Source organism: Miniopterus schreibersii, assembly GCF_964146895.1.
Source record: "Miniopterus schreibersii genome assembly, chromosome: 10".
Taxonomy (NCBI): Eukaryota; Metazoa; Chordata; class Mammalia; order Chiroptera; family Miniopteridae; genus Miniopterus; species Miniopterus schreibersii.
This window is the reverse complement of record NC_138110.1, coordinates 8,195,552-8,483,909: the sequence shown is the minus strand read 5'-3', so window position 1 is coordinate 8,483,909 and position 288,358 is coordinate 8,195,552. Positions and strand designations below refer to the sequence as shown.

Genomic DNA, 288,358 nt, shown 5'->3' with positions numbered 1-288,358 from the left:
AGCAGTTTCCCACCCCAGGACCTTTGCACTTCTCTTTCTTCAGCCCGGGATGCTCTGCCCCACCCCTTCACACGCCTGCATCTTATTTACTCTTCAGCTTAAATGTCACTTCTCGGGAAGACCTCTCAACCTCTCCTTCAAAATACCCTGCCCTCCAGTTTATTTCTTTTTGCATCTAGACTTTATTTATTTGCTTCATAGAAGTTGCTACATTTTTAACTGATCTTGCTGATTTGTTTGTCACCTGACCGCCCACTGGAATGTCAGCTCTGCAGGGTGGGAGCTCTTCGCTTTCGTGGCTGCCTCGATCTCCCCAGTGCCGAGCGAGGGCAGGGCGGGAGCCGCGTGGGGCTCCTTCGGGGTTGTTGAGTTAGTGGGTGACCTTTCCCCTGCCTGTCACCGCCCTTCCCTGCAATCTGTCCTTGTCCATGTGGTTTGCTGCTGGTGCCCTGGTGTCCAGCACATGAGGTCGCAAAATAGAGAATTCTTAAAGACCGGTTGAGTTTAACCCCGCAGCTGTCCCCCTTCACCCAGGAATTCAGCCCTGACCACCTATGTGTTGCTTATTTCCCTCTCACATTCATCCCCGAGTGTGGCTCCTTCCTACTGTTTGTTATCTTGAGATGCTTCCCAAGAGCTCCACTCAGCACGGTCACATACGCTCCCAGGCGTCTGCGAGGGAGGCAGGCCCAGCTCTGCTTTATCGGCGACGATGAGAGCAGGGGAGCCTGCAAGTTGCTCCCAGCCCCATAGCTGCTAAATGACGGGGCGAGTTAATTGATGGAGCCGCCAGGGGCTCGGTGGGCCGTGACAGTGCTCTCATTTATCTGAGCGTTGTGTGGGCCATGTTTTTAACTGTCAGGTTCAGTGTGCTCTTTTTCCTGTTGTTAATACTCACCCGAGGATATTTTTTCTAGTTTTTAGAGAGAGTGGAAAGGAAGGAGGGAGAGAGAGAGAAACATCGACTGGTTGCCTCCCACATGCACCCCAACCGGGGACTGAATCCGCAACCCTGGTACTTGCACTTGATCGGGATTCGAACCTGTGACCCTTCGGTTTAAGGGCCAATGATCTAACCACTGAGCCACAGCCAAGGCAATGTGCTCTTTTGATAACTATTTTGTAACACCCCCCTTGCCATCCAACACTAATATTCATAGATAATATAACTTACATACACACATTAAAAAAACATAACACCATAACGTAAAAGACATAAATGAAAGGCAAGTAATTTACATAATATTATGTATTTAAGTGAACGCTCTGATATGATTAGCTTTCACATAGTACGTGAAACAACATTCCACTGAACCTCTTTGGCACTTTTTTTTTATTTTTTAGAGAAATAGGGCTACACAACTACGTGATGTGACAGTCACACCGCAGACCAGGCCATGTGTGTTGTGCTGTGGCTCAAACACCACAAGTGGTGCTGCATGTGGGACATGGGCAGTTCTTTCTCCTGGGCATAGAAGGGCAGCGAGTGTCCCTGGCCCTCACCCTCTCAATGCCAATCGTGCTCCCAAAATGCCCCTGTGAAATTCCAAAATGCCCTCATGGGGGCAGTTCCCTCTCTATTGAGACCCACAGGTGTGGGGAGGGGCTAGGCTTAGCTCGAACCCTACACAGGGGGAAGGGTGCCATTTGGAGTCTCTGATTGAGTCGCTAGCCTCTTGAGCCTCTTTTTTTCTAAAATGGGGAATCATAAATCTTCCCTCTGAAGAAATATTTGGGGGTGAAATGATCTGATGTGTGTGCTGCCCCTGCTGCAGTGATCTGACACCAAGCGGACCTTCAACACCTGCCGATGCTTATCTCTGCACCTGGGCAAACTTATTTTCCAAAGGGCCAGATAATAAATATTGTAGGTTTTGTGGGCCATCTGCTTCCTGCTGCAACTACTCAACTCTGTGGTTGTAGCAGGAAAACAACCACCCATGATTTAGAAACAAATGGTCATGGCCACGTTCCAATAAAACTTTATTAACAAAATCAAGTGGTGGGCCGGATTTGGGATGGGGTCTGCATAGTTCGCCCGTCCCTGCTCTATACCCATAAAATGTTGTTCACTTTATCTGTTCACTTTATCTGTCTTCTCAAACTGGATTAAAATCTCCCTAGAGTCCATGTTTCTAAATTTTATCAGTTAGTAGGAAAGAGAGTTATCAGACGTGACTGCAGCAAGCAGGCCCCATGGCAGTTGCCAGAGATAGTGAGGTATCTACAAAGCCGAACACCTCTCATCTCCAGCCAGCTGCCTTCAGGGGCCCATGTGGGGAGAGAGAAGCAAGGTTGCTAATGACCAAGTTCGGGGAAGAGGGAACCACAGGGTGAGAGAGCGGGGGTGAGGCAGGCTGAGATCCCCGCGCAGGGGCAGAGCCGAGCCTTAGATCTATCAGGTAGCATGTTTCTGAGGGAAATCCCAATTTGTCCCTTGCATTTCTATTCTGAAAGTTTCTTATCCATCCACTAAAAGAGACAAAATAAAGTTTAAAAGGGCCAGAGATCATCCAGCAAGCCGATCAGAACCCTGCAGTTGTTAATCTCAAAGAAAGTGTTATCTGCCTTTAGCTTCCTGGCGGCACGTCATCAGATTCCCACTTTAAATTTTGGTGCCAGTCTGGGGAGAAGAAATGAGAGGGGCCATAAGGTAGTTCAGAGGCTGCAAACTGGCAGCCTACAGGACAGCCTCTGCCCGAGGACACATTTGTTTCAATACTCACAGAAAGGGTCTGCTTGTCTAAAAGAAAATTAGCTTCTCACATAAAAATCAGAAGCCCCAGGGGCTCTGGGACTGTCTTCCACCAGCACCAATGGATGGGTGGGTGGGGGCCGAGGGGGGATGCTGCCTGTAGTGGGGGGCAGGCTCCCACATCCTGCCTGCATTCTCTCCTGGGGCCTCTGTAGGCATTTGCATTTGAGATGTCTGTGTCCCTAAGAAATGGTACACAAGGTGTTTCAGGAGCCACACACTGCATGGAAGACGAGGGGTGGCCTGGTGGGGACACTTGGCCCCTGAAGTGGCCTCCTTGCTCCTAATCTTGGCCCCTAGAGTTGATTCTCCACGGAGGAGCTAGAAGATTGAGTAAAAATGCCCAGCTAGTCTGCCACTCCTGGGCCCAGTCCCCTCGCTGGTTCCCATTGCCATTTGGACAAAGACCCCCACCCTTAACATGGCCTGCAGGGCCTGGGGTGGTCTTGTCTCTGCCCACCTCCCAGCTGCCTTTCTCCCCCTATGTTCCCCACTTGCCCATTCAAATGCCATATTCCAGACACATTGAGCTTTTTATTTTTTAAAAATGTTCTTTTTGATTTTAGACAGAGGAAGGGAGAGGGAGAGAAACATCCATGTGTGAAGAAACATTGATCAGTTGCCTCCTGTACAGGGATCGAACCCACAACCTGGGCATGTGCCCTAACCAGGAACCGAACTGGCAACCTTTGGGTTCTCGACCTTGCAGTGCATGGAAGATGCTCCACCACACCGGCCAGGGCTGAGCTTCTTTCATTTCCATAAACAGCTTGTTGAACCCCTTCATGCTTTTAGGAACCCAGATTTTCCATATACAACTTTGCTGAGACAGGCTCATTTCAGTTAAGATTGCATTTGATTGAACTTGACAGAAGTTCAAAGTAAGTAAAAGGAAAGCTTATTTTCCTCATGTACTGATCCGAGTGTAGGCACCTAGGGCTGGGAGGCATGACAGCTGCTGGTGTCTGGTGATGTAGACGCCTCCTCTCTTGTCACTCTGCTGTATGTGATCCAGTATAGTGGCATCCCAATTCCAGGCCACAGGGTAGAGAGGAAGGAAGCAGGGAGCCAGGGGGCCTGCACACCATCTCTTGAGTGGGGTTCCTGGAAGAGCATTCATAGATCTGTACTTCTCACTACGTTGTGGTTATGGGATGACACAAGGTCACCTGAGCTGCAAGGAAACTGGGATATGTGGTCTCTATCCCAGAAAGCCATGTGCCCCCAGAAGGTGTAACTACTGCACACCTGCATGGTCCTCCACTAGTCTCCGGTAGTCCCTGTCTTCTTTGCCACCAGCATTGTAAGTAGGATTTGGATTCAGAACCATCTGCCCCCAAAGCTGTGCTCTTAACTATTTTGCTACACTGCTTCCTGACACGCAGTGCACACAGTAGGCATTTAATGCCGTCTCTTAGAGCAATGGGATGTAGAATGGGCATGGGTGCTCTTGGGAAGTGTTGATCTGCAGCCTGCTTCATGAATTTTCTTAGAGAAGGCTAGGAAAGTCTTAGGATTTATAGTCTTAGACCTGCCGAGAATGGCTCTTTTTTTAAAATTGATTGACTTACGTATGTACCAGAAAAAGCACCCATTTTAAGTATACAGTTTGATGAGTTTTGACAAATGTAAACACTCTTAAAACCATCATCTTAATCAAGAGATCAAACATTTCCATTGTTAGATGGGCCAGGTACAGACACTCGGGTACAAAAATTCAGCAGGGCAGGAAGCCCCGGATGCGTAGCAAGGGGAGAAACTGGGAAAACAAGAACTTTGTTCCGAGGGTAATCTACCTTCCCCTAGTCATGAGTGTTTCCGCCCTAAAGATAACAGCTGGGCCTTAGTTGTATTTCAGCTCCAGGCCCAGATGAGCAGCGAAACCAAATGAGCGGCCCCCAGTGGCTGCCTCAGGACCCGCTACGGTGACTAATGACCCCCTGCCCTGGCACTGACCAATTAGTGGAGACCAGGACACTGAAAGAGCACCTCTGGAAAGCTGATGAATACTCTATTGAGACACTCCCCTGAGACCTCCCCTAAGATTCTGGCCTGCAAGGAAGAGAGAAATACCATCAGGACAGAGGACTCAGGGCACTCTCCCCCACAGGGGACCACACCAGAGCCATCTCCATCCCTTGGATGGACCACAGGAGACTTGCAAACAGGGGAGCAATGGGCAGTGGCAGCTTGTCCTGGGCTTACCCCCTGAACCTGTCTCCAAGGTCCCTTTCTTCCAGCTTGTGGCTTGCCTTTTTATTTTCTAAATGGGGTCTTTTGATGAGTAGAAAGTCCTAATTTTGATTCATTTGTCCAGCTCATCCAGTTTTTCTTTTACGGTTGATGCCTTTGTGTCGTGATTTTAAAACATGCTATGCCCCTGCTGTGTAGATCATCAGCAACTATTTGCTGAAATGGTTGGACCCCTTCAGAGCAGGAGTAGCTTCCAACTCTATAAAGAGCGACTTCCCTGGGCTCGCTCGGGTTCTGGGGGTCCGTGTTGGAGGCTGCTCCCCACTCTGGCCCTCTAACACCCTAGGAGTCAGGTTGATGAAGGGCGCACGTGGACCCCCCCACCCAGCAAGCCACTCTCTTCGCTGGGTGAGGTTTCTCCAGGTGCCTTCTTGGCCTGAGAGTCCCGGGAAATGTTGCTTCATAAATACTGAATCGAGTAGTTACCCTCGGCGCATGCCGCCGGCAGGCTGCTTCCTAGGAACGAATCTGGAGTCGCGTGGTAATTACCCCTGGAAGTGTTCATTCAAGTCAGAGCAGATTAAATAATGAATAGGAATGTCATTTATTCGTCCTAATTTAGAACCCTTGTCTCATTTTCTTCCTGGTGAAACTGAACGTCAAGAGGAGGGGGAAACTCGAAGCAAGGGGGCCTGGGGGTGGAGCAGCAGGGTGGGCTGACTCATGACCCTGGAGAAGGGGTTCTGGGGGGGGAGGGGACCCTCTGTCCCGGCAAGGCCTGAGCGGAGCAGCAGGGCTGTGGGAGCCACGAGGATCAGGGAGGCAGAAGGAGGGCCGTGCCCACAGGCTGCTTCCCTCGCTCCCTGGCCATCACCATGTCTCACCTTCTGACGTTTCTCTCTGAGGGAGAACTGTAAAGTGCAGAACAACATTAAAGGGGAAACAATTTCATCCATTGTCCTGCCACCCGGAGGCAACCGCTATTAGCATTTGCAAGCTTTTCTTTTGCCAGTCTTTTTTCTCTGCGGAGTTTTTTTTCTTATAAACATAACTGGAGACCATTCTATAAGTACAGTTGTATCTCCTGCGGTGTGTTGGTTCGCCCTCAGGATGAACGCGTTGCTGAGGATTGCGCGCACTTTATGGGCAGCAGGCACCGTGGCTCTGGGGCCCGAGTCTCGTCCATCGCTGCGTTGCCAGCACCCCGCATGGTGCCTAGCACAGCAGGCACTCGGTTAGCGTGTTGGAAGGACGGGTCACTTTTAGTGTCTGCGTATTGCTCCTTAATAACAGCAGCTAACATGATAGGGTGCTTGTGCTGTGCCAGACACGTGCTAAGAGCTTTATATTGTCTACCACGTTGGTTTCTGCATATCACTCTTGTCAGGGACTATTCTTTTCATGGCTGAGAGCAGAGACCTTGGAGCAAGTGTTGTAGTTTACTGTCATGCTTGGGAACTCATGAGCTGGACTATCTCTCTGGGTTTGTAGCCCAGATTTATTGCTTTTTAGCTGTGTGACCTAAGGTAAGTCACTTAACTTCTCTGTGTCTCCATTTCTTCAGGGATAAAGAGACTCTAATAATAATATCTACATTGTAGAACTGTCAAAAGGATTCAGCGAAATAACTGATCAGGCCTGGCAAAGAGAATGCGGTTTGGACTGTTAGCTATAATATGACTATTATTCATGATCTGGGTGACCTTGAGCCTGTCATTGTACCTCTGAGACTGAGTTCCCTCCCCTGTTAGATGGAGAGTGGTCGTGATCATTGAAATAAGACATGTAAAGAGCCTGACTCATAGTAGGGGCTCAACAAAGAATAATTATTAATATGTACTAAATAAGCAGGATCTTTCAAGCTCCTGCTGCTCCGTCTCGATGTCTCTTCTTCCCCCCCCCCCCATGTCTCCTCCCCTTTCCTCCAGTGCTCTGTGCTGTCCCCTATCACAGCCCCTCCACGCGGCCCTGTAATCCGTTTGAACTTGCCAGGGCCCCACCGGCGCCCACACTCTGAAGGCAGGGACCACCCTTTACGCCTCTCTGTGGGCCCAGACTCCAGCGCCCGGCGCGCAGGGGCGCCCCGCACAGCATCTGTGGAGCGCAGCCGCGACCGGGGCCTTCAGGCGCCCGTGGGGGCGGCCAGGTCCCGGCGACAGCTTCTGCTGAGTCACCTCGGAGGAGGGTTGTCAGCAGAGGCTCCTGGAAAAACCCGCTGCTCGTCATAAATTCCAACTCTGTTTGGTAATGTTTGGCCAATCTGTCTTATCCTGACTTAATTCAAAATTGGATGGGAGGGAAGGAAATTTGTCTGAGTGACTCAAGTTAACAAGCTGTAATGATGCGCTGGGAACCGGGAAGCCGGAGCCATCAGTGCCAGGGAGAGGCGGGCAGCTTTGGGAAAGGAACGGCCGCCCGTGGGGCGGCTTGTCAAGGGGCGGAGGCCAGAGGACTCTGGCTTTTGTCAGAATCCCCAAGTTCTGAATATCCTCTATTACTTGTCTTTAAAACAGACTTCATTGAGGTGTAATTTATATGCAATACAACGCACCCATTTTATCCGTACGGTTTGGGTTTTAACAAATGCACGCACACGTCTGTAACCACCCCCTCGGGATGGAGATACAGAACTTTCTAGCACTCCAGGGGGGTCCTCATGCCTTTTTGTGGTCAGTCCCCTCAGCTCCTGCCCTAGGCAACGACGGATCCTCCTTCTGTCGCTGTAAGTGGGTTTGCCTGTTGTAGAATTTCATATAAATGGAATCATACAGAATAGACTCTTTTGTATCTGGTTTCCTTCATTCAGAAATTGCTTTTGAGAATCGTATTGTGTTTTAAGGGAACATTTAATCCTGCTTCATCATTGCGCCAATCCTTTCCCATCACCCAGTGCAGCAGGTGTGGCAGTTGTGGGGCGAGTTCTTACGCAGATTCTCTAACGCGCGGCTTAAATACCCTCTGCTCCGAGATCCTTCCCTGTCACCCCCCAGCAGTGCTGGCCAGGCTGGTGATGCTGCTGATTGTAACTGCCATCTGATAAGTCTTTACCTTGTTAATAAGTGTTTGCTTTACAGAGATTATTCTACTATCACAACCCTCATCTGAATTAGACATTAGTGTCCCCATTGCAAAGAACCCCCCTGCCCAAACAGCTAAGTCCCAGAGAGGCTGAGCGACTGAGCCGACATCACACAGAGGAATAGCAGCAGAGCCAGAGTTTGATCCAGGACTGTGACCCCAGGAACTGTGCCTCGTAGTGCCTCATAGGTGGACTGTTATCTTCACCTATATCCTCATGGCCCCTTCTTACAGCTCCTGTGGCAGTTATATAGTTAGTTGTTTTACTGTCTGAATTCTTACCAGTCTGAATTCTTAGCTGCAAATGACAGAATCTATTCCAGCCATTTAAATAGAAAGAAAATGTATTAAAGGAAATTAGGTAGTCCACAGAATCTCCAGGAGGGTCCGAGTCAGCTTGGAGGCTATGCAGCCAGGAATAAAGCTAAAATTTGGCCGAATCCCACAGTCCCAGCTGCCCCTGAAGGCCAGACGCCTGCCCCGGAACTGGATTCTTCGGGCGCCTGTGTCTTCAGCTGCTCACTTCTCATGCAAGTATCACAGGGTACTCTCTGGTGGGTGGAGCCTGTCACACGACTGTGCCCTGGGTGGAAGGGACGCTGGGAGAACGAGTCTCTAGCTTCTGCCTTGGAAAGGCGGAAATTCCCCCCAACGTGGGAAGGAGATTTAAAAGGAACTGGACAGCCAGGGACTGTGCCAAGTGTTCATTACAGTTCTTCCTAGACCACACCTTCCTCCGAGGCAGGGAAGGTGTCCGATTTGTTTCTGTACCCCCAGCACCTAGACCATGGCAGGCGGAGAGTCATTTCCAAGGAAGTATGTATTTAGTGAGTGAATGAACACGGAGGTGGGTGAATGAGTATGGATTTGACATACTAGCCCTCAAGACATCCTAGAGGAGGGGGCTTTGAGTCATTTTGAGAGATGGTTTCTTGGCTTCATCCTTCAAGGGTTGAGGGTGGCTCAAGCCTGGGGGCATTTTGGGGTCCTCAGACCGAGGACCTCGAGGTTCCTCCTCTGAATGAGGCAGCTCCATGGACTCATCTAGGCCTGAGTGGAGGAAGCCCTTTACTGTTTATCCAAACAGGGAGTCAAGGCTCTCTGGAAGCAGTGTGTCGGCTACCAGCAGAGGGACAGCCTGCTGTGTGCCTACCCCAGTCACAGGCATTAGGAATGAGGAGCGGTGGGACTAACGCTTATTGAACACCGACGATGCTCCAGGCGCCTTGTATTCTCTTATTCCAGTCTTGCATCAAGCCTTTGAGGTAAGAACTAATATTCCCATTTTATAGATGAGGAAACTGAGTCTCAGAGAGACTGAGTAATTTACCCGAGACGGCCTGGCTGCTATGGTTTAGAATTCTGTCTCTGTCACTAGACTCTTTGATCAAAATCTGGCTCTAACACATACTATCATTGTGCCTTCAGGCAAGTTGCTTAGCCTCAGTGTGTATATGTGAGCACTGGAAGTAGAATAATTCTGACTTCACAGTGTATTATACAGATAAAATATGCCCATGCATGGGAAAAAAGTCAACATGGTGTTTGACACGTAGCAAGTACTCAACATGGGTGTCCAATTGTTCCAGCACAATTTGTTAAAAATATTGTTTCTCCGTTGAATTGCCTTTGCAACTTTGTCAAAAATCAGTTGACTATATCTGTGTGGGTCAATTTCTCACCTCTCTGTTCCGTCCCATTGATCTACGTATCTATCCTTTCACCAATAATAGCATCGTAATTACTGTGGCTTTAAGTAGGCCTCGCAACCAAGCGGTGCGATTCCTCCACCGTCTTTCCTCCTTCTCAGAATTGTTTGCCACATATATTTCGATGGTCCGTTGTTGGGTACACACACACTTAGAACTGTTCTGTTTTCTTGGAGGACGGGACCTTTATCATGATGCAGTAACTCTCTTGATCCCTGAAATAGCCTTTGTTCTAGAGTCAGCTTTGTCTGAAATGAACGTAGCTGCTCCGGCTTTCTTTGGGGAGGTGTTTGAGTTTCTGGTACTCCTCACGTGAAGCGGGGGAAGAATCTCTTCTTCCAAACATTCAGCAGTTGACGTGTTTGCACCGAGCAAGATGGGAATCTCGAATGGGAGCCCCAGTGAGTCCCAGCTCTGTTGAGATCCGTGGCCCCTGAAGCCATGTCTGTGGCCAGGCTTCTCGGGGAGAGACCGGCATGGGGAGACTTCCATGTTTTCAGAGGCTCCTCGGACTTGTGAGTTTCATCATCCGGTATTTCCAACATCCCTTCACCTTCCTCATCACTTGACACCCAGGAACTCACCTTCTAAATTGACACTTGGGGTGTGCACTGGAGGAAAGGCAGAGGGATTAGCTGCAGATGTAATTTTTATAAAAAAGAGGCTCTTTCACAAACCCCACTGCTGTGCAATTGCAAAGTGGGCTGTGAAAGGAAGGAGAAGCGCTCCAAGGTTCAGTAGGAAACATGTGATGGACAATAGGGACCAAGGTCATGCCTGGAAGCGTGGAGGTGAATTCAGCACCTTGCTCTCTGGCCAACTCCTAATTATCAGTATTCTCTGGGAGCTTTAATTTCAACCAGGGCGGAGAGGGTAGGGAGGGGAGGGGATGTCACTACGGTCCCCATCTGTATTCAGCACCAAGAATAGCCTTCCGATTGTAATCAAATATAACTGGAGACAGAGTCAGGCTGGCTGGCTGGAAGCTAGCAGATTATCTACCTTCATAGCCCGGGGGTGGGTGTGGGGAGGGCGGCAGGGTGGAGAAAAATGGCCCTGTCTGCTCCGCTCTAACTGTATTGGCAGCAACGACTAGGGTCAGGCAGGCCCAAGTTCAAATTTCACTTGCCTGCTTAGCAACTTAGCTCTTTTTTGCCTCGGTTTCCCTATTTGTAAAATGAGGATAATATCTATTTAGAGCATGGTTGTGAGGGTAAAGTGAGATAATCCATGTAAGTTATTTCTCTTATGTCCTTGCTTCTCAATGTGGTTCACAGACCAGCAGCAGTGACTTCCCCTGGGAGCTTGTAGGAGATGCAAACTCTCAGGCCCCTCCCAGCATCTGCATTAATTTTAACAGGTCCCCGTTGATTCCAGTGCACGCTGAAGTTTGGACCTCACTGCCTTTAATACCATCTCCCTCCTTCCACATTGAGCCCAGCACACGTTGAGGGCACTGGGTTTTCTGCGGTCTCTGCCGTCCCTTCTCTAAGAGTGTTCTTCCCAGCCACACTGAACAGTACTGGAGCACAGAGTATTTGGAAATGGTAATTTCCTGTGGCTCTGGGGAGACCACCTCTGTCTTGAGCATTAAGGCTGAATTCCTTTCTTGCATTCACTTCCCCCAGACTGCCCATAGGCCAATAAACCACCATCAATCACTTTGTGCATCTATTAACATTTGTAAATACATAGCCTTTTGGCAACTTAGATCCCATTTTTAAAATGTACCTAGGGGAGCCCTCCGTTCAAAGAAACCCCATGGAGAACCCTTCTGCAAAGCAAATAATTGCCAACTAATTCATCCACTTTACAAAGCTTGATTTTTGCATATTATGATTTCAGAACAAAGCAAGTCAAGCTGTTGGAAGCTTTAGTTATTAGCAATATTCAGATTAAAAAATGTTGGTGTGGTGAAATAGGCTTCTTTTCCCAGTCTCAGGAGGGCATCAAAATCACCTGTGGAGCTTTATATTTATATATTTTTTAAGTACATAAATCTTAAGTGCATGGCTTGCTGAAATTTACATATGTATACACCTTTGCAGTTAAGGTACGGAATGTTTTAGCAGCCCCGAAAGCTCCTTGGGGTCCCTCGCTAGTCAGTAATACTTCCCTAGAGGGTTACCTTTCTCTGATTTCTATTGCATGGATTAATTTTCCCTGGTTTTGAATTTCACATAATGGAATTATACAGTAAGTATTTTTTCATCTCACGCCAGACTCTTGGCTTGAATCAAGAAAAAAGAGAAAGTTAAACAAAGCCTACATTTCCCTTCCACAGTGGTTCTCAAACTTTGGTCCCTGTTACAACACAGGGATTATTAAGACACAGCTTGCTGGCCCCCAGGGTTTCTGATTCTGAGGTCTGGGGTGGAGCCTGGGAATTGGCATTTCTAACAAGTCCCAGGTGCTGCAGGTGCTGCTCATGCAAGTTACATACTTTGAAAACCACTGCCGCAGAGCAGTAGCTGACCCTGGACAGATTTTTCCTGGTTTGATTTTTTGAGAGTATACAGTGATCTGTTCAACTTAGATCTAAGTTGTCAATAATTTTTTTTCTGTTGATGTAAGAAATCCACAAACCTGCAGACAATTTTTTTAAAATGTATCTTTATTGATTTCAGAAAGAGGAAGGAAGAGGGAGAGAGAGAGAAACATCAGTGATGAGAGTCATTGATTGGCTGCCTCCTGCACGCCCCAGGCTGGGATCGAGCCCGAAACCGGGGCATGTGCCCTGACCGGGAAGCGAACCCCGATCTCCTGGATCCTAGGTCCATGCTCAACCGCTGAGCCACGCCTGGCGGGGCTGCAGAAAATTTTTATGAGTTTATCTGAGCCAAACTGATGACAGTCTCGGGGAAGCAAAATCTCAACGGATTGAGAAAATGCTCTGGAAAATGGCTATTTTACCACTTATTTTATACATCAGAATCAAAGGAGGAGATGTAAGGAGTTGCATGAAATCCACTGGTGATCGATTAGGGAGGCGGGAGAAAGCAAAGTGGGGAAATCTGAGATTGGATAAAAAGTAAAACAGACATACTTTTACATTGGTAGGTAGGGGATAGTTACCAATATTGACAGCACATAGAGCTGGAAGTGGGAGAACAGATAACAATGAGGGTTCTGTGTTCTCCTCTTCTGGTGGGGAGAGTGTGCCCTGAGGGGTCTGGAAAAAGGGGATTACTCGGAAATTCCAAAGGTATGTTATCGAAGATGCAACAGACAGGCTCAGTTAAGGTAAAGACTGACCTTTGTCAAGGAAGCTACAGGCCTAGGACATGACTACCCGCCATGACAAACTTTTAGTTAAGAAATTTTAAGTTCAGACCATCCTATGTGGTTACTTTAGGTCTCTGAGTTCGTAAGGCCCACCATGTAGGCCTCCCTGAGCTTGTCAGGTTACGTGGCCCCTTTTCCGTCCACATTTCTGTCTCCCTCCCCCTAAGCTGCAGTCGCTGGTCACTGTTCTGTTTGGGGGATGATGGGAGCCACGGGTACCAGCCTTTCTCAGCAGTTTTGTGCCCTGATTTCTTCTATGGTCTTGGATAAGGGGGTGATTAATGGAGACATATCTGTTTTCAGTATTTATTTTAAAAAAATATATCTTTATTGATTTCAGAGAGAGGAAGGGAGAGAGAGAGAAACATCAATGATGAGAGAGTCATTGATCGGCTGCCTCCTGCGCGCCCCCCACTGGGGACTGAGCCAGCAACCCGGGCATGTGCCCTGACCGGGAATCGAACCCCGATCTCCTGGATCCTAGGTCGACGCTCAACCGCTGAGCCACTCCTGGTGGGGCTTAGTATTTTTAATGAAACAAACCAGCATGTTTCTACAGATAGCAGTTCTGAAGCAAAAGAAACAGAAGAAAAGGGAACATTTTTAAGCCTCTGAACAGGCTTCTCTGTAAACGGCCTCCCGGAGCCATAGGCTCCCAGCACATCCAGACCCCATCAAGGCCATCTCCAGGCTTCTCCTGACTCACTGATGAAATATAAAGAAATAGGTTTGCTCCATTGTCGCCTCTTCCCAGCCCCGAGAGAAGGGGGCAGGGTGGAAACCCCAGGGGACCTGGAGGCTGTGCCTCAGGGGCCCTGAAACCCAGAGACCGGGGGTGTTAACTCTCCTTTGAAGATAAAGATGGAAAACCAAGTCTGCTGACTTTGAAGGAAGTTTTTTTCTTTCTAATTTTTTGAACAAAAATCATTTCAACATCTAAAACAATTTTAAGGCTTTTCCCATTTCTTTTTTTTAAAAATGCCTTCCAGCTGCCAACTACCTGTTAATTCCCCACAGTGGGCATTTCTCCTCTTGATGCGGCAGCCCACCTTCCCGCAGAGGTATTTTCTCTAAATGAATGGTTTCCTATCCCAGCAGACGCATGGCTTCCCTTTATAGCACGTTCCGTAATGCCTCTTTTACCATCAGGAAATAAAATTAAGAGGCAGCACAGCCTATCTATACACACAACTTCAGATACGTGTGTGTTGCCCTAAGTGTAATGTATAGGAGAAACAAAATACAAATAATTCCTAGTAAAATATTCTCTATTCAATAAACAAATGCTCCTGTTTAACTGCTAGGAGATAGAAAGAAGTACTCACAGGTACTCACCTGTACACAGTGCTGGAAACAGAAGGCAAGAGTCGCAAATGCAGAGTGACCCAGGTGCATTGCCTCGGCCACTCGAGCACTACTGGCCTTCTGTAGGTGATGTGATTTTCAAAAGTGGCAACTAGCTCTTCTCAAAACATTAAAACAAAGAGAGACAGTCTTCTCTTGATTTATGTTCACCTGATAGTTACATTCCTGAAAAATCCAGGATTTGTCAAAGTCTTGCAAAAATTTCTTAATTAATTAATTTATTTTTATTTTTTAAAATACGTTTTTATTAATTTCAGAGAGAGGAAGGGAGAAGGAGAGAGAGAGATAGAAACACCAATGATGAGAGAGAAGCATCAGTCGGTTACCTCCTGCAAGCCCCCTGCTGGGGATCAAGACCAAAATCTGGGCATGTGCCTTGACTGGAAATCGAACCATGATTTCCTGGTTCATGGGTGGATGCTCAACCACTGAGCCATGGTGGCCAGGCAAGAAATTCCTTTTTTTAATATATAAATGGAGGTTAAGTTCTAGGAGTTAATTTTTTAAAAGTTTTTCTCCTTTGTGAATGTCAGGTGGGACATTCTAAATTGTGTGGGATTTGGGACAGGTCTTTTGCAGGTTGTGTAGCATCCCTGCGCATACCCCGCCCCTCACCAGCTGCCAATGGGGTTCCCCATCATTGTGTTAACCCATACCTTCCCAGATGGCCAGGGCGCTCGTTCAGGCTCTGGGTGGTGGAGAAATAGAAGTGAGGAGACTGTTGAGATGGCTGTTGCAGTCATCAAGGTGAGATGTCATGGTGGCCCGATCCAGGACGGTGACCACGAGACTGGGAGATAAGTGGGTGGATTCTGGAAGTAGCATCCAGAGGGCTGGGATCAGACATAGGGTACGTAGGTGCAGGAAAGGGAGAGGCCAAGGAGACTTGCAGGTTTCTGCCTGGAGCAACTGGGCGGTCCCACTGACTGCTATGGAGAAGACTGGAGGAAACCGGGAATGGGCAGAAAGGTCAACACAGCCACCTTGGACGTAGTGAGTTTGAGGTGCCGGTGAGAAAGCAGAGTGGATGTGTCCAATATGCACCTGGTTTGTGAGTCTAGGTTTAGAAACTAGACAGAGGCCTAGAGATCTAATTTGAAGCCTTGGGGGTAGATGAGATCTGGAAAGAGGTGCAGAGGGCCAGGAGAAGAAGGGCTCCGATGAACCCTGACATCTAGAGGCTGGGCAGGGGAAGAAAGCCCTGAGGTTTTCCCTCTGTCATTTGTGTAAGTCAAATCTCCCCAACTCAGTGCTAAAGTCCTTGATGCGGGTCTATAATGAACACATCACTGTGCCCTGTCAAGGCCCCAGCACCTTCTCGCTGAAGATGACATGGGCCCCACGTGCATTGGTTGTTGGCTGGCTGTGGAGAGGTGCATACTGATCACATTTGTATTTTCAGTCTGTATTTGAAAGCAAGGCAAAGCCAATCTGGGAATGCCATTTGTTTCTTCTACTCTGATGACATTTAGAAACTCTGAGTCAGCTGATTGGCTGGGACTAATTTGGTGGCATTCCAAGCTGAGATGCTGGAGGGAACAGCAGCCGGGGCATGACTGGCATGAAAGGCCCACAGTTAACCTGTTTCAATTCATACCTCATGGAGAGGACATGCTGTTCGTTTTAATTTAATGAGCCTGTACCACTGTGAAGTCTCAAAAAGGAAGAGAAATCTCTGAGGATCCTGAAGGTCCAGGCCACCAATCGCATGGGGTATTATGAGATTCAGTGGTAGCAAATGTATCAGCCAGCTAATGCCACAACACTGCTACCTAACAAACCACCCCCAAATCATGTGGCTTATGAGAACAATCATGTCTTCTAGCTCATATGTCTGTGGGTTGCCTGACCGAGGCTGGGCACTTTGGGCTTAGATCCAAGCCACTTTCTTCTTGGGTCAGCAGCCCATGGCAAAAGGTCAGGGGCATAAGCATATCTGCATTGGCCTACGCTTGTACCACATCTGCCCAAGTCCCGTTAACCAAACAAGTCATATGGCTGAGCCCAAGGTCAAAGAGTAAGGAAGTGCACTCTGCCTCTACTGGGGGGAACAGCAAAGGTGCATGGGCAGGAGGAGTGGTACGAACTGGGGACCATAATGTAACCTACAGGAGAGGGAATTACAAACTCCCATGCCCACCAGGACCAGGCATGGCACCATAAGCAACAAAGATGCTGTTAGTATTGACGCAGGGATATTTTGTGTCAATACAGATATAGGCATGTTCATCACATCCACGAGCTGATATGATTGACCCCAAATTTTCTGAAACAATTTGGTTCTCAATCTTATATTTCCCCACTTCTGATAGAGACGTGGGTACAAATAATGGCTTTTCTATCTGAAGAATACAGAGCATTGAAAGTGGGCAGTGTTAGGGAGGCAATAAGGAAGAGTAGGGACTGCGGCAAAGTGGAGAGCATGTGCCCTGTCTATAGGGTGCAGCTGTCACTTAATTTGAGTCCATTGTTGTCGGGTGGGAATGCAGGCTCCGCATTGCTTGGTCTCTGAGATGCCAAGAGAAGCTGAAAATCCATATTTTTATGTGAAATTTCCAAACTTGTCGAACAAACAAAATCCCTTGAAAGGCAGAAAATGGACTAAAGGCCACCACCTTGTAACTCCTGTGGATTCATAAGGCTGGTGAGAGCCAGGGCAGGACTTTCTCTTGTTATTTTCTGGCTTCCTGAGAAGCCACCAAGGGGAGTGGTTTCTGGACACATCTCTGAGGTCCTAACAGCCAGTTTTCTACTAGGAGCGAGGTCAGTGAATTCAAAGATGTTAGAACTCTTTCCTCCTAATCTTCCTGTTCCCATAAAATTTCAATTCTATTTAAACCGCAGGCATAGTGAGTCTTAATTACTGTATTTCTAAAAATTATACACAGAGTGGGTTTTCAGGAACCAGGCCAGTTCGCCCCCAGCATGTACATTGAAAAGCACATTTTAAAAGGACAAAAGATACTTTGGGGCAGTGCTGTAATGTGACACCCCCCACGGTTATTTTGGTCATTGGCTTTTATGGCAGAATATAGGTTCTTCCTGGGCTCTTGGCTCTAGCTTGGACCCACATCAGCCCAAGAACAGCAGAATTTCTTGGAGACTGTATGTAGAGTGGTTGTATTTCCCAGACCAACAACCAGGGCACCTGGTTAGTTGAGGGTTTCATGCACTTGACACATCAGAAAGGAAATGAGAGGGACACAGAAGTGCTCCTTGGTGGTGGGAAGGCCAGTTAACTTGAGTCCGGGATCCCCTCCAGGTATGTGACTTTGCCCTGCTGGTGGAGGAGCCAGGCCCAGAGGAGACCCAAGGGGCTGCCTTTCCTCAAACCCACATCTCAAGGCCCACAGAACTTTCACCCAGGCCAGAGGAGCTAGAGCCAGGAAGAACATGCCCCCAAAGCTGAGCTTCAAAGGAGGCCCCGCCCGCATCCAGCGTGCGTCTCACCTCTGCCCTGGCCCTGGCAATCAGCACCCGGCCGGTAGACTTGCTGTTCCCTGCACATGCTGTGGCCTCTCGCCTTCCTCTCATCTTTCTGTGTGGTTCGTGTTCTCTGCTGGGCATGGCATCACTTCCTTTGGCCTTTTGTCAAGACCCAGTCATCATGGCCTTATCAGGGCGCTCTCCCTGGTGCCCACCCCATGCAGAATGCAGCACCCTCGCCTCTGAGCTTCTTCTCACCGGATGCTGCAATTGCTTGTCTGCTGTTCAGAGGCCACAGTAGCAGTGGCTTCGGCTCCGTGTGTTCATTTTCTCCTCTCGACCTTACAATATTGCAGGTGTCAGTTGTTCAGGACGGGTAAGCTCTGCTTGGTGAAGGGAGCCAGGCACCTGCTTATCCCAATTGCTCCGCCATTCCTAGGGGTGCCTTCACCTGTATGGACCCAGAGACTCACCATTACCAGGTCAGGTCTCCAGCCAGGGAAAACGGAGTAGGGGGTGGAGAGGGCATGCCTCTTTCTCTTTAGGAAGCTGCGCTCATTCATTGACCCATTTAACATATATTTATTGAATATTTTTCACATGCTCAACACTGTTTTAGATACTGGAGATTCAGCCGTGAATGATACTAAAAAAAAAAAATCTGCCAGTCTGGAGTGTATATCCATCCAATTGGGGGGAGAGAGAAGCTAACACAATCAGATATAACGTATATGCTGGATAACAAGAAAACGACCAGGAAAGAGGAAATTTGCTCTTAGGGAGCTTTCAGTGCAAGGGGGGCACTTGGGCTGCAGAGGGAGGCCTTTGCGTTTGGTAACAGGCTGGCGGCTGGTTCATTGGCGGTTACCCCAGGGCGAGTGATAACCCAGCAGTGTGGCGCTCCGTCCTGCAGGTGGTGCCCCAGAGCTTGGGCACCCCAACCTATTACCACGAAGGTGAAGATGCGGCCGCAGGGAGGGGCCTGCCTGGGCTCTGAAAGCCCACTTCTGGTCTCCCCTTGGAGTCCTTCTAGCAGCCGGGCCGCCTCTCATGCCTCACCCAGAGCCTGTATCATTCTTGGAGATGGATCATTTTATCTTCAACAATGGAAGATCTATTTTCCCCAAAGTCTCATTTCATTCATTTTTCAGGAGCAGAAGCTCATTTCTCCTGGCTTGAATTTAAGCCAGTCTTGTCACTTCTTTTTTATTCCCTCATTTGAAATAGCAGGTGGTTCCAACTTTTCATTTTTCTTTTTGTTCCCAGGTTTGACAGAGAGCTATCCGGCTGCATTACAAAGCTCTTCTAGTTTCTCTTTCCTGCCCACCCCCACCCCCACCAGCCCGCTGTGCCACCTCCTGGGCTAAAAAATGATGCCTCCCTCGTGACAGTTAAATGACATGAAGTGTATAAGTAAGGTTGCCAGATTCAGCAATAAAAATGTAGGATGCCTGTGTCCAATGTGTTAGATAAATAATTTTTTCAAGTGGAAGTATATTCCAAATATTGCTTGGGACATAGTTAATCTAACATATATATATAATATTTTCATATGAAACTCCAGTTTGTCTGAGTACCCTGTATTTAATCTGGAAATTCTAATATAAGAAGCTTAACAGAGGATTTGACAGGCAGTCAGGGTGAGTGGTAAGACACCAATGAGGGTGATGATGACTCTCATGTGTTCTGACAGGTGCCTACCCCAGGTTGGAGGTGGAGCTGGGTATAAGGAAGGTTTCCTAGCACAATTGAGGCTTAGACTGAGTCTTGAAGAATGAACTTCTTTTATTTATTCATCAAACAAATTATTGAGCATTTATTACCTGCCAGGCTTTGTTCTAGGTGCTAGGGAGATGGCAGGGAACAAAATAGATAAAAATGACTTGAAGTATTAGTGGGGGAGAGAGTCAATAAAGAAGATAAAATATATAGCATGTTGGGTCAATGCTAAGGAGAAAATATAAGGCAAAATAGGGGGCTATGAAGTGCTGGCATGAGTTGAAGCTTTGGAATGGTGGAAAGGGAGATCTTATTGAGAAGTCGACTTAAGTAAAGATGTGAAGGAAGTGAGGCACTGAGCCTTGCAGGTATTTAGGGGAGGATCATTCCAGAAAAGAGAAACAGCAAGTGCAAAGGCCCTGAGGTGCGAGTGTGCCTGATATGCCCCAGGAACAGCAAGGAGGCCAGTGTGGCATGAGCAGAGGCAGGGGGCAGAGACGTAATATGGGGCTGAATTGTACAGGATCTTGAGGGACACTTGGCTTTTACTCTGAGTGAGATGGAGCCACCACAGGGCTTTGAATGACATAATGTAACATACATTCAGTTTCCCCCTTGGCTGCTTGTGGAGGAAACACTGGGGCAGAAACAGGCAACTGCAATAGTCCAGGTGAGAGAGCTCGGTGGTCTGGCCCAGGCTGGAAGCGTGTGAATACATTTTGAAGGGAACACTGATAGGATTGTCTGATGGTTCCAATTTGGGGAGGGGGCAGGAAGGAGAGGGGGATGGGAGAGAAGGAATATAAGTCTGACTCGAAAGAGTTGGAAAGGTGGGGAAAGAGGAAAGATGCCAGGGCAGAGGGGACCTTTATCCAGCGAGCTGCAGGGCTTGTCAGCAGAGCCAGGAACCGGGAAATGACGTGAAGCAAGGGTGTGACTTCAGTGTGCACACGGGGCAACCAGTTTCTCCACCCTCCTACCCACCTCGGTGGAACAGTGGTGCCGTGGAGACGTCTGTTGAGCGTCTCGCACCCCGACCTCTGTGCAGCTGGGGCAGGTTCCCCTGCGGGAGCATGTGCTTTGGCCTTTGGCTCTGGCCCTTGGCGGCAGGCAGGCTGTGTGGAGAGAGGTGCTGCTGGCAGTGGGCTGTCACCTTGCCCGGGAAAGAGAGGTCACCTCCCCAACAGGAGGTAGGGAAGATTTCTGGGCTGGCTGGATCTAGCTGCTCCAGTTGTCTTTTTTTCACTAACAAACCCCCAAACCCAGTGGCTTAAACAGTAACAGTCATTTACTTGGCTCACCAGTTAGCCATTTGGGCAAAGTTTGCCGAGAAGGCTCATCTGTTCCACGGGCATCAGCCAGGGTGACTCTTCTGGGGACCGGAGGACCTTCTGCTAAACGTCAGCTGCCAGGCTGGCCATTGCTGGGGACTCAGGAGGGTCACAGCTTAGGGTCCTCTCCACATGGGTCTCTCCATGCGGCCTGGGCTTCCTCACAGCATGGTGCCTGGGATCCAAAAGTGTGTCCTAGGCAGAAGCCATGTTGCTTGTTGTGACCTTGCCTTAGAAGTCGCGTATTGTCACTGCAGTTGTCACAAAGCTTCACCCAGTTTCAGGGGAGGGGGGCATAGACTCCACATTGTCATGGGATGGAAGAGCACAGGGGAAGGAAAGACTGTTTGTGGGAAATATAATCTGCCATAGCCACCAACTTGGCAACTCTTCGGGAGCCAAGACTCTGCCTGAATCCTAGACTAAGGCCCTGGCTCAGAAGAGACGGCACAGGCCCCTCCCCGAGGGAGTTCCCAGCCCGAATAAGGGACCCTCCACTCAGGAGAGCTGAGGGAAGGGCTCAGCAGATGGCACTGGAGCAACACAGAAGGGCTTCCAGAAGGAAAGCAGTTTGCGTGGGGATTTAAATTTAATACGTCATCATATTCATCATTGTAGCAACGTGCCAGGCTCTTTGGAAAGCACGTTGCAAGAATTAATTCTTAAAATCTGCTTTTGAGGTAAGGACTGCTGTCATATCCCCATTGTTCAGACAAGGAAACTGAGGCACAGAGAGGTTAAATCACTTGCTCCAGAGGTTACACAGCCGACAGTGGAACTGGGATATGAACCCAGCTTGGGCAATTAACCATTGCGCTCTACTCTCTCTAACACTGTGTGTGTGTGTGTTTAGAGAGAAATGTTGCATCAGATAAGGTTAGATTCCTTCGACCCCCATCCCCACTCCTGGTCCTCTCCTTGAAGGCAACTGTTGTTACTAGTCTGAAGTGTATCTGTACCGTCCTCACCTACCTGACTCCCCGTAACTGTTGCCCTGTTCGCCCCGTAAACCACACTCGTCTCGCTGCGCCCTGAACGCTGCCGCCAATGGGCCCCGCCAACGGGCTCGTGCCTCTCCCGCCAGCAGAATCATTTGTGCACCAAGGGTCAGCCAGGGTTAGTCCCAAACCTGTTTCTGCCAGTTGTGCTTATTGTTTCCGACACAAACTTCAGTCACACACGTAGACTAGTGAAACGTGAGTGTGAAAGACTTGTTGCTCCCGTTAATACCAAAGTGACGGCTCGAGAAAATTCAATGAAGTTGAATTCCTAAGTGGGTTGCTGTTGAATTATGTGAAAACGAAACAACTGTAGAAGATTGGAGGGGAAAGAATAAAACTCTAGGAGGGTTCTGCCCTTGGATTTCTAAATTACTGTATTTAAGTTTTCATTCCTCCTGAAACTGTCATTGGAAATCATAGACCTGTCTTAATGAATTAATTTATGCAAGAAGGATGACATGGCCCCCCCATTGGCTGACACAAATGTTAAGAAAAGGCCTTGGCCCTACAGAGAACGGCTTTAAATGATGCAAAATTAATACATTGTAAATAAGATGTGGAAAGTAGGGTTATATCATTAAACAATTTCCCCCTGCTCTAAGTTTTTGGCTTTCAATCTTACTGGATAAGAAGACTTCTATATGCATTTGTAGAAAAGATACGTTTTTGTAGGGTTTCATTTTACATAAACGTTATCGCGTTATGCTATGACCTTGCCAAAATCACGGGTGTCTCCAGTGGCTTAATTTTGTTTGGTTTTGTCTTTTTAAATACGTTTTTACTGTTTTCAGAGAGAGGAAGGGAGAGGGAGAGAGAGAGAAACATCTGTTTCTTCCACCCAGACCAATATCAGCCATCATCCAGAAATGACCCACATGGACTTCAGCCTCTGCGGGTGAGGTTTTGGCTCTCTTCTCAACTGTCTGATGGTTTCTGAACACCCATCTCCCCTTCCCCGCTCAACCAGATGCCCCAGCCAGGCTTCAGGCGGGGAGGCATCCTCTCCTTTATATTAGCTTCCCTGGGTGGGCCTGGTGGCTGCCCTGACAGGCCACCACTAAGTCAGGGACCAAGTTAAGGCAGATTCCATGGACAGCACTCTCTGTCTCTCTTAATAGTGACATTGAACAGCTGCCACAATCTCCGGGGAAAGAGAGAGACTCCTCAGGGGAACTTGGCAAGCATTTTACGTTCCATGCGTGACAATGTATGTAAATGCCTTTTGGAAAATATTAAGTGATCAAATGTTATTTCAGGATAATCCTCAGTGTGAGCTAATCTCATTTGTTTCCCATCTGATAAGAAAAATCATTCATTGCTACATGCAAATCAGTAGACTTCAACTCCAGATGGGGAAATTGCCTGAGGGTGTCCCCCAAAGATCTTCCCTAACACTGTGTATTGGAGAACTTTCCATACGAGTTTGTGGAGAACCACTTCGTGTTTTTTGATAATCCTCATTCGAGGATATTTTTCCATTGATTTTTAGAGAGAGAGGAAGGAAGCAGGGTGTGGGGAGAGAGAAACATCGATGTGTGAGAGGCACATGGATTGGGGATCAAACCTGCAACCTGGGTACATGCCCTTGACCGGGAATCAAACCCAAACCCTTCGGTGGGTGGGCCGACACTCTAACCACTGAGCCACATCAGGTTTTTTGTTTTTAATATGTTTTTATTGATTTTTTTAGAGAGAGAGGAAGGGAGAGGGAGAGAGAGAAACGTCCATGAGAGAGAAACATCAGTCGGCTGCCTCCTGCATACCCCATATTAGGAGAACGAGCCCAAAACCTGGGCATGTGCCCTGACTGGGAATTGAACAGGTGACCTCTTGGTGCATAGGTCGGTGCTCAACCACCGAGCCACACTGGCTGGGCCACCTCGGATTTTTTAATGGCTGCATTGTATTCCACATTATGGCAAGAGCGTATTTTATCTAATTGGTACAATTAGCTTTGTAACAGAGAGGCAGTAAGGGCAGTCAACTGAGAGCCTTTGGTTTCAAGTCCAAGCTCCAGCATATACTTGCTGTGTGATCTTGGACAAGTCTCTCAGACTCTCTGTGCCTCTTTCTCTCATTTGAAAAGTGGGGATAGTCACCCCGTCTCTGTCATAGGGGTTAAAGGGGGAAATATGTGTTAAGAATGTAGAACAGACTCTGGGACATAGTTAGTGTTCAGTAAATATTAGCAATATTAGTATTGTGATTATTTTGCTGTAACTAGGAAAAATTTACAGTGCAGGATATAGCAACGTTTGCACACTTTCTGTCTTCATGTCTCCAGGAGTAGGGTTTGAAAGCAGGTCTTAAGAAACTTGCTGACTAGCAAAACTAATATCTGTTAATAATAGAAATTTTAGAAATAGAAAGAAGAAAATCGCCCAAGTAATTACCGTTACTATCTTTGGCCTATTTCCAGTGTAGTTGTCTGTTTTTGAGGGTACGTTTTGTCAGCTTTTATTTCTCTGCATATATAATGAGGATTATACCAAATTGAGTTCATATCCTGATTATTTTCTTCTAAGTGTTTTCGGCTTTCTCGGGGTCTGCCTGACAAATAATGATTGTGTCTGTTTAAGATGTACGGCGTGATGTGTACACGCCCATTGGGAAATGGCCACTGTGAGCTAATGAGGACACCGGTCGCCTTGCACAGTGTACCATCTGCGTGTACGCGTGTGCTGAGCACACTTAAGATTTGTGGTCGCAAATTTCAGGTATGCAGTGCGGTGCTGGTAACTACAGGCCTCTGCTGTACGGGAGGCTCGGATCCTGCTCATCCTATAACCGAAAGCTTGTCCCCTTTGGCCAGCGTCCCCTTTGTTTGGTTCCCCTCTACTCTTCTTTTTTTTTAAAGGAAACTGGAAGAGAACATTTTTAATTTTTTTAATTTATTTTAGATATATTTATTGATTTCAGAGAGAGGAAAGGAGAGGGAGAGAGAGATAGAAACACCAATGATGAGAGAGTCATTGGGGACTGAGCCCGCAACCCGGGCCTGTGCCCTGACCGGGAATCGAACCTCGATCTCCTGGATCCCAGGTCGATGCTCAACCGCTGAGCCACGCCCGGCCGGGGTCCCCTCTACTCTTGAGCTGGGTTCGGGGAATCACAAAAGAAGAGGGAGCGAGTGTGGGAGCCAACATGCCCGGCACAGGGGGGCAGGAATTTCACCCCCCGGGAAAGGGACAGCTTGTCCTAAGGTTTGGAGTCACCCCCGTCTGGCCCAGGCTGGAATGACCATAACTGGAGGGCCCCGCGCTGTGCAGGGCTGCGCATCCCAGCGGGAGCGGTGTGTGGCCCGCGGGGGAGTGTCGCGCCGGTGCATTTGACATTTCCAACATTCGCCACCAAGAGCTTTGTTGGGCAGGCGCCTTCCGAGAGCCAGGCCGGGAGAGTGGGCCAGAGGCAGGCTTTGATTGCTGAGAGCACATTAAAGAGCTGTGTTTGATAGAAGCGCGGCTCTCGGCTGCTGAATAGGAAGCAGGCCCCATCCATAATGCATGGCCTTGAGAAGAAAGAGCGAGAAGAAAGTCTAAATGTGGCAGGGGCTGGAAAAAGGTGACGAGTGATTGCGAAAACCGTTCAGAGCCGGCTGGGCCCTTAGCGAACTCAGCCCCCCTCTGGCTGGCAGGGGAAGGTCTTGAGTGGGGGCCCACGGGGTGGGGGTGTCAGTATCAGAGAGAGCTGCCAAGGAAACTCTTAGGTGGTAAGGAAGAGGTGACAGAAGACAGACAGAGACCACACTCTTATAGGGGATGTTTTCTAACTCAAAGATAGCTCGACTCAGAGACTCCAGATCCTTGTGCGGTTTTATTTTGGGATCCTCATTTTGGCTGTCGTGTTCATCCATGAAACACAACCACAGAAACATATGGGCTTGGGGGGCCTGCCTGAGTTCCATTCCCCCACGGCCTAAATATATCATCTGGACACAGGAAGGAGCCTGTTGAACATGCTGAGCAACGTTCCCAGGCCTGGAGCTGTCCATTCATTGTCCCGTGTTTGCATGATCACCGTGGCAGGGGGGGCACCTCAGGGCCTTTTGCTGCTAGAAAAGGTGAGTTTTGGAAACAATGTGGGAAGACGTTTGTAGTGGGTCCCAGAGTGTCTCCAAAGAGATACGTCCAAGTGCCTGTGATTGTAACTTCAATAGAAACAGGGTCTGGGAACCTGCCATTAAGTTTGGGCCTGGGGTGTCTTTCTGGACAATGTGTTTCTGGATTGGATGCTAAATCCAGTGACTGTGTCCTTAGAAGAAGAGAAGAGCACATGAGGGAAAATGGCCACGGGAAAACGGCGGCAGAGATTGGGGTGATGTGGCCACAAGCCAAGGAGCCCCTGGAGCCCCCAGAGAGCAGAAGAGGTGAGGAATGGATTCTCCTCTGGAGCCTTCGGAGGGAGCAGGCCCTGCTGACACCCTGATTTCAGACCTCTGGCCTCCGGAGCTGTGAGAGTGAACTTCTGTGGTTTTAAGCCTCCCAGGTTGTGGGGATATGTCAGAGCAGCAGGGGAATCTCACGCAGCGTTGGTCCAGGCCCAGTCCCTCCGACTCACCTGGCCCCACCTTCCCGCCACCTTCATGCTCCAGCCACTCCGCTTCCTCACCATCTCCAGTTCTTTCCCACTTTCTCCCCCAAGGGTGGCTTCGCTGTGCTGTGCCCCTGGCTGCTTGCTTCTCACACAGACACCACCACACCCCCTGCCTTCAGAATTAAGCTCATCACAAAAGCCTTTGCTGTACCACCCTCACCGCAGAGGATATTTCGTCTCCCCAAGCCCCCAGGTTGTACAGGGCACTTCCCAGCGCTGGGAATGACAACCTACTGTATGGCTGGCCTGCCTCTCCCACCTGGCCTTCCGGGCCATTCGCTACATCTGTTCACATGTCGCAGGCACTAGTCTAGGCATGGCACTAGAGAAGTAAGCCGCATATGAGATGTTTTCTTTTGGAAAAAAAATATATCGGTGTTCTAATACATATTAACAAGCCTATAACTGATACTGTGGCTTTAAGAATTAGCTGGGAAAATATGCAAAAAGCTCAGAACAGTGTCTGGTCCACAGGAAGAGCTCAATAGATTCTAGTTGTTATGGTTCCTGTTATTAAGAAGTTATTATTAGAAAAAACAGTGTGTAGCCCAAACAGAACACGAGACTGAGCCAAATTTTGCCCGTGGACGCGCTATTTTTTGTAAGCAAGAGAAAAAGGGAGAAAACTGTTGGCTGTGGGCGAAATGGACATACCTCTTAGTCACTGTCTGTATGTCAGTCATTCTGTCGTCCCCCCCCCCCCCACACACACACCCCTCCTCAGCCCTCTCTGCCACACTGCCCCAGGGAAAGTTCTGAGGCCACAGGGAAAGGTCTCAGAATTCAGTGCCTCCCAGGTCTGAGCAAACAGGAGCAGCAGGCAGGCCACCCACTGCTGCTGTGAAAAATCCACACAAGCTTTACGGCTTAAAACAACACAAATTCATGATCTTGGTCTGGAGGTCAGAAATGGATCATCAAGAGGTGTGCTCTTTCCAGGGAGAATCCATTTCCTGGCCTTTCCCAGCTTCTAGAAGCTGCCTGCGTTCCTTGGCTGGCCGCCCCCTTCCATCTTCCAAGCCAGCAGCGTTACATCCTCAAATCTGTCTCTCTGTCTGTTTTTCTCTCTGCCTGACCTCAGCTTCTGTCATCACATCTCATTCTCTGACTCTGACCATTCTGTCTCCCTCTTACGAGGACCTGCATTTCTTTTTTCAAAAATAAGCAAATACAAATAAAACCATAACAATAGTTATCTTTGGAGGAGGGAAGAAATTGTGACAGTTCTGTGATTTTAAAGGAGCATGGATTCATGCGGCAGCTCTGCGACTGTCCCTCAAGCAGGGAGCCAGGCCTCACTGGGGTCCAGGGTTTGCTGGCCCCACTGCTGTTCCTTGCCCCACCCTCACCCCGGGAAGTGTGGGGTGCTCCACAGACCCCTGGCAAAACCCACTCTGGCAGTCGTCACGGCTCAGATGAGCGCCATGCTTCCTGTGATGTTAAAAATACCTGTGAGTGTCCTCACTCACAGACCCCAGTTCCTGGAGGCCCTGGGGCCTTCTGCCAGGTGACTCACCTGCTGATCTTGGGAAACAGGATCATCTGGTTGCATTCAGCTTGCAGCAGGGTTGACAGATGCGAAGTGAAAGGTGCTCCATGTGGATTCCAGGATACAGACCTTCCGAAAGTCATCCTGGAGAGTGTTCCTAGATGAGGCCTAGGATTAAGTGATGTATGAAATAGTGTAATGGGGGGGGGAGGGTTGCTCTGCAAACATGCGGTGGTCTGACCCCGTCTACCCACACCACCTCCCACTCTACCTGTCCCCCCTCTGGCCTCTGCACTTCTTGTTTCCTGTCCCTAGAAGAATCTTCCCAGAGATCTCCATGAGATGGGTCATACATGCCATTCAACTCCGATGTCACCTCCTTGGGAAGGCCTTCCTAACTGTATTAGTGGGCTCGGGCTGCCACAGCAAAGGACCACAGTTGGGGTGGCTTGAACAACAGAATTTATTGTCTCACAGTTCTGGTGGCTGGAAGGCCGAGATCGGGATGTCTGCAGGGTTGGTTTCTCCTGAAGCCTCTCTCCTTGGTCTGAAATCTGGTGTGTATTGTACACTCAACAGCACATCTCAATTTGGCCAAGCTACATTTTAACTGCTCAAGGACCACATGTGACTCCATATTAGGCCACACGGCTTTAGAATATAAATTCCAGGAGAGCAGACCCTTACCTCTTTGGTTTGGCACTGATTCCCCCGTGCCCACAGTGAGTATTCAACATTTGCTGAATGACTGTGGATAGGTAATGTGTTATACATACCCAAAGCTGACTTTGTTTATTAGCCAGGGTGGCTTTTCCTGACAGTTGGGAGAAGATCCTGAAGTCTTGTTAGTCCCGAAAGATTGGGATTGTCATGCTAGCTGACCCTATTTGCCGTCACTGATCTACTCCATACCCGGGTTGCGTGCCCTTGTCTAATGCTAGTTTTTTATGGCTGTTTGATTTGCAGCTTGCCTGGGACATGTGCATTATCAGTGTGAAACTGAGACTCAGATCCTCATGTCCCAAGAAGCCCCTGGCCGGGAGGGGTGGCGAGGGCACTGTTTCGTTGGGCCCGTAGAAAGTTTGACTTTAGTGACTTTCTTGCTTCCTAAACTTCGATCCTTCTGGAGTGAGAAACAATTGCCAATGTGTGTATCTGTTTACCCTGAGAGCTCACCACACTGCACTTTGCTTGATTTCGTGGTCCTCCCCTTGTAGTGTCATTGAGCGCTGTGTTGTACTTGAATCAGGAGTCGGCTCTTAACCGTGCTTCTAAAATCCCATCCCCAGCCTAGTACAAGCAGCCCCAAACTGACACATAATTTATAAGTCTAATTTAGCTCATTGGTAGTGTGGCATTTCTGCTGGAGTCTGCAAGCCACAGGGGCTTTGATCTTGTTTGAAGTTCTTTGCATATAGAATTGTTCATGTGCTTGAGAGCCCGGAGAATGCCCGGAGCTTTAGCTGTTCCCACCCGTGCTGGTTTGAAGGACCCATCTCTCCTGGGCCATGGGGGCCTTGCAGGACCTGGCAAGGAGTTGGGTTTAATTCACATGTGCCGGGATGTCATTGGCATGCTCTGAGCAGAGGAGGAACATGACCTGACTCAGGTTCTACAGGGCCGCTCTGGCTGGGAGAAGATGGGGAGCAGGGGAACCGGGGGGAGGGGGAGGCCCCCACAGTGGTCCAGGCAGGAGACTGGGGCCTGGCCAGTCTGCAAGTCCAGGGGTTTCTCTCTCATCACCTTCCCGCCACCTCCCCCTGGAGGCAGGAGAAGGAACTGAGCACATCACTGCAATGTGGGGACCTTCCTGAGGAGTTTGGGGGGGACTCTTCAAGAAGATCCCAACCTGCAGAATAAGTGTTATTGTTCCTGGAACGTGCATAATAAGGATGAATGAAATGCCTCCTCGGAAGTTGGGAATGTCTTTTGGAAGAGGGTTCTTTTCTACTTTTCTGTAATTTGTGGAGTTTTAAATTATCTGAACCTTTTTAAAAAATGTCTAAGGATCGTGCCAATCCTCCAAAGAAGGATTGTGTGGTCAGTTAGTCTGGAGGAGTAGAGGAATGTTCCAGAACCCTTTACCATCCCAAGCCAGTGCACCTTTGCTGCCTGAGATGTCGCCATGAGACCCCCGGGGCCACGCACCACCCTCATCCTGCTCCTCCCCTCCCTCCCAGCCTACTCTGGTTTTTCGCCTCAGACACTGCTGGGTGTCTGATTGCATTTTCTCCTTTCTTCCAGCCCTGGAGATGGGAAAGCAGCAGGAAGGCAGAGTGGCTCAGAGGGTGGGCCCTGGAGCCAGGAGGCCTGTGTGTGAGGCCCAGCTCTGCCCCTTCCTTGGCCGTGTGACTTTGGGCAAGCTCTCAGACCTCCGAGGCTCCCTGCTGAGTGGTGATAAGATGCTTGTTAAGAAGATTAAATGAATTAATCCAAGAGGCTGAGCTCTCAGAGGTCTGGCAAATGGAACTTGAACAAGTTGTCCAAGGACACTTGGCCAGGAAGAGCAGGAATGAGCAAACTAACCCAGGACTCCTGCCCACGTGGTCTCCCCCTCTGGAAAATGGAGGGACACTGGGGTGAGAAAGGCGAAGGACTCTCCAGCTCTAAAAGGCTATTTAAGCCGTGGGATTCTGTAAAAAGGCGCTGTCTCCCAGAGCTAACATCTTTCAACCCCCCACCCTTATAAAGTTGTCATTTATAACAACTTCCTGGGAGAGCCAGTGAGGTAACAGAAAGCTGTCCCATGGCCACCAGGAGAACACTCTGCAGTGTTCTTGCAGGTCAGGAAGTGTGAGTGATTGTGTCCCACTTGTCTGGGCACAGAGCTGAGCCGGTGGCCTTTCAGTGTCAGGCCCGCAAATAGCCTTGTCACCTCTCCCCCATCCTCACCTACCTGACCCCAGCAAGAACTGTGGGAAAACGCCTGAGGCAGAGCTGCTCAACTCAGCCTTAAAAATGCAGTGGATGTTTGTTTTTTCTGTTTTGTTTTGTTTTTAAGTTTCTGCCTTTTTGGAAACTGTTTTTATCACTTCTTGGTCCCTTTTCAGAGCCCCTAGCAATGTTTGCTTCTTTTGGAGATGGTTTTCTCCTGGGGAGTTTGTTTTGCAACCTCTGTGCTGTGGGATCCTGGGTAATGAAAAGAACTCCTCACGTCAGGGAAGCGTTTTCCCACAGCTCCCTGTGCCCTTTCACGTGTATCACCCTGGGGAGGAGGCAGGGTGGGGGGTTTGGTTCTCCCATTTCATAGATGCTGAAGCTGAGGTTGGGAGAGGAGATGTTTGCAGACGAGGGCAGCCTGCTGAGTCATCTGTCCAGGGGTTATGTCCAGTGTTTAACAAGAGTCAGCTGTGGGGTTGGAGCAGGGCCCGGAGGTCCCAGCTGTGGCAGGCACTGGCTACTTGGCAACAGGATCACGGGAAGGTCCAGGGGGTACAAGACAGGAGGGCATTCATATCTCAGGGCAGGGGTTATTTACCAACTGGTGCAGGCTGTTTACAACTGGTGCCAGGCTGTAGCATTCAGGATTCCTGGGTTGCAAGCAACAGAAACTACCTCTGGCTAATTTAAGCAACAAGGGACTGTCTTCATCCAGGTTGCTATAACAAATAACAATAGAGTGTGTGGCAACCAACAAAAAACATTTATTTCTCACAGTTCTGGAAGCTGGAAGTCTGAGATCACAGTGCCATCGTGGTCAGGTTCTAGTGAGGACTCTCTTCCAGGTTGCAGATGGCTTCTCCTTGCATCCTCATATGGCAGAAAGAGAGAGCTCTAGGCCCTCTTCTTAAAAAGGCACTAATCCCAAGTCTGAGGGCTCCACCTTCATGATCTAATCACGCCCCAGAGGCCCTGCTTTCTAACACCCTCACACTGGGACCAGGGTTTCAACATAAGAATTAGAGAGGGACACAACCATTCAATTCATTGTAGGGACTTTACGGAAGGACATGGGGTGGCTCACAGAGTGGATGGGGAGGTTACTAGCCAGGCCCAGAGAAGGATGGGGGGCAGAGCTCCAGGAACCTCTGTGGCAGAAAGTTTTTGGCAATCTCTTTGGAGCCCTGTTCTAGAAATAGCCTAGACCTACAGCATTTTGGTCCTTGCATTATCCAGGAGAAAGTCTGGCTGGTCACATGTCCTCTTCTTGGAGGGAGGGTAGGGTGTCTTGATTGACAGCCCCATCAAGACCAAGTGCAGTGGGGGATGAGTGGTACTCCAAAGAAATATTGAGATGCTATGGCCAGAAACAGGGGCAATGGAAGCTGAGTAGATGAAAGCAACAGATGTCTGTTCCAAGTAGAGTGAGAGCAGGTCAGACAGTGTTCTTGCTCAGCAGGCCTATCGTTGAGCAAGTGGGAGTACATGGGACCAGAGAGGTTCAAAGACTAACCTGTGATCACACAGCAAGGTATTTATTATCACCAAAAATTACCTGGGACCCATCGGTGGGTGATCTTTTCTTCCCCAAACATTGATTTTCTAAGAAAACTTTGCTCCAATAAATAGGCTCAATAGATATTGACTAATCTTTTTGTTTTCAGTGTACACATACTGTGTGCCAATCCCTATGTTACTTGTATTGGTGACAAGGTCTCCCTCCCTGCCAACCGCAGCAGCTCATGAGCTCTGGGGACGAGGCCACATTTTCCCTTTCTTGGTGAGCTTCATATCCTTACACAGCCGTCAAAGCCAAATGTCAAAACTGTGATTTCAATGGTTTTCTGGCATTGTTTTCAAACTCTGTCATTCAAACAAGACTTGTCAATCAAACCGGACTCTGTTTTTCCTTCTACACTGTGGCTATATTTTTGCAACAAGGTAGGACTCCTTTTTTTATGACTATGTTGAACCCTTCTGCTGATCTGCATGTTCCTTAAATGCCAAGTCCATTGAAGGCAGACACTACATCCATTTTCAGCACTCGTTGCCACCACTGGGTTGTCACCACGATGTTCATCTCCGAAGTTTTATCTCTTTGGCGTCCTTTCACGCATATTATCTCATTTGACCCCCAGGGTAAACCTTGAAAGAGAAGCAGAGCAGTGAAATGGGGAAGGAAGTAGGGAGTGATTAAGGCGAGGCTCAGCCTCAGCCCAACATGGGCTCCGGGCAGAATCCGGGCTCATCTTCCCTCAGTTATTTGGATGCTCATGAGTGTCTGCATTTTCAAACCATAAATTCAGACATGCAAAAATGTACATTTTTTCCCCTAAGGGTGAACTTAACCTCCCACTCTGCCCAATGGTGGAAATTTTAATCAAGTCAAAGGAATCATTTCCAGGTTTTTTCCCCTCAATCATTTTGTTACCAGAAAGGGGACCTGGCCCTTGGCAGGTCTGCCTACGGCCGGCCTATAGTGTGTGGGTTCTTGACTTTGTGCAGGAAAAATGTCACAACACGAGTCCAGATGACTATGAGGGAACGCTTATTAAAGAATAAAACCAAAAAGGGCTTAGTATAGAAGAAGCAGCAGGAGAGCCCAGGCTGGGCTGCCCTAGCTCTCTGGGAAGTCAGAGAAAAGGGGGCCTTGGGGTCAGGTTCAGGGGACTAGCCCACTATGAGCCGCCACCACCCATTGCTTCCCAGGTTGCAAGTCTGGTGGGGCCCCTTAGAGTTTAGGAGAAGACGCCTGTCGGGGAAAGGAGGGTGCTCCCCAGAGGAAGAGCACTCGCTGGGTCCTTTGTTCTGAGGCTTTATCTCTTTCTCGAAAGTGTATCTTAGGGGAGGTCTGGGGGAGGGTTTCAGCAGAATATTAATCAGTTTTTTTAGGTGTGCTCCTCCAGTGCCGTGGTCTTCACTGATTGGTCAGTCTCAGGGCAGGGGGTTGTCAGTCACTGCACCTTGTCCTGGTGTCACCCACCTGGTTTTGCTGCTTTTCTGGGTCTGGTGCTGAAATACAACCGAGGCCTAGATGTTATTTCTAGGGAGGTGGCCTTCTGTATCTGCTGTAAATTGCCCTGAGAGTCTGTCAGCTCTCTGCCTCAGTTTCCCTATTCCACTTGTCCTGGCTTACTGGCCTGTCTCAAGTTCAGGTTTAAACTCAACTGTTTCAGGATTCTCTCACCCCCACCCCAGGGTGGCACCAGGGGCTTGTGCTGGGTCAACAGAGAACATTTGTTTTTCGGGCCTCAGCAGCTGGTATCTGAGTTCCCACTGGTCTCCAGCTGTGGACAAACACCAACCTTGTCCCACCATGAGCTCTTTTCTGTCCCTTGACCCACTCTCTGTCACCTTTTTGCTTTCCTCAGGGGCATGGGAAAGTTCCAGATGCCCCTGAACCCTCTGGGACCACAGGAGACAGGAGCTGGCAGGTTCTCTCACGTGGCCATGCTGGTGGGAAGGGGAGTCTGCAGGTCCCGGCTCGTTGCTGTCGATCATGTCCATAGCTTGTCGCCTGGTGTTGCCCTCTCCCTCCCCGCCAGGTCTTGTTTGAGAAAGGGAAGGGGAGGGAGGCTTCCTTTAAGTGACAAACTTTTCTTTTCTCTGAACAACCCCCCCATCCCTGTAGCCTATGGAATCATGTCATTTAAAAGGCACAGTCAGCCCCACCACATATGTCTTAAAGGACTTTCCTTCTGTTGAAATGGACGGCCTCTTAAATGATCACTGTTCTTCCTAAAGATTGGCTAGGTTTTCACATTGTTTATGGCTGTGACACGCTGTCCTTTGGACATAAACATCAGCTCTTGCCCTCTCTCTAACACCTGCTGGAACTTTAAATCCTGCATCCAGAGACATTTACTGTGTCTCCTCTCGACTTCGGGGGTGGTGGTTGCTGTGGACCCTCCCACCAGAGACAGGGGGTCCAGTGTGTGCTCCAAATGCAAGGGAAGGGTAGTGTCCCCAGGAAATGTGACTTATTAGAAATGAGAAATCACAGACATTAACAGCGATGTATCACCTGCCTACAGTAATGCTGAGAAAAAGGTTCTTGGGCATTTAATCTTTCTGTGAATAAAATAAGATTTGGGAGAAGGCTATTTCTTTAAGGGACTCTTAGGAGGGCTCATGACTTTGAGAAACCCCCAATATTCCATCTCATGTTGATCATAATGATGGGCACAGCGAAGGAAGACTGCCATGTCCCTATCCCCAGACCTGTAAAGTGGTTTTCCATAGTCCCCTGATCTTTTCAAGTGCAGGACTGTTAATGTTCCTGTTGTTGGGGTGAACTGAAGGGTCTTGACCAAGTTTCCCTGGAGGGGAAGGACCAGGGTCCAGATTCTACCTGAACCTGTGGGACCCACACTGGTCCCTGCCTCATATTTAGGGCCCCCTCCTTGAAATTCCAGGAAGCGTGGACCACAGCACCCTCCCCAGTTCTCTCTGTCACTAAAGAGGAAGCATTTGCACTCCCTTCACAGTAACTGCTCAAAGTACCACACTTCCCAGGTGAAAATGCCACCCATGGGCAGTGTGAGTTTAGCACTCCCTTTCTTTTGTTTTAATTCATCTTCTCGAAAAAGTAAAGTGAGGACTGTGCAGAGTGCTGGGCTCTGACCTCCAACCCCAGCCTCACACCCCTTCCTCCAGGGGCTGGCTCTGGCCAGAAGGGTCAGGAGAGACTCGAACAATCAGAAAGCAGGAACTGGCCGTGCAACTTCCAGGTCATGATTTCAGGACCCGGGAGGTTCTGGATATTAATGAGCTTTGGTACCGCGTGGGAGGTTTGTGGCAAATTCCAGTACTTGGGCCTCACCCCACAGCTTTTGATGCGGTAGTTCTGGGGTGGGTTGAGAAGTCAGGCTTTTCCCAGGCTCCCCACTGGCCCTCGGTGCAGGGAACCTGCAGACCCCTTTTTGTTAAATTCTACATCAAACCTTCCATCCAGCCAGGAACAGCTTGGAGGCCCAGCTTAAGGCAGACTCTGGACTTTGAACAAGCTTCCAAACAGCTTGGTGTAGTGGGACTCGGGAGACCTGGGTCAGGTTCAAGCCTCATCCTAAGCAAGTCTGTGTAGCGCCTCTGAGTCTCAGCTTTACCACTCTGAAAACAGGCAGTGACCAACGGGAGCCCCTGAGCCGAGCAAAGTCACTGGGGAAATTTCACCTAGTTCATTGTGGCTGGAACCGAGCCAGAGTGGGGGAAGATTAGGCTTCAGGAATGGGCGGGCCTTGGCAGCCTCCAGAAGTCTGAACTTCTGATTTGGAGGAAGGACCAACACGAGTGGAGGTAGGAAGACAAGTCAACAGGAGACTGATGCAAGAGAGAAAGCAGGGAAGGGCAGAGACCCGACCTAAACAAGGGCACCGTGGTGAGGAAGAAATAGGCTGCAGAGGTAAGAGGGAAACGGTGGAGTGAAGGTCTTGGAGGCTGATCCAAGGAGGAGGAATCTGGCCCCAAGTCCATCTTAACATCCAGAGCAGCACCTGGCACATGGGAGACACTCCAAAACAATTATTGGGTGAATGAACAATTGAATGAATTATCTTCGTTCTCGACCCTGTCTGGTTATGACGAACAGATGAGATCTTCATATAAAAGCACTAGAAACTTGTATAAATTTAGAAAGTGGTTCGGCTACTGAAACAGGGTCCCGAAATAGCAATGGCTGCAACATGATCGAAGTTTATCTTACTCTCATGCGACAGTCTGCATAACCAGATGGGGCTAGTGGGCCAGCTTCACAACCGTCTGAAACCTACGCTTCTTTCTTTTTTTCCTTCCATCTTCTTTTTTTTCTTTTCTTCCTTCGTCCATGCATGGTTACTGTGTCATGGCCCAATACAGCTGCTCTAGCTCCGGCCACCACATCTGCATTCCAACTGTCTTCATTTTACCTGTGTGCCAGCCAGTGGCACAGGAGAAAGAACATGAACTTCTACAGGGACATGATCCAAAAGTTGTACACACCACTTCTAGTCATACGCTGTGGGCCAGTACTCAGCTGCGTGAGCACACCCAGCTGCAGGAGAGCCTGGGAACCGCATTCTTACCCCAGCAGTCACAAGCCAGCTAAACGCGAGGGTTCTGTCTAAACAGAGAGAGGGGAACAAAGGAGAGGAGGTAGGGTGAGGAGGGAAATGAGATTAAAGGAGGGCTTCAGGGGCTCGGCAGCAGTGGGACCAACTGCTTCCAGCAGATCCCATGGGCAACTCATTCATCGGGTCAAGAAAGCGGGGAGCACACGGCAACTGCCAGCCTCGGGGCTTCCCTGAACTTCCCTCGCCAAGTGCCCTGTTCTGTTTGGTGCCAACGGCCCCTTGTCACTTCTTCCTCATTTTCCTAAACCTGTCCTTGCCCCACCCTGGCGAGGAAGGGACTTATGGGGGGGGGGGGCGGGGCTCCTTGGAATCCTTGCCCTGAGAGAAGGTGTGGACCAGCTGGGCTGGAGAAGGTGAGAATTTATCCAAGCCCGGGCAGTAAACCCTGGCTTTCAGCAGACAGGTGGCGCAGGTAGGAGCAAGGAAAACAAGTGAGCAGGCCACACGGTCCACGGTCCATGGTCCACAGGGGAGCTGCTCCTGGCTCCACGGAGGCTTTGCCATTGTCTGGCTGTGCTCCTGGGTACAGGGCCAAGGGCACAGGTCCTGAAGGGCTGCAATTGGTTAAATGTGTCTCCCTGACCCCCCCACTAGACGACACTTTTGATTTTGCAGACTCTAGAAAGTAGTGGCTAATGTTACCATGCTAATGATGCAATGTAATTTGGTGTCGAGGTTATTTTTGTGGCACAGTTCACGTTAATTTAGAGCATCGTGAGGTCTGTAGGTGTCAGGAACCAGCCTGAGAAACAAACAAACCTGAGGTTGAGGGGTAGGAATGAAAGATACAAACAGAGTTATGGGATCAGGTGGGCTGTCCTCTGACAAGGAGCAGCCCCAAATGGCTTCAATGCCTTTATTATATAGTAAGTGACGATTGATAGTGAGGTGAGCGTGATACAAAGTAGTTCCTTCAACACTCTTTCAGAGTAAACATCCTGCTTCCGGTGTGAGCCCAGACCTTGGTATTTCCTTATCTTGGGTAGCAAACCTCCTCAAGGGAACGTGTGGGGAGGGTCGAGTCCTTGACTCCAGACCCTCAGGCGACGTGGACCATGTCCAGACACGTCACCGGCTCCCAACATGTAGGGGACATTTCTGTTACTTTTCCTGAAGTTTAGAGGGAAATTAAATATGGCAACAGGGATTGCCAATTTGGGCATTTGCAGAGGCCTCTGGAGGCAGCCGCTGTGAAGCATGCGGGGTAGTTTCACTGGCAAATGTGATGCTCAGTGGAGAGGCAGCTTCTGCTTCCTACCTTGAAGCCCCGCATCCCGCCCAGCACCCCGCGCATGGCTGTGACTAGAACCCTTCAACATGACGGCACTGAGGACAGCAGGTGCCACCTTGACTTTTAAGTTCAGGCCAACAACTTTGGGCACGTCACTTAGGCTCTTGGGGCCTTGGTTTTCTAATCTGCAAAATGGAAGGAACCATGCTTCCTAGGGCTTTGTTAAGTGAGACAATGAATAGCAAACGTGGGGCATTGTTGAATGTGACGCTGGGAAGCGTTTCCTAAACATTAGAAGGTGCTGCTGGTGCTGAGAATGCTACTGCGCCCGTGAAGGGACACTGGGCACACACGGCCGGTGCAGGCGGTGACAGAGGCAGGCGGAAAGGCTGCGGTGCCAGCTTAGGGGACTGTGGTCCAATTCCCACCCCTGAAAGCAGAGACCGGGTGTTCGCCACCAACCAGTTCTTTCCCTCCGGCCTTCCCCAAGCTCCCAGAATTTCCTTCAGGTAAATACTCTGCCCCCAGCAGTCGGAGCTTTGGAGAAAGCTGACTCCACCCCTTTGTTCCAGTGGTGGGCCCTGATTGGCTCACAAGGATTCACACGGTTTATTTCCTGCCCAGTCATTGGCTCCTAGGCAACCATGTGACACACGGGGTCCAATCAGGGTGCACCTTGTTTGGATCCGCGCTCACCAGCGGTGGGATGTGACTGCAGAAGGCGCAGGTGGCAGAGCGCAGGTGGCAGGGCGCAGGTGGCCTTGCCGAGGGTGTTGCTGAGATGGCAGAGCCAAGAAATAGAAAACACCTGGGGCACATTGGCGAGCCTCTGGCCCATCCAACCCGGAAGCTTAATCTTACCTGAACATTCCCTTCAGATGAAACAAATCCCCTGGGTTGCACCAGCCAGTTCACGTTGCCTTTCTCCGTCACCTGCAACTAGCAACATCCTGCCGTGGATAACTTTCCTACAAGCAATTATCTCCTTGCACGCCTGCCTTGGAGAGGACAGTGACCTCCTATGACCTCTGCACTCCCAGCTTCCCATCAGTGTCTAGGACACCTCAGGCACTTAATCATTGTTTGTTGAATTCGTAGGATGCGACTTGCCTCATGGAAGCTGCAGTCTCCTTGAAAAATGAGACACATGGATATGAATGTAAATAAGTTGTGAGACAAGCTGTGACCAAGTCTCAGTGCTTGTCTCCAGGCCATCAGTGTTGTCATGCCCTGTCTTCCTCTGTGAAGCAACCTTACAAATGCTGTTTTGAATGAGCAGGGCAAATAGCAGATGACAGACCCACTCATATGGACCAACTGGGCTTTGGGAAAAGATTCACAGAGAGGCAGGGAGTTTGTTTTTCTCTTAAAAAGTAATCTGGCCGGCCCGTGTGGCTCAGTTGGTTGAGCATCAGTCCGTGCTCCAGGAGGTGGCCCGTTGGATTCCCAGGCAGGGTACATGCTGGGTGTTGCAGGCTCCATCCCCAGTAGGGGGTGTGCAGGAGGCAGCTAATAGATATTTCTCTCATCGATGTTTCTCTTTCTCTATCTTCCTTCCTCTCTCTGAAATCAATAAAAACATTTTTTAAAAAGCTGGAATTGTATTGAAGGTAGGATACAGGCCCTGAACAGTGTTCCATTAGGACACCCTGGTTCAAATGGGACAGGAAATTGGTTGCAAAATAGCTTAAGGAGAGAGAAAGAGAGGGAGAGAGAGAGAAAGAGAAATTATAGGTTGGTATGAGAGAAAAATCTAGGGGTAGATCAGTCTTCAGGCGCACAAATGTGATCAGACCTCAGCTTCTGGCCGTCGCTCAGGTCTTCCCTCCTCTGTGTTGGCTTCAGTCTCTTGCTCTGCCTGGGAACAAGATGATGACAGCAGTCGCCACCCGCACATCCTCATGTGCCCACAGTAAGTGGGAAAGAGCTGGGGCTTCCTCCTGCTTCACTGGCCCAAGTGCCCGTTCCAGAACAGTCACTGTGGCCGGGGTGTGTGTTGTGCTTTGATTAGTTTAGGCTTCGGTTACGTGCTTCGCCCTTTCGTGGAGCCCCATTGTCCGTCCCTAAAACACGGAGGCACTGTTGCCAGAAGAAGGGTGAGGGGTGTTGGGGACAGAATCAGAAGCTGTCACCTACCCATGTCAATGGCAGTGAAAACAAATAGGTTTGCCCATTCTCACAGCACACATTATGGAAGGCCTGCCACTCACCGGAACCTGTGCTGGGAATGTGGGGACAAATGAGAGACAGGGCTTGGCTCTGAGGAGCTCACAGCCCAGAGGACAGGTGCAAGTTTTATCCCTGTTTGGCTTGGAATAGGATGAGGCACAGAGCTGGGCCTGGCCTCTGGGGCCCCCCAGTCCCTTATCCCTTACCTTCCCAGGTCCCATCCAGATACCCAGTCCCATCAAGGAGGTAGAGGGGACACAGGCCTTGCCTAGTGAGCTCGGGAAGGACCCAGGGCAGACTGAGCCTCTGTCTCCTTCTGAGTGGGAAATTCCTCTGAGTGGCGTCAAGGACAGGGAGGAATGTAGAAAGAGAAAATAACATCTCTAGGCAATTCCTGTTATAAAGGCAGAGCTAGCTTCCTGTTCCTTTGGGCAGCCCTGGAGGTTGAACAATCAATTTCTTGGAGTTGTTTTATTTTAAGAAATGAATTTTAAAAGTTTTTTAAAAAAATATTTTTATTCATTTTTAGAGAGGAAGGGAGATGGAGAGAGAGAGAAACATTGGTGCAAAAGCAAAACATCCCAAACCTGGGCATGTGACCTGACCAGGAATCATACCAGCAACCTTTAGGTGCCCAGGACTATGCCCAAACAACTGAGCCACACCAGCCAGGGGTCTTACAGTGGGTTTTTTTGGTGTTTTTAGTTTTTATTTCTTGCAGTCCCACCCCTCACTTCACTAATCTTCTAAGATTTGGCCTCAGAAGTGAATATTGCCTTAGAATTTATTTTGATCACTCTACAACGCAAAGCTCAGTGCCTGGCACATAGTAGGTGCATAGCTGTTTGGTTTCCCAGCACTCCATGAGTGCATCATGCATCACCAGTCCTCCAGAGAGGGGGGTCTCTATCCTTAGAACCTTTGTGCTGGAATCGGGGCTGACTGACTCCTGAATGTGCTGGAAAGGAGAGCAGTGACAATGGTCTTAATGATAGTGCTTCCCTGCTGAGCACCTACTGTATGTTAGACTCTGCCAGGCACTTTCCAAGTTCTTTCAAATCCCTCACCAACCCTTCAGTGTGGGGATTATCATCCCCATTTTCTCAAGAGACAACTGAGATGTAGAGATGGTGAGTAATTAGCTGATTTCCTTTAGAGCATGGATTGGCAAAGCACAGCCCCTGGGTCAAATCTGGCCCACCGCCTGCCGCTGTAAATAAAGTTTATTGGCACACAGCCACAGCCATTCATTTACATAATGTCTACATCTTTGCACTGCAAAGGCAGAGTCGAGTAGTTGCGACAGAGACCATATGGCCCACAAAGCCTAAAATATTTACTATCTGGCCCTCTGCTGAAAAAGTTTGTCTGGTTTAGAGGAAACATTTGGATAGTTTCTTTTTGCCAAGCTGGAGATCAGACCAGGAAAGGCTTTGTGAGCCCAGGGGAGGATTTGAGACTTGAGCTGGCCAAGGATCACGACTGCGGGGCTTTGAAGGGGGTGGACAGGACTGGCTTTGTGTTTCAGGACAACCAGTCTGGCTGCTGAGGGGAAATTGCTGCAGCTAGCGAGCCTGGAGGCAGGGAAGTTTGTTAGGAGTCTGTTGAAATAATCCAGGTAGAGAAGACTGGGCTGGACAGTCCCTGTGGGGTGAGCAGTTTAGGAGAAAGAGTCAACAGGGGGTCCAGGACTGATTCTCTGGGCTGAGAAGGGGGAGAGAGCAATCAGGGAAATACTTAAATTGGGGGGATTAGAGGTGTCATTCACTGAGCTGAGCTAGAAAACAAGGGGGAAGGGGAAGGGCAGCTGGCAAGGGGAGCAGGGAGTTTCATTTGGGAGGTGTTGCGTTTGAGGTGTCTGTCAGATGTCCCAGCCAAGAGGTCCAGCTGGAGGTTGGCCCTGTGGGTCTGGCGCTCAGAAGGGAGGGACAGGAGTGTGCTGGAAGGTGGAGATTTTGGAGCCTCCCAGCATAGAGAGGTGCATGGCCGTAAAGGCCTAGCTGAACAGTGGGGCTAAGTTTTCAAAAACCCATATTCCTGCAGCTCCAGCACTGTGGTTCTCCTATGTCCTCCTGAGACCCAGGTGACGCTGTAGCAGAGAGGGGAGTCCAGAGCCCAGAGCCCAGGAAAGCCCAGCCCACCCCCAAACAGGCCCTACTCCAGGCCTCAAGCAGGAAGAGAACTGCCTACCCAGAGCCAGAGATCCCACAAGAGCTAGCGGCTGTCACTCCTCTTGAGAAGCTGACACCTGTCATGCTGATGAGGCCTTGCTGGTGCCTTGTACCCCAGCTGTGTCTTTGCTCTGACACATTGGCTCGGGGAGCTGGGCTGCACCTCCATAGGGCTGTTACTCTGATGTTGTTTTCTCCTGTGGGCTCAGGTGAGCACTTGCCTGCTGGAGAGAGCTGGAACAGGCCCCAGCTGGCCCCCGGGCACCATTTCGAGTGCACACAGCATCCAGGAGGCATGCCTGATGTGGGTCTGGGGACAGGGGACAAGTAAAAGGCATCCAGCATGCTGGACCTGTTTTGCACCTTAAAGAAGGCAGAGGGAGTTTTTTTTCTTCAAAGATATGCCTAGTACCTCAAATTTATTTTTTGCTTTGAAAGATTTCAAGGCTGCCTGAAAGCCCAAGAGGAGCGAGGGGAAGCAGGGCCCTTAACGCAAGCTGGATAACTCAGCAAAGGGCAGCTCAGACCTCCCTCTATCTGGGAAGATGTGGTTTTCTTTTTATTATTTTTTTAAATATATCTCTATTGATTTCAGAAAGAGGAAGGAAGAGGGAGAGAGAGAGAAACATCAATGACAAGACAGTCATTTATCGGCTGCCTCCTGCATGCTCCCTATTGGGGTTCGAGCCCACAACCTGGGCATGTGCCCTGACCGGGAATCCAACGGCGATCTCCTGGATATAGGTTGATGCTCAGCCACTGAGCCACGTGGGCAAGATGCTGTTTTCTTAATGAAAGCTTTGCTTGACTTGGGGCTGACTTCTGGTTTACCTGCCCTCCAGTTTTGTCTGCCTCCTCCCCTTTCTGGTGGAGAACTTGCCCTCTATGTGCAGGTGACAGTGTGGGGAAGGGTTATGGTGGGGCCAGCACAGGCTCTGGCCTCAGCAGGTTTGCACAGTTGGGGAAAGGTGCCCCCTCTCCCCATGACTGGCACTCTCCATCCCTCTGCCCCCGGCTGCCTCCTTACATGTCTCAACTAGCCAGCTACTGATTAACGCTTGCTCCACGAGTCAGAACAATATTGGTGGCAAGTGACAAATTCAAGTTCAGCTGACTTAAGCATGCAAGGGCATTTTTTGGCTTGGGTCCCTGAAACTTTCAGGAGTGACGGCTATGTCAGGTAAAGCGGAACCCGGGTGCTCAAATGATATCATCAGAAATCTGTCTCTATCTGTGGGCGCTGCTGCCCTCTGCGCAAGTTTTATTCTCAGACAGGCTGTCCTGGGGCAGTGGGAAGAAGACAGCGCCTGTATGCTAATTAACCTGCAGCAAAAGTCCTGGGGTTCAAGGTCATTGGCCCCAGCTGGAGTCATGTGACCATTTCTAACCAATCACTGTGGCCAGCGAAATTCTGCATTCTTATTGGCCAGGCCTGGGTCGCATGCCCAGCCCTGGTGCTGGGGAGGGGGGGAGGGGGGCTGAGATTGGGGAGGGGGGCTGAGAGTGGGGGAGGGGGGCTGAGATTGGGGGAGGGGGGCTGAGAGTGGGGAGGGGGGCTGAGAGTGGGGGAGGGGTGGTTTTCTAGAGGCGGCGTTAGGGTTGTGTTCCCAGAAGGGAGCAGTGTGCGGGAGGCAGGCAGAAATAACATGAATAATGTGCTTGATGCTTCTGACAGTGGTGTGGGACTGTCATCAGTGTTATCTGTGAGCTGCACTGGCCCTGGTGATATGAAGGGAGGGAGTACATTGGGTCGGGCGGGGGCCTGTGTGTGTGAGGGTGCTGGGGGCAGGTGGTAAGGGAACCAGGACCTGGGGGTGTGGGGAGTGGAGGCCCCAGGATGGGATGAAGGAGATTCTGTCCCTCCCTCTTTCCTTTCTTTCCTTGCCCTCCGCCCTCTGTGCCAGGCCATTTGGCACTAGGAACACAGAGAGGAACAAGGTGGAAATACTTCCTGCCCTTTAGTGCGCATATTCTCCGGGGAGAGAGATCGTAAGCAAACAAACAAGACAGTTTTCAAGAGATGAGCTAGAAAGCAACTGAAGTGTGAGCAGCGGCTTTTACCAGGGCGGTCAGGGAGGGCTTCTTGGAGGAGGTGATGTTTTGGCAGAAACTGAAGGATGAGAAGGAGCCTTCCCTGGAAAGAGTAGGGGTTGGAGAGGGAAGGAGAGTGAGCACAGTAGCCCCGAGGTAGCAGAGAGCCCTGGGTACTCAAGAAACAGGCAACAGCCACATGGGTAGAGCCTGGCCATGGAGAAAGTGCCAGAGGCCATAGTAGCAGGAGCAGGAGCAGAGGGGCAGACCTGGGGGGCCAGATTTCAGGGCCATTGGATGGGGACTGAGCATTGCTGCCTCCTGGGCTTCATGATGGTGGAGCCAGACTGTGGCGCAGCCTTACAGGAGCCGAAAGAGATGGAAGAAGGACCAGGATCCTCCAGTGCCAGCTCTGTACCAGCTGCCATGCATCTATGTCCCTGAACCTTCAGAGCGACCCCGTGAAAGGCATGATCCCCATTTTACAGATGAGGAAACCGAGGCTCAGAGAGGTCAGTGGTTTAATGTCTCTGGCCAAGCTGTAGTAGGGGTACAATTTGAACTCGGGCCTTTTCAACTCCTAAACCCTTCCTCCTACATAGATCTGCCTCTCCCCACCGGCATTCGAAAGAGGCAGCAGTCCAAAAGTGACTCATCGCTTTTCTTCCACCGCCCCTCATTTCCTTTCTTAATTTCCACATTTCTGAGCTGAAGCCGAGTGGTATTTAAATCTGCCAGTAGCAGATGGGGGTGGAGGTGGAGGCAGCATTGGCCCTTCAGAGCATGAAGGGAGGTTGAACCCCACCTGGCTGCCGAGGCTGGCAGGACCCCCTGGACCAGATGCTCCCCACAGCCTGAAAGAGGGTGGGGTAGCACGTGCCAGCGTCCCCCCTTCCCAGCTCCTGAAATGGTTTTGGACTAGGAAAGAAGAGATGCTGCTCCTAGCACGTAAATGTCACTTTACTTCATGCCTTCCTTTTTTATCAGTGCAGTTGGAAAGTGGCTGCTATCTCCAAAGGAACGGTGTCGGTTTCATCTTCCAAATGCCACTGCAGTCAGTACGGGCGCAGGGCTTAGTAGCAGATTATTTTTACCGCGTGCCCTCTCCAGAATCTTTGAATTCTGAAAGCATCCTAGCCGGGCACGTGGAAGAGTGAGCAGAAGATCGCTATCACAGGCGAGCCAGGCGCCCTGCGTCGGGGGGCTTTTAGGGCCCCTTCAGGAGAACCCCGAGTTCTGGGATCGGGCCTGGAGTCCCTGGCATGGTCTGAGGCTTAAGAAATCTGCCGTGGAAGGAAGGGTTCCTGTTTCACGTAGACAGTTTGTAGTAGGCGTCTGTTGACTTTCCCTGTCCAGTCACTTCTGAAAATAGGATTTTAGTTGCTCTGGGGCTTGCTGCCGCCTCTGGCCTTCATGCGTTTCTGGTGGGGATCAGATGCACCCCAACTGCCCACACTCACGCTCCGAGGAGCAGCCAAACCACGCAGGCCCGGCCAGCCCCGGTACCTCTCCCCGATCTACCGTGATGGTTCAGACATGAACAGGAAACCCAAGCCAGGCCAGCAAGATTTGGTTTAGAGACTTATATGGGAATTATTAGGAAAGAGAAGTTGTCCTGCTAGGAACTGGCTGAACGGGTAAGGTGGGAACCGGGGGCTGCTGGTGGCCAGAGTTTTGTGGGAGTGTCCTTGGTAATGAAATCAACGCAGAGGAAAACAGAGTTGAAACTGGGGGTGAGGGAGGGCAAGATGGAGTTCTGATGACATTGCTTGAGCATCTGGATCCAGCCATTCCTGAAGCTGATTAATTTTAACGTGATAGTTATATGAGTTTATAAATTTAGTTTGATGGCAAGTGTACTGACTAATACCTGTTGGTATGACCCTGGCTGCATAAAGCGACCTTGTCTCTGAATCCCCCATCCTCATATGTTGCTGCAAAGGTAAAACTTACAGCAGGTGGTGTTGAGCAGGGTCTCTGTGCTCTTGGAGCTTCCATGACCTTCTCTGTAGACCAGGAATAATGACATCCCCACTTCAGAGGGTTGTTAGGAGCCTCAGTGATCAGCCTTGGGTCTGGACACAGTAAGAACTGAAAAGCATGGGACAGCATTGCTGTTCCACAGGTGATAGTGTCCTAGTCCCCCAGGAAGGGGTGGGGCATCAAGTTTTAAGGGAGAGTTATATAAATGGATCGTTTTTTTGTTGTGTAGTTGATAAAATGACCATAAGACACAAGTACAAGCAGCTCCAGGAGCCCAGGAGAAATGTCAACCCATAGGTGGGATTCAAGGAAGGCTTCCAGGAGGAGGTGACCTTGGAGCTGAGTCCTGAGGACTGAGTAGAAGCTGGCCCAGAGAACAGTAGGGGCAGATGCCTGGGGACATAGAATGAGCAGGAAGCGTGCCCAATGTTGAGTTAATAGACAGTGGAATATGCTGGGATGTGAGCTGCAGAGGGCGAGATTAGAGAGACCAGCGGGGGAACACAATGGCAAGGGTTTGGAGTGGAGCCTGGGGGCAGGCGGAAGTCCTTGGAGGGTTTTCTAATGAAGAATTGGAATGATCAGATTCGAGTTTGGGGAGGTCTACTCCATTTGCTAGGCAGTGGGAAGACTGGAGGGAGGGGTCCCTTTGAGGGAGGAGGTTACTGGTAGCATCTGGATGGAAGATAATGAGGCCCAGGCCTGGGCAGAGGAGACGGTCTGGAGGTGAGGGGCAGAGCCAGAGATATATGGGAGGGAGAGGACTCCGCTGGATGAAACCCCGAGGCTCCAGGTTTCCCTCTGGCCTTTGCTTTCCCTTAAAAGCACGCCGCACGTGCCTTGCAGGATGACAGGTTGTTTACCAGTACCTCCAAACGCTGACGTCACCTCTCCCCAAATTAGCCTCCTCTTTCTGAGCCAATCTGCCATCTCTGGGAATGTTTTGCCTTGATCAACAGTTGTCTTGTTTTTATTTATTTTTCCACCCCCTAACGTGTACCCCAACTCTTAGCTATAGACCTGATTCTCTAAATCGGTGACTTTGCCCAGATCTGACAGTCACTGCTGAGGGGTCCTTGTCTGTGCCTGTTTCCTTGTCTGGAAAACTGGGATACCTATAATTATAGACTTTATTTCCTCTGGTGAAAATCTCAGGAGCTGCAGGGAGGACTCGGTAGATAATGCAGGTTAATCCCTTAGCCCAGTGCGCACCCCTTAGTGAGCTTTCCTGTTGGCTGGTGGGAAGAGGGGGAGTCTCATATTCAGCCAGAAGACCCCTTTATATTCAGGTGACCTCTGTTTACAAGGAGCATGTACATACATCACCTCATTTCATCCAGCCTGGCGGGTGCCGCCACCCCTATTTTACAGATGATTTAACCAGGGTTCGGAAAGACCAAGCCATTTGCTCCAGGCCACACAGATCTGCAAGCAGCAGCGTGGGGCTGGAAAGGCCAAGGACAGGGAGAGACCAGCGAGGCGCTCGCCTCAGGCGCAGAGTGAGGGGCACCGTGTAGCTCAATAATCAAGATAAATTATGGTTCGAATGCAACATGTTTTTAAAAAATCAAAATCGATTTAAAAAAAATCCATGGCAGATATCCACAAGGCAAAATATCAAATTGTACAAGAAAAACAGGATCATTCTGACTGGTTTTTTCCTTGTGCTCAGGCTCACTGGGGCCCAGCACGGGCTATGGCTGACCCCCGCCGGCCGCTGGCCCTCGGACGCCGGTGGGATGCAGCCGCCCCCGGGACATGCAGGCAGAAGCAGTGGGCCGGGCTCTCCTCGGCTCAGTGAGCGGGCCTGAGGCTCCTGCTCACCTCCAGACATGGGGTGAAGCCAGCCCCACCCATCCACATACAGTGACAGCTGGGAGGGGAGGGCCCCCCAAAATGTCGGGGTGCTGTTTCAATTCTAAAAAGAGGATTGGATGTTCAACATGCAAAAGGGACAGGTTCTGCCGCAGGGGGCAGTGGCGAGTTCAGGGGACTGTTGGCCCGGTTGGCGGTTGCTGCCCTTTCGCCCTGGGCCCCGGAATACACGCGTGTGGCGAATACACTCGGTTTCCCCGCGGGCCTGTGAGCACGCGGTATGCCACTGCCCCGTGTAGGCAGAGAGCCATTCACATTTGTTAGTTAAGCTTTTCCCGAACGTTGACGGTTTCAAACACTGGACAATACCCTGTGAATTACAAAGTAAAGTTGGAAAGATTGCTCCAAATGTAGGATAACATGAAACTGATAACAGTGATGTTGAAAAACGACTCGATTTCTATCCAAAGACTTTGACAAGCCAGGATCTGGTGGCGTTGGCCCATCTAAAAATCAAATGAGAGAAAGCGATAAAGATAATGACGGGTTAACTTTCTCGAACAAGGACGCCAAAGGCTGAGAGTGTGCTTTGGGGAAACTGACCCAGCCCGGAAATGACCCTTTTCCTAACATGATTTAAAAAAGCAAATCTCAAGTCAAGGATGTCATTTGTGTTGTGCTATCAAAAATTTTGTAGGGAAAATTACTTCAAAAGAAAATACCGAATCTGTTCATTCTGTTCTTCATTGTAAGAACTGAGCGTAAAGTTTTAATTATAACTTGAAATTTTAAAAGGTTTATAAACTGGTGTCTTAGTTGTGTATTGCATGTTTCAAACCGAAGCTGCTGTAACATTTGGTGCTGCTGTTGATGTTACTATGAAATTCAGATCCAGCTTTTAAGTGTAATCTCCTTAGGAGGTTATTTCCTAGGATCAGGTTCTTCAAATATTAAAAACCTTCCATATGTTCCATCAGGCATGTGGGATTCACCTGCCGTCATGCCCTGTCCAACCGTGAAGAGTTGTGACCACTGTCACCTGTTTGAATAATGCCAACTGTGAGGCTGGCACCTGGAGCCAGTCCACCTGGCTAGTGGGTGAGCCCAGCTCACTGCCCAGCGTCCACACCTTTAAATGCCACCCTTTTAAGAAATCAACTTTATTGGACTATAATTTAACATACAATAAAATGCATACATTTGACAAATGTAACCGCCACCCCCAACATGATAAAGAACATTTTATTTCCACCACCCCAAACTCCCCTCTCATCTCTTGGCAGCCAGTCGTGTCCCCCCCCCAGGCAGCCGCGGACCTGCTGTGTGTGACTGTGGTTAATTTTGCCCGGTGTAGAACTTCCTGTAAATGGAATCACGATAGCGTGTGTTCTTTGTACCTGGCCGGCTTCTTTCAGAGATTCATTTCTGCTTTTGCTTGAATCAGTTTTTCCTTCCTTTTCAGCGTAAGCGCTATTTCATTTGCATGAGGCGTGACATTACCAAGTGGTGGTGAGGATGTGGAGTGATCGGGACTCTCGTACACTCTTCCAGGGAGTGTGAAATGGAACAATTGCTTTGCAAATATGTTCGGCAGTTTCTTATGAAGTTAAAACATATGCTTACTCTGTGCCCCAGCAGTTCAATTCTTTTACCCAAGAAGATGACAATATGTATCCACACAAATGTTCATAGTAGCTTTATTCATAATAGCCCCCAAATGGGAACAGTTGGTGCTGCCAGGGTCCAGCCAGGGGACAGAACCACCCAGAAATCTGACCATGAACTAGGAAAAGACAGTTACCTACGAAAGGGGTAAAAGAGGGGTCAAAAGGAAACACACGTGGCAAATCCTGACATCTGCAAGGAGGGTGAGGGAGAGTGACCAAGGAGAGAGGAGGGAGACGGCAGAGGACACCCTGCTGGTGGCCCAGGAACTTGCTGCAGGGCAGGGCGTGCAGGGCCAGGCTGGTCCCTGGGGGCTGCTGGGTGAGTGCAACCTGCACACCCATCTGCTGGCATCTGTGCCACCAAAACAGCACCCGGAACGAAGAGAAGTCCTGCCTTCTTGCTACAGATGGCAGCGCCCCTCTTGCGCCCTCTCCTGACATCCTAACATCAGCCCGGCTTCTGAAGGAGAAATGTTGACAGGGTCAGAAAGCAGGGCGAAGCAGAGCAGACTCGGTGCAGAGAATCAATAGATTCATGCGCGGCCCGTAGCCCCAAATTCCATCAGCTGGTGAGTGGACGAGGCCACGGTGATATGTCCAGGACTCATGACTGAGTTTTGTGCTAACCTTGCGTAGTAATAGAGTGGCCTGAAGTCTTCAGGGCTGCAGGCGGCCAGGAGTCACCAGGTGTCGGTCTCAGATGCTGGAGGTGGGGAGGCCACTGTGTTGGTGACGTAGAACCGCAGGCAGAGTGGTTAACCCTGGGGGCTCAGGGGTCAGAGAGCGCTGGGTTCCAATCCTGCCCCTGTATCTGTCAGCTGTGGGGAAGTCACTTGACCTCTCAGAGTGTTGCCACGTCTTAAAGTGTTATAAGGATCAAAGGATCAAAAGCAGGGATCCACAAACCCAAGTCTGTCCAGCTTTCTGTTGTTGTTTCTAAGGTCCATGAGCTAAGAAATTTTCTTTTTATCACACTCATTTTTAAAAGGTTACATTTTAAATGGCTATATAAGTACCTATGTAATAGGCTCAATTTTGCCTCTGGCCTGCAAAGCCTAAAATTTATTTACTATCTAGCCCTTTAAGAAAAAGTTCACAGACCCTTGATTAAAGCATCTGGGCATAGAAAAGGTGCTCAGTAGGGGCTAACTGGTGCCACTTTCTTAGAGAGCTTAGGTATCCTCAAAGACCTTCATCTCTAGCCCTCAAGAAGGTCAAGCATTTAAAAATACTTAGATGGTGCTCACCACGTCCCAGCCATTGTCTTAAGTCCTGTACACATAGCAACTCATTCAATTCTTAAAACAACCCCCTGAGGTAGGTACTGTTTTCCCCATTTTAAAGGTGAAGAAACTGAGGCACAGAGAGGGTAGGTATCTTCCTAAGGTCACACAGCCCAAGAGTAATGAAGCTACTGTTCAAATCCAGGCAGCATCGTCCCAGGCTCTGTGCCTGTAACCACTATACCCCACTGCCCTTGACAACATCCTCTCCCCCCAGGGGGTGCTCAGTAAACATTTGTTGACGTGCATGGAGTCTGAGGACAGAAGAGCAGCCCAGCGAATTGTTGAGCTTGTAAGAGAGGAACTCGGGCATTGGTCAGAGCTCAGGTCCCTGGGAGTGACAGATGGGAGGGAACATTTTCACACAGCCACAGAGAAGGAAGAGGCCCCTCCTCTTGCGAACCCCATTAAAGAAAACATTTAATTGCATTCAAGTTGTGCCCACGTAATGTGTGTAATCTAGTTGTCTTCTCTAGGTGTCCACCCAGTAGCTCCAATTTGTATGTCCACTTACAGATAAGGAAACTGAGGCACAGAGAAGAGAGATCGCATAACTAAAACATGATTGTACTGGTCCTCACATCCAGGTCCGGCTGACCACAGGCCAGACCTCTAAGCCAGGGCGCAGGGCAGGGAGGCTGTGATTGCTGCTTGGAGCTATTTGTGAGTGTGAAGTTTAGCATGAGTTTTCATAGAGGCCTCGATGACAAATTCTGAATTTGCGAAGCTGCGTGATGGGGGCCGTGATTCACGTTTCCTCTGCTAGCCCCCCCCTTGTAAAGCACGCCCTAAGATGCATTTCAGCATACAGCTCTGCAAAAGTTCTCTGCTTATACACTTTTCCAGAGACCTTCTGCTGGGGACATCAGGGTTCACCATGAGAAAAGGGGAGCTGCGGACAGCCATCGCCTGATCCGTTTTATTGATGAACATCCGAGGGAGAGATGCTGACACTGACCACCTGGTTCAATAGAAGGCTCTTCCCGGCTCTTCCCAGGAGGTGAGAGTCAATGCCAGGAATGACAGCCACACGTAAGATGAGTGGACGCTGCCTTGGGTGAGGTGGGGATGGTGTGTGTGGAGGGGAAGAGGCTGGGAAGGAGGCAAGGACAGACCTCAGCTTGCACGCCCAGAGCAGAATTTGTTGTGGTCATTTGTTTTGGGTTGATTTTTCTGTCCCATTATCTTGGTCCAGGATTTTTATAATTGCAAAGAACAGAAACCCATTCAAAAGAGGTCCGGCAAAAAGGACAATACATTCATTCGTTGCGCAAGTGCTAACTTATATACCTGCTGTGTGCCACACACGGTGCCCTCGGAGGGAGGTCAGTAAACCAGGCACCAAATAAATAATCAAGGCAACTGCAGATACTGTTACGGGCTCTGAAGAGACCGAATAAGGGGTGTGAATGGTGAGAACTAGCCATTGGAAACTTGAGTGAAGACTTTCCAGAGGGAATAGCAAGTGCAAATGCCCTGGGGCAGGAACAAGGTTTGCAAGGTAGAGCAACAGAAAAGAAGGCTGGTGTGTGGGATAGAAGGAGGGAAGGGAGAATCAGAGACTCGGGAGACCAGGGTGCAGTGGGGCCTTAGAGGCCTCAGGTTGGGCTTTATCTTCTGATAAGTGGGCAGCCACTGGAAGGTCAGAGGGCCAGTGACTGTTAGAACATTTCCAGGAGGGACAGGGAGTCCAGAGGTAGGTACAGTGCCGCGGCCCAGCCGCAGCAGGAGTCAGGGGTGCCGAAGGTGGGCAAGGCGTCGGCGCTGGGAGACAGCAGACTACACGACTCGGAGGTGGTGTGACACTGTTCCACTTTATTGAGAATCAACATAATCTTTTATACTTTCTTTTTTGGTTACGATTACTTTTTTCGGTTAGCAAGCAAGAAATATTACTTATAGGTTAAACAATACAAGTTTCGATTTCATCAGAACGGAACAATTTTGACTTATTTTTTAGAATACAGGAGAAAGGAAAAATCAGTGACCTATAGAGTGATAGATGCGGCTTTGTTTGCAGCAGGAATATATTAGCTTGTGAGACAGATATTTTATATAATATTTGCCTGTGGTTACTACTTCTTGTGGCTATATTTTAACTATGGACGTATTCATAAGTTATTATATTCTTCTTGCCATTTTCTTCTAAGAAAGAGTGCCTTTTGCCATAGCTATTGATTAACTGCTAAGAATGCTTTTCTTTGGTTTCTTTGGGAGCGAGCACCGGCGTGGCCGCCTCCTTGCCAAGCGTTTCATGAAGGGCAAGTTCTCACACTGAACATGCCTTCGGTTTACAGTAACTGTTCTGATACCGGTCTCATTGGAAGCACCTGTCTAAGGCAGAGGAGGGTCTGGAAGCCTTTCCACACTGTTAACCCCTTCAGGGGATGCCACAATCTGCTATTTATTCTATGTGCTACCCAGGGTGGTCCTTGTGCAGCAGGCAAGGGGTGATGGCCTTTTTCTTGTCCTTGACTAATCCTGCAATCCTAGGTGGAGGCACTTAAGGATAGGCGGGTGGGTGAGCTCAGCTTTCTCTAGTTCCTCCATAAATTCCTTATTGGGGCGTCAGGGGGAGTTTTCCTAGCTTCTTCTAATAACAGTTTGTTAAAGCATCTGGCACATGTGGTCGTGGCTGGACTTGGGGAAATCGGGATTTCTTCAGAAGTGATTTTTAGGGACACATCATTATTTGCCATTCCCAGGTTATTGATTTTACGACCCCAAATCCCCCTCCAAGGAGGAGAAGAGATATTCCCATTAAGCCAGTTCCTCCCACCCACATGCCACGTCCTCTCCCCAGAAGACGCCTTCCTTGAAGCTTCCTCTCCACGTCGGGATCTTGTCAGACGACATGGTTGGGAGAGGACGCGGCAGTCCAGGCTGTCTTTCTGTTCCGCAGTCTCCTCCGTGGCTTGTCACCTCACAGTCTCAAGATGGCCATCAGAGCCGCCAGCAGCCGAGGCAGGAAAACAGGGTGGGTGCCTGCTGCGTCTGCAAAGCAAAGGGACAGTAGGCTCTTGTCCAGAAGCCCCACGAGCTCCCTCCCTCTTTCAGCTGTTGGCCAGAACCATAGCGCGGGCATCCCCGCTGCGAGGAAGGCTGGGCCATGAGGCGTCAGCCAGAGAGATGGCCCTGGCAGGTCGTAATGGATCACATAGGCTGGGCGCATTGACCTGCTGTGACAATTAAGATCCTAAGGGCAAGAAGAAAGAGAGGAGCAGTCCTTGGATCAATGAAGGAGAAATCTCAGGCTGAGGTGCTCAGTTGTCAATTAGACGCCTGTGCAAAGTACAGAGAAAACAGCCAGGAGTGGGGCCTCCCACCCCCACCCCACACCCACACCCACACTCACTACACCCCAGGCCGCAGAGCTGGAAGGTTCCAGGCCGAGCTCCAATGTCGAGACTCCAGGGGGGGTCTTGCGGTCCTAAGCGAAGGCCCCGCAGGAGCCCAGCCTCCCTGTTAGGAAAGGCAAGTGCTCCCTCTAGTGGCCGCAGGGTGAGCCCAGCGCCCCGCAGCCGCCCTGGGAGCCCCGGGTCTTCAGCGGGCAGAGAGCTCGCTCTTCCTCCGGGTGGGGAACCAATGACGCCGGTGGAGCTAACGCCGCCTGGGCACTGGTGGCATGCCAGGGACCCTTCCATGCCCCTTTCAAACATTGATCCTCTAGACTCTTCTTGGAGGTTGGTCCCGCCATGTGTCCATTTTAATGATGGGGTCATTTGTCCAATACCATGGGGACAGGAAGTGAACCTGCATCCGGCTCACTCAGAAGCTGTGCTTCTGGCCGGTGGATTTGGGGACTATACACTCCTATATATTACACTTAGGGAGAAAGCACATCGATCATGAATTACTGGTTTTTCCTACTGTTTTTAACTTGCTTATTTGAAACACCTTCACCAAGACTCCCTAACCCGGAGCCTTAAGGGGTCTGCGGATGGAGCCTGGACACCCAGGATTGGGTGTGAGATGCTGCTTGTGTCTCTGCGCATCTCCCTGGACGAAGGCCCAGAGTGGCCCTCGGATGGGCAAAGGGGTTGGGACCTGAAGAAATGACAGAACCTGTTTCATATGATTTTGTTGCCACGTTTATTTTTGCATAGACTTGGGAGGGGGTAGGGATAGAATTGATTAGAGGAGAATTTTTAATCACAAAAGCTCATCTGAGCCCTGATTGACTTTCGACAATCTTAGATTTTGCATAAATCAGCTTTTGTGTAGCTTTGGAAACATCTCATTTAGACACCTAATCAGAGCCTCTCAGAGGTTGAGGAAGGCCAAAGTCACCTAACTATGTAAAATTAAAAAGAAATTTTAAGCCAGGAGTGATGTGAAGATTGTAGTAAATTTTAAGCATTTGTGGTTAATGAAGTAACAGAGTTTTCGCTTAAAGTTCAATGGTTAGTCCTCTAAGCTCATTTACAGATAATGCCAAAAGTCTAACTCGGAGGAGTCGATGAATAAGTGGACAAGGCCAAATTGCCCCTGCCCCTCCCCACTCCATAAAGGGCACCAAATATCTGAATTATATTGACCCAGGTGCTAGATTTGAGTGGAGGCAACGGAGCATCTTCCATCTTTCCAGTTCTTGAAGAAGATGAGAGACACAGGCCACTTCCCCTCACACAAGCAAGTTTCTCTGGGTGGGGGCACCCTGGGACCAGGGGCCAGGTGGAGGGGGAGGCAGGATGAAGACAGGGACACCCTTCACCTCCCCAAGGTGAGCCCTTGGTCTTCTAGAGAAAAGAGCGGAGGGGAGAGAATAGAAACCACTTGGGAAAATCCCACATAGAATGTGCAAATGGGCTGTGGCAGCTTGGCAGCGTCTTCCACAAGACAGCTTCCCTAGGGCTCTGTCTGCAGAGAAGCCCCTGCCAGACCCCACGCTTATCACCAGGACGCGCCATCTAGGAGAGGCTTCGGGAAAGAGGCCCCTCGCTCAGCCCGAATGGTTGCTGTGAGGTCAGGACTGGTCCTAGGGGCTAATCTGGAGCCCTTACAGGGGCACCTTGGACACTCTCAGCACTGGATGTCTCACCCACTTGATTACTGATTTCACACTTTAGTGAGAAATAGCAGATTAGAGAACAGTCTGGGGAGGAAGAGCCAGAGCAAAGAAAGCTTCGCCTCACTTTGGCCTAGCACTTTTTGGTTGTCATTTTTTAATTTATTTTTTCAGCTATAGTTGATGTACAATATTATCCTATCAGCTGTACCATGTAGCGATTGGGTATCTACATACCTTACGAAGCGATGGCACTTTGTAGTTGCCAAAGAGTGTCACGGGCTTTGTCTTAGTTCATGCTCGTAGCAGCCCCAGGCTGGGCCAACGGGATCCTGCACGTTGTGCAGGTGAGGAAACTGGGGCTTGGAGAGGTGAGCTCATTGCAGCAGCTCGTCCCGCCAATGAGAAACTGGAGCTGAGGCCTGACACTCCGGAGCTCAGAGGCTTCCCTGCAGACACCGCTCAGGCCCAGTCCCCCAGGTCTGGATGTTGGAACACAGCTCTGAGCACCTAGAGGAGGTAGGAGCAGATGGAAGATTTTCTAGGAGTCACTGATACGGAATTCTCATAACTGCTGAACTTTGCTGAATCTGTTTACATATATTGCATCATTCAGTCCTCCCAGAAACACATGTGAAAGGCCAAATGTTGTTATTTCTGGAAGGAAATAAATGTAGTTATTTCCGGGAGGAAATAAAATGAAACCTGCCCTGCATTACCCAAAGAGAACGGGGCAGAGGCAGGATTTGAAATCAGGTCTCTGATTCTATAACTAGGTGCTTATGTACTGCACAATACTACCCTCAGTTCTAAACTGCTCTTAGTCACTGTCATCACAAGTTTGGGCCGGTTAGGACATGGACATCCTTGCTCTTCACGTCCTGTCTTAGGAAGTGAACGTGCCCAGGAAATAGACCGCAGGGCTTCAGGGCTTTAGCTTTATGCCTTAGCTTTGTGGTTATGTTGAGAGCTCTATTGTTTTAGGAAGATTGCAGAGGAGCTGGCCGTGTGCGCTTGCATATGTGTGTGTGTGTGTGTGTTTAACGAACAGAGTGGAAATGCTGTTTGCTCAGAGGGGTGTGGAAATTTTTCCGGCGTTTCCTTGGTTACGTGTTTTTCTAGGGTGCTGGAGAAGGCACCGCCACATCATTTCAGCAGTAGTATTTTATAAATGTATAAATCGTTAACCCCAAATCCCCTCCATTCAAACATCCATATATTTGGAAATTAATCTTTGTTTATGGCAAGTCCATTAACAGCTAATTCCTTTCCACAACCACCAAATCCATCTTGCCCGGTGCCAGAAATAGAAGCGCCCAGGGTTTTGGTGGGCAGACGGAGGGGAACCTCCCGTAGACTCGCCGGTCCGGCCTCTCGGGGTTGCCCTCACGTCACGTCTCGGACACAAACCGCAGTGATGTCACCCCCTGCCGCCGTGTGGAGCTCCCGTTGGTGGTGCCTGTGGTCAGCCCAGGGCCCAGAAGTGTCTTCCTTCCTGGGCTTCGGTGCCCGATGAAGTCAGATTTCCTGGGCTGTGGATTCGGTTACCGATAATTGCCTTGCGAACTGGCAGATGCAAGATAAACATTTCTGGAGCCTGGAGCCACCACGGAGCCCCAGCGGTGGGCCACCGGGAGGGGCGGGGGGAGACCTGGCGGCTGGGGGAGCATCTGAAGGCGGCTCGCGGGAGCCTGGACGGGGCGGCGGGAGCCGGCCTCACCGACTGTGAGCCGCGGGGAAGGGAAGCCGCGTTCTGTGCGGCTGCTGCAGGCCCGGGTCCCTCGGGGAGTGTGGGTTTTCCACACTCGCACAGAAAGCTGATATGGCGATGCCAGGCCAGCAGTGAGTCACTTTTTCCACCACCCCAGTGCCCCCTCCAAGTCTGCTCTCACACTGTGGCTGTTCTGCGCGGTGAGAGCACAGCCTGCCCTCTGGGAAAAGGCGGCTTCTGAGCCCAGTTGAGGGGACGGACTGTGCCTTTCCCAGTGCCGGGGGTGAGCAGAGTAGTGGGACCCATTCCCGAACCAAGAGCTGTCATTGCACAAGAATTGGCCTCCCTTCGCAAAGAGAATAAAATCCGAATTCCCAAAAGGCCCTGCACAACACAGAACCGGCCTAGTGCTCCTGGGACCTGGCACTGCCTTCTGGGAACTTCAGCCTCAGAATCTGCATACCCCCCCCCCCCAAAACACACACCATTTCTCACATACCCCAGGCTCCTTCCCACTGCCTGACCTCAGAGCATTTGCATTGGCTGTGCCCTCTGCTCAAAATGTTGGTCTCAGGTTTCTACTCAGTTGTCACCTCCTCAAGGAAGCCCTCCATGATGACTCTATCTAAAATATTATCCCCATAACTTTATTTTATCTCTCTTACCCTGCCCCCCCCCCCAGCCTTTGTAATTACTTGGCATGATGCCATATGTCTGATTATTTACTGATTGTCTCTCTCCCCCACTAAAATGTCAGCTCCGTAAAGGCTGGGATTTTCACCACCATGTCCTCATGCTTAGAACAGGGCCTGGCATAGTAGATGATTCATAAAGAGAGGGTAAATGTGTGGATGAGTATTGACCATGCAATACACATCAGACAAGAAAGCGTGGGCTGTGAGCTGGACCGTGGGGTTCAGGGGAGCTGGACCATGGGGCCCAGGTGAGAAAAGAGCACCAGGGTGCAGAGAAAGCTGGCCTCCCTTTGGGTTGGGAAATCAGACAGGACCTATGAAGGACCTGGGGTCATTATGTTGCCTCCCAGGGAGGTGATATTTTATGAAATCTTTCTGTGGCAGGTGAGAAGTGTGAAGAGGGAAGACTTTGGAACCTGCCAGCTTAGGCTTAAGTCCCAGCCTTACTCCTTCCCTGCTGTGTGAGCCTGAGAAAGTCAGAGCCTCTGACTTTCTGCATGTGAAAACTGGAGTTAAAAATAGTATCTACCTTACAAGAGATTTTCAGGTAGATTTAATGAGATAATACAGCTTATACATCTAGCCTCAAGCCTGGCACGTGGTATGCCTTCAATAAATGTTAGCTTTAAAAAGATTCTGTTGTATAAGGGACTTTTTAGTCTGTTTAGGCTGCTATAACAGAATGCTATGGAGGCTGGGTGGCTTATAAACAACAGACATTGATTTTTCACAGTTCTGGAGGCTGGAGGTTCAAGATCAAGGTGCTAGCAGATTTGGTATCTAGTAAGGACGCACTTTCTGGTTCATAGACAACTGTCTTCTTGCTGTGTCCTCACATGGCAGAGGGTGGAGAGAGCTCTCTAGCTCTTTTATAAGGGCACTAATCTCATTCATGGGGGCTCCACCCTCATGACCTACTCACCTCCCAAAGGTCCACCTCCCAGTATGATCACAGTGGGGCCAGGATTTCAACAGATGAATTTGGGGGAACACAGACATTCAGTCCATAACACAAACGAACATCTGGGCCTAGGAGGAAGACTGAGCCATCTGTTACTCTCCTTGGGTTTTCACTGGCAGTCCTAAATGCTCAACTGTTTAGGTCATACCTGTTATTTTTCTGAAGTGTATTTTTATTTGCCTGCCACTCTCTACTGAAAATGTAGAACTCTTAAAATGTAGACCAGTTATAAAACCTAAGCGCTTTTCCTGTGTTTGGTGCCTGTCTGGTCTGGAGGCAGGTGTGTTCGTTATTGCTGCATAACAAATGACCACAAACTTAGTGGCTTAAAACAACACACACTTAGAACAGTCTCACAGTGTCTGTGGCTTGGCTGGGTCCCCAGCTTCAGCATCTCACAGGCCATCATGAAGGTGTCGGCCAGGGGGTGAGTGGGGCCGGATCACTTTGCATGAAGAGCCAGGATCTCTAGGGAAGGAAGGGAGTCAGACATCCAACCTCTGCTCCTCAAGACTTGACGTCAGGAAAAGCCACCAGAGTGGACTGTGAAGCTCCCACCTAACACTTACTGTCTGGGAAGGACGTGAAGCCTACATGGGAAGCCATCAGGATCCGGACCACCTGGCCAAATGAGCTTTGGGGAGCGCTGCTTCTCACAGGACAAGTGGATAAGCAGGAACCCTTCAGGCCCCAGCAGTCCCTTGGGTCTAGGATGGGTGGCTGATCACCAACTCCCAGAGCCAGACCTGGGAGGAAGGCGCACGGCCAGTGCTCAACAGTGACCCCTAGTGGCAGCGAGAACCAGTGGCTGCGTGTGTGGCGCAGTCTCACCCAGTTGTTTGGAAGCAGAACTGACCCTGTTGGACCAAGGAAATCCCAGAGGTCTGGGACAGTGGCAGTGATCACGAAGTAAGAGGCTCCAGAGGCGGTCTTAGGCTTCCTAACGAGGCTCAATTTATTGATTGAAAACATGGAAACGATAGGGAAGTAGTTGAATACGTCATAGATCATAGCGATTATGGGATAAACCAGAGATTCGCAAATTTCCATTAAATGACCACATAACAAATATTCTAGGCTTGCGGGCATATGTCTCTGTCCCAGCTAAGGAACCCCACTCATGTAACATGAACGCAGCCATAGACTATAAGTAAAAGAATGAGCGTGGTTGTGTTCAAATAAAACTTTATTTACAAAAACAGCCCGCCAGCCGTGGGCCATCGTTGGCTAACCTCTGAGATAAACAGCTGAAGTCAGACTTTCCACCTTGATAAAAGAGAGTATTTACATTTTTGCAAATGTTCTTTCCCCCTTTGGTAAGTGAAGTCTTGTCCGTGGCCTGGCTAATTGTCCCTTTCTCTTTAAATAAACAGAGGCTCATCAGCAGATGTTCTAATTGCTGTTTCTTTCTTTGTATAAATGGAGTTATTTATTAATTATTATTTTATCTTTTCGGGTAATGGAGGCCCAACCAAGGATTTGCTTACTCTCCTTTCATCTTCGCTGCGTTACCCTCGGCTCAGTCATTTGGGCGCGTGTATACACACACGTACACGCTCAGGAATGCGCTATTTGTGGCTGCACCAGTGAAGCTGCTCCCCTTCTGCTCCGAGAGCCTGGAAAAGTTTATGGATATCAAATGGTGTCCTCTGGCCTTGTCCAGCACGACACATCACTTCCTGCGCGCGGGCACTTCCCTCGTCTGGCCGCAGGCTTGCGACACAGGCTCAGGCTGGCATCAGGATTTTCCACGGGACGGCCCGCTCCTCCCGCAGCCAGCTCGGAGGGGCTCCTGCCCCAGAGCCGCAGCCAGGGCCGGGCTCGGGGGCCAAGTCTGGGGGAAAACCACCTAGTGATCTGGGAGAACTGAGGAGTCTGGGTCAAAGGCAAAGGGGTTCCCTCCCACCCCAGCCCCTCTGCTCCTCAGACAGCCCTGCCATTCAAATTGAGTGTATTTCTTTTTTTTAAAAAAATATATCTTTATTGATTTCAGAGAGAGGAAGGGACAGAGATAGAAACATCAATGATGAGAGAGTCATTGATCGAGCCCGCAACTCGGGCATGTGCCCTGACCGGGAATCAAACCCCGATCGCCTGGATCCTAGGTCGACGCTCAACCGCTGAGCCACACCCAGCCGGGCTGAGTGTATTTCTTAAAAACTTCAAGCGGAGCTTTTAACCACCATGCGTACCGCGTGTAGGTATTTCTTATGGGCTCACAGATACTTGACATAGGTCCTTGAAAACAGCGAAGCTGTGAAAATAGCCGTGGGTCATTATATTGCAACGCATATAAAATGAGAGCCAGCCTTTAGTTGCTGTAGAAGGGCTCGATCTGAGAGAATCAATGGAAGGATCGGTCTTAGGGGTTTGGCCTTACGCAAACGGGGGAGCTGGTTTGGCAGCTTATATGCCCACCTCTGGAATCTGCCCCCGAGCCTGAGGTCAGCCAGGCGCTGCAGGGAAGGAAGGGTGGGTGAAAAGGGGAGAGGGTGACAACGTCTAACCTGGAGTCACGAGGAAACGGTGGAACCCTCGCAGGCAGACTGGAAGCCCCACCCAAGCGATCTGCAGAAGGTGGGCCTTCATCACAGAGCTAACCCGGCGCCTGCCCCGTATCTGGAGAAGCTGCAGGAGGATCCAGGGAGCTGAAGCCGCAGGCTCACTGCTGCCCTCCAGGGTGGGCCCGTGGAAGGGCGTCGGCGAGTGGGCGAGCAGCGGCCTGCACCCACCCTGCAGGCATAAAAACTGTATCTGCTTCTCGACGTCTTACCTTCCACATCTTGCCTAAAATGTCTTCTGTGGCCCATGCTCACCAGAAACTCTGAGGGAAAGGAATTCTGAGAATTTCAATTTAGCTGAGTCAACACAATACAAACTCACCACAGTTATTAAACTAAAAAGTACATGGCAGTAAGGGAATAGATTTGGGCTTTTCTTAGAAAGGTCACTCCCAATTGTCTATTTAAATGTAGACAATTAAAATATGCATATGAAAAAATTCTGCTGTAGTAGGAGAGGTTTAGGGGTCAGAAAACCTAGATTCAAATTATTAGCGGTGTGACCTAGGACAAGGTATTTAACCTCTCTGAGACTGCATTGCTCACTTGTAAAATGGGGATTAAAAATACCTACTGCATATAGATAATATACACAAGATTTCGCACAGTGGCTGCATATAGTAGATGCTCAATAAACAAAACAGCAATTCTTCAAGGCGCATAACAACAGCGAGTCATACTGGGTGGTGCAGTTTTCAGAATGCACCAACCCATCCCCATCTCACTCACATGAATGAAAAACAGACTATATCCCTGGGTACCAGGCAGGATGGGTGTGGTCACTCCCATTTAAATATGACGAACTAACCTATAGTAGTTGATCAATTAAGTGGCTGAGCCAGGACTAGATGCCTGACCTTCGGATATCTAACTTAGTGCCCCTGACAACACAGCCTCACGCCTCTCCTGCCTGTTGGGACATTTTGGAAGTACTATGAGGAAGTGGCTTTTTGGTCAGAAGCTGTTGCCTTTTTAAAATTTGTTTTCCATTTTTCTGAAGTTATAGAGGGATTAGAGTCCTTCACAGGCTGCCGGGGAGAAAGCCTTGTTTTGCTTCGCTTCACTGCTCCTCAGAGAGGTCTGCGCGCTCCACCTTGGCTAAGTTCCACCTGCTTCTGTCCCTTCATTCAGACAGTCTGCCAGCCAACAAAATGGGTTAAGAATCTGTTACTGGCCAAGCATTGTTCTAGTATCTGAAGGCACAGCAGTGAACAAAACAGATATGGGCCTGTTCTCATGGTATTTACATTCTGGTAGGCTGCGGGAGGCAGCCTCCAAGGTGGTCCCAAGGATCCTTGCCTCCTGGTATTTGCACCCTTGTGTGGTCCCTTCCCACACTGGGGATGACTTATGTCTTATGCACTTGCACACACACACACACACACACATCCACAGCAAGGTACACATAGTGAGGAACTGAGGCCTCCTGCCAAGATCCATGTGAGGCACCCTTCCTGGAAACAGACCCTCCAGCCCCGGTTGAGCCTTTGGATGATGCAGCCCCGGCTGACAGCTGACGGCCACCTCACGAGAGACCCTGAGCCAGAACCACCAGCTAAGCTGCCCCCGAATTCCTGACCCACAGAAACTGTGAGATAACCAGTGTTTGCTGTTTTAAGCCATTACATTTTGGAGTGATTTTTTTATGCAGCAAAAGATAACTAATACATGAAGAGAGACAGATAATGCCCGAAATAATGCCAGATGAAGGATAAGAGCTGTGGAGAAAAACAAAGCAGGGGAGGGACTGATGAGGTAGGGAAGACCTCACAAAGAAGGTGACAATTATTAAAGACTGAAAGGAGATGAGGGAGCGAACTGTGTGGAAGAGGCTTCCAGGCAGAGAGCTCAGCAGGTGCAAAGGCCCTGAGGCAAGAGCTGAGTGTGTCAAAGGCTCAGCAAAGAGGCTGATGTGGCTGGACCAGGTGAAGGGGGAAGATGGGAGAAGATGAGGTCAGAGCGATGATAAGGCCCAGTTGTCAGAGATGAGCATAGTGGCTCAAGGTCCCGGGCGGGTCTCAGTGCTCAGCGTGGCCTTTCCCATGAGTGGCCTTCTTTCGTCCTTACCAAATGGGGTAGGCACTGTGACTATCCCCCATTTATGAGATGAGGAAACTGAAGCCCACGGAGGTTAAATGACTTACTTGAGGCCACACAATCGGGATGTGGCAGAGTCAGGATTCAAACCCAGGTCTGAGGTGCTCAAACCTGTGGTCTGAATAACCAGGTGGAATGTGGGTGGGGAGGGAGGAAGGGGGACTCTGTTTCCCTAAGAGATCATTGTACGTCCTGATGTTCTTTGTCCAAGTTGGTATCTGTGGAACCCACGTGGTAGGAGGTAGGTGTGCTTATTTCAGGCCCTGGATTGAGCACAGGCCATAAATGACCCACCAGCGTGGAACTCGGGCTGGGTCCAAGATTCTCAGGATCAGCAAAGAAGCAAGGGGATCTCCAGCCCCAGGGGGAAGCGGGACCAGCGAGGCCTACTTGGCAGCCGAGTGCGGGCTTCGGTCTGTCCCCACAGACATGCATGAATCACTGGGGCAGCACCGTGCCATCTGCCCTGGATGGGCCCTTCTGTGGGTACCACGGCTCCCACTGGGAGCAGGCACAGCCTGTGGAAAAAGGCTGTGGTGGGGACACCCTGGCACTCTGCTCTGTTCTGCGCTGCCCCAAATTTGCCTGTGGCCTCCTGCCAACCAAGTGGGATGCGGTACATTGATTTTTAGAAAAGCCCACAGAGCACTTTTGAGCAGCACAGGGCCCAGGCGTTAGGTTTTGCTGCCTTCTCTCCAGGTCATAACAACACAACACTGGGTGACATTTATTGACTGCGGACTGAGTGCCAGGTATGGTACCAATATGTACATTGTTCTGTGACATTTGGTCTTCGTCGCAGTGGAGGAGGCTGACACAGTGCTGTAAAGCGGAGATGGCCGGGACCAGGCTGGCTGCTGGGAGGGGACGCACATGACCAGCCCTGGGCATCTGTTGGAAAAGAGCCCACAGCACCTGCCCGTGGCCTGGACATGGGAGCATCAGAGGGCACCTACTGCTGTGGTCAGAGTGTCGGGGTGGGTGGTGGTCTGCTTTTGGTGATAGAAAATACCCGGGCCTGACCTTGGCCAGGTCACTCAGCCTCTCCATGCCTGAGTCCTAGTCATCAGTCAAGTAGGGTTAGAAAATCCTGCCCAGTGGGCTGCTGCAGAAATTAAGTGAGATTATGATGAAAGACACCTGGAGCAAGACGAAAACAAGATTTACACACACACGTGACTTATATGTAATGTTTGCTTTGTATCTTACATATATGATTTTTATATTCTATCCATATTATATTAAAATACCAGGGAAGGAGCAGTTTGAGGATTGAGGATCATTTTTGGAATTTTTTCTCCAGTCCTATCCCTGGGAAGAAGCAAGCTACTCCAAGGAAATGAGAACCGTCTTGATGAAAACTCCCTGCTGCCAGTTGTGGCAAAGGCAAATTACATTACGTTTTTGCTGCCATCTGCAAAGAGCACCCTCCTGAGAAATGGCCTCGGCTCAAACCAGCAGAACCTCTGAAATTGGACGCTCGCTGGGATGACTCAGTTCAGGCCCACTAGCATCCTGACATCATCCAGGGTCTAGATGTATAGATTTAAGGGTTCCGAGGGCTAGCAGAGAACTGTGACATATTTGTGGGCTCGAGTCACTCCTCAGTGTTGAGGCCCAATCGTGCTCACTCGCATCATGGGCATTTCAGTATCTTGACCAAGACATTAACTGTCCTGTGTGTTAAACATGTGATGTCAGTCTCTGGGGTGTTCTTAAGTTTCTGAGTCTCAGGTGAATGCGTTATCATTTTCACACTTGAGAGTAACACTTGGCAATGTCCAGAGACATTGTTGGTTGTCACACTGTGGGGGATGGAGTGCGGGAGGTGCTACTGGCATCTCATGGGTGGAGACCAGAGATGCTGCTGAATACCGGGGATGCAGCCCAGCACCACCCACAACAAAGAAGGGCCCAGCTCCAGATGCCAATAGTGCTGCGGTCCAGAAAGTCTGCTCTAGATTAGTTTTTAACTAAACAAATTCTGAGTGCCAACTGTATGCCAGGTCCCGTTCAGCCTGGCAGTTAACACTGTGAATGAGACCAGCGAGGTTCCTCCCTGCATGCAACTAACATTTTGGTGGAGACAGATAAGAAACTGTTATGCAAATACGAGTACTTCCTGAGATAATTTTAGATGCTGAAAAATGCTGTGAGGACAAGGCCTGCTTGTGTTTTCGCACACAGTTATTTCCCTTGTACCTGGCCCAGTGCTTGGCGCGGAGGGCTCAGTGGGGTTTTAATGACTTCACAGTGGTTAAGAACGCTCAGCTCTGCTGCCGGCTAACTGCATGCCTTTGGGCAAGGTCTTCTTTCTGTGCCTCAGTTTCTCCATCTGTAAAGTGAGGTTATCATAGGACCAAATCTTATGATATGGGGATCAAATGAGAGAATATGTGTAGAGCACCTGAAACGTACCTGGCCTGGAGTTAGTGACATTCATTCAGTCATTCATTCCTCCCCCACCATGGGTCAACATTCCTTGCTGACCCCTGGTTCCGTCTCTGCCCTCACCTGTACCAGCTCTGGTGGGTAACAGGTACCTCGCACAGTACAATAGACCTTCCACAGGTATGAAAAGCATCGTGACAAAAGGACAGAAAACGGATGTGACTGAGAGTAGTCCATCCACCACTGGGGAGGCCACAAGTGCGGCTCTGTGTCTACAGAGGGCCCTTCAGGCACCTTGGTAGCTTTCACAGGTCCCCACTGGCTTCTAGTTAGATCTTCTTTTCTTCTGCTGCCAACTTCTTTCTCTCTCTGACCAGTTCCCAAGGGGGGAACTATGGTCTAAGGTCTCAGTTCTCCACCTGGTTGAGTCAAGAGCCTTTTGATCACAAGAGGAATCAATTGAAGTGGACTTAAGCCAACAAAGGGACTGCCTCAGCTCGTGTAACAGAAAAGCCAGGCAGGCAAGACTCAGGGTGCAATGTTCCCAGGACTCTCTCTCCCTTGGCCTCACACTCTAGTTTCCTCTACCCTGGCTATATCCTCAGGCTAGTCCTTCCCAAGCACTGGCTGAACCTCCTCCCCTCATCCCCACCAACAACTCTGGACTCACATTCTATGAGTTAGGAACTTCAGCTGAAAGACAGCATCTCCTTCCTCGTTGTTCCAGCAAAAATCCTGGGGCCAACTCTGATTGGCCCATCTTGGGTCATGTGTTTATTCCTGAACCAATCACTGTAGTCAAGGGGATGTGGCGTTTTATTTGACATCTCTCAAAGCAATATGTTTGCTGATACATCTCCTAGGGCAAGAGAAACTAAGGAGAAAATAAACACATGGGACTGCATCAGAATAAAAAGCTTCCGCACAGCAAAAGAAACCATCAACAAAACATGCCTGCCCTCTGGTCTGGAAAAGGGGCAACTCTCTTCAAACAACCCAGATTGAAAATTGAGGAGGGGTGTCCCCCCAAAAGAAAATCAGAGCCCTGTTACAGAAGGTAACAGTTCAAACAACACACCCCATATACCATCTCTTTGAGCATAAATCCTAAGGCCTGAAGTCTCCCAACTCTTTCTGACTTAACCCAATGTTGGGTTGTCGCTGTTAGCTGGCTTTCTTTTTTGGTGATCACATATCTGCATGGTGAGTTCTTGTACAAGGGGCATTCCTGTGAAAGATAGAAGGCTCCAGAAAGGGTGGTGCCCAGCTGGGCCCAGCAACCTCCCAGTGCCAACTGCTTCCTAGACATGGACCACAGACACCACTCCAACCCCCTCACCTCTCCCCTGGCATGACCCCATGGCCTTACAGCTGAGCAAAAGACCCCTGAGATCCCTTTTCTCCACATTAAACTCACCTAAATTTGGAAACAGACCCATGAAGCCAGTTTAAAAATAAGATATATTCGAGATGAAACCTGATTATAAACAACCTTTTTTTTTTTACCAAGAGATTTGGATTTGCCCACGACTATTATATTGACTTGTTTTAAAAAATTAAATACATTTGATTAGATGTTTTAAGCTTTTTCTAATGTTACTTTAAAATAACAACAGGAGGTAGAAGTGATTCTCTTAGCTTTCTCCTAGTTCAATTTGTAATGGAATAAATATAATAAAAACAAACCAACTAAGTATGCAATAAAAAACTCAGGGGGATAAACTTCGGTAGAGCCCACGGTGTAGTAACAGGGCCAGCAGGAGGAGTGGGAGCTCATATGTAGTACTGTGCAGCTCCTATGACCTGGGCGTTGCTCTAAGCACTTTGTCAGTATGGCTGAGATACTATTATTGTCCCATTTTATAGATGATACTGAAGCACAGAGAGGTGAAGGGACTTGGCTAGGTTGCCATGGTTAATAAGTGATAAAGTAGGGATTTGAAATGACTTCACCTAACTCCAGAGTCCGGGTCCCTACCTCCTGGCCCGTAGGCCCAGGGTGATCTGGTTCCCACCATGGCATCTGAAGGCGACTCCACTCTTTGTCGATGGCGGAGAGAGAGGCCACCTCACTTGAACCTGTTTTGGAGATTCATTCAGCAAAGGCTACGTTTCCTGATTGCTTGATGTTTTTGTACTTAAGGCTGACAACCCGTATTGGTGAATGGACTCTCTCAAACATTCTCCCCCCTGCAATCCTCAGAGGCACTTCACATATACAAACTTCAAAGCCAATTACATCCAACCTGACGTGACCCGAGGGTGCCTCCCAAGGCCCTGGCGGAGATGGCATTTGGCGATGGAACTGTTTTTAATTATTTTTTTTAATCAAACCAGAAAAAATGTGCAAATGCTCAAAAGGCTATTTATAAACTCCAGCTGTGGCCACTTACCCACATCTAATTCTGCTAATCACATAAACGCAATGGGTTTATCCCCACCCATGGAATGCATTTCCAGTTCATCCCCACCTTCCATGCTTCCCCATTCCTACCCCTACCCCAGCCAACAAAACAGTTTCTTTGTCATTCACAATTGCTGTAATTAGTATTGTCTACACAGGACTCTTCCCTTTGTTGTGCTCTGTCTGAAGCTATGCTAGTAAAACAGAGAGTTTTGACTTTTGGGGAAGTCTAAACATCTTAAATGTGTCGGGCTGCATTTGTAAAGAATTTCAGAGGAAGAGTCCCATTTTAGATTTCCATTTATAACCAGTCATATCTATTAGGATTAGGTTTCACTAAATATAACAGAAAAAAAACCCCACATTTGTTATGCCTTAAATAAGATCAAAGTTTATTATTGTTTTATAAAAATATTTTTAGAGATCCAGATGTCTGTCTTTCTGTTCTGCCATCCTTAGCAAGTCACTAGCCAAGTCACTTCACCTCTCTGTGCCTCAGTATCCTCATTCTTGAGGGAGAGTCCTCCACCCTCAAGGCCATCTCAGGAGTCAAAGTGGCTGCTGCAGTTCCAGCCATCACATTCACCTTCTAGGTCAGCAGCCAGAAGAAATTGAGGAGTCAAAGAGCCCTTGTACCCTCCCTTTTATAGAGCCTTCCTGGCATTAACCTACCAAAGTTCCTTTTCTATCTCTTGGGCCAAATCATAATCACATGGCCATACCTAGCTGCAAGGGATGCTGAGAAATGTCTTTGGACACTGGCTAATAATCAGCAGTCTCTGCACAATCAGGGATGTAGTGTGACTAGATCAGCCCAGAAGACCTGAGGTTAAACCCACCCAGCACAGTACTGGGTACCAAGGAGTCCCCTGGTGCTTCTCCCATTAGTCACTGAGTCTTCTTTACTTGGCACAAACTCCCTTCTTCCAGAGGGGCTGTGACATGGGGGTAAAAGTGACTTATTGGCTATAGGTAAATTTGGCTCAGCAAAACCAAAGAAGCGACCTTGTGTTCTCAGGAGTGCATTTCCACACTCCTCCCCAGAGGCAGCTTAGCCCCCATGATAGCTCTGTAGCTGAGAATCTCTCCCCCTTATTCACAATTTGCTCACCTCCACCCACTGCCTGATTAGAAAAGTATTTCAAGGGTCTGCTCTGGGTTTCTGGGTTTCCCCCAAGGCAGCATGGCCAGCATATCATCTCTTCTGCCATCTACTTTGTCTTCTTTCTCTCATCTTATTCTCAATCTCTCATTAGCTCTATCTAGAACACTAGAGAACACTATAGGTTGGCTGTAGGGTGGGGAGGGGGCTCAGAGGAAGTGGGGTCTCCTCCAACAGGCACCCAGTGGAATGGCCATGGTGAGGAGGGGGAGGCAATGGAGTTGACCAGCTCTTTCCTAACCAACAGTAGGAAAGAGATTACCACTGGGACTCAAAGCCCAGAGGAGAGAACTTGAGTTAAAGCAGGGGTTCTCAACCAGGGGTCATTCTGTACCCACCAGGGGAAGTCTGGCAACATCTGCATACATTTTTTGGTTAGTACAGCTCGGGTGGGGGCTGTTACTGGCATTGAATGGGTAGAAGCCAGGGATGGCCCTAAACGTCCAACAGTGTAGGGTACGGGCCCCCAAGCAAAGTGTCAAAGGTCTGGGTTTCAGTCCCAGCTCCCTCGAGTGGCAGGCCCATGACTTTGGGCAGGCCCCTGAGCACTCTGGCTTGTCTACGTGTTTGCATATTTATACTTACCCGTGGGGTTTCCTGAGGGTTGAATGAGATAAGCCCCATAAAGTGTTTGTACAACACCTGGCTCCTGGAACTCTCCCAAGTTTGCAGAGTGGAACTGAGTGAGAGATAGCCATATACATACGTTGCGATTTCCATGCCGAGGTTCATAACATCGGCATCCTGTCCTGCAGCTGAAAGGAAAGCCAAGGTTGATTCCAAAGTCGCCAAGCAAGAGATGGAAATCTCATGTGATTGTGCAAGTACCGGCCTGGGGCAGACCAAGAGCTGAGGCTGGAAATCCCACCCCGCGCAGCTAAGCCCCAGCCGTCAGGATGGTCAGCACGTGGGCGCCCTGGGCCCCTGTCCCCTGCGCTCCGCGATACTCAGAACGCGGCTCCACTTACACGGTTTGAGATTGGGACCTGCCTTTCCTTGTCCAGGTTTCTTGTTTGTTTGGGTCTCATGGAGAAGGGGCTGTTTAAGCAAAGGCTTGAAGGAGGTGAGGAGAGGAATTACTGGGATGCTGCGAGAACGAGCGACCCAGGCAGAAGGAGCAAGAACAAAGGCCCAGAGCAGAAGCACGTCTGGTGTTTTCAGGGGCAGCAGGGGTCAGCGTGGCTGGGGCAGGACAAGGGGAGGGACAGGGGCACGCCGGGCTGGGCCCGGCAGTCTGAGACGACAGCAGGGCCTTCATTCTGCTCCTGTTGAGAGGAGAAGCTACTGAAAAGCTTTGAGCAGAGTAGGGACAGGACGGGCTTGGTTTTAACAGAGCCCCTCTGCTGCTGTGTTGAGAATGGATTGTGGGGAGCCAGGAGGAGGCAGGGAACCCAGAGGAGGTGGCATCGAGTCCCGGTGGGAGGAGTGGTGGGATCAAAGGGGTGGTTGATGTGTTTTGAAGCAGGGGCCTGTAGAATTTGCTGACCGCTCGGTGGTGGGCTGTAAGAGTCACCATCAGGGTGACTCCAAATGTTTTGCCCTGAGAAACTGCATATTGGGTTGACTAGTGGCCCCCAAAGAATATGGCCAAGTTCCAACCCCCTGGACCCAGTGAAGGTGACCCAACTTGGGGAAAGGGTCTTTACAGATGTAACTAAGTTAAAGATCTCAAGATGAGGTCATCCTGGATTTCAGGTGGGCCTGTAATCCAATGACAGGTGTCCTTATAAGAAAAGGAGGGGATGCAGGGACACACAGAGGAGCAGGGCATGTGAGGACAGACGTAGGAGTTGGGGGGATGGGTCCACAAGTCAAGGAGCACCAAGGAGCGCAGGGACCCAGCAGGAGCTGGGAGGGCGGCACTGGATGCGCCCTCCCTCAGAGCCCCCAGAAGGAACCAGGCCTGCGGACACCTTGGTATCGGACTTCCAGCCTCCAGATCTGTGAGTGAACCTGTTTCTGTTGTAAGCCACCTAGGCCATGGTACCTGGTTTCGGCAGCCACGGGAAACTCATGCACACCGGTAAGAAGGCGTGGGCTCGAATTGAGATGGAGGCTGGAGCAGGCGGTCTGTGTGAGAGGGGAGGGGACCCTGATCAGTCCTGTGCAGGGATAGCATGCGGGTCAAATGAGGTGACCCTTGCTGTTTCGCCTGGAACCTTCCCCCCTGACTTCCCGAGCCCGGCCTCACGGTCAGGCTCTGCCCAGTGCCCCCAGAAGGGCTTTCCTCCTCCGCTGTCTGAAACAGCCCCGCCACGCCTGGGCCTGTCATCCTGTCTCCCCTCCCTCCCGGGTTCTCTGGAATAATCTTATTTTTTGTTTGCTTTTGTCATCTGGTTCCCCAACACCGGACACACACATGCCCTGGACTGAAATTGGCACAAGGGTAGGGCTTCTCTGTTTTTATTTCATTTTGGCTTTTGTTTCTTTGTTTTCCTTTTCATGTTTTGTTTTCCCTTATGAATCCCCAGGGGTCAGGCAGTGTCTGGCCCACAGCAGGCCCTGATCAATACGCCCTGGAGGCAGGTGCGTGCCCCCACCCCCATCCCCACCCCCACCCCCTAGACGGGTGAGTCTGAAGCTTTGCTGGGCTGGACACTCACCTGGGTCGCTTGCTAAAAATACGTAGCCTTGAGATTCTGACTCGCTAGGTCTCGGTTAAGACTTAGAAATCCGAATTTTTAACAAGATCCCCAACATTATTCCAACTCAAGTGACCTGGAGGGCACACACTTTGTCAAACACCATCGTCCAGGCTGCTCCGGAGATGGTACAGAGCACAGACTGCTACTGACACGCTGCCCCCCCCCCCCCCCCCGTGGCTCCTGCCTGCTGGGGACTCGGCGGCTTGATGATTGACAGATCACTTCAACTCGAGGGTCCAAAGCCCAGACTCACGGCCAGCTCTAGGCCCCTCTCCAAAGCGTTATTCTTTTTGGGGGGATGGGGGTGCTTCAGACACACAGGATGTTTCTGCATATGCCCCTGTCTGACTCACACGACACTAGATGGAGCCAGGAAGGAGCCTCCCAACTGGGCGCCCATTTTGCTGCCAACCCTGGGGTAATGTCACTTTAGATGCCTATGACTAACCCATGGCCCCACGGGTGCCCCTGGGTGGGGAAGGGATGCAGTCTGGCAACTCCAAACATCTCGAGATGACTTATGAAAGCATTGAGCACACTCAGGGAAATTCAGATAAAGGCCAGGGCTTGACGGGTAGGGGCAAGAAACGCTGGCCAGGAGCTGTACTCACAAACTTGACCAATTAAGGGCATGGCTTCCAGAGCCTTAGACACAGTTGACATTCAAAATGACACTTCACCTTGGGAAAGCAATGAGTCACAAGGCTCCAATGCCCGATGGCAGAGCTTCTGATCTCCGTGAGCCCCAGGGCGTTTCTGTCCTGAGAAAGTCCACTTGGCTGATGTTGGCTGCTTCTGCCAAAATGCAATGAGGCATCTTGTCCTGGGAGCTCACCTTGCTGGGGAGAGGTCAGCTTCCTGGGGATGACCTTGGGATGATATAGGCGCTTAGCATCTTGAATGGGTCTTGGCTGGTCCCAGGTGTGGGGTGCCCAGTGGACACTGGATCCATATATGAGAATAAATCTTGTTGGCATGCAAAGATGAGGCCAGGGAGAAGCAGACAGCAGAGGGCCAGGAGGGGTGTGGGGAGTCTACCTCTATTTCAACTTGTACCCACCAATAATGGCACTAAGATTGGAACAGTACCGTTCCAGACTGAGCAGGAAAAAGCTCTGTTCCCTGTTTCTTCTCCCACACACACTAGATGTGTGGGTTTTCCATACATCCAACAATTCTTGACCGGTAGGGGCAAGAATTCTTTTCCTAAAAAATATGTTTTATTGATTTCAGAGAGAGGAAGAGAGAGGGAGAGAAACATCAATGATGAGAGTGAATTATGGATCGGCTGCCTCCTGCATTCCCCCTACTGGGGATCGAACCTGAAACCTGGGCATGTTCCCTGACCTGGAATTGAACCATGACCTCCTGGTTCATGGGTCGACACTCAACCACTGAGCCACACTGGTTGGGCACATCCAACAATTCTTAACACCAGCTGGGTGTCCTGCAATTCCATTCAATTCTGACTCTAACCGGAGTTAATGCAGACCCCACAAGGTAAGGGCTCAGTCCCACAAGACCATCCTCCTTCAGTGCCAATTGCCACATCCAGGTTGTCACTTGTGCTTCTGACCGACCAACAATAAATGGGGGTTCTCACAACTCCTCTTCAGGTTTGATAATTTACTAGAGCAGCTCAAAGTACACAGGAAGACAGTTAAGTTACTATTTCCAATTTATTATAGAGGTTATTTTAAAGGGTATTAATGAATAGCCACATGAAGAGATAACATAGGATAGGCCCAGAAGGACCCTGAGTGCAGGGGCCTTGGTCCCCATGGAGTTGGGGTACACCACCCTGCTGGTACCTGGATGTGTTTGCTAACCCTTAAGCTCTCTGAATCTCATACTTTTGGGATTTTTTTTTTCACTTTAAAAAATATATATTTTTATTGATTTCAGAGAGAGGAAGGGAAAGGGAGAGAGAAATAGAAACATCAATGATAAGAGTTATTGATGGGCTGCCTCCTGCATGGCCCCTGCTGGGGAATCGAGCTCACAACCTGGGCCTGGGCCCTGACCTGACCAGGAATTGAACTGCAATCTCTTGGATCATAGGTCGGTGCTCAACCACTGAGCCACACCAGCTGGGCAAAAGCTTTCACTTTTGTACGCTGGCTACTACTAGGGGCTATCACCATATCTTGTGCTGTTATACTAGAATGGATGTACAGTAAGCCCTCACCTAGTGATAGGTTCTTCGACTATAAGTGAAATGATGTATGGTGAAAGCAACTCTACCATAGGCTAATTGATATAAACAAGTTAAGTTCCTCTGGCATCTCAATGTTATAATAAAATGTTGAATGAAACAATGTTATTCAAGGACCTTCTGTGAATCCTCTAATATCTGCAAAGTAGGATCCCAACTGCAATTCTCTTGTGTGTTACTTTTCCAAAAAGCACAGGATACATAAGGTCAGTGTAGCAGCTGCCACAGTCCCACGATATTTAGAAAAACTGATATTTAGCAGTTATCACAAGCAAAGATGACATTCCCAGATTCCAGAACAATCCAAAACTATGTTGCAATTGCCAGGAAGTTGGTTTAGGGTTATCTGAGGGTGGAGAAAAGCTTCTTGTCAGAGCTTGTTAGGACCTATCAAACTGTGCCAGTTGGCCATGGTCTGTGAATTAACCTCAACTGGGAAAATCTTTTGTAAAGAGGTTAGCTCTGTTCCCATGTGCTCCCAGGAATCTTTTATTTTTCGCCCCACCCACTTCCCCCTCCTCACCTTCCCTCTGAGATCCCTCAGTCTGTTCCATGCTTCTATGTCTCTGGATCCACTTTGTTCATCGGTTTATTTTGTTTATTATATTCCACATATAAGTGAGATCATGTGGTACTTGTTTTTCTCTGACTATTTCACTTAGCATAATACTTTCTAGTTCCCTCCATGCTGTGCCAAAGGATAAAATATCCTTCTTTTTTACAGCTGCATAGTATTCCATGGTGTGAATGTCCCACAGCTTTCTCTCCATCATCTACTGATGGGCACTTGGGCTGTTTCCAGATCGTAGCTACTGTAAATTGTGTTGCTATGAACATAGGGGTGCATAAATTCTTTGTGATTGGTGTTTGGGGTTCCTTAGGATATATTCCTAGAAGTGGGATTACTGGGTCAAATGACAGGTTAATTTTTAATCTTCTGAGGAAACTCCATACTGTTTTCCACAGTGGCTGCCCCAGTCTGCATTCCCACCAGCAGGGTACCAGGGCTCCCTTTTCTCCACACCCTCGCCAGCACTTGTAGTTTGTTGATTTGTTGATGGAGCCATTCTGGCAGGTGTGAGGTGATACCTCATTGTGGTTTTAATTTGCATCTCTGATGATTAGCAACACTGAGCGTTTTTTCATATGTCTCTTAGCCATTTGTATGTCCTCTGAGGAGAAGTGTCTATTTAGGTCCTTTGCCCATTTTTTAATTGGATTGTTTGTCTTCCTTTTGTTAAGTTGTATGAGTTCCTTATATATTTTGGATATTAACCCTTTATCCAATGTGTCATCGGCCAATACGTTCTCCCACACAGTGGGCTCCCTTTTCGTTTTGTTGATGGTTTCCTTTGCTGTGCAGAAGCTTTTTCTTTTGATGCAGTCCCATTTGTTTATTTCCTCCTTAGTTTCTCTTGCCCTAGGAGATGTATCAGCAAACATATTGCTAGGAGAAGTGTCTGAGATTTTGCTGCCTATGTTTTCCTCTAAGATTTTTATGGTTTCATGTCTTACATTTAAGTCTTTTATCCATTTTGAATTTACTTTTGTGTATGGTGTAAGTTGGTGGTCTAGTTTCATTTTTTTGCATGTATCTGTCCATTTTCCCAACACCATTTATTGAAAAGACTGTCTTTACTCCATTGTAGGTTCTTGCCTCCTTTGTCAAATATTAATTGACCATCATGTCATGGATCAATTTCTGGGTTCTCTGTTCTGTTCCACTGATCGATATGTCTGTCCTTGTGTCAGTACCAGGCTGTTTTGATTACAGTGGCTTTGTAGTATAACTTGATATCTGGTATTGTGATCCCTCCAACTTTGTTCTTCTTTCTCAAGATTGCCATGGCTATTCGGGGTGTTTTTTGGTTCCATATAAATTTTCGAAGTGTTTGTTCTAGATCTGTGAAATATGCTGTTGGTATTTTAATAGGGATTTCATTGAATTTATAGAGTGTTTTGAGTAATATGGACATTTCAATGATGTTAATTCTTCCAATCCATGAACATGGTATATTTTTCCATTTGTTTATATCTTCTTCTATTTCTTTTTTCAGTGTCCTGTAGATTTCTGAGTAAAGGTCTTTTACATCTTTGGTTAAGTTTATTCCTAGGGTATTTTATTTTTTTAGTTGCAATGGTAAATGGGATTGTTTTATCAGTTTCTCTTTTTTAGAATCTCGTACTTTTGGGATTTTTATAGAGACTTCCTCACTAGGTATAATCAACTATTAACTAATTTTCCAGCCCCTCTCCTCTCTCTAGAGCAGGGGTGGGGAACGTATGGCCCATGAAATCATTTGATCTGGCCATGACAAGGTAACCATAGGCAGGACCCAAAATTCAATAAATCTAATAGCTTTTTTTCATAGCTAATTTTTAAGTTGGTAATTTTGTATGGCCCGCAAATTATGTTATAAATATCCAAATGGCCCTTGGCAGAAAAAAGGTCCCCCCCCACTCTAGAGGATGAGTATGGGGCTAAAAGTCCCAAGCCTCTAATCATGGCTTGGTCTTTCTGGTGACCAGCCCCCATCCAGGAGCCCACCCATAGCCACCTCATTCGAACAAAAATGCTCCTATCACCCAGAAAGTCCCAAGGGAGTTAGGATCTCTGTCAGGAACCAGGGTTAAAGACCAAACAGTAAAACAAAAGATGTTTCTAGCAGCCCCAATCACAAGGGTTTTAGGAGCTCCAAGTCAGAAATCAGGGGCAGAGACCAACATATATCTTTTCTATTATTGCACACTATTAATAATCTTTTCTATTATTCCAGCTCTACCTAAGCACTCTGCAAACCTCTCATCTCTCTCCAGAGGTGGAGAGAGAGGGAAAAGCAGGTGGATGGAGAAAACCCAGGCTGAAAACTCTGTATTCTCTAAGTTGTTAGGGGGCCTTGGGCAACTATGGCGATGACAATGACCACAGTAGTGATGACCCCACTCATTGAGCACATGGCCCATGGCACATGCCAGGGGCTGGGCTAATGACCTTGAACATGTTACTTAACCTTTGGCAGTTTGAAAAACAACCATTTATTTCTTCATCTCATAAATCTGAATTCTGGGCAGGGCTCGGTGGAATATCTTATCTCTACGTGGTATCAGCAAAAGTAGTTTGCAGGAAAGCTGGCATCCTCAAAGGCTCATTCACTCATAGTTGATGCAGATGCAGATGCTGATACAGATGCAGAGCTGATGCAGATGGAGAGCTGAGGCAGCTACAGATGCAGAAGCTGATGCAGATACAGATGCAGAAGCTGATGCGAATGCTGGCTGCCAGCTCAAATAGCTGGGGCTCCTTGGCAGCTCTGTCTATCTCTGGGTGATCTCTTTTCATGGTATGTCCAGCCTGGTGGCTTTAGGGTGGCCAAATTTCTTATGTGGGAGCTCAGGGCTTCAAATTTCCTCTCTCATCCCAGTGCCTTTGGATGTCCTAATTTTGCTACACTACACATGCGTTATGAGTAAGAAAAGCAAGCATGTTATCAGGATCCACTTCATGGCTATGCAACTTAGGCCATTGCTCATGTCCTCGTGCCCCCAAAAGGCTTTAACTTGGCACTCCCATCGTCACACGCCTGAGCAGAGGAGGTACACATGATAAGCACGCCTGTGATTCTTTGCCATCCTTTTGTGTGTAGCATTCTCTGTTCCCCACAACTCCAGAATTCCCGGATACCTGCCATGCATGGGAGCTCGGGGCCACTCAGCGCAAGTCCAAGGTGAGCGTGCTGCTTGTCCCACTGAGTCGTAACCGGGCGCTGACGGCCCCGGGGGGCCAGGCTGTCTGTCAGAACCACAACTGGCTTTGAATGTAAGAAAAAGGCAACTGCAGGAAGAAACAGACACCACCAAGGAACCTGCCCTTACATGCCTCACTTCCCTGTGGTGGTCAACCGTCTACACAGCCTGCGATTCCTCCCCTTCCTACGCATCAGCAAGCGGACAGCGGTGTAGGTGCAACGGGCGCGTATCCGTATCAAGAAGGGAAATGCAGAGAGTTCTGTTTGGCGTTCCTGCTGTCTGGTGAAGATGGAGTGCCTGGTCTGTACGAGACGAAATACAGTCGTGTGATTTTAGTGATTCTGTGTGTGGATCAAAGGCTCTCAGATTTGTATTTAAAATCGGAGTTGTGCAGCGCAAAGATGGACAGTACAAATGCATGCTAATAATTTATAATTTAAATTTTTCTATACTCGGGAAAACATTAAATAGCAAGGAAAAAAACCACCACAACCAGTCGAGAGAGATCGCGGAAGAAAGGAAGACACTTTATATTTTAGGACCTTCAGCCCCATTTTAGTCCTGCTTTTTGAAAAAGGACCCTGCGTTTTCATTTTGTGCTGGGCCCCACGGGTTAGGTAGCGAGTCCCGTGGACCCTGTAGAAAGAAACAAGAGAAGAAATGAGCAGGGCACTGAGTTGTGTTTGGCGAGGGAGGGGCTGGCTCTGCGCCCAGGCCTTGCCTCCTTCACCAATTTGCAGAGAGGAAGGAGCTGGGAGATTTGTTTGCACTCAGTTCAGTTAATCAAGTGGCCCGAGTAGGCATCAGCAGTAACTTAGACTTTATCACAATATTTTCTTTGGCTCCTGGCTTCACCTTGAAGGTGAAGTTTGGTTGTGGGGGGGAGGGGAGCAGCTGCTCTGAGCTCACTCCCCTGAGTCCTTCTGGAGGCCCGAGCACACAAAGAAAGCTCATTCTCTGCTCTTAAAAACAATCAGGCCCTTTCCCTCTCTTATTTATTTTTTCATTTTTAAGTCCAATTTAGAAAGGGCTGGGGGCCGTGACTCAGTCCTGCCTCGTGCCCCTCGGAGAGGCATCGAACGGGAGCGTGGGGCCCTGCTAATCTGCAGGAGCAATATTTATGACCCGCTGGGAGGTGAAGGCACACATTGCAGGTCTTCCTGTTGGAGCAGCCAGGAGCCGTGATGTGGGGGCCCCCACCACCGGGTGGCCCTGGGGTGGCCCGACACTCTCCCATAGGGACAGCCACACCATCACAGCTTAGCTTCTCCAAAAGGCTTCTAGGCTTCTAGGGCTGGCAAAGGTAGGAAGCCAGGGTGAGGGGTGGCCAGTGGCCTTTCCTGGGTCTGAGTGAGGGGTGGTGGCACCAGAACCCTTAGGCACCTTCCAATGTCATTGGCCCGAGGACCAGACTGTGAGAAGCATGCTCTGGAGGAAAGCTTTGTGCCTGGTGGACCCTCGGTGATCAGGAGGAAAGGAACTGTGGGGAGGGACTTATGGAGTTGACTCCTTGGGCCATTCTGAAGCTTTCCCTAGTACAGCCACCCAGCACGCAGGCAGAATGGGTGGGGAAAGGGCTTGGCTTCGCCATCACTTGGGGGTGAACTTGAATGCCAATTCAGTTTCTGACGCACCCCCCTCTTATGGCTGATGCGATAGAAGTGCTCAGTGCCTGTTCTACTCAAAATCAATGTGTACCAGAACCAAAAATCTCCTAATGTTTAAGTTTCAGTGTGTCAGAGACTGCTCTTTGTCCCCAAAATTGATAACAGTACTTCTGGACTACAGCTGGGCTTGTGGCTATACCAAATAAACTATACCTCCAGCAATTGCTTGTGGCCAAACGACCAAGCTCAGGCCTATAGGCTGAGCAGAAATGATGTAGGCAACTGCCAGGCCTTGTCCTCAAGAGACAGGCATGCCTGCCCTGCCCTTCTGCTGCTGGCTGAATGCAGACCCAGTCGACGTGATGGTGAGCCACCGTGGACCTCTGGAAGTAAAGGAGATAGCAAGAGGGAGGGAATCTGTGTCCCCAGCCCCATGGAGTTTCCACGTCCCCCTGCGTGTCCTCGAGCTGTTCTGGGAGAGAGATGTAAAATTATCTCTTCTTTAGGCTGCTGTTGTTTGGGGGGGGGGGGGTCTCAGGTCATCAGCTGGACCTGGACCCTAACTAATTCCCCTGGCAACTATCTCAAGTTTTAAAATAATTATGTGGGCGACCACCTGGTGTGCCAAATAAAACACATGAGTGGGCTAGGCACAATTTGTGGGACCACTAGCTTACAACCTTGGCCTTAGATTTGGAAACCTGACCTGAAAGCATGGCACAAGAAAGAAATCAATTTTGTTTGAGAGCATTAATGTATAATAGTAATAATAATTAAAAGCTCAATAATATGTTGTGAGCTGTGTATCCAAGACTGTACTCAGCCCTTTTCCTATGTTATCCAGTTGAATCCTCAAACAATCCTATGGGCAGGCACTTTTAAAGACGAGGGTACTAGGGTTTATGGCATTAAGTATGGACCAAGACATGCTTTGCCAGTAGTCAGTGAGAACCTCTGGGAACCTAGAGCCAGCAGGACGTCACAGGGGCCTCTGATATGATGTGTTCTAATTGTCCCCACCCCAGAGATGAGGCTGAGTCTGGGGATAGAGAGGAAAGATGGCCTGCCCCTGCACAGACACTCAGGAGAGACGGCACTGCAGGTAGAGAAGCAGAAAGGGAAACATGCAAGGGGTTCCTTCGCTCACAGGCTGGGTATGAGAACTCCCTCCAACTCCTTTGTGCATGGCCTTGACGGGAGAGATGCCCAAAACTTCCCCAGGGTGCGTTGGGATGGGGTGGGGAGCTTCTCGGGTTTAGAGGCGGCCCCCTTCTAAGGCTTCTGGAGCATGGTTGCTTTGGGAAGTCCTGCCGCCCCAGGCCCCCATCAGTACCCCTGACTCATGTTCCGTCGCCCCAGGAGAGCTGTTCTCCCAAAGAAATCGAGGAGGCCTGCGGTGTTCTTATGGGCAGCCACAAATGAGGGGTCTCGGAGCCATCAAACTGTAGCAGAGCAAAGATTATTGTTTAACCAGAAGAGAGAGGCGTAGGGATTAGAAGTATATTCTGACACGTTGGAAAAAATAAGGCATTACTTCCCGTGGCATGGGTTTCACCCAACACTTCCCTTCGGAACCTTATAAGTTTTTGAAGACAGAGGCAGAAGAGCAATATGTAGGAACGTATCCTGGCCTCACTGCCACTTACTAGCTGTGCGACCTTGGACAAATTACATAACCTCTCTGAGCCTCAACCTCCTCATCTGTAAAATGGGAGTGATAGGAGTAGTTCCCTTGCAGGACTGTGAGGATTAAATGAATTATGCAAATAACTCATTTTCATTATGAATTTGCATTATGAATGTTCGACGAAACTGTAAATGGCTACTTTTATTTTCTTATGGGCAACATCCTTAGCTAGTGTATCTGTTTCCTATTGCCATTGTGACAAATTAACACAAACTTAATCACTTAAAACAACACACATTTAGCATCTTGAGTTCGAGAGTTCAGAAATCCCATAGTCAGGGTGTCGTAAAGGCTGAGTTCCTTCTAGAGGCTTTTGGAGAGAATCCATCCCCTGGCTTTGTCCAGCTTCTAGAGGCCGCCTGCATTCCTTGGCTAATGGCTCCCTCCTTCATTTTTAAAACAAGCAGTGTCTTCAGATCTCTGTCTGACCTTTGCTTCTGTCCCCACATCTCCTTCTTTGACCCTGTCTTTCCTGCTTCTCTCATAAAAGAACCCTTGTTTGTGTATCAGGCCCACCCATATAATCCAGGATCATTTTCCCATCTCAAAATCCTGCCATGTAAGGAAACGTGTTTATAGGTTCCAGGGATTAGAATGTGGATATCTTTAGGGGGCCATTATTCTGTCTGTGATAACCAGTGATTGAGATTTTTTTTTTTTTTAAATGGGCCTAAGAAGACATCTTAGGGTGGCTATTTGGACTGTCATTGTTTAAAACATATGCAACAAAGGCCCAAGTGACAGTGGCTGAAACAAGATAAATCTCTTTCTCCCAAAACTGGGCTGAAGTGGCCTGCCTAACCTTCTACCCGAGAAAAATGAACCCCTGGTTTGTTTAATCTTCTTTGCTTTAGCAATTTGGGGTCTCCCTGGCTGCCTGTTGGCTCTCTGCCCTGTACCCAATAGGGGGCCTTGCTGGTAGGTGTGCCCTGCCCAGGTATCCACAGTCCGTGGCTTGTCCCACCATTCCAAGGAGCCGCTGGTTGGAAGAGACCATATAAGTTACAGAAGAAACCTATGGCTCTTACAGATATTAACCAACTTGATCCTTTATTTGTAAGTGAGAAACAACATTCGAGGGATCTTAAGACACTGAGAGAAAACACACATCACAAAAGGAAAGGATCCAAGTGGAGAAACCGAATACTTTACTCTGGAATAAGCAGAGATAATTCAGGGAAGAGAAGAAAACTTATTTTCCCCTAGTTTGTATCCTCAGGAGGATTTGAGACTGTTGTATCAACAAGTGTAAGTTGTTGTGAAAACGGAATAGTCAGAGAAGAAGCAATCATTCTTGAGAATGAGAGCTATGATTGCATTTGAAAATTTCAATGAGTGGGCTGAGAAATAAAATAGATATGGCCGACGATAAAGTTAGTAATCTGGAAGACAGACTTAAAGAAATCTCCCAGAATGTAGAGACAAAGCAGGAAAATTAAAAAAAGTTGAGACAGAGAAGATAAATCCAGGGGTTCCCACTTCTGTAAAATGGAAATTTCAAAAGAAGAGAAGAGAGGAATGGAGCAGAGAAAATAATAAAAGAAACGAGAAGAACATTATGCCAGACATCAGGAAAGACAAGTCTTCACATTACATAGCTCCTGTTACGATGCATACCCACAGACATCAGGGGAAATTTTTAAACTTTTCAAATAAAGAGGCTACCTTACACATTTTTGGAAATAATAATTTTGAAAGTGTTACACTACAAAAGACTGAGAAATCAGACTAACACCAGATTTGTCATCTACTCAGATGCCAGGAGATGATGGAGAATGTCTTCCCTGCTCTGAGGGTAACAGATTTTCAGTCTAGGGTTCCTTATATAGCTAAACAAAACAAAGATGTCCTTAGACATTCAAGAATTCAACAATTCACTACCCATGTACTCTATATGACAAAAATTCCCAAGGGTCTATATTAACCTCCTGGAGAAGAATCTGAGAAAGGGAATGGCATACAGTTTTTTCAAAGTAGTTGACAATTATACAGAAGAGGCAAAGAATACTGGAAAGAAATGAAGAGTATGTATTAGACCTGACACCTGGAAGATTCGCCTTTGAGCAGTGAGGGCCACTGACCGGGCTCACATTTCCTTCTCCCTGGGTCCATTCACCCTTAGTTCCTCAGTGGCTCCTGTTTACTTGGTCACGTTGTAAGTGCTGTTGATTGGTTTTCATTTTTTCTAGTCAATCTATTAATAGTTCAAAGAAGACTTAGTTCTAAATTCTAGAACACAATCATGAGGAATAGTAGCTAACATTGATCGAGACTTCTTATATAGCGTAGCATGAATTAGGACATTTAATCCTCTGGCAACGTTATGAAGCAGAAACTGTCATTGTCTCCATTTGTACCAATGAGGAAACTGAAACACAGAGAGATTAAGTAACTTACCCAAAGTTACACAGTAAGAAGTGGCATTTGAATTCAGACATACTAACCTCAGGGTCCATGAAGTAAAAGTAATGTAACTAACATTCGTGGGAGGCAAGGGGGAGAAGAGATAGAAGTCAGAGTAACTACACTCATATCCTATCTTCTAACATTAGGAATCACTCGATACCATCAAAAGTTGATAAATCAAGTCTTAGGAGTAGGCATAGTAGGAAAGGTAAACGTTACCATGAGAAAAACTAGAAAAGCCAAACCGAGAATTGATACCACGGGCCAGTGGACTTGCAAGTACTCTGGTGGAAGACTTTGTATGTTATACTTTTATTATTGCAAAAAATGTTTTATCATGTGCATATATTATTGAAACCAATTCAATTTTCCAAAAAATTATTCTCTAAATGTGGCGAGTCATCCTGACAAACCTGAGCAGAAGTGATGCATTTTGGAATAGTAGCTATGATGGAGCCTGGAGCCCACCTCTAGCAGCCTGCTCAGCCTGCCCCTCAGCCTGTTCCGTCCAGCCTCCATCCAGCTCCTGGGAAAAGTCTATCTGGCAGAGTCTTCCAAGTTCAGAGCCTTGACAGACACCACATTCCGCAGGGAGCCCCGAGCTCCCTGGGAAATGGCTGTCTGCCCTTCCCCCAGAGGCCAGCGGCGCTGGGTGATCGGGCCCTGGGGAAACCCCAAGGAGGCCTTACTGACATGGCCACTGGAATCACCACCGGGGTTATTCGGGACATTCGCAAACCCCTATCTAGGTCTGATAGCATCCTCCAGCTCCCTGGGAGATACTGTGGGGGCGGGCTTGCTCCAAATTTGGGGTGTCTTCCTGCTCACTCCTTGACTACCCCCTGGGTCTGCTCTCCGCAGGCCCCCCCAGTAATGCCAGGTTCCCAGAGGCCCTCCAGAGCCGTCGCCTCTGCCCCAGGCCCCTGGAGGGTTCCCCACTCCGCCTCCCGCGGCCACCTCTCCGTGGCCCTCGCCGTGAGTCATGGCGGGTGGCTGTGCCGTCGTCGCTATCTCGGAACCGGAGATCCCTTAATTCCCTCCAGCTGTGCCTCTGCGGCACTGAGGTCATCTGTTCTGGCGCGGGAGGAAAGCTGGGAGTTTGTTGTGTCTTTGTTTCATTCAAATGGTTTGGGTGATGACTCACTCCATTTCTTCTTTCTTTCTATTTAAACCAGGGCACCGTCTGGGAGTCGTTTTTGATTAGAAGTTGACCTCAGAAATATGCTCGCATCATTTTGAAAACATCTTCCAGCACCACAGAAACCGACTCTGCATGAAAAAGGGCGCAGTGGAGGCGGCCCGGCTGGGCGGGCGCCGCCCGGGTGCTCTCGGGGCAGCGCTGGCCCGAGCCCGAATTAGGACGCAGGATGCACACACGGACGGGGGCCAGCTGGCATCATGATGTCGTCATCGTCACCGGCCGTGACAGTAGCTAATACCATTGAGTACTCCTTATGGACCATGTGGTTCCTAATGGAGTCACTTTAACTGAGCCCGGTTCATTCTCACAGCATCCTGTTTGAGGTCTGAGTGGCACTGTCTGGTTTGAGGTCTGAGTGGCACTGTCCGGTTTGAGGTCTGAGTGGCACTGTCTGGTTTGAGGTCTGAGTGGCACTGTCTGGTTTGAGGTCTGAGTGGCATTGTCTGCTACTGCTCAGGAGCTGGGAGGTTAGGGTGGAAGGTCAATGCCCTTGACCCACTGGGTCAGGACTGTGCAGTGGGTAGACTCAGATCTCGTTAGGAGCACGAAGCCCTGAGCAAGGCCTAGTCAGCCCTGAGAGAAGGTGTGACCTGGTGAGGGTGTGAGAGGGAGGTCAGAGGTGGTGAGCAGGGTGTCATGGGGTCAGAGGTCAGTGTTGATAGGAAAGGGGAGCAGGAGGTGGGCTTCACAGAGGCGGCGGGCAGCAGAAAGCTGCGGCTGACCAAGGACGTGGCTCCCCGTTTTCGTTATTTGCTACTCCAGGCCACGTGTGGAGACGAGACACGTGTGAAGTGTCCATTTCCCCAGGAGTCCACAGGCTATTGGAAGAGACAGGACTTGGAGAAGCAGAGTGGGAGAACTCACTTCCAACCAGCCGATAAGGGAGGCGGCTTTGGAGCTGGGCTGGGTGGAGGGGAGCACCCAGCCCAGCTGGGTGAGTTACACACCTGTGTGTCAGGGTATCGCTCCAGTTGGCAGGGGTGTGAGCTGAGGGAAAGAGAATTCTAGGAAATCCAAAAGGTAGGTTAGAACAGACAGTTAAAGTCTAACCATAGTAGCAGCGATGATGCTGGAAGAAAGGCCAGGTGCCCCTGCTCCTCCCCCTAGAACGGCTCATCGGATGGCGCCTCCTAGTGGCCTCTCGTGAGCCCTTTTGTGGGATGTTTGATTATTGATAAACCATCTGTGGCTGTCAATGTATGTTCCCCAGGGCTGCCATAAATTGCCACAAACTGAGTGACCTAAGACAACAGAAATTACTCTCTCACAGCTCTGGAGTGCAGAAGTTTGAAATCAAGGTGTTGGCAGGTCAGTGCTCCCCTCAAAGGCTCTGGGGAGGAATTTCCTTGCTTTTTCCAGCTTCTCTTCCACGGCTTGTGGCAGCAAACTCCAGTCTCTGCCTCTGTCTTCACATGGCTCCTCTGGGTCTGTATCTGTTCCTCTTCTAATAAGAATACTTATCATTGGGTTTAGGGCCCACCCAGATAATCCAGGATGACCTCATCTTGAGATCACCAATTTAATTACATCCCCCGAAGACACTCTTTCCAAAGAAGGTAACATTCAGTTTCCTAGGGGACATTTTTTGAGGAGGGGCCACCATCCAACCTACTACAGTCAATAAAGTCTGTTTCTCGCACTAAGTGGGAGCTTCTTGAGAACTGAAACAGTACATCTCCCTTCCTTCCTTCCTTCCTTCCTTCCTTCCTTCCTTCCTTCCTCCCTCCCTCCCTCCCTCCCTCCCTCCCTCCCTCCCTCCCTCCCTCCCTTCCTTCCTTCCTTCCTTCCTTCCTTCCTTCCTTCCTTCCTTCCTTCCTTCCTTCCTTCCTTCCTTCCCTCCTTCATTCATTTCACAAATATTCAGGGAGCACCTACCATGATCCAGGCACAGTGCTGGGCCCTGGGGATGCTGAAACAACCCCACAGATCCCATCCTGCCCTCACGGAGCTGACTTTGCAGGAGGGGAGGCAGACACAATGAAAAAGAACCACAGTTGCACATTGTGGGTGGAGCTGCAAGGAAACAAGGGAGGACCGAGACCAATAGGGTTAGGGTCAGGGTGGGTGGACCAGCTGTCCCTGAGGGACACGGAAGGCTTCTCAGAAGATGTAACACACAAGCTGGGCCTTGGATGCTGAGAAGGACCAGGTTGGGACCTCCCCCTCCTTACTTCTTAGCTGTGTGATCTTAGGCAAGTTGCTTAATCTCTCTGTGCCTCTGTTTTCCCATATGTGAAACGGTGATGGGAACAATACTACAATCATAGAGCCCCCTGAGGACTTAGTGAGTGAGCCCATGGGGAGCCCTCAAAACTACAGAGTTCCTATTACTTTGCCTTCAGCCCACAGTCGGGGGACCTGACTTGACCAGTGGGGCTCAGGGCCTCCTCTGACTTGGTGACTCAGCAGATGGACTGCGGTCAGGCTAACGTTGCCCTGGGGCCCTGTCCGGAGAGGGGCAAAGAGGTGCGGTGAGCTGCTCTTGCAAGGGTCCGGAGACAGCATCCCCAGCTGGCCTCTAGGGGGCAGTGAGGCTCCATTGAGAGTCCTTATCTGAGTCTCCCAGAGGCTGGAAAATGCCCCTCACCTTAAAAACACGCCTCAGCATTCAGCATAAAGGCAAATTTCTGCACAAACTTTGCCTTGGCTGGGCCCAGGGGCCAATCTTTCACATTCAGATGTTTGGGAGAGAAATGCTCATTGGGAAGGAAAGTATTTAGTGTCACAGGGACACAGGAATATCTAAAAACAGAAGCCCAGCAGCTGTACCCACTTAGGGGGCCCTTTGGGGGTTCCAGCCATCACCCATCGGACTGGCCAGAGAAAGAAGTTGGATTTCTAGGGCTCCTAATATTCACATGGAGAAGACATGCATGTCCGCACTTGTGTTCATGGCCAGAGTCAGGGTTTTACACCCTAAAAACAAATCTCCATGACAGATTCTTCCTCACCCACCTTAGGGAGCATCTGCTCCCCCTCCTCTCTCTTGCTTGGCAATCAAGGGTGGCTCCTGGACTCGTCTTAGTGCAGCACTGTGACCCCAGACATCTGAGACTCAGGGCAGTGTCCTCTGTGGCCATGGGGTTCCCCTCCAGGGGCAAAAGGAGGGGTTATGAGTATATCTACTTTTGGCTCACACAGGCCTGGGTTCAATCCTAACTTTGCCAATTCATGTCCCGTGGTCATCAGCAAGGGTCTTCCCTGAGCCTCCCACCTCGCCTGAAAAAATGAGAGAGACCTCCTCGTTTGCTGTGTGGCTGCGATTCCTAGACACGATTCCAGTGACATGATTCCTGGGACAGGCTTAGCATGGTGTAGGCATATCACAGAGACTCACTGTACCTGGGCCTGCCGCCCCGCCCCGCTCCCACCCACCTTGCCTGTCCCACTCCTTCCACCCTGCCCAGCTACTTCCTAACATGGCACTTGTTACCTATCTCCTTCCGGCTTACTGTCTGCAGTCTGTCCTTTCTGCTGGAGCGTAAGCCTGGAGCTGTATCCAAAACACTCTGTTCTAGGCATATGTCGACATCAACAAATATTTGTGGAGGGCATGAGTGAATGAATGGGGGTTCTTATTGTAGCTATCTGGGCCTCAGTTTCCGCAGCTGTGCAATGGGATAATTGTATTAGAAGTATCAAAGATTGCTCTGAGTGGATTATATGAGCAAACTTGTATGAGAGCACCTGGCCCAGGCACTCAACAGATGTGAATTCATGTTCCTGGTCAGATTCTAAGGTTGTCCAAGGCTTTACAATGCAGTCAGGAGCATTGCCTCCCCAAGCCCTCGAGTACAGCTCAGAGCACCACCAGCCACATTTATACAGACTCAACCACTGAGGCCTGAGTGAGTTCTCTGCACCAGGCTCTCTCATGCTGGATCCTTCCAGATGTCAGGCCAGGAAGGTCCAGGTCAGGGAAGAGGGCCCAGAGGCTCAGAGAAGGGGAGTCACTCTCCTGTGTAAGTGGCAGCATGGAGCCTAGGACTGGCTCAGCTATTTCTCTTCTTGAAACAGCTGGGGGCTGTGAGTTTCCAAGGAGAGAGGTGGCCCATGGTGGTGACAGAGTACCCGTGGTGGCCACGGGAAGCTTCTGAGGCATGTGGGAGGATATGGGTGTGAGTCCCGGCTTGGCAACTTCCCTGCTGAGTGGCCTCTGGCAGGTGACTTCACACCTCTGAGCCTCAGCTTCTTGTAAAGTGGGGGTGATGACAGCCCTTCCTTCCCAGAGCTGTATGTGAGAATATAAGTGGCACAGTAGGTGGTCGTTGCTGTGCTGAGTTCAAAGTGGAGAGTAATGCCCCCCACAATCTCCATGCCCTAATCCTGGGAACCTGGGGATTTGTTATGTGGCAAGGGGGCATTAAGGTTGCAGATGGAATTAAGGGTGCTAATCAGCTGGCCTTAGGATGAGGAGACTAGCCTGGAGCATGCAGGTGGGTGCCCCGTGACCATGGGGGCCCTGAATAGTAGAAGAGGGCAGCGAGAAAGGCTCCATGAGAAAGGCTTGACTGGCCACTGCTGGAGGAAGGGGCCACAAGCCAAGGAGTGAAGGCAGCTGCAGAAACTGGACAGGGCAGGGAAGCCCTAGAGCTTCCAGAAGGAGCACAGCCCTGCCCACACCTTGATTGGAGCCCAGAGATGCTTCCCAAATTGTAAGATGATAACTTTTAAAGTGCAAGGTTGTGGTGATGTGTTAGAGCAGCCGCAAGAAACTCCCACAGGAGGGCTGTATGAGGGCAATACTCCACCGGGGTCTCCCTCTGAAGAGCAGAATTTGGCAAAGTGAGGGGCAATCAGACCTGCTCACAGTGAATTAAAACTCAGAGAATCCTGGTCCTTTATAAATGGGAAGAGACCTTCAGGTTCATCTAACTCAGCACTTCAGAGTGGGATGTCGCCAAAAATAGCCCTAAACAACGTTCCAGACTATGGGCCAGTCAGTTAGGAAAGCTGCATTGGCTAGCCATGTTTTATTTTTTAATTTTTTTTTCTTAATATCTTTATTGATTGCAGAGAGAGGAAGGGAGAGGGAAAGAGAGATAGAAACATCAATGATTAGAGAGTTATTGATCAGCTGCCTCCTGCACACCCCCTGCTGGGGACTGAGCCTGCAACCGGGAATCGAACCACGATCTCCTGGGTCCTCAGCCCCTGAGCCATGCCTGGCAGGGCGGATATCCATGTTTTAAACAGTCACAGTGTTCTTCAGCCTCTTAGAGGCTCTGAAAAGGCCTGCAGCCAAAAGCAAAAAAGGATCTCTAACTTTAACTCAGTAGTTCCAAAGATATTGTATCATAAACCTACTTTTCCCAACTCCCCCCGCCTATATAACACCTACTAACAACTCACAAAGCATGCATTTGGTGAAGGGACTGACCTCATCAAATCAATTTGTGTGACAAATGGAGAAACTGAAGCCCCAAAGGGGCACTGGAGAAGCAGTCGGCTGAGTGGGAAGAAGTAGGCATTAGAATCAGGAGACCTGGGTTCACAGCCTGACTCTCTTACAGCCAGCCCCATGACCCTGGGGAAGGCATGCCACCTCCCAAAGCCTGTTTCCTAGTTGGTATAGATAATAAAAACTCCTTCTTTGCATGAATGGCTGTCTCAGTCCATTGGGCTGCCATAACAGGGTACCAGGGCTGGCTGGCCTACAAACAACAGAAATCCATTCTTCACAGTTCTGGGGGCTGGATGTCTGAGATCAGGGTGCCAGAGTGGGCAGATTCTGGTGAGGACCCCCTTCTCATTGTGCCCTTATGGGGTGGGGGGAGAGCTCTATGGGGCATCTTTTGTAAGGATACTAATCCCACTCATGAGAGTCCTACCCTCATGTCCTAATCACCTCCTCTAATACCATCACATTGGGGGTTAGGGTTTGAATATGAATTTTTAGTCCATAACAACAGCTGGCACCCACCTGGTAGTCAGGGAAAAGTATATATTACTATCGATATTTGTTTCCTATTACTGCCATAACAAGTCACCACAAACTCAATGGCTTAAAAAAACACATATTTATTATCTTACATTTCTGGAGGTCAGTTGTCCTAAAATGAAGATGTCTCAGGGCTGGCCTCCTGGAGGCTCTGGAGAACCATCTGTTCCCTGCCTTTTCCAGCTTCTAGCAGCTGCTCACGTTCCTTGGCTGACATCACTTTGTCCTCTGCTTCAGTCATCACATCTCCTCTAACCCTGACCCTCCTGTCTCCCTCATGTAATGACCTCTGTGGTTACATTGGGTCCACATGGAAAACTCAGGGTCATCTTATCTCATAGTTCTTCATTCCATTGCAGCTGCCAAGTCCCTTTTGCCCTGTAAGGTGACATATTTACAGGTGCCAGGAACTAGGATGTTAACACCTTTGGGGGCTTTTATTCAGCTGACCACACTATTCTTAGGATGCCTCCTTTCCTGGTACCCCTCCTGCTCCAGCCTGGACACCAAAGGAGTGATTTCCTTCTAATTTGGGGTTCTGGTTGGGTCAAGTGCAGGAAAGGTCAGCCTTTCTACCAGACATCCTCCATCATCCCCAGACCATCACCCTCAAACCATGCAGGTTGCAGCCAAGAATTCCAGGGAAAACCGATCGTAAAAATCATCCATTCTTTCATCAAATACTGGAGAGCCTCCCACATGCCTGGCCTTGGAGTCACTGTGGGTGCAGCCGTGGACTGAACGGACCAGGCCCTGCCCTCAAAGAGCTGACCTTCTCATGGGAGAGAAAGACAGGGGAGAGAGAGGTCATGTAATAGGCATGGAATAATAGCAGGTTATGGAGATGGAGGGTGGCAGAGGGGTGACCAGTTAGCCATATCAAGGCTGATCCAGGGGTTCTAGGTTTGACAGTGGGGTAGATGGTGATGTCATTTTCTGAGAGGGGTTCACAGGCAGAAAACATTTTGCAGGCATGGTGGTAGCTGGTGAGTTCCATTCTGGGTGTGACAGTGTGAAGGGCCTAAGATAGTTCCACATGGGGTTTCAGTGGGTCAGGCAAGATCAGGGCTGGAGCTGAGGAAAGTGCGATTATTAGTCTCAGGATGGGAATCAGAGCTATGGGTCCCCATGGATGAGAAGATGAAGGCCCAGGGCTGAGGCCTGGGGAGCTCCCATGTTAGCTAGAGAGGAAGAGGGGTCAGTGGGCAGAAACAGGGAAACAGGGTGTCCTGAAACCCAAGAACAAGGGGACAGGTTCACTAAGAGAACTTGACAGGGCCAAATGCTGCAGAGAAGTCCAGGGAGAGAGAGATGGGGAGGATTCCATTGATTCAGCTTGGGGGGTCTTGGAAGACTTGGGGTCAGCAGTGTGGTGGGGCACGGGGCAGGGGCTGAGGAGGGAGCTGGAGGAGAGAAGTGGGGCAAGACCTGTCAACAACTCTTCTAGAGCCTCGCTGGGAGGGGCGGAGAGAGCCAGGCCAGTAGTTGGAGGTGGCAGTGGGGTTGGTGTCTTTTTCTATTTTTATTTATGGCCTATTTAGACAGGGGACCCCTAGCATGTTTGAATGTTGACAGTTGGGAGCCAGGAGGGTGAAGATAAAGTGGGAGAAGGGGGCTCCTCCAGAATTCTAAGGCGGGGGCAGGACCAAGGGATGAGATGGCGCTTCCTGGAGGAAGGACCTAGGTGCAGGGGGCCCATGAGCTAGTAGCAGTTGGTGACTCCTTGGGCCTGGCTTGTGCAGCAAACACTTGGGTACCAGCTCTGGGCAGAGCAGGGATGGGCAAGGCCTAGTTGTGGTGGCCCCAAGAGCCCCACGAAGGGATCATCCATCACGGGGCTTTAAATCTAAGATCAACAGGGTCTGATTCGAGCTTTAGAACCAATGTCTGGCAGCTGAGTGAATGGGTCGGGGAGGCGTGGAGACCAGCTCAGAGGCAGACGTGCAGGCCTGTTGGCCTGTTAAGAGCAGGTCTCACTGAGCATCCATCTGCTTTGTGGAAATTCTGGTGGAACTATTCATCTTAACTCAAGATGTAGAATATTCTGAAAGATGGTATGTTTTGCGTTTAAATAACAGAAGCTCTAGGGGACAGATTGGGCTTGGGTCCTGACTCCCTTCCAATTAGCTGTGTGATCTCAGGCTGGTTACTTGACTCTGTGTGTATTATAGTCATTGCTATTTAACAAGTCACCTCCAAACTTAGCAGCTTAAAACAGCACATGTTTATGATCTCACAGTTTCTGTGAGCTGGGAATACAGGAGCAGCCTCATTGGGTCCCCTGTCAGGGTTTCTCATGGGGCTTTGATCAAGGTCTCAGCTGAGACCAAAGTCCTCTGAAGGGTCCAATGATGTAGGACCCACTTCCAGGCAAGATAAGCAACTGCTAGCAGGATTCAGTCCCCCCTGGGCTGTTGTCTGAGGGTCTCAGTGCCTCACTGAGGTGTGTGCCAAGTAGACAGGTGGGTAACAGTGATACAGGCATGGGATCCAGGCAGGTAGTACAAATTTGGGACTCTTATGCATGTAGATGGTATTTAAAACCATGAGAGAGGATGAGATCACCAAGGAAATGTGTGCAGATAGAAAAGAGGTCCAAGGATGAGCTTGGGGTGTTTCAATGTTGGGTAGGTAAGAAGGGACCAGCAGCTGAGGGTGAGGAGAGGCCAGTGGGAAAGAAGAACCAGGGGCATGGGGGTCAATGGAAACCACGTAAAGGATACCCATCAAGAAAGGAGACAAAGACCTAGCTGGTTTTCTCAATGGTTAGAGCATCAGCCCGCAGACTGAAGGGTCCCAGGTTTAATTCCAGCCAGGAGCACGAACCTTGGTTGCAGGCTCCGTCTCCAGCCCTGGTCAGGGTGAGTTCGGGAGGCAACCAATGGATGTGTCTCTCTCACATCGATGCTCCTCTCTCTCTCCCTTCCACTCTCTCTGAAAAGCAATGGAAAGGATAGGATATTCTCTGGTGAGGGTTGAAAGAAAAAAAAAGAAGGGAGGAATGGAACTGGCTGCCACTGCTGATCAGTCCAGGGGGGCGACCACTGGATTTAACAATGGCCTGGGGGTCATGGGTGACTTGATGAGGTGGTGTCAGGGGGCGTGGAAGCTGATGGGAGTGATTCAGGAGAGAATGGGAGGGGACAGGCATGGGAGAAAGTGGATACACAGCATTTCACGGGGGGGGGGGGGGGCGGGGGGGGGTTTGCTGTAAAGGACAGAGAAACAAGCCAACAGCTGAAAGGGATTGTAGGGTCAGCAATTATTGTTAAGACAGGAGGAGTAATTGCACGTTTGTATGGTGATTGGAATTACCTGGTATAGAATGAAACACTGACGGGCCAGAAGAAAGAGGGAGAATGCTGGGTGATGTCTTGAGAAGGAGAGAGGGAATGGAGGGGGTGGCCTAAGACAGAGCAGGGCAATTACTGAGACTATCAGGAGGGAGGCAAAGCCGAGCACAGGGCCCCGATGCTGGTGGGGGCTCCCAGCAGTTCCCTCCTCATGAAGCAGGAAGCAAGGCCATCGGAGAGGAGCTGGGTGGGAGGAGGCGCTGGGAGTTTATGGAGAAGGCATGAGGCATCCAGAAGGCGTTGAGAGGAGACGGACAACGAGAAATGGGCCCTGGTGGCCAGGCAGTGACAGGAGCCCGTGCATCACGGGTGGCATGGGTGTACAGGGTGTCTATGGTTTTCTGCAGCCGCATCATGGGTGCAGGCGCAGAGGAAACAGCGTTGGCTTTGACCATCTTGGGAGAGATGCTAGTGCTTGGCTGTGGGACCTAAGCTGGGAAAGGGGCGGAGGGAGCACGTACAGCGAAAAGGTTGTAGGGGCAAAGGTGTGTGGCCACAGGTGGAGGTGCCATGATTGGAGCCAGGTGCTGGAGAGGTGGAAGATGGCATCAAAGAGTGAAGGGCTTGGAGGGGCTAGTTATAGTCATTTCGAGGTCCAGGGCAACGGTTCTAGTGCTGCCCTGGAGCCAGGAGCCTGGGCTTCACCTGGGACCTTGGCAGAAATGCGGATCCTCGGGCCCCTCCCCGGACCTCCGGAATCAGCATCCCTGGGGGTGGGGCCGGCAATCAGGGTTTTTACAAGCCCCTCAGCTTTCAGATACTACTGAGTTTGAGAGCCAGCACCGTAGGGTATTATGGCTGCAGGAAGACAAAAACCACAGGGCAAGAAGAATTTAAGGAACTGAGAAGTCGGGATGTGGCAGATGAAACTGCGAAAAATTAAGACAGGTGTAAAGAAAACAATAAAGTGCCCTTGCCCAGAAGCTAAAATCACCAAGAAGTGACGCCAATGGCCCTGGGGTGGAGAACAGTCTAAAAGTGGGAAAAAGGAGCCAGGAAAACACCTAGCCCAGCCCCCCTCCCCTACATAGGGGCTGTGGGAGCCAGGCTGCCAGCTCCTGAGGGGCACAGTGGGCAGGACAGTGCCCCCATGTCCTCCTCTTAATCCCGGGCACTCGGGGATATGTTCCCTTCCTCGCAGGGACCGTGAAGGTGATTCCTGAGCCTCAGGTGGGAAGACTACCCTGGATCATCCAGGTGGGCCCAATGCTGAGAGGGAGGCCGAGCGAGTGAGCAGGAGCGGCAGAGGGGGTGGGACGCCAGCAGCGGGGCCGGGAGGCGATTTCTGGCTTTGAAGACGGAGGAAGGACCCCGGGGCCAGGAAATGGAGCCTCCAGAAGGAACACAGCCCTGCGGACACCTTGACGACAGCGAGACTGTTTTGGATCTCCGAGGGGCCGAAGCCTAAGGTAATGAATTTCCGTTTGTGATGATTTACCGGCGCTGCGGGAAGCGGGGCCTCAGGGGTAGAGCCAAGGCGACAGGCCCCTGGGGGCAGCCTGAGGGGTGGGGGTTTGTTCGTGCGGGTGTGAGATGCAGGGGGCAGAAGGCGGGGCCTGAAGAGCCCCTGGCCTCGGGGTTGCGAGTGGAAGACGGGGCAAAAGGGGGCAGCCCTGAGGGCGAGGCGGTGGGCACGGAGGTGGGGAGGAGTGGAGTCTGGGACCCCCACTTCACCGCCCTGAGGGGGCCTGGACCTACTCCGGGCAGTGTTGGTCTAAGTAGGAAGCCAGGGCAGGTGCCATGGTGTAGGTGCCATGGTGTAGGTGTCAGAAGGCCTTTCTGCAAGCCCTGTGCAGGGACATGAGTGGCTACCAGAGGGCGCCCCACCTGCAGGATGAATGGGGGGGCTGAGGGGCTGCGGGTGTATCTGGGGAGGACAGATGGAGAGGAGTCGGCTGTTAACACAATATAACGTGGCCAGAGGGCACACACTCCCGTCACTCACCTTGTCAGGCAGACTCCCCAAAGTCTCAGTCGCGTCACATTTGGCTTGTAAATGGCAGCTGGCCGGCCGCCCTTCTCTCACCTGTCCCCCAGGGGCCGTTGAGCCAGGGCAGCAAGATTTTCCAGGCAGGAGGGCCACGGGTGCCTGCAGGACGCCTGGAAGCAGCCAGCCTGGCAGGCTCCAGGGTTCTAGGGCGTTCTGGCCTTTATTGCTATTTGCGACAAGGGGAACCTGCTGTTTGTAGAGACGGGCCAGAATGCACTGCTGTGTCATTCGAAGTGGGTAAGCTGAGCCATGTGGGACAGAAGAAAGGTCTCTCTCGAGTCCGGTGTTTGGCTTCAAAAATGTGTTAAATATGAGGAAGCGATTCATTTTCCGTGCATCTGGATGAACCTGCTGTTCTCAATGTCGCTTGTGCGTATGAAACTTAGACACCTTGTGCATTCGACACACAGCTCCGGGGGCCTACTGTGTGTGCAGGGTCTGGGCGTGGGCCCTGAGCAAAGGCAAATACTGTCCTTGCCCTCACGGAATCGACAGGGGTGGGAGACAGACCGCGAACAAGCAATGGTTATCCAGACTGGAGGATTTTATGTCTGATGGGTGTACGGGTGGGGGTGGATCCCACATTACAGCTGGCGCTCAGGGACGCTCTCTGAGGTTGGCATGTTTGATTGGCTCCCGGGAGAATGAGGAGACCAGGTCTGTGAAGCCCTGGGGTGGGAGCATTTCCCGTATTAGGAGAGCAGAGGCAGGGGGGCAAGGGTTTGGCCTGGGCAAGGAACAGAAGAGAGGCCAGGGTGTGTCGTCCAGAAGTGAGTCTAGAGAGTGGAAGGCAGGGAAGATGGCCGGGAGCCTTGCTGAAATCTGGGTCATGCTAAATGCAGAGGGAGGCCTGTGACCAGCAGGACTCTGAGGCTCGTGCACTGCCGCTGACAGAGAGGCAGAGCTGCCTGCTCCAGGTTTGAAATTAAAAAGAAAAGTGATGTCTGCAAGATAGTGGACAGTTTTCTACTGTCTTTCCCTCACAGAATATTGATTTTTTTCCAGCTTTATCAAGGTATAATTGACCCAAAATGGAAGATACTTAAAGTGTTCATTGTGATGAGCTGGTACAGGTAGAAGCTGTGGAAAGATTTCCTCAGCTAATCAACACATCCATTTCTTCACATATTGATGTACTTTTTAAATTACTTTTTAAATTTTTTTTTGTTTTTTTGATTTTATCTTTATTGTTGAGAGTATTACAGGTGTCCCGTTCCCGCCCCCAATTGACCTCCTCCACTTTGCTCCCACCCCCTCCCCAAGCCTTCACCCCATTATTGACTGTGTCCATGGGTTATGCATATATGCATATAACTTACTTGGTTAATCTCTTCCCACCCTCCACCCCCCTTCCCTCTTTCCTCTGAAATATGATCGTCTGTTGCATGAGTCAGTGTCTCTGGATCTATTTAGTTCATCAGATTCTTTTGTTCATTAGCTTCTTCTTAAAGAAGACCCTTCAGATTTTCCTGTAGTGCTGTCTGGTGGTGATGAACTCCTTTAGCTTTTTCTTATCTGTGAAGCTCTTTATCTGATCTTCAATTCTAAGTGATAGCTTTGCTGGGTAGAGCAATCTTGGTTGTAGTTCCATGTTTTTCATCACTTTGAATATTTCTTGCCACTCCCTTCTGGCCTGCAAGGTTTCTGTTTAGAAATCAGCTGACAGTCATATGGGTGCTCCCTTGTAGGTAACTAACTGCTTTGCTCTTGCTGCTTTAAGATTCTCTCTTTGTCTTTAACCTTTGGCATTTTAATTATGATGTGTCTTGCTGTGGGCCTCTTTGGGTTCCTCTTGTTTGGGACCCTCTGTGCTTCCTGGACTTGTAAGTCTATTTCTTTCCCCAGGTAGGGGAAGTTTTCTGTAATTCTTTTTTCAAATAGGTTTTCAATTTGTTGGTCTCTTTCTTCCCCTCCTAGCACCCCAATAATACAAATGTTGGGCCTCTTGAAGTTGTCCCAGAGGCTCCTTATACTATCTTCATATTTCTGGATTCTTTTTTCTTTTTGCTCTTCTGGTTGGGTGTTTTTTGTTTCCTCATGTTCCCAATTGCTGATTTGATTCTCAGCATCCTCTTATCTACTGTTGATTCCCTGTAAACTATTCTTCATTCCAGTTCCTGTAGCCTTCATTTCAAATTAGTACTTTATTATGTTACTGATTTTCTCAGTTATTTCCGTAATAGTCTGCTTAAACATCCTTACAAACAAAATTCTGAACCCTGTATCTGTTAGCTTTTTTGGATCTATTTCATTTAGTTCCTCTTCTAGAGATTTCTTCTGTTCTTTCCTTTGTGACATGTTTCCTTGCCTCCACATTTTGGCTGCTTCCAGGTGTTTGTTTCTATGTATTGGGTAGAGCTGCTATGTCTCCTGGAATTTGTAGAGTGACTTTGTGTAGTAGGTGTCCTGTAGGGTGCAGTGGCTCAGCCTCCCCAGTCACCTGAGCTGGGCCTTCTAGGTGCTCCCCTGTGTGGGCTGTGTGCACTGTCCTGTTGTAGCTGAGCCTTGGTTGCTGTTGGCCTCACTGGGAGGAATTGACCCCCAGGCCAATCAGCTGTGAGGACCAGCTGCAACTACAGCCAGAGAGCTGCTGTGCTAGAGACACCCCTATGGAGCAGGATGTACTTCAGTGGAGCTTTGGTGTTCACCAAGTACGCCCCTTGAGTCTGTCACTCGTGGATGCGGTAGGGTTGTAATCCAGCGTGGTCGAGTTTGACCACCAGGTGCACTGTCTCTGGGGCCTCCAGGGAGGTGCAAAGTCAGCCTCTGCCAGTGCCTTGCCCAGGGCCACCCAGCATGAGCCACACAGGAAACCGTAGTTGGCTGCTACTTGTGCTGGGCTTGGAGGTGTCCAGGAGAGAAAAGCTATGAACCAATGCAGCTGCCGCTAGTGCTGGGCCTGGGGCCACTTATCAAGCCATATGGGGCATGCTGAGGCCCGCTGCTGCTTGTTTGAGAGATTTTAGGAAAGTCCTAAGCATGAGGCTCGAGAGGCCACTTGCACAGAAAAGCCCCTGGGAATGGCCCGGATGAGCTGCAGGTGGGGAGGTCAGGGCCTCCGGGAATCACGGGGCGGGGCCAAAGGTGAGAGTCAGGTGCTGGGAATTCAAACATGGCGCCTGCCTGCGGGCTGTGTGCGGGGAGGACTCGCCAAAGGAGCCATGGCCTCTGCCAGCCCTTCTGCCTGGGAGGAAGCCGCCCTCCAGCTCTCGCCCCGACTTCAGGCAGGTTAGTTCCTCCCCGAGTGTCCCGGGTCCTTTCCGGCTGCTCCTGGCGCTGGGCTCAGAGGGAGCGTCCGAGTGAGTCCGCGCCGGGCCCTTTAGAGGAGCTGCTGGGGCTCCCGCAGCCTCCGCGACCCTCAGGACAGTCCCCGCTGGTTTCACAGCCCGAGGTTGTGGGAATTTCTCTTCCCGGCCCAGGAGCCCTGGGCTGGGGGCCTGCTGTGGGGCTGGGACCCCTCAGTCCTCCAGGAAACCTCCACCGCCGAGATTCCCTCCCGGGTTTAACCGGCGGCACCGGGTGTGGGCCCGCGGCCTCGTCTCAGGGATTCAGCCCCGATCCGCCCACGTCTCCGCCCCTCCTGCCGGTCTCGATGCTCCTCCAGTTCCCTGGTTGTGGGGCTTCTGTGCAGCCAGATCTCAGGAGGCTCTGAGCGACGGTGGTTCTGTATTTTAGTTGTAATTTTGATGTGGTTGGGGAGGCGGCGGGCGCAGCTGTGACCTACGCCACCAGCTTGTCTCTCCGGCGATGTTTTCATGTGTGTGCGAGCATTTACGTTGTACAATTAGCAATTTTACTTAGAGTGGACCCTAGAACAACATGGGTTTGAGCTGCGCAGCTCTACTTTTACGCGAATTTGTTTTCAATAAATACTATAAATGTATTTTCCTTATGATTTTCTTCATAACACTTTCTTTTCTCTAGCTTACTTTATTGTAAAAATATGGTATATAAAGCATATAACATACAAAACATGTGATAATCGACTATGTTACCAGTAAGGCTTCTAGTCAACAGAAGGCCATCGGTAAAATTTTGGAGGAGTCAGAGTTAATATACAGATTGCAAGGGGCTCAGCACACCTAAAGCCCCCGTTGTTCAAGGGTCAAATGCACACAACAGGGTTATCAACTATGGTAACCATGTTATACATTAGATTCTCAGGACTTATTCATCTTATAGCTCAACGTTTGTACCCTTTTACCAAACTCCCCCAATCCCTAGTAACCACTTTTCTACAGTTTCTGTGGGTTTGACTTTTTCCCCTTAGATTCCACATATAAGTGGTACCCTGCAGTATCTGTCTTCCTATATCTGGCTTATTTCACTCAGCATAATGCCCTCAAGGTCTGTCCACGTATCACAAATGGCAGAATATCTTTCTTTCTCAGGGCTGAATATCTTATTGTCTATACAGGGTGTCCCCCCAAAATGTATACACATTTTGAATGATTATAAAGTCAGCATTGATTAACATACAACTCATTTTCAAAATTTAAAAGAATCTACAGAAATGAATAATTTTTTTTTTGTCAACACCTGTTTGCAAACTGATAACCCTTCTGGTCCAGGCACTGCTGATAACGTGAAGCAATGGAATCGCAAACATCAAAAATTATTTCGTTCTGTATTTGTGCGCCCTCGATTTGTCAACTATTGTTAGTTTTTTACCATAAACTTTATCTTTTATGTATCCCCATAAAAAAAGTCCAGTGGCACTTCAGCATAAATTTTCTTTGTTCAAAGCTTAGTCTGGCTTCATCCATTTTTTCAAATCAGTTAAACCTGAAAAGAAGTAAAAATTAAGTGAGTTATCAGCTGTTAAAGTGTGTGTACATTTTGGGGGGGAATACTCACGCTGTCTCTGTGTCTTGGCTACTGTGACCAATGCTGCAATGAACACGAGAGTGCAGCTATACCTTCGAAATCCTGTTTTCATCACCTTAAATATATACCCAAAGGTGGGATTGCTGCGTCATGTGGTAGTTCTATTTTGAATTTTTTGAGGAACCTCCATACTGTTTTCCATACTGGCTGCACAAATTTGCATTCCCACATCCTCACCAACACTTAGCTCTTGTCTTTTTTTTATAAAAGGCATCCTATCAGGTTCCAGACAATATGTCAGTGTGGTTTTGATTTGCATTTCTCTCATGATTAGTGAAGCGGAGCACCTTTTTGTATACTTGTTGACCACTTGTATGTCTTTTTTGGGAATACGTATATTCAGTTCTTTTGCCCATTAAAAAAAAAAAATCCAATTGTTTGGGTATTTTCGTTTGTTTGTTTTTGCTATTGAGTTTTGAGTCATTTATATATTTTGGATGTTAAACCCTTGTCGGATTTGCAGATATATTCTATTTTATAGCTTGCCTTTTCATTTTGTTGATGGTTCCCTTTGCTGTGCAGAAGCTTTTTGAGTTTGATGTGGTCCCACTTGTAGACTGCTTTTTGTTTATTTTTTCGCTTTTGTGGCCTGTGCTTTTTGTGTCATTCATGAAACCACTGCCAAATCACTGCCAAGACTGATGTCAAAGAGCTTACCTATATTTTGTTCTGAGATGTTCATGGTTTCAGGTCTTGTGTGTAAGTCTTCAATCCATTTTGAATCGAGTTTTGTGGATGGTGTAAGATAAGAGTCCAGCTTCCCCACCACCATTTTTTGAGGAGACTGTCCTTCCCGCATTGTAACCTTGGCTCCTTTGTCATAAATTAATTGACTACATACACATGAGTTTATTTCTGGGCTCTCTGTTCTTTTCCATTGATTGTGTCTATCTGCACGGCTGTACAATACTGTTTCGATCGCTATGGCTTTTGTAACACAACTTGAAACCAGGAAGGGCGATGCGTTCAGCTTTGTTGCTCTAGCTCAAGATCACTTTGGCTCTCTGGGGTCTGGGGGTTGCATACCAGTTTCAGGATTGTTTTTCTGTTTCTGAGAAATGCCATTGAAATTTTGATAGGGATCCTATTAAATCTGTAGATCACTTTATGGCAGTGCTTTTTACAATGTGGATGAACCTGGAGGGCATTATGCTAAGTGAAATAAACCAGACAGAGAAAGACAAATACTGCAGGGTGTCACTTATATGAGGAATCTAAAAAAGTCAAACTTGTAGTAACAGAGAGCAGAATGGCGGTTACTGGGGATGGGCCTGGTGGAAATAGGGAGATTTTGGTCAAATGGTACAAACTTTCAGTTATGAGAACAATGAGCTCTGGGAACCTAATGTCCATCATGGTGACTAGAGTTAATAATGTATATTTGAAAGTTGCTAAGAGAGTAGATCTCAAGTGTCCTCACCACACGCACATATAACACACACACACACACACACACAGGTAACCATGCAAGGTGATATATGTTAAATAGCTTGATTTTGGTAATAATTTTATAATTTTTTCATATAACAAGGTACCATGCTGTATACCTTAAATATATAGTTTTTATTTGCCTATTATACCTAGATAAAGTGGGGGGGGGGGGGGAAATGAATGTAAAGGGAAGAAGCTATTGGCAGTCTTTAAGTATAGGGGTAATGTGATCTGAATTTTCTTTAAGCCCAACCTGGCTGCTATGAGGCCAGGAGGGAACCAGGGCAGCAGAGGGCCACTCTGTCATCTAGGCAGAAGATAAAGGTGGTCCAGTGAGCAGGAGGCCAGGAGGTGAGATTTCAGAGGTGGACCCACCAAGACTTGCTGGTGTGTGGGGCCTGGGGACAGGTTATTGACTAAGCAACTGCTTAGATGGTGTTGCCAAATGGGGAGACAGGGTGTGTTTGGGGGTGGGGTGGGGTGAGGAGACTGGGAATTAAGAAGACTGGGGGCATTTTGAGCTAGAAATGGCTTATGGCAACCAGAGAAGTCACACAGGCAGGTGCCTATGAGCCTGCAGAGTGTATACGTGAAAGTGTATGTAAGACTGTCCTATGAATGCTTTCACTGAAGGGTCGTCCTCATGGCATTAGTGGCAGAGGGCTCTTGATCCCATCTCCATAGCTGTCCTCTGATACTTTGGGGACCAGAAGCAATGGGGTGCTTTTTGGGAAGTTTCATCAGTATCTCATAGAAGGCTGTGATCTCCTCTGCCCTCTCCGCTTAAAAAAAAAAAAAAAAAAAAAAAAAAGGTTAGGATCAGATTATCACTGTACCTTGTATCTGGAGTTCAGTGCCAAGCTTCAGAGTTTGAAATTTCTAGTAAAGCAAGAATTCCTGGAAATTGTGGCCTAGGGCAGGGATTTTCATCTCTTGGTGGTAACTCCGACTTTTAAATCTACCAGAAGGGCGAAGGGAGAGACTGTTTGGTGCAGAAAGCCCTTTCTGCAGGTTTGGTCCAACCCCACTCATCTTTGTGCCATAAAATGACCTAAAGTTGGCAGCAAACTCATCTAGCCTGCTCACGGCTACCAGGGTTCCTCAAACCAAAGGAACAACTTGGCTTTCATTTCATTTGATCCCTCTTGTCTGTGCCTTCTCCTCACTGTTACTTTACATTCAACCAGCTCCTGCCAAAAAACCCAGTTTCCTTCCAATGTACAAACCTGAAAAGGCTGTACAGGAGCCAGCATTTTGTTATCTCTTGTAGATCTCATTGCTTCTCAAAGTCCCCTCGTTAGTAACCCAGTGTCCTACCTCAGCTCCAGTACGAAACTGCTGTTGCACAGAGCGAGCGAGGGATGATCTCAGATTTGCAAAAAAGCCCCAGGCTGGAGAGGTTTCCCTTTCCATTCAGGATTTGAAAACTGGATAAGCTCACATTTTTGTCTTGAACAATCTGGTTACAAAAATCCAATACCTGTTGTCAGAGCTCTGAATCTTTACTTCAGATACTGGGAAAAGGAACTCCAGCCTTGGATGAATCTTAAATCCATTTGCTAAATGATGGGGTATCAGATCAATAGTTAACGTTCGTTATTAAACACTCTATACCTGTGAGGTGGGACCACTCTTATTCTCATTTTACATCTGGGGAAACTGAGGCACGGGCTGGGTTTGATTGTGTTTACCAAGTGTGGCTCACATATAAATGTTGAACACAGACTTGTTATCTAAATGGCTGCATAGTTGTATCCTTGTTTCCTGTTTAAGATGATTCTGGGTTTCTGCCCGGCCGGGCGTGGCTCAGCGGTTGAGCATTGACCTAGGAACAAGGCGATTGGGGTTCGATTCCCGGTCAGGACACATGCCCGGGTTGCAGGCTCGATCCCCAGTCAGGGGTGTGCAGGAAGCAGCCGGTCAATGACTCTCATCATTGATGTTTCTGTCTCTCTTTCTCCCTCTCCTTTCCTCTCTCTGAAATCAATAAAGATATTAAACAAAAAATTTTAAAAAAGATGATTCTGGGTTTCTAGTCAGGAAAAGTGGCATAAGGTTTTAAGAAAGTGAGTTAATTTAAAGAAAATCCATTGTACGCAGCGGCAAATATTTGTGTGGGGCTCCTATCTACATAAGCCATTTGAGGCATCCTCAGATTGGCGTCTCAGCCCCATTCTGGCTGCCCCAGTTTCCCATGACACCCCCCCACACACACACACGCAAATAAGTGAGAGTACAGTGGTACCTCGGTTTTCGAACGTCTCTATTGACGAACATTTTGGGTTACAAACGCCGTAAACCCAGAAGGAAATGCTTTGGTTTTCGAACACACCTCGGAAGTCAAACATGCCACAGGGCTTCTGCTGAGGGCAAGATCCTGAGGCCCAGCTGTCGGCTGTGGATCCCTCGGTTTTCCAATGTTTCAGAACTGGAACGGTCTTCTGGAATAGAGTACCTTCGAAAACCAGGGACCACTGTACTTATGAGCTGGCCATCAGGAGCACTCTGCTCACCAGGAAGCTCTTCTGGAACCCAGCTTGGACCCTTTAGGTGTAGGTTCTGGAGTTCTTTGGGGCATCTGGTTGACCTTCTGCCCTGAAGGGAAGCATGGGAGCTAGCTGGTCCCAGCCACCAGAGGGGACTCGGGGCCTTTCAAGGTAGGTGCTTCTAGCAGCCAGCACCTACGCATAACCCTGTATGTGCTTTGGACACCCCACCCATATGGGAATGCTGGCTGCAGACATTGGAGGGGGGCTTGGAAAATCCCCAAGAAGGCATTCCAAGAGCAGGGTCAAGTGGCCCCAGAGGCACAGGGTCTGGGGCAGGCACCCTGCTTGCCTGGGGTTTAAGGGTAGCACTGAAGAGTGGGATGAAGGTTGAACAATATTGTGTTAAGACATAAGTAGCAATGCATTTCAAACCTCTTAGGTGCTTTAGCTGTAAGGCAGTGGTGTGTGTGTGCTATTGTTTAGGAGTAAGCCACTGGAAAGTTTTAGTCTTTGGAATATCTGTTTGTGGGTGGACAATAGAAGCTATCCCTCCCCCCCCCTTTGGAACTTTGGAAGATGTTCCAGCAGATGCCTGCTTTTGCCTCCCGAGTGGCCAGCTCAGCCCAGCTGGCTGTAAATGCTCTGAGACCCTCTATGAGGTGCCACCAGGATAGATATTATCAATCTAAGTTACCTGGGTGCTCCTTCTAAAGAGGTCTAGACACTCGGTGATGGCCCGACTGCAGGGGACAGAGCAAGAATCAGACAAAGGCAGGTTGACCGCATGGTTCTGTCACATTGGGCAAGTGGCCTCTGAGCCCTAGTGTGAGATGAGCAATGAACGATCCCCCCACCTCATAGGGCTGAGATGAGGTGTGTGCACCCAGAAAAGACTCCCTGCTGTATGAACTCCACACGGAAAGGGGATATTTGAGCAGCCCACCCCGCTAGAGAAAAAAATACACCAAAGCAGCCCGTGCTTTCAACTGTTTTATTGCTAAACTATCATGATACAAGCTGTATAAAAATACTTTACATATAGCAAAAATAAACTACAGTAAATGGGAGGTTAAAAACATTTTGCATAGGAATGTGATGTATTCAAACTCCTTTAACAGTCAAGATTTTCAAACCCTAAGCCTCCCAGCACCACGCAGTTGGAGAGACGTGGGTTTGCGGTGGATCTCGTTAGGGCTTTCTCACCGTTCTCTCCCGTCAGGGCAGCAGAGCAGCCGGGGCAAGTGAGGTTCCCTGACAATATGTGCAGGACGCTAAACTCTGCCCAGCCACAGCCCATCAGAATGCTGGAAGCACCTTCTCCCGCGGAAGCAGCAGCATTTGCATCCAGTTCACGCAAACCCTGAACGAGGCAGGTGGAGTTCGGCCTCCTCGGGCAATAGCTGCACCAAGGCAGGGTGCTCAGCCTTCCTTCCGGCACCCTACACCCTGTCTCAGTTTTAGGGGGGCTTGTTTAGGGAGCACCTCGAGCGCATGAGGCACCAGGAAAGTTTGTTTTTGAACAAACTGAGTTAAGACAGTGATGTTGGCTATAACTCAAGGCACATGGGAAAGCTGGGGGAGGAGATTGGTGCTCGCCATCCCGTTTTCTGTGGTGCTTCCGTTTTGCTTAAGTATTTAATTGGGATGCAGGAAAACACGGGCATTGGCTGGTTGGGCTCCAGGAGACCGAATGCCCAAGCCTCAAGCTTGGAAGACCCCAAGGTTAAGAAGTGTTGGGTACCTGCTAAAGGGCTGTCCCTCCAAAAAAAAAAAAAAAAAAATGTTTGGGAAAGTTTATACCCCCACTTGTCAAGAATGTCACAACCCCATGCTTCTTGTAAACTCGAAGTGAGCAGTTGTTAACCGGACCCCAGACATCCTTTCCATTTTGAACGACAGAAAGCTCTTGGGAAGTATCTTTTGACGTGAAAATAAACAAATTCTGCCTCCCTTTCGTCCAGAGTGACAATTAGAAACACATCGGCTTCCGATCTGTCTCGATGTGACAGCTGCCGCACTGGCTGAGGCTGGCTTCCTGGGACAGCTGTAAACAGGAAAGGCTACTCTAGCGCTTCCCAGTTCTTAGAAGGAATCAACTTGTTTCATCCTAGGCTGCGTCTGTGCTGGAAAAGTCTGGGTGTCCTTTGGATAATGGGGGGGGGGGTATCTATCAGGATTCAGTCAGCTCTGTAAACAGCCTGCACTTAGGTTTCTGTGAACACAAACGCTTCTAGAATCCCATTACAACACAGGCAGGATTTTTTATACCACCTACTTATTGGGGATCTAAACACTTGACAATTCTCCTCGGTGACAAGATCGAGGCTCAGAGCTAAAGTCAGGCAGCATCAGTCTCAAGCAAGAAATACGTGGTTCCTTCTGCCACAAAGCCATGCCCCCCCGTGCCCTTTCTCCAGAGAGGCTTCGTCTAGGAAACAGGTGACTGACCAACAGGCTCTGCGGTGGGATTTTGCTTTGTTTTCTGGAATGATTGACACATTTTCAAGAATACATCATTTCTCTTAGGGGGGGGAAATATCAACATATATGTTAAAAGAGACACCTGAAAAAGACTTCTGACCATTTATAAATATTCTTCCAATTCCAACAGGGGTGTGATATTTTGAGGACAGATAAAAAGCATAAAAATACAGATAAGAAAATAAAATTTAATAACATACTAATTAATTTGGATTGCTATTATATATTATCAAGCAGCAGTATTTTTGTACAATGCAGGAAGACTGGCAAACGTTGGAAACAGACTACATTCAGCAACACGGTAGGCTTCTGGTGGAGGTGCTACATTGCGGGGAATTGACCTTGGATGTAGCAAGTGCAAACCTCCACCTAACCGAGGTCCTTCTAACACATGTGCAACACACACCTTCACCACTTAGACGTCCTGGCTTTCTACTTCTCTCGGAGGATTTGGTGGCCTCTTCCCATCCTGAAAATAGTTCATGGGCATTCACTCCTGGCAAAATCTCCTCCGGCATTTGTAACTGACAAACTTTCTCATAGCTGTCGGTTCCTAATTAACATGTTCTCTTGACTGTTTATGTCTTGGAATGAACGCCTTTGTTTCTCTTTCCTTTGCCATTTGGTATAGTTGTTTTATGGAAGTGCTTCCTATAATATCCAGCTAAGATGTCTTAGAAAAAGAGGGTTTGGGTGCGTATTATACACACACACACACACACACACACACGGACAGATACACATACAGGAGTTTGAACTCACAGGAGGCCCTTGTAGCTAACATGGTTAGAAGATGGATGGAAAATGCATTAGCCCTTTTTCACCCCATGCTCAATGAAGCCGAGCGACTTCGCTACAATAGCAGGAAGGCACTTGGGTAAAACATTCAGATAACTGAGGAAAGGCCAAATTCCCTCATGTGCAAAAAAATGGCTCCTAGCCAGGTCAAGCGAGAACAAATCACTTGCCAAACACTTGAACGCTTCCCTGGTGACGTCAGTATGGCTGGAGAGAAAGGTCTTTGGGTAAAGCTGCTTGTTGAAGGAACTTTTTATTAGGGAGAATTTTGCATCCCTGAAGCTTTGCAGCAGTGGTCACCTTACTGGCATTCTGTTTGTTTAAAAGAATTTTTGCTAAACTCTGTGCTTGAGTGGATGGAGGAGAGGGCCCCTGTCAGGGAAAAACAGTTGCTAGATCTTGGGCAAAAGGTTATAGACAGGAGGGTGCAAAGGCCCCAACCTGGGCACACTGTCCTCTATCTGGGACACCAAACACACCAGGCTGTGGTCACCAAGTGCTGCGCCCTGGCCCGGCTCTCAGGGAGGGTTTACTTCTGGGTAACCTTGATGAAAAAGCCAGCACTTAGAAAACCCACAGTGGACCCTTAACTGCCATGATTCCCTTCCTAGTCTTTCTGCCTAGCAGACTTGATCAGAAACCACTGGATGTGCAGCCTCCCGCAGAGTGTGAGGCATCCTTACACTCTGTTCACTACTGAATGGCTGAAAATGAACCCCTAGCTTATCCTGGGGTGTCTGCAGCAAATGCAAACAAAACACATCTTTGTGAGAAAAACTCACCTGCTAAGAACTTTGAGGGTTTTGTTGGCAAAAATTGCACCAAAGGAGGGAAGTTCTGGAGGACGCTGGGTGGGCTCAGTGGAGAGAAACAAGTGGGGGGATCACACATACCACTTAAGGGGTGCACCTGTGGGTGGACCTGCTCCTATTCAGATGAGTCCTGTGCTGGACAAGGCAGCTAATGCAGAAGGGTCTTTGGGGCTGAGCAGGGCTTTCAGTTGGTTCAGATAAAAATAACCAATGACCTTTAGGACCAAATCCTGAGCTTGAGTATCCCATTTTGAGTCTAGGCCAGAAAGAGGGAATTCAGCCCTTTTCCCCTGCTGGGGGGAGCCCACCCACAGAAACACTTAGGCCTGGCAATTGCCTCATTTCACAACCACTTAACAAAAATACCTGTACTGTTGTTTGGGGGGCTGGGAGGGGGGCACTGCTTTAGCCTTCTGCCATTCCTTCTGAAAATGTAATGCACATGCTTGGGATTCTTAACTACTTTACAGAAAAGCGCTCTGGCTGTTAGGAAGCAAGCAAGCGGGAACATCGCAAGCCGTCAGGTTGTGGGCTGCAGCCAAGGAGCTCACTCCGCAGCCTGGGTCACCTTCTCCAGTCCGCTACCACGTGCTGCGGGGTGGGGAGCAGCTGGCCAAGAAGGCTCTGCCTCCAGCCGCCTTGGCCAGCTTTCCAAAGCAGGGAAAAAAGTGAATACATGTCATAACTTAACACCAAGAAATTTTACCAGGGGATCGTGTGTGGGCCAGACAGTTTTGCTTCCCGATGAGAATTCCGAAATGACTGTTAGGTGGGGTCCCACCGTGGCACGACCAGGTGATCCGGAAGGACAATGGTCTGGCCTCTCTGTGTTCCTTCAGCCTGTGAGCTAGACTCTTTGCTTGCTCTGCCTGGGAACTCTGTTCCTTCAGAAGGTGCCCGAACCGGGAAAATGACCGAGGTCTGGGGTTTATTCCCAGGGCTTTGTCTTCCATCGTCCACCCAGCCCGTGCCCAGAGCTGCCGTCACCCTGCTCTCAGGTGTGTTCCAGAGTGCTGTCTTGATCAGAATATAGTTTTGGTCAGCAGGCACTTACGGTTTGGATGGGACACCATGAAAGTCCACCGAGATGCTCTTTGGGATTTAAAACAAAAAAATCAAAAGGCAGAGTGTCCTCGCTGGTGTTTCCAGAGAGAGGTGGCAAGCTCCTGGATGTAGAGTCAGCTATCTGCCGGAACACTGCCCCGTGTGTGGGCTCCGGGCTGGGACAGGTACAGTCAGGAAAACAGGCGAGGGGCAGTGGAAGGCTCCGAGGGGACAGGTATGGAAGGTGTCTTGCTAATGGCTTCTTCTACGTCTGATTTCTGGTGGGAGGTCCTGAAAACTCCTTCCTGATGATTTCATTAACTACAAAAAAGAGAGAGTAGGGGCGAGTGAGTGGGCACCAAAAACACAGATCAGATTTGCTTTCTAGAACCTAAAACAATCGGGCTTTCTCCCCCCGCCCCAAAAAAAACACATTTCTGTTCTCTGCATAGAGAAAATACGTTTGACAGTTTTTAGCATAAGAAACACCTTCTTATGGATGTGTTGGTGAAAGTTGTCCAAATGGTAACCTAAAAAAAAAAAAAAATCTTGGCAGGAATGGAGTTGGTCCATGTGGCATGTTTTCAGTAAGTGTCTCTCCTCCTGTCTTTTTATTTAATGCACTGTAGGCTCTCTACTGTATACCAAGCTCCTCCCATTATTACAACATCCAGAAAATGCCTACTACATGTCTAAAATACAGTTCCTTGACCTGCAAAATGGACAGCTCTCAAAAGAGGCCTTTAAAAGGACAGTAGGTAGGAACACCACAGACAAAGACTAGCCACCAATGTAAACATAATCTCTGTTTCCTTCAGCATAACCAGGACCCCCACCCACCCGCACCGTGTGAGTCTTCTGAAGTAGGTGGTGTCCTCAGAGGGGCCTTGGAAGAGTTGGTTGCCTCTTTCTCCAGGAAGACGTGTGGAATTCCTAGCAGGGAACCAAGATTGCAATGCCAGCCACTGGCAGCAAGCGCTAGCTCTCCTCTCCCATTTTGGCCTCTTATCTGGGACTCTAGTTCCTGGAACCAACGTAGCGAGGTCTTAGAATAGCGGGCCCTGTGGAAAGGCTTCCTTCAACATTCTTAGAAAGCAGCAGCTGCCATCAACAGTGGCCCACAGGCCCAGACACAGGGAGTGCACCTGCCCTAAGGTGTGTGCACACCTGCGGGTTGGCAGCTGAATTGTGTTGTCTGGTCTCAGGGGCTGCAGAGGAGCGGTCCCATCACAGGTACATGAACCTGCCCTCTCCTGGTTCTGACACTGAATCCTTCCCACAGCCGCCTCCTATTTTCTCATCTTAGCCTTATCTACAGTTAGAGATGGAAAACTCACAGTGAGGGTCACTGTGGAGATTTGCTCAAAGTGTCTCCCTGTGCAAGCTGGGTCCTCCTAGATCCAGGCTGTTTTTCCCAGGAAAACCCTGCCTGGATGAGTCTACAACCCCCGGAATAAGAGGAGAGAGACTATAAACTGTGTTAGAACTGGACAAGCCAAGCGTGACTCTCAGCTCCCTCACGAAACTGGCCGTGTGACTTTACCTCTCTGTGCCTTGGTTTTCTCATCTGTAAAGGGGGGATCACAATGGTGTGTACCCTTCAGAGCTGTTGTGAGGATGAGAGGCAGCGGCAGACATACAAGCTCCTGGCTCATGCCCGGTGAAGTGGACTCTATCACTGCTGCCTGGGAGGGTTAGCAATACCCCCGTGCTCTTTGCTGGACTCTGGACTGGTGCTTTCTTTTGAGCCAGCAACCAGTCCGGCAGGGCTCGCTGTTCTTCAGAGGGACACTGAGAGCATGTGTGAGGTGACAGTCCAGGTTCTAGAGCCTGACAGCCAGGGTTAGAGTCCCACCTCTGCCTCTCCCTCGCTTGCTGAACCTTGCCTGAGCGATACAAGTGCTCTGTGCCAGTTTCCCCATCTCTAAATTGTGTATAAAAATGTTACCTTCCTTCTAGGGTTGTTAAGGAGCTTGGATGAGATAATACAAGTGACGAAGTTACCACAGTGCCCAGTGTCTGGCAGGTGTTGGTTTGTAGAGTAGTAGGTATGTATGTGATATGTATGTATCTATCCAAATGATACATGTATGCTAATGTATGTATTAGAATAACAAGCATTTCCAAAGTATGGAAAGGGATCCATGGGGTGGGAACTCAAGAGGATGGACAGATTCAGCTAACCAGTATTAACTGGGCACCTACTGTGTGCCAGGTGCCAGTGGATTCCTGGGGGCTCTAAACCAGGAACCAATGGCGACCGGCTGCCGAGCCCCGCCCCGCGAGCCCTGTGGGGCCTGGTAAGCCAGGGCCTTTGTGAGGCCCTGAAAGCCGACTGCCAGGGGAGGTGGGGTCAGCGCAGCTTCAGCAAAGCTTTTCAAAGCCCGGATTCTGAAGGGCTTCCTGTTTTCTCAACCTAGGAAACGAGAGGAGTCGATCCTCAGTGGAAACTTTCCACCGCCTTGGCTTTCTAAAAATAGCCGTAGGCAGAGCCGTTGGCATCAGGGCACTCACAAAGGGTCGTTTCCCTTGTCAGAACACAGGCTTGGTGGGGCCAGGGCAGGGGGTGGGCGTTGGGAGACAGGGCGGCTTCCCCTCCTGCTGTCTGAGAGCCACCTTCAGGTGGAAGCTCCTAGTTGCATCTGGAAAGTTCAGCGAGCTTGGTGCTCTTACTTAGACCGTCCCGCCGTTGGGGGGGAAGGTGGCTGTGCAGTGAGGCCCACCGAAACCCCACCGAAACCTCCTGGGTAGAGGAGCCTTCTCTCTGAAACCTCAGAGCTTGTCCCCTGGCTGTGAAGGAGGGGACGTTCTAGCTGGGTGGTAGCAACGACTGTGCGGGACATGTCAGTCTGAAAACTAGGGCTCGGAGCACTGAGAGAGGGTCTCTGCGTGACCACTTCATCTTGTCTGCAGGAGCCCCACCTTTGCAGACTCGGGTATCCCAGTAGAAAGGAACAGAGAGAGGGAGATGTCACTGCCCTCTGCATCAACTCCACGATGTTCACCTGGTATCTCTCCCTTTGTCTTTCCTACCTTTTGTCCTTTGGGAAAGTGAGGGTCCTCTTTCTCAGCCCTGCTGTCGCCTCATTCTCACATCTTTAGTCTCATTCCCTGGCTCTGAGCCTGGCCTCCCTGCCTCCCTGCAGGCCTGTGATCTGGCCCCTGCTCCCCCCCCCCCCCCCCCGCACGCCAACCACACCAGCTTCCTGTGTTCTGCGCTCGCTCGGCCATAGCCAAGTGGTGCCTCAGAGCCCCTGCCCTGGCTGGTTGTCCCGCCGCCTCCAGTGCTTTTCTTCCTCACTTCATTTCATTCAAGGCTCTGCTTGAACTGTCTTCGGAGAGCCTGCCCTGGTGTTGGCCTGCGGTCCCTGTGCCCCCTTGCCCCCCATTGTGCTGTGCCCTTATCTCCTCCATTTATCAGTTCCTGGTAATTCTCTAGTGGTTTATATTCTGCCTCCCCCCCCCCCCCATGTATCCTTAGCTCTTCAACAGTGCCTAGGCACACAGGAATACTCACATTTATTAATGAATGAGAATAGTTAAGCTTAGAGAGGTTAAGTAGCCTCAGGTCACACTGGGCTTTGCCCCCAGGTCTGACTCTGAGGTCTGAGTCCAGAACCACTTTTCCACGTCATTGCCATCAGCATTTCATTTACTCAATAAATGTTTTGAGCATCTATCCTAAGCCAACCTTTCCTCCCAGCTCTTCCTAAATTGGCCACATGCAGTTCTCTGACTAGCCCCTCTCCTTGTCCAAAAATCCTAACTTCTCCTGCCAGGCCCTACAGGCCATCTCACATTCCTACCATGGAGCCCTCACTCCCTCCAGAAGCAAGTACAGTTGACCCTTGAACAACACGGGTTAGGAGCACCGACCCCCTGCGCAGGTGAAAATCCACATATAACTTTTAACTCTCCCCAAAATTAAGTACTAATAGCCTACTGTTGACCAGAAGCCTTACTGAATAAGTTAATTAACACATTTTGTAAGCTGTATGTATTGTATATACCCTATTCTTACAATAAAGTAAGCTGGAGAAAATAAAATATTAAGAACATCATAAGGAACAGACAATACATTTACAGTATTTATTGAAAAAAATCCACGTAGTTCAATCCCGTGTTATTCAAGGATCAGCTGTATTGAATTCTCAGAATGCTTTGTGTGCCTCTCCTCTGCCAGGTTATTGGAGTCACCTGCATCCCTGCTGTACTATGCACACAGCAGGTGCCTAATGCATGTGTCTTAGCCCACCACACGGACCCCACACCTAGCTCACTTGTTTTAGGGAAGCTGATTTTCCTTTGTCATCCAATTGACAAGTAGGTTGCCTGTCTGTGACTTGTCTGACCCCTTTTCTCTACAAAATAATATAAGCCATCACACTTATTGAGGGCTGTGTGCCAGGTACTGTTCTAAGGGTTGTTATTTCTCACACCAAACCTAGTAATGCAATCATGCTTGTTTAACAGATGGGGAAATGGAGACAGGCAGTCCCCTGCCATAGCAGGTGAAGGGAAGGGATCAGAATCTGAACCCAGGGCCCATTTTTATGAACAGGTACACTACCTGGAGGGTGGTACAGAGATTGTGCTATTAAGCTCAGAAATCATCACCTTGCTTATGGGGCCCTGGAGTCATTAGTGTCTTTTGTGTGAGTCAACAGCAGAGAAAGCCTTGTGCTGAGTGGTTAAGGTGGTCACTAAGTATCACTTTCTCAGAACAGAATTGAGGCCAGCGGTGTTGGGTCTGCCACAAGCACCCCTGACCTTTTATCACCCTTAGAGGCACCGTGATGAAAACACTGAGGAGGAATGTGTCTACAACCTCAGAGTGACTGCTAAGCCTGACACTTGAGGCTGAAGCCAGAAAGGAAAAGACAGACAGATGTGAGTACATACAAGTTATACATTTTTCTCTTGAAAGTTCCAAATAGTTTCAGTATGTGACAAAAAGTCATTCATATATAAAGAGGTGTAACAAATCAACAAGAAAATATATGAGGGGTCACCAAACTTTTTCTGTAAAAGGCTGGATAAAAATATTTTTAAGGGGCCATAGGGCCCCTTAACTCCTCAGCTTTGCTGTTGGAGCTTGAAAGCAGCCCTAGCCATAGACAGTTGTGTGAGCAAATGGGCATGGATGGCTGTGTGCCAATAAAACTTTATTTACCAAAACAGGCCGGGGGTCAGATTTGGCCCGAGTTGTAGTTTAATGACCCCTAGTATATACCAATGGCAAAGAAGAAAGGAAAGCAGTGTTTTCTTCACCTTCTTTTGGGGGAGCCAATGCCTCTTCCCAGTATTGTACATCAAGCAATTCTGGGTTGGCTGAGGGTTAAATTTCTAAAAAGGGAATGGGTTTCTGTGAGCATCCTGCTCTGCCCCAGGAATGTTCTGGTTCACTGGAAGGCCCAGACACCTGCATGCTGACTTCCTTCTTTTAGCTGAGCCCAGAGGCTCTCAGCCTTCAGCTTGCAGGGGAATGGCCGTGCAGAGCTGCATACAGAAAACCACACACATGAACTTTTAGGTACACTTGAAGAGACTTACAAGGGTAATTTTGACTCTAGGCTTTTTCCCCTTAACTGCTGACTTTGGAACTTAATCCCCTGAGAAAGAAGCAACAGGAAGGGAGTGGACAGACCCCATCCTGCTTCTCTCCCAAACCTCAGGCATGTTTTCTGAAATCTGGTTAGACCATGTGAGTACCCAAGAGAGCTTGGGGCCAGCCACAAAGGCCACGGCCAGAAAGACACTGGAGCTTGGGTGGGAATCGAGGCGGCTGCACACTCTGGGCCAAATCAAAGAGTCCAAGAGCCAACATGGGTGCAAGGCCTGCGCACTGCCCTTCTGCAGCACCTTGCTGAATTCACTCCCAAAACCCATGCATGGGGCAAGATGCGATGGAGGAACCAGAAAGCACAGGGAATGTTCTCTGGGTGCTCCTGCCTTTTGTTTCAGCTGCTTGTGGGTAAAGCTACTCTGAAGGCCAAGGGCCAGCTCCAGGCCTGTTTCCCCCATGAGCAGGTGGAAAGGGGCTTTGGGCCCTCCTCTGCGACTTTGGTTTCAAAAGTGAAATGATCTGTTCCCTCCCAGCAATCTCTACATGCTCTGGGGACACTTGGGAAGGTAGCTTTCCAGAGGGGCCAGACTTTTGAGGCTCAGTGGAAAGCACAAACAGCCCTTGGTAAGCCTGGAGCCCTGAGCTATAGGTGTGGTCTGAGGAGCAGCTCTTCACTGGAGAACCCTCTCTAAGCCCATGTGCAGCAGACCTGCCGGCCAAAGTCCCGAAGCCCCTGCCAGTCAGAAGCATCGTCAAGTGCTAACACCAGGGAGGGAAAACACACTTTTTAAAAAGGCCTGTTTTTTTACTTCTCTAAGTGGCTACACTCTCAGCACTAATATTTCAGTTGCATTTTTGTCGCCCTGACTCCTCGGATATGAAGTCCTCGGGAGGGAGTCTGGCACCTGGTGGGTACCCAGCCAAGGAGCACTGGTGTTGATGTTGCCTGTTGACAGAATTTGATAGTCACAGTTGGGGATGTGCCAGAGAAAATGCCCTTCTGACTCAGGATTCACACTGCCTTTGGGAAGTGGTATCACAGCAGGTCCCACACTCTGGGGAACAGGGTCCTAGGCTGTTACCTCCCCTGCATGTGCTAGTAAGCGTGGCATCTGAGAGTTGTTTTTACTGTTTTTGAGCGTGGGCCACTGGCGTGCTGCTGCTGAGGACTTCTGGGTCTGGCCTGTGATATCACGAACCCACTTTCACTGACAAAGGGACCATTTAAAAGCCACAGCCCGGCAAGCCAGCAGATGTCAGGAGCACGGAACCCCAGTGCTGAGGCCAGCTGACTTCCGGTGAGTGCTTACCATGTGCTGGGCACTGCGCACTAACGGTCTGATCAGAATGGGCTGGGGATTAACTAACAGCAATAGCATCTGGAAGCTGAGGCACAGAGAGGTAAAGCAACGTCCTTACTGTCCCACGTGGGCTCTATCCCCACAGAGCCTCTGCCACCTGCCTCATGAAGTCTGTTAGCTGCCAGGCTCTTCTGTGCAGGCCCAGGATCCAAAGTCGACTAAAGTGAATCCATAGCTTAAAGCTCAATGAGGGGCTGTGCTGAGCTCAGTGGGAAAACCACGGCTCTGCTGTGGACTGAGCAGCCAATTAAACTGATGAGATCAAGACTGGAAACAGCCTGAGCGTGGTGAGAGAGTAGTTGCCTGGGTTTTCTTATATACCTGCCCTTTCTCTTTACCCAACGCCGAACACTCCACCGCTGACGGAGAGCCTGCCTAACTGGATACACCAAGCGAAGCAGACAAAACCCGAAAGGAGGTGGCAAAGTACAGGAGCAGAAATTTCAAATAGGAACATGACATAGCTGCATTCCCCTGGGATAGGGTGATGGGGCCCCTGGGAGAGCATGCAAATTCCCAGAGCCTCATCTCCCTCCTTCCCGCCCCAACCTCGAGCTCCAGCCTCACAGACCCAGAGCATCCCAGGGGTGTCCCCCAGGAGGATCCCCTTACGAAGTGGTGGGGCCAGCCCTTAAGAGCAGGAAATGGTGTCTGTGAGGATGGACTTCAGGCTGTAAAGTTTTCTTTTATTCAAGTTAAGGAAACACACAGCTGGAAAACAAAAGGAGAGGCAGAAGATATGAATTACCTTTAACTTTGATTTCTCGGATCAAAGATCACAGTCATTCTGTTTCATAATATGTTTTGTATCCAGCTAAGGTTTGTGTCTATCAGCTCTGAAAAAGATTTGCAAAACCATTTTTGAGAAGAAGAAAAAACGTCATCTTCGACCTCTATTATGCTTCCAACTCATGCTCATATCAGCCATTTAATGAGTCTCTCTTAAACTAGGGCCGCGTGGAACCCAGGATAGGACTTAACCCTCTGCCCAAATTCAGTGTGTCATCTTAACATTGGTGCCAGAATTAACCCCAAACCAAGGTAACAGTCACTGAGATGAGGGACTTTGCGCAAAGAAATGGGGATCTCTAGATCAAAGTTCATGAGCAAGGTTATGGCATTTTGTTTGTTGAGCTAGACCAAGCAACCCTGCTGCGGGTTATATCATGGAGTTTCAAATCATGGCCAACTAATGAGGTACAATTTTAGAAGCTAGCTTCTGCTGCACAGAATGTCAGAATTTCATGAGGGATGTACTCAAACGTAACCCTCCTTCAGGTTCTCATATATGCTAAACTGGATCCCTGCTTTCTTCTTAGTGGTGATATACCCTCCGTGGGCATGCAGATTCCTAGAATGCAGATTTCTTCCTGTTGCTTTGGTCGACAATATTTTTAAAAGTGACTATTTTCTAGCCCCTGCCCAATCCGAGCACTGAAGGCACTTAAAAAGGAGTGATGAGCAGTCTACTTTATAAACCATTCCATTATATTACATTTTCTCTTCATTTTTTTAAATCACAGTAAACTCCCCTCTATAGCTGTATAATGCCTACAGCTTTCAGAACATTTATTCTCTCAATCCCCTTTCAGTGGCCAAATTACAAGGCCAGGATCCATCCTGAGTGCCGGATTTAGAAATAGTTTCTGTGATTAATTTCTCCAGGGACTGATCCAGCTTTTACCAGATGCCTGTTTATTAGCATCGTGAGATAAACCAGGATGTCTTTCAAGGAGAGGCACTTCAACACATTGAACACTCAATTAGCTCTTTTCTGCAGTTAGAGGCCTAAACTCCCAGATGTTAGGCCCCAAGAAGGTTTGTTTGGGGTTCCTCACAGCTGCTGCAGCCCAGGACAAAATAACTACCTCCCTTCCCTCCTTAGTAGCTGCTATAAACACAGTTTGGGCCATGCAGCTCAGGCCATCTCCTGAAGCAAAAAGATCCCACTCTCCAAAATTCCAGGTGCCTGTGGCCCTAAGGCAGCGCGCTCACTGTACTCCCTACCTCTGCTACACGTTGGTTTCTTCCAACCCCAAGGGCAGAAGGCACCGCGAGATCGTTCAGAGCCTTAAAATACCACCTGTATCCTGGCAATGATCAAATGGATGTTTTTCAGCCCAGACCTCACACCTAACTTCAGACTCAGACACCTAACTGTCCACTGGGCCTCTCAGATATGCCCCAAACCAATCTCCTGACTCACTACCACCCCATGGCCCCCCTAAAGAACAGCCCTGTTCTACTTGTCCCCATTATAGGAAACACTCCCTACTTCCAGTTGTTCGGGCCAATCTTGGTCACAGCCCACATCCCCATCATATACAAATGTTTCTGAATCTACCCTCAAAATGCATCCGGAAACGAAAACCTCCACCACCTCCTGTGTACATCACGGGTTCCTCACTAGTCTCCCTGCCTCTGTGCTGGGACCCCTGGCCTCTGCCCAACGGCAGGGTGGATCCCATTGGAATTTAAAGTAGAGCATTTGGCTCAGCTGTTACTCCTAGAAAAATCAGCTCCAAGGTGCTATAATGGCCAAGACGTTTTCACTTTGCCCATATGTGCCCGTTCAGGAAGCACTGAGCAGGGATCAGGTGCCAGGCACATTCCACGGTCACAGCCAGTGGCCTGTACATGGGTGCTTTGAGGGGGAGTCTCAGTGGACTCAGAAGACTGGTCCTCAAGGAGCAGAGACTGATCTGTCTCCACTCCCCACCCCTCGGCACCAGAGTGCAGAGAATTTACAAAGCACCAAACCCATCAGTTCATCTGTGGCCTTTTGGGGTGCAGCTTCCTGTTTAGTCATGAAGTTTCACTCTTTAGTTGCCTGTCTCTTGGTAGAAGACAGCAACAAGAGCCAGAGGAAGGGATTGTTTTAATTCAACTAAGACTCAAAATTCAACTCAAGACTCAGACCACCACCAACCACTCCTCATGGCCATCTCGGGGTTGGTGGTGCAATGCCTATTTCTCAGGTCAACTTGCTGAGGCAGAGAGAGATGAAGTGACTTGTCCATGAGCAGCCCTCTGGTGCTGAGCAGAGCCAAGATCAGGTCCCAGCTCCACGGCACCCCAGTGTTTGGAGTTACCATATGCCACCTAGGTGATGAGACAAACCCTCCCAAAGACGGGGAGGGAGGCCTCTGGTCCTAGAATCTCTGCCCTACTTGGTGGTGGTTCCCAAAGCTGAAGACCTATCTAGTGAGGTTGCATTTTTACAACCCTAGGCATAGACTGGTGACTCATCCCACTAGTCTTGGGGATGAATTTAGGATACAGATTAGAAGAGGTTCACAGATTAATCAGTAATGATAATTAACAGGAAAGCATAAGGTATCAACGGATAAAGCCTTTACACACGAAACACAGACCCCAGAATCTGTCACCTTGACTAATTATACAACTAGCAGTCCTTTGAAGGCACAGACATGGATGGGATTAGAGGGGGACACCTGTGCGCACCTGTGTCATAGAGCTCATGGGACTCAGAGACTGGTCTAAGGGACATCCCATTTGATGGTTCTACACTGAAAACACCGATCTCCCTCTCAACCAGTATTGAGTGTGCTACCATCTTAACCACTGCCCACTTTTTTCATAATTACACATCGGCTTAAATCAAGGGAGAAACAACTTGGACTTTCTCCAAGCTACGCTGCCCTGCAAGGAAGGACTAACCAACTGTGTAAACTCAGACCGGAGCCGAGCCTACCCCTCTGCCCAGTCCTTTTCTCCAATTCAGCAGAATTTCTGATTACATGCAGCTTAAGCTGCACCTCTTGATCAGGCAACCACAGCTCTAAGCGGCGACCACAGGCAGGAAAGCAGTCTACACACACTGCTGCTTGCTTCCTTGGTCTTCAGCCACCTCACCAATGCCTCGACCCCAAGCCTCTGCCGGGAGGCCTCAGCTGCAAAGCAAGTACTGCAAAATAAGTTGTTGGCCTTTTTTTTTTTTTTTTTTTTTTTTTAACAAAACAGAAACAAAAGAAAAGTACTTATTACTACACCCAGTTGCCATTCTGGAAAGAAACAGTGATCCAAACCCACAGAGCAGCCTGTGACCACAAATGAGATGATAAAATAAATACCTAATTGTTTGGGAAGCCATCTTTGTCTTTGGGGGTTGGAGGAGTGAACCAAACATTTGTGTTCTGACATTTGAGTTTACTTATCTTTGCTCAGGCGTGAAAGAGGGAGCCGAGACAGGGGAAGGCAGCTCAGAACCCCAGGTGCTTTAGCAGGTGGAAACCAGGAGCAGCAAGGGCCTTTTCCATCCTGAGCTGCTTTCCTACATCACAGAGTCACACGTAACGGCCTCGTGGCCTCTGGGATGAGATCCAAACCCCTCCTGCCCCAAGAGACCTTTCCTTCAAAAACCACCATGGGCCCTGCTGCTTGGCAACGGTTCACCGGGTATTTATTGAAACTTCCAGCTCAGCCTCCACCTCACCCTCCCATAAGTTCGCCTTCCAGATCATTCTATGTCCTTCCATGTGTCCTGGCCAGACCAGCTAAGCACACACACACACACTTCCTAAGTCCAGCGTGAGCCCGTCCCGGAAGGAAGCATCCTGACCCCTTCCCATCTGTCTTATGCACTGTCCTACAATTCCCCTGCTCCTGAAAGGTTTCAACCATGTCTGCCCCCTCCCGAGGCCCTCGGGTGTGAAAACCGATAGACCTGCAGACTGCCTGGGAGTATAGGCTGTTCCCACATGTACTTGGTAAGACCTCACCATGGGGTCCAACCCTGGATAAGCCAACCCACCCACCTGCCTGCGGGGGAGAGGGAAAGGTCAAGTGCAGGGCCAAGCACCCTCCACCTTTCTTGGTCAGCCAAGAGCCTGTGAGGAGACAGAAGATAAAGCAGGGACCCCTCTGGCCACCCAACCTGTGCTTCCAGGAAAGAAATTCTACCAGGATCAAGCAGGGACCAGGTCCCAGCAGGGATCAGACCTCATTGTAAATTTCTCCAAGTGAGACTCGTAGGTCTGACCCCTGACACTTACTGCTCTCAACTCAAAGGCTGCCCAGAGTGACCGACAAGGACTGAATGTGAGTGATACTACACCAGGTGTCCCTGAGATACAGGAACTCTCCCAGGACATGCAGACAGAGCCTCAGCTCCTGACTCATCCCCTTGATCAAACCTTTCACCTGCACAGTCCCTGCTGTGGACCCAATTGTGTTCCCCAATTGCTGTTTAAGCCCTGTCCCCCAATGTGATGATATTTGGAGACAAGGCCTTTGGGAGGTGATCAGGGTTAGATCCCGCCTCACGGATGGGACCCTGATGATGGTGCCCTTTTAAGAAGAGACACCAGAGAACTGGTTAGAGCTCTCTCTGCCATGTGAGGGCACAGCGGGAAGATATCGATCTGTAGAGGGCTCTCACCAGAACCTGACCCTGCTGGTACCCTCATCTCGGACTTCCGGCCTCCAGAACTGTGAGAAAATGAATCCTACTTCTGTGTTCACATCCAGCCTCAAATGCTGCCTGGGTTCCTCCAGCCAGCACCCCTTCTCTGCCTTCCACTGATCTCACAAACAGCCTTTCTGTGTCTGCTAAGATTGTACGTCTCTGAGGGTGGGGGCCACAGATGGCTCAGTGCAGGGGATAAGCTCAGTAGGGGGGGAGGGGGGCTCCCCCACCCTTGGAGGGAGCAGAGTCGCAGAGAAACGCACTGTTGGGAGCCAGGCTGCTGGGATCCAAATCCTAGCGAGACAAGTCCCACTGTTGAGGCAAGCCTGACGCCTCTGCACCTCCCCTGTCAAAGTCAGGCAATGATTGTTCCTGACAATTTGAGGGTATGTCAACAACTTGAGGAAATCAGTAAGTCAACACATGACAGGTGCTTCCGACAGTGTCTGGCACCTAGTAAGTATGCCATGTGTATTGAGGGGACGTGAGCCAATCATTGGACTCTTTGAGCCTCAGTTTTCTCATCTGTAAAATGGGAATAATAGTGAGCATCTCAGATGCAATAGATGCAGCTGGCACAATGCCAAGCTAACAAAAATCGTATCAGCAGCTGCTCCTGTTCTCTCAGTTAAAGCGTATTAAGCCAATCACAGAGAGAACAGTTGGTTAACAGACTGAATTGATTAGATGGCCAGGTCACCCTCCTTCACCAAAGCACTTTCACCTTGAAAGCTATTTCTGCATTTTCAGAGTGGGTGGGCCTGAGGTCGGCCAAGCTCTTGGGTGTGTTTTCACATCCTGGGGAGGGGCCCCTCCCCGGCCACCCTGCACAGTGCACTGGCTGCCCTCTGAGTCACCGACACACTACAAACCAGAGGCCTCCGGAAGCCAGCCCAGGCAGCAGGCCCGCACAGCACCCAGCCACCCAGACATCTTACTAGAAAACCTATGAGTTTACGAGAAAAATGTACCACGTCGTGTTCCAAACTGTCCCCAGCTCTCGGGATGAGTAAACATGGCAGTTCTGAGGCTCTGGTTTCGAGTAAGAAGCCGAGGTGTTAATTGGGAGGAGGGCATGTAATTGGCAGGTGGGGAGGGCAGGTCAACTTGCAGCCAAGAAGGTGGCAAGAGGAGGTCACCTGCTCTGAGCTAACCTCCAGGGACATGTGTTTATCTTACTCTGGTTAAGCAACACAAGATAGGCCACATCCCCAAACACAGCTTCCTGGGGCCATATCCAGCATCTTCGCCCAGACCTGCCCTCCACCATTAGCCCTCAGGGTTCAGAACTCCCAATCCACATACACCCTGACACTGTGGAGGGTCTGAGAGAGCGGTGCCTGAGGGCAGGAAGCAGAGAGCTGCTCAAGGCCCCGACAGGGATGCTACTTGGAAAGACAGGAGGCAGGTAGCTAGGTCCACAGTTTCTAAAGGCCGTGTGTGTACAGGCCAAGGAAGCGACATTTAGTGGGAGCCTTCTATGCTGTCACATATATTATCTCATTTATGAGGCACTGACAATATTCACAGGAGCTTAGCATTAGATGGACCAGGGCAAACCCCAAAAGTACACTAGTATAGGCACAGCACACGGTTACCATGGCAATGGATCCTGGGTTTTGGGAGGGGGTAGCATGGCTCAGGCTATAAGGATCCTATATTGTTGGGTAGTAATAGCCCAGCGAGGGCGTGAAGGAACCTCATCTCTCATTCATCAACACATCCCCAGCACCCAGGACAGAGTCCAGCACATAGTAGGTGCTCAGTAAAAATTTCATGGAAGGATGATTGAACGAATGAATGATGAAACAGGTAGAGAGAGATTAAGTCAAACCCCCAGGGGAGACAGCCACCAAGTAGCAGAACCTGGTTCAAACCTCATAGTTGGGCTCCAGCTCCTTGAAGATGGGGATTCTTTTGCAATTATCACCTGGCAACCAAACCCTGCTTCTTTGAATGCAACTCTGAACAGACTGGTCCTTGGGAGGCCCACCTTGTATCAGGGTTACACAGGAGAAATCACCCATGTAGCATGTGAGCTAACACACGTGCTGCTCACTCTACTTACCTAGGGGATGAGACTGAAGAAGCAAAGAGCAGCTCGGCCCCGTTGGGACCATGAGCCAGGCCTGGGGTACATACCTAAGAGGTGAGGTGGTGCTAGTGCCTCATGAGACTTGGAACAGAGCCAAGGCTGGGGTTCAGCGAGAGATGGTGGCCCCCAGGTATGACGGGGGGGGCTCCCAGCTCTCTCCCGTTGGCAACATTCTCCAGAAGAGGAAAGTTCAAGTTCGTGCTCTACCAAAGCACCAGCAGCCTGTTTCTAGACCCAAGGGAACCCGCCCTTTCTGTAGTGTCCACCTGGTTCTGGCTTGGGGTATGGGGCTCTGGTGGCCATCTGCAGAGCACACGGGCACCCTCTCTCCAAAGGAAATGTAACCATCTTGGTCTCCATAGTCAGGGGCCTGTCTCATAGGGAAACCAGGTTATCCCAGAGGGTGACAGGGGTTAGTGGCTGCTAGACCACAACATCGGTCTCCTACTCAAAGTCCCATTTTGATGGACCAGCCAGCACAACCCACTGCTGGGACCCAGGGATCCCACTTGGCCTCGGGAAAGGAACTCCTTTAAGATGGACGCTTATGTACTTCTCTTCCTCACTATCCTCTAGACGCTCCCACGAGCCTTCCTTCCTACTCTCTAAACACCACCAAGCATACTCACACCCCAGGGCCTTTGCACTTGCTGTTCTAGCTATATTGTTCTTTCCTTGGATATTGGCAAGGCCTTCTCGTGGAGAGCTCTGCTCAGATGTCACCTCCTCTGGGGTGCTTCCCTCACCAGAACAGCAGGGCTCCACAGCCCCCACCACCACCCACTGCTGACTTCATCATGGCAACACGTGGAGTTCCGTAACACTGGTCTCATAGAGCCGATCCAAAAGAAACGGTGGGAAATCATGCTCTGCTGTCATGAGGGAGAAGCCAGGACCTCTGAGCTTCGGGGCACACTGTCATCTGCCTGCGTTCTTCTCTGGCTCGAGAAATCCTGGCTGCAAAGTGTCCCCCAAATCACTGAGCATGGAGCAGGGCACATGGCGGCACATTAAACCACAGGGGAGGACTGTGGACTCTGCAACCCTAAACCTTGGTTTCCAGCTCAGCTCGACTGAAAGGAGGAGAAATCATTTCTCCTCCTCTGTCCTGAGCCCATTTCACACGCCAACTGGATGTGGCTAGAAATTACCCATGAAGACGTCCGCAGGAGGCAGGTTTTAAGAGTAGTCCTCACGCAACCAGGGACGCTTAGAGATGGGAGGATCCGCTTTTCCAAAGAAAGCCCCATCACCCCAGCCCCGAGCGTGCATCCAGGGGGCAGCCAGGCATCGAGGGGGAGATGGTTGCGGGGCCATCATGGTTCTTCAGGTGCATCCCAGCCCACACAGCAGGGTTGGTGGTGGCAATGACAGCAAGTCCCTGTGTGAGGTGGCTTATCTGTATTTCTGTTATGACAGATGACCTTGACCAGGTTTTAGAAAAACCCACAAAAAGTTAATATTGTACAACGTCTGTTTTCCCCCATTTGAGAGAGATTCAGCGATCTAAAGTTGAGATAAAGACTCGACACCCTTCTGTGGGCCTGAGAGCTGACTCCAACGTGTCCCCAGAAAAGCAAAAAGCTGAGAACATCCAAGACACTTCTGGGGAACAAGCTGGAGACTGCACCGCCCAGGCATCAAGAATAGCTACAAAGCTGTTGTAATTAAGAACTGTTGCTGGGGACAGAAAAACTCATCTGTGGAATGAAGCCGAGAGACCGGGAAGGGGCCCACAGGTCTGTGGAAAGGATATTTCCAACACCGGTGGGTTATAGGCCCCTGGGGTAAGGAAGGACTTCTCAATAGGTGGCCTGGGACAGTGCGTGAGCCATGCGGAAAGCAATGAAATGAGAACCCTGCCTCACACTGGACACAAAAGATCAGCTCCAGGCAGGTTAGAGCCTCGGCGTGAAAGGCAAGACTGTAATGTATTTGGAAGGTGATATAGGAGACGCTCTTTATGACACCAGGGTAGAAAAAAGATTTCCAAAACCAATACTTGACCTGAGGCCATCAACTCACCAGGAGGGCTTGTGAAAGTGCAGATTCCTGGGCCCAACCCCTGGCATTTCTGCTTCAAAATATACCATTTCACACATGAACTACACAAAACAATTAAAAAATCTCCCAGCACCCAATGTGGGGAGGGTGGAGAGCCAGGCGGTGACTTCGGTGTTGCTGATGGGTGTGTAAACAGGTACAGCTACTTTGGGAGACAATCTTGTACTGTCTACTAAACGGCGGACGTGGACACCCAGAGACCAAGCACCTCCACCTGTAGGTACAACCCTACAGAAACTCCTCCGAGGTGTGTGTACACCAGGAGACAGAGAAAGAACATTCTAGAAAGCACTGTCTGTAACAGCTAAGGGGAAAGGCCTGGAAACAATCAGTAGCTGTCAATTTGCCTGGCAGGTCGCAGGTGTGGGTAAATAATGCTGGCGGCTGGTGCCAGGTCCCGTCCCAGGAACTCTGCGAGCATTAACCACCCTATGTTCACATTTTGCAGTTCAGTAGACCAAGGCTCAGGGAGCTGAGGGGACTTGCTCAGAGTCACATAGCCAGCAGGTGGCCAAGCCAGAATTTAAATGCAGGCGGGGAGTCCAGGGTGCGGACTTAAAACCACTTTCCCTGCTCTCTTGCCTTGGCAGTGAACACTGGTTTGATGGTAAAGACAGAAGCTTTTCGTTCATGCCTAAAATAGTCAGTTAACCACTGAAGTTCAAGGAGAACCTGATTAGGCCAAATTATTTCTCCTGCCCATACCAGGGGCCGGCTGTTCGCGCGCGCGCGTGTGCGCGCGTGTGTGTGTGTGTGTGTGTGTGCACCCAGTGCCACATTGCAAACCACAATGCAAGTTACTAAATCAATGCTTTCTCTTGTTTTCTGCCTGGCACACAGTAGGCACTCAGCAAATGTGTTGAGCGGAACTGACTGAAGTGCAAAAAATTAGAGCCAGGATGCCAAACTTCACCAAAACAGAAACGAGAGTTGCCAAGTCCAAGTGACAATATCCCATTCCATTTCTCCCCGAGACTCGCTGGCAGGAACAGTGCCTCTTGGAAATTCAAAGCACCCACGGGAGGGACGCCAGTCTTATCAGCCACTCTCATTCCAACTGAGATTACCTTAAACAGGTTGCTTTCCTTCCTGCCCTTCTGCTGACGCCAGCCACACAGAAGGGACCCTGGAAGGCTAAGAACTCCCCAGGGTTATCATCTAGAGTTTGAATCTAGGAGACTTTCCAGGGTAGGCCCGCCACAGTCAGGCGGCAAGAGGCTGTCTTGAGGTGAACCCCTGAACTCGAGCTCTTGCATCAAGCAGCTGGGGGATTGGGTTGGGAAGGGGCCGGTGACCAACAGGGTGACAACTGTAGAAGGGGCAAAAGTCCATCCCTACAACCTTCTCCCTAATCAGACCAGGCAGCCAGCGTGGAGGGAGCGGGTAGCCCTTTCTCTGAAGGGAGGCAGGGGTGGGCAGAAGAGGGAGTTCTAGTTCCTGGGCTGAGGCCTGAATTTCTCAGAAGCCTGCCTGGCAGCTTGGAAAACACAGGGCTGGTTTCTGTTTTCTGGCCCCCAGAAATGCCTGGACCACAGCAGGAGGGAGACCCTGCTGGCCAGGAGGGAGAGCTCTGGCAAGGCCTGGGGTGCAAACACCGTGCTGTTTAACAAAGCCGGGCCAGCTTGGGTGCCCACTCCCAGAGTCCCCGGCCACCTCCCGCTCTCCACCAGCGGGGCCCAAGCAGACACTATCTTCAGGAGGAACAGGGAGCTGGAAGGCAGCAGCCAGAATGGGGGGGGGGGGGTGCCAGCTGTGCTGGCCTCTTGGCATGAAAAGGGGGAGCAAGCTTGCAGGTCTCCCTGCAAAAGGAGCGCCTCTGGGTCCAAAGTGAGCCTTGCCAAGCATAACAGAATAACGGGGAATGGGAGTAGAAACAGAATGAACACCGAGCTGAGCGGAGAGCCTGCCCTGCTCTCCAGGCAGCCTGCTCCTGGGGTTGCACAACCGTTTCCATGGCACTTGGTTTTGCTGTCACAACAACCTCAGGATGGCCGGGCCCTGGGCAGTGCTGCTGGCTGGAGGTGAGAAACTGATTTTCGAGTGGGCCCAGCGGCCAGCACATCCGAGGCCTGAAGAGCATGGCATTGAGAGGAGCCCAGGGACCAGGTGGAGCTTCCCTGCGCCATTCAGATGGGGATGCGCACCCTTCACTGCGACCTGCGGGGCTTTCAAGGCACCCAGCACTTTTACTTTTGGAAACTCCAGGCCAGGTCATGCCAAGCAGCTAACATGCCCCCATTGCTCGCAGTAAATATAATTTAAGTATTGCTGTAAAGGTTGAAGGGGACTGGATGGCATTTCATTAAACACTATCACTTCAGTTTTACAATTCTCTTCCTGGAGTTAGAAGTTTATCTGTGCAGCCCTACACCCATACCCTATGTCTCTCAAGCTTATTTTTGAAAAGCTCACAGCCCTAGGTTCCACAGCTGCCCTGCTGAAGCCTGAATCCTAGGCCCAGGAAACAGGCTGTCCCCAGGTTTTATATGTTATCAAACCTTGCTAGCAGGTGCTACAGGGTGTGTTTTTTTAATTTTGTACTCCTGAACTCCAAAAGAAATGTCTGGCATCTTTCCTCAAAAAACAAACAAACAAAATACCCTAGGTAAAGAGTATCTACAAATTTACTCACTGGCTGTGTGACCTTGGACCAGTTACTTAACCTCTCTGGGCTACCGTTTCCTCATCATAAAATGGGAATAATAACAGTACTTGCCCCATGAGGCTGTTATGAGGATTAAAAGGGTTAAAAGCGTTAAAACAGTAAAGTCTTAGAAGAGTGCCACCTGAGTGTTAGCTGCTATTACTAATGTTAAAAATAAGTATTATTGATGTTGTGTGATGATGAATAGTTTTAAATCATTTAAACTCTAGGTGGTACATGATCTCCATTTCATTCTTGGATAGTCATACAACCCCACAAAGATGTGGTGAGCATCTTGTGTGCAGGGAGCTGGGCCAGGCTTTTAGCCAAGGGGGACATTAGCAAATGTTGTCAAGGGCCTACTATGTGCAAAGTCAGCCCAGGGGCACTGGCGGCACAGACAAGTCAGAGGCATTAGTCCTTGCCACCCAGAGACTTGGACTTGAAAGAGGGAAGAAAAAAATAGAAACCCCTGAAAGCCATATGTGAGAAACAGCCACTTTGAGAAACCGTGTGTCCAGGACTCAGAGAAGAGAAAAGCCCTCTGGCTGCAGAGAGAAGGGAGCTTGTCAGAGCCTTGGAACATTAGGCAGACTTCAGAAGGCTGGAGAGGGAGGGGATGGCGCTGCAGGTGGAGGTGAAGGCCTGGGTAAAGGTTCAGAGGCAAGACAATCTCAGCACAGCTACATGTCTCCCTCCTGTCAAAGCTGAGAGGGGTGGGAGCAAGAACAAATACATCTGAATGGTGGGAAACACTCCCCTAAGCAAAACTGAAAGCTTTCTTTTTCTACACCCCCATTTTTTATACTAGCCTCTACGATAATTTCTAGAAGCTGACGTGTCCTTTTAAAAATATATATTTCAAATAATGTGTGCAATGGCAAAGAAGCAAAGAAAATCCAAAATGTATAAAAACACAAGTAGGAAAAGGTCCCCTTCCACTCCTGTCCCCAGCTGCTCAGTACTCCCTTGTGTGGCTGTATTGATTAACATTTAGGTCGCTACTGGGCGTCTGCTGGTCCCAACAAGACTGCGTCAACATCCGCCCCCCACACGCGGCCGGGTATCTGGATGGCCCAGCCAGGGTCCTGAGCAAAGGGCCTCAGGCTAGGACTGGTGAGAAGGTATTGAAGAAGGGTTGTCACACCCCAAATGCAGAGACTGACATTTTCTCGGCCCTGGACAGCTGAAGATGATGCTGAGGAAGGCACTCAAGCTGACAGGCACTCTGTGGCGTGCTTAATATGTGGCCGACTCTGTCATACACATGTTCCATGTTTTGTTTCATTTAAATCTGAAGCACTGCTATTCTCCCTATTTGCAGGTGGGGAAACTGAGGTCACAGACATTAACTTGCCTAAGGCCACACCCCCAAGTTCCTTAGGCAGCTGTGCAGAGAAGGGGGATGGGAACAGAGCAGGGGGGCAAGGAGTTCACAGTAGCACCAGCTGAACTGGAGATGCCCAGGGGCAGTCAGTTTTCGAGGGTCAGGAGTGAAAACCCATTTTTTGGAGACTCATCAGACAGACGGAGGGAAAGGACCCAAGATAAGTGCTCTGTTCTGTTTACCACTTGAATCTAGATCACGTTCTCCACGTGCCTCTAACAGCTCAGCCTGCGGGCCTCTAGCTCTGTGACCCGAGACAGTCACTGCCTCTCGGCCTGACTTCATGGCTGTGACCTGCGGTAATTAGTCTCTGCCTTCCACAGGTGCTCATTAAGGGGAAGGGACTCTTGTTATAATTAGTTCCTGCGCTTGCTGGCCTGGCAACCATACTCCCCAAACTGCAACCTTCCACCTGCCGGCCGCTTCCCCTCCTTCCCCGCAGTGAACCCAAACCTCTCGCTGAGGCCTGTGAGGCCCTCTGAGGTCCCTTCCACTCATTCCCGGTCATACGCTCGGCAACACCAGACCTCGTCCTGTCCCTCCACACTGGCTTCTCCCCAGCTCGGGCCCTTTGCACACGCTGTTCCCTCTGCCTGGAATTCCGCCCCCTGCCTCCCGCCTCCTCCTTCAGGTCTCAGAGCCAGGTGACCTCCTCAGGAGGCCAGCCTGGGCTGTGACCTCTGATGTTCCTCCCCGACCACCACATTGTTTATTTCATTCAGAGCCCTGAGCACCATCTGAAATTCTGACTATTTATTGGCTGACTTCTAATTAACAGCTTTTCCACCCTAGAGAGCTTTGTCGGGAAGAGGCCTGGTCCACTGGATTCACTGCTGTGTCCAGGCACCTGGCACAAGGCCCAGCACACAGTAGGTGTGCAGTGAATATCTGTTCTAAGAAGGGATGCATGCATGGGCACCAGGCGATCAGAAGCAAATCAGGAAGACAAACTGCAAAAAGGACGCCTCCTGGCAGTTCGCTGGGGCAGCCAGCGCGCCAAGGCCTTGCTGAAGGAGCTGCGGCCACGCTGCCAGCCCTCCCAGCGCTTGTGGGGCACCTGACAATGGACAGATCCCTTTTCACAAGCACCTCACCCAAGGCCACTGGTAAGCAAGAGGCAACGCGAGGCTCCAAGTCCAGCTTCCTCTGACAGCCTCGCATGGGCATCTTTTCACCCTGAAGCCACCGCCCTAGGCACTCGCCAGGGAACACACAGTGCACAGCAAGAAACTAGCTTCTGGTGGCTTCACGCAGCCAGAGAGTTCTAAGAATTGTCCAGTCTGCAAATCACAGGCCTTTTTCTGAGGTGGACACCTGCCCTGTTCCCCAACAGTCAGATAGTCTGGTTACCGCTCAATGTTATGAAGCTGCTGTTTTCACCAGAGCCAGGCACTAAGTCCTTCAGAATAGTGGCCTTTACCTCATGGCGCTTCTTCCCCCCAGGGGACATTTGGCAATATCTGGAGACATTTTTGGTTGTCACAACTGGGGTGGGGGTGGGGGGTGCTATTGGCATCTGGTAGGTGGAGGCCAGAGACACTGCTAAACATCCTACAGGACATAGCACAGCCCCCGGGACAGAGAATTCGCCGGCTCCAACTGTCAGTAGTGCCAAGGTTGAGAAACCCTGCTTCAGGCAAAAGAGTAAGAAAATGGAGAATCAGCAATAACTGGCCATTTAAGGCCTTTTAGATTTTCCTCATGGTGCTATTACCATCTGGCATTATATATATATATATATATATACACATACACACACACACACACACACACACACACACACACACACTTTGTTGTTTGATAAGCTAGGAGGTAAGCTCCAAGAAGGCAAGGACCTCACCTGTTTCATTTACCGCTGTGTCCCCAGGACCTAAAAATTATACTTGGTACATGGGACACACCGGATAATACTTGTGGAATAGGTAAGGAAACTCCTAAGAACATTCAAGAATACAAAATAGCCAACCGACCTCCTTTAGGAGCTACTCTCCCATTCTGCTCATGCTTCCTGCACAGAGGCCCAAATCCATTTTCGCTGTCTTCTGTAAGAACAGGTTTAACTCTGCACGTGGCTGGGTCAAGTAAATACATAAATTACATTTCTTAGGCTCCTTTGCAGCTCAGTGTGATCACATGACAAGGCCTGGCCAGTGAGGTCTCAGATGAGGAGATAAGTGTGATTAGACCCTTAGAGGGCAGGGGCATCCCCTGCTCCCATCCAGGAGCCACTCTGGACAGTGCAGGTGAAGGCGCCACCCTAAGAAGGGTGGACAGTATACCAATGCTGGGGGCTTACGCCTGCACTGTTACATGAGAAATAAATCCCCTGTCTAGCTTTAAGATACTGCTACTTTGGGGTTCAGTTTGAGCAGCCCCCTACATCCTAATCAATACATAACTTTCCCCTGCCCTGCAAACTCCAACTATTGTTAAATCACTTAAAGATTCCTTGATGTTATAGGTACACATGTAGAATCTTCTCCCCTGAAGCCTCAGAACATCTAAGTGATATTCTAAGTGAAAAGAAAGAAGTCATAGTATTTAGATCCATCCAATGATAACGACAAATGGAACCGCCAAAAAAAAAAAAAAAAGTCCATCAAAATCTTAAAACATCAATTATGCTTAAATCTATGAGTTCATAACAGTACCAAAAGCTGAAAATAAAAACCCTAACTGATCACCACTGGAGGATGTTAATGAACCAACCCATTATTTTAAAAACTGGTAAATAAAGGGAAAGAATCACGCATTCATCCTGCTTTTTCTATATGAATTCTGCCATTGTTGATGAAGGGAAGTCTCTCTTTATAGAAGTTTTCCAGCAAGCAGAGGAAGCGAAGACAGAATTAGAATAAAATACCACCATTTTGCAATTAATGCACCATTGAATTAATGGAACTAGGCATTGACTGTCAACAGACGTCACCCGGAGAGGTAACGTGACATCATGGGCTACCTGACAGAAGGAAATGCCACCACCTGTAAGCAGTCTGCCCAAAGAGAATTAAACCTGAGTCAGTTATGCATCTAGAACAGTGATTTGCAGCCTTTTCCATCTCATGGCACATAAACTAATTACTAAAATTCTGGGCACATCAAAAAACATAATTTTTGCTGATCTCACACAAAAATGGGTATAATCTTGTTTCATTCTCACTGGGTGGCTGTTGTCATTTTTTTACTTGACAATCTAAGGGAAAGGAGGTCAGTGCCCCTGACTAAACAGTCAGGTGCTGCACGTTTTACAAATTCTTGTGGCACACTGGTTAAGAATGGCTGCTCTAGGATCAACTGCCAACTTACAGGAAATACAGAGGACAGAGGGACAAGCTAAACCTCACCGTGGGGACTAAGTGGTAAAAGCCAGAGTGTGACAAGTTTTACAGGATAAATAACCTGCTTTCTTCAGCACATAAACTGCAAAATAACATTAATAATGATAAAACAAAAGAAAGATTACTGCTGTTTCATCTAGAGGGTGCACCTCCAGATTAAAACAGACTCAGAAACCAAGCATCCACTTGCAGTGTGCGGGCCTGGTCTGAATCTTGATTCAAACTGCAGATCAATAAAAACAAAACAGAGAAGGCAAAGTCTTTATTATATGTTTAAGATGTGGAAACTTCAACAGGGTATTTCACGGGAAATCTAGTTCCATGAGTAGTTGAAATACTATTTCTTAATATTAAGGAATTTTCATTTAGTTTCATGCATGCTCATGGTATGAGTATTTTCTGAATCCATTTTTTTACACATGAAATGATATGGTTTTGATAGCTAAGATTTTTGGTGTCTAGGATTTGCTTTGAAATGTGACTGTGAAATGGAGGTGACAGATGATGGAGGTATAGAAAAAACGAAATTGGCCGGGAGTTGATAACGGTTGAAGCTGGGTGGTGGGTACATGGTATATTGTGCTACTCTATATATATATTCAAAATATTTCATAATAAAAGGTTTTTATAAATCTTACTCCTGGCCACCACGATGGGGGAGGAAGAAAGGTAGGAGGAACTAACACCTCCAAAGCCCCCACTGTGTGCCTGGTGCTGGCTTAGGCAGCTGTGGATGTGAGCGACACTTCCAGAAGAGAGATCACAAATGCAAATGCCTAACAGGTCCAGGTAGAAACCTTGACTGTGTGAGGTGAGCCAGTACAAGGGGAACAACAGCCTGAGCATGGTGGGAAATAACAATGGACCCCCATCCATCTCCAGGGGACCACAGGGAGTGGTGGGGACAAGGCCAGGCATGTGCTCTGTCTGAGGAAGTGGTCTCTACACGGGGCCAGCCTTGACTTTGACTCCTGGTAGCCACTCTGCAGAACGTGGGGCCCAGGGAAGCCAGATCCTTGGACTTTCCAAGGAAAGCCGGAAATCTGTATTTTTATGTGCAATCTCTTGGTTTTTAAACACTGGCACTTAGTCCAAATATTTTTTAAAATACTGTGTGGGCCAAACAAAATATCTGCAGGCTAAACGCAGCCCGTGGAACACCCGTTGGCCACCCCTGTTCCAAGTACTGAAGCCGACCACAACTCAATCCATCTGTAAGAAGCAGAGAGGGTGCATTAATCAACTTGGGGTCAATTCTTTTTTAGGCAGCCAGTAAAGCTGAGAATTCAAAAGGCACCATCAACTTCCAGAAATCTATAAGAACCGGCTGCTGCACATTTCAAACGAGTCCTCCACGTTGTCGGCTTATGCAACAGAACCTCCACTCCGTCTCGAGTTTTGGAAACTAACCACCAGGGAGTGTCCTCTCAGCTTTCCGGGATGGTGGAACTAACGGGCTTCAGATGAAACCCATTTGTTGGTGTGCAGAGTGCCTGGGACTTAAGACCAAACCGCCCGCAACAGACAACCTCGTCATAAAATCAAGTTGGGGTGTTCAACACCCGCTGTAAAATGACCGGAGAGCCCTCCACTTTGGTTGCCTGGCCACAGATCCGATTTCATGGCAGTTTAGAGGAATGAGGCAGGTGTCATCCTGAAACCTGAAGGACTCCTCCTTCAAATTTAAGTCTCACTCTGCCTTTGACTTCACCCGAGAAAGACTCTGGACACCCTGGATGGGCAAAGCAGGCCTCAGCCCCCCTTCATAGACACAGTCTCAGCCTAGCCAGATCCTCGTCAATAACAAATTAAAGAGGTGTCAAGAATGCAGGGAGAAGAGCCAGAGAAATGGTTTCATCATTCCCCAAGAACAAAGCCTCTCTTTTTTCATTTTTCTGAAAAGGTAGAAAGTAAAGGAAAATCCATGCTAAAAGCAAGTTAAATAGGCTCAGGGCAAGAAAAGAGACCAAAACGATACTCAAAGGTGACAAAATGCACTCAGTTCTCAACTCTATAGAATAGAGTAGAACCAGGGCTATTTCATAAAAAGTGTGTGTTTTCTTCTGGAAAGTAAAGCTTCCCTGTTTATCCAAAATGGGTTTATTGGTGGGGGAGAAAGATCTAGTATTGAAGTAAGGTCTGATTCGCTGTTCCCCATTTACTTCACTGCCTCAAATAACTAAATTGCTTCTCAAATTCTACTTTCCTAAAGAGAAAAATATTGCCCTGGCGTGAGAGTCAGCCCCTGCACTGAGAGGTCGCCAGTTCCACTCCGTCAGGGCACATGCCCAGGTTTAGGGCTCAATCCCCGGTAAGGGGGCACGCGGGAGGCAGCCCACTGATGGTCCTCTCTCACCGATGTTTCTCTCTCCCCCTCTTCTCTCTCTCTAAAATCAATAAAATGTATTTAAAATAAATAAAATAAAGGCCAGTGACCAAGCTGATTCTATGTAATCAATATCACTGTATTATTTAAAAAGAGGGAGAGAGAGAAATTACAGCTAGAGCTGATATTAGGAAGTGATATATTTTTTACATAACTTTGGGTCAATTCTTTTTTAGGAATTCTTTTGGGTCATGTGTGGGATGAGTGAGGGCCCATTACAACTACAGTCCTGCACCCAATTGCAAGTCACCCTGAAAGAGCGACATCCCCAGCTCGTCCAGGTCGCTCACTAAGGAAGTGAGTGTCAGCATGCCTGTGCTCCATGCTTGTAAGAATGAATACACAGGGCCTTTAAGGAAGGTTTGGATGCTCACCTACCCGTGAATCTTGTTTCAGGGGTCCCCTTATTCCTTCACAAGGACAGTCACTTATTACCACAGGGAATAACTTCATCGGGAGGTGGAAACTGGATGCAGCGCACATGACTCAGAGTAGCTAAAAGCACAGGTTTTGGTGAGTGACTGTGGGGCCGTTGGATGACACCAAATGATGTCTCTCTTGGTCGTTTATTGGGCCCTGTCTGCTCTTTGTGGCTCAGATGCTGCTCTGGAATGAGGGCTGAGTGGACAGCAAGTCTGAGAATGGACTTTCTTGTGGTTTGGTAGCTTCTGACCTCAAAATGCGAGAGCACATTCCTTTGGGAACATCTGCTTTGCATAATTTAAAAAGATGGCTGAGCATTTATGGGTCTGGAGTCGGCTGGAAGGGGGCTCCTTATAGTTAACATACGCCAGCAACGCAGAGTACAAGTGCTTGGGGTGAAAGGACTGCTGAGTGGCACAGCTAGAAAGTGAGGTTCTCCGAGGGCAGGAAAACACCAAGAGGGGCAAGATAAAGATGCCCTAGAGACAGACACCTACCTGCTGCACAAGGGCTGCTGTGACAGCGAGGGATGCCCACGTCCCCACCCAAGGGGGCCTGTGTGTACAGTATCCTGTGCGATGTTTTGTAGAAGGAAGGGGGGGAGTAAGAATATGTATCTATTTGCATCTGTCTCACTGGGGGTGGTACCACCCCTCACTCAAGGGGTGAAAGCTGATTCTCCGGGGTGAAATTCTTACAGCAGATCTCTGGGGCTGACATTTCATGGGACATTATTGCGTTTTTTGACCAGGTGGATGTGTTGCCTATAGAAAATGAAACATTTTCAAACGAACTTTCAAACCGAATGCTGACCAAAGCCCTCAGCAGGGGCCTGGACTCTGCGGGTGCCCACTGAAGGTGGCACTGGCGGTTCCACACAGCCCCACACTCTGATGCCCGGATTGCGCTCTCCAGGTGCCCATGGCCTCTGGGCTGCTCGGCCAGGCAACCACTTCACTTGGTTCTCATCACAGTGGAGAACCCCTGAGTTCTCCATATGAACGCCACTGTCCCCAGTCCCCAGGGAGGCTGCCAGGAGGCCAAGCCACATAGCGCCGATGTGGCAGCTGGGCACATGAGTGGCCTTCAGTGGCAGCCAGGCTGTCTGTGGGCTTTGCACGCCTCACCCAACAGGAGCTGCTTTGTCACAGGCTTGCCGTGGGCACTGCGCAGCCTGAATGAAAGATTCCTGACCTGCCAAGCAAAGCCGTGCTGGCCGCAGAATGCTGTTCCCTCCTCGGTTCCTGTCCCCCTTCCTCTGTATTGGAGGGTGTGCCCTTCTGTCCATTCTTCCCTGGCCTGACTCTCACGCACTGGCACATCCAACTTCTGGGTAAAGAGGCTTTTCAAAGGACACCCTTGGTCCTGCTGCCAAGAGCACAACCAGCAAAACTTGGGCCACTGTCCACGATCTGCCAGGGGAGCACAGCAGGGGACACGCTCGCTGGACTTCCCAGCTGTCCCTGGGCCAAGGGCATCATCTCTTGTGCAGGTGAACATCCGAAAGGGCTGGAAGGAAGCGTGGGAAGGGAGTGTGGGCCTGTGCTCTGGGGCTTACTACACTTGTGCCCACATGGAAGACACAGAGCATGGAGATGAGTGGTCCCCATCTCCAAAGACCAAAAGAGCCCATTTTTTTATTCTCCTATAAAAATATATTTTAAAAATTTGAACCACACCCTACAAGAAGTCAAGTCAATTAAACTCATAAACAAACAAATATCGTAGCCAACATTTATGGAGGATACTTTGTGCCAAGCACTGTTCTAAGTGTGTGATTTGCAATCACTCATTTCATGCTTTCCACAGCCCATGAGAGAGGAGCTAGAATCATCTCCTCTCTACGGAGGGGAAACGGAGGCCCAGCAAGGCTAGTAACCTGCCCAAGGTCACAGGCAAGTGGGGCAGCCGACACTTAAGGCTAATGTCTTACGTCTTAGGGAGACACGGTGAGTAAATACTGAGAACTGAGGCAAGGGGAAGATTAAAACAAGACCAAGGGGAAAGGGCATGCATCGGGCCAGGCCACCGCACTGTCTCACGCAGAGGCCTGAACCTCTGCTCGAGCTGCCAGGCGGCCCAAGGCAGCTGGCCGCCCCCACGGAAATTCCACGTGGTGGGGTCGGCTCTTCCAAGGATGGAGAGAAAGCTCTCTGCTGCCACCCACCCTCCCTGGGCGACTTCGGTGGTGTTCATTTAACCTGCTGGTTCTTTCACTGGCAGAAAGAACACTGGCATCGGGGATGGGAAACGGGCTTGTTTTGGCCCCAAGCTGAACAGAACATGCACCCTGCTTCTTTGCTGCCTGAAAACCAGTCCCTGTGAGTCACAGATCAGTTCTTCTCTGGGGCTCTTTCCTACTTATTTTTCACAGAGAGTATTCTTGTCAAATAAAAAAGCCCAAAGTCTTGCCTGGCCAGAGTGGCTCAGCCTTGGTTGAGAGTCGTCCTGTGCACCAAGGGCTGCCAGTTCGATTCCCAGTCAGGGCACGTGCCCAGGTTGAAGGTTTGATCCCTGGTCAGGGTGCGTATGGAAGGCAGCCGACTGATGTTTCTTTCTCACATTAATGTCTCTCTTTCTCTCTCATCATGTCCTCAAGTGAGGATTTAATAATAATAATAATAATAATAATAATAATAATAAAATGCTCAAAGTCTTAAAATAAAGGTCAAGTCCAGAGAAAGCACCACAGCAAACTTGAAGGGAAGTAGGGTCTTATGGTCATCATGGTTATTACCAATGGAGCAAGTATTAATTGTGGAACATCTCTGAGGAGCCTTATGTCCTTGGCTGGCATCTCCAAGTTCAGTTCTTAATACGTCTTCAGCAGTTTGAGTGTCTGAACGGGAGGTATAGTTTTCAGTGGGGAGAAGACAGGGGCCTAGAGAGTTCAGGTAGGTGGCCCAGGCAGGGATCAGAGCAGCTCATACCCAAACAGCTTGCTGCTCCCTGGGTCTGCTGCCAGGATGCCCCGTAACTAGGCACATTTCTTAGACACGAGGGCAGGTCCCAAGGTCAGAAGATATGAAATGAACTACACTTAAAACTACTTTGCATGACTCCCATGCACTGGCGTGGGCATGTGCACTGACACCGACACCCACCTGGGTCCCCTGCTCCTCAGCACCTCTCCCGCTGGCCTGGGCCCTGCACAGCACAAACACTCCTACCTGCTCGATCAAGGCACCCCGGGCCATCAAAGGCATAGTTGCCCTTCATTCCAGGCAACAGAAGTGACAAGAACTAACTACCTGTGGGTGGACCCCACTGTGGCAACTGCAGCCACATTTTAAATCACCGTGCTAGTGAAAGGGTGTACCTTATAAAATGTACTAACCCTCTAGCACATTCCTGCAGCAGGACTCACACACTTCAGACCTGACTTGGTCTAAAAAGAGGTCAACTCCTTCTTTTCCAACTCTTGCCTCCCTATAGTCCATTTTCCAAACGCAGCCAGAGTGATCTTTTCAAAGGGTAAATCAAATCACACAGGGCTGCAGCCAAAAACCCGCCAACGCTAGCCCTCTCCCCTGGCCTCCTAGCTTCCACGTGGGGCTGCTGTTCCCTGTCCCTAAAACACCCTTCCCTCAGATCTTCCCCAAGCACACCGCCTCAGAGCGGCCTTGCTGTGCACTTGGCCTGCGGGGGCCAACACCACTCTGTCCGCCATGCTCCAGCTCCTAGCCTCGCGTAACTGCCCTCAGTGCTTCCATTCCATCTGAAACACGCTCATCACCTTACATACTGTCTCGCTCTACAAACAATACCCCAGGAGAGCAAGGATTTCACTTGACTGGTGCACTGCTGTGACCCTGATCCCAGAACAGGGCTGGGCACAGAAGGCAGCCAGTGAATAAATACCTGCGGGTGAGAGGCGGGGTGGGCAGGACTAAGGACAGGGAGGGGTGGAGGAGAGAGGAGTGCAGGGAGGAAGGGAGAAGGGGAGAATCCATTTACAGAACCATGGGACTGCTAGGAGCCCTTGGTGTTTCCCAGGTGTAACCAGCAGCTAAATTTAGAAAGCATTAGTGACAGAAGGGGACAAGGGAGCAGAAGAAAGCCAAGTGAGTGTGTGCACAAAGGATACATTTCAGAACCAAGAAAAAGTGCCTGATTTGGGGTGGGCGGAGGAGCACAGGAGGCGGGAGTGAGGGTGCACGCTGCCCTGGAATATCACTTATTTTACTAGTTCAAAAAGAAGACTTTTTGAAAATGTCTCCAGCCCTTGGCGTGGAGAAAGCAGGAGTTGCATTTTGGAGTTCCAAGGGAAAACGGAGCCCAGACAGACAGCGTCTGTGCGCAGGAATGCAGTTTGGGGAGAGGAGAGAGAGATGAAAAGCAGACGGAACAGAGTGCAGCCCGGTGGGACCCCCAGACAAGACACTGGGCCGTTAGCAAAGGGCCAGGAAAAGATAACCAAACACCGGGGCTTCCCGGGACCACAGCCGAGCTTCATGGTCAACTTCTAAGACACCTGTTTGCATTTGGGCTGCATCTGCTGGTGACCCTTCCTTTCCCATCTGTGGAACTCTCCCTGGGCCCTCGAAACACTAGTCCCAGCTCTCACAAAGTTTCCAAGGAAAGTCTACTTTGCCAAAATCCTAAGGCAAATGAATGGCACCTGAGAAATACTGACAAGCTAGAAGTATGCTGTGCTGGAGCTGGCGCAGCCAAATACGTATCTTTGGGGGAGACCGCCTTTGGAGTAATCATGACAGGGACAGAAAAGGATCTGAAAAACCTAGGATGTCTCCCAACCAGGCTAGAGAAATGACCCACGAATTTACAGTTTCCCTGTCAGCAATACACACTAAACAAACTGAGCAGTCGGAGTCCCCACCCATAAAGCCTACAGTGGAATCGGAGACTATCCCAGGGCTGCCAGGCCTGTTAGAGGGGCCTGAAATTCCAGCAGTTAGGAGACAAGACTGCACCCACCTCTTCCTGGTGGCTACTGGGTGGTGCGGCTGGGCACTTACCACTGGGCACGACCAGCCATATGGGAACTCCCATAGTGTAGGGTCTTGCGTTGGGCAGAGCCTTGGGGACAATGCTGGCCATCTAACCAGCAGCCACACTGCTGCCCCTTGGGGGCCCCAGGATTCAGCATGAAGCCCAAGAACTGAGGAGCCTGCATATGACATATGGGATGGGGCAGTTCTGGGTGTCAGACTCTGACATTCCTTCACAGTCTTTCTCCCAGATGTTGGGGGAGGGGTGTTCCAGGCCCCAGTGGTGCACAGCTCCAGGGCTCCCACTATGCGGGGTACAACACCATGTGAGTAGGACCCCTGGAGTCGTGCACTCTCTTACCTGTGATGAACTCATTTTGGAAAGTGTCACGTCCCCTTATTTTGGAGATTTACAATGTCCACTAGTATAGTAAAGGTCCTGAGAAGTCCCGCAGTACATGAGGTTTTTTTAAAACTTGGTGTAAATGAGTTTTTTCAGAGTTTTAAATATAGCATAGGGGATATAGTCAATAATATTGTAATAACTGTGTACGGTGCTTGGTGGGTACTTAAAATATTGGGGAGATCACTTTGTAAAGTATATGATTGTCTAACCACTATGTTGTACACCTGAAACTAATATAAAATAATACCAAGTACCAACTGGAACTAAAAAATAAAATTTAAACTTAAACACGCCATGGAACCCTCACTTCAGACAACTGGGCTTGTGCAGAACGTGCTTAAGAAAAGGCTCCACCGGGGGAAGCGATTTCACTACACTCCGCTCTCTGAGACGTACTTAAGGCCCACGCGTGCTCTTGACCTGCCGGGAGCTCCCTCTCACCATGACTTTGAAGCTGCCTTTGTTCAGAAAGACACTTAGGAGGCCTTCGAAGTTCTCCCTTCTCAGCTGCTTTCTCTACAACACAGGCTTCTGTGGAAATGGAAAGCACCTCTGTGGTCTGGGGCCAGGATGGACACGCAAAGGTGACTCCTGACCACCTCGGGCCCCGTGGATACTGGTGCGTCACGGAGAGCCAGGGCAGACTGACCGCCTCCTGCGCCCTCCCCAAGCTGCTCGCAGTCTTTCCTGTGGGAAGAGGGACGGGGGGAGGGGCCGGCACGTCTCTCGCTCTGGACACCGAACCAACACCGGACACAGAGTCAGCAGGGGAAAGTTACCTGCCCGGCTCAGGCACTCATTTATTTATAAAGCACCTCAGCCCTGATACATGCCCCCGCCCGCACGTGGGGAGAGGTCCGGTTACAGCCACATTTCATTTATCCGATCGCAACAGGCACGCGTATCAGTTTAACTCTCTACGTGATGGTCTCCTTTACAACAGGCATCAGACATTTATCTTAACCATTTTGGGTGTAAACTGTTCAAGAGTGGGTGGCACCTGGATCTGCCTTTCAAGGCCGAGCCCGGTGACCCTGACCACCTGTGCCTGATTACTCGGGATTAGGCGGATCAATTATTAATGCAGCGAAACGCTGGGGTCGACCTTGGGAGGCACATGGGGCGGTCTGACCCTATACTAAGTGGCCCTCGAGATCTTTGCTGGATGCATCTGGGGGAAGTTTTTGATAGATAGTTTTACTAGAGAGAAGACACGGAAACTGCTAGAAGTCACAATATCCCCAGACAACTCATATCATTAAAACTTTGCATAAAGTAAGTCTTTTTGAGTAAGCACCAAAAAATTCCTGCCACTCAAGTGTCTGATACCTCGTACCTGGTCTCTGTAACTCTTCTGGCCATTTTGAAGCTTTCTGCCTTACTCCGTACTCCTTGGCTGGGTTCCTGAGAGTAAATTTTCCTAAATAATTGAGGTCTCGGGGCGTATCAGATGCTACTGTCCCTGAAGCGTGAGGCTGGAGCTGTGGATGGCAGCCAGCGGTGTAGCTTTTCCTGTTCCTGTTCATAAACCCCAACCACCTGTTTCCCTGTTTCTGGAGCCCCCAGGGGAAGGCCGCTCTGCCTGCCCCACCCTCTCCATCCTTCGGCGGCACCCGACCGATCCCAGGTGAGTGTCAAAGACCAACGTCACATACACAGCCGCTCCAACTAGACTACCCTCCAGCCGGGCCCCCGCCAATACACCCGGCACCTACAGCCTCACACAAAGCCGCCTCTGCACTTGTCCTTGGCCCAACCACAACGGAAGCCCACTGTTCCCCTCCCATCAATGTGCTTCTCTGTTCCACCAGCACATGGCAGAGAGATGCCCGCAGCCTGCCTGCAAGCCCCATTCATGCTCCCCTCTCACAGAGCCACTTTTCAGTGAACCTCTCCTTCCCTTTTCTCTACCCCCTAAATACACAAAAGAGGGCTATAAAGTGGGTTTCTTTTTCCTCTCTCTACAGAAATAAAAGGTTAGTTTTCCTTCCTTTCTGTTTTCCTATCCTTGGTCTAAATTTGGCAAATGGAAAGCTAGTGGAAGCAGTTAAACTGACCCAGTTCATGACCCCGGGATACTCCTGTGGCCAGAACATTTGCTCTTTCTCTTATGATGGTTATAGGGGGGCATCGAAAACTCCTACCACCCACCCCAAAAGTCCTGCTGGGAAACAATTCATGCACAGACTTGGGTGAGGCCTTAAGGGGCATCTTATTCAATCCCGGAAATTACAGAAGGGACACTGAGGCCCAAAGGGGTAAAGGAAGATCCCCAGGCCATACAGTGAATAGGGGACGCTTTGGGCACCGTCCTTAGGGACAATCAGAAAAACGAGCCTCTTACCGTCATCCAAGTAGGTCTGATCCAAGTTCTGCTCCTGTTTAATTGTCACTCCTGCGGGTAATACTTCCTTTTGGTCACTGGCCGGGGGTCCGTTTTTGGCGGCTCTTTGGCTTGTGGCATTCTGCTGCTGAATGACCGTGGGGTAGGACCCCGGGCTCAGCCGCTGACCTTGACTGACGGGGGGCGGGCCAGGCCTGGTGGCGCCCGGCGCGAAGTTCTCGCAGTACATGATGTGCTGGAACTCCTGGTGGCTCCCGCAGCGCAGCTGCTGGTTGGTAGGCGAGTAGTGGATCACGGGCGAGGCCTGCTGACTGGCCGGAGAGGAGTGGAGCAGGGCTGAGCTTTGGCCCTGGGAGCCGGCATGCACCAGCACAGAGCGGTGGGCCTCGGCGAGGGACAGGGGGGCGGCCATGAGGGCCGGCTGCTGGTAGCCCAGCAGGCTGGGGCTCAGGCTCTTGCTCCGTTGGTACAGGACAGCCGCTGGGTTCTGCTGCTGGTAGCGGGCATCGGGGGACGAGAGCCCTGAGCGGAATTGCTGGCAGGGAGCCATGGTGGCCACGAGGCAGGAGGGGGACTCGGCCACCCTGGGGTGCTGTGGGTAGTAAGGCTGGCTCCCCAGGCCCCCATGGGCGGGACTGCAGATCAAGGTGGGGTCATATTCATCCGTGGGCTCTGTCTTGATGGCTGGGACTGCGAGAAAAGCACACGGGATGCACCGTTCTTAGTGAGCTGCAGATGTGCAGAGGGTTAGCGGTTGGGAACATGGCCTTGGGAGTCAGGACGGGTGGATCAAACAGTCAGGCTCTGTCATTTGTTAGCCTTGCGCAATGGTCTTAGGTCAAAAACCTAACCCTGGGCAATGATTTGGAACTACAGGTCTTTCTAATAGCGGAAAGGTGGTCTGTGGACAGCAGGTCTGTCTCAGCCCTGGGACACTTGCAGCCTCTTTCCCCAGGAGAAGAGCTCAGAGAAGAATGTTTTTTTAAAACCACGCCTCTCCCTCCTCCCTTTGCCCTACTAGTGCCTGTCCCCCTTCCCTGCTTGTTGCCCTTCATAATACATATCACCACCTGAAATACTCTGTATATTTTACATGCTTATTTATCTGAACACCTCCCACTAAAATGTCAGTTCCTCAAAGGGAAGGTTTTCAGTTTGCTTTTGTTTTTTTGTCTGTTTTGTTCAATGCTGGGTCCCTAGCACCTGAAACAGTGTCTGGAATTTAATTGACACTCAGATATCTTCTGGACAAGAAATGGCCAAATGGTGACTGTCACCCTCCTTAGTTCTACAGTACTTTGGGGGAATGAGACCTGCTGTCTTGGGCCTCAGTTTCCCCATCTGTTACTTGGCAGTAATTAGCACACTTACCCTGTGGGGTTGTTGAGAGAGGATTAAGTGAGCCGTGTGTGCAAAGTACAACAGTGACTGGCCTACAGTAAGTGCTCAATGCCTCTCTTGTTGCTATATTATTATTACTAGTACTACTACTACTATTAGTGGTATTGTGGTTACTGTTCCTCTCTCCCCACCTAAGAGAGTCACCAGAATTTCTCCTGAGGAATCAGCTTTCTTTTCACTGGAGTATATGAATTGGTGACAGGGCAGTAATCACGTGTTGGGGGTTGGAGGAGGCAAGGAGGTCCAGCACTTAAAGCAAATACACAGCTTTGACACCAACCAGAGAAACCATTTCTCAAGATGCCATTCAAAGACCCTCCTCCCAATCCTGGCCCGACTGGGGGACCGAGTCCTGCTTCGGTCACGTTCAGACAAGTGCGTGCCAACCAGGCCCAAGGAGGCCTCACTACCACACGAGAGGTAAGAACATCCTGAAACATAACTGCAAACCTCTACATCAGCAAGGATCATGGCGAAGCAGCCTACTGCCCTCCCACAGATGGTCTCCACAGTTCTAGGTCCCATTAGGACATTGCCGCTCATGGCATGGCACGTCGGTCCTGGGCTGGGGCCACAAAGACCTGTGGACATACCCCCCAAAGCAGAACACCCCAAGGCCAGACTCTCAGGATTGCCTCTCAGGTTCATGCAGCCCAGAGACTCCCTGTGAAACTGTCTTAGGACAGAAATTGCACCCTGGGTGATAGTCTCAGATGATAGGTTTCCAGTCCTGGAGAGGTGGCTGGTGGGCCTGCCTCAAGCCTTGGCAAGCTGGGGGCCTGCTTCTGCAGCCCCTACTATCCCAGTCAGACATATCAACAATATCAATACCTCTTATTATGTGAGTCCCCTCTCTTAGGGCATCAGCTCCTCGAGGGCGGGGCTTTTTACCTGTTTTGTTCATTGCTGTGTCTCAAGCTCAGACCAGTACCTGGCACTCAGATATTTTCTGAACAAATGAATGAATGAAAAATGGCACTTGTCACCCTTCCTGGGACTGCAGTACTTTGTGGGAATGGACCTCCTGGCCCAGTTATCCACTCAGGAACTCCACCTGGCCACAGGGTAACTACTCACAGTGGGGTCAACTAAAGATGCCACAGGTTTTAGGGCATCTCTGCCACTATCATGATCAAATCTAAGATAGTGACAGGAGTGACCAGCTTTGCAGCCTTGTGCTGAACAAATCCACACAGCCTCTCCCCTGTTCCACCCTCCCAAGGGAAAACATTAGTAACAATAACAGCGCATATCGCCGGTATAAGTTTACTGTGCTAAGCTCTTTGGGAACATTTGATTTCTGCAACTCTCATAAGGAAGGTACCATTTGCTAGATGAGGAAACTGGGCTGGTTGAGTCACCGGCCCAAGGTCGCCCAGCTGGCAGCAGACGTCACGTGTCCTCACCTACATGCTCCTGCTGCCTCCCCCACCACAGGGGCCTTCAGGGAGAGCTCCTTACCTGGGTGGTAGGTAAAGTGCTGAGGCTGACTTCGTTTTCTTTTCCCATTAATGACGTAAAAGTTCACCTTCACCGACGTGCGAATGTGCTTGTTCCGGTACTCGGGGATCTCAACAAAAAGCATGTTCTGGAAGGAAGGAGTTGTCATTAATGTCCCCGCAACAATATCTAAATTCCCCTCCAAGGCCCCAGGCTCGTGAAGCCAGCCCGTCTACATGGAGTCGTGACCTGTTCTGTACGTTTACAGGTGAAATTCCACTTAAAGGGAATTTGACTTTTCAGCCACGGCAAAGAAAGGACTGCCACTTACTCTATCAAAGTATATTAAGATGTCACCATTACAAATCAGAGGGCCTGGTGCTCATGGAATGTTTAATTCATTTGTCACTTCAATACCTACTGAGGGCCTGTTGGTCCAAAGCCCTGGGACTTTGGAGAAGGAAAGGAGAAAAGGAGAGAGAGCAGGGGGGAGGTGGCAGGAAACATGTCGGGGCACTAGGCCGCCTGGTCCGGGTGCTTACAGGTTGGCTCTTGTCTTTATCCACTGTGGCCTCCATCTCCCAAATCTGCTGCCCATCTGAAAAATTAAAAATGACAGACTTTGAAGGAACTAATAGAAACCAAAGACTTAAGTCCAAAACTCACCAACTTCTATTTATCTTGGTTTTTCTATGACATTTCAGTACAGTGTACACGTATGTTTGTGTTACATATGTATATATGTGCACATATGTATTTTATTTTCATATATGTATATTTCTTTTTGCAAAGGAAATGCATGGTGACAACAGAAAACTCAGCGACAAGAGAAAATAAGGGGGGAAAATGCCCATCATTCCATCACCATTATTTTTCTCTACATCTGAATGCCTATATATCTTTCGTTCTTTCAAAATAAAAGTATTGTTATACATTATACTTTACTATATGCTTTGTTCCACCAAAGACTATTTCCAAAATGCCTTCTTGGTTGTCTGAGAAGACAGGTGGCTCACACAGTCTGTCCTAAGATGTCCTGGCTTATGAGTCACAGGAGAGAATGGAAACATAGGATCCCGCCCTCCACTTTTCAGTCAACAGACAGGCTGGATTTCACACAGCTCATTGCAACAGTCGATGAGAGGTTTTGCTCAATAGTAAACTCTCCTTCCTTGGAGCACAGCACTAGCTCCCCAGTTTGGGGCCAACAAGCCAGGCCAAATAAAACTCTGCATTTGCAAATAATAGATTTCTTTTGCTGACCACCTACATTGGCAGTTGGGCAGTTTTCAGCTCAAATAAACCATTTCCACCCGTGTTTCCAGGGTTTTTTGTGGAACACTGGCTCTGAAGATTATTAAATGGGTTTACGAGAATGAAAAACAAATTCTACAAGCTAATAAGCATTTGGAAAATGCCAAGTCAAAGTCAAATGGGTTTCTTTGTTGCAGGACTTCTCAGAGCCTTTAACCTACTCATGTGAAGCTTAATTCTCCAAGGTGGGCTGGGGTATGTACCATGTCCCAACATTTGGTGAAAACACCCTCCCCCCTTACAAAATTATATAAGTTTCAGGTGTACAACATTATAATTCAACATCTGCATATACTACAGAGTGGTCACCCCAAAAGTCTAGTTACCATCCATCACCATACAATTGCCCCTCCCCCACTTTCACCCACCTCCCAACCCCCTTCCCCTCGGTTAACCACCAATCTGTTCTCTGTATCTATGAGTTTGTTTTTGTTTTGTTTTGCTTGTTCATTTGGGTTTTTTGGGTTTTTTTTAAGATTCCAAAATGGTTTTTGTCTTTTTCTTTCTGACTTATTTCATTTAGCATTATACCCTCAAGTTCCCTCCCTAGACCCCCTTTATAAAGCACAGCTATTAGCATCTGTGATAGGTTAGCTTTGAACCAATATAGTCTTGGCTCTTAAGGGTCAACCAACGAAATCTGGTGTCAGTGTCTTATCTGGACTTAGTAGTATAGGACATATTCCCCAAAATAGTAACTAATAAAAAGTCTGTGAGTGCTACCAAAGCTGATGCAATCTAGATGATCTTAACAAGGAACAAGCAAAGACCAGCTAGAGCTTCTGTCCCAAGTCAGTCTGTGAGTCTTGGCCTGACAGTTCTATTAGGTGCAATTCCTGAAATGACTGAGGAAACTGTGGGTTTGTGTCAAATGGGAGAAGGAAAGGGTGATTAAAGCACTGGCTTTCACTGGTGTGTAAGAGCCCTGTGGGAGGGACCAAGTTATATCATCACCATCTCCCCAACGCCCAATGAACTGTAGGTGCCTAGTAAACGTCTCATGTCTGAGTAACAAAAGTGTCAGCAGTTCCAAAGCCTGTGATGGGGCCAAGAAAAAGCCAGAAGGTAACTTCAGTCACTGCTTAGAAAGAAGCAAGAAAAGATAGATAGATGATAGATAGATGATAGATAGATGATAGATAGATGATAGATAGATAGATAGATAGATAGATAGATAGATAGATAGATGATAGATAGATAGATAGATAGATAGATAGATATAGATAGATAGAAATAGATAGATAGATAGATAGATAGAAATAGATAGATAGATAGATAGATAGATAGATAGATGATAGATATAGATAGATAGATGATAGATGATAGATAGATAGAGATAGATGATAGATAGATAGATAGATAGATAGATAGATAGATAGATAGATAGATAGATAGATAGATGATAGATACAGATAGATAGATGGATATCAAGGAATTTGAAGTCATAAACATGGTACTTTCTATGTCAGAGAAAATCCTTATTCCTTTGTCAAAAACAGGCCAAAGGTTATCCAGCAGAGACACGTGTGCCCCCCAGGCGGCTGCACCAGCTGGGGCTGGGTCCCTGCCAGAGCGCGCACGCATCCACTCAGGGCCGTGTGAGCTCTAGGTCGGAAGATGACGTAGGAAAGGGGCAGAGGAAACGAGCGCCGTGCTGTGTCTGCGGCCCTGCCTCCTCCTCAACCTCTCCTTGGCTGCACCGAGTTCCCCACCGATGGCACCACCGCCCCTTCGGTTGGCCCATTGTCCTGTGTGAGTCTGACCTGCTCTGCAAAGGAAGGACTGCTTGCAGAAGTCTCAGGCCTCGGAGGAAAGGGAGAAGCACCTGGAAAGGTGATCGGGGAGCATGAAGCTGGGGCCATAAAGCCCCACCCCCAGCTCTCTGCCTTGACTCATGCCGGTAATGGGAGACGAAGCACAGAAAATCAAAACAGTGTGATGACAAGGGTGTCACCAAGAGCCGAGTTCTCATGGTCTAGGGACCGAGAGAAATGGGAGGAAACCCTTCTCCCTAAACGTTGCCCTTTTCTCTGTCTCTGCGCCTATATAAGCAAAACTCCACCCACCAACAACCCGAATTCCAGCGCCCAGCTGTTGGAGAGAATAGAAAAGAGCCAGCCCAACACCGCCAGATGGGGAAACTGAGGCCCAGAGAAGGAGCGGGGGCTGTACACAGGCATGCTGTGGACAGTTGTCACAGTCCTTAAGGAAGACCTGGCACAGCCCAATAAGGAGATGCTCTTAAGGAGAGAATCTCAAGGTTATTTAGCAGAAAGACGATGAGCGGCTTCCTGGGAAGCTGGAGTAAGGTCCCACATATGCAGGGTCTTTCTAGGGTCACGGCCATCACGAAGGTTCATGCACATCTCCTCAAGCCCTTCCCTGCTCCCCAGCCTCCAGATACCACCAAGCTCCACAGTGGCCTTGAAGGCCCTGCACAGCCTGGCTGCTGCCTCTGTTCCAGCCTTTCCAGGCACCATCCTCACCTCTGCCAGTAAAAATGACAGCTCTCGCCTACGAGCGCTCGCTATGTGTGAAGCAGGACTCGAAGCACCTCGCAGGTACGGACCTGTTTAATCTAGACGCCAACCCTAGGTCACAGGTCGGAACATCACCACCACCTGACAGGTGAGGATGTTCAGGCACAGAGAGGCAAAGGCACTGGCCCCAGGACACACCGCTAATGGGGAAGGAAGCTCAATCTGAGCCCAGGCACCTGGCTTTACAGCCAGCACGCCTTATCCCACCAACATGGTGTGGTTTCAGGTTCCTAGGCCGTGCAGCTCCTCTGCCAAGTTCATGAGGGAGGCGGGCAGGCGTTCCAGGTGGCTCGTCCTTCAAGGCTCAGCTGTGGTCTCCAGTTAGACCAAGTCTGTCCCCTCAGGGCTCGCATAGCACCCTGGGTACCCCACCACGGCTCTCACTGTCTCTCCGTTGTCTAGGACATTCTCAGAGGCTGTCTACCTCCTTGCATACCCTGGTGCTCAACCATTTGTCAACACGATTAGAATGAAAATCCCTGAAATCAGATATAGTCCCAATCTAAGTGGTGGCCGGGGCAGGAGAGTGCTCCTTCAAAGAAAGCAGAGGGCCACTGGGTGGAAGTGGGCCAAGCGCCCATCAGCAGATGAATGGATAAACAAAATGTGGTCTAGACACACAAAGGAATATTATTCAGCCTTAAAAGGGAAGGAAATTCTGACACAGGCTACAACATGGATAGACCCTGAAACATTATGTTAAGTGAAATAAGCCAGACACAAAGGACAAATACTGTATGTTTTGTCCTACACAAGGTGCCCAGAATGGGCCAATTCAGACACAGGAAGAAGGGTAAGGTTACCAGGGCCTTGACGGAGGAGCGAGGGGAGTTAGGGTCTAATGGGTACAGAGCTTCTGTTTCAAAGATGAAAACATTCCAGACACAGATAGTGGTGATGGTTACACAACTGTGAGTGTACTTAATGCCGCTGCATTAGATCCTTACAAATGGTTAAGACGATCAATAGTATATTATGAGTATTTTACCACATTTTTTTTACAAAAACACACACAATTGGCCTCACCCCCAGAGGCCTGGCTTGTTTGGTGGCCTGCAGATTGGCTTAGAGGTCTTTTTAATTAGTTGCTGCCATTTCAAAATGAGTTTTCACCTAAAAATGCGGATTTTGCTCTTGAAAAAATTTCAGACAATCTGGCCATTCTGGGCACCCACACAGGAACTTGACTGTGGCAGCATCTTCAGACAGTGCCTGATCCCCACTTTACCATGGCACCCCCATCCTGACATGCACAGCTGTGTGCCCTGCCTCGGTGGGCCTCTGAGGGATGGAGACAGGCACCGCCTCCCGCAACCTGGTAAGGAGGACCGGTCAGGTTTCTGCAGGTTCTCTCAATTGGAACAGGCCTGATGCTATTCTCATGATTGCAGGACATCTGACCCCAGGCCAGCTCGGTCAGTGTCCTACCCTGCTGGCCACCCCCGAACCCCAAACCAAGGACCCCTGGCCTGGCCCTCTGTCAGGACCAGAAACAACTCGTATTCCTTTCTCCTTGGGGAGGCCCCCTGCTCCCAGGACCTGACCCTTCCTTCTCTTCAGAAACACAGTCCCGTGCCCTGGAAAAGCTCCTGAGACACCACGCAGCCCAGCGTCCTCTGTGGGCCTCATTGTGCCCACAGGGGCCTCCCTACACTGCCACTCACTTAGAAACCCTCCCTTCCTCCCAACCCTCCTCCGGGCTCCAGCAGGGCAAACAGGACCTGCCAGGCAGTGCTTCCTCAGGATGCCCACTGCAGTGAGGTGGCCCACGGCCACCTCTCTGCAGCCCGGCTCCCAGGGGCCCCAGGTCAGAAGAAGACGGTGGGGTTGGAGGAAATGCCTGCTCAGCCCTGTGTTCTCGCAGGCCTTCGGCGGCCTGTTTGCTGTATTTGCTGTAACCCTGAGCCTCCTTGGGCATGTTCTGCAGTCAGAACGAACTTCCCTCTGTGTGCCACCACAGTGCTCACCATTTCATTCCTGTGTACCCCAACTCTGGAGCAACAGACATGCTCCAAATCCCTGTTTTGCCCCCAATTAACTGTGTGAGCTTGGGTAAGATACTTCATTCACTTCTCTTGGCCTCTTATCCAAAATATGGGGAAAATCATAGTACCTATACCTCAGGGGGGGTCATTCCAAGATAAAAGACACTCAGCAGAAAATAATGTTGAGTAGACATTGGCTAGTGGTGACAGATTATTGAAATACTACCTTTTTCATCTTTTTTGCACATATACCAAAGCATTGGAATAAAATGTTGGAAAAAAATCACAAGCATTTTTTTAATAAAAAAATAACATCCATTCTTGTGATTATAAATACTTTTGCCTGCGGGCATGGGCTAAGGGGAATTTACAAAGGGATAGTGTCTAATACAGAAGACAGGTGGCAGAGTGCCTGCTTTTCTTTCCTTTCAAAAATGGGTCCTGTTGCCCTAGCCAATTTGGCTCAGTGGTTAGAGAATTGGCCCTCAGACTGAAGGGTCCCGTGTTCGATTCCAGTCAAGGGCCGTACCTCGGTTGCAGGCTCCAGCCCTGGCCCTTGTCAGGTGAGTGTGGGAGGCAACCAATCGATGTGTCTCCCCCACATCAATGTTTCTCTCTGCCTCTCTCTCTCTCCCTTCCACTCTCTCTGAAAAGCAATGGAAAAAATGTCCTCAGTGAGGATTAAAAAACAAAAACACAAAAAACATGGGTGTTATTACTATTATCGAGAGAGAGAGAGGGGTGGGGGGAGGGGAGCTCTCACAGGAATAAGAAATCAGAGCCTAACCCATGAGCTAAAGCCAAGGCCTTATCTCCTCTGTTTTGCATCCTTAGGCAGCAGAGCCCAAAGGGCAGCTTGGGGGGCCCAGCCTGGCTGCGCCTCTCACGAGGGTCTGCACTCAGTTCTGAACAAACAAGTCCCCAATGGGAAATGAGAGCTGACGTCACTGTCCTCAATTTCATGTACCATGTGGAAGATACACTCAAGGGGTCTGGTCTCCAAGGGGAAGTGTGTGATTTGCATCTTCCTGGACTCCTCCTCCTTTCCCCCACCCTGCATCCCCCAGCACCCAAGTCCTGGAGTTCCACCAGCAGAACACACTAATCCCAGACTCTGGATTCAGCTCCCAGGAAGCGACAGAATTCACAGTAAATGTTGGCATGACTGCCTCAGCCTGATGTCCTGCGGTCTGGGTTAGAGTCTTCTTGTCACCATTTACTAGCTGTGTGGCCTTTGAGTGGTAGCTTAACCTCTCTGTGCCTCAGTTTCCTCATAGCAAATAATAAAGCTAATTTGCGGACTTCAAAAGAGTTTGGCAAGTCTTCAAATAGAAATCATCTGTAAAACGCTTAGAGAAATGCCCAGCCCATAGTGAGCGCTGGTCTCAGTGTTACTGTTTTAGAGTTTGGTGTTTCACATGGGCCTGACTCTAGGGAGAAAGAACTGGCTGGCCATCTGACCCAGGTGTTCTGGTGGCCATCACAGTTTCTTGCTCATTTCATTGTATAACATCTCTCGCTGCCAATGAATAAACTGACCGTTGAAAGTATTCACTGGGGAGGAGGGGGGCGCAATGTGAATTAATTACGGGCCAACTATACTTGGTATGAATTAGCAGGTATATTTGGTACAGGCAGCCCTTAGAATAAGGAAGGTCATATTTTCTGACCTGGAAATGTGTCCCTGTGATATTAAAAGGCAGAATTTTAAGTGTTGCAAACCAGTATGTGCAGTGCTATGCAACTCTGTGAGTCTATGAATATGTCTGCTTAAACTTAGGGAGCCTGGGCTGGGCCTGGATGGGTGAGGTGAGGCCCTCACACCTTCCTTCGTGGGCTTCAAGCACCGTGGTACGGCTATGGGAAGTTTTAATTTGTGTGCCTTTTTAGTGTTTTTTAAAATAAAGTTTTTCTCTTATGAAAACAGTGTATTGCAACTGCCTGTCTCCCAGGAGCCCTTGGGGCCACAATCTTAGACGGAGGCCGGGCACAGGCCACAGGCACTCATTAAGCTCCGACTGCCCTGCAGGCCCTATGTGGGCTGTTGGGGCCACCGTGCCAGCCACGCATGCATTCTTGTGCTCAAGGTCCCCAGACAAAAGGCAGGGCCCTATGTCCCACCAGAACGCAAAAGAGAAATGATTCAAGGCCCCTCACCTTGACTGGGAAGGGGACCCTGCCTCATTCCTCAGCCTCCCTCCTCTGACTTAGCTCCAGCCACCCTGGCCTTCTCTGCCCCTCCATCCACCACACTTGCTCTTCTCCAGACCTCACCAGCACCAGTTCCTTCCAGTCCTTTAGGTCCAGCTCAGGGAGGTCCCCCCTGACCTGTTCCCTACTCTCTGTCATTTTCTGTGCCTACCTTCCACTCTGACATCTTTTACCTGCCTACTGGTTCTCTCTCTCTCCCTGCTAAGCTATGAGCTCCCTGCAGGCAGGACCATGCAGCTGTCTGGCTCTTTAGCCCCAGCACTATGTGCCTGGCACATAATAGATGCTCAATAAACAAACTGACCTCAGGACTCGCCAGTGCTTGACCCACAGCCAGAGCTCAGGAAATGTGACCACTGACCTCTCCAGCAAAAAGACCCCACAAAAGACAAATCGCTGAGGGCTGACGGAAGGATCCTTTTGGGAACTGACTCAGAGAAGGAGCCTGTAATATGGGTGCAGACAAGGAATCAAATGCAACCAGAGACACCCAGCCCCAAGTTCTGCATAAACCCACCTCCCATCCCACACCCAGGTCTGAGCATCAGGGAAAACCTGCCCAGAACAGAGGAGGCCCGAGAAGATCAAGTACGCTTCTACTGCTCTGGGAGGAGATGAAATAAAGGACTTTGGTCTCTTGAGCAGATGTTTGGGCAAACTTTCCCCATCCTAAATTAACAGGGACTGGCAGCCAGCACGAAAACGGCCCTTCCAAGTCTTACTCAGAGGGGAAGAGAAAAGAGCCAACTTCTTTGGGCAAAGAGGTTGGGTCTAGAGAAGACTTAGCAAGAATCTGCAAGAAAAAAAAAACAAAAAACAGAGTAGGGGGCGTGCCTGGCTCGATTAACATCATAGCCTTCATTGTCACTTGGCTACAGGGCCAGATGATCGCGCCCCGATAACCAGCGCATTGGGGCGGGCGGCCGCTACACTTCAGCCAGTTCCACGGCTTCTCTTCGGAGCCCATGTCGGAGCAAAGTGTCAGGAAGCAGCAGGGTGCGGGGTGTCTGAGTCTTAGTCGGCCCGATGAGCCAGGGCTGGTGTGGGCATCACAGGAGGATCAAGGGGGCCTCAGGAGGAGGAAAACAGGTGGGTCCTCATGTGGGCCACAAGCATGCCACTGGGCTCCAGGCACAAGGAAGGGGGTCGGAAGGTCAGTTAGGGCTGGGAGGCCGGGTGTGATGCGCCCCAGTCCTGGCCTCTAAAAATTAGCTAAATGAAGAGGGTGGAAGTCATTTGGTCTGCTTTATGACCTCTAACCAGCAGAAAAACGTGTGCTCCCTGGATGCACGAGCTTAATGAGCCGAGCGGATGGGGGGATCGGGAGGGTCCCCTTAGCTTAGGAGTTCACCCATCTGAATGGTACAACTGCCCAAACGTGCTCAGTGAGATCTGGAGAGGGTCTTGGTCCCCAACGCATCCCCTCTCTCCTCCTGCCCCACCATGTTCTCCGTGGGCTCACCGCCCCCCTTCTACACCTGGACAACTGCAGGGGCTGCTCACTCACCTCCCAGCTTCCTCCACCAAAGTCCATTCTTTATTTAGATTGCAAGACCAATCTTTAAAATATAAATTAGATCATGTCACTTCTCTGCTTAAAACCTCCAATAGCTACTCATTGCTTTTGGAATAAAATCCAAGGTCCTCGCCATGCCTATAGGCCTCGGCATGATCCGATCCTCCCCCCAGTCATCTCACACTGCACAGCGGCCTTGGCCTGCTTTCGGTTCCTTAAACACCCCAAGCTCATCCCCACCTTGGGGCTGTGGCACTGGGCCATCCCTTCTGCCTGTGACATTCTTCCTACAGTCCACCAGCTCCCTCTTCCCCGCCTTTACGGTTCTGTTCAAAACCACCTCCTCAGGGAGGCCCTCCCTGACCACGCTCTCTAGAGTTGCCAGATTTAACAAATGAAAATACAGGATATCCAGTAAAATTGGAATTTCAGAAAACAACACATACTTTTTTTTACTACATGTCACAAATTCTGTGCCATTGCATAGGACATACTCATACTAAAGAAATTCATTGTCTGAGATTTGAATTGAACTAAACATCCTATATTTTCCCCCTACCTCAGACCCTTTGCTGTTACACCTTTGACCTGGTTTCACTGTCTTCACAGCACCTTCCCCATCTCAAGTGACCTGCTTATAAACAAGTTTGAGGCTGTCCGCTTCCTGAGGGCAGGGACTTCAACCACCATATGTCCCCAGTGCCTGGCATAGCACCTGCACATAGTAGGTGTTCAATAAATATCTGGGGAATGACAATGGAAGCCCTGGGGCTGAGTGAGCAGAGCAAAGCTAAAAGGGCATCGCTCAGTCATGTTACATAGAGGCTGGATGTCAGCTCATCTTTGGTCCCACCCCAGGCATGACTCCTCTACGTGAGGAGCTGTCATCTATAGATGACCTACACCAGCTTCATACAGCCAGTCACTCTGGGAATCCAGCCCTCTACTGAGGCTCTGTCACCTCCAGCAAGTCAGTCAACCTCACTCTGTGAGACAGTTTTCCCATCCGCAGAGTAGGGGCGGGGGCAGGACATTAGTCAAACTCCCTCCAGCTCTGGCCATGATGGCAGGAACCCAACGGCTTGGGTGACAGGTGGGAAGGAGCTCATCTGTGCCAGGAAGGACTCTTCTCCCAGACAAGAAGCCAACATGACCCTGCCTTCCTGACACTGTTAAGTAAACTGAGTTCCCAGGGGACACATGGAAAGTCAGCTGACATTTTTTGAGCACCTACTATGTGCCTGACACTTTCAGATCCCTGATCTTCTTTAATCGCTATGATACTACCAACCCCATTTTAGAGATGGGGAACTTGAGTCCCAAAGCATGAAATATGAGGCTGATCCAGGCTTCAAGCCAAGACTGCCCATGACCCCAAATCCAGCTTGCTTACACCTTAAATATAGTCTCAAAAATACAGAAAAAATAGAAAAGGGTGTGGGACAGCTAATTAATGAATATTATTATTTCCTTGGGGGGTGGGGGCTGAGGGGGATTCCAAACTGCTAATTGCAAATTACACAATGTCCTGTGGAAATGCTAGGACCCAAGAGGACTCATTTCTCTGTGCCCTTCTTCAAAGGCATCCAAACAGAATGAACTGCAGGATTCTTTCATTCAGCACAACAGTCTGTTCTCACATGCAATGGACTAAAGCTTGGGCAGATATTCAGCTCCCTGAAAAAGACCATTTTCTCCATCCCCAGTGGGGCTTCAGAGTGGTGATCTGGCCCCTGTCTGCGGAGGAAAGCTTCGAGCCCCAGCCAGCTGTAAGTGGTGGGCTCCAGCCCAGGGGCGGCCGATGACACTGTAGACGTGAGTCACTCAGGGCAAAGGTCTGCAGAGCCTTAGTCATGCCCCAGCCCAGCCTGGGTCTGACCTTTCCCAGAGGGAAACCCAATCCCAAGTCTATTGTTTCAGAAAATGCCACACCAGGCGCCCACAGAGACTGACAGGTGGAAGGGGGGGGGTGCCTTCTCTAAGGTGGTTCCAATTTTTCCAGGACACTAATTCATGGAAAAATACTTAATTTAGCGAAAACCTTTTTTTATTTTAAGCAAATGTATTTCTATTTATTAAATGAAGCTCAAAATACAACCTTTGGGAACCTCCAAGTAATAAAATGACTCATTAGGATATGATGACTCAGTGGGAAAGGGAATTCCACCGCCCACGCCTCCTCTCTAAAAAATCAATTTGCCCTCTCAACAGGTGATGGGAGCCTCCGCCATCAGACTGTTCCAAGAAAATCGTTCAACAAAACAAAACACAAATTCTCTTCAAACAATTTAAGTTTCAAAGCTGAGTAAGCCGATGCAGGCAAGTTTCCAACCTACACCCCCGCAGGATAGACAGCCAGGGAGCTACTTGGTGGGGGCCGGGGGGGGGCGAATTAAGAAAGATTTACCAGCTGAAAAATTCCAAAACTCTGTGTCATGTGGAGGAAGCTTCCAAAACATTGGATCCCACCCAGGCGCAGGGAGTCACCCAAAGCCATGGCAACCCCGTTTCCGCTGCCACATCACTTTTATTTTTGTGTCCTTAGATTTTTTCCTGTTTTGCAATGTTTTGCTGGGACCCCCGACTCCGCCTGAGGCCTGGGTGGCCGGGGGCCAGAGTGACCAGCTGAAGTTAGGGAACAGCCTGGACTTCCCAGCGTGAACTTTGCCTGAAAGGTTACACATTTTTTAAATTTCAGAGAATATATAAGGGCTTTTCAGCCATCAGTGAGAGTGATAAATAGGAAATACCCTGGTGCTTCTGTTTGGTTTCTCTTGTCCTCTTGGATGTGATTAGAGAGATTACTCAGGGGGTTGATGACAAATGTTGCTTGGGATTCCAGCTCTGTCTCCAGCTGGGGGTTCACCTGGGGCCCATAACCTGACCTCTACAAGCCTCAGTTACCTCATCTGTAAACTGGGAATAATGCTGCCTGCCTTTCAGGGCTGGTGTGACAATGAAAAGAGATGACACATTCATTCAGCAATATGTGTGAGCGCCTACTATGTGCCAGGGACTATTCTAAATGCCGCAGATACCCTAGCAAACACCAAGCCCCTGCCCTCAAGGGACTAAGGGCCTAACACGGGAGACCAGATAGTAAGTGAGTGCTCGAACAGACAGGGTCATTTCAGTAGTACTAAGTGCCACCGAGAAAACAGAGCAGGACGTTGGGACAGGAACTGACAGGTTGTAGGGGAGGATGGCCGACTTCAGAGCAGATGGTCAAGGAGGGGTGGGGACCTGAAGGAACAGGAGGAGGCAGCTTCATAAAGAAATGGCAGGAGAGCGTTCTAAGAAGAAAGAGCGAAAGCAAGGATCCTGAGACAGAAACGAGTATGGGGTGTTTGGGGACAGAATGAGGCCGGTGCAGCAATAGCCAAGTAAGCGAGGGGGACAGGCAAGAAAGCTGAAATCAGAGGTGAGGGGCAAGGGCCAGGTCATACAGGCTTTTGGAAGTCCTGAAAATAATTAAAATTAATAATAAAAATCATCAGCGTTATTATTGCTGATGCTATAAATAAGAAGCCTTTCTCCAAAACACCAAGCTTTTCTAACTTGAGGAACACCATGCTGCCCCTCGCCTCCTGTTTTTCCACCGTCCTCCAATTTGTCATCCCGCTGGAGTGGAAACCATCAATTCCACTTTGGTCCACAGCTATAAAAAGAACGCTGGAGCTGGTGATGCCGATGACCCAACGTGGGGGCTAAGATTAGCCCAGGAGGCTGTCACCTTTCCTTAATGTGAGAACCAGCTGGGGTTCCCCTTCCTTGGAAAACTTCAGCTGTTCCACTCCACCCCACCCCGCCCCGCAGCGCCTTTGCCGGCCAAGCTGTCCATGGAGATGGGAACAGGGATGCATTTTGGAAAAAAGAAGTTGAGCAACAGGGATTCCCCCTGTAGAAGGCAGCCCTGCGCTGGGAAGCGAGTTCTTGGGGTCAGAAGAGCAGAACCAGCTCCCTGCAAACCCAAGGCAAGCTCCCTGTCCGTCACAGCCACCAGGAGCCAGGCATCCTACCAGGGAAGCCCACCGCTCCTGGGGGCAGGGAGTTCAGGGGCATGTCAGATACCCCTGCTTGTCTGCTGGCATCATTCCAGGAACCACATTCATCCGGGATTCTTTAGTTGGACATGAAAGGGTTAGAACTGCATCCCCTCGACCCCAGAGACCCACTGCAGAAGTCAATACTTAATCTCACCACAAAATGGTCCAAGTCAGAGGCTCAGAGCAGCTGAAAGGTCATCAGCCAAATTAACCTGGTTCTAAATTTTTTTCAGAGCAGAACAGCTAACAGTCAAGGGTGCAGACTCTGGAGCCAGGCTGGCTAGGGCCAAACCCACCACTGCCATTTGCCAGCTGTGTAATCTTCACCAAGTTACTTAACCTCTCTGTGCTCAGTTTCTCATTAGTAAAACTGGCAGAGCAGTAGCTATCTCATAGGACTGTGGTGAGGAATCAGATTAGTTAATACATATAAAATGCTTAGGACAAGGCTTGGCGCATTGTTTATTATTGTTACTTATTGTTTTTCAATGTTTCTTGGTTCCATGAGCTAAAATCATATCTTTGTCCTTCTACAGACTAAATATAATGATAATAATAGAAGCTAACATTTAATGAGCATCTACAATGTGCCAAGCTCTATGATCTCATTTAATCTTCTCATCTCTCAAGAGAAGTAAATCATCTCTATTTTACAAAAGAGAAAATGTTGGCTCAGAGAGGCGAAGTGACTTGCCCAGGATGCCAAAGCTACTAAATGTAGACCATAGATTCAAACTCAGGCTGTCTGACCTCAGAGTCTGTGTCTAACCACCACAGCATGCAGCCCCAAAGCTTGCCCAGCCAAGGCCAGTGCCAGGGGCAGTGTGTGTAGAATAAACCATGTGTACAGACTGAGTTATGATAATGCTGGAGAGACCATAATATAATAACAGACTTTCAGTGAGTGTTCCCTACGCACTAAGAACACGCTGCTCATTCATGCATTGAACTCCAGGAGGAAAGGACTGTTTCTATCCTATTTTACAGAGACGGAAATTGAGGCCTAAGGAGGTTGAAAAAATGAACAATGCTGGGTATGATCTCAGGCAAGTCCCCAGACTTCTCCTTTGCCGTCTGCCTCCCACAGGTCCTGGGTTAGAGAGAATAACATGCAGAGAGTGGCAGGCAAAAGGTCCACCCACAGATGGGTTCAATCACATGGAGCTATTAATATTTCTCTTCTTGTTAACACGCAACTTTTTCAAGTTGAAATAGGCTCTGAGTTTTCCTCCCTTCAAGAGGTAAACTGTGAAATTTCCTCCAAGGCCAAGAAAAGAAAAGCTAGAGAGTACATAGATTCATTCATTCATTCATTCATTCATTCATTCATTCATTCAACAAACGCTTAATTGATCTCATTGAGTAGCTTAATGAGAACATGAACTCTCTGGACAACTGAAAGCTGTCTGGCTCCTAACTCCATGGGGAACTTGGCAGGACCTGGCCTCCGAGTCATCTCTACATGGTTCCGTTGCCCCCCTCTCCACAGAAACTGACAACATGGGCATGGATAACAAGACCTCTGTATACTACTAGCATTTTCCTCTCTACTAATAAGGCATTTTGAAGCCATACACTTCTTGTGAAAGTCAGCAGAAGGCTAATAGGATGGCTTCCAGGTACAGGAGATGCATCAAAACTGAAGAGGCTAATTTCATAGCACTCTCCTGCTCAAGAACCCATCATGACTCTCTATTATATTATCCATGCGCAGAACAACCAAGGTTATGTCTCTGCCTGCCACTGGAAGACCTCTGTGTTCTGGCCTCTGACTGCTCATCAAAGCATTTCCCCTTGTTAAACAGCCTCTACGTCAGCATATTGGCTTGCTCTCTGACTCAGAGCCTCACAATTCTTGCTGTAGAAAATATTTTACATTTTTCCACCACCTGAAAAATAAGCCTCCCCAGAACACTTAAAAACATGAATGCCCTTTTGAATCCACTACACCACATACAGGAAATAACTAAAACAAATAGCATTAACTCATATATCAAGCACTTACTCTACACCAAGCATTTTATAAGTACTGAGCATGTATGAACTCTTACCCTCATGACCACCCTATTAGGTAACACTGTCATCATCCTCACTGTACAGATGAGGAAACTATTGCCCAGAGAGGGTAAATAACTTGTCCAAGGTCACACAGCTAGAAAGCAGTAGAGCTGGGTTTTGAACACAAGCAGACTGGCTAGATGGCGAGTTGTCTAGCTGACAGAATGAACGCAGATGTTCATCACTGAGTTACCTATAACAGCACAGAGCTGGAAGCAGCCCAATGTCCAATAAAAGGGGAATCGTTAAATGAAGTGCTGGACAAACGTATAATAGAATGGAATCATCCTTTTCAATGTCTGCGTTCCTAACCCTTCTCTACACCACCACTGACCGACCGTGTGCCTTCCAAACCACTCCCAAACCCATCCATCCGTCTCCAACCCCCCTGCCATAGCCTGACTTAATACTGCCTTTTTCAGTTCTGCCTTCTGTAGGGCCCATCCCAAGAGGAAGCTCTGTGTGAAAGAAGCATCCCTCCCCCAGACACTCTGCTTCCTCCTGTCTGCAGGAGTCTTAGTAGTACCCAGATCCATGATGCATCCAGCTGGAAAGGCAGCCTGCAGAGGGGGTGCCCTTGGGCGGTGCACAAGCCCACGACCAGACAAACTGCCTGTTGCATTCTCCGCATCATCCCAAAGGCAGTAAACAGAGAAACAAACGCCAATACCCCTTTGAATTAACCTACTGAAATCATGACCGTTAGAAAAAAAACTAGGTCTAGCATCCATAACTATTCAATAATTGCATAACCTGACATGCTTCCCTTGCTGCCTCCTCATGAGCAAAACATATTACCAGACCGTGAATGCAAGAAAGACTACAACACGGCCAATAAATAGAAACATTAGACTTCTCAGAGCAAAGGAATACAAAGTAAAAAGAGGTACCAATTCGGCAAATGGCACTTCTGGGGAGAGGTGAAACCAGACATGGGACTGGTAGAAGTTTCAATCTGTAGATTTCTGGAAGGTAATTTAGCAATCTGTATTTAAAACTCCCAAAATGACTCTCCAGAATCCCACTGCTAGGAATACATGGTAAATAAACAAATAAGATGCACATGGAGATTCATGTTGAAAAGATTAATCTTAAAAGTATAAGGAGATTAATCACAACACGATTTATAATAAAGATATAAGTAGCCAATGTTTATAGGCTTACAAAATACCTGGTGCTGTTATAATTACTCAGCATGTAGTAACACATTGAACCTTGTCACAGTCCTCTTGCTATTATCATTGTATACATAAGGCAATGGAGGCACAGGGAGGTTAGGTAATTTGCTTAAGATCACACAGCAAGGAAGTAGCAGAGCCAGATGCGATCGGAGGATATCCAGGCCCAGAGCAGGCACACTTAATCACCATGCTGTCTGGCTTCCCTTCTAGATAATAGTAAGAAGGTGAAAAAGTTGACGTCTCTATGTGAAAAAATAATTTTTAAAAAAAGAGTTGGGGTTGGGAGGGGCCAACGTTATCATCCAATGAAACAACCCAGATCAGCTAAAACGCTTTATGGCACATTCATGCGATGGCGAACTGTGCTGACATCAAAATCACTAGAGACGTGGGAAACTTGTCACAGCAAGGAAAAAGGGTGGAATATGAAACTCTACACAACAGATCTACCTCCAAATCAATGCTGCTCAGAACCAAAAGATGGTGGTTTTCGTAAGGCGCCAGGGGACACAAAAGAGCTGAAAAGCACCCTGACCTGTGGTCTTCTCCGTGAACACGACTTTGGACTCGGCAGTGAAGTTCTGGCCCGTGAGAATCATCTGCTGGCCGCCGTAGACCAGGCAGCTGTCGATGTCTTGTCTTTCCACCATGGGCAGCTCGTGGGCGGATCGCTGGGCTGAGGACAGAGAACAAGAAGTCACCGTGAGGACACTTGAGAGAGGCTTTCAGGTTTCTCAGTGACGAGCTGGGACACGCTCTGCCCACCTGTCACCTGTCGTCATCGCTAAATGTAGAACCAGCACCCCTGCCAACTCGACTCTGCAAATGTTATGTTCTTGTAAGTGTGCCCCAAGTCATTTGGGTGAATTGTCTCCTAACAACGTATTTGTTTTCCTAAATCGAGGGACGGGCCTGTCCTCCTTACAGAATGGAAAGGCGAATGAGAACTTGATTATTGTATTTGTTATGAAAGGATGGACAGACCGACGTTCCCACGAGAGACGACCTCAGCCAACACCACAAGGGCGCACACAGGTGACACATTAGGACTCAGTTCCCGAAGGGTTTAGATAGATTCGCTTTGAAATTCATTCGCAATTCTGGGCACGGTCTTCAAGACACCCCTGATCCGCCCCCGCCGTCTCTGAGCTCATCCCCTAGAGCTCCCCCGTGCTGATGCTGCCCCAGCCATATTTCTAGAACATTCTGTCTCTCAGGCCCACTCAACACACTCCTATCTCTGAGCGTTTGCACTTCCAAGTGCCTGTCTCTGGAAGCTTCTCCCCTGATGACCCGCGTGGCTCCCTCCCTCACGTCTTGCAGGTTTCTATTCAGATGTCACCACCCCGAGGCTTCCTTACCCTCCTCCCTCACAGTTAAAACAGTGGTGTCCTGACTGTTTGTCTGTCTGTATGTATGTCTCTCCCTCTCTTGCCTGTATCCTGCTTTACCCTGCTTTATTTTTCTCCAAAGAACTTTCCACTTACAGATGCTCTACATGGAATTTTATTGGTTCAGGTCTTTCTCTCCAACCACTAGAATGTAATCCCCCCTGGGGGGAGGGGGGGCCTTTGCTTTTTGTTCAACTATAAGCCCAGGGCTGGGACAGTGCCTAGGATTTGGGAGGAAGTGCTTAAGAGGAAGGGAGGGAGGGAGAGAGGGATGGACGGACGGACGGACATAGATGTGGGTATATCTCAATATATCTTGGCACATGTATTTCTCTCTCTCCATATCTCTACATATCTGTATTCTCACCCATATCGCCAGTAATGAAAGAAGGAAGGATGGGCAGGCCTGTGCTGAGAGCTTTACTGCAATGATATACTTGAATGCTCACAGCCACCTTCAGGGGAAGTACTAAAATTACGCACATTTGACTGGGAGAAAATTAAAGTTAAGAGAAGTCAGGTCACCACGTGGCCAAGGTTATGTGGCAAGGCTTAGATGAACCCTCAAAAGCTGCTTTGTCCAGCTTGAGAGCCCCATCCCTTAGCCACTCCAGCCGGCCACTGAGTCTTTCCCAGGGGAAAGAACGAAGACCCTCTCCAGCCACCTTCCCAGGGCAGGGGGAGAACGGGGTCCCCGCCAGCATGAGGGGCCCATCTGCTCAGGCCTTGCCTTGGCAGCGTGGGCCCAAAAGGCCGGCCCTCCGCTCGGTGAGTCAGCCTGAGTCCTGGCCTGCCTCCCGGAGCCCGGGAACTGGGCGGAGCGCCAGCCCTTTCTGTGCCAGGGCCCGTAGACCTCCCGTCCGGGAGCCGGGCAGCAGCCATGTGGGGCCCGAGGCCCAAACCTAACGCTCCCCTCCTGGCCGGCCTGAGCCTCCAGGTGGGGAGCATCCCCCCCTCCCCAGAGCTACGTTAAAACCGGCTCCTTCAGGAGCAACCATGCACTTGGCAGCATTTAAGGAATCTGCTGTGGACCAGCCAGAGGCTCCCAGACACTTCACTTTGAACGTGCAACCCGACGACTCCCAGTGATCCTGATGGTCTCCCCCTACCTGCTCAGCCCAGGCTCTCTGTTCCCAGGGACCAGCCGGCCAGCACTGTTCCAGGGGGCTGCCAGTTAAGAGTATATATTAAAAAGGCCTGTCCACAGAAGCTAATTTCTCCCACATGGGCTGGGTTATTAATCCTTTCTTTCAATATACTCGTTTTGTATGACTTCCTAATTGAGTAGCTACAAATGCAGGTTTATTAGCAGTGAAAAAACCAGCAGCCTGGAAAAATGGTCCCAGCTTTTAAGTTAGGACTTTGATGAAGTTAGGGAGAAGGGGGCTACTGGGGGTCTGGCCCCAGGGCTGGGTGGGGAGGTGGTAAGAGCCATCTGTCCCATTTTTCAGGTGGAAAGCCTGAGTCATTGCTACTGGGCAGGCTGGCCAGGGGCTCTCAGCCAGCCAGGCCAGGGGCTGGACGAGGCTGCGAGCTCTGGGCGCAGGGTGGGAGGCTGGCCCAGCCAGCTGCTCTGTGAATCACTGTGCAGAGCTGTGAACACAACTTGTCTGTTTCCTAAAGCAACCTCACTGCTGCTCCCTTCAAAGTCTCACAGTTCCAAGCAACCACTGATTCTTTGCCAAACTTGCCCTTCCCTTCCCTTCTCCTTACCTGAAGGAAAACTATCTTTTTCATGAAAAATTTAGAGAACAACCTGAGTCCAGTCCGGCTTCGGTAAGCTTTTATCTGTACTCCAGTCTGGCAACCTAGAGTGAGGGCTGTGAGCGTCAGCACCAGTGGGAGCTTGTTAGAAATGCTGAACCTTGGGCCCCCACCCCAGACCTATTAAGCCCAAATCTGCAGCTTAACAAGGAATCCAAGCGATGCTCGGGCACCATCAAGATCGAGAAGCGCTGCTGGGCTCTGGCTGCACATCAGAATCAGCTGGGGAGCTTTAACAATGCTGACCCTCTCCCCAGCCCTAATTCTAGAGCAGGGATTCTCAGCCTGAGCACTGACATTTGGGCTGGATCATTCTGTGGGTGGGGGCACCTGTGCACCGTAAGATATTGAGCAGCATCCCTGGCCTCTACCCACTAGATGCCAGTAGCACCCCTTCCCGTGGACAGCCGAAATTGCCTCTGGGCACAGCTGATGTCCTCTGGGGAGAAGGCAGCCAAAACTGTCCCTGGTTGAAACAAGGGTCTGCGGGGAGGACCGCAGTATAATTTTTTTAAAAACAATCCTTAATGTTCCAATGGGCCACCCCAGGTTTGATCTGAAGTGCCCTAGAAGCCACAGGAGAATTCCTGGTTACTGCTGCTTCAGTTCTGGGGTCACAAAGCCATGGTTGGAGTCCTGCCTCTGCCAACTCCCTGCTGTGTGACCCTGGGTAAGTTGCTTCCCCTCCCTTCGTCACGGATGCCTTCTCTGAAATCCTAACAGGTTGCCAGAGGGGAGGGGAGTGGGGGAAAGCAGAACACAGGTGAAGGGGAATAAGAGGTACAGGCCTCTAGTTATTAAAAAGACACCTCACAGGGATGTAATGTACAGCACAGGGAAATAATTGATACTATCGTAACCACTTTGCACAGTGACAGATGGTGACTACACTTATTGTGATCACACCATAAGGAACATAAATGTTGCATCATGATGTCGTACACCTGAAACTAATAAAAACTGTACGTCAACTATACTTTAATAAAAAAGAAAAAAAATTAGAATATTGGGAGGCAAAACATTAGTACAATAGTATTTTTAATGTACTTAAAGGAAATATCGACTGTGGACCAAGACAAAATAGTTTTTGAGAATAAAGATAAAATAAAGATATCATAGAGAGAAAACTAATAATAAATAAAATCCTACCAGTGCCCGCCCTCTTGGGCCCTCCTGCAGGCAATAGGAGATGCTGCTGTAAACATGTAAACGTGGTCAGAATATAACTGGTAAAACATCTAATACCAATAACCCAAATGTCCATCGATGGATGAATGGATAAACAAAATGTGGTCTATCACTCAGAAATATTACTCCACCACAAAAAGGAGTGAAGTACCGATACAGGATACAGCAGGGATGAACCCTGAAGACATTATGCTGAGGGGCAGGAGCCAGACACAAAAGGACACATGTGAATCGATTAATATGAAATGTTCAGAACAGGCAAATCCGTAGAGACAGAAAGTAGGCTGGTGGGTGCCGGGGTCTGGGGAGGGTCTGCTAATCATGGGTATGGGGTTTCTTTCTGGGGTGGGAAAAAAGTTCTGGAACCAGATCATGGTGGCCGCTGCACAACGTTGTGAATGTACTTATTAATGCCACTGAACTGTACATTTAAAAATGGTTAAAATGGTAAATTTTGTGTTATGTGTATTTTACCAGAATTAAATACACACACACACACACACACAGAGAGAGAGAGAGAGAGAGAGAGAGAGAGAGAGAGAGAGGTCCCCGGGTTTTCTAATGCAATCTGTTCTGGAAGCCCGTTCGAGTTCTGAAACATTGGAAAACCGAGGGATCCGCAGCCGACAGATGGGCCTCAGGGTCTTGCCCTCAGTGGACGCCGTGGGGCGGGTTCAACTCCCGAGGCGGGTTCAAGAACCAAAGCATTTCCTTCCGAGTTTACCACGGTCATAACCCGAAATGATCACCGATGGAGACGGTCGAAAACCAAGGTACCGCTGTGTGTGGTGTGTGTGTATGTGGCTCATGTAAGACAAAAACATAGTCACCACTCAAGAAACTAGTCTTTACTCTTGTTAACTTTCAAAATGCCTCTTTCTTGCTCATTTTCAAAATGTTCGTTGCTTGGTATCTTTTTAAATGCTTAATCAAGGAAAATGCGATTAATGTCCTTTCACAGGCAGAAAAGAGATGCTCAGAACTCGGCTTCTTCAGGGCAGCTCCAGCCACCTCAAGTCCCCCGCAAGGTGATCCTTGGATGGGGCTTCCCAGCTCTAAACCTCAGTGTTCCCATCTGAAAAATGGGGCTGTTAACAGACCCATCTCATAGGTTGTGGATTAAAAGGGAGAATTCACAAAAAGTGTGTTTGGCTCATTAAGTATGGGCCAGCAAGTTCAACCAGACCAAAAGCTGTTGTATCTGGAGCAGGTTCTATGTGCTGGGCATCGGCTAAGCACTGTCGTCTTATATTGCATATTTCACCAAACACGCGCTGACCATATCCACGCATAATTTATGCACATTACTGCTCTTGCCATTCTTGTTCTTGGTAGATCCCAAACCATAGCCCAGGTTTCTTGACCCAATTGTTAGTGTTTCTCAAAGTGAGGTTTCCAGGCCACCGTAAGCAGAATCACCTGGTTGGGGAAGGTGCTCAATAAAAACACGGACACCCAGGCCACTCCCCTGACACACTGCTCTCGAATCTCCTAGAGGAGGCTGGACATTTGTATTTGCATTTTAACAATCTTTCCAGGTGACTTGTTACCCACATTTGTTTGAGAGCCAAGTTCCACACTTAAAAGGCCACCTGAGGACAAGGGGACCTCCTCCTGGGGAGGCCCTGGCATCCTGAGAGAGCCAAGAGGCAAAGCAAACGAACCCAATTAGCCACCGAAAGAGGAACCGAGGAGAGGCAAACAGCAACCAAAATTACCCTCCTGGGGTCCACTTCCCTCTCTCTCTGATGCAGCCTTTAACACCTATGATTGCTAATTGGGGTGACACCATCCAGGGCCTATGGGAGGGCTCTCAGGCAACCACTGGGCCTCCCAGGCCTGTGCCACCAACCCCATCAGCGCCCACCAGCATCCATTCAGCTTGTCAGCTGTCAGAGATTCCAGCCCATGGAGCCCACATCCCCTGCAATGTTCTCACCAAACCTGGGGCTGCCATTTAAAGGCATCCTGAGGGCCCAGGGCTCACCCGTGGGGCAGTCTAGACCCTCTGCTCCAGCTTAAGCTTCGAGGTGGCCCTCGCCAAGAGATTTCCCCAGGCTTCCCGCCTGCCCCCGGATTCTGGCACGTCATAAAGTGGCCTGGGGTTCCTGTGTTTTATGAGCTCTGAATCAACAGGGCGCTGTTGGTTTAACCAGTTTGGGTGTTTACTTTCACTGGCAACAGTGGCTGATGGGGAACAGAGCCGCAGTGGCCAGGGCTCCCAGAGGGAAAGTCACACCGGCGCGGGGTCCTCCGGGTTGGCCTGAGCCGGCCTGGAAATGGGACATTACTGCCTGTCTGCAATCCTCTCAGTCACAGGGATGCATGGCCAAGAATTACAATCTACCCAAGAACCTCAGGAGAGATGGGAGAGACCGGCCGGGAAAATTCACTTATGCAGAGTGGGTGGGTTCTGTGAATAACAGCAAATACTTACAGCCACCATAGAGAGGCCTTAGAGCCCAGGCACCTCACACATACATATCTGTTTATATTACAAAACACGCACATGATGAGGCAATTCGGGGGGGTGGTAAGGGTATGGATGCTGCCATGTAACCGGCTGAGTTCAAAGCCCAGCTCAGTGATATCCTAGCTTTGGGACCTGGGCAAATCACCTAATCTGTGCCTATTTCTTTTTCATCTATAAAATGGGGAAAGTCATGGTTCCAACCTCAGAGGGCTGTTTGCAGATTAAGTGAGCTAATGCATAGGAAGTGTGTGGCACCTTGTCAGGGCTCAATGACGGTTATGTTTATTTTTATTGCTAAACTTCAGGTCACAAAGCAGGAATTATTACCACTTGGAGTTGCATTTCCCAGAAGAGAAGGGATATGTCTGAGAGCTCGGGCCAAAAGGCAGAATTTCAACCCAGGCGGTGGGATTCCACTCCCTCAAGGGGCCCCTTTTTAGTAAAACGGAGAAGGACCCAGTGGGAAAGCGGCGGCCAGCCCAGGCAAGAAGGGTCCTCCCATCGGTCTCATTCTGGCTCACGCACTCACCACCCCTGGCTGTGGTGCTCCAGCTGCTGTAAACCTGTCTTGTCTCTTCATCAGGCCCCTGGCCTTGGCTGCTAGCCTGGCCCGCTGAGCCTGGCCTGGCCCAGACAGCGGTGCTGACTCAGGCCTCGCCTGGGAGGGGCAGGGAGCATGGCCGGCAGACCAGCCCGAGGCCCTCACCCCCACCCTGGCCATTCCTGGGTCTTCCCTGGAAGCAGGAGGTTGGGATGGAGGAATCCTACTCTCCCCAAGTGTGGGGTTCACCGCTATGAGGGTGACCATGGGGTGGGGGGTGGTGTGCATAAATGCATGGATTCTGCAGTGCACGAGACCACCTGCTAGCTCTGGGCTTCGTGGGACCTCAGCTTCCATGGAAAGTGGAGCAGTAACACCTACCCGGCCAGACTGGCTGGTCATCGCATCCAGTTCACACAGCACCAGGTCCCGAGCAGAAGCCATTATTTCTCTCTCTGGATCAGAGAATTACTATGCCACTCCAACATGCTAGCAGGCAGCCCCTTCAGAACAGTCCCACCTATCTCCATATAACAGCCCTTCCTGAGGGCTCCACAAAGCCCCATCTGACTGATGAGCTGCCAGGGAGCCCCAGCAGCCTGGACAGAGGCCAGGATATGGGCTTTAACCCCAGCTCTCTGCTCTGTCCCTGACCAGCTGTGTGACTGAAACAAATCACCTAACCTTTCCGAACCTCCACCTGCTGGAATGGAAGCTCCAAGAAGGCAGCATTTCACGCCCCAAACACATTCGCACAAGTTGATGCCCAATAAACATTTGTGAGTGAATGGATGAGTCTTCTGAGACTTACGATGAAGATGGAACGGGTTAATATATGTGACAGTGAGGCACACCACAGGGCTGCTATAAAGGGTGGCTCTGCCTTCCCTGCCCCTACATAGTTAGCTCAGCAAAGGGCCATAACCATATGATCAGGTAACCATATCAATCAGACGGAAAGCCACCCCAAAAAAGCCACCCCAAAACAGAAAACCCTTGGTTTCCCTCAAACCCAACTTCCCTGCAATCATCTGCAGCCAACCCCCTGCATGAGCCAGATAACCATCTAGATTCCTTCTTAGCAGCAGGACGTGCTGCTAGCTGCCAGCTCACTTGAAACAATCAGTGTTTGTTAAACTCCCACACCTGCCTACTGCTGCCTGCCCTGGCCTCTCGGCAGTGACACAGTGGCTGCCAGAGTCTGCTTTGCAGAGCTACTAGAGGTCTGCAAGCAGGAAAGTCTGAGACACGCCACAAGAGAGGTTATTCTATTGGGATGAGACAGGTCCTGTTACTATTCTCATTTTATAGATGAGGAAACTGAGGCCCAGAGTATTAAGTAACTTCCCTAGGACTAAACAGCTAGTAAGTGGCAGAATCAGGATTTGAACCCAGGCTCACACTACCAATCACCATCCTAAACAATGGACCTTGCCCCTACCTCACACCATATACAAAAATTAATCTGAGTCGAATTGTATCCCTAAACCTAAGAGCCAGAATCAAAAAGCTTCTAGAAGGAAACGTACGAGAATATCTTTGCTACATTCAGATAGGTGGAGATTTCTGGGGGGGACACAAAGAGCATTAATCCCAAAAGAAAATGACAAATTAGACTTCATCAAAATAAATATTGATGCTCCTAATAAGACACAATTAAGAAAATGAATAGGCAAGCCACAGACTGGGGGAAATGTTCATTATACATACATCTGACAAAGTACTCATATCCAAAATACATGAACTACTGTGTGTCAACAATTAAAATAACAGTAACTCAACAGAAAATGGGCAAAAGCTCTAAAATGACACCTTTCCAAAGAAGACTCATAGACAGCCAATGAGTGCACAAATCAGACCTCAGAATCATTAGTCATTAGAGAAATGCAAATTATGCCTTATGCCCAAGGAGATACGGTTTTACACTCACTAGAATTACTACGACTAAAAAGACTATGAAAATCAAGTAATAGGGAGCATGTAGAACTCTGACACACTCTTGCACAGTGAAAATATAAAAATTGAAACACACACTTTCCCTATGACCCAGCCGTTCCAAGAGAAAGGAAAGCGTTTGTCCACAAAAGGTCTTGAATCAGACGGTTCATAGCAGCCTTATCTGTAGTACTCAGACCCCAGAAACAACCAAAATGACCATCAAGGGTAAATCAACAATTGTTACATTCATACAATCCAATATTGTTCACCCAGCAACAGCGACGGATCGCAAAGACATTGGGCTGAACGTAAACAGCCGAACACAAGAGAGCACATACTGTATAATTCCATTATATGAAGTTCTAGAACAGGGAAAGCTGATCTATGGCTATAGAAATCAGAACAGTGGTGAGCTGTGGCAGGGGGTGCGGGGTGTGGGGAGGTGGCCCTGACCGAGGGTACGAGGGAGCCTTCAGGGGGTGAAGGACAGTCTCTGACTTGTTTTGAGTGCTATTTACACAGGCGTATACATTTGTCTAAAACCACTGAACTGAAGGCTTGCAGCCTGTGCAATTTATTGTATCTTAATTATCCCTCAGTGAAACATATTTATGTGGAGAGATTGAAAAGACCATGTGAGAAATCCATTTTCTAGTCCACACCCCAGACCTGCCCCCCGATTCTTGCAAAATGCGAGAGTGAATTCACATGCTGTGCCCAGAGCGGCAGGGCTTGGTGGGAAATTGCTCCAGGTGTTTTCTGAAATGCGATGAACACAGAGACCCCTTTGCACAAGCCCCCGAGGGAAGGTTCTCACGGACAAGATGTCTGCACTACGGACATCTCCGTCACAGCTCATCGCTGCCTTTCTGTTCCACCAGGCAGCCTGGAGATGTTTGTTTTCATGCTTGCACTATTTTCGACAAACATTCTAGAGGCAGCTGCTATGTGCCAGGCCCTGGCTAACACCAGCTGGTCCCTACCCTGGGCGGTCAGGGCTAGCTTCCTCCTGGAGGGGCCATCCACCCAGGGACCTTGGATGAGGCTTAGTTACCAGTGATGGAAGGAGGGGTAGGGCAGAGAGGCGGGGGAAGACCAGGGCAGTGGGTCTTAAACTTTGCCACACCTCAAAATCCCTGAGGGCCTCTCAAAGTGTCCATGCAGACCACCCAAATCAGAGGCTCTGCTGCAGAACTGGGGCATCGTAACTTTCAAAACTCACCAGGTGATTCCAAGTTTGAGAACCAGTGTTCCGGATGGAGGTGACAAGAGTCGTTGAAAGCCTACAAGTCTCAGAAAGATGCCAGTGGATTTGGGAACAGAGAGGAAAGTGAAGTCAAGAAATGTTGCTGAGGAGATGTAGTATGAGTAGAGCCCCTGCCAAAACTTCCTGTCCACCCCAAACCTCAGATATGACCTCTTTTATAAACAGGGTCTTTGAAGATGTAAACAAGGTAGGAATGGAGATGAAGTCATGGGGATCAGGGTGGGCCCTGAATCCAATCAGAGTGTCCTTAGAAGACACAGAAAGGGACACACTGAGAAGTCCGTGCGAACACAGAGGTGGGTGGAGATTGGGTGATGTGGCTACAAGCCAAGTGACACCAGGGAATGTGGGCCACTGCCAGGACCTACGAGAGGGGCCTGGATCAAATTCTCCCTGAGCCTCCAGAAGAAACCAACCCTGCCCACACCTTGATTTCGGGCTTCTGGCCTCCAGACTGGTGACAGAACAAACTTCTGTTGTTTTAAGCCTCCCAGCTGGTAGCAGTTGGTTATGCCAGCCCTGGGCCACTCATACAAGAGGGAAGCAAGGGCTCAGCCACCACAGGGAACTTGGAGCTGAAGCTGAGGAGCCCAATGCAAGGAGGAGGAGTGTCCCATTTCAAGGCGACCGAGTGAGGAAAGGCCCACAGCTGCAATGCGTGGGTAGGCTTGCTGTTGGGGAAGATGAGGGTGTGCCCTTCTGACCTCTCCTGCGTTCTTGGAGAAGCGAGAGGCATGGTTATCTGCCTGGAGTAGAAATGGGGTGAAGGCGGCGTCCAGAGCCTAGGAGACTGGAGCAGGCTCAAAATAGTCTCTACTGACAATAAGGGAAGGGACTAAATGTAACTCCTTGGCCAACACTGAAGATCTAGTGGAAACAGAAGACTAGAGACATATGAGGCGCCCGCCTGTGCACAGGTGAGAGCTGACCTCTGGCACGGAGACCTGCAAATATATATAAAGAATCTGTACATCTAGCAAATACGTCTACCTTCCAGACAGTGGCCTCCAGTAGTTTGTTCAAGTTTTTTCTGCTAGAATCTGAGAACTTACCCTTGATCCCTCAGATATTACATAAAAGTTACCTCCAAAGTAAACAAGTTAGCCCTGTAAATAAGTCCCAGCCCACTGAGTGTTTGTCCTACCCACTCACCCTCCCCCAGGGCTGCACAGGAAGTTAGTCAATAAAGAGTTCTTGTACACATACTGTGCCGATACGTGTGATCAACTAATTGTCAATAAATATTTATTGACTATATCCTGAAGGATCACACGGTAAGTCAATTAGTCAATAAATATTTATAGAACTACTAGGCAGTGGTCCAGGATTTTAGAACAAAGAAGGAAATAAAAATACCAGAAGATTCTGGGTGAGAGAGATAGTAGCTAATTGGTAGCTCAATTTGGTATTGCAAAAAAAAGCAGTGTTATAGAAACCAAACGAAGGAGGTATTTCCTAGAACTAGAAGGCTGGAGACTGGATTTGCTCCATACTAAATAAAAATGAGTGAATCACTTTACCAAGAAAGTTTCTGTTTCCTTATCTATCAAACAAGGTAGTTGAATCAGCCAAATGCTTTCTTAAAAGGAAAGAAAAAACCCTACATTCAAGGTTCAAACAACTTTATAATGCCCAGAAGGTCTCGCTGGAGGTGCTTGTGGTTCGGTGATGATCCTTAAAGTCTCAGATCGATGTGTGATAAGTTGACTTGAGGAACTCAAAGATGGAGAGGAACATGGGCTCCTGTGTATGGTCCTTCCTGAGGCCTCCTATTTCCCACCTTGCTGCTAACCACAGCCCCATCCTGGAGAGTGAGTCACTTGCCAGAAAGGGGAGACCATATCTTCTCAAAACTCCCCAAATCACAGAGGAAGAGCCCGAGTTTCCTTCCCAAAACATCTTCAGATGTTCAAAACCAAGACCAGGGTGGGGCGGCCACCGTGACTAGCACTCAGAGACAGGGGTTGAGTTCGCTGGGTAAAGAAGGGGAATTCCAGTGTTTCTGAGATACTGTTTTACAACACTTGTCTTCCCCTGTGGCCTACTGTCTTCTAACATCAGAGCGCAAACTCACCACCACATTCGGCCCAATCCGCATTTTGATTCCCAGGCTGGAAGAAATCATTTCCATTCATTCATCCATTTCCAAAGACCAGCCAAGACCAAGTTCTGGCTTCTCTCCCAAAGACAGCCCTCTCTTGTTGCTGGCTTCTAATCTTAAGGGCCAGTCTTTCTCAACCCTTTCTGTATAAAATATTCATGCTTGCCCTTTATTCATTAGTATCGGATTAAGACTACCTATGATTCATCAAAGCCACGGGCAGGTTTTGTCTGATCCATGCAGTATTTTGAATTTGTCGCTGCTTTTTAAAAATCAGGAGACTTTGGTTTATCTTAAAAAGTCAGACGATGTGTCCACACTGAGTCTACATTCCCACATGGATATACTGGCTAGAGTTGATCAACAACAGCCCATTTAGATGGGATTGTGGCATTCTGGACGCCAGTCTCTACCACTCCCTATTGCTGCCCACCCAATCCACTTCACTCATTTCCATGACCTCCCTGGCCTCTGCAGGAAACTGATTTTGTGACACCTAGTTATGGTAAAATGAGCCAATAAAAAGGAAAAAAATCCTGAAACATAACTGAATATGAAACATGATTATAGCAACATAAAAAAAAAAAAAATTCTCAGAAGAGGCTAAAAAAATAATATAAACAGCTTTTGTTTCTGAAATAATGTTTGCTTTGTTTCTTCTTTATGCTTTTAAAAATTATTTCTAAACTCTCAAAAACTGAACAGACAATAAGCTTTGTCCCATCTAATTGCAGAACCAATAACAAAACTTGGAAAAAGTACCTAAGAATGAGCTCAAAGCAGTTGCTTCTTTCAAATCCTGCTAGAAATGGGCCAAGTTTCTGCCCGGAATCCTTCGAAATGGCAGATCTTAGCCACTGCATACTGGATTCTGAAAACCTTTTGCATCTTTGCTTGGGTATCTTTATGTCCACCAGACTGTAAGCTTGTTGAGGACGGAGAAAATGCCTTGCTCATTGGCAGATCCCTGGCACAGCACCGGCCACCAAGCGGATTCTCAGTGAACACACAGGGATGGGCTGAGGGTGCCGGGGAAGCACGTGCCTGGGTGCCAAAGCCCCCGTCAGATCCCCACCCTGCCACTTTTAGGTTGTGTTCCCCTGCCCCTCATCTCTCTCCCTCCTTCTGTAAAGTGGGCACCGTGACACCAGCTCTTAGCAAGGGTTGTGGTGGGTATGCGACACGCTCAATAAGCAGAGCCACTGTGATATCATTGTTATTCTTACTGAAAGGAAAACAGAGGAAAAGAAATCGAGGACACGACGTACAGTGAACTCACTCCAGCTCCGTCTACCCGTTTCAAAAGCCAGAACAACATTTTATGCATCTCCGATCTTCTAAACAAAGCTGTAGGCTACTCATTAGCTGTATTATTTTTTAATTTCCTGTGAGGCCGCAAAACCCTCCACAAGTAAATAGAAGCAGAGAGAAACCCTTAAAAGTGCTCTGGCTCGGGCCCCTTTGGTCGTATGGAGCTCACTCTGGATCCTTGTGGGTCCCGCGTATTTTTGCCGGGTACCTGGCCCAGGGTGCCTCGCAGGGAGGTGGGAGGTCACAAAGAGCCCACTTTCCAAACACCAACCCTGCCCAGAGCCCAACTTACAGCACTCGATGGGGTTCGATGCAGTCTGCAAGGAGACGATCCTGCCGCTGGCCTCCGGAATGTGCACCCGGAAAACCAGCCTCACCCGCGTGTTCTTCCTCCCGATGTCCGTCTCGCCTTTGCGCAGCTCAATGTCAGCATTCCTCAGCTTCAGGATGCCTGCGCAGTCGATGCTGCCGGAGGGGAAAGCTCCATTGGTGACCGAGCATCTCGGCCAGCGGGAGGGGTCACCCCGAAACCACCTCGGTCAGTTCGATAAAAGAATTCTACAGCCAGACACTGGGAGAAACTGCAGTCCACTGATAAATATTTCAGCCAGGGGTTTATACCGAGAGGGGAGAAAAACACTTACAAAGGAATCAGTGAAATTGCCCGGTGGAAATGATTTCTCCAGGGAGATTTTTCATGCCAACTTTTCAATCCTCAAAAGTATCTAAAAAACTCAAATACGCAACTGACGAGATTGCTTCTGGACTTTCCAATAGGTAAGAGTCATGTATCGATATTAACATCTTGAATTTGACCAGCGTGCTTTGGTCATGTAAGAATGTGTTCTTCTCAGGATATGCACGTGGAAGTATTAAAAAAGTCAAAAGGCATGATTTCTACAACTAACTCTCAAATGGTTCAGGAAAAAATGGTGAGAGTGATAAAGCAAATATGAAAAATGTTAACAATTGGCAAATCTGAGTGAACACTGTACAGGAGTTCTTTGTATGATTCCTGCAGTTTTTCTGTATGTTTGAGATTTTTTTTTTCCCTAGCAAAAAGTTTTTTCAACTCCAATACATGGGTGCAATGATTCCAAAATTTTAGCCACATGCAAATGACTTGGTGAGTTCTGACCTATCATTACTTAATAATTTTCTTTAGGTCAGATAAATTTTTAAAATGTAAATGAATCTAGTCTCATCCCAGCTAAGTTAACCCAAAGATGCATACGTATTTTTCCTCCCAATACACATGAAAAATATGTAGGTAAAGAGCTTTTAAAATAGAAACTTTTAAAACAGTAATCTCTCTGGGTCCATCATAGATTGGGAACCACCATCTGCAGCTGCTTCCATCAACTCCATGAAGTCTCCTCTCCCAAATCCCTGCCACCTTGGTCCCACTCATTCCCCATAGAGACCCACTGCCCTCAGCCCCAGCCCTTACGTTGCCCTCATGTTGTTTTTTGGCTCCAGCGGGATCTCCAGGACTTTGGTGTTGCCCACGATCTTCTCGTAGCTGGTGGTGGTGACAGTTTTCCCTGTGATCCGGTGCACCTGGTAGAAGGCGTGGGGCTTAAGGATCCGCTCATCGGCTGTCCCAATGAAGATTTGAAGCCCCAGGGGCTTATTTTCCATGTAGCCATGGAGCTGGGGGAGAGAGAAAACACAATCAGATTATTACAGCACCACTAACAGGCAGAGTGTGGCGGCTGCCGTCTGACAAACAAAAAGATTGGAGAAACTCCTGGGCAACAGAAAGAGCGCAGGACTGCTGCTTCCTTCATCTGGAGGAATGGAGATCTGGCAGCCACCTAGATGTCCAGCCAGAGGGGACTGCTTCAATAAGTCACAGGGATCTTCTCTAAATTGGAATATGAAGCAGCCATAAGCAAGAACATGGTAGATCAGAATTGCATTTATGAAGAAACAGCCAGAAACTATGCTTAAGTGGCAGTTGGGGGACTGGGAGAGGCTGTTGCGTAGTGGTGGGGATAATTAATAGAGATAAACCAGAGTTCTTGACAATGGTTGTCTGGGAAGACCAGAAGGGGCTCTCCCTTTTTACATGTCTGTGTCGCAACGAACAAGTTTTATTTTGCCATTTTTACAAAAGAATGAGCGAGGAAAGGGACCATGATCTAAGTCAAAAGAAAATGAAAGACTGGAAGGAAATACGTGCAGCACACAACAGACAAGAGGACTGTTCGCAGAATATAAAAAGAATGCCTACGAGTGCGTAAGTCAGGGACAAGCTTCCTGGCCATCCTGTTGGGAACCCAGTCCCACCGCAGTGGCTCTCCCTGTTGCCTTTTCCTTTCTCTTATCCCATCTAACGTATGATACATCCCCTCGGTTCCTTTTGCTTATGTCTTTCCCCCACACCTAGACTATCACCTCTCTGAGGGCGGGAGTCTATTTCTTCAACTTGCCACAAAATCCCTCACACCTAAAATAATGCTGGGCACATGGTGGACATCCCAGCATCTATTTGCTGAATGAATAAAACTATCCAACAGAAGAAATGAACAAGATATTTGACCAGGCAATTCACAGAAAAACAAACAGCCATTAGCAGAGAAAAGATGTTCAATTTGACTTGTAAACAGGAAAATGCAAATTAAACAACCACGAGATGCCGTTTTCACCTATTAGACTGGCACGCATGTAGTTATTTGATCATATCAGGTGTTTTGCAGACTATGGGGACACAGGCACTGCCACACAGCTGGTAGGAACATAAACTAGTATAGCTATTTAAAGTGTATTAGAGTAATAGCTACTAAAATTAAAAATACATATTCCCTATAACCCAGTAATTTCATTTCTCAGTATGTACCCTAGAAGAAATACTGTGCATGCAGGAGATATGCACAAACATGTTTACTGAAAAAAATGGAACAACAAGCAATTAGTCATATAAAAGGCTTATGAGGAGTATGACACATCCAGGCTATGAAAGACTATAGCAATTAAAAATACATGTATAAGGTAGAGATCTCTGCACTGATCCAAAAAGATCTAAGCACACTGTTAAGAGAAAAAAGCCATTTGTAGAAAAATATGGATAATGTGATACAACTTATTTTTAAAATGCTGCATGTTTTCAATTCACCTATTTATATACATGTAAATGGAATAGGAAAAGATGTAGAAGGATGCACTCCAAACTGACCACACCATGATCACTTCTCAGGATGGAGGTGGCGGCCAGGATTGAGAAGGTGTTCAGAGGGCTTTAAATGTATTCACAATGTTATAGGAAGAATGCATTTCTGGAAACTTGTGAGAATTAACATGGGTTTTAAAAAATACCAAAAGAAAAAAGCCTATTAAGCTGAGAGTTTGAAGATGGGTTCCATCTTGCCACTCCCCAGCTGAGAAATGCTGGGACAATCATTTAATCCTTCTATGCCTCTGTTCCTTTCTGTACAAACTGAGGGAGACTATGACAAGTGACAAGTCACTATGATCCTACCTTTCCATAACATTCTACAAAATTTCAGTAGGATCTCCAATCAACTGCCAAAAAATAAAGGTCCAATGGACGATTACACATGGTCTAGAACTGTGCTGTCCAGTACAAAAATAAAACAAAACTGAAAATTCAGTTTCTCAGTTGCACTAGCCACACGTCAGCTGGTCAACAGCCACAAGTGGCCAGTGGCCACAGTAGTGAACAGAACAGACACAGAACATGTCCATCATCGAGAAAGTTCTATTGGATAATGCCGGTCTAGAAAGACAGAATTCTCTCATCCCCATCTAAAAACTATACAAAGAGACAGGCTGGAAATGGAGCAGAGCCAGATGACAACCTTTTTCATAATCTGCTAGCCGGACACCCATTACATTCACATATGTGTCTGATACATACCCAAGAGGCACCCTCAGGCAAAGAGGGAAATTCAAGTCAGGGCCATTTATCTTTCTCCCCCATGCAAACTGAAGAACAGGGCATTGTTCTCACAGACAAAAATCAAAGGAAAAAGGGCAGTGTTGAGAAGAGATTTTGTTTTTGCTTTGCATTTGGAGCCAAGATAAATCTATTTCCTCATCGTGCCTCCTGGATTTATCAGGTGGTGGTAAACACAGCATCACGTAGGGAGGAGAAAGTAGGTAGACAGAGAGTGCACCCTGATGGTCTGAGGTTCCTTCCTCCTGTGATGACAGAGGAGCAGAAATTGCACACACAGTGTATTCCTGGTAACACCCAGGGAACACCTGCAGATAAAAGCTTCCTGTCCCCACAGCTCCACCTGAATCCAGCTACCTCTGTCACATGGTCCAAGCCACCACATGGTCCCTGGAGTGACCACCACTGCCCCCTAACTGGCCTCTTGCTGGTCTTTCACAGAAAAGCCCAAGGGTCTTTTAAAAATGCAAATCAGACCAAGGTGCTCCCCAGCCTACAACCCTCCAAAGACTTCCTGTGGCCTTAGAATAAAATTGAAACTTGGTGCCATGTTCTGTGAGGCTTCCAGCAGCTTAGCCTCTGCCTTCTCCTCCCTCTACTGCATTAGGCTCCTGCCAACACCAGCCATCCTTCTGTTCCCCAAGCACATCAAGCTCTTTCTGACCTCAGGGCCTTTGCACAGCCATCTTCTCTGCTTGGAATACTCTCCCACCAATACATTTAGTTCTCAGATCTTCAGGTCTTTCCAGAACCACTTTATTTACATACACCCAGGGCTAGAGTCAGCTCTTTCAGCCTTGCAAGAGACAATTGTTAAATTTTTAAGAATTTTAAGAGCCAACTGACGTCACTTTGGTAGCTTGCAATCAGCCACTGTGGGAATATTTACACCACAAAAAATGGCAAATGCTAAAAATTGGGCTCATTTTTCCCCCAAGATTTGGATGTTAAGCATTCATTAGCACACCACTGGAATGGTTGCTTCACTGACATCTGAAATTTTCTTGTTGTTTATTTGCTTAGTATCTCTCTCCCACCTGAGCATGAGGTCCATGATAGTAGAGACCTTGTTTATTTTGGTCAATGTGATCAATATATGTGAACGATCACCGTCAACAACAATGTAGCAGCTAAATGCGCACTTCCCTCAGGCCAGGCCCTGCACTCAATGTTATGCAAGTGTCCCAACAACTCTAGGTAGGGTGGGCCAATTTTATAGGGGAGGAAACTGAGGCTTGCAAAGGTCGGGCAACTTGTCCCAGTCAATACTGTTAGAAGAGGGGGGAAAGGGCAGTGTTGAGGTGTGGCCAGGATGTGAACAACAGGCCACCAGGCTCTAAGTCCACTCCCTTATCCGACATGTCCCCAGCACGTGCTCTATGTTCCTGCTCTATGATCTATGACTGCAGGTCAGAAAGTGTAGATCAAGTCCTCATAGGAAACGCAAGAAGTGCCAAATGATAAGATCAAAAATGTTCTTCCTGCTGACAAGAGAGAAAAGGGGAAATGGAGGGAGAAAAAGAAACAACAGCAACCAAAATGAACAAATGAGGTCGCCCCTTGGGAGAGAAACCCTCTTCTTGATAAAGCACCTCCCTGAAAGGGAGCCCTCATTCCCTGCTGGTGGGAATGCAGGCTGGTACAGCCACTAAAGAAAGCAGTCTGGCGGCTCCTCAAAAAATTAAGACTAGAGCTACCGTACGACCCAGCAGCCCCTCTCCTGGGCATATACGCAAAAAAACTCAAAAACATGATATATGCACCCTATGTTCATTGCAGCATTATTCATGGGGGCCAAGACACAGAGGCCACCCAAGTGTCCTGCCATAGGGGACTGGATACAGAAGGTGTGGGACATGTACACGATGCAACACTACTCAGCCGTGAGAAAGGGTGAGATGCTGCCATTTGCTGCAGCATGGATGGACCTTGAGATAGTGGGCTAAGCGAAATAAGTCAGACAGAAAAAGCTAAACATGATTTCACTCATATGTGGCATATAAAACTGAAACTCATGGACACAGACAACAGTGTGGTGGTTACCAGAGGAAAAGGAGTGAGGGTGGGAGTAAAAGGGGCCTAATATATGGTGACAAAAGGTGTTTGATTTTGGGTGGTGGGCACACAATGCAATACACAGATCTTGTATCACAGAAATGTACACTTGAAACCTATATGATCCTATTAACCAATGCCACCCCAATATGTTTCATGAAAAATAAACAAACAAACAAATAAAAGAAGGAGCTCTCTGGGTCCCAGAGCAGCCCCTGGTTGAGCTGAACTAGCTGATACAAGGTGAGCTAATGAAACCTGCCTCACCTTGGTGAGTGTCGCCTCCCCAGGGAACACCAGAGGTGGGTGTGGGGCAGTAGAAAGAAGAATGTCCTTCTCCTTTGGTCAGATGTATGTGAATCTCAGTCCTGGCTCTGCTTCTTAGTAGCTGTGTATCTCTGCAGCAGTGACCCCCATCCCTCTGAGTTTCCATTTGCTCATATAAAATGGGGACATCACCTCCTACACCCCAGGGCTCTTTTGAAGGCTAAGGAAGACAATCTTTGAAGGGCCCCAAAGCATAACACCCAGCAGGTGCCTATGAAACAAGAATTTTCCTTGTCATCAGAGGGTGATGCAAATCAATACGAGGAGGTGAGATTACAGAACTGCATGGGAAGGCACAGAATGAATGTGACACAGCGGGAAAAACCACCAGAAACATCCTCGTGGGTGCGAAACCCAGGCACTAACTAGGGTCTTTACTGAGGGCTGAGCAGATGCTGGCACGCCATGCTGGCTGAAGGAGGGGCCGGGACAAGACCTTGCCATGCTGCATGAGAACACTGCCCCCACTCTCCACCTCTCCTGCCCCAGAAGGTGCTGGAAGGTGCCCAGACTCTGACTGTTCAGTGTGATTATGAAAGAGCCTCCAGCTCTCCGGAGGATTGGTGCGAAGAGCACAGAGCTAATTACTTCTCCAAAAATGAGTGATTTGGGTCTCGTAAATACCACTTGATGTCTTGGGATGGCATGAACTGCCCTCGAGGGCCCAAACGCCCTGTTGTCCCCATTTTAGGGAGACCTTGGTCACAGGGCCTCTCTCCAGTCTTCTCCAAAGCTCAGGTCTTCTCAAGAGAGTGGGAAAGGAGGGTCACCTTCCAGCCACAGCAGACAGCTGCTGCAACCTACAAGCTCAAGGTCAGCCGGTCTCCACAGCAAAAGAGGCTCCACTTCCTGCGGCCGAGATGAGAGGGAAAGTTTTCTGCTGCTTGTAATTTCCCAGGCTGCCGACAAGGTTCCAGGAAGTAGGGGTGTTTCTGGTGCAGATCATGAGGGCTGATGCCCGCGCAGGGAGGGCCGGAGCTGATTTAATCTGCACAGCTATACTCAGAGAGAAGCAGGGTGAACTCTCCTCTGGGTAAGAAAGCTGAGGCTCTGCAGGGTGAAGAGTCTTGCTCATGACCCAGCTCGAAAGCCATCAGTGGGTCCCCAGGGATGAGGGGATATCGCTTCTTCTGTGTCACAGCTGGCCCGATTCAGAAAAAGGCCAGCTATCCTGAATCTAAACTGTGCATGTTAAGACAGGCAGGTCCATCCCTCCAGCTCAGCAAGAGCAACCCAGGGGCGAGCATCTCAGAGACCAGCAGTGTCACAAAGCTGATCAGACCCACCCACCCCCAACTTCAAGCTAGGCCCACTCTTAAGCTGATGCACAGATAAAAGGGCATCAGTGCCTGTTCATTCTTGCTTTTCCTCTGTCTTGTTATCAAGTTAACGAGGGTTCATTCATTATAGGAAAAATTGACAGTATAAAAATACAGAAGATATGAAGAAAATACTCCCTCAAAATAAGTATTTTAGTGGATGTCTTTCCATATTTTTCTTCTAGGCACTTGGATAAACATATTTGGGATTCTATTTTACATACTGTTTCCACTTAAAAATATAGTAGGCCCATTTCCCCTTGCCATTAAGTCTTGTTTTATGAGACAATCTCAAATGACAGCCTAGTACTTCCCAGGGCTCAGACTAGCAGAAGGTGAGTGAGGTGGCCTTGGTGCATGATTTAAAGAGGCACTGGCTCTCAGGGTCATGCAAATGCAAGGCGGGCACCTGAGCGCAAGTGCTGCCTTAAATTTTGCCCCCTCCTCCCTCGGCTACCTGCCCACCCCCACTGTGCCTCACTTGCCTCACCCAGGTCCCAGTCCTGGCATTTCCATCCTATGTCTGGACCACAGTTTTAATTTACCCCTACAGTTGGGCATGTAGGTTGTTTCAAACTTCCCCCGTTATAAACACTGCAATGAGAACTCATGTAAGTGACACTTCCTTGAAAACAATTTCTCTATCAACTCTGCTCAGAGCGTTTTAAACACTCTCAGATGGACAGGGCTGCCACCAAATCCAAAAATGTGGGATTGATTTTCAAAATGGCAACGGGCCAAAGAAACTGTTTTGAATTTTACTAAAATCAAACTTTAACAATGTTAAGTAGCATTTTTTTGTGTGTTGAATTTGGAATATTAGGAAATTGGTATCATCCTCAAAGATTTCACTCTGAAAGAAGAGAAAAGCCCGTGGGCGTGTTTTATTGCGGCTCCCCACTGCCACATGGCACGTGGGCAGAGGATCTGTACAAATACACATGGGTCCCAGATTCAGCCTGCATTTGGGGGGATGCAAAAGTCACAGAACATACCTGACGCCCCAACCCCAGGCTTCCCCCTCACACACGTGTGCACATGCGCGCAGGCGCACTCACCCTCTCCTCCCCCCATCTAATAGCACGAGTTAATAATTGCATTAAAAATCCTAATTCTCTATCCCTCCCGCTGCCTCGTTGCCACACGGGATCCACCTCAGTCCCGCCCATTCCGTCGCCTAAAGCCCACTCAAATCCGCCGCGCTCTCCTCCTCCATCGCTTCTTCCATCGCAAAAGCGCGACGCTCCAAAGGACCACCTTTTGGGAAGAGTTGCCCTGCATCCCCTCCAGGCCCCACTCAGGACCTTTTATAAACTTCAGCTGGCTGTCAATCACTCACGCTCAGCTCCCATTGGCTCCAAGGCCCTGCGTGACGTGGCCCCGCCCCACCTCGCGCCCCCACCCCCTTTCCACATTCTTGCCCTTGTCTGGGTTTGCAGGAGCCCTCCCCACCCCCACTGCACCTCCTCTCCCGCCTCTGTCCTCGTTCATTTCCAGTTAACGCTGAAGAGAACGTGGCCCAGATATAATTTCACAAGAAAATCTTTCCTTGCTTCCCAGATGAGGCAGGGCCTCCCAGTATTTCTTTGTTGCGTTTATCATCACTGCCAGAGATAACCAGTTACCCAATGAGGCGCTGCACATCTGCCTTTGCGTTCTCTTACAGTTCTATGACCTTTTCAGCTGCCCTTTACAGAAGAGGAAACTGAGGCTCAAACCCACCAGGCGAGCAGTAGAGCAGGGGCTTGAAGCCGGGTGGGACTGCAGGAGGAATGCTTCCTTCCTCGGCTCTGTGGGACTGATGTAAGTAAAGGACAGAACCCGGGTGCCGCCCAGGCAAAACTTGACCTGGCTGAAATATGGAAACGCAAGAGCAGAGTCTTCAGAAATAGGATGCGCCCAGATCTGTGGTAGGCAATCTTGCAGTTACCTTTCAAATTTACAAATGCACCCCTCCCTTGGATGTTGTGATTCCACTATAAGTGAGTGGGTTATTTCATGGATGCCCTGGCAGGTGTGCAAAGAAACTAAGGGCAAGGTTAGTCAATGCAGCACTCTAAGACAGCAGAAAATCGGAAACAACCTGAAAGCCGTCAAAAGAGTCCTGGTTACGTCCCTAGTAGTATATTACGGAAGATAATGCTGTTATAAAAAAGAACGCATATGTTCCCAAATATGTCATAACCATGAGAACAAAGATACCTATTTATGTTAAGGGGTGTGGGGAGGGGGGTTGCATGTGTGTCTAACCCAAAATAAAATTAAAAAGTAGAAATCAGGCCCTATTTTAAAATGTCCACTGGATTTTGTTCATTCTCAGGGAGGGGCTCATGGTTGTAGTTCCCTGGGCTACGACACAAAAAGTATCCTTCAACACAAAAATTATTTTCTGAATGTGTAGCATTAAAAAACAAAGCCAAAACATTCATTTCAAGACAGAGACCCTCCTCTGCTTTTCTCTTTGTGAATCTTGACATTTCGCTAAAGGCCACAGGAAAAGAAAACTAAAGCGGTGAAGGTACAAATGCACGTGCAGTGTCCCATCCCATTCCGAAAGGAAAGGGAAGACCCAGGGCCCACCCACCAAAGCCCCAAGAGCAGGAGTCCAAGGTGGAGGCCTTCAGCAAAGGAGGGGCAGGCAGAGGGGGCAGCAGGCTCCCTTTGAGTTCGGGGTATGGAGCCTACGCCAAGAGAGGAGCAAACCACACACCACATCCAGTCGCGTAGCAAGTCTTGGTGCCTCGGTGTTCAGAATCCACCCAGAGTCGAACTGCTCTCCCCAGCCTTATTACCACCAATTTGGTCTGAGCTACCTCACCTCTTCCCTGACTGTTGCATTAGACCCTTCAGTGGGCCCATCTCCTGCCTGGACCGGTGCAGTGGCCTCCTTCCTGGTCTCCCTGCTTCCATCCTTGCCCACCCTGCCCCCTCCACCTGCCCACAGTCTTCTCCACACAGCAGCTAAAATGATCTTTTAAAATGTTAGATCTTATTGTTCCTCTGCTCAAACCTCCCAAGAGCAAACATCTTACTCAGATGAAAAAGTCAACCTCTTATATGATCTGGCCCCCTCTTCTCCGTCTCCAGCCCACCCTCTCCCTCCTTCAACTGCGGCCACACTGGCCTTGTCCTCAAACACTCACCAGGCACGCTCCTGCCTCAGGGTCTCAAAACAAAATGTTCCCTCTGCTCGAAATGTTCTTCCCTGTATCCACAGGGCTCATCCCTCTCCCCATTCAAACCTCCCCTCAGGTGACCCCTTATCAGAGCGGCCATCCCCAACCGTGACCCCGCTATGGCACCCGCACCCTTTCACTCTCCATCCGCCCACCCCGCTTTATGCTCCATCAGCCGTTAATCACCATCTGACACTGCAGATATATTTATTTCATTTGTTTCTGCCCCCCCACTAGAACATCAGCAGCTTATCTGTCTGTTCGCTAAGGCACCTGGAGTGTCTGGAATGCCATGCAGGTGCTCAACGTGTGGGCAACCCTAGGAGAACCCAACAGCAGGGTTGAGTGGCTGCGATTCCACCCGACCCTCCCCTGCTCCATCACAAAGGGCGGTTATGCTGCCCCACTGGCTCTCTCCAGCTCAGGCAATTATCTTCCTGGCCCACAGCGACCATCGTGTCGTGCCCAGCATGGGAAGGCCTTGGTTGGGTGAACAACTAGTGCCCGAACTGCCCTGTTCCAGAGGTGACAGCCTCTGCAGGGTGTGATGACAAAGGAGCCCCACGTGTGCTCTCTGACCCAAGCTGGGATCCCGCTGACCAGATGTGCCTTTGGCCTGGCAAGAGACCTCTGTGACCAGCAATAACAGATTCCCACGCCCCATCAAACAGGGCCATGTTTTGAAATCGCACGGTGAGCCATCAAAAGAGAATTAGACATTTTGCACGGGCTTGAAAACAAAACAAGTCAGCCTCTCTCGGTATTCTAAATTAAGAATCAAATATTCTATATTTCTCACATCACTGGAAATTAAAAACAGACATATCTACCGCATAGCAAGCACGCTCACTGAAGAGACGCCGATGGCCTGAAACATGCTAAATTTGTTTCCAATTACCATGTCCACATTTGAAACCCGGAGGAAGCCAGAGAGAACGGTGTGGAGAGATCAGAGGCGAGGCCCATTAGCCTAATGGGATTCAGGACCGAAGGCTGCACCCTGCTCCCCTTTCCCCACAGCCTCCCCCAGGGATCCTTGAACAAAGAAACTGGGTCATTCGGCCGCCCCTTCCTCCAGTCAGAGGTCCAAGACACCAACTTTCCCTTCTCTGCTCCCACCCACCCCTCTTCACTCTCCACCCCCAGCTTCTGGTCCACGAGGCAGAAATGTCAGCCCAGCTATGGCTCCCCACCAGCATCCCTGTCCTAACCAACTATCTCTGTAGGCCAAGGAGCGACTGAGTCATCTCGGAGACGCGTCTGGAAGTCCCAGGCTGGAATATGCAAGCCTTCTCTGAGTTGACCTTTGGAAGGAGTTGTGTGTTTTTGTTTTTTTAAGAAGCCAAACAAGCACTCTTTACATCTTCTCTGTGTACCCCTCCTTGAGTAGGGCCAGTGTTCTAAGTCCTGGAGCCAGACCACCTGGGGTTACAAGCTGGCACCGGCGCTTGCTCTGTCCTGATAAGGAAGCTAGTTTACGTCTCCGGGCCTCAGTTTCTTCACCATGACGCTACACACTCACCAAGCTGCTGGGAGGACCAAGCGGGTCACGTATAAAGCATGCGACTAGCACTCAATGCATGTTCGCATAATGCTGTTCATCCACCTGTGGCTGGGTGACACTTGACAATTAGATTCCTCTTCTCTCTGCCCTAGCCGGTGTGGCTCAGTGGTTAAAGCATTGGCCTGCGCACCAAAGCATCTCGGATGATTCCCAGCCAAGGGCACATACCTGGGTTGCAGGTTCAATCCCTGGCCCCAACTGGGGCACATGCAGGAGGCAACTGAACAATGTGTCTCTCTCACACTGGTGTTTCTCTTCCTCCCTCCTTCTCACCACCCCCAAAATTAGTGGGAAAAAAATATCCTCGGGTGAAGATTAACAAACAAACAAACAAACAAATTCCTCTTCTCTAGTCTCAATTCTTGGAAGAAAATCTTCAAGGTTGTCTCTCAGCTCTAAAATACATGGATCCTCAAGTACATTTAGAATAAAATCCAAACTCCTCATCACAGCCTACAAAACCCTGCCTGATCTGGCCCTTGTCCATGTCCCAACTTCATCTCCCCACTCTGGTCCAGGCACACGGGTCCCCTTGCTGCTCCTTAATGAAGCCAAGTTTGTTCCTACCTCAGGGCCTTTGCACTTTTGTTCCCTCAGCCTAAAATACTCTTCCCCCAGGTCTTCCCAGGGCTGGTGCCTCCAGATTCTTCAGGTGTCAGCCTAAATTCAGAGCCTTCCCTGAGCAGTCTGGCTACAGTAGAGCCTCCCCAACACCTTCCTGTTGAGTCCCTTTCTGACAGTGATGAGTGTCATCTTTTGGGTTTGCTTATTGTTTGTTTCCCCCACGAGAATGAAAGTTTGCTCAGCACTGTGCCCCAGCACCTTGAACAGTACCTGGCATATAGTAGATGTTCAATAAATATTTTCTGAATAAATAAATGAACAGATTAATTCTCAGGTCCCTATGTGGCTCAACACATTGCAAAGTGAGTCATCCCCCAGTGACCGTGAGCAAGGAGACTTATTCATGTCTGGAAGAGAATCCCCACGTTTGGAGTCTGCCTAAGTTCACTACCATTTGAGCCAGTCTGCAGGAATGTGTCTCACCATGAAAGAGACATATTATACCAGGCCAATTCCACTGGAAGTCAATGAGGAGACAAACTTGGGCTGGAAAAATAAAATGTGCAATCTCTTCTCCAGGCAGATTTAGGGATCAACACAGAGAGAGACTAAGTCGAAAGTGCAGTGACTTGGCAGCCTCGTGGAGAAGGCGAGGGAAGGGCGAGGAGAGGGCAACGCCCCCTGCTGCCTGTGTTCACCCAAAGGCCAGGCGACAAGAGACAGCACGCTTCAAAAACACTTCTCCAGGAGTCTGTCGCTCAGGGCACCGCCCTGATACTGAGGAACGAAGTGTCTGCTGTCTGCAGGGTCCCGGGCTCTGGGAGAAGCAGGGTTGAGGAGGAAGACTGAGTCGCCCTGCAGGGGGTAGCTGAGGCCTGAAGGCAGCTCATGAAAACTCTGTCCACCTATTCGACCCTGACCAGCGGTACCCAACAGGGCAGCGTGAACACCCCAAGGATGCCCAGAAGAGAATGCTGGCATGAGAACCCCACAGCGCCAGCCCCGATGGCAGCCCCCTCAGAACACTTCAATAAAACATCCCCAAGAAACTGTATTTCGGCTTCACGTAAATGTTCCACCACAGACAGGGACTCTGGGCGAGGCAAGAGCTATGGCCCTTCCTCCCTCACTGCGGCCAAAACTGAAAAAGAATCCTGAGATGGGTGGGAAAAGGCAGGTCTTATGACATGCGAGAGCTGGCTGAGCCCACCGAGGCATTAAAAAGTTGCGTTATCCCCAAATTGTAGCCCCCGCCCCCAACTCAAGGGCCGGGCAGGTCTGCCTGGATCCTGACCAAGAATTCTGAGTCACTTTTGCCACAAGGGGGGAGAAAGGGAGAAGGCAGACGTGATGTGTACCTTTCCGCCTGCTATTTTGGGATTTTAAGATCCAATTTCTTTCATTTCAAAGGGTGGGTTTTTGGAGGGCTCTGCACAGCTCCTGTGCCCTGCACGCGGCGAGACGGCCCTGAGACGGGCCTCTGGCGGTGACCTGCGAGGCGGGGCCTTTTGGCAGCTCAACAAACCCCATCATCCAGGAACAAGGAGCCCGTTCTTGTGCGGAGCCACCCGGGGCCTGGCTTTCATAACGTGATGGAAGCCCGTGGGCCCGTCCAGTGTGACTCACCTCTTCGAGCAGGCCGGTCCGCGATCATTCACTCATTCGGTCATTCATTCATTCAGCCAAGGCAGGCTGAGCTGGAAGCTGCCCGTCAGAGCAGTAACCACAGGCGCCTTAGGTGAAGACTCCGCTACCTCTCTAGATGGATGGTAACCTCCGGGATTATCATTGTCCCACAATTTATTTAAGACATGGGGTAAAATACTAGTGAATTGGGATTTCTCAGCCTCGGCACTACTGACCAAGGTTGACTGTTGATTTGGGGGCCAGACCACCCTCTGCTGTGGGGCTGTCCTGTGCACAGTAGCATGTTTAGCAGCATCTCTGGTCTCTACCTACCAGATGCCAGTAACCTGCCCCACTGCACCCCCCAATCCAGTTGTATTGATGAAAAACGTCTCTGGATGTTGTCAAATGTCCCTTGAGGGACAAAATCACTCCACTGAGAGCCACTCTTCCAATAAGTTGACATGTGTGGGGAGGGGGATCTTCCTGCAGAAAGTCTGCCCCTCTCCATCAGAAAGAGCTCCTGGCAGGCCCCCAGAGCTCAGCTCCAACCCTCTACTTCTCACCTGCTCCTCCACCTCCCTGGTCCCACCACCACTATCTCTTGCCCATAGCACAGCACCGCCCCCCCGCCCCCCCCCCCCGCCCCCGATGATCTCCCTGCTCTTCATCCTAAATAGATTCTCCACAAGCAGCCAGAGGGATCTTTTTATAGCAAATCAGATCATACCACTCCTCCATTTAATACCCACCAGTGGCTTCCCGGTGCATAAAAAAATTAAATTCTAATTCCACACCTTGCAAAGTCCAGCCTCATCTGATTCCTCCTCTCTCCAGCTTTATCTCCTGCTGCTCCTTCCTACACCCACAGCCACATGGGCCCCTCATCATTCCTCAAACACCCGAGCTCTGCTGCCTCAGGGCCTTGGTACCTGCCCTTCTCTCTGTCTGGAATGCTTTTTCCCCAATTCTCCTCTGCCTGGTTCCATACTGTCATTGATACCAGGTTTAATGAACCCATCCCTGGAAAGGAATCCCCTAACTACCTCAGTATAAAGTAAACCACCACCCCAGGGCTTCTCTCCTATAACCCTTAAAACACTTCGTTGTGATCCGAAATCACCCCATTTATGGTTTAACCTGCTCAGTGTGAAAGGAACACCTCACCTTCTCCTTCACCTGGACTCAGAGATGAGCACTTAGTAGGTACCTAATGAGTAATTAATGAAGAGTAATCTGTATATTCTAAATATTCTACAATAACCGTATATTACCTTTGTTATTTAAAAAAACTTATTAAAAAGTAATCATAGCTACACCTTGCCCAGCATTTTGAGCACTGACTTCTAAAGGCCCCTGGTACCTGCCATCGCCATGGCTCCTTAGAATAGAGATTTTCCGCCTTTTTCATCTCATGGCACATAAACTAATTACTAAAATTCTGCAGCATGTCAAAAGAATATATTATACTTTTTGCTGATCTGACAAAACATAGGTATAATTTTGATTCATTTATACCAGATGACTATTGTTGTGCTGGCTGTTGTCATATTTTTTTTATCTGACAATCTAATGGAAAGGGGGTCAGTGCTCCTGACTCAATAGTCAGGTATTGCATGTTTTAAAATTTTTTGAGGCACACGGTTGAAAATCACTGCCTTAGAACATGTTCTAAGTATAAAGGCCAGAAGGACCAGGGCGCCCATCTGGAATGTACAGGCTCAGGTTCACTTACTCTTTTACTGACTATAGGGAAAGAGTCTACCATGTGCCACACCCACTTCTAGGTGCTGGAAACTCAGCACTTAAACAGACAGTACTAGCCGGTGGGGAGGTTGGGGGTTTTGACGTTTGGGCACAAGCTCTCAAAACAGAATCTCAAAGGACCTTGGGGACCATCCTTTCATCTGGGGGCATCTCCATGGACTTGTCCCATAGCCCTGTCACATCTACAAGTTTAATATTCACCTCTCTAGACCACAGGCTATGGAAAATCAGTTAACAGATGAAGGACCACAGCTCTCAAAACTTTAAAATTGTATTCTAAAAACGGTGTTACAATATATTTTTTCAAGGCCATTGTGGCAGAGGCCACTTGCTCTCTGTTATCCATTTTCCCTTCCTTAGTTAACAGGATCCCAATAATCTCAATGAAAGCAGTAAGAGTGTAGCTACACGTCCCAGCCTCCTTTGCAGGTGAATGGTTTGAGTTCAGTGAGATGTATGCAAAAGTACGGGGAGGACTTGCAGAAAGGTCCCTGAGAGGAAGCTAACCTAGCTGGGGAGCCCCTTTTGCCCTGTCTTCTTTCGTCCTTAGAATTCCACTGCTAGAAATATGGATGTGATGGCAGCAGCTCCAGCAATCATTTTGGACCATGAGGTAACCTTGAATGGAACAGGAAGAGAGAAAAAGCCTGTATTCCTGACGACATCCTAGTCCTTTGGATGACCAATCTCTAGACTTTCCACGTAGGAGAATACATTTTTGAGTGTTCAAGCAACTGTTATTTTGGGTTTCTTTTAGATGCAGCTACACGTAAGCCTAACTGAAAGACCTATCATCCCACCACTATAACATCATTTCCTCCATGCTTTCATGTTCCCCTCCACTGTATCTCAATGAGAGTAGGATGACCATGCTTACTTAGGTAAGCCTCCGTTTTTAAAAACTCAAGGTGCAAACAGTAGCTATATCAGTGTACAAGTTTGCTTTCCAAGAGGCTTCATAAAAAATGATTTCTCTGAAGAGCCAGCACTGAAAGTGAAGCCAAAAGAAACTGCCACATACAAAAAGTCTAATGATCCAACTGCTCAGAGACATATTGGGTAGTGACACCCAAGTCAGTCTATGAGTCTCCTCGCCCTCTTACAAATGGTCTGAATGAGCGTCTAGAAAGGTATCCCCAAAAGGGGAGGTGAATGGGGAACAGGCGGCTGTCTGCCACACGCAGGAGTGACGATGCTGCTCGCTAGAAATAAAACTGCTGCTTACTTTCTGTCTGGTTTCCGAAATGCTTTTTCCTGGTTGAAAGGTGCCAGGCCTGGCAGCTTTCTAAAAACTTAAAATTCAACTCAAGTCAACAAATATTTGTTGAGCACTGCCTAGTCACAAAGCAAGCCATCCTCGGGGAGATTTGCATAGCAGGGGGATGCTATAATTAATCATAACAATGACAATGACAGTAACAGCTAAGGCTGTACTGAGTGCTTGCTAAACACTGGGCACTGTTCTGAGTGCTGATATCTATCAACTCATTCATGACAACCCTGTGAGGTAGGTATTATTATTTTATTATACAAGAGGGAACTGGGGCAGAGAGAGGTTAGGCACTTGGTTCAAGGTCACACAGCCAGGAAGGAAGAAGTCAGGGTTGCAACCTGGGCAGATCTAGTGCCAAGACCCATTTTCTTGACCACTGCATGATCATTCTATTCCTGTTGCCCCAAAAGGGGGGAGAAAGCACACCCACAGTGGCCCCCAAACCTCAGTCCTTCTCTAGCCATGTTCCTGATCTATTACTGGACTACTGGTTACTGGATCTTGCTCTTTCAGGTTTAACTCATACTTTTATTTATAGAAATGTATTTTCAAAGCAACTTTATGGCACTACCATAAATAGGAAACCAGGATCACCAGTTGGAAGTGAAAGATGCATATAAATGCACAACAAAAAAAAGTGCCAATAAAATAATTATAAATGTTTTAAAACGCTGACTAAACACCATAAAAGTCATCTATGTTCTCCTCAGGGAACCACAGTTTGCAAACACTGACATACAAAGCCTGTCACAGCGGGTGCTAGGGAACAGCACAGTGGGGATGTGGGCCCTGGGCTGGGAGCCAGTAGATCTTGAAGTTAATAGAACTACCTGGGGCGGTGCCCAGACACAGGAGAGGCCCGGCACACCTGTGCTCAAGGTGCGGAGAAGATCTGCTAAGGCCTTAACCCTGAGAAGAAAAACCACTACTGCCCTGCCATGTGCTAGGAGAAGGGTCCTGTGCAGAGGAGGGAGTGGAAAGAAAAATCAATCAACATAAAAACTTTGATGCGTTTTCCTGAAACAAAAAGCCATTTGTTCAGGCAGCCACCAACCTGCCTCTCTGCCTGTCTTCCTTGGTCTGTGGGGTATATACAGTGGGCTGGTGAATGTTTGGCAACCGCTTCTTCAAGGGGAAAAGCCTGATTTGCAGTGTTTCCCAATTTCTGTGGTGTAAATAACCCCACCGTGGCTGATTTCAAGCTACCAGCATGTCACTGGGAAGAGATGTGCAGAGCTCACCATTACTTACTATTTCTGCCACACAATTCAATGGATGTGAATAACCTCAGGGGTATGCATTATAGGAAAATGTGGTAGAACACCTGACATTTTAACAGTCAGCTGCCATGAGCAGATACTGGCTCAAGCGCACCATGGGGTATACATGGGTCTCTGTGCACATCTGTTTATGTGAATATCTACTTGTGTATCAGTCTGTCCATTTCTCTCTCTCTCTCTCTCTCTCTCTCTCCTCCCATTGATCGAGTGTTCACACATGTGCACACATATGTCCTTGCCCCTGGCCCCACTGCATGATAGGTGTCAGGTTCTTGCTGTGGTCTGGTCTCCTCTCCACTTGCACACCTCGATCACTACTGCTCCTCCTGTCCCGAGTCCTCCAGCAGTGCCACAGACGCCCCTGCATTCACCAGCCCAGGCTCCCCTCAGCCCAGGGAAAGCCGTATTCCTGGCCCCAAAGCTCCAGGCTCCTTCTCACCCCAGCAGGAGCTAGAGCCTGGTCTTTAAATCCAATCACACACATCTTCCTGTCTAGACATGGCCACTGGCTGCCAGGGCCCTGGAGTGAATGAATTCACAGCCCTGCACACCCTGCCACTGCTGTGCTCATCCCGTCACCCCCCGCCGGGCTCCCGGCAGAGCTCCGAGGGCTGACCTGGGGGCCAGGGCACCCACTCAGCCACGGCCCGGCCCTCGGCTCAGCCCAGAGCCACCGGAGGCAGCTCAACTGTCAGGGGAAAGTGTGCGTGTGCGTGAGCGTGGCATGGCGTGTGGAGTGCCACCCCTAGGGAGCTGGGCGCCAGCGTCGCCGAGAGTCATCCATCATTTTTTTTGTTGAAAAGTGGGAAAACAAACAACAAAAATGCAGCCTGGCCTCATTTAATGTGAACCAAATACAGAGCCACAGGAGAAAGCCTTTCCTCTCTGTGCTTCCCTTTTCCGGCCCAGAAACACCAACAGGCTAAGATAAGGGCGGTGTGAGGCCCTCTGGACCCCTTCAAAGGGTTGGCACCACCCCCCCCCAGGCCCACTCCTGCCCGCTGATGGCCCGCTAGAGCCTGCGGTGGGAGCGGGAGGCAGCTGAGGCTCCGTGCCAGGGACTTGGAAGGGGTTTAAGGCTCACGCAACAGAAGGGAGGAAGCTTGGCCTGTCAAGAGGGTGATAAAGCAGCTCCTTATCGGAAGCTTTCCTTTCAACTGCCTCCAAGTGAGCGCCAGGCTGGGCCCCTGTCAAGGCCGAGAGTGTTCCTTTCATGTCGCCCTGTCCCCCCACCCCACCCCTCACCCCCACCCCCGCCTCCGGTCACCGACGCGAAGGCCTGCGCACAGAATGGCAGAGTGGATGCTGGAATTAGCAGCTTGGGGCCAGCATCTCAAAGAGGACGTGATAATGTACCTCCAAGCCTGGGCCTCCGGTTAGTGACGTGGCATCTGCAAAGTCACCCAGACCATCTGGGCCCTGGTTTTGCCATCAGGAAACCAGAGGAAGAGATTTCAAAGCAGTAGAGCCACACAGTGCAGACCAGGGGCTTGGGAGTTGGTGAACCCAAGTCCCAGCTGCTGAACTCACTGGTTGTTGACCTTGGGCGAGTCACCTAGACCCTCCAAAAATGCTTCCTCATGTGTCAAGTGGAAGCAGCAATGTACCCCGAGGATAAATGAGTTGTCACACATGCAGCTCTCAGGACAGTGCCAGAACATAGTAAGTACTCAATAAACATTACCCACCATCCTCACTGCAGTAATTCTTACGTTCTCATGGGGCCACTGTGGACATGAAATGAGGTTCAGTGGCATCAGATCAGGTCTGCATGAGGTGAAGTTGATGTTATACCTGAGAAATAGTTTGGATCTTATAGGCAATTTGCCCACATGGTGAAGCTATGTTCTCCTGGGGTTAGAGAGCCTCTTGTTATTTGATTATAATTTGCGAGGACCTGGACATAGCCAGCGCCTCCATCTAAGGTGGCTCTGAAGCAGCAGCAGCCTGGCCCAGTGCTGTAGGACAACCTGGCTGTGCCGCTTCCCCAAGAGGCCATGGTGCTCTGAGACAGGGACACAGTCCAGCGGACTGAAGGCAGCTTGGTCCGTGCATGGTTCCCTCGCTGTGCCGATGTCAAGACCAGGTCCACGAACCATATGCTCTCCCACTGGCATGGGTAGAAACACCTAGCAAAGAGCCTGGCCCGGGACATGGTGGCTCTGACTTGGCATGTTTCAGAGCTAAGATTTGTCAGTGCTGTAAAGTACTGGCCCCCATCTGCACAAAGGGGACAATAACAGGTACCCACTGCATGGGCTATGGTGAGGATAGATAATATAATACATGGAAAGAGCTTAGAATGGTGCCTGACACATAGCAAGTGCTCAATAAATATTAGCAGTTACCATCAGAAGCAGCAGCAGCATCATTAATGTCAATCATCATTAGTTTATCTGGTCTATTAGTCCTCCTCAGAATATGGGACATAGAGAAAGGATGGGGTCCAGGCTCCCCCCGCCCCCATGCCAAGCTCTGCACCAGGTTCAATCTGCCAGCTCAGGGAGGCTAAGTAAGCTGCCTGAGGCGCCCAGCTCAGAAGGCATGCAACTGGAAATCAAAAACAAGTCCAGTGGCTTCCTCAGCCTGTTGCTCTTCTGCTACACCTGCTCCTACTTCCTTTTTGTTTAAAAGTTTTCCTTTTACTTTCAAGTAGAGATGCAGCACACGTGGGTGATTCGCTCACACTTCACTCTTGAGAGGTTTGTAGGCCGCCCCCCCCCCACCTTACTTAATGCCCCAAAGCCCTGTTCCTTGGCTACTGTTTTCAGATCTTTGTTCATTCCATTGAACACGGCTCCATCCGAGTTCTGAGACTCAGGACCCACAATGTTGAAGGGGCTGGACCTTGGCTGCCATAAATGAGGCCCTGCGGGCTCTTTCCACAGCAGTGAGTTCTCGCCTCGCATGGCAGGATGCTGAGAGGCTGAGAAGACGCCGTTTGCCAAGAATTTTTTGAAGGAAAGGGAAATGAAGTTTGTTGTAAGAAGGAAAAGCTCACTCTAACTCCTTAAGGATTAGCGAGGCCCAGGTGGCCGCCCAAACTCTGACATCCTCTGTTAGCTGAGAAAGACAGCTATCGAGATGGCAGCCACATGCTGTACTGTGAATGTGCCTGCATGTGCCCACCTTTGCGTGTCACCCTCACTTGGAAATGAGTCCAGGGTAGGCCCTGAATGGACACCCACTCACTGGACAGGCATTGGGTTGGTAGCGATGACCTCTAGATGGGCAGAATGAGGCCCAACCCATCTCTTTTGGGTCAGATGCCAGATGCCAGCGAGCCCCAAAGCCTCCTCTCCTACAGGGACTTGAATGTGACCGTAATAGTCAGCTCAGAGTCAGAACTCACTCTGTCCTTAGCTCAGCTGGGGTTTGGCAGATGGAGCAAGAGGTGATGAAAAGGCTCCCACTGAAAACTATGACTCCCACCCTGGCCCTGAGAGGGGACAGGGGCCTGGCCATGGGCAGGACTTAAATCCAGGTCCCCCACAAGTCACTGCTCCCCAAAGTCCACTCCCGCCTGGTGAACACTTTCCAAGGTCGTGGGGAGGACAGCAACCTGCCTGCCTAACAATGTCAACAGCCAGGGTCCAAAGTCAAGGGACACCGAGGCCAAGAAAAGAACAAATCCACCAAAAATAAACACAAAACGGCTGAGCACATGCATGCAGGGCACACAGGTGTGTAGAAAGAGCAGGACACGGAGGCCCCAGCGACACCCGCAGCATCGCTTTGGTCACTGTCTGAACCTAACACGATTCCACTTCGCACGACCCTTTTCTTCCATTTTCTCTTCCCAACTGTACTTGGCGGAGACCCCGGGTTGGGCACTAACCCCCCTTCGTTTTACCACCAGCACAGAAACCCACATTCAGATGCTCCCCCGTAATGGACACGGACTCCGAGGGCAGTTTCCGCAGCTTCTGCTCCCCCGGCTCGGTCCCCCTCCCCTTGGCTCGAGGGCCGGCCTGGGCTGGGGGCGGGCGCTGGAACAGGAAGATGGGGTGCCATCTGGGAGGCGGCCTGTGTGGGGAGCGCGCTCGGACACAATAAACAAGCCTGCTGCCTTGTTCGGAGATGCACCCCCGGACCCCGATCCCAGCACAGCCCTAAAAGCACTAGTTCAAAGTTAAAGTTAGACACACGCAACGCTGAAGCCCCAAGGGGAACTCGGAGCTCAACAACAGTCCTCTCTTTGACTGAAAAACCACAAGGGAACACCCACGGCCTACTTCTTGTTAAAAAAGGAAAGTGAAAAATACAGTCTTCTTCTTAATCATTAAAAAACCAACTCGTGCCCAGTCCATCAAGTCACGACTTCTGTTTGCCTCCGGCGAGCCCATGTCACGTTGGGCAGAAAGATGAGGGGCAGAGGAAGCCTGGGCATGTCCCCGTGAACTGAATTGGTCCTTCTTAATTGTTGTCACTTCCTTCCTCCGCTTCCTTTAGCACAGGAAAGCCACTGAGAAGCTGCCCGCGTCAGCACATCCATCACCCGAACTCCGGGGCACTGTTCGTCCAGGGGCCCAGCAAACTGGAGCTCACAGATGCCTCAGGGGAACAGTGGTGGCACTCAAGCAACCGTCATTCATGCTGCAGAATAAGAGCCTACTATGTGGCAGGCAATGGGCTTGGGACTGGACAGAGCAATGATAGAGAGTTGATGGGTAGATAACTGGGAGAGAGGGGGAGAGGAGGAAAGGAGGAAGGGAAGAAAGGAAAAATATGTCAGGACAGTAAAAAAACACACAAGTAGAGGATGGCAGGGGAAGGGGTAGCTTTCTTGATAGAGAAACCAGGGAAGGCTTCTCCGAGGAGGGGACAGTTACAGTGAAACCTGAGTGAAGCAGAGAAGAAAGTCACATGGTTATCTGGGGAAAGTGACTGGCAAGTGCAAAGGCCCTGAGGCAGAGCCCACCTGGAGTGTCTGAGGAAGAGCAGGAGGCCAGGGGGGCAGGAGTAGGGTGTTAGGAAGAGTAGAGAGGCAGGCAGGGACCATGTGACACCAGTCTTGCAGTCCAGGGTAAGGAGAGAGAGAGAGAGAGACAGAGACAGAGACAGAGACAGAGAGAGACTGTGTGTGTGTGTGTGTGTGTGTGTGTGTGTGTGTGTGTGTGTGTGTGTGTTGAGTGAGAAGGGAGACACGGGTGGATTCAAAACAGAAGAGTGGGGTGGACCAATTTCCATTCTGAAGAGATTCCTCTGTGTGGGGAGCAGACTGGATGAGGGGCACAAGTGGAGACAGGGGGACTAGTTAAGGGCTTTAGCTGTCACCCAGATGAGGGATGGTGACGGGCTGGCCCCAGAAAGCAAAGGGAAGGTGAAAAGATGATTGAGTCAGTGGCCACCAAAGTACCAGCATCTCCCTCCCTGACACAGATGCCAACAGGTAAACAGGATACGCGTCAAAGTTCACAAAGCAAAGAGAAACCGGTAAGAAGAAGGAAAAGACCAGAAATCTGAAATGGTTCCATTTACAACCTGCATAAGCCTCACCCTGGGCAAGTCACATACTTCTTTGGGATTCAGTTTTCTCGTTTGTAATATAACAGGACCTAGTTCATAGGGTTACAATGGGAAATGCAAGCCCCTCCCTCAATAATATCTGGCATGTTGTATGTGCTCAGGAAATAATATATTCCTAAACTCTGCTTTTAGCGGCCTGAGTCATGGCTCTGCCAATCTAGTTGCTTTGCTATCTTTATAATTCTCTGATCCTCCATGTGGTTATTTGCAAACTGATGGTGATGGTCCCTACCTCAAGTACTCAGTGAAACTGAATGAGCCAGTGTTAGCTTAGTTTCAAAAAAAAGTCTAAAATAGTAACTGAAGCCCTCAATAAAATGGTAGCTCAAGCCCTCGGCAAGAAGGTCACCAAAGCCCTCAGTAAAATGATAAATGAATCCGACACTCCAATCATTCAACTAGATGATTTCTAAGTCTCCTTCCAGCCCAATCATCCCCAAACTCTAAAAAAACCCAGCTTCAAGTCCCTGACTGAGTCAACTTGGGAGCGAGGAAACCATGCAAGTTAAGACAGGTCAAGCTGAAGAGAAGCTGGCATTCCACCTCAAAGTGAACAGGACTAATAGCAGGCACTTCTACTCAGGTGACACCTATTGCTCTGAGTCACAGAATCACACAAGCTGAGAGGCGGGAGGACCTTACAGGGCACTGCCCCCTCGTTTGGGAGCCAACACTCCCACAACTCAGAGACGAGAAGTGTGTGGGCTGAAGCTGCGCAGCAAGACACAGGCCGAGGTGGAAGCCGGTCTGGTTGGTTAGAGGGTGGGGAAGGGAGAGCAACGAGCACCCCGTCTGCAGGAAAGAGAGCAACGGAGTGGGGATAGCTTGAGACTGGCACAAATGCCTTTCTTGCTATTAACAGTTAAATTCAAATGCCTTAAAGGGCCAGGGGAATAACGTAAGTGAGCTGAGCCACCAGGGCCAAAACATAAATGTCCATAACCCAAAGACATTCACACTCAGATGTTTTTCTCTTTTTAAGAACTGCACCCCCAGAGTCCCTGCTAAACCGTCGGGCGCTTTTGTGCAGATCACCAAAGACACTTCCTCTGACCCGTAGAAGCCATGTGTCAGAGCTGTCCTGCTAGATACGCACATGGGAATGGTGCCCTCATGATATGCAGTGCGCGTGAGCAGTGCACAGCCTGTGAAACTGGATCCAGGGACACACAGAGGACTTCCCTGGGCTGTGAGTTCAAGACCTCTGTCTACACTCGACGGTCTTATGAAAGGCACTGAATTGCCACAGCAAATGTCATGTAGAAACAAAAAACAACACATCCACTGTCAATTCTTGACTCCTAAATCGGACCCACTAGTCCCCACCTCTGAACTGATGCCCAAAGTGGACACCAAGAAAGCGTCTGCCTCAGGACCTTCGCACTATCGTTTCCCTCTCCTACACCACTTTCCCCCAACAGAGTGACACAGCTTCCTCTCTCACTACACTTAAAATCCTGGTTAAATACCAACCTCTTCAGAAAGTCCTTCCCGAAACAGCATCCCCACCACCCTACAATCATCTTCCATTGCCCCCTCCTGCCCTATTTTTCTTCTTAATGCTTTGACCACTGGACAAATTGGAGAGTTCTTGGTTTGTGGTATGTCTCCAGAACCCCACCAGAACCCCAGCTCTGCGAGAGCAAGAGATCCTGTCTGGTCTGTTCTCCACTCTATCTCCATCTCCAGTCAGCAAACTCCCTATAAAGGACAAGATAGTAAACATTTTAGGCTTTTATGGTCTGTATCGCAAAGACTCAACTCGACTGCTATAGTTCAAAAGCAGCCATACACACTGAAAATAAATGGACGTGGCTGTGTTGCAATAAAACTTTATTTAGAAAAGCAGGTGGTGGGCCAGATTTGGCTGGTATAGTCTGAGGACCCTGGTCCTAGATTAACGTGCCTCAGACTCTCATGTACACACAAACCACCTAGGGATCGTATAGAAGGCGGGTTCTGACTAGCAGGCCTCCGTGGGGCCTGAGATGCTGCATTTTGAACACACTCCCAGGGGATCTGTGCACCAAATGAAGCGGGAGCACCCAGCGCAGTACGTGCCACGTGACAGAAGCCCAATCAATATGTGTTGAATGAATAAGAGGGAGGCAGAAAAACACTCCTAATACTTTTCTCACTACTGTTGAACCATGACCTCCGCGTCATGCCCTTGCCAATAGCACCATAGCTTTTGCTGACTTCCTCTTCAGCTTCTGATACGGCGGAAGGACATGTGCATAGATGTGGGATGGGGCCAGTGGATGCTGATGAATTATTTTGTTGCTTAGCCTGAGGTCAGGTAAATCGAGGCTTAACAAATGTTTACCTGAAGCAGGTTTCAAAGACTATATTCATTGCAACAGTTTTATAACAAATGTCAACTTAGGAAGACGGGATTCCCTAGCAGAAACCGAGGTTCCCTGGGAAAGGTCTATTTGGTTACATAAACGATGCCAAGAAGAGCAATTCAGCTTCACTTCCTATTTGGAAAATCAGAAGCGATGCCTTTTTAAGCTCAATGGTAACGACTGCCTCGATCGTTTATTGAGAATGTAAAATGTCCGGGGCATTCTGCCAAGTCCTTTATAAATTACAACGCTGAGGATGGCGATGACAGCAATAAATAGACCACAAGGACAGACACAGACCCCTCTGGAAGGATATTCAAGAAACCAGTGACACAGGCCTCAGGGAGAAGAGCTAGCTCCCGGGGGGGGGGGGGAGCAGGTCCTGCCCCGTACAGCTCTTGCACCTTTGAAATTCTGCACCATGTGAATGTACTTCCTCCCCCAAAATTAATTCATAAAAGAAACCAGAGGAGTAAGCACTTAGTACTATACTAATTGTTTTACACAGTCTCATCTCCTATAGAAATCCTGTAAGATAATAAACATTCTGCCCTATTTGCCACTAGGGAAACTGAGGCTCCAGGAGGCCAGGTTACCCTTGTTCACAGTCGAATCACCAGTGTGGTGAGAACGACTCAGGCTCAAGGCGTCAGGTAGATCCCAGGTCCAGCTAAACATTGTTCGGATCATCATGGTTTGCCCTTGGGACCTAATCCCCTGGAGATGCCGATGTCTCTGAGCCCAAGTGCAGGCTCCACTGGCTGCATGGGTTCTCTTCTCAGCCTCCAGGCCCTCACGCCAGGACAAGCTGGGAACTGTCAAAAGAAGCCCACAGTCCACTGCGGCCCCAGGGAGGCTGCACCAAACCACAAGCCGGCTACATTGTCCTGCATCTGGAAAGGGGATGCTGGCTGCGTCGCCCAAACACAGAGAGGGTGGGAAGCCACATGGGCGAGGAGACAGTGATGGAGGCATGAGCCTGAGCTATCTGACAAGGGGAAAATTTGACTTGATGCTCAACCAGACTGGCTTTACCTAAATTTTTCAAAATACTTCAGCAATAATAAAAGCCCCCAGGAGCAACCTGGAAAATTATATGAGGATCATTAAGAATATCTATTTCTTCTTGTGGCCTGACTAGCTAAGAGTATAGGCTTTGGAGCTAAACCATCTAGATTCAGTTGATGACCCACCCACTTCCTGTGTGACCTTAGGCAAGTAACTTAACCTCTCTGTGCCTCCAAGTACTGCCTAGAAATAATGGTAGCATTATGCCCATTTATATATAGAAAGCACTTAAAACAATTCCCTATCTTATTCAGATCCTGGAAAATTCTAGTTTCCCCTGGTGTCATGAAAATAATCTGATTCAGACTTGACTATGTAAAGAGTGCAGGAGCTGAGTACTAAGAGTTTAAGGGCACAGCATGGGGAGAAGACTGAAAAGAAATGCACCAAAGCAGTAACAGCACTTCTACAAGTGACAAAGGTGCTGTTCAATTTCTTTTTTATACTTTCCTGTATGTTTTCAATGCATACAGGCCCTGGCCGGGTCACTTGGTTGGTTAGAATGTTGTCCCAATACGGCAAGGTCGTGGGTTTGATCTCCAGTCAGGGCACATATAAGCAACTACCAATGAATGCACAAATAAGTGGAACAACAAATCAATGTTTCTCTCTCTAAAAAATCAGTCAATAAAAGAAATAAAAATAAACAATAAACAATGCATATACATTAAAATAAGAAATAAATAAATAATTGAATAAAATTCAGGGAGCACAGATACACATATATACATTTACATACATATACATGTGTACATACAGATAGTGTCAATATGTGTCTGTGTGTCTGTGTGTGTATGTATGTACGTGTGTGTGTATAATATTTATACACACACAAACTTTTCAAACCTGTGTCAGAACATTCCAAATCTGACACTCCTACCCCGTGGGCCAGAGGGCAGTAGAGAACAGTGGAAATGGGTTGGCCAAGGAGCCCAAGAGACATGCTTTTAAATTTAGTTCATCACATCTGGGCTGCATGACCTTGAGCAGGTCCTTTGACGTCACACAGAGCCCATGTTGAAATGAGGGCATATCATCACCCCAGCTTCAGGATCACAGCATGAAATCAAAACTTCCACATGAAAACAAATGTTCCCTTCTGTCCCCTAACGGGATGGTACAGGAGAAAATGAAGGAGGAGGAGCGATGACAGCGAGCACACACTGAGCACCTGCTGCAAGCCAGGCCCCGCTCCAAGCACTTCACCGTAGTCAGGTGTTTCCTCTTTGCAGACCCTCGGAGGCAGGCATTAGCATCATCCCCTCTGATGAGCTGTGTGACCTCGAGCCTCAGTTTTCTCATCTGTAAATGGGGTTAATAACCACCCCGCTACCTCCTACAGCCAGCACACAGAGAAAGCTCAGTCAGGGTCAGCCTCTTTGTCACTAGTGACCATGTGCTCCTTAGGGAAGGCACTCAATGCCTCTGAGCCTCAGTTTCCCCATCCACAACGCAGGGAAAGCATGCCTGCCTGAGCTACTCCTTGGGACATGCTGGTCACATAGTAAGTGCTCAATAAACAGGAGGTTCACAATCTTCCAGGAGGCTCAGAACCAGCAGCTTTTACCTCCACACTGTCTCCCAGGCCCAGAGAATGGCTCTGCTGCTCTTGCAGAGAGAAAAGGGCCCCTGCTAGAAGCCATCACCTCCCCTCGACCACTGCTTTCCTACCCACCCCTCCTTGTGGTTCAGGTAACGATTTTGTTATCAGTGGAGCTGACACCTTCTGAGGTAGTTATGAGCCTCATTCAAGGGGCCAAATTAGAGAATGCTGCCTATTCAATAACCAGGTCTTGCTCCACCCACACACATGTTAAACCCACAGGGCACCTGGAAGGGGGCAGGGCCAGCTGGGGTGGGAGCCCCTCCTCCTGCAGACAGAGCGAGATGGCTCGGGGCTTCCGGAGGGGTCTCAGGTGAGGTCACAATCCCCTCTCTCCTGTCGTATGCTGGCGCTAACAGGTGCTTGAAATCCACTCCAGCAGATGCCTCCTTTCTCATAGGACCAGAGGAAGTCTTTGGTCTCTCAATGGGGAGAGTAGAGGTGAGTGTGGGGCCCGAATGCTTGACGCGGGGTCCAGTACACAAATCACAAGGCCTGCAGGGCACTGCCCAGAGCTGCCTGCAGAGAAGCCTTTCCTAAGCCCCGCCCATCTTACCCTGATGTCAGCCCCCGCTGAGCGCTCCACAAGCTCCCAGACTTCATGACACTCGTGCTGGGGCTCAGCACTGAGCTGCCTGGGAGCGGGCAATGGATGGATGAATAGGAGAGTGGAAAGTCGAGGACAGAGAAACTAAAAGCCAAGGTCAGGACTCCACTGTTCACCAGCTGCCTGATCTTAAGTGATGTTAGCTTCCCCCATGCTTCTTTATCCATCTGTACAATGGGAATAAAAGCCCCAACTCACTGTGTGTTTGCAAGGATGAAGTGGGATGATATATGTAACAAACAAACAGTGTGTACATAAACAGTGCTCTTGGTATCTATCCTAGATTAGTCTCGGATTTGGTTTGCTCAACCAGAAGCCTGACCAGACACCAGGATCTAATCTTAGACTAACAGCTCAAAGGATCCCAAAGCCATGTCAATCACTCTATTTCTCAAGGGAAAAAATGGATCGAATGCCTGCTTTGTGCCAAAGATCACACCGGGCACTTCTGTTTAGACTCCTAATGACTCTAGACAAAACAAGACAAATAATCTAAAACTGGAGGTTTTTTCTTTTTTATAATTGTAGAAACTGCAGTCAAACCAGACACCCAGAGTCCCAAGGCTAATGAATGCAAGGACGGCCTTGCTCCAAACAACCCGCCCTTTCTAATCCCAAGAAGCTGCACAGTCCGATGGTTCAGTGCAGACTCCGGCCTCAGACCCCCTGTGTCCAAATCAAGACCACCACTCACCAGCTGGGTGGCATCAGGCAAGTTGCTTAACCCGTGTCCCAGTTTCCTTGTCTGGAAAAGGAGAGGTGTAGTTCCACCACCCACACTCCATGGCATTGCTGCAAAGGTTAAGTAGGTCACTCAAGCGAAAGTACTCAGTGAGTGCTCGGTAAGCGTAGCTTCATCAGGACACCACAGTGCCCAGCCCAAAGGAGGGACCCAAAAAACTGTTTGCGCAACATGTCAAGTTCCTTCTATACGTTCCCACTGGTTGCCAGAAGTGTTGCAAGCCTCCGACTTAGTCTCTCTTTTTGGAACAATTGTTTCTCCAAGATTCTGGAAGCTTTCTGTTTTCTGCCTACATCCGGGGGCAACGTTTTACTGACATTTTTACTGACGTCCACTCAAGACAATTTATCTTTAATGTGAACTGAAAGCGCCTCCTGCTTACCATCGGTGTGTCTTTGGCATGAAGATAGTACCGTCCAACCCTACACCTCTTCATCCCCCCCAACTCTGTGGCAGTGGTCCCTGCCCTGGACTTCATCTCCTCTCTTCTCCACCTGGCTCACCCTGGGAGGCCAAGGTCACACACTGGGGAGCACATCTGGCCCACAGACACACTTGGTTTGGACTATACTTTTTTAAAAGTTTTCTAAATTAATTGCCAGTGTTATCATCAAAAGACTGGTATAGATGAGGAGAGGGTGCCAAGGATGGCTCAGCTTCCCCACCCAGCCCTTCTCCACCTTTAAATGAGAAGCTGGGTCAAGCCACTCCTAGAAGATGAGCCCCCTCTGAAAATCAGAGGGGTCTCAGTGGGGACAGGCTGGGCCACTCAACCCTGGGGACGCCAGCCTCCGAAGACTACAGCCATATCATGCCTCTCGCCCATAGCTGGACTTTCAAAAACTCCAGTTAGCCGGACTGTAAAAATACATATACCCATAATCCAATAATTTCTAGTGTCCTCCACCCCCAGCCCTGCTCCAGCCACCATCCCCTCTGGCCTGGAACCCCTGCAACCGCAACTCACCCAACTCCCTGTTCCTTTCCCCACCCCCACCCCTTATAGTCCATTCTTATCAGGATGGCAGCCAGAGGGATCCTGCTGAAACCTTAGTCAGACCCCATCCCTCTTTACTTCCACCTCACTGAGAGCAAAAGTCCTCAAGTGGTGTCCAAGGCCCAGTCGCCCACCCTCTTTCCTCTGGGCCTCTGTCTCCTCCTCCTCTGTCTGGTCACCCTGCTCTTCCCACGCAGGCCTCCTCTGTGTTCCTACCCCACACCCACTTGGCCCTGATGTCCCCCAGCCCACAGCACGCTGCCTCAGATCCCTGAACCTTCTACTCATCCATCTCCTTTGCTCAAATGCCACCTCCTCAGGAAGGCCTCCCTGACCACTCCCAACTCCCCTTGCCCTGCCAGTTTTCCCCACAGTACTTATCATCTCCCCACAGTCTATTTAATTTTCCTATTTATGAGATTTATTGTTTATCTCCCCGCAGCCAGAGCGTCAGCTCCACGGGGGCAGGAACTTCTGTCTGTTTTGTTCCCGGCCGGATTCCCCGTGCCTGGAAGAGTGCCCAGCCCACAGAAGGGGCTTGGGACACGTCCTAACCATCGAATGAATGAGCGAAGGCAGCCCCAGGGATCTCGGAACGCGCCCCACAGAGGCGTGAGCCGTGAATCTCCATTTCACTCCCCTTTCCTTTCCCTTTCCCCGGGGTCTGATTGAACTTTCTGGAGAAGTGAACACAGCAGCCCTGATCAAGGCAAATCAGCATCAGCAAGACCTGCTTCCTGTTTCACATCTTCAAAGGGGGGGGGGGGGCTCGCCGAGCACCACATTTGCTTAGTCAAATAGAAGCCGACGTGCCCAGCCCGTTGCAGGAGGACTGCTCACCATCAGGGCTCCAGCCTCGCCTGGCAGGGAGAATACCCCTCCCGCCTTCCTCTCCCCTGGACATAATTTAAAGTGAGTTTCGAACAGTACGAGAGCTGAAACCCAGCAGGAGGAAAAACACGGTCCGTGATCTGTTTTACAAGCTGAAAGCTCCCAGGCCTGGCCGGCCTCCTGCGGACGGGGGCGGAGCAGCGCCCTGAGCAGGTGCGCCCCGGGCCCGGGCCGCTCCGCACCCCGCGAAGCTCGGCATTCTACCCGGGGCCAAAGAGACCAGGTTTCTGCATCTGGTTTCCTTTAGGGATTTCTCCTGAAGGACCGAGCCATGTTTTTCCCATCTGTCTGAACAGCTGTTTGAAAGGATCCAGAGCGCTGTTCTCGAGGTGTGCACCATGGTTAAACATCCTCGTATTCTGATCACTTTCTAACTAAAAGGATCATTTTTTCAGTTGAAAGCATGTCCCAGGCAGTGGTAAGAATAACATGTTTTTGAAAGTACCAGCTAAGGAATATAATGAAGTGTCCTGTCCCCTGAGAATTTCTATACAGGAGCATGGTTATAGGGTCTGGAGGTGGACAGGGGCAGGATTAAAATGACAATGGCATTATACAGGCCACTCTCAACGGGGGTACTATTAGATCCCAGAAGCTGAAGAGCTGTGGAAACGCTTAAAGCCCAGCCTTGCAAAGCGGCGTGTGAATGGACGTTTTGTCCACCATGGGACCGCCGCATCCTGTCCTGAAAAGGAATGAGGAAATGATGGCAGGGTCCCGCCAGAGGCATGTGGCTCTTTCAAGGTGAATCGAGTGGTTCCCCTTCTGCTCTGATCACGACGGTCAAACTCAGGCCAAAGACTTAAGACTCCCTGGATCCTCAGAAAGAGCCATAAACGTGTTCTACTTCTATGGGATTCAGAGCTTTATAGGAGAGACTGCCTGGGCCTGGCTGCTAACGGTGCTCCCTCCGTAACTACACAATTCTTAGAAATCGCATACATATAGCCTGCTCTTATCTCCCTTCTATTTGATAAACCTTGGAGTAGTGAAGTCCTTATTTACCCCCACAGGGTACAAACTTGAGGATCTTTGACTTGAGCCAAATCTAACCCAAAGGTTGATTTAGTGGCCAAGACTTCACAATCAGAAATTTCACAGAAAAATTCAGAATCCTAGTTCCTCTTGAAAGAAACTGTAAAAGCTGGGACCATTGGACCTACTTTCCCACATGGCACAACCTATGGGGGCTGAAGAGTAGCTGCCTCCTTGAGAAGAGGCACACACTCTACTGTGCCCTACTCCTCACCACCCCCTATTGTTCCCTGACAGTTGGCCAATTCAGTCATCTCCTTTTATTGCCTGGCCTCCACAAGCTTGTCAGTTTGTGATCCCATTTCTCCAACCTCCTCTTTGGTTCTCTGCTCAGTCCATTGCTTCTGGAGAGATGCGAGTTGCTACAGAGGGTGTGAGGAATAAATCTGTACAAGCAATACACACCAAGCCCGCTAGTGATGGTGCATGTGGTCCTGTGCCATTCCACAGGCTAGAGAGGAAGAAAGTCAGGACTTTGCTTCTGAGCTCCAGGCTCACATATCTAACTGCTTACTTGACATCTTTGTTTGGATGCCTCACAACCCCTTCCTTCTTTCTGTACCCCAAACTGATCTTGTAATCTTCCCCTAAGAAATGACTTCTTCCCCACGTCTTCCCACGTGGTGTCTGGCACCACTTTACCCAGGTGCTCCTTCACCCCCCACGTGAGCCAACACCAAGTCCCGAAGCTCCTCCCACCGCCACCTCCTCGTTCTCGCCACCTCCTCGTTCTCACCATCTCCATCTCTCACCTGCTGCTGCCACAGCCGGTCCAATTATCTCCCGCTTCCTCCCTAGTCTTCCTAACCCACTCTCTAGTGAGAAGGCAAAGTGACCCTAAAAATATTAAATCAGAATCACCTTCCTCCCCTACTCAAAACTTGTCACTCCTTTCCCCTTGCCCTGAAATAAAATCCTAGCTCCCCACCTTGGCTTATGGGTCTTGTATGTCCTGGCCCTGACAACTCATCACCCTCCAAGCTAAATTCAAGTGATGCTGGCCCTCCTTCAGCTCTTCAGACACACCGAGTTCTTCCCTGCCTCAGGGCCTTTGCACGTGCTCTGTGCATAGACCACTCTCCTACCACCATCAAAAGAGACAGCAAGACAGAGAAAGGAAGGGCATCATTCTTCTCTTTGCTGGACCTGCTCCAGGTCCCAGTTGGTAAGTCACATCCTCAGCAAGACTCTCCCTCCAACGCAGGTCTTCCAAGTACTCTCTTGGCATGGTTTTGTTGAAGGAGTGAATCCAACAGATGAGCTCCTAATCAGCCACCACGTCTTACCTAAGAGTCTATGTGTCATTCCAGATTACCCTGTCTGGCCTCCCTGACCCACCTATACCTCAGCAGTGGTCATGCCAAACCATCCCAGTCTACTTTGCACCTCCAGTGCCCCTGAGCTACATCAGGGCAGGGACCGTGTCCATCTCACCCTTCATTATACTATTGGCACCTAGCACAGTACCTGGCACAGCTGTAAGTCCCCAACAAAATATTCACCAAATGAAAGAGTCATGAGCTCTGAAAAGCACTTAAGGTTTGAAACAAACTTTCTTCCAAGACCAAGTGACATTCAGGACAGAAAAAAAGAAAAAAGCTGAACACAGCATATACTTAAGATTTTAATTTTGTATTTAAAGAAAGAGAAAGAAACGGTCTTGTACTCATTTTATTTTCATATAAAGAGGAGCATTCAACCACTAGGCATGCAAAAAAAGATGAAGTTTTATAGTGTGGCAAATAAAGAAGAGAAGGGTGGGGACCGATAATTGAGAGGGGGAAAGGAGCCGTGGTACAGTATAAAAATAGAAACAGATGGTGAGATAAAGAGAGAGACAGATCAAGAGAGAAACCAGCAGAAGGTTCTAGCACGGTACAAAACAGGGCTTCTTCTGGGAACAAAGGGGCGCCCTCCGGATTTCGAAAGGGGTTTTCGCACCTACTTAAAGGTTAAGAGCTCCTGTCTTCTTCAGGGCCTTCTTTTCTTCATTTTGCAAAGAAGTTTTGTTAAAAACTGACTACCTACACTGAAAATCAGGGGTAAGCACATTTCATTTGGAAGAGCACACGAAGTGTTCAAATGAAAAACATTTTCACTTTGAGGATATGACTGCAGATTTTTTAAGTCCCACATTGAGTTTTCAAAGTTACGAGTAAGAGTAAGGACGGGTCCCTGGGGGTGCTGGAAGGAGGCGCGTGAACATTAAGCGCCGCAGAGCGGAGGCTCCTGAACTGCGCATCTGGCCCCCTCTCCCCTCTGACCTGTCCATGCCCCAGCCCTGACGGACGGGGGAGCAGAGCTCAGCGCCGTTAGCGGCCTGACCTCACTGTCCACGCTAACTGGACCGGGGGGTGGCACCCTTCCCAGCCAGGGCCCATGAGAATTTCCCTGAGAATCAGGATTCGGGCTCCAATAAGCTGCAAGAGGAGCTGGAATTGGGTCAGCATAGGAACTTCAGAGGCTCTCTCTGCCCCGTGACAGTGAGGAGGCAGGGGAAGCTGGTCTGCAGAGAGACGCGAAGATCAGGCCAGCAGTGCGGCAGGCAGAGCCAGCCACCAGGGTCCAAATGCAACGTCCACCACCCAATAACTGTGACCTTGAAGGAAGTTCCTTGACATCTCCTTGACCTAACCGTAACCTGCTCCATAGGGCTCTTTAGAAGATTAAATAAGTTAACACATACAGCACTTGGAACAGGGTCTGACATGAGGTGAATGCTCACTAAATGTTAACTGTTATTACCTTCTTGCTAAACTGTAGTAAGCTCATGAGGGTGAGGATTTCTGGCTGTTTTGTTCATACCATGTATCAGAATCTAGAACCATGCCTGGTACATAGTCGTGCTCGACAATTGTTTGTTGAAAGAAAATGAAGAAGCCCTAAAAGGATAGAGCCTCCTAACTCATCTCACCTCAGCTACTACCCCCAAAGGAACAGTCAGAGTGGGGTCTCATCAAAGCCTAAATCAGATCATGTTTCTTTCCTGCTTTTCACATCTCAGGATAAAAGCCAAACTCTTCCCCATGGCTTCCCAGGCCCTTCATGCTCTGGCCCCTTCCTGCCTCTCTCCTCTATCCCTCTGGCCCCTTACACTCCAGTTGCGTTGGCCTCTTTAAGGTCCTCTGATGTGGTTCCTTCTGCTTCCTTCGGCCTCTGGGCATTTGCACACACTGTCCCCCGTATGCATCCTCAGTTCTACTCTCTTCCTCAGGGAAATCTTAGCAGATGACCTTCCCACCTACATTGGCTCCTCCACCCAGAGCCCCATGTACTTTTCCTTCATGCCACTTGCCACAATTTGTAATTTTATCATTTCTGTGATTAGTCATGACTCTATTCCCCTAGAACATGAGCTCCACAATGAAACAGATCATAAGTTGTTTTATTCTTCGCTGTATTTCAATGTCAAGTACAGTATATGACAAAAAGTAGGTGCCCAACAAATGCTCGGAGAATGAATCCACTTGTTGAATGGATTGACTGAGCAAAAAAGAAAGACTTGGGTGGTGACTTCGAAGTCTGGGTTCTACCGGCCTGGTTTTATGCAATACCCCGTAGCTTCCTCATACAATCCTCTTTTCCTAACCTGTTTTGGATTCTTTTCTCTATTACCACCAAAGGCTTTGACTTCAACACACAGACTAATGCCATCCTCTAAGCCAGGAGGTTCTACCTGCCTCTAGAGGAAGACAACAAAATCCAGAGTCTGTACAATGTCCGGTACATACAATCAGCACAATGTCAGAACACGGTCAACAATTACTAGACATGCAAAGAAAGGAGAAAATGTGACTCATGGTCAAGAAAAAGAAGCAATGGATAGAAGTGGATCCCAAGGTGGCTGTGATGTCAGATTTAGAAAAAGCAACTGCCAGGATGTAAAATTCCTATATTATCATCAAAGTCCTTAACCAGGAGTACACAACCAAAAGAGGCAGCCTGTGAAGATTTTGGGGCATGGGCTTTGTTTGTTATCTGAATTCTACTCATGTCATATAGCTTCTAATTAAGTAGTTTCAGGGGACATTCAAGAACCTGTATTTTTAACAACTGCTCTAGAGAGTTCTGATGTATACGGCATCATATTCTTATCATAGAACTCTTATCTATGTATCGTATAATACTATCATCATATAATACTTATGCTTTAAGGAAAACACAAAAAATGTTAAATTAATTTAAAGGTATTAAAGGTCTGGTTGAGTTAGTTGGTGGACACTAGTCAGCAGTGGCTGGTTAACCAGACTATACAATTAAGAATATTTCAATTCTAATTATTCTGGAGAAGAAAGAACACTTCTCTACTTATTTTGAGAAAAAAAAATTTGAGGTTGAATTAAAAGCCACAGACATAAAAGATAACTATTAAGGAAAAACAGGAGGAAATGCTCATGGTACAAAGTAGAGTTTAAAAAAAAAATCAGAGTACAAATTACTATAACATCAAGTATATAAATGTACAGTAATAGACAATGCCATGTTTGTGAATAGAAAAAAGGCAACAGGAAATATATCAAAATGTTAATAACAGTTATTTTAAGTAGTTTGATTATGTGTAGTTTTAATTTGTTCCTACTTTCCCATATTTTACAAGAATATATTGATTTTCCTCTATAGACTCTCATCTAACATTTAAACACAAAATGATGGCTTCAGAAACCTTCTGTCAATACACAAACATCTGCAAAACTCTAGCAGTTTCTTAATCAGAAAGAGAAGAGAAGTAGGTTGAGCATGAATATCATTTCTATTCTTATCCAGCTCAAGAAGACTTTCTTCTCTGGCTTCTTAGTAGCTGATTAGCTTCAGATACTGGTTTAAATTTCCCATCCCTCAGAGGAGTAAGAGGCTGAGTCATATACCTCAATCTGACAAGCAACAGGCAGTGGCTTAGCAGAAGTAAACCAGCTAGTATCAAATGAGGAACACAAAATAAAAAGAATTCAAGTCCATACCTGAACCACGGGATGGCCACCGGTTGGAGCTTTGACTGCCCCTCGGCTGCCTTCTGTCTCATAGTGGGCTCGGTGATGTGGCTTGGGCTGCACCTCAATCCGCAGCTCATAGGAGCCTGACTGGTGGGAGAGTGGCCATTCGAGTGGAGGGAGGGATGCAGTCACTGGGATACTGAAGGAGGAAACAGAATCAGTCGTATGTACAATAAATGAGAACCAGTCAACCTGTACAATAAACATAAATGGCCCCTTTTCTGAAAATCATGACCAGTGGGCATATGAATAAAATGCTGGCTGTTAGGAGGCACATATATATCAAACATGATAGGTAGGGCTCTTCAAAAGATGGAGATCTTTTTCTTTGCTTTTTCATCTTGACGAAGACAGTGTAACTGAAATCTCAATTCATGAAGCTAATTTCATTGTATGTTAGTTCTAGCATGTTTCTAACTGCCAAACCTTCTTTTTCTCTAAGAATTTTTAAGAGTATCACCTCCCATCTGTAAAAAAATAAAATAAAATAAAAAACCCTTAGCAAGGATGTTCTCTTTTTCCAGAGTGTGGGAGAAGGAACACTAAAGTGAAGATCAGGGGCCCCGCACGTGTCACTAATTTGCCATGTGACTTTAGGCAAGTAAATTCACTTTCTTATTCACAGCCTCCTATAACCACATAACAAATGGCTTAACTAAGTCATTTTTAGAGAGAGGACAGTTCCAGTCACAGTTATTATTTATCATGTTGAGTCTAAAACATCCAACCACAGAGAGGTATCTAGTTTTGGTATGGATGAGCCAAACCACTCAGACTCCACATAAATGAAGAGTAAAGGTCAAGGGCATGGCTGGAGTTACACACCCAAGTTCAAGTCCCAGCACCACCTCTAACTACCTGTGTGACTTGGAGCAAATGCCTCCACCTCCCTAGGCCGTAGTTTCCTCAACTGTGAAATGGGAATACTGAGCTTATATAAAAGAGCTTAGCACAATAAGTGCTCCAAAATTATTAGCTATAATTTTTCTTTATATATTGTATGTTTCAAATAAATAGTTATTTCCTATAGACAATCTGAGTTAGTTACAATATTGGATATACATGCCTTTACATCCGAGATGTAAAGATCTCTGAGGGCATACCATTATGTTTCATTTTATAACAGAATCTCAACCCTATCAGCACACACAACAGGCACTTGATATGTGGTTAGAATTATGTCATTTAAGAGTTGACTGAGGTCTTGACAATCTATCTAGAGTATTCATTCCTTCAGAGCCTCAGAGAACTTAAAGACATTTTCCCCAAGATCACAGAGCAAGACACAATCAAGACTCTAACTTATGTCTCTTGACTCCCGGTCGAGTGCTCCATTCACATCTCTACACTGCCTCTTTATCTTGCTAATATATTTAAAATAGGTCCAAGAAATTATCTCATTTATGGAACGACTCTAGAAAAATGCCTGACATTTGAGAGGTTCTAGTGAATATTTAGTGGGTGGGTGAGTGGATGCATAGATGGATGGATGAGTGAATGAGCAGTTTTATTTCAAAGAATCTCTGTATATTCGAAGTAGCTTTGAACTTGCAAATGCATGGATTTGTGTCACTTTGTCCTGATTTTTCACATATGGCAGAAATCATCAATCCAATCAGGCTATTCTTTCCCACAAAGCCCAAGGCTGCTAGAAGCTGACATTATCCACTTGACTTAGTTAAGCACTTGCAATGAAGCTAATTCTAGGCCTTCTCTATCAGAGCAATATCAAGGGGAGAATGGGAGGGGATGGTAACCCATAAACTCCAGCACTGCCAGAGTCCTACTTGAATTTACAATCCAATTACATCTTCACTATGCAAGCAAATCTCCATTCCTTCCTTCCCAACTGTACTGCCCACTGAAGCCTCTCTTACCCTGATATCTTAGGGTGCCCAAATGCCCCTATTTCTACCTTAGTTACATGCCAACATACCTTCAAGCTTCCGCTTATGGCCAAGTTAAAATTTTTTAATATGCAAAATAAGGGTCATAAGAAAAAAAAAAAAAATCACTTCACCCCTGTGTCTCTTAAAGTATCAAAACATTTAGTGAGCAGAAGATTCAGTGGGATATCCCTAAGTATCAACAACTAATTTTGTTTGTTCGGGGATAAGTCTTTGACAACTGAACTGAAATACTAAGAATCAGACCACTGAGGTCAGTCTGAAATCCTGCATTTGAATTCCAGCCCTCTGCTGAGTTGTCCACACACCTCGAGATAGATGCTATCATGAGACTTCCTGAATGCCCCATCCTCTCAATCTGATAGAAAATTCTTACAAATATCTCATTGGCTGGCACAGACTGACACATTACAACTGCATTTTATATTAATGTTCTTCCCCGGTCCCAATCATTACATAAGTCATGTTTTAGAGATTGATTTGTAGCAGACAGAGAGAGGAGTCAGGAATCCTGGATGTGAATTTCCAACTCGGTCATTAACTAGCTGTGTGATCACAGGCATGTCACTTCACCTCTCTGAGCCCCAGGTTCTCAGCCTGTGCCAAGGGTTGGTCTTGATCGGCATTTCCTAAGGTGGCTCTATGAAACTTTAGTCACAGACCTCAGAACTCTCGAGGCCAAATGGTCTTCACAATCACTGCACATCCTGTCCACAGCTGGGAGTGGCCCCTGCACAAAGGCATCGATTTAACCCTGCTAAACCCAGAAACTCCTTTCCTTGAGGGACACCGACTGGCCTACCATGGCAGTAGTGTTCTCAGAATCTGCTTTGGAGGAAATGTCAGACTGGAAGCTTTGTACGGTCCATTTTAGTTTGGTGTGGGGTTAAGCCAGAGGGCAGGGCCTGTGGATACTCTCAAGCTTGCATCAATCAAAACACTCTCTCAACCATGCTCTATTTTTGCATTCAGCATTTTATTTGAAAAAGGGGGGGTTTCCATTTGTTAAAATCATACTACACTTTGAAAACCGCTTGGGTAAGGACACTAGCATAAGGTTTCAGATTCAGATTCTTCATCTAATACAACAGCTAGAATAATATCTGCTCCTAATCACTGTGTGCCTCACTTTTCTTATCATCAAAATAAAAATAATACCAAACCAGGCTTATGTGAGAATTAAATAAAATAATACATAGAAGTCCTTAGAATTATGCCTGGCACAAGAGTCCTTAAATATTGGTGATTATTATAGTCACTGTCAGGACTCTGAAGCTATTGGGAACTCAATCTCCTAGCACAAGGCTTGTCAATGAGGAAGCAACCAAGGTACTTCCTCTATAAGAAAAGATTCCCCTATGACAATAACTCCGCACCATTTTTGTGCTTTTACTTTGTGTGGGTTCTATGCCAACAGTTTGATACACAGGGTGCCCCCCAAAAATGTATACACACTTTAACAGCTGACAGCTCAATTTTGAAAATGACATGTATTTTAATAAACACTGCCTTTATAATTATTCAAAGCATGTGTATATATTTTGGGGGGATACCCTATATATCATCTCATCTATACCTTGGAAAAAATCACCATAAGATAGGTACTATTATTATCCTCATTTCATGGGAGGAATTAAGGCCCAGAAAGGTGCTCAGTGAGAAAGAAGATCCTGATTGATTAGCGATGTCTGCCCTGGGCATGGCCTCAAAAAGGCGCTCAGTAAAATGAGAGACTGATTGATTAGCCAAGTCTGCCCTGGGCACGGCATGAAAAGATGCTCAATAAGAAAGGTGGCCCCGCATGATTAGTGATGTCTGGTGGGCTCAGTAGGATGGCAATACTAGAGATGCCCATGATCACACAGCCAGTAAATGGCAGAGTCAGGGCTCAAATCCCATCTTGAGAGAGCCCAAAGCCTACAGGCTGCTATCTGCGACTCTTCAGCTTGCCAGGATTTTAAGCTCCTTGAGGATATGGCTCAAATATATTTTAGGGCTTCCCTATCACTGACTGCAGTCCTGTGGCAGGTGTCAAAAAACATCCATTCCTATTACAATAAGATAGCAAAGTGCTTCTGAGAATGCCAGATCCATGAAAGCAGACATTTTTGCCCATTTTGTATATCACTGTCTCACCAACACCTATAACGGTGCCTGGCACATAGTAGGTGTTTGATAAATACTTGATAATAAATGAATGAGTGATAATCCAAGTGCCACATGAGCAATTGCATGCATCCTATTACTACACCCTCATAACCACAGCCCAGTGAGTCATGAACATCTATACCCATTTTACAGATGGGGAAACTACAGCTCAGAGAATTTAACTTCCTTCTCAGGGTCTCACAGCCAGTAAATGGAAAGCTAGGATTTAAATGCAGTCTAGCCAACTCTGAATCCCACCCTCAGAGCCAGAAATCCTTCTCTTAACACTACATTGTGGAACAATTCGTTTTCAAGGCCCAACTCACCTGCAGATGGGAATAGCAGGCACCAGCGGCTTGGGCCAAGTCGGGGGCATCAGCAAGATGGACTCGGGGGCCGAGTTCCTCCTCTCCTCCTGTTCACAGGGCCCCAGGAACTCCATGGTCGGGTAGATGTGGCGGGGCAGGCCGGCCTTGGGCTGGGCGGCGGACACCGGGGACGGGTCGGGGCTGGTCTTCCACATCTTGGAGGGGATCCCGCAAGGCGAGTCCGGGGCAAGGCTGTTCAGGGCATCCATGAGGACAGCAGAGCCAGCCGTTGGGTGGTACCCAGCGGACGCGCCGTCGTCCTGGGGCTGCGGCGAGGGGCTTCGGGAGTGCTGGGGTGAGGCTCCAGGCAGAGGGGCAACCAAGGCCCCAGCACACGAATGCCTCCGCTTGGCACCGGGCGACGAGGAGCGGGAGGCCGGACGGGGCACGGGCGAGTGGCGGCCCAGGCAGCTGTCCTCAGCGAAGCTGGTTCGAGGTGACATTATTGGCGAGGTTCTGGGGGAATAATGAGCAGGGATGTTTTGAAACTGGGGACACAGGTCGTCGGGCCCGCCGTTATTGGGCGAGACGCAGGGCGAGGTGTAGGGGGACAAGGTGTCGGAAATGAAGCTGGCAGAGGAGCCGCTGCTAGCGGGGCTCAAGCAAAGCGGCTCGCGGTAGCCCTCGAAGCCGGGCACAGGCAGGGTGAACCTCTGGCTGGCGGCCACCCCCGCCAGGGGCGCCTGCTCCCCCAGGAGGCCAGTGTCTCTCACGCGGAGGGCCCCCCCTGCCTGCATCAGTTCGTGGGATGGAGTGATCTCGATCCGAGGGCTCAGGCCCGAGGCCCCTTCTGGCTTGGCCGGGCTCAGAAAGTTCTGGGGCCCTACCCTATCCGGCTCTCCGAATCGGCCGGGGGGCTCGCCAGAGAGACTGGCGAGGGGGCTGTATGGCTTGAGGCCATAGTCCAGGACATCATCAGGGTATGCAAGTCCGGAGTGTGGGCTGGCGACCTTATGTGCATTCGGTTCTTCTGGAAAGAGAAGGGGGGAGGGAGGGGTCTTTTTAAGCCTCTAAAACAGAACTCCCGGTGCAGAGCAATCACAGGTTGGGCTTGTCTCCTGCTGTTTGGTTTTTTCTTTTAATCCCCACCACGCCAAACCCCAAGCTGGAACCTCCTTCCCTCACAGAAGGAAAGGGAGGCTACTTCATCCCAGATTCCTCGAAGGGTGAGATCAAAACGGAAAGGTTTTCGGGCAGGAGCACCGAGCATGGCTCGGCCAAGCCGGGCGGCGTTAGCCGGAGGCCTGGATGACCAGCCGGCTGATGGCCTCTGAACCGTGGTCTCAGTGGGGCCCTTAGAAGAAATGCATTTTATTTCACAGCCTCGCCCACACCGTCATATTCACGCCCAGCTGAAGCAGAGGCTCCCCAAAACAATACTTACCCTGCTACATGCGATACACTCGGCTTCCCTCCTGCCTGAGGCTACTTTGTTTAAATGCTGGTCACAGCCCATTCAACAGATTTCCTGTCCCACCAGCGGGTCGTAACCCACAGTTTGAAAAACTCAGATCTAGGCCCAGCACACCATTCTACATGTGTGACACAGATACTGGATGCAGAGGGAGGCTGCACAGGCCTGGGGCCCAGCTAGTCATGCCTGAGTGTAAGAAGTGTCTTAATTCCGAACTGGGGCTCCTGATGCATGCCTCGTCTTGTGCCGTTTTATGGATGAGGAAACTGAGGCCCTGGGAAGGGAGGAGATTCACCCTAAGCCACAGAATTAGCAGGATTAGAAATCCCACAGAGAAACCACTTGGCCCCCAAAAGTAAAGGCCCTGGCTATAGAGTCTCCCAAACTATCAAAACCGGTAGATGCAGAACTCCCTAATTTTTTCAATAGTGGCCGTCTAGCTCAGGCTACTGCTGTCACCTCGAAAGGACCCATGGCTGGAGAGAGGAATTAGCGAGGGAACTAGCTATCCATTCCCACCACCCTCACCCATTCCTCCTCCAATCTCCCCAGCTCAACAGAGGCGCCTCCATTCAGCTTTGACGCCTCTCTGTCACACCCTTACATCCAATCCATCATCAGTAAATCCTGACCACTCTGCTGTTCATTATAAACCAGATTCATGTGTTGTCCCCTCTCCACTTCAACCACCCTGATCCAAGCCACTGTCCCACCTGGACCACTGTGATGGCCTCTTCCCTGGCCTCCCCATTTCTACCCTTGCCCAGTATGGTCTGTTCTCCACGTAGCAGTCTTTTGAAACGTCCATTTGTGAAATCCACTTTAAAGGCTTTCCCTGACACTTTAGATGTGATCTAAAATCCTTAACACGCTTGTCCCCAGGCCCCAGCGTGTCTCACCCCTCTCACCTCTCCGCACCTCTCCCCAACCCGACTCAGCAACAGCCTGGCTGACACCTGGCTTTTCTTCAAGGAGAGCCTGCCTCCAAATTCTCAAGTGTGCTTTTCCCTCTGCCTGGAAACTCTCCCCAGAAGGTCTTTACTTGGCTGCTTCCCTTAATTCCTTCACGTGTCTGCTCAGTCAACACCTCCTTAGACTGGCCCATCAAAAAGATCCTCTCTGTCCTCACTCCAGTGTCTTTCTCCACCCCTTTTCCCTGACATCTTTTCTCCAGTGACACCAGTTACCGGCTCACATCACATCAGATACTTATCTGTTTAGGGAATTCCATCCCGCTAGATCAGGGGCAGGCAAACTACAGCCCCTGGACCAAACCCGGCCCACAGATTATGTTTATAAATAAAGTTTTATTGGAACACAGCCACTCCTATTTGTTTACATATGGTCTATGGCTTGCTTTTACACAACAGCAGAGTTGGTAGGGGTGACAGAGACCATATGGCCCACAAAGCCTAAAGTATCTACTACCTGGCCCTTTATAGAAGTTTGTGACTGCATTAGGGTCTATACTCCACCAGGTTTGGAACAATGTCTATTGTTCAGCATTGTTTCCCAAGCACCTAGCACAGGTGCTTCTAGGCCATTCATGCACGTTCATTTGAGCGACTGAGCAAGTAAGTGAAAAAAATATGTGCAAGGGCCTGCCAGACAGAAGAAGAACCTCTTCCTAAAGTTGTGTGACTGGCCTGTTTTGGGAAGTTGAGTGGCTGCACAGGTGATCTTCCACCTCCTCGGTGCCCTTTCTGGGCCATCCTGGAGTGTGTGCTGCTGGTGTAGCTGAGCTGATCTTATAGGGTCCAGATGCTGCCCCCACCCAGGTGAGAGCCCAGAAATGGCTTCCCACAGCTCTTAGGGGAAAGTTAAACAACCTCAAAGAGGCCAGCCTGGCAGGCCCTACCTGCCCCTCTAGCCTCACCTCTCTGGCTAGACTCCAGCCAAACTGGATATCTTTCTGTTCATAGAAAGCACCCAGCTCCTTTCTGCCTCAGGATCTTTGCTCTTGCTGTTCCCTCTACCTCAATTGCTCCTCCCCCATCCATACCGAGACCCCTTCTCTTCATAACTAAAGCCACTCATTTCCTCCAGGTAAAGCACTATGTGCTTGGGAAGACTCCCTGACCTCCTTGACCAGATCAGGCCCCATTCAGACCTCCCTGCTCTGTACCATGCACTCTTCACAATTCCAGTTAAGTAATTCTGGGGTTGCTTATTGTCAGCCTCTCCCCCAACCTCCAGCTCCACCCCCACCAGTCAATTAATTCCATGAGGACTTTCTCCCTCCCTACTGTATTCCTAACATGTGGACAGGACCTGCCACAAAGCAAGCCCTCAAAAAACTATTTGTTGGTTGGGTGAACGAAAAAGTAGAAAGCGAGTTCAGAAAAGTCGATGTGAAATATTTAAACAACTACTCAAAGATGCTAATATCCATACCAAACAGTAAATATATAACCTCCAAGAAGGTAATTTGGTAATATCTATGAAAATCCCAAATACACATATCCTGCGAAGCAAGCAATGTTGCTTTTAGAAATTTATCCTATAGATAAAGTCTCCTCTGTGCAAAATGAAGTGTGTGTAAGAAGAGCTAGTGCTGCCCGATCTGTAATCCCAAAGGGCTGGAAGCAACCTAATGCCCTTCAATTGGGGATGGGTTAACTTCTGGTTTGTTCATACAATGTGATACAATACAGCTATAAAAAGGGATGAAGCCCCGGCTGGGTGGCTTAGTTGGTCAGAGCACCGTCCTGTACACCAAAACATTTCGGGTTCAATTCCAGGTCAGGGCACATACCTAGGTTGTGGGTCTAATCCCTGGTCAGGGTGGGGTGTGGGGATGGGGGTTGGGGGGCAACCGATCAATGTTTCTCTCTCACATCGATATTTCTCTCTCTCTTTCTCTCTCTCAACATATCCTCCGGTGAGGATTGAAAAATAAAAATAAATAAAATAAAAGGGGATGAAAAAGTCCTTTCTGCATGAAAATGGAATGACCACAAGATATGGTATTAAAAGAGAAAAGCAGAATGCATACAGTATGCACACACAGGCACGCACACAAAATGCTGCTGGAAGTTACAGGAAACAGTGACTTCCTCCAGGGAGGGGAGCTAAGTAATGAGGCGGCAGTGGTCTGGCAGAAAGGTGACTCTGATTTCTGTATTACCTTGAGAGAAGAAACGTAGCTCCCTGAAGAAACATGTTTTTATTTTATTTTAAAGGTGGTGGTGGTGACATAATGTGATATACAGGAATGACAGCCCGGTTTAGGCAGCAGGAAATTGAGAGCTAGTCCTACTCTGCCACTAACTAGATGTGTGACCTGGAGAAGTCCCCCACCCAACCAACTATATGTCTCAACCTTCTCACTTATAACAGGCATCAGTCTCCTTGGTTGCTTCTGGCTGTGAAATCCCCTGATTTTTCTAGCTAGAATCTGGAGGGTGTAGAGTTCTTTCGAAGCTGCAGGTCAATATAAACTTGAATTTGCATGTACACACATACACACATACACACACACATACACACACACGCCTTCCTGGCAGGTAACAGAGCACAGGCTTTTAATCTACAAAGAGCTTAACGCCAAATCCGTAACAACATTCTGATAATCCGCCACCCTGCGAACCAGCAAAACAAAACACAAAAGGTCTCTTAGCAAAAATCCCAGCCTTATCAGAAAAACTGTATTACATCTTATCAGAAACGCCCCGTCAGGGCTGCTGTGAAAAGTCATGCAGAGCTCGGCCATGCGCACACACCACTCCCACTCCCACTCCCACCCCACCCCCACTCCCACTCCCACCCCCACTCCCACCCCCACTCCCACTCCCACCCCCACTCCCTGGCCGTAGTTTAAAACGGAGAGGCCGCCTCGCCGAGCAGGAGCACTGAAAACATTTACATTGGTTTTAATTCATCCAAGCAGCAGTTTCCCTTTCTTCCCCTAGACTTTGAAAGTTGAACAGCAAGCAGGAAAGGTGAAGGTAATTTATAATCATGTAATCCTCAGGCCTCTGGATATTTGACCATAAGTCTCACAGGCAAAGGGCTCATCACAAAACATGGAAGCAGCCAGGACCCTTCACCGTTTCTCCTTTAAACTGCCGGCCTCGCAGACGGCTCTCTTCAAGTCACCGCGATACCCACATGGCACTGGCTGAAGTCAGTTTCATCTCAGAACCACCACATTTTTTCAGACATGCTGCCAAAAATCTTGCTTTTCTGACCACTTGCATAATCTTTGCTGTAGCCATAATGTACCACTGGTAAATATGATTTACTTAATATTTCTATTTAAATCCATTCACATACTACTTTATTTTTTTTATTTAAAGGGGAAACTTTACACCACTACCACAAATGGAAAATTGGTGTCACCTCCATAAATAGAAGGGAGGGTAAAAGTACAATAAAAATAAAAGTTACTAAATTCAAGCCATGGCCAGCCACAGGCTCTGAACCTAAGGCCCACTGGTTTTCCCCCCATGCTCTTTTTTTATTGAGGTATAACTTATATCTACAGATTTGGAGTATAGGGTTCAATGAGTTTTGCCAAATATTAGACACCCTTGTAACCACCCCCACAATCAAGATGTAGGTCATTTCTGAGACCCCAGAGAGACTACTGCTTTTCAAGCTGAAGGTGGGAGAAGGGATGGCAAGTGTCCAAGAAGAAGGCATTACAGATGCAATAGCACCTAACTGAGACTCCACTCCTTCTGACTGGTTCAAAGTGGAGAAGATGGCTCTCATTACATGCAAGGTCCTCAACAGGGGACCACGTGAAACCATCTCACCTCCCATGGCAGGTCCCTGGCCCACGCTGGAGGCATCAGTACCCAAAGAGGAAGAAAGTGGAAACAGTGATGGGGGGTTCAAAGGTTGCTGCTCTAGGTCCTCTGTGCTTCCACGCCTTTGCACATACTATTCCCCTTGCCCAGAACTCCCTTCCATACCTCTTCTCGTCACTTAGCCTAGCTAGCCACTATTTGTCCATCAAGATTCCACTTGGGCCACCTCCTCCTGAAGGCCCTCACTGATTCCCCAGGCTGGATCAGTCAGCAATTCTTCCATGTTCCTAGAAACTAAAGAGTCATCTAGATTTCAGTGAAGGCTATCGATTATAGACTCACCTGTCTGTCTCCCCACTGGACTGAGCTTTTGAAGGCAGATAGGGGTTAACAACAACAATAATAATAATAAAACAGCAAAAGCAGCTAACATTTTCAGAACTTAAGTGCCAGGCACTGTTATAAGCATATTACGTGCAGTGAATTATTTAATCCTCGCAGCAATCTAGGAGGTAGGCAGTTTATTCCCCTTTTACAGATGAGGACACAGACACAGAGAGGTGAATTAACTTGCCTGAAGTCCCACAGCTTGCACCTAGGCAGACCCGAGAGCGCCCTCAACCACTAGGCCAGGGATTCTCAACCTCAGAACTATTGACATTTGGGACCAGACAATTCTTTGCTGTGAGGGCTGGAGGGTGTTCAGAAGCACCCCTGCCTCTACCCACTAGAAACCATTAGCATTCCTGCCCCTTTCCCAGTTGTGACAACCAAAAAATGTCCCCAGGCACTGCCAAATGTCTCCTGTGAGGCAGAATGGCCCCCAGCTGAGAACCACGGCTCTGCCTCAGCCCAGCACCTCATCAGGGCCTGCACGCCGCAGCGGCCCACCCTGCTGGGAGCATCAACCTGTGAATCATGCCCTCAAACCTGAAATGATTCAGAACTGAGACATGTGCTCACTGTCAGCCCTAGCAGGTGACTCGTTTCTGCAGCAGACTTCTGAAAGTCCTGATTACCACCAGCCTTCCTTTCACCAAGTTTCCAGGTGCTCACCCAACATCTAGGCCCCATGAAGGTTTGGGGAGACCTCTGGCCACTCTCAGAAACTGCAGGACAGGATGGCTGGGGAGGCCACTCCAGCCCCATCTCAGCAAGGTGTCTGCACTGAGGTCCAGGTCTCAGTCAACACACAGTGTTAGGGGACTCCAGCTCCGCTGTCCCACTCCCAAGCTCTGTGACCTGGGGGACCTCCGAGTCCTCATGTACAACATGGCGATAAGTCAGTGACAATACCAACCTGATAGTTCACCTAATGCACATAAAGCCCGAAGCACAAGGACTAAACACTCAATAAATGGAACCTATTGGTATATTATTATTATGGAAAGAATGGTCTTTTAAGTAAAAATTCTACACTTTCTCTGCTCTCATTGCTTTATTTAACAACTTGTCAGTGTGATACTAGCTCCCAATGCCTTTAAAAGCATTTTTAAAAGGGAAGAAATTTTTATAAAAATCAAATGGATTCATCAACACTTTGGGAATTCGTATCAGCACAGATTCTGCTGGCCTCCAAAAAATAGGTAAAGAATGCCTCCGACATCACCTCCATTCCATGCCTGTAGCTACCTGGGAGCTGATCAACTAACTCTTACTAAAGTGTTAATGACCCAGTAAGCTACTTGCAATAACGAAAACGGTAACAGCTAACACATCCATACCATTAACTTCATAACAAAACCAAGTGGGGAAAATGAGGCTCAGAGAGGGTGACTCATTTGCCCAAGGTCACACAGCTTCCGAGTGGGAGAGCTGGGATTCAGTCTCAGGCAGCTGGGTCCTCTACCCCCAAAACCATTACTTTACCCAGCTTCATAGGAAAGGGGCTATTTCCTGGATGGTGACACCTTAACCCCAACATAGGGCAATGAGGTACCCCCAGAAAGGAAACTGCTCTGGGGACCCCACCAGGAGGAAGTTGCCCCAGCAACTAGAGACACTGATTCCTTTCTTCTGGACTATTCATAGTCCCTCCATTTGCCCCAGGACTGAGTCAACGATTATTGTAAAAATCACACTCAGGCCACCCGATGGTCTCTGCCAGCGCCTGTCCTCCAGGAGCCTCCTGCGGCCTGTTGCTCACCCTGAGGGACACACGGCCAAGCCTGAGGCCTCCTCTCAGTGCCAGCCAACCAGCCAACAGATCACTTTTGAAAAAAGGAACAGCAAGAGAGCGTCTTCTCAGCCAGGAACACAGCAGATGGAATTTTCAGGAAGCAGAACAGAATGACCGAAATAGAAACCCAGCGAGGGAACCCGCAGGAGGTGGCTGCCCTTTGGGGGAGGAGACAACACAGACCAGTGCTTTCAGCCTGGAAGGAGAAAAACCAGGGCAGGGGCTAGAGGCCGGACACCCCTCAGACTAGCAGCAGGGCCCAAGGGCTGCAGTCCATCCTTGTCTGAGGTGCCAGAGCCACCGCACGATGAGCTCACACCCCGAGGTGGTGCGAGTCCCAGGCCCCGGGTTTGAGACATCACAGTCTGTTGCCATGGCAGCTCCTAGGATGCCCCAACCTGGAGATGCACATGTGCGGCTGGAGGAAAGGGGAGAAGATGGAGGGAAAGGGTCCTGCCTCCACCGCCCCCGGGCTCTCGTAACTCCTATGCACTGGGGGCTGCGAGGAGGCGTCAAAAGGAGCAGGAAGGTGGATGGATTTTGCATCTGGCGGACTGCAGCACCTATTGGAAAGACCTTCTTTGAAAAGCTACAGATTGCCATCAAGTAATAAATTCAACGCTCAGCAAATTTTCCAAAGAGCCCCCCATGCACACACACAGAACACTGATCGGATTCCCTATTAGTGGATCGTGTGTATTAATAACAATGGAGAATCGGGTTGTCACTCCTGTCATTCAGAGATGACACATACAGACGCAGGGCATGCAGGGCAAAAAATTCCACCCAACTAAATCAGGTCCAGAGAGGGGAGGGAGGCCGCTTACTACCCTGTCTCACAATGTGGAGCCACTGGAAAAAGCCACCTCAAATGCTTTGCTCTTTGCTGACCTTGCCCCACGTAAGACAGCTGTCTGCCTTCACCAGACAGGGCAGAAAGGAGGGCCTGGTCCTGCTTCCCAGGCAGCCTGCCACGAGGCCAGGCGCCCGGGACACAGGACCTGGGACGATTCGCAGGCAACGAGCCTTACAGACTGGCTGCTGACATGGCTGTCTGCAAAAACACATACACCTCCCCGCTGACACGTATTCCTCTGCAGAGGGGTAGAGAAATGTGTGGAATCTGCCACCCGCATGCCTCAAGGTCAGCTTTGGGGTGGGGGCAGCAGGACCCAGGCATCTGGCAGATGCCAGGTCTCATCTCCAGTCTCAAACTGGTATGAAATGAACCACTTCTTGCTGGTTTAAAGTCCTTCCATGGGGTCTCCCTGCCTTCCAGAAGCTCAGAGACCTTCCTATTTCTATTCATCCAAATAGCTGATATTCACTGTGCCACCAGCTTTCCTGAGAACTGTCTCCCTTTCTGTGGCTTAGAACCAACCTGGGATGCAGGTACTGTCAACTCTTCTGTTACAGATGGAGAAACTGAGGCCCAGGGTGCAGGGGGTCACCCAAAGCCACTAAGACAATCAGGGGCAGAGTTGGGATTCAAACTGAGACATCATTTCAATGGAGCAAAGTGCACAAACATTAAAGGTATGTCTCATGTCTTTTTACATGTGTGTGCACCTGGGAATCCACCATGCAAAATATAGGGTATCCTAAAAAATGTATACACACTTAACAGCTGATAGCTCAATTGATGTTTCTTTCTTTTAGGATTTAACCCATTGGAATTAATAATTATTCAAAGTGTGTAGACATTTTTTTAGGACACCATGCATACAACATTTCCATCTCACCGTGGGAGGCTCTTCTGTGGCCCCACCCAACCGGTAAACCTCACCCAGGGGCACCCACTAGCCTGATCTATCTCACCATAGCCTGGGGTTTGACTGCTCTTGATTGTCACAGAAATAAAATCAAACAGGATGTACATGTCACGTCTTTCACTGAACATTATGTCTGAGATTCATCCATGTCCTTTGCAGCTGTTGTTTCTTTTTTAACGCTGGGTAGTACTCCATTGCATGGGTGCACCATAATTTATTTATCCAAGAAGCCAGCCACTTGAGGCTAAACTGTGACTTAGAGAGGCCCATTCCTAACAGAAGACAGACCCTCCACACTTTGCCATGCGTGAACAGCAGGACGTGGGCAGCTTCCTCACTGAAAGGAGAAGGAAAGATCTGGTCATAAAAATTAACCAGAAATAGACCAGATAATCCTCCCTCCGAAACTGGGCTGGTCCCAGCTCAACCCATGACTCCCTTGGAGGCCTGCACAGGAGGACATGAGTGGGGGGACAGCCACCTTCCCCTCTTTTCATCCGCAGCAAAGACCCCTCACCTTTACGCTGGCACCTCAAAGAGCTTCACCTGTACCGAGTCCCACAACCCCTGGCACAGCCTGGAGAGCTGATTTCCACCTTTCTTTCAGCCAATTTAAAACCCAAATGGAAACTTCCCCTTGAAGACAGCGGGGCCCCTGCAACCCTTGGCCAGGGGCAGAGATTTAAAATTAATACCTTATTGACTGACAGGTTCTTTATTTACACTTTTCCCCAGGAGCTTTGATTTCAGTGCCATGTTCCAGGGAGCTGGCACACTTAATCAGTGGCCCCTGCCAACCTGGTCAGTAATGACATTCCTCTTTTCTCCATGGCAACAGAGTGATGTCACCCATTTTGGATTTCAGACCTGCAGCCCACCTTCTTGGGATCACACAGGTAAACAGCCCCTTTCCGTAACCTTTACAATAACTTTTGTAGGCAACTCAGACTTACAGTTTTTTTCACCCTCATTTAACATTCCCCCTTTTGCAGGCATGTCCAAGCAGGTTTGTTTTAATAAGGACCTTTATAAATCCTGAGCTTTGCAGGCGACTTTCTTCCCTTCGGAAAGCTCACCCAGGCATGGCTCAATTAAAATTCACATGGGAAGGGCTGGCTTTTAGAAATGCATCTTAGTAACTAAAACAGGCCCCGCTGAGAAAACACGTTCCCCAAACCTCACATTAGGACACGGGAAGGGTCCCAAATGCCAACTCAGGAAAAGCAATTTCTCTGCTCTGCCTGTAGCTTACAGTCTGCTTTTAATACATTTATTTTGCAGAGGACAATAAAAGCATTAAAGTCCAAGGCAAGGGAAACAAAAGAAAAAAACAAATGAGGCTACATCAAATAAAAAAGTTTTGCACAGCCAAGGAAACCATCAACAAAACGAAAAGACACATATCCGCCGATGACCCATCTGATAAGGAGTAATCCAAAATTTATAGAGAAGTTATAAAACTCAACACCAATAAAACAAACAATCCAATTAAAAAATGGGCTAAGGACCTGAATAGGCCCTTCTCCAAAGAGGACATACAAGTGGCCAACAGACATATGAAAAGATGCTCAAAGTCACTAATCATCAGAGAGACGCAAATTAAAACCACAATGAGATATCACCTCACACCTGTCAGAATGGCCATCGTCAATAAATCCACAAATGACAAGTGCTGGCGAGGGTGTGGAGACAGGGGAGCCCTAGGACACTGCTGGTGGGAATGCAGACTGCGGCAGCCACTGTGGAAAACAGTGTGAAGGTTCCTCAAAAAATTAAACGGACCTGCCATTTGACCCAGGGATCCCACTTCTAGGAATGTATCCTAAGAAGCCTGAAACACTAATCAGGAAGAATCTACGCACCCCTATGTTCATGGCAGCGCTATTTACAGGAACCAAGATTTGGAAGCAGCCCAAGGGCCCACCAGTAGCTCATGGATAAAAAGAGCTGTGGGACATTCACACCGTGGAGTACTACTCGGCGTAAAATGAAGGAAATCTTACCCTTTCTGACGGCATGCATGGACCTGGAGAGTATTATGCTAAGTGAAATAAGCCAGTCAGAGAAAGACAAGTAGCATAGGATTTCACTTTTATGTGGACTCTAATGAAAAAAATAGAAACAGACACATAGACACAGAGAACAGACTGACAGCTGTCAGAGGGGAGGGAGGTTGGGGGCTGAGTGAAAAAGGTAAAGGGATTAAGTAAAAAACACACATGCTCATAGACACAGACAACAGAGTGGTGATTACTGGAGGGAAAGGGGGTGGGGGGCTGAAGAGGGTAAAGGGGGGTAAACGGTGATGGAAGGGGACTTGACTTAGGGTGGTGAACACACAATACAATATACAGATGATGTAATACAGAGTTATACACTTAAAACCTATGTCATTTTATTAACAACATCACCCCAATAAATTCAATAAAAATAAAAAGTCCAAGGCACAGGACTTTAGAGCTAAATACCAGTTTATAGGAAATGCAAGGGACAAAGGAAAATGTTAAAAGATACCACAGGGATGCCACTGGCAAAATCCAGAATGTGGGGAACTACAGAGGAAAAATAACCCTTTCTTCAACAAATCAATGACAAGAAAACAGACTGATAGGGACTTTCAGGGAATAAAAGAGAGGGAATGGCCATGTCAACCAAATACAATGTGAGGGTCATGTTTGGATCTTGATTCCAATAAGTTAACCATTAAAAAGATACTTGTGCCCTAGTTGGTTTGCTCAGTGGTCAGAGCGTCAGTCTATGGATTGAAGGGTCTCGGGTTCGATTCCAGTCAAGGACACGTACCTAGGCTGCAGGTTTGATCCCCAGTCAGGGCGCATACGAGAGGAAACAGATTGATGTTTCCTTCTTCCTCTCTCTCTCCCTCCCTCCCTCCCTCCCCCCACCTTCCTCTCTCTCTCAAAAATCAATAAAAACATATCTTTGGGTAAAGATTTAAAAAAAAATTATACTTGTGAAATGAGAGGGAATTTGAACCCTGGACATTTGAAATTACCTGTTCTTTTACAGGTTTGATAATGCTATTTGATTTCTCTCAAAAGTCCGTATCTTTGAGAGCTACATACGAACCTATTTATTAATAAAATATGATGCCATCTGGAATTTGATTTAGAGCTACCATGGCTAGGGACATGGAGAAGACCCATTTTATGTTGGCAATTGTGGAAGCTGGGTGATGGGAACATGGGCGTTAATTATACCATTATGTCTACTTTCCTGTACTTTGGGAGTTCACACTAAAAGTTCAGGGAAGATTCAAAGGCAGTTCCTCTTGCTTTGGGGGAACTGTGTCAGGCAGCCCCTGACCCATCCCAGGAAGAGCCCCAGGGTGGAGTTTCACCTTCCCTGAGCTCAATTTGGGAACAATCAGCAGAAAAGCTAACATTGCAGCAGTGGGGAAGGGGAGTGTGGCCAGCTCTGAGGAGCCTGTGGCTGTTTCCTGTGCTGGGGCGGGGGAAGGAGGATGTCCCTTTGTGGGGGGAAGCCACAAGGCATCCATCACGCTGCACTTCCCAGGGCTGCATCCTCCTGGCCCTGGCTCAGGGGGTCGGTCCCATGGGGACAGGGAGGGACACCTGGGGAGGCCCTGCCTTCCTAAGAGAGGCAGCACAGGGGCACCTCCCAGCCCTGGAGCCTGGACAACCAAGGTGCTTCTGCAGCCAGCCAAGCTCTGGGGCTGAGGCAGTGGCCCCGTGAGGTTTTCAAGTCAGAACCGACCATGTGGAAGTGAGATATTTTGCCGTAGCATTGACCCGAGCACAGCAGCCCGTGGCTCCTCTTCAGTGACAGCAAGGCTCTTCCTTCTGGACCATTTTCTCTTAAGGCTCAGGATTCATCAAAGGCTGTGGCAGACTCTCTCCTGCAAGGAGCCAATGCCCTCAGGAAGTCAGGAGAGCTAGAAGGTTCCTCAGAGCCCATTACCATGGCCATCCAACATCCACATAGCCCAGCTGCTGGTGCTTTAATCACACGGCCTCGTGGAAATGTCCCATCAGCCCTAGGAGGTGAGCACTGCCATCACCATCCCATTTCACAGATGAGAACACACAGCCCAGAGAATCAAAATCACATGCCCTTAGGCAAACCACTGACGAGGAACTGTGCAACGTTTCGTCCATTTAGTTGGCAATTATTTATTGCGTGCCTGCTAAGGCTGGGTACTTTTGCTTGGCCAAGGTCATGCAGAGAGAAGGCAACTAAGTCAGAATCTCAAACCAGGATGTTCTGATTTCAGACCTGGTGTTCGGACTTGCCAAGCCCATGGCCTCTGGAGTTGGGCGTACACACACCCCAGGAGGCATATACAACAATCCCAAGATGTAGAAAGAAACATAAAAATAGCAGAGCTCCCATTTATATCCTGCCCTTTCCCATTTTTATTTTTGCTGAATGTTTTTTAAAGATTTTTTTATTGATTTTTATAGAGAGAGGAAAGGAGAGGGAGAAAGAGAAACATCGATGTGAAACATCAATTGGCTGCCTTCTGCATGCCCTGCCCCAGGGATCGAGCCTGCAACCCGGGCATGTGACCTGACTGGGAATCAAACTGGAGACCCCTTGGTGCCCAGGATGACACCCAACCAACTGAGCCACACTGGCCAGGGCTTTGCTGCGTATTTTATAATGAGTCTAATCCCATTAGGAGAGTACTAAACATACAATTGATAATTATATAAGTATCAAAAGTAAGGGGTAAACACCCCCCATGCTACTGTTCTTGGGCTCCATCAAAGCTGGAGTCGGTGACATTCTGGCTGAGTTGTAGTGCTGAGGGCCCCCAGCAGCCTCAGGACTCAGGACCCCAACAGCCTAGGGTTGAGACCTGCTCTGACACTTACCACTGCATGACTCTCAGCAAAGTTAACTGACCCCCCCCCCCCATGACTTCATTGGTCTGGGGTGGCTGCAAGATAAGAATGTGCTGCCAGGACTGAGAGCCACTGGCCACCAATACTGCGCTTTTCAAATGTATTCAACCCCATCACCTTATAGGCCTAGAACTCCTTGGGAATCAACACAAATAGCACCGCTTTAAGGTTTTAAGGGCGGCTGCTCCAGATTAAAGTCTAAGGCTACCTCAAGAACAGGGGGCTTTTATCTGGAAGCTGGGATGGCATGTGTTCAATAGTGAAAATTGCTTAAGGCAACTTTCTCCCCATTTCCTTTGCCTCCCTGACAATCCTGGGCCTCCCTGCACCTTTCCAGCTGCACCTGGAGATACTATTTGTACAGCAGGCTTATTAAGGCCTGTCCTTAACTTGACACAGACGACGTCTCTGAATGTCACATGTTAGTGAACCTGCTTGCTTAGCGTAGACCTCTATTTTTAGTAAGCACCAAAAAAAACTCCATGATACTATATCCTAGCACCTCATTTGTCCTATTTGTTTACCAGGCTGTGTCTCACAGAGGCCTGGGGGCCAGGCGAGGGCAGGACCACATCTAATTTGTCTCTATACCCCACAGGGCCTGGCACAAAACAAGCATTCAGGGAGTGTTTGCTGAGAGAATGAGGCTTTAATTGTCCCCTGTGAGTGGGCTGAGAGCAGGTGTTCCTGAGTTGAAGTGCAGGTGACTTTAGGGAATGGGCTATAGCAGGGACTATGACTCTACTGAAAATGGCACAAAAGGCAGTAGAGGGCAGAGGGGGACAGGTGGGGGTGGGGTGGGGATGTGCTCATGCATGGTATGTGTATCTATGTGCTCCAATAGTGTGTGTGCATATAGGATCTGTGGCTTTTTAAAGGGAGGTGACCCAAAAAGTTTAAGGATCACCAGAATAGACTCTACAAGCAATGACCAGGAGTCTGTTTTCCTTTCTGAAAGGGCAAAATTGGCGACATGTGCATTAGCTTACCAGGAATCAAAGGAGGGATGCACCAGACCTACTGAGCACTCCTAACACATCAGTCCCCGACACAGCCCAGAGGAGATCTGGCACCTCTGGAGCACCCATCCATCTCTCCCAATGTATTACAGTTGGAAAAAGTAAGAATCCATTGAATTCACAAGCACACACAGGGAATTAAAATTCTGATCTGTCTGACAGCCAGCACACCTCTCCCCTCTAAAGTGGGGTCAGGAGCCCTGGTCAAGACTCCCACAGCCCTGTCCCCATTAATTCTGTTATGATGTACTTAGCTATCTCCCTCAGTAGAAAAAAATAAGCATCTACTTTGCATGCCTCTAGGCAAATAAACTTGGAAATCTAGACAGATGAAATGGATAATCTTTTTAAAAGATACAGTTTACCAAAATTGACTCCAGTAGAAATAGAAAGTGTAGAAAGACCACTTCCCATGGACACAATAGAGAAAGCGATCCTGGAACCAACCCCTAAAAAGGCACCAGGTCCAGATGGCTTCACGGGGGAACTCTATCACAATTTTAGAAACTAGGTAGTCCCAACAATACATTGTTCCTGAGCACAGAACATAAAAGATGCTTAAGCCTAACAGCACACCAAAAAGGACATTACAGGCAAATATCAGACTCATGAATATTACTGAAAGAAATCTTTAAATGTTATCAAACCAATGCAGGTCCCACCACTATAAGAAAATAATACACAGTGACCAAGTAAGGTTTATACCAGGAATGGTTCAATATAAGTCAACATATTGATAGATCTAAGAATAAAACCATAGTTTTCCATAGATACTAAAAAGTTTATGATGTAATTCAACTCCCATTCCTAATCAAAACTCTCAAGAAAATAGGAATAGATGGATACTTCCTTATCATAATTATATAAATACACCTCAATCCTAAAGCCAACACTAGAGATACTCTTGCTGGGGTCAGAAACAAGAAGTATGCCTACCATTTCCAAAACTATAAGCATGCTACTGGAGATATCAGACAATGCAATTAGACAAGAGAAAACAGAGGCTCTAGCTCAGTGAGGGCAGGGGCCAGGTCTTACTCACTATTATATCTCCAGGATGTTACTCAATAGTTAACTGGATGAGTAACTGAATAATGGCTCACATTAATTGAGCACCTCTATTAACAAAATCAAGGGTTTCACAAAATGCTAGAAGAAAATCACACTGTTAATTGATTTAAATGGATTAACCCATTCAAGGCAAAAAACCTTTTGAGATAAGTACTATTACTGTAGCCGTTTGACAGATGAACAAACAGAGGTCCAGAGACGTTAAACGACTTGCAAGATCACTGTTGGTAAATGTCTTAACTTCCAGCCTTGCCATGGTACCAGGCCCCTTACAAACTGTCTCCCATCCAATGAGGGAATGAGGTACCCTCCAGAATGCAGGCTCTGGAGCAGGACTGCCAGGTTCGTACTTCAGTTCTGCCATTTACCAGCTCTGACTTCTTAGGAAGATTCCTTCCCCTCTCTGTGTCTTACCGTCCTCCTCTGTAATTCAAGGGTGCCAATCGTGCCAATCTGCTACGGCTGGAGGAGTTATTACATAAGCTAATAAACGTCTGCTATATGCTAAAGTTCCATAAAACGAGCATGACTTCCCGCAAATTCCCTAAGTACCTTCATCAATTTCTGACAACACCTGTTCCACTAGCAATCCTTCTTCCTTCCTTGGTTTTTGCCAGACTCATGCCCAGAGTTGAGGATAGCACCTCACACGCATCACCATTATACTGTTACCCGGGACAAATTGCAAGATAAGGGCTGGTGTTGGCCCTTGGGGAGTTCCCTGCAGAAGCAGAGGGAGGCCCTTTAACATCAGTGAGCCAGAGCCAGACCCACATCTGGATCAGCTCACTTTAGCCTCTCAAGGCTCACAGTGTCCCTTCTGAGCCATGACGTTTCTGTGCTGCCTGCTTCCCAGCAAGGAGTCACTCTTACACATTACAAAGCATAATTCCCCATCCTTTAAGCTGGCTGGCACATAGTAACTTCTTTCCAAAGAGCACATTTTAGAAAAGAGTAACTTCACAATGGAAAAACCTGACAACCATTACCCCGGCCAGGTGGATCAAGGTCAACATCAACAGTGACAAACCATGTTGAGATCTAGCTAGCATGTGATAGAAATTGTCACTTTATCTTTGTGGTCTTCCTCCCCAAAACCCATAGCCCCTGTCTAACCATGAGAAAAACATTAAAGAGACCCTAATTGTGGGACATTCTCAATATACCAGTGCTCCTCAAAATTGTCCAGCTCATAAGAAACAAAGACAGTCTGAATCTGAATAAAGGATAGACTTTAGGTCATAATAATGTATCATTACTGGTTCAATAATTGTAACAATACTAATACATACTAATGTAAAATGTTAATAACATAGGAAACTGGGTGCTGGGCGTATGGGAACTCTTTGTATTATCTTTACAACTTTTCTGTAAATCTAATACTGTTCCAAAAAATAAAGTTTATTTTTTTTAAAAAAACAGATTCTGGGGCTTTCACTGTGGTCATTTAGACACCCATATGGTGGCCACTAGGCACCACTGCCAAGAAAAACTATAAAAAGCACCTCCCATCAGATTTGGCTTGGAAACTATTTCCCCGGAAAGCACCCCCCTGCCAAAAAAAAAAAAAAGGAGTTAGCTGATTGTGAATCTGGGAGGGGTATGAGTATTAGTTCCCTGCAAAACATGACTTTAATCTTATCGAACAGAAAGACCACTGATGCTAGAGGGATCATCTGCAGATTCTTAATTGTATATTTTCAAAGCAAAGGATGGCCTCCAGATTGCAACTTGAGAAGACTGGTCTCTCTTGCTGGCTAATTATTTCCATCTCCAGCCAAAATACAGAAAAATTACTAATTACCATCTTTACTTGGTATCCACGTAAAGGGGACCCCTGAAGTCAAAGCAAGCCCCTCACCTAAGGTGGCCAGTGAAGACCCACGGAAGGGAAGGGAAACCTTCGCATTCACCTGCCTAACAAGCACCTCTGGGAAAAAGCAAGCCCCCACCCCCACCGGACAGGTCCTGTAAAAAGGCCGCCTACACAAACCAGCCAGCACAACCCCTTCCTGTGCTCCCCAGCCCACAGTGCATCTGGAAGTTACCAGCAAGCCTGCCCCTGAGGCTTCGACAAGTTTTGGCTGGGCTGGGCTGTCAAAATCAGGAAGCCTGGTTAGATTTTTTGTTTTTTTCCAAGACAACCTGCTAACCAGAAAAATACAGTGAGGTTGGGTGTGCGGCGGCCTCCTTCTGCTGAGGGCTCTTGTTAAACATGTGAAGTGACAGCCCAGCCTGGGGAAGTCCCCAGCCCACAGGGGCAGAGGGCACTTGAAGGCCCAGACGGACAGGTCCTTTAGGCAGAGTCTGGATGCATCCACAGGCCCGCTCCCCCCCCCTCCCTGCCCCCCTCCGAGCCCCGACATCCATCATGACCATGGGGTGCCGATCGCTTGAATATGCTCAGACTGATCCCTGGGGTGACTGGCAAAAGCAGCACCACCCAGGGAGGAAATGGGCCGCCTCCTGACTGTGCAGTCAAACCGCACTCCAGCCTTAGACACAGACAAGCTCTTCCTTAGTTTCAACACAAAGTCCCCAACAAATGCCGCTCACAGCCGCGCCTGCAGGGGAGGGGGATCAGCTTTCACCTGCCAGGACCACCGGGCTCCGTGGCGACCCCTTTGTGCACCAGCCCCCTCCCACCTGCTCCATTCCTCGGCTTCCTCGCCTCCTCCCTCCAAAGGCAAATCACTTCTGTTGCCCTCTGACCGCCCAGCGACAGGCAAGAGGCCCGCTGAGCCCCCTGCCACCTTTTGCCACCCTTCCCTCCGCGAGAAGTCACAGTAACTGGAAACTGACGCCCTAGGAGGCTCAGTGAGCTTACTGCCCCCTAAGGGTGGCAGCAGTCCCTGGCCTCACGCCCGCCCTCTCACTGGGAAGAGGCACCCCCTCACCAAGCTCCCCAGAAGTGTGACATCTGGAGCAGAGGGGCCCTGTGCCCACTCCCCAGGCCCAAGCCCCAGTCAGGGCTGGGGGGCCAGGCCCGGGGGAGCCTCCACCGACCTTCGATAGGATTCAAATAGTCATAGTTGAAGAGCATGGAGAAGTCCAACTCTTCCTGGGGGCTGCCCCCAGGCTCGTGGCCCAGGGCGTCCCCTCCGTCGGGGTCTGGCTGCTGTTCCGGGGCGTCCATGGCGCGCGAGGCGGCGGGGGGGCTGCGCGCCGGGGCGAGGGCGGCTCGGCTGCCTCCCGGGCCCTTTGCGGGGGGTGGCAAGGTGCAGGGAGCGGCTGGAGAGGCGGGTGGCGTGCGGGTCACCGTCCTCGTGGGCACGAACGCCGGGTCCGGGGCGGGCGCGCGGGGCTCCGCGGGTCGGGACGCGCCGGGCTGCGCGGCCGCCGAGCTTCCTGCTCCGAGGCACCTGTTGCGCCCCGGGAGGGGGAGGCGGGGACGGGCGCCGGCGGCGGGGCGGGGCGGGGCTGCACCCGGCGGGAGGGCGGAGAGGCGGCCGCCGCCAGCCCTGCCCCGAGCCTGGGCACGGCCGCGAGGGGGCCGCTGCCCGCCCTGCCCGTCCCAGGGTCTCCACAAGAAAGCGGCTGCCACTTAGAGCGTTGCCCTATGTGACCAGCTGAGCCCAGTCTCGTCCCTCTTTCCTCCTCCAAGGGGGCGGACCTGTAACTCCATGTGCCTCTGTGTACCCACAGCTGTCACATAGCTTTCACCTAGAATTCAGCCGCCTACACGCCCCTAACTCCATTTCCCAGGACCTGGGGAAGAATCAGATACTCCAAGCCCAGGCCCCATCTATGCCTCTCCGCCACCTGTCATGTGCCAGGTGCCAGGGACCCAGCATGAACGGGACACTGTGGCCCTGGAGAAGCTCCGGTTCTGGCGGGGGAGAGGCATGAAGGAGATTAACAGGTGAACAAAGACTATCTCCTGTAAGGTGACAGGAGAGACCTCACCAGGGCTGTGGGGTAAAGACTGGGGGCTGGGAGGCTTCAGTCACTTCTGTGGTCATGAGGGCCTCTCTGGGAAAGTGACATTTGGATGAACCTGGTTGATGGGTGGATCTGGGGGAAGAGTGTTCTGGCAGCGGGAACAAAACAAAAAAAAGAAAGAAAGCAACAGCCAGCAGGAGCTCTGCATGTTGCAGGCTGAGCCAGGAGGGCAGTGCAGCAGGGGAGGCTGGCAGGTAACAAGCACACCTGGATGCTTGTTAAAAACAGATTCCGGGCCCCTCCCTGGAGCTTCTGATTCCATAAGTCTGGGGTAGAGGCTCAAGAGTGTGTATTTCTAAGCAAGCATCCAAGGTGAATGTTATGAACAGGTACACTTGGGGGAACACTACATAAAAGCCCACTACCATCTCCTAAGAAAACTCTTCCAGGGCTCTTGGACCAAGTTAGCTGAAGTCAGAAAACAGACTCAGAGGTAGAAAAGGTTAGAATAGTGTCTTCAACCCTCATAGCACATTAGGATCACCTGGGACACTTTTTTTTTTAAAAAGCCTGTGCCCAGGCTTCAATCCAAACCTGATGAACCAAAACATCCAAATGTGTGTGTGTGTATTTTAATAACCTCAAATGAATCTAACGTGCAGCCAATGTTGAAAAGCACTGGATTAGAGGAGTAGGTAGGACAGGTTCAGGGATTTCGAGAACCACAGCTTGACCTTGAGTGGGGACTGGTCCAACCATTCCCGGTGCACCAGAAGTATGGGGAATATGCACTCTTCAGGGGAGCCATCTCTGCTCTACTAAGGGATGTGTGCAAAGCTATCAATCATCATTCATTCCACAGATATTTACTGAGCACCTGCTAGGTACCTGGTACAGCTACAGGTCGTGGGGACACAGCCATCGACAGGGCATAACCTCTACCCTTCTCATGCTTCTATCCTGGAAGCAAAGGGGCACAGCAATGAATAGGTTTTCCAAATTGCATTAGACCAATGGTTCTTAACCCAGGCTACACACTAGACTCACCTGGAGAGCTATTAACAAATCCAAGTGGCTGGGCCCCACCAGAGACCACTTATAATCAGACTGTTTGAGGGTGGGGCCTGGGCCTCAGTATTGTTTAAAAGCCTTCCCAAAGCCTTCCAATGTGTGGCCAGGGGTGAGAACCCCTGGTTTAGACTCCAACTCCATTCTAGGGGCCTGGGCCTGGCTCAGGACTCACCAACTTTCAGAGTCCAGGGAAGCACTTTCTAGTTATCAGAATTCAAAGAAATCCTCTTATTTCATAGGCATAAGCACAGCTATCCTGGGTGTTTCCAACAAGCATCTTAGGAGGTAGGTAATTAACTTACGTTGAGAAACAGAAATGACCCAGGGTAGGGCATTTATAGCCAAGTGTCTAGAAGAAGAGGGATGCTCTTGGTCCTATGGCAGGACCCAAAGTCCAGACCCTGAAATTTGGTCAGGGGTGAACAAGGAACCAGCCTGCTGTGTGCTATAGAACAGGAGAAGCCTGGTGTCACCATCTCATGTCTTTTCTCATCTCCCCATTAGGCATTAATGACTAAATGCCTCCACTCTAGTGGACCTGGGTTGAGTTTGCCTACCCAATCATTCCCCCTTGTTCTGATAACAGCACTTCAGTGTGTTCCTTTGGGAAACTACTTGGTTCTACCTAAATACAAATATCTGAGGAGCATTAACCCCTGCCCCTTCCCCACCCCAGGTGGCTCTGAGTCCTGAGACTCTTCAAGTTGGCCCTGGAGGGACCCACCACCCACAGCTCTGCCCTCCTTTTCCCTACTGCTATAAGCTCATTTTTATCTACAGCCTGGACCTCTCCCCTGAAAACTGGGCTCAGATATACCACTGTGCACCCAACATCTCCATTTGGCTACCCAACAGGTATATCAAAGTGAATGTGTCCCCACCAAACCCTATTGTCCTCTGAAACCTCTCCCATGGTCCCAGCTCAGATATCACTCACACATTCATCCAGTTCTCTGACCAAACACCAAGGAGTAGCCCTGGCTTCCTCTCCTCTTCTCATCCACATGCAAACCCTCAGCAAACCCAGGCAGCTCCACCTTCACCATGGAACCCAAGTCCAACCATTTCTCACCAACTTCACTGTCTTTCCTCCCGCCCTAGTAATCCAAAGTCCCCATCATCTCTCACCTGGATGACTGCAGTAGCCTCCTCCCTGGTGTCACTACAACACGTGCTCTTACACAGAGCAGCCAGAGGGATCCTTTCAAAATAGACATCCCATAAACCCTCCCCTGGCTTCCCATCAAGTTTAGAGTTAAATGCAAACACCTGGCCAACCAGGCTCCAGGTAAGCTGCCCCACCCCAGCTCTCCTGGGTATCATCTGTCGCTCCCCCCTCTCTTACTGCCTTCTGCCAAAGGTTTGCAGTAGCTCAGCCAAATCCACCCTGCAGGCATATAGGGTGGGCAAAAGTAGGTTTACAGTTGTTCATATGGAAAATAATACAATAACTAATGAATAATAATATAGGAATAAACTGTGTTTCACGTACTCACAGCTGTAAGCCTACTTTTGCCCAACCCTGTATTATGTTCAGTCTGCCCTGTAATTTTTTTAAAAATCTGGACTAACAATTTTTTAATTGGGATATTTCATTTAAAAATCCAAATTTCCAATGTCTCCTATAAATGAGAAGATCTGGCCACAGCAGCTGACCGATATTCCCAGATGGGCCAGTCACCTGGAGCTGAGTAGAGGCCACCCACTTCAGATGATTCTGTGCCTCTCAGGTCCCCACAGACACCCCCCCCCCCCAGCTGCCCCTGTCTGTCCTTGTGAGCATGTGAGCTTGAGACTCTGGTCTCCAGGCTCTTGACTCCTTCTACTGGTTTTGCTTCTCCTTTTTATTTCTCACTTCACAGCATGTCCCCCTCTTCCTTGTGGAACTGACATTTAATCCAGGGATGTGGTGAGCAAACTCACCTCTCCCTTAAACTGCTGTCCTTGGCTTTAATTCAACAGGCGAGCCCCCACCCCCCAACCAGGGGAGCCTCATCTATTGAACCAGAGCCCTAAGAGCAGGCAAAGGAGGGCTGGTTAGTCAGGGCATGGAGCATTGTCGAGTCTTTGCCCAGCCTCCAACTCTTCCTCAACCATCCACCTTCATGCCATCATCACCGCCGTCACCCTTCTGTCACCCAGGCTGTCTTCCTAGATGTCTGCACCCCCGGGACCGTGTGTCTGTCTCGTGTCCATTCTCTCTCCGCAGTGTCTCTGCAGACTCTACCATCTGTGTCAATTTCATAATTTTTGAAATCCGGGAGTGACAAGACCAAGCACGCTGGGCCCTGGCTGCGTGGCTCAGTTGGGTGGAGCATCACCCCATACACCAACAGGTTGTGGGTTCGATTTCCGGGCAGGGTACATACCTAGGTTATGGGTTCAATCCCCAGTCAGGGCGTGTAAGGAGGCAACTGATTGATGTTTCTCTGTTACAGAGAAACATCAGTGTTTCTTTCTTTCTTTCTTTCTTTTTTTAAATATGTCTTTATTGATTTCAGAGAGAGGAAGGGAGAGGTGGGGAGAGAGAGAAACATCAATGATGAGAGAGTCATTGATCGGCTGCCTCCTGCACGCCCCCTACTGGGGATCGAGCCCACAACCCAGGCATGTGCCCTGACCGGGAATCGAATCTCTATCTCCTGGATCCTAGGTCAACGCTCAACCACTGAGCCACGCTGGCCGGGCACATCAATGTTTCTCTCTTTCTCTCCCTTCCTCTATCTCTAAAGTCAATAAAAACATATCCTAGGGTGAGACTTAAAAAAAAACAGAAACAAGGAAGCTGACTCCAGGGACCTCAAAACTACCCTCCACCAGGCTCCCTTTGGCACGACCACCCTGCCCCCGCAAAAAGCACATGGCGAATCCTCTTGCCCTTTCTTTCTTTCCTCTGTCAACACATTGACTAGACTTTCCCTAAACTTTTAGTTACTCAGAACATAAATGGCTTCACATATGATTGTGTCTCCCCTACTTTACAAAAATATATCTATTTATCTGACTTTCAAATGCAAACAAGCATGTCATGCGTGTCTCGGATTTTCTCCACGGCACCTAGCTGCGGTCTGGCAGCTAGAACATCTTCCAGGGATGCCTCTGGGCTCCCTGGCGGAGTGAGAGATGGGTGGTCCAGAACCCACAGAGAAGACCCCGGAGAGTTGGTGGAAAATGGATTTATCCCTTCGGGAAGGTCTCCTGAAGGTCGTTAGGTTAAAGGAAAGTAATAACTTGAATGTAAAACAGTAAAATAATATTGAAAATGGCAGCTAAGATAAACGGACCACTTTATATGCACTGAGAGCGTCACAGACATGATCTGGGTACCCCCATGTGTAAGGCTCACTGTCACCTCCACTGAGGAATGGGGAGGCTGTGGTATTACTTTTAAAAGTCACACGTGCCACCACAGAAATGGTTTTGTCCCATGCGAATCTGATACTCATTACTGAGTCACATTGTTCCTGGGCTATTAACTAAGGGTGGATTTGCTAAGGGACATTTTTGGACCAAGATGAAACGCTAAAAAAAGTCTTGTGACTCCCAGCGATAGCAGAGGGTGAAGGGGAGCTGACATGGGGAATCTGGGCTGGGCCGAGAGGAAGACGTCTGACGTGGCTCATATGCACGAAATTAATGGCATATACCATCTGGTGTCAAAGACAGAGACCATCCCTGCAGAAGCCCAGGGCTCAAGGGAACACAGTTTGAGAACAGCAAAGGAGAATGCCCTAGGGACTAGGAAGTGTCACTTCTTGCCCCCTCCTCTGCTCCACACTGGTCCCGGCCACCATCATTTCCTGCCGTGGCCACTGCGACAGCCTCCCACCAGCACCCTGAGATTCACTCTCACCTGGCTACAGGCCGCTCTCCACTTACTGGTCAACACAATCCTTCAAAAGGTGACCCAGAGCTCAGCCCTGCTGCTTAGAAGTCCCCGATGCCTCCCCACTGCCCCGAGAATAGGCTTCACACGGCTCGCAAGGCCCTGTGCGACCCTGCGCGACCCTGCCCTGGCTTCCGTCATGATCTTGTCTCCCGTCACAGTTCCCCCGCCTTCTCTGTTCCAGCCACTCGTCTTCTTGCTGGTCATTGAATATCCCAAGCACACGTCTCTCCCCGGGGCCTTTGCACTGGGGGATGCTTGTCCCCCAGACATTTTCCAGGCAGCTCCCGCACCACTCAGAGGTCAATGAAAAAGACCTCTCTTTAGAGAGGAAGGGGCCACCCCGTCTCAATTAGCAACCCCTACAGCTCTGGGTTGACTTGTGTCCCTCCCCAAAAATATGTTTGAGCCCTAACCCCGGTTCCTGTGAGTGTGATCTGATTCGGAAATAGGGTCTTTGCCGATGGGATCAAGTTAAGCTGAGGTCAGCAGAGCTAAGGTCTCTCATCCAAGGACTGGGGTCCTTCTGAGAGGACAGGAAGAGGCCTTGTGATGATGCTGTTAGGGAGTGGAGTGATGCATTGACAAGCCAAGGAATGCCACCACGGATTTCCAGGAGCCACCGGAAGCTCGAAGGGACAAGAACCCTCCCCTACCAGAGCCTCCTGAGCGCACGTGGCCCTGCTGACACCCCGATTTCAGACTTTGAGTCTCCAGAACTGTGAGAATAGGTTGCTGTTGTTTCAAGCCGCCCAGTTTATGGTAATTTGTGATGGCAACCACAGGAAACAAGTACACCCACCTACCACACACACACAGCCACACTCACACACACACATTCACACATGCAAACTCACACACACTCACATACACACACACACACACACACTGACTCACAGACACACTCACATACACACACACTCACTCGTATATGCCAAGTCACTTGCACTCTCTTCTCCCATTTTAGTCCCTCACGTTTACCACCACTTGACATCTCGGTTACTCCTGCGTTCACTTGCTCGGTGTTTGCCTCGTGAGGGTATAACTGTCTTGGCCACCACTCTCTCCCTGCACCTTGCACAGGAACTGACACATAGTGGAAGCTCTTAAAATGTTCATGAAAATGAATTAATGGTCCAAGGAGCTTCTAAGAGGAGACGAGGGTGAGCTGGGCCTTGCAGCAAGGGAGCCCCAAGTGGAAGGCCAGGCACAGGCCAGGCAGAGGGAGTAGTGTGAACAGTGTGCAAAGGCATGAGGGGACGGGTGCAGACGCCTCTGAGTGTAGCACATGCCGGAAATGCACCTGCTAGAATCTCAGGCCAAAGAGGCACCCAGCTGGGCCTTGGCCTCTGAGAGAGGCTTTGAGGAAATGGGTCCCTGGGCAGGTCATTACACTGGAGAGAACCGAATATGGAGGGGATGGGGGCCACCAGAAGTTACTGAGTGGCCCAGAAGGCAGGGTGGAAGTGGGGACAGGAACCAACAACCCCCCCCACACACACACACACACTCCAAATCCTGTGGAGGGCGGGCTCCTTCAGGGGCTGCAGCCCTCTCCTCCAGCTCACTGCTCTCTTGCTGGGTGGTCCTGCTGCAGGAAACAGGAGAAACAGGACCATGGAGCCTTTAAACGTCAAGCTTTTGGCATCAGCCGGGTCTGGTTCTGCCCTTGGAATGCCTTGACCACTCCCTTCTTGGTTTCCCCGTCTCTAAACAGGGATCACGTTAAATACCAGCCTCTGGGGGGGGGGGGGGTGAGACTCCACTGACATATCCGTAAAGTGCTTGGCCATAGAGCATGTCTCTCACTGGGAAAACAGGTCACCTTCCTGCTATATTATTCAGCCCCACGAGAGTGACATGGTGGAGTGGGCCTGAGTCCAAGCTCTGAGGCCCAGCGATGTGACCCTAGGGGAGTGACTGTACCTCCCTGCGCAAGACGGGGATACTGACTGTCAGGCTGGTATGAGAATTAATGAGGTGGCGCATGGAACGCCCTCAGGATGGAGCCTGGCACATAGCTGGCACTCAGTAAGTGGTGGCTGCTGTCATGGTCATGGTTGTTGTTTGTTGTTCTTGCCTTTGGGGGCTGATTCATCCCGGACAACAGCATGAAAGCATGTGCCTGTCGGATGACCCAGGAAGAATTTCCGTTTAGGCCACTAGCCTGAGGTGGGAAAATGTGGAAGTCAACGGCCACCGTCATTGTCAAAAGGAGGTATAGGAGAGCGAGCCAAAAAGATGACATGGAGCTACAGAGTTTAAGTCTTTGACCTTAACAAGTCATGTCACCCCTACTGTGCATCATTTATTCATTCATCATTCATTCGTTCATCCATTTAACAAAAAAAAGTACTGAGTACCTACTACATCCAGGCACTGTTCTGGGCACTGGGGCCACAGAGGTGAACACGGACGAAGCATGTGCAGTCACCACCAGTGTGACCAGTACAAGGAAGGGCACAGCGCAGGGCAGAGGCCCAGGGAGCCCAGAGGAGGCCTCCAATCCAGTCTGGGCAATAGGAGAGTCCCGAATTGCTCTTCTAGCAAAGGAACAAAAACAGAACCTGCCTGGCTTCTTCTAGGCAAAATGTGAAATATTCACTCACTATGTAGTGAGGACTATCCAATGAGAAAATGTCAAAGAAAGCACTTGGTAATGGTTTTTTTAGGTGGGATTTTTTTGGGGGGAGGGTAAATAGTGAATTAATGAATCATACAGTAATAATGACAGCAATTATTTACTGAATACGTGGAGAGTCATATTGATTATTAAAAGATTGAAACTCTCCATAGATTGGTAAATGATTGCTGTCATCCCCCACCCCCAAAGGGCCTTTGCTGTCTTGGGGCCTTCCCTGCAGTTCAGCAGATAAAGAGTTAAGCCTGGCCCAGCAGAAGAGTCTTCTTGGACCCTGCTCCCACGGTTCTGATTGGCTGGTACTCATTATCAAATATATTAATGATTACTCCAGGTAATATTACTATCAGTCTTTTATATTTGGGGAAACTGAGGCACGGGAAGTGCAGTTTCTTGCATAAGGTCATGCAGCTAGCGGGTGGCAGAACCAAGATTTGAACCTCTCACCCAGATCTCAAGCTGTTGACATGTTGGGCGTAGAAATATCACCTAGAACCCAGTGGACATTCACAGAAATAGGAGACCTGGCCCCCGTCCTCAGGGGAAAGCTTTTAATAAAGGGAGTCGGAGGAGCTTCTCTCCGAAGTTCTGAGAAAAGGAGGAGAAGCCGGAAGGGCCCGTGGCGGGGTCTCTGTTCTGTGCAGAAACGGAAAGCCGCGCTGGCCTTAGAGCCTCCTGGCCATCGGGGGACTTCTCCCCTCTGGGGGAGGTGGAAATGCTGTCCTTTCATTTCCCTGAGGCGAGGCAAGGCAAGCCCTCCCTGAATCATTCTATGCTCGGGACAAAACAGCTGCTGCCTCAGTTTCCCCATCTTGAAGGATGATGCTGGCACCCTCCACATCCTCCAACACTTCTCTCCTACCCTCCCAGGATATGCCAAGAAACACCATGGTCATGGAGAAAAAGCCCAGGATCAACGTACGGACCCCTCCATTTGCTCCTCTGTCAAATGATATTATAAAAATTAAGATAATGTTAGTGAGTTCCAGACAAACAGAGCACACAGCCTGGGTTCAAATTAAACACAACAGAGCACAGAGCCTGGGTTCAAATTAAACACAACAGAGCCTGGGTTCAAATGATGGCTCCACCACTTCGCGGGGTAACCCTTGGCCAGTCACTGCACCTGTCTGTGCCTCACTCTCCTCCTCTGTGCAGGAGACAATGATCCACAACTCACCGAGCACACTTGCCCTGACAATTAAATACTTAATGCTTGTGAACACTTGGGCGTGCCGCTCCCAGCCACTGCTCACTATGCATTTGCTCTCACCCGCGTGGACAGCAGTAGAGCGCCCACTGTGTGCCAGGCATTGTGCTGCTAACGTGCTGTGTAACCCTGGGCAAGGCTGGCTCTCAGTGTCCTCAACCGTCAGACGACAATAACATCTCATGTGTGTTAACCGCACGTTAAGCACGGACGTCAGCGTTTTACATGCGTGATTTCATAGGATGTTTGTGACAATCCTATGAAGTCAGCAAGATCATGTTTCCCTTTTGCTGATGGGGAAACTGAGGCTTCCCAGCCATGCTCTTAACACAACCTGTCTCAATATGAAGGGCCAGTAAGTTAAAAATTACCTGGAGAGGTTTGAAGTGCTACATCTCTTCAACATGTTTTTTGTTGTGAAATCCAGTTTCTATATCAATGTTATTGTTTTTTAACTTTAACAGGAATTGCAGCTAACATTTACCAAGCATTGACTATGAGTACAACACCATTATTATTGGCCCCATTTTACAGATGTGGAAACTGAGGCACAGAGAGGTTAAGGCACTTACCTAAGGTCACCCAGTGTGATGTGGTCAAACAGAAATATTCTAATCCAAGCAGAAGGCAGGCAGCTCTGGTCTGGGAGTGAGCAGAGCTCACCCTGGAACTGTTTATTCCTGAAATACTTTCCATCACCCCACTTCAGATAAAACTGAGCACACCTCTTTTAAAGATCTTCAGTTTTTCCCAGGGCCTTGGCCCAAAGCTACAAAGCAAGGTCAGTATTTTCCTGCCATGCAAATATTTCTATTTGCTATTCATGGCCCCACCCATCTGCATGCACACTTCAGGTCTGTCTCTGTGCTCACGTGGTCTTTGAGTTTAAAGGGGCATTAGCTTTTCCCCCTGCAGGGCACAGTTGAAGCGTCTCTCACACCAGCTCTTTGATGCCTGGAATTGCATTCTGTGTGCCCAGCTTGGAATGCCGAGTGTGGTTCCGGGGAACAATGTGGTGCCCTGTCTCCCACATGTGTACATACACTGGCACGCCATGTACTCACAATCCCTGCACACATGAGCATGAGCTGGGAGGGCAGGCAATGCATGTACACATATGAAATACACAGACTTCCACACCTTGAGAGAGGGTCAAGTTCATCAACCTGAAGCAGAGGGGGAGCAGCTCTAATAAAATGGAGCTGTGTTATGTATTATATCACAGAGTCAAACAGAAGCCCAACTTCTCTTCCAAGCTCACTCGCACGCTCTCTCTCTCTTTCTCTCTCTCTCTCTTTCTCTGTCTTTCCTTTCCAATTAGAGCTCCATTTGGCATTGCTCTGTCCCCCCACCCCCACCATCATAACATCAAACACTCTGTCAGTATGTATGACAGTAAAAATCAATTCATGTCCTTGACGTATCTGTTACCTGTCTGAGAGCATCGCTTTTACAGGTGATGCAATATTAGGTTGGGGTGTGTTTTCTTCCCATTATGTCACATGCCTGACCACTAGCAGAGGACGGGATAAACAGGTACCAGTTAAAACATTCAAAGTGTTGGCAGGGTCTTGCTTTTAAAAGTGCAACTCAGCTATGTGTCATTGAGGGCCACTGTGGCAAAGCACACCGTTTACCTAACCCGAGGCATGTGGCTCTGGTTTTAAAAAAAAAAAAAAAAAAGCCCCTCAGGTTTATTTACTGAAATTGTCATTTCTTCCCCCCCAGAACTTTAATCAGCCACGCAGAGCACAAAACCTACATTCAACTCTGATTTTATGACACCAGGCTAACTCCTCCTACGCATATTTATTTCACTTAACTCTTGCAGCCCTGCCCTCTGGGCAGTGCCCCTCTGTAGGCAAGGCTGGCCTCTGAGAAACACATCACATTGGCCTGGTTTCCACTCCTCCAGCCCCATGCGTTCACGTACAGCCCGAACCCCGCCACCACCCCAACCAGATGGCGGGTTTTCATGTCATATTCTTATACGTTAAGCCCCTCCCGTCAGATCCGAGGAGTATGATTCCGGGGCTAAATCCAAGAGAAGGAAAAAAGAGGCAGAAATACGGAAAGCAGAGTGTAATCAGATCGCAAAACAAACTGATGGTACACTGCACTTTAAAGGGGGAGCCGGAGGACTGGATCCACCAGGCGCATCAAAAAAAAAAAAAGGTGGGGGGAAGAAAATTGTTTAAATGTCCCAGAGCATCTGCTGCTGTAACTGTTCACAAGCAAAGTCTTCGTGTCTAGTTTTGCTATAGAGTAAAAGATCAAGCCTGCTCTCCTAAAACAAGAAACAGAAAAGCTAAATGATATCATAACATCATCATCATCATCATCATAAATCCAGCTGCATCGCATCTGCTGTCAAAAGCCGAGTGCTGAAACGGTTAAGCAGCCAGCGGTTAGTAGCGAGAGCCTCCCGGTGTCCCACGGAGGGGAAACTCCTGTGACAGCCTCGCCTGGGGAATCCCGCCACGGGCACCGCACCGCGGGCGCGCGGTCCCCTACAGCAGCGCCCCGGCTCCCTCCCCGGCCAGGGCGCGGGCGCCCCTCCTCCTGGCCACTCTACCTGTGCGCCCTGGGACACCCGCGTCCCCCGGCCTCCCTCCCCGCGACTCAGCCAGGAGCCCACAGCGCTGCCCGAGAGGAGAGCAGAAAGGAAGGGCTGGGAGGCGGGAGGGGGGAGCGGCGGAGGGGAGGGGGGCCAGTTACCTTGGTCCACAGACCCCATGATGCGGAGGGGATGGCAGTGCCCCGGCTTGAACGCAGCCTCTCTCTGCATCTGGAGGGGATGGGGGCTCGGCGCGCGGGCGAGCGGGGCGCTGTGCTTGGAGCCCGGGAGCCGAGGGGGCGCCGGCCTCTAGAGCATGCTCGCGGCGCGGCCCCGCCGAGCAGCCTGCGAGCGGCCCGGGAGCTGCGCGCCTCCCGCTCCGGGCTCCCGGCTCCGGCTCCGGCTCCGGCTCCGGCTCCGGCTCCCGCTGCCGGCGCGTTGGAGGCGGCGCGGCTGGGCGCTCGGCTTACTCGAGAGGGAACGCGACTTCCTTCCCGGCGCTCCGTGTTTATAGGCTTTCAATGCAGTAAAATAACGGGATTCCCTCACTGTTTCCTCCTGTTTATCCAGCGCCATGGAAACCACTGGATCCCGTCCATCTCCAAAACTAAGGGCTTTCCTGCAAACTTCACACTCAGGAATCCATGACGTCGCCTCCTCCGCGGCCAGCCAGCTCCGTGGCTCCCTCAGCCGCCAGCACAAGTCCCTGATTGTTCGGGAGAAAAGTCAGAGAGAGGGAGTGATGCGGGCGCAGGGGGTGGGGGCGCGCGAGTGTCCAAGTGGGCCCTGCAGGCGCTCCAGGCGGCTGTTTGCAAGGCTCGCCCCAGCCACCGCCTGCCCCAGCCCGCTGCAGCTTTTAACAAATCATACCCTGACTCCCAAGACCCCCACTTTCCCAGGGGGCGCCTCCCAGTCAGAGCTGCCCAGGGCTCACACCAGCACCCCAGGTGGTCGGGGCCCCTGGACCCTGACCCAGGGGCCTTTCCCTGTCCCTGGGGGCCTCCGGCTGCCCAGATTTTTTTGTTTTTAGGGATGGTGAGAGGAGAAGAGAGGCATGGGGAGGTGAAGGGGGAGGAGGGAAAGGAAATAAATAACCGTGCCTTGTGTCAACTCTGTCCAACTCCAAGATTTTTTTTCAAAGAGTATATTTTTAGATTCATTTAGAAAACCCAAGGTTTCCAGTGATGCTCAGAGGCTTCTGCAATAATGAAATGGCCAAAGAGACGCCGAAACCAGGCAACCCATGTGTTTACTCATGCTCAGAATAAACAGGGAAATAAAGCGCAGGGATGTCATGAACTTCGCACAGTCACCAGAATACAGCCCGTGGGATGCCACGCGTGGCTCCCACCAATGGGCCACAGACCCCGGGAGGCCAGCGGGAAGAGGGAGAGAAGCTCGCCTGTCGAGATGCTCCCTCTAAACTTAGCCTAGAGTGGTCGCTTGGGCTGCATCCGGGGTGGGAAAGTCGGGGCCCACCGACAAAGCAGCTTGGAAAACAGCTATTTCAGATAGTCCTGTGAGCCCACTCGGGTAGCACCGAAGCGGGTGACTCATCAGCACCATCAGCACCCTCCCTACACACACACGTACACTTTCTTACAGAGGCTTGACTGAAAGAGACACTGAGAGGAGCCGCTTCCACCCGTGGGACACCCTGTATTCCACGCCTCAGCCCACAGTAGCCTCGCTCGGCTCTCAGACAGGACGCCTCCCGCTGGAGATGCTGCCCCACAGAGAGCTACAGGGAAAAGCCCCACCACCTCACCTTGAAGCCTGTCAGCCAACAGGACAGCTTAAGTGTCTCTCTTCCCCCACAGAGCAGCCACACCTACCCACCTACTCTGCTCCGAGCCTTGTGTGCCTTGAATTCCTTGCAGCCACCTGCAAGAGGGGAACCTTCTCCCCAACTTTCTAAAAGGGAAACTGAGGCTCATCAAGGGAAGATGGCTTGCCTGTTGCTTTTCTTGGCAAATACTGGGCTGTAAGCCTGTGAGGCTGTGGAGGAGATTCTTTTTAGGGAGCCTATTGAGGGAAACCCATTCCCTGAGGACTCTGTACCCCATCATCTGAAGCAAGAACAAGGCCAACCATCCTGGTTTGCCTGGGATTGAGGAGGTTCCCAGGCTGCAGAGCTTCCAGTTTTAAAACTGGGAAATTCTTGGGCACGCTGGGACAAGTTGGTCATCCAAGGCATGAATGAAACTCGGCACTCAACTTCCTTTTATTGCTGCAAGCCTACAGACCAGTGTCTCCTGAAGACGGTCTCTCTACTTAGCAATACTGTGAAGAGCACCCCCTAACTTAGCACCTACTATATGCCAGGCCCTGAGCAAGAGTCATCTGTAAATTCTTGCTCTTGACCCCTAAAGAGTAATACACTGACAGTGAGAGGAGTTAGCTCTGTGCTGCCCGATATGGTAGCTACGAGCCACATATGGCCATTAAAATATAAAGTAATTAACAATGAAATAAAATGTAAAAGTCAGTTCTTTGGTTGCACAAGCCACATCTCCCCAGTTCAAAAGCCACATGTGGCTAGTGGCTACTGAGTTGGACAGCGAAGAACAGAGCATTTCCATCACTGTAGAAAGTTCTATCAGACAGCACTGTTAGGTAACCTAAGAGGTAGGGTAAAGTACAGGCTCTAGAATCAGATTCTTGGTTCTGCCCCAGAGTCATTTATCCACTCTGTAAAATGGGTACACTATTAATGCCTTTACAGAGTTAATGTAAGGATGTGATGCTAAGAACAATAAGGCATATAATAAATGCTAAAATGTATATTAAATTTTAAAAAGCTTCCCACACTTAGGGAGTGAGTAGTGATTAAGCCAGGATTAAGACCATTTGGCCCTGCAGATCTTCACCTCCAGACCTCCTTTTATTTAACAATTGCCACCTCCAGGGCATGATGCAGGTTCTTTTCACCATCTAGTTCATTTCACCCTCCCACTGGGTTCCATGCTGTGAGCCCTGTTTACAGATGAGCAAACTGAGGCTCTGTGGGTGGATGTCCACATAACCATCTGGACTTGAACCCAGCTCTGTTGGACAACAGAGCCCATGTCCTTGGCACTGCAGCCCCTGCCTCCCAGAGGCCTCCCTGGGAGTCGAGGTCTTGGAGGCCAGAATGGAGGCAGGAAATGAGCATGCTGGGCCCTCCTCTGCCAGACTCATTATCAGGGATAATTTTAGACTCAGTCCCACCCAGGCTCAGGCCTCGGAGGCCAGTGGCAATCTCCACAGGTGCCTGGCACTGCCTGGAGGGGGCCGCCTTTTGGAACTCGGTAGCATCAGCATTAAGCCACATTTTTATAGAGCCCACTCTTTGTCACAGTTAAGCATTTTTCCCTTTTAAAGTGCATTAATGCTACAAGGACTGGATCCAGGGGAGTCGCAGCTGAGTCACCTAATTTGCCCTTATGGACTGCAGCTTTCGGCTTCTTAGTTTAGCTGTTCTTCGGTGTCTCAGACAATTTCTTTCCTCTCCCAGTGCCAGGGCAAGAAATATTTTGTCCTTTTGAACTGAACCACCCACTGTTTTTCACTTCTCTTGAGCACTCTCCCTTTTTTTAAGGGATGCTCCGAGGGGGATGGGTGGGGAGCTTCTGCCCACTCAATTATCCACGAAAAGGCCCAAAAATAGAGGCTCTCAGCTGGGGTAGGAACGGGCCAGCATCAGAGGAAAAAGCGCAATAGAAGCTGAATCAGAGCAAATAGAAGGCGTCCAGGTGGCCATGGGGAGGAAGGCCAGGGAGACTGTAAGCCATCTAGGCTGCAGGAGACCTTGACTCACCGGGGAAGCTCCGACAGTCTCATAAATAAGAAATGCAGGTATTTCTGCTAGATGCCACTCACTGCTGTGGCCCATACAACTGATTCAACACCAGGAATATTGTAAAGGACTTGGGCAGCTCTGAGGAGGCACCTCACTGGGCCTCTCGATGTTTTTATTACCCAAGTGTCATCTCCACCTCTCAGTCACCTTGACCTTCAACCCTTTCCTGGCTGAAAGGTAGAGAATTGTTCTGGACTTCCACGTGTCTCAACCACAGAAAGCAAGACAGACATGGGTACGTGAGAAGCAGAAATGTGAGACTGACGGGCATACCTCAGAGATACTGCAGGTTTGGGTCCAGACCACCGCAATTAAGCAAGTATCACAATAAAGTGAGCCGTAATCTTTTTGCTGGTAGAGGGTCTTCCCTTCAATTTGTAAAAAATTGCAATGTCTCTGCAGCGCAGTAAAGCAAGGCCCAAAAAGATGAGGTACGCCTGTACTGATCTGTCCATCACAGGGAGCATTTACTGAGCACTTGCTGTGTGGCAGGCATGGACTCACTGAATCCTTGCAACAACCCTGATTATCACTTTACAGAGAAGGAAACTAGCACAGCGAGGTTATGCAGCTTGCCCCAGGTTGCACAGCCAGCACGTGGCAGAGGTGGGAATTGAACCCTGGCCACCTGGCTCTAGAGCCCATGTTCTTACCCGCTAGGCTGTACTGCCTCTCTCGTGTCACTTCAATTGCTCTGAGAAGCTCTCCACCAAATATCTATTCATTTACTGGCTTACTCCGTGCACCTGGCTCTGGCTAAGTGGAAACAATGGGGTGGGGACCTGGAGGGGACTTGCCTTCTACTTGGTAGACAAGGCCACCACAATGCCAAGGGAGCAGCAGTGAATGACAGCAGCAGCAGGCACTGTCTGTGGGGACCATAAATGCTGTAGACACCACAGAAGGTGGTTCAGGGGTTCTGGGGAGATTTGGCTCTCTCCTCCCAGCAGCCTCAGTTAGGGACATTCTTGACTCTGTTCTCCCCTCCCACTGTCACATTTTCCCTCCTAAAACCTCTTGAGTCCATATCCACCCCTCTTCCTCCCTGCACGACCAGCCTCACCAAGGCACCCCCACACCTCCCTCCTGGGAACGCCACAGCTTTCTTGCTGCTCTCTCAGCCTCTCTCCTATGCACCCCCCAACTTAGTTCCACTCTGTCCCTCATGGTCTTCCCTAAACTATAAAATCTAAGGGGAACATCCAATCACATCATTCCCCCTGCTTAAAACTCTCCACAGGGTTATAATAGCCTTCAGGATAAAGTCCACATTCCCACATGGGGCCTACAAAGACCTATCAAGTCTAGCCCGCCCCTTCCAGCCTCCTTGCTCACCCCTTACGTGCTTGAACTCCATGTTCCTGCCCTCCAGAAATACTCGGAGCCCCCAAATTCTGTGTCCTTCCTCAGTGCTGGGCCTTCCCCAGGTTACTTTCTCTCTCCTCCCATCACCTCTCTTCTCTCTTGACCTGGGTGATTTCACTGGCTCTGGGTCTTGCCTTGGATCATGCTTCTTTGAGGAAGTCTCAGCTTCTCCATCTGTAAAATGGAGTTACACCTACCTCTTTGGGAGACATGCGGGTCAGATGACATTGTGGCTAATAAAGCACTGTGCAGTGCCTGGTATACAGTAAGCACTCAATAATGGTACCAAAATGATGATCAGCTTGCTTCTACATACAGTAGTTATGCAAGTACCCAGATCAACCAGATACCAATTCAGAGGCTTCCCATCCCTCTTAGATAAAATGCAAATACTCACCATGGCTGTCACAGCCGGCTTCCAAGAGGGTCTCAGGGGTCCCCGCCTGGGTACTCCTGCTCTTGTGTAGTCCCCACCACTCTGTGCAACACTAGCATACTGTCTAAATGTGTGAGGCTGTGTCCTTGTTTTCTTGGATCACTCACTCTGGGGGCAGCCAGCTGCCATGTTGTGAGGAGACTCAAGCAGCCCTTTGGAGAGGTCCCCATAGGGAGGAACTGAGGCCTCCTGCCAACAGCCAAGTCTTCAGATGATGCAGCCACATCACCCAGTTAAGGTGCTCTTGACCCACAGAAACTGTGAGATAACACACACTGCTCCTTTAAGCCGCTAAACTTGGAGGAAACAACAGATAATACAATGGCTTCCAAGACCTGGCCTTGCCCACCTGTCTGACCTCAACTCCCTCCCTCTCCTGTTTGCTCTCCTGCTCCAGCCTCACTACCCTTCCCTGTCCTGGTCCCACCATGTGGCCTGTGAGCTTCCTCTCCCTTCAGTCCCACGATCTCTCTTGGTTGGTTTCTTTCATCCTCTTGACCTCAGTTGGAGTGTCATCTTCAGAAAGTGTTCTTCCAATGACCCTCATCTCCAAACCAGGCTTCTCTGCCCAAAGCTGAGAAATACAGCATCCTGTTGTATTTCTGCATAACATTTAACACTTACCACAAATGAATTATAGATGCATTGTGTATTATACATCTCCCCTGCCTCCCAGCTAAAATCTAAACTCTACCAGGGCAGGAACTTCATTTTGTTCGCTGCTGTGCCCTCAGCACCTAGGATGGCGCCTGGCATATGGTTGGGCCTCCAAAAGGTTTGTTGAACGAATAACAGACCATGAAATTGTCTCATCTGCTTGTTTACTTGGTTCTGACTCATCTCCCCACTAGACTAGGAAAGTGGGGCATGCCTGTCTTACCCGGGGTTTGGAATGATGTCTGGAACTGGTGGGTGCTCAGTAAATAATCCTATCGAATGTCGGCTGAGTGCTGACTATGTGGCAGGCTCTCTCCCAAGCCCTCCGTATGTCCTAACTCACTTGGTCCTCACAGCAACTCTGTGGGATGAAGACTACTACTGTGCCCCATTTTGCAGGTGAGGAAACTAAGGCACAGAGGGAGAGCCAAGTCACCAAATAGTAGGTGGCAGACAGAGTGTGAACTTGGACAGTGGCAGCCTGGCTGCAGAGCCAAGCTCCTAGGTCCTCTTGACATTAGTTCAACACAAGGCAGACGAGGCTGTGTGGCCACCTCCTCAGCCAGCTGACCAGGACCCTCACCTCATCACACGGCCGAGGAGGCGGATGAGATGCCCAGCTGGGGTTGGCAGGGGACAGGGAACGGGCGGTGCTGGGCAGCTGGAGAGGCTTTCCCCGTTTCCAGGAGATGGAAAGGCTCACCTCATCGGGAAAGAACTCCCAGTTCCGTGGTCGTGGCAGGGAGCGAGGTGTCTCCCCGGCCTGGTTCATGTCGAAATACATTGTCTTGCTTTTAATAGCCTCCCCGATCAGCTCTTGGAGCTTCTCATGACTGTCTGTTCCCAAAATAATACCCAGCACCGCTTTTTCCAACTCAGAAGTGCTGAATCTTGCTACCTCCCAATCAGCCGCTGGCGGCCACCAGAGCCCTGGTAATCCCAGGGTCCCCCCAGCCGGAATGTGACCCAACAGGGAGGTTTCCAAGGCATTTGGAGAGAACCCCCGACGTTCCCTGCCAGCTAATCGGGCTGCTGACAGCAAGTTTCCAGAGAGAGCCTGGCCCTCTGCGGGGCTCCCTCTGCTGCTCCCAGACTGCTGAGCGGGATGTGACCCGAGGCCAGAGGCAGCCCTCGGAATGCCCCGGGCCTCGGAGACGGGAAGATTTTCCTAGAAGCTGGAGTGCTGACGTGGAGCGAGAGGGAATTGGCTTTTGGCTCTGGAAGCACAGTTGGCTTGGCTTGCCCTTCTCCTTCTGCGGGCAGGAGAAAGAGAGAGGGGAGGGGGAAGGGAAGCTTTATCTCGCTTGCACTCTTCGGAGAGCTAAGCTCCAGGCGTTCAGGCCTTCTTTTGTCGAAAGAACTGGGGTGCATAATACTAGAATTTTTCTCCTCAGATTTTAAAAATCAAATCTTGCTGCTTTATTTATTCATTCAACAAACACTGCCCAGTACCTGCGATAGTCCAGGCACTGGGATGCATCTGTGAGAAATAAAGATGATATGCTGTCCTTACGGAGCTTCAGTCCGGCCGGGGAGACCCAGAGTGGCCACGTAAACACAGATGCCACCGCTGAGGGGCCATATGCGCCAGGAGAAAAGCAAAATGGGGCAAGAAGATAGAAAGGGGTGGAGGAAGGCCTCGGCCGGTGCAGCTCAGTTGGTTAAGCATCGTCCCGGGCACCAAAAGGTCGCCAGTTCAATTCTGGCTGCTCAGGGCCTATGCCCAGGTTTCAGACTCAATCCCCAGTGGGGGGGAGCGTGCAGGAGGCAGCCAATGATGTTTCTCTTTCCCTCTCCCATCCTCCCTCTCTAAAATCAAATTAAATATTTTTTTAAAAAAACAGAAAGAAAAATGGCTGGGGGGAGGAGCCAGTTTTAGCCAGGTTAGTCAGGGAAGACTTCACTGAAGAGGTGACACTAAGCGGAACTGAATGAAATATGAGAACTGGCTATGCAGATAGTAGGGGAAAAGCACTGAAAGCAGAGGGAACAGCATGTGGAAAGGCCCTGAGGAAGTATCCTCTATGGTAGTGAGCCCGCCGTCACTGGAAATATTCATTCCTTCATACATTTGATAACCTTTCTGGGCACCTGCCATGTGCCCCTGAACTTGCTGCAGGGGATACAGTTAGAAAGCAAGGCAGACAGTGCATGTCTTCAGGGAGCTTTCCATCCAGTGGGGCCAACAGAGGTCAACATAGGTTACAAAGCAGGGTTCCTGTGCTGCAATAGCAGAAGCTTGGAAGCCACGAAAATATGGGAGGGCATCATAACCTAGTCACAGGGAGTGGGAAGGGGGCCTTCAGGAACAGTGTCACCCAAACAGCATCAATAATAATAGTTGCTAAAATGTATTGAGTGTTTACAAGCGTTTGACATGTATTAACAATCCTCATAACCTTTAAAAGAAGTTCAAATATTTTCCCGTTACAAAGATAACAAAAGAGGTTAAATGATTTGTCCTAGATCACATGATAGAAAAGCCTGGAATCAAACCCTTAAAGAGACATGACATACTCTCCACTTCCCCTTCTCCCTTTCCACTAAAATGGGGACTTGATAGCTGAAGCACAAGCAGCCACTTTGGGCCATGAGGTAGAAACTGTGTTAATAAAGACAAAGCTGCCAGATAAAAGAAGTTTTTATCATGGGGCCTCCATATCAACCATTGATCTCCCACCCAGGTCTTTTGTTACAGAAAAATAAATATCTAACTGATTTAAGCCACTGCTATTTGGGAACCTTTAGTACAACAGCTAAACTTGTGTCCTGATATGGATTTTATTTTGAGTACGAAGACATCAAGTGCAGAGACATTGAGTAGCGTGATCAGATAACGCACTTGGGAAAGATGGCCAGCCATAGTTGGGGTTAAGATTCAGGCTCCAGAGCCAGCTGGCCCAGATACAAATGCCAGCTCCGCCTCTCCTTAATTCTGTGATCTTAGGCAAGTTCCTTAACCTCTCTGTATCTCAGTTTCCTCACCTGCAAAATGGGGGTAATATTGCCCAATTGGAAAGCTGTTTTGAGGAGTTAGCACGTGTAAGGGTGCTTAAAATGGCACTGGCACATATTAGGAAGCCTTGGGCTCTGTAAGAACTGCTATAGGGGGTACCCTTACACTCACCTGAGCCCTTTGGTCTTGATGGAAATCACATTGGAAGCTCCCTCTCCCAATAGGCACTGGTAGGTACCTGGGAGCCCAGAGAGATACCTGGAGGCAGCCCCAAGCCTTCATTTGCCATCAGAGGAAACAGTCCGTGAGGGAGAACCCCTGAATGGGGCAGTAACAGGAAACAAAGTCACTGGACCCTGGGGGGGCCGTATCTAGAGTGGGGTGTAGGCCAGGCCATGTTGCAAAAGCCACCTCAGCACAATCCAGCCCAGGAATCCATGCCAGGAGCCCCATGCGGAATCGGCAGGTGCCCTGCTGGAAGAAGCGTGTGCCCTTTCTCTCCAGCGGGCTCCCTAGAAGATAAGAAACCCAAGTTTCCTGAGGATATGCTCTGAACCTTCCCGCTGACTCCTCTGGGCTTGTCAAAATATTTCTTTGTGGAGCCATCCCTGTTTTTCCATTAATAAAAGTATTTTTGGGCTCCTGGCAACAATAAGTGAGTGTTACAAAAGAGGTCTGCCTTCCAAGGTAAACACAGCTCTTCCCCGCCCTGGGCCACGGAGCAAGGGAGCAGTTGTTCCTCTTCTGGGGCTCTCTGTGCTCTGAGCCCTGATCGAGGACATGGGGAGCAGGCTCTGGGCTGTCTGCCTCTGCTAGGGAGACACTAGAGAGAGGGTGGTGCCACTGCTGTTCAGGATCCCTGGGCTTTCTTAGTACAAGACATGCCATGTCCATTTCTCCCTCCAGTCAGTAAACACACATTTGTTGAGGTCCTGCTCTGGGTGCCACGCAGACAGAAAAAACAGTCTCTGGCCTGGAGGAGCACAAGCTTTGCAGGGTGAAAGATGTGGGAGCAGGTAGACCCACAGGTGCCATGGTAGATGTCTTCCTGGGGACAAGTGAGGACAGAGAGGAGAAGGGTGCAAATGGCACAGTGGTGAAGGCTGTGGGCTCTGGGTCCTACCCCTGAGACCTTGGGCAAGTGACTCAAACTTTCAGGGAGTCAGTTTCCTCATCTGCAAAATGGGGACATAATGGAAGTCAATATAAGGAACAGGCTTAGAAAGAACACTACACAGTGCAAAGTGTTAACTATTAAATAGTTGTTAAAGCAATCACTATTTATTCCTCCCCATGTGGGCCCCTCCTCAGGGCTGCTTGAGCATCCTCAGGCCATGGTGGTTGGCTTCCCTCAGAGTGAGTGAGCGAAGAGAAAGAACCAGGCAGAGCCAGAAGCTGTGACCAATCACGGAAGCCATTTCTATGACTTCCGTCACTTCCCCGGATAAGACTTGCTAAGTACAGCCCACATTCAAGAGCAAAGGAATTAGGCCCCACCTTTGCCTTTTGAAGGGCAGTGTCTCAGAAAACTGACAAATACAGTTTAAAATCACGACAGTGGCCAAATAGATTCTCTAAGCAGACCAGAAGGGCCTCAGACTAGCCTCCCCAGACCAACAGAGAACATGGCAGGGGTCCATTTCCATGAAATGCTGAATAGTCCAAACTCATCTGGAGGATGGCAATCAGCCCAACAATTGGCTGGGTGAGGGCAGGAGGTCAAGTTTAAAAGGCTGGAGAGGTTCTGTACTTTCACTGGGCTGGTAGTCAAATCCGATTGAGCTGTACACTTAAAATGTGCATTTCATTATATGTAAATTACAACTTAGCAGAGTTGACTTCAGAAAATACCAGCTTCCTGACTCAGGGTACTAACTGTTCCTACATCTTTGGTCTAGGTCAAGGGTTGACAAACTGTTACCAAATCTGGCCCATTACCTGTTTTTATAAATAAAGTTTTATTGGAACGCAGCCATGCACATTTGTTTATGGAGTGTCTAAGGCTGTTTTCATGATAAAATGGCAGTGGTACAATTGAGTTGCAACAGAGACCATATGGCCTGAAAAGCTGAAAGTATCTATTGCCTGGCCCTTTACAAAGTTTGTTGATTCCAGCTCTGGAGGGAAACTAAGAGTTTCATACTACTTTAAATGTATCCATTTACAGGACCAGTGGACCCAACTTCTCGATTTTTTACCCTAAAACTGCTGCAGCCCCCAACTCACATTTACACATGGCAATTTCTCCCAGCAGCAGGCAGATGTGGGAGGACCCCAGTCATCTGGAAGATTCCTCGGTTTGCCCCATTTGGGAACCATTTGACATTTCTTAGAAGTGCCTTCTGCAGCTCACCCTTTAGTGTCCAGAAGCCTGAGCTGGTGAATCAAGAAGACAGTCCTCAGATAGAACCCAGCCCCATGGAACAGCAGGTAGCGGATTTTCTGTCACTTGCAACATCTCCTATTCCACCCACTGGCATCCTAAATCTGGAAATGCTGCCCCAGCTGCTGAGAGCAGCTACCTCACGACCATGAAGAAAGGTAAGGGCAAACCAAGGGAAATGCAGAGAAATGAAACTAGCACTCTGATCATGCCATTCCTGCAACCCACATTACCGCTGAAGCATGTGACAATGAGATGATACACTCCTTAAGGTCTAAGCCAGGTTGAGTCAGGTTTTGCATGACTTACAGCGAAAAGTGTCCTAAGTGACACACTCCGTTTTCTTATGTGTAACACAGAGATGATCAAGCTCAAACAGCAGCTATAAGGAATAGAAACAGCTATGCAAAGACTCCAGCCCAGAGCCAAGAGACCAAGTAGGAACTCCACAGATGGTTCCCTCCCTTTCTCTAACTTTTCTTCCCCTCCCGCACAGCTTGGCCCCATGCACGCAGGCTGGGGACCATGTCACTTTTGAGTCCTGCCAGGTAGGATATAACCCTCCACATGGGGTGGTCACTGGTCTCTCAGATAAAATCAAGAGTGACACTGTAAGGGTGGGCCAGGGGACAACCAGAGCTAGGACTTCACCCAGAGCCAGGGTAGTGAGGAGTCCCACAGAGCTCTGTGGCTGTCTACCTCTTCCCCACCCTCAGTCTATCCATTTGGAGGGGTTTCATCCCTAGTTTAAAGTTGGGTCATGTGGAAACAAGATGGCAGGCTTGTGGGGAGTAGCTGTGAACAGATAGAAATTCCTGTGCCTAGAAGCAGATTTTAAAAGTAGTTTCTCTTCAAAACCTTTCCAGGCCACCCTATAAGCATCTTGATTCGCCATGGCAGTAGTAGCAGTAAAATGGGTGATATCAAAGAGAACAGTCTTGAGACATTTCTTTCCAGTCCCAAATGGAGCTTTGCACTGTGTCTGTCATAAAGCTATGTATTCCCCTCTTCCAGGCGATTAGAGCTGCACGGTAGAGCCTGCTTTGCCATCTGAGGGCAGGACACTGGGTGCTACCTGCCCTGCCACGCACATTCCATACAAACGTGTGCAACCTACTCCCCTACAGGATCCCGCCCATAATAATGAAGAAACACATAACCACACACTGAAAATTGATTGGAAGGGAAAGGTGAGCATTTTGAGCAAGGACCCATGACAGCATCACTCAGCCAAATGTTCTTTGCTACTAAGTACCATGGGCATTCCCAGGGAGGACCACAACCATCATCAGAAACCAGATTCTCCAAAAGACCAGTGATGCTGAGGCTCTTGGGATTTAAGAGAAATATTATCCTGTACCTCATATGCCATTGGAAACAAGGCAGTCTGTACCTCTTAATCCCTTTGCCTTTTCCACAAAATAGTCACGGGGATGTAAAGTACAGCACAGGAAAAAGTAGTAATTAGGAATAACTCTGTGTGGGGCCAGGTGGGTGCTGGAAGTCCCGGGGGGACCGCTTTATCACTGCCTAACCACGATGCTGTACACCTGAAACTAATACACAATAATACCGAATGTAAACTGTGATTAAAGTATAAAATTTTTAAAAATAAAAATAAATTTTAAAAAATGCAATTGGTGTTGTCACGAAGATGTTACATATTGAAATAATAAAATGTCTTCATATACAAATGAAAGAGGGGGGAGGGAGAGGGGATGGGAGCAGCAGAGGGACAGAGAGACAAAGAAAGAAAAAAGGAAGGAAGGGCCAGATGATGGAAGGAAAGACAGACAGAGAAGGAGGGAGGGAGGGAGAGGCGGCATGTGAGCAAGGGCTAAGCCAGTCAGCACATGGGATTTCCTGACCGCCGGCATTGGTTCGGGGATGAGCACAGGCGAGGCAGGGCCAGTGTTACACAAGGAGCCTTCAGCTGCGCTTATGACGGCTCTGCTGCTGGCGATGAAGGTGGAGGTACGGGGCCACCCAGGAGGGGCAAGCTGGAGTAGAGTCCGTGGGGCAAAAGCAGAGCCAAGAGAGAGAACCCCTGATGTTTGAACCCCTGAATCCAACTGACCTGCAGTCTGCCCCCCTGGACGCTCCATAATAAACTCAGTCTATTTCCTCAAATCAGTTTATAAGGCTGCAGAGGGCATCAGTTAGATTTGCATTTCAGATAAAACTGAACAATTTTTTAGCATAAGTATGTCCCAAATAATGCATAGGACATACTTATGCTAAAAGAATTATCGTTGTTAAACAGAAATTCAAATTTAACTGGTTGTCCTGTGTTCTATCTGGCAACCCTACCAGTGTGGGCCAGGTTTCAGACCATTTGAACCCAAGAGTGTCTTAACTGATGCCCCTTCACTCAGGGCACAGGAGGTGCCCTCTGGCCTGCCTCCCTCCACAGCCCAGCCCCAGGGCCCGACAGCAGAAAGGCACACTGCCACTCTATCACCCTCCTCTGGACTGTGGTTTCTCCTGTCAGCAAGGACACCACCCGTGGACTAAAGACCCATCGCCAGCCTCCCATTTGGAAATGCCTACTCTATACCAAAGGCCTTATTTTAGAAGGAAGGCCGACTACAGTCCTCCTTTTATAAGTGAGTAAACTGAGGCTCAGAGGCTTTGTCATTCACGGAGTCACACAGCTAGTAAGCGGAGGAGCATGTTTCAGACCAAGGCCAGGTCTAGGAATTCCACTTCCAAGCAGGAGGGACTAGGGAAGTAGCTGCTCCGAGGAGCCTTCGGAGGAAGCCCTGTGGCCACCCTCTGGATAGAGGCGGGAGGCCCGGGGAGGTCTGAGTCACTGTGGCTGGGATCAGCAGAAAACCCAGCAGCCTGTCCCTAAGGAATTGCAAGGGCCTGGGCACATGGAAAGGGGAAGGGTATTGGACATGTTGTCCTCAGCCAGCAGGGGAACGGAGGAAGCCAGTGGGACACAGGGGGCAAGGGCCCCACCTCAGACGGCCAGCCCCCTTGGCCTTTCCCAGGCTCCTCTCCTCAAGGGCCCCCCGCTTTCAACTTTGGTTTTGTTTCTTTTTTCTCTCTCCCCTTCTCTCTCTGTTGTTACCACTTAAAAAAATAAATAAATAAAGCAAACCAACAAAGCAAACATCTGGAAAACTTTGTGGAAAATGGACCCACCCTCCTCGGAGTCAGAGCGCAGATGCCCATGGGATTCGCAACTGGCCCCCAAATGCTCAGAGATGAGACACCGGCCCCTCTGTTCTCCTACCAAAGCCCTGTCTTCGCCTGGGGTCATGTCCTTCCAAAGTCACCACCACCTCCAGGGGGTGGCTTCCAACTCCCAGCCCTGAGTGCCCAGCAGGCTCTTGGGCTCCCTGCCTTACGCCCAGCATAACCTCCACCCGTCCTGCCAGTTTCCCTCCCACGGGGTCTCTCTTTTCCACTCTGGCAGCACTGCCCCGTCTCAGACTTACATGCCATTCCCCCCGACCCACCACAAAAGCCTTTTCGCCCATCACCCCACCCCTTCCCCTTCTGCCTCATCCAAGCCCTCTCTCACCACCACCACCAAAGGTATCTTCCCAAAGAACAGCTCAGATGGTAATATCACTGCCCTGCTCAACAGCCTTCTTTCCATGGCTCCCCATGGCCTCCTGCAACAAATCCCAGCTCCCTGACCGTGGCATTAAACCTTCCTGCGATGGATGGTGGCTGTTTGGTTTTCCAGCCCGCCTTTTCTCTTCCTGATAACTCTACTCTCGGTTTCCTTAGGGAGGAGGCGGAGTCACACAGCTCCCTCCCCTTTTGAATACATGTGGTTTGGGGGCTGCCCTCAGTCCCAGGTCCCACAGGAGGTTGTGTGACCCAGACTGGGCTGATGTCTGTGTTACATTCTCCTGAATATGGGAGTCACTTACATGGGAGAGCATGTAAGTCTGGTTCAGGGTTGGCTACATGAGCCAGGTCAGGTCAACCCAGTCCAGTCCCTGGGTGGAACACTCTCTCTCTCTCCCTCTCTCCCTCTCTCTCTCTCTGCAGGCCAGGAGCTGCTCATGGCAATCTTGCCACCACAGAGAGAGCAAACTCAGGGGAAAGCAGAGCTGTGAGCTCACGAGGTAAGTGGTCCCTAAAGCATCTTTAAGTCTCTGGATACAGCTGTACCTCAAGCCAATCACACTCACTCACTATATCCCTCTCTTTTTTAGGTCTGAACTGGTTTGACATGAGTTTCTGTCACTGACAACTCAACAATATGGTTCCAACCTCCTCTTCTCGCTGTAGTCCTACGTTTTCCTACACGTCTATGCTTCTGAGGAAATGGCATCTCGAACACTTACACAGAGTTCACCCCACCTCTCAATGGCATTCGACCCAGAGCCAGCCAACCAGGGCATGCCACACTCCCCGCCAGAGTGATGGTCTCAGGGCTAGACGTGTGGCCAGCCAATAAGATTCAAAACAGAAGCAAACATAAAGCAAAACAGAGCCAGGAGATAGGGGCAGGTGCCTGATGGCATTTCCTCCCTGATCCAGCCATGCCCAAACCTAGCACACTCTGTACTTTTTAGATACAAGAGCCAAAAAATTCCCAACTCTTCGGGCTTCTGTCACTTACAACCATGAGTCTCAGATGATACAACTTCCAAGTCTTTCTCTCTATTGTTAAGCCTAATCCAGAGCACAAGTGGTCCATACATATTTAGTCATTAATTAACTGAGCACAGGGCATGCTCTCTGCCCTCTCCCTTATTCCACATTCCCAACTCTTAATCTAGCGAAGATCCACCTATCCTTCAAGTCTCAGTTTCACTGTTACTCCCAGAAATAACCTTTCTTAATACTCCAGAAAAAAATGAGGTGTCCTCTGGGCTTCATAGCACCCCAGACATTTCCCTCATAGCACTTCTCACAGTTGGCGATTGCCTAATTGTTGGTGAAAGTAATTATTCTATGTCTGCCTCCTCCCAAAACTACAAACTCCACCAGGTCAGACATTGTCTCATTTGCCACTGAATTCTCAGGGCTCAGCACAGAGCCTGGCACACAGTTGGGGCTCAGTAAATGGCCACCAGATTAATAAATGCATCAACTCGACTCAGAAACCAATGAAAAGAACATGTCCCCCATGGTTCCCAACTTGAATAAAGGTGGTAGAACCACATCTCCAATTAGTACCTGGTCCCTTGAAGCAGGGTTTCAGGGAGAACCGTTCCTAAGAAGTCTTGAAGAGAAATAGCCTCTTTGTTTGTACAAGTCCACAGGGTCTTAGCATCAGAACTTGATCAGAAAGCCCAACACAATTTGCGATTCATTACTGGAGACCCTAGCCACGCCCTGAAGCAAACGTCAAATTTCACACATTTAATGAACTCCATACTTGAAATATGTGGCCTGTAAAATCTGATTTACACTGCTGTTAAAATCCTTGGTGCCTAAAAAGGAATGTGAAAAGTATGTATGTGTGCTTAAAGAGGGGGCTTTTTTTTTTTTTTTGAGACGTTAATTCACTCCCAGGCTTATAAACGTTCCCTAAAGCATTATTTCAATTGCAATATTTCTTTCAGCACCTCAAATTTAGTTACCCACTTTTGAGAAGAGTGGCTGTGTTAGGTCACACGCCAGGGGAGAGCCACCAGCCGCCGTCAGCTCCCGGGAAGGGAAGCGGAGCTGACAGCCGGCCGCACAGCCCAGCAGGCGGAGCGAGCCCAGGTACCTGCGCTCTAATGAAAACCTGCCCTAAGTCAACAACGGCGCAGCCTGGGGCCTGGCAAGGTGATTTTCGGGGTTTTTTTTATTTCAATTCAGCCGCAACCCCGTCCACTGGATGCTACCTCCTGGTGTTCTTTCCGCTCCAGGTTCGCGGCCGGCTTGGGCACGTGCTAGGTGGGTGTCAGGTGGGTTTCATACCTGGGGAGGCTGAGCTCCCAGCTGGGTGACAGCTGTCCTTCCTCTCGGGGGCTTCATGGACAACCAGCTTTCCTGGACATCTTCTGGAATGAAAAGGGCACCTTGACACCCATGTTTAAGCCTTACTGGCTCCGAGAAGCCTATCGACCAAACCCAGGACTTTGGAGAGAAAGCTGCAGACCCCCCTGCAGTCAGCCAAGTACCAGCCTCTCCTGCGGGCTTCAGGGAGAGCAGGGCTCAAATCTGATTGGTCGTTATCTTTTCCCCTCTCTCCAGTGATTGGTCCAGAACTGGCCAATGAGGTAAGAGAGGCTTCCTGGAGAGGTTTTCAAAGCTGATGGAAAGTGATGGCCTAGAAGAGCCTGTCCCCATGTTCCTAAAGTCCCCCTGGAGATTCTGGGTCGCCCTGGTGTGGCACTCAGCGCCTTCATTTGACAGAGTAGGAGCTGAAGCCTGGAGAGGTGACCTCTTGAGCAGGGAGCTCAGTGGCAAAGCCAACATCATTACTGAGGTGGACAAGAGTTACTCTTTGGCCGTGAAGCAGCCATTCGCCCTTTCTTCTGGGGAACACAAGAACAGTCCCTTTGGAGAGCTACAGCCTGGAGGAACTGTCAGCCAAATATCCTGACATGTGACCCAAACTGGGCTCATGAGATTCTTCCCCCAGGACTGACTCTCCAGTGATTCGAGGTGGGGGGTGGAGAGAGGGGGCGGGATACAGCTGGAGGTGATAAACAAACTGCAGTGACCTTACTGGAGGTGGACTGGCTCCTGCTAAGTGCATCCCCAGCATGTCCTGGTTCTTGTCCGGCCCAAGCCCAAATTTCAGTCTGTGAGCCGCTCCGCATCCTGGCAATAAATCACCTCTCCCTCCTCGGCTTAACCTTAGCAAGAAAAGTTGTGTGCAACCCCAGAGCTGTAACTGATACAGAATGGCTTTATGTGTTCAAGCACCCTGCCAGCCACTTCCCGTACGTCACCACATTTCTGTCTCCAGACAAGATTTACCAATTAGGGCCTGGGTACGTACACACACACACACACACACACACACACACACACGGGCAGGGGATGGAGAGAGAGGGCCATATAACCACTTCACAGATGAGAAGTCTCAGGCTCAGAGTATACTATTTGCCCAGCATTTCATGGGTAATAAGTTGCCAGGTCTGGAATTTAAGTGTATTTTGCTCTCTTTATCTGTGAGGTGAGTTTAATTCCACTTAACTCACATGGTTACAGTGAAGACTCAGCCTGATAATTCAGGTGGAAGTAACTAAGACACAGCATACAGACCCCCATTGCAGGCCACGTGGCTCTGAAGTCTCTTTTTTTGAGAGGTATTTCCTGGGCTCGGGGGATTCTCTCAAGAATTAAGAGTTTCTCATGAACTGATCCATCTACCAAGAGCCACAGCCCTGGACTTGGAGAAAGAAATCAGTCATACTTGGGGCAATGTGGTTACAGGAGTCCATGATCTGGGATCTGGAGTCCCCCAATATGACACACAGTGAGTCTCTAAGCTGACCTCAATAGGTCAGAAGGCAGCAAACTCTGGCTTGATGGAGACAGGCCCAGGGGGGTAAATAGATGACCCTCTACTAGACAGCAGTACTCACTTCCTGCCACCCATCAGCACCGCCACCATTGCTCATCTTTCTGCTCTTCAGTGTACTAAATCCTTTCTGCCACAGGGCATTTGCACATCCCATTTCCTCTTTCCTCACATCCATGAATGCTAGCTCTCCTCATCTTTCAGACTTAAGCTCAAAATCCACCTATTCAAGGACACCCTCCTTGACCACTGAATAGTCTAAAATAGCCACACACACACCCCCTCACCCCCATCATTTTCTGATCAGTCTCCCTAATGGCAGTGTGTTTTAATTTCATCATGGTATTTATCACTGTGAAACACAGTTACCTTGCTTGAGCCCTGCCCTCACATGGCATACACTTTAGTGGACTAGACTGAAAAGAATACTCTAATAGTACTAAGCGCCAGAGAACAAATACAGCAGGATAAGGGGCTAGGGAATGACAGAGCCGTAACATTAGATGGGGTGGTCACGGAAGGGACATCTGAGCAAAGACCTAAATAACACTTGTCTGTCTCTCCCCTGTCTAAAACAGAAGCTCCATCAGAGAGAAGGGGCCATGAAGGTCACATCCGCAGTGCCTAGAAGCTGCTTGGCACTCAGTAGGTGCTCAATAAATATGCAAACCATGGATGTGAAATGGTTCCTCCAGACAGCCCGGGGGAGGGGGCTCTCTTCACCCCGGGTGACGACAGCTCCATGTCCTGATGACTCATGGCTTGAGGCTTCTACCCCATCCCAAGGCTGACTCTGCTCATAATTAGAAGGTGGGAACAGCCACAATGACAGCAGCTAGGGAATGTTGCAATTCCCGGGGAAGTGCTCTGTCGGGGATGGAGGTGAGGAGGGTCGTAGGGAATGATGGGAGTCGGATAAATGGAGCATTCACTTGTCATCTTTGTTGGCTTTTCTCAACCACTCATGACATACCATAAAGGAATGCAGCTTGCTGGGAGCAGTCAGGCTGTTGCTTTCAGCAGGAGCCTTGAAGCTGACAGTTGAAACAGATTATAGTCAAAAGAGGCGGCTCCTGCCCTGGCCGGTGGCCCAGTTGGTTGGGGCATCGTCCTGTGCACCAAAAGGTTGTGGGTTTGATTCCATATACCTAGGTTGTGGGTTCAGTCCCTGGTCAGAAAGTATATGGGAGGCAACTGATCGATGTCACTCTCTCATATCAATCTCTCTCTCTTCTCTCTTTAAAAATCAATAAAGAGAGAAAGAAGATGGCGGCGTAGGTGACAGCTGCACCCGCCGCCTCCCACAACTACATCAAAATTACAACTAAAATACAGAACCATCACTCAGAGCCTCCTGAGATCTGGCTGAACAGAAGCCCCACAACCAGGGACCTGAAGCAGCACCGAGACCGGTAGGAGGGGCGGAGACGCGGGCGGATCGGGGCTGAATGGGAGACGTGCCGCGGGCCACACCCGGTGCCGCGGTTGAAACCTGGGAGGGAATCTTGGCGGTGGGTTTCCTGGAGGAGGGAGGGGTCCCGGCCCCACAGCAGGCCCCCAGCCCAGGGCTCCAGAGCCGGGAAGGGACGCCCCCACAACTGCAGGCTGTGGAACCAGCGGGGAACCAGCGGGGACTGTCCCCGAGGGTCGCGGAGGCTCTGGGGCCCCAGCAGCTCCTCTAAAGGGCCCGGCGCGGACTCACTCGGACGCTCCCTCTGAGCCCAGCGCCGGGAGCAGCCTGAAAGGACCCGGGACACTTGGAGGGGAACTAACCTGCCTGAAGTCGGGGCGAGAGGCGGAGGGCGGCTTCCTCCCAGGCAGAAGGGCTGGCAGAGGCCATGGCTCCTTTGGCGAGTCCTCCCCGCACACAGCCGGCAGGCAGGCGCCATGTTTGAATTCCCAGCACCCGACTCACGCCTTTGGCCCCGCCCCGTGATTCCCGGAGGCCCCGCCCCTCCCCACCTGCAGGCTCATCCAGGCCATTTCCAGGGGCTTTTCCGTGCAAGTGGCCTCTCGAGCCTCATGCTTAGGACTTTCCTAAAATCTCTCAAACAAGCAGCAGCGGGCTCCATACGGCTTGATAAGTGGCCCCAGGCCTGGCACTAGCGGCAGCCTGCACTGGTTCATATCTTGGCCTCTCCTGGGCACCTCCAAGCCCAGCACAAGTAGCAGCCAACTACGGTTTGCTGTGTGGCTCATGCTGGCTGGTCCTGGGCAAGGTACTGGCAGAGGCTGACTTTGCACCTCCCGGGAGGCCCCAGAGACAGTGCACCTGGTGGTCAGACTCGACCACGCTGGATTACAACCCGACCACATCCACGAGTGACACATTCAAGGGGCGTACTTGGTGAGCACCAAAGCCCCACTGAAGTAAATCCTGCTCCATAGGGGTGTCTCCAGCACAGCAGCTCTCTGGCTGTAGCTGCAGCTGGTCCTCACAGCTGATTGGCCTGGGGGTAAGTTCCTCCCAGTGACGCCAACAGCAACCAAGGCTCAACTACAACAGGACAGTGCACACAGCCCACACAGGGCAGCACCTAGAAGGCCCAGCTCAGGTGACTGGGGAGGCTGAGCCACTGCACCCCACAGGACACCTACTACACAAAGCCACTCTACCAATTCCAGGAGACATAGCAGCTCTACCTAATACATAGAAACAAACACCTGGAAGCAACCAAAATGTGGAGGCAAAGAAACATGTCATAAAGGAAAGAACAGAAGAAATCTCCAGAAAAGGAACTAAAGGAAATAGATCCAAGCAAGCTAACAGATACAGAGTTCAGAATTTTGTTTATAAGGATGTTTAAGCAGACTATTAGGGAAATAACTGAGAAAATCGATAACATAATAAAGTACCAATTTGAAATGAAGGCTACAGGAACAGAAATGAAGAATAATTTACAGGGAATCAACAGTAGAGTAGAGGGCGCTGAGAATCAAATCAGCAATTTGGAACATGAGGAAACAAAAAACACCCAACCAGAAGAGCAAAAAGAAAAAAGAATCCAGAAATATGAAAATAGTATAAGGAGCCTCTGGGACAACTTCAAAAGGCCCAACATTCATATTATTGGGGTGCCAGGAGGGGAAGAAAGAGACCAAGGAATTGAAAACCTATTTGAAAAAATAATTACAGAAAACTTCCCCTACCTGGGGAAAGAAACCAACTTACAAGTCCAGGAAGCACAGAGAGTCCCAAACAAGAGGAACCCAACGAGGCCCACAGCAAGACACATCATAATTAAAATGCCAAAGGTTAAAGACAAAGAGAGAACCTTAAAAGCAGCAAGAGAAAAGCAATTAGTTACTTACAAGGGAGCACCCATAGGACTGTCAGCTGATTTCTCAACAGAAACCTTGCAGGCCAGAAGGGAGTGGCAAGAAATATTCAAAGTGATGAAAAACATGGAACTACAATCAAGATTGTTCTACCCAGCAAAGCTATCACTTAGAATTGAAGATCAGATAAAGAGCTTCATAGATAAGAAAAAGCTAAAGGAGTTCATCACCACCAGACCAGCACTACAGGAAAAGTTGAAGGGTCTTCTTTAAGAAGAAGCTAATGAACAAAAGAATCTGATGAACTAAATAGATCCAGAGACATTGACACATGCAATAGACGATCATATTTCAGAGGAAAGAGGGAAGGGGGGTGGAGGGTGGGAAGAGATTAACCAAAGAAGTTATATGCATAACCCATGGACACAGTTAATAACGGGGTGAAGGCCTGGGAAGGGGATGGGAGCGAAGTGGAGGGGATCAATTAGGGGGGAAAATGGGATACCTGTAATACTTTCAACAATAAAGATAAATTTTTAAAAATAAACAAATAAATAAAATAAAGTCAAAAAAAGAAAAAAATCAATAAAAACATATCCTCAGGTGAGGATTTAAAAAAAAAAAAAAAAAAAAGGAGGCAGCTGCCAATTTTGGCCCCACCTCTCACCTAGGAGCTGTGTGACCTTGAGCCAGTCCCTGAACCTTCACTAAAGTCTTGCCTGTGAGAAATATGTCAACTGTCTCCCCCTCTTCAAAAGGATTCTGTATGTAAAGCACTTTGCACACAGCCAGAGCTGCTGTTGAACCAAGACCCCACAAACCAGACTAAGAAATGATCTGATGCAAATTAAAACCACAATGAGATACCACAACACACCTACCAGAGTGGCTAGAATTAGAAATATTGACGATAAAGTGAATAAAACAACAAGATACCAGTGGGGGGAAATTACAAGTTACACATTCAACAACATACTTGCATTCAGAACATATAAAGAACTCTTGAAACTCAACAATTTAAAAAAACAATCTAATTTAAAAACTGGGCAAAAGCCTTGAACAGCTCACTAAAGAGGATATGTGGGTGGCAACCAAGCATATGAAAGGATGTCCGATGTTATCAGCAATTAAAAAAGTACAATTAAAACCACGATGAGCTCCCCCGGCAGGTCTGCTAGAACAGCTAAAACAAAAGCACTGACGGAGCAACTGGAACTCCCGTGTGTCGCTGACACCCATACAGAAACGATGTGGCCACTCCGGGAAATAAGTTGGCAGGTTTTTTTCAAGCAGTGTTACTGAGATAAGTTACATACTATAAAATTCACCCCTTTAAAGTGCACAGTGAAATGGTTTTTAGTGTAAAGTTGTGCAACCATCGTCACATCTAACTTTAGAACATTTTCATCACCACCCATAAAAGAAACCTTGTGTCCATCAGCAGTCTCCCCTCATTTGCCCTATCTCCCCAGCCCTTGGAAAGCTACTAATCTGCTTTCCGTCTTTATAGATTCCTACTCTGGGCATTTCACAGAAATGAAATCATGTGCCATGTGGCCCATAGCACCTGGCTGGTTTCCCTTAGCATCATGTTTGCGAGGTCCATCCAGGTGGCAGCACGTATCAGTACCTCGTTCCTTTTTAAGGCTGAACAATATTGCGTTGTGTGGATACAGCCCATTTTGTTTACCCTTCATCCATTGGGCATTCGGGTTGTTTCCACGTTTTGGCTATTATGGTTATAATAATGCTCCCATGAACATTCCTGGCTGCTCCGTGGGCCTGGTTTATTCTCAGCCCCTCTCATTTGTTGTTTCTCTCATTTTCAACTTTAAAATGCATGACAAGGCAAGAACCGCTTCTTACAGTCAGGTTCCTCCATCTTCCACAATTCACTCTTCAGACTCATCGACAACGAACTGTATACTCAAAATGGTTAGAGTGGTAAATTTTGTGTTATATACATTTTACCACAATTTTAAAAAATACTTCAGTGTCACCAAGGTTTACTGAGCCCTAAGCATGAGCCAGGATAAAACCGGAAGTCAGTGGCTCCCAAGCTGTCCCTGACGGTCCCCTAGGAGCAGAGGAACCAAGGAGGAAACATCATGGACACCAGTGCCCCACCCTCCCACCCCCAATCACATCTCTTAGACTCCTGGTTTATTTTCTTTAACTCAAGGAAATTTTGCTGTCCACTCCATTACATTAATGAATTTATTTTCAAGTAAAAATTTTTCCAAAGGGTGATGTCCCTGAGGGAGGCCCGGGCCATGCCAGCGGACAGGGGGCAGGTTCGCAGGCTGGGGGACAGGGAGCCAGGAGGGCATTTGAAGACAGGGCCGCTGCAGTCAGGGGGCTGTGGGACAGTCAAAGCGGCCTATTACCTCTGCACCCAAACTTCAAGATCTCGTAAGAACTCCATCCAGGTGGGTGACCTCCGTGTTGGGGTCACAAACCCATTTTTACAAAGGACTTCTGAGCTCGGGAGAGACGATGCCTCCTCCCCTGTGCCTGCCCGCCACACAAAGTGACCGAGGTCCCAGCGGCTGCCGTCGGTCTCTGAGCCTCGCTGCTGAGCCTGGCGAGCGGGGTTCCCACTCCTGACGACAGGCGAGCAACCGAATCTCAGGGAATTCAAGGCATCGGCCCACAGCCCTCACTTAGTGTGGGAGTCAGTATCCAAACCAAGTCTGCTTCCACTCCAGCTGGGTCCATGGCACGGTGCCCCCTCTGCCGCCCCCCGGTTCCAGCGCACCCCCTGAAAGGACACTGCATTCATTTCTTCTCGCCCACCCACCCATGAGGGCCCGGAAGATGGTGCTTTTTCTTGTGTCCTCCTCAAGCATGGGGCCATTTTAGAGCAGAAGTCTCCACGTCTACAGAAGTCAGCCTGGCTCGCAGATTTTCTCTGCCCCTGGTGGTGATGAGCAGCCTAATAAAATTATGCTAAGTTATGTGCATAGAGAATTGCATCTTACACTCTAATTATTGGCCACGTCTTTGAAGAATTCCTGTGCAATTTCCAGGGTAATCAACTCACCTCTTTCTTTGGGTCTGATTAGTCGTTTGGGCCAATTTAAGGCCCCTCCCCCGCCGCGCCCCACTTAAAGCAACACGATTCTGGATGTCATTAGCTACTCCAATTGCCTTTTTAAAAATCTGTTTCACATAAAAGGACAAATGAGAATGAATATTTGCCCATCTTTAAGACACTAACTACATTCTTTTCCACAGCCTGTTCTCGTTATGATTTTTCTTCGGAAGGAATTTGAACACAGCCTGGGCTCCCGCACGCAGCTCATGACTGCACAAGGCTTCCTCCTCGAAATCTGACCCAACTGGGCTGCTCTGGAAATGTGGTCTCGTCAGCAGAGCGGGACACAGGTCGCTTTTCTCTGCCTACTCTCCCTCCAGACTCACCTCCCAATTCTTAGGTGGCCTGCTTTCCAGGACTCGTGACCAAACAGTGCCCTCGGCCAGCCGCAGCCCAGGCAGGCCTGAACAGAGACCCTGTGCAGTAACTGCTGGAAAGCAAGAAGAAACTCCATCCAAGAACCTTTACTGCATGGTTAGCGCCATCGATGCCCATACAGGTGGCCCCCGTGAAACGCCAAGGTGGAGATGGGGACAGGCAGGGATGGGCAGTGAGGCCAAGGAGAAGGGAAGGAGTGAGATGGGGCCCCTCGGACCTACTTGAAGGGCAGTGGGCTAACTCACAGCTTGCTTGGCTCTCAAGCAGGGCTTCCTGGTCCAAATGCCATGGTCTGTGGGCCCTACTTACCTCCCCACCCTCATCTCCTCCAGGAGCCGCTTGGTCTTAGCACTCTAGCCATGTACCCCTCTTTCTGCCCCTCCAACATGCCCAGCCTTTTCTACCCCAGGGCCTTTGCACACTCCACTGCCTGAACCCCACTTCCTCCAGAGCTTTTCACAGCTCCCTCCTCTTCATCCTTCAGGCTCCTGCTCCACTGGCCCAACCCCAAAGATCCCTTTCCTTACCCCCTCCCTTTCTTCACTCTCACCTGACTATCACCATCTGCCCACCCCTCACCCTGCCTTGTCTTAGGAGGGTATGGTGTCTCTCACACACATACAACAGTACAATCACTATAGTACCCAACAGCTAGTAGGTGCTCAGGAAATATTTCATGAGTGAGTGAATGAAAATGTCAGCATATTCCAGACGACCCCTATTCCCCTTTGTCTTTCTGGATCCCGCAATCTTTCTTGAAGGAAATAAAAAATATGTATTCCTGGGCTTATCTGGACCCAATAAAAGAAAAATATGTTTTTCTCTTAACTCTCTTGCAAATGGACAGCAGAGGCTTAGAACTCCAAGTTCTTAGGGGGAGGTGAGCAAGAAGAACCTTCAGGCTGAGCCCTAAGAAGCTAGGCCTGGCTGGTCTCCGAGTGTAGGCTGCAGGGCCTGTGAGCTCCATGTGATTCAGCCAGCCCGAATTTTAGGGGAAATCCATTTTGCGATCGAAACCTCAATCTGGAAAGCTCAGGGAGCCGCTTTGCTCTGGCATTCCTACAAGAAGTCGGGCTTTCTGAAAAGACGCTGCGTTGTAGACAACTTGTCCACAAAAGGGGGGCAGGAGGGACAGGGAGAAGCCCCAGGATTGGATGGATTTGCCTGCTAAGGGCTCGGGTGAAAACTGACCGGGGAATGCGTGATCCCCCAAAAATCCACCAGCCCCAAAAGTGCTTAAGTTCCCCCTCTGACCACAGCCACATGGAGGAGGAAATTAAATCCCGCGGAAAGAGTTGACTTTTTTCACATTATGCAATGTTGGGTGAAAACAAGGGGGAGATATCAGAAAAAAACTCATCTTTTTCCCAGAGGTTAGCAAAGCTATTTCTGGCTTTTAATGATACATCTCACCATCACTTCATGGGTAGTTCTGAGAGGTGCGAAGGCGGGACCGTCTGTTATGTAACCCATTTCAAGTAGGAAATTAGCAAGTCCTGAATGAATTCTGTTACTGTGCTCTGACTTCTGGAAAGTTTGGAGCGACTGCAGTTCTATTTTGAGGTGAGCAAATCCATCATTTATAGATCTGCTCACAAATACCGCAGGGTTTCATGTCACCCTGAAAAGTTTCATAACAAAAACAGTTAAAGTACTTGGGGTGTTGGAACATTTCGTCTCAAAAGCTTATTAGCCTGAACAGTGAAGAGGGCAAGCCTTCCCAGTTGCCAATTATTCAAAAATACAAATATCCAAGATCAAATAAATATTCATCTCCCAGCCCCCACCGCTGGTTTTTGTGTATTTTTTTTCTAAGTTCAGCAAAATAGTCTGGTCAACAACATAAAAAGAAATGTCTGTTTTTAACGGAGCTGTTGGCCATGAAATGAATTCTGAAGCTGTGAAAGCAGCGTCTTGGGTACGCTGGGCCTGCCTGGTGGTTGAAAACAGGAAACAGAAATGTCCTTCAGTCCTCAGGTTCCCCCTAGCGGCTGGACCGGAGGAGTGAGCGCGCCTTATGGAATTTCACGGCCCGCAAATGCCATTTCGGCCCTGGCTGCTCTCATTTTATGTGGCTCAGCCTTATTTCTTAAAGGTCCCACCAGTTTTCTTTAAAGGGAATATCCGAAATAAAAATAAAAATAAAAGCTCTCAGCCAGAGTGGCTCAGTGGTTGAGCATCACCCTATGAGCCAGGCAGTCACGGTTAGAACCCCGGTCAGGGCACACGCCCGGCTGCTGGCTCGGTCCCGAGTGGGGCGTGTACAGAAGGCAGCCGATCAGTGACTCTCTCATCATCGATGTTTTTCTCTCTCTCTCTCTTCCTCTCTCTGAAATCAATAAAAACATATTTAAAAAATCAATAAAAATTTCTGTAATTTTGCTTTTGAAACATCCCCAACTATCCTTTTTTTTTTAAGATTTTATTCTAAGACAAAAATGATGAATAGGAAATAGTTGGTTTCACCCTTCCTTTTCCCACCCACTCCCACTACTGAAATGAAACGAAATACAAACGAAAGTGCGCGGGAACAGCAGACAAGGAAAATCAGTGAAAACCAGAACATGTCATGTGTCTCCAGGCCACGGTCCCAACACCTGGGAAACAGAATTTTTAAAGGTGCCACAGGCTTGTTAGAAAAACCTCCATGTCTCCATAGCACAGGAGCCAGAAACATCTTGTTTCCTAGCAATTTCCTTACCTTCCTCACCTTCCTCACATCTGCATTACGCTCGAGAGAAAGAAGAAAGGAAAACAAGGCCAGAAAAATGCTTCTTAGGTCAACACCATCAGCTAAGGCGGGCTTCCCAGAAGGGGCATAACTCAGAGGCCAGCGTACAGAGGCCTTCCCCAGACAAAGGACTTTTGTGAAGGGACCAGTCCCGAGCCCACCGTAACTTAGCATACAATGGGGCAGTTAATAAAGGAGGGTCCCAAGGAGCACCCGAGGGGGGGGATAAACATCTGGAATGCTGGAAACTACCTTCCCCTTAGCATTCCTGGATGCATGGAAGGCTTCTCATCGGCCTGAGTCCACCCATTTTCCAAAATAAGACGCTTCTGCCATTTTATCGTGAATCTGTTATTGGTCGAGAGAGGTCTTTGCCTGTGGTCCAGGAGGTCTGTAAAGTCATATCAATACTTTTTCAATGAATGTTTTATTGTTTAAGTTAATGACCAGGTATAATAAACAGCCCTTTAAATTTTGCTACATATATATATGTGTGAACCCTGAGAAAGGAGACATCTACTAAGAAGGGATCCTGGTGGATAACGGGGCTCAATTATTTTTTTTATTTCGATTTTTTAATCCTCACCTGAGGATATTTTTTCCATTGCTTTTCAGAGTGTGTGGAAGGGAGAGGGGGTTGGTGGGGAGAGGAGAGAGATCGATTGGTTGCCTCCCGCATGCGCCCTGACCAGGGCTGGGATCAAGCCTACAAGTGAGATACATGCCCTTGGCCGCAATCGAACCCAGGACCCTTCAGTCCTCAGGCTGATGCTCCAACCGCTGCTCCAAACCAGCTAGAGCTGGACTCAAATTTTTAAAAATAGAGCCCAGCAGCCCTTTCTACACAGAGGCCTCTCACAAAGGACTTCAGGCAGAAGCTCCCGCTGACGGCCCCCTGCAGCGCTCCTGCCCTCTGAGTGGCCCTGAGGAAGGAGCTCCTGGGATCCTCTTCCAGCCAATAGGACTGAGGCCCTTTCACCCGAGCTGCACAGCTGACCAACCAGAGCAACTCTATTATGACCAATCAGGACAGAGCCTTTTGGACCAATCAAACTGTGAGGATTTGGAGTCCTCATTTGCATGAGGGCGGACCATCAGGGACCAGGGACAGGGGCAGGGACTTCTGTCTATGTGAGTCAGCTTCCCTCGAGCTCAGAGCACACACTTTCCCTTTCCGTTGAGGCCCGAAGGCTGTGTCTCCCTGGCTAGGATACCTGGCAGGAGCGGGCGGAGCAGAGGGGACAGTGCGGCACAAGGCAGACCCCCAGGGGTCTAGCCAGAGAGGCCTGGCCCTAGGGCTGCCTCACGGCCCAGCGGTAACGCAATCGAGCTGTTTTACACTGAATAAAGTTTCCTTCTTCACCACATTCCGAACTGGGGACTCCTCTTGGCATTACATTGGTGCCAACAACGATCGACTGATACATGTTTCTTACTATATAAATAACATTATATATAAACTATGTAAACATAGATGTAATTTTTGAAATGTCCAAAATTAAATGTGCAATTACTGACTTGTTAAGAAGAGAATATTTTGCTCTTGGGATTGAAAGAGTCCCCAAAACTAAGTTCAGCTCTGTGGCAGGTTATAGCATGATATGTTTTGTAGCCATTTGGGAATTCCATATATTTCTTTGGATCATGCAAAGCTCGTAGGGCCTTGAGCCTAGTGCCCCAGCAGCCTATACAAATATCCCCGAATTTAGGCAAAGCCACCCTCAGCTTTCTTTGACCCCCCTGCTGTCCATTCCATTGCCGATCACCTTAAAGCGAGGTTCTGATTTCTCATTGTCATTCTGTCCATTGTGGCCTGAGGAGGTGAGGGGGAGGCCCAGAGGGGTGGGGGCTTGTGTCCAGGTTTGGGAATTAATCTTCAAATATTTCTTAATCTTCCACTGCACACAAACACACTGTATGCAAATACTCTGTGATAAAAAGAAATATACAACAAAATATCTTTAGGACATTGCAAATGGATATTGTAGATTAGGTTTGAAAGCTGTATAAGAAAACCTTCTTGAGCCCTAGTTATTATAAGAAAAATGTAAATATAAATTACTATGAGATATCCTTTTGTTCCCCATTTATCAATGAGCAGGTATCGAAGTTTGATAACACTGGTCTTTGCAAGATGTGGGGCAGAAGAATCTCATACCTGGCCCCCTGGGTGGGAGTGAAAATTGGTGCCCCCTCCTTGGGGGGTATTTGGCAACATTTACTAAAGTAAAAGATGTACATATCCTTTGACCTAACGATGATTCTGCTGGACATGCATCAGACAGACCCGCACTCAACACAGGACAATGATGTACGTGCAAGGAAACGCACTGCAGCGTCCCGTGTGAAAGGTAATGGAAACCACCAAAATGCCCACCAGAGGAAGCTGTCAGGGTAAGTGATGGCCGCCCAGAGCCCGGCGGTTTCTGCAGCCGGAGGCAGCTGTGTCTGCGCCGACAGGGACGCTCGTGTGCGGTAGGAAGAGACGAAAAAGCTGCTGCCAGCCTGCGCGCGGGATGCTACCCATTCGGCGGAGTGGAAGAAATGTTAGGTTGAGCCATGGGAAAGTGCCAGTCCACACTTGACCATTGTTGACCTGTAAACAAAACAATTTGATGAAATTCAACATATATATATGTTTACTTAAACTTTTAATTTTGAAACACTGTAAATCACATGTAGTTGTAAGAAATACAGAGAGAGCCGCGTACTCTTTACCTCGTTCCCACAATGTAGCATGTGACAAAACTGCAGTGCAATGTCACAGCCAGGATGCTGACGCGGATACGGCCAAGACACCGAGCATTCCCCCCACCACCAGGACCCCTCCTGTTGCCCTTTCAGAGCCCGACCCCTCTCCCATCTCCAGCTCTGTCCCTCAGCCCTGGCAACCACCCACCCATCTGCTCTCCATTTCTATAGTTTGGCCATTTCAAGGACATTTCATTAACCTTTGGGGGTTGGCTGGATCTCGCACGTATCATTCTTGGAGGCCCCTCCAGTTTGCTGAGTGTTCCAGCAGCTTCTTCCTTATTGCTCAGCCCTGCCCCGTGGTGTGCCTGGGCCCGTTTAACCAGGCACCTGTGGAAGAGCATCTGTGTGCTGTCGTTTGGGCCTGTCGTGAACAGAGCTGCTGTAAACATTCATGGACAGGTTTTTCTGTGACTGTAAATCTCATTTCTCTGGGATAAATGACCAGGGGTGCAATCGCTGGGTTATATGGCAGGCGCATGTGCAGTGTTTTAGGAAACTGCCAAACGTGTTTTTTGGAATGTCTGTAACATTTGTGTGGATAAACTAGTTTTTCCGTATCCTCACTGGCACTTGGTGGTGTCATATCTTATTTCTTTTTGGCCATCCTGAGCTGTGTGACATTGCCTTGTGATATTACTTTGCATTTCCCCGATAGCTAAGGATGCTGTACGGCTTCTCATGAGCTTATTTGCCCTCTGTTACCCTCTTGGTGAAACCTCTGTGTCTTGCCCATGTTCTAATCGGGATATTTACTTGCTGTTGAGTTTTAAGAGTTCTTTATATATCCCGCCCCACAAGGATCCTTCCCGTTGTTGGGTATGTGATTTGCGAATATTTTCCACAGGCTGTGGCTTGTCTGTCACCCTCTCGGTAGGGTCTTTCTCGGAGCACAGGCCTTCACTCTTAATGACGCCCATTTATCACCTTTCCCTTTAGGGACTGTGCTTCTGCTGTTGACCCTAAGACTCTGCCTAGACCTAGACCCCAAGGACTCTTTCCTACATTCACCTCTGGAAGTCTGACCATTTCCATTCTTTCCCAGCACGCGCTCCAGAGCATCCGACGACAGGGCTGGCAACAGGAGACATGGGGGGACCAGACTCACTGCTGAAGACAGAAATCGCGTCCATTCGTATCACAGAGGGTGAGGCACAGGAGAGGCTGAGAACAGATGATGCCCGAATGTGTCCAAGCCTCAGTCTTCTTCTCGGACCCTGTGCTTTGCACTTGCTGTAAATTGTCCCAAACAGCCAGTGACTTCCCTTCAGGAAAAGAATTCAGACTTCCCCTCCAAGTGCTTTCAACTCATCCCCTGGATATCAGCGGTAGGAACTGAGTAATGATTATAACTATTAATAATAAATAGTTATCGATATTTGTCCAACGCGTCGAGCCCTTTACACTCATTCTCACTGGGGCTCTAACAAATCCTGGGAGAACTTGCTGAGTGCCATCTTTACCGCGTCATGCTGCTTTACAATTGGCAGGAAATCTAAATGTTCAGATTTTTCTTAAGCCTTGGCTGGGGATTTTAGTGTCACTTTTTAAAGAGGTTGCCAGAATTAACTTCTTAAAAGTTAGCAGCATGGACAGCCTAAGCTGGACACCTCAGATCCTATGGGGCTATAGAAAAAGACTGTATTTGACAGTGACCGTCTATATCTACCGAGGGTTGCCTTGGGGGGCAGGTGCCCACCCACACGCTATTTAAGTCAGTCCCCATGACAGTCCCATGTGGGGTCAGCTGAGGAAGCCTGAACTCTGCAAGAGAAGTCACCTTCCCAAGGCTCCAGAGCTGGTGGGGAAAGGCTGGATTAAGATGAAGCCTATTTAATTCTGCAGCCCTCCCTCTTCCCACCAGGTCACATCTAAACGGGTGGAGAAGACATACAACAGATTCCAAAGACTCCTATGTTTAAAATCCCATGCCAGGGCTTTCATCTAGTTGGCTACTCTGTGTCACAAACACGGCTTTCAAATAACTGAGGAATGAATGTCGCCTGTGGCATCAATGGTAAGAAAGAAAAACTGGAAACCAACTCTGTGTCAATCAATAGGGAACCACACAATTAAGTTGTGGAAAGAGGAAGGAGAGTCTTTAGACTAAAGACGGCAGGGGACTGAGTGGAAGCTACACTGACACTCTCCTGGGACCAAACTGAAATTACAACTAAAATATAGAAAAAACACCCTGAATAATCAACTGCAACTGAAGACGAGCTGGAGAGCACCCTCATAACCAAGGAGGAAAAGTGGAGACGGCATAGAGACTGGTAGGAAGTGCGGAGGCCCAAGAGGGCTAGTTGGGCTCCCACAGGCAGCAGCTGAAGGCCCAGAGAGAGAATCTCAGCTGTGGGGGTTCCCACTGAGGACTCTGGGGCCTAAACCCCAGGCTGGGCTCCCCAGCCCAGAGCACCAGCACTGAGAAAGGTGCCCACGTAACACCTGGCTGTGAAAAGCAGCAGGGTTTCTGTCTGCCAGGGAGAGATGGCTGGAAATGCAGGCACCCTCTTAAAGGGCAAAAGCACAAAGTTA

At 49.2% G+C, this 288,358-nt stretch overlaps 1 protein-coding gene across 4 annotated transcripts; it reads right to left on the bottom strand.

Annotated features, from left to right (window-relative positions):
• Nucleotides 1-106,854: 106,854 nt before the first annotated feature.
• On the bottom strand, nucleotides 106,855-255,062 carry NFATC2 (nuclear factor of activated T cells 2; the record flags this gene model as incomplete). 4 transcript variants are annotated; one of them, XM_081148790.1, is made up of 11 exons in its annotated part: nucleotides 106,855-111,326; nucleotides 118,681-118,768; nucleotides 145,400-146,089; nucleotides 148,262-148,388; nucleotides 148,783-148,838; nucleotides 165,627-165,767; nucleotides 179,358-179,530; nucleotides 180,516-180,718; nucleotides 217,714-217,885; nucleotides 222,128-223,139; nucleotides 242,271-242,400. In XM_081148790.1, 10 exons carry the CDS (start codon nucleotides 242,398-242,400, stop codon nucleotides 118,725-118,727), a joined length of 2,748 nt encoding a protein of 915 aa, XP_081004916.1. In that variant the 3' UTR covers nucleotides 106,855-111,326; nucleotides 118,681-118,724. The 4 variants fall into 4 exon arrangements, with proteins under 4 accessions (XP_081004916.1, XP_081004917.1, XP_081004918.1 ...); XM_081148791.1 differs by lacking the exons at nucleotides 118,681-118,768; nucleotides 242,271-242,400 and adding an exon at nucleotides 254,673-255,062; XM_081148792.1 differs by lacking the exons at nucleotides 118,681-118,768; nucleotides 242,271-242,400 and adding an exon at nucleotides 254,673-254,747 and having other exon boundaries at nucleotides 222,128-222,625.
• Nucleotides 255,063-288,358: the final 33,296 nt, after the last annotated feature.